Here is a 278,915-nt window from a genome sequence, read left to right as displayed (position 1 = left end):
GGTGGTTTCTGCATCTCATGCGGGTGGTTTCTGCATATCATGGTCATGAGATCAGGCCCTGCGTTGGGCTCAGTGCAGAGTCTGCTTGAGATTCTCTCTCCCTTTCCCTCTGCCCCTCCCACTCGTACTCTCTCTCTCTAAAATAAATAAATAAATCATTTTTAAAAATGGCACAGAGCTTCTGTTTGGGAAGATGCAAAAGTTATGGAGGTGCTCAGTGGTGCTAGTTGCACAACAGTGTGAATGTACTTAATGCCACTGAAAAGTTGTTGCACTTAAAACTGATCATTTTTATGTTATGCATATTTTACCGTATATTTTTTAAAAAGCATTTTTGGTATTCTAATAGTTTTTGCAGAGGTTATGGTATAAAATACAGCTGCACTATAGTGTCTGTAAATTGGTATCATCACCATCCCTTCTTTTTTTTAAAAGATTATTTATTTGAGAGAGAGTGTGTGTGCAGGGGGAGGGGCAAAAGGAGAGGGAGAGAGAAAATCTTAGGCAGACTCCCTGCTGAGTGCAGAGCCTGATGCTGCGGGGCTCCATGCGGGGCTCACTCTCATGACCCTGAAACTCTGAGACCAGGACCTGAGCCAGAGTCAAGAGTCGGACCCTCAACCAACTGAGCCACCCAGGCGACCCTCATCACTACACCTTCTCAGGTCTTGTCGGTAATGCAGAAGAGACACCGTATTTCCCAGAATCTCCTTCCCTCTCTGGGCCTAGGTTAGAGTCAGTCAGTATGACAGGCAAGAGGAGAGACGGTTATTTTCCTTGGTTGTTGCAAGCAGATGCATAGGCAGACAGACTGGGGGTTTAAAGCAGCTTCTGGATAACCTTCTTAAGAATCACATTCATTGGTTTTGTAGCCTAAGACAATTAGGTGAGTTTCTCATTTGTAGCTACTAACAGGTGAACTTTTGAGCATCTCTCCTTCAAGCTCAAGCTGAGATGATCACTCCTCCATCACGTCCAACAGTTTTATAAACCTTGAATTCTCTATATTAAAGCCTTTCACACTTGAAATACACACAGTGGCTTCTGCTTTTCTTACCAAACCTACATTAATACAGGAGGTAGATGCAAGACACACTCCTGCTTCTCTATTTGATACCATCTTATTGTTTTAGTTTCTAAACTGTTTGGGTTGGTTGAAGGTATTTGCGCTTGTGTATGTGTTATGTGCTTTGTGTGTGGGATCATTTGAAATCATTGTAGACAGCATACCTCTCCTAAGAATAAGGACAATTCTACATAAACATGATACCATGATCACACCATGAAACTGACGTAATTCTTTAATATCACCTAAGATATATTAAATACTCAAATTTCCCCAATTCTCCCAAAATGCCATTTGCAGCTACTTTTTCTTTCTTTTTTTCTTCTTAAATTCAGGATCCAGGGGCGCCTGGGTGGCTCAGTCGTTAAGCGTCTGCCTTCAGCTCAGGTTCTGATCCCAGGATCCTGGGATCAAGCCCTGAACTGGGCTCCCTGCTCAGCGGGAAGCCTGCCTCTCCCTCTCCCTCTCCCTCTCCCCCTGCTGGTGTTCCCTTTCTCGCTCTCTCTCTCTGTGTCAAATAAATAAAATCTTAAAAAAAAAAAGTTTGAAAAAAAATTCAGGCTCCAACACATCTTATCAACTTGTTATGCCTCTATGGTTTTTTTTTTTTTTATTTAGAACAGTACTCCCCAACCCTTGATATTCACTTCTTTTGAAGAGTCCAGGGGAGATGTCTTATAAAATGTTCTGGATTTGACTGACTGTTTCCTCATCATTAGATTCATCATTAGATTCCTCATCATTAAACATTTTTGGTTCCAATCTTTGGATCTGAACACAAGCTTCCTAAAAGCTCTTGCTTACAGAAGGAATCAGCTACTACATGTAGATGAAATGATATAATCTTTTTTAAAAACTACTATTTTGCAGCCCTCAGATAATATTTGACTCAAGCAAGGATTATCAATGAATGCTAAAACCATAAGGTGAAAAATTATTGAGGAAAGGGATGCTCACATGCCTTCAAAGTATCACCCCACAGATAGATGACCTATTAATTATTAAGTGTATTTTTTACAATGAAGAAACCTGGTGGATCATTTTAACCAAGTGATCAAACTTAGCATCACCAAATAGCAAGACAACCTAACATTTTGTATCTCCAGATGTGGTGCAGTAAGAATGGTCAGATATGAAGTATTTTGAACCAGATTATTTCCACATGAACCTGTTTGTACTTCCTTTTACTTCATGTTTCTTTGTTGCTTAGTATCTGATATTCTCAGCTGAATTTTTAGAAGAGAGTTACCCATTTGGATTTTTTTTTTTAAATCCAGGAATTGCCAACATAATCTGGATGTAGAGTAACAATAATTTTAAAATGTATTTGTAAAGATTAAAAGGTACCTTATTCTTTAAGGTTCTGTAGGAGCAGTTTTGCCATAAACACATGAAATACACAAGTATATGGATTTCAAATAAAATGTCAACATGCACCAAATGAGATTTCTTAGGCAGTCTTCCTCTTTTGACCTGTTTGTTAAGGGAACATTAGTGACTCCTCATTCTAAATACAGAACTCCTTCAACTTATGATAGAGTTCCATCCCAATAAACCCATCCCAAATTGGAAATATTGTAAGTTGAAAATACATATCATACATTGAAAATATTGAGCTTTGCTGGCTCAGTTAGTGGAGTGGGCAACTCTTGATCTCAGGATTGAGTTCAAGCCCCCACTTTAAGAGTAGAGATTACTTAAAACTAAAATCTCAAAAAAAAAAAAAAAGAAAATACATTTCATACACCTAACCTAACAATATTGAATGACTGAATAGTGTGCTGAAAGTGATAAAACAGAAGGTTGCACGGGGGCAGGATGGTTGTCAGTGTATCAGATGTTGACCCCTGTGATCGCAGGGCTGACTGGGAGCCACCACTCTCTACGACTGCCCAGCATCAAGGGAGGGGATCGTGCTGTGAATCTCTAGCCTGGGGGAAGATCCAAATTCAAAATTTGAAGTTTGGTTTTTACTGATTGCAGATCTCTTTTGCACCATCCTAGACTCGAAAATTGGTAAGTTGAAATTTGTAAGTTGGGGACCATCTGTGGTTAGTCAAACTTGTTGCAGATTGTGCTCCTTCCATCTTATCTGCCAATAACTCAGGTATAAACTGGGGTGGAGTAGTCTTTACTCAGTGTGGCAGCATCCCAGGGTCCATCCCAGAACATACCAGAAACATAGGTAGAATAGAGTAACCATTCATTATGGATCCATTGTACATTGTTCTACTTCTCTCACCAGGCCTAAATGCAAGTCCACTTCAACAACAACATATATACCTCAAATGCACTCAAAAAAAGGGGGGGTAATTTAACACAGCACTGAAATAGCCAAACATGTTTAGTAGTGACCTGTGTAATCATTATTTTGTCTTGAAAGATGATCTATTTGCATGGTTTGTCAAAAAGAAAAGCAATTAGATAGGCCATCTAAAAGTGGAAAATATAATCTTTAAAATGAAAAAAAAAATCATTTGGCTATAGTTGGAGAAAGAATTAGTAAACTAGAAGGGCAATCTGAGAAAATCGCCCAGAAAGAATCTTGGAAGGAAGTTATGAAACAGAAGGTAAAAGACATGGAGGGCAGAATGGGAGGATCCAACATACGCCTACTGGGATTTCTACAAAGAGAATAGAAAAAGAAACGTATATGTATTTAAACATACATATACTTAAACCATGTAAAACCAGTTCTTTGCCACTAAAAATTGGTCAAATATTGGCAATTTCATATAGTCCAACTTAACAGAAAATACCTTTAAATGTAGCTCATCTCATTAGCTGCTGTTTCCCGTAATTAGAAAACTGCTTGTCACATGGTAGGCAGCCTCAATAAATATATATTGATGAAGGGACTACTTTGCAGGAAGTGTTATAAACAAGGAGGACCTGAAATATTAGGCCAAAGTAGCGTGGAAAATGGGAAAGCAGAGATCAAAGTTAAAGCATTCTGCAGTCTTTGCATTATTCAGTAAGAAGATAGGGATATTGATTATCTTTTAGACTTTGTGAGATCAAGCAGGAATATTAAAATTTTAAGGATAACCCATTAAAAGAATACAAAGAATGTATAACTTTCAAACTAGTATATGGGATTGAGACTAAAGAACACCAGATTGATTTTTAGTAAAGAGTGGTGGATTGATTGCATGCATCAGCCTGCGCCTTTTCTGAAATCCCAATAAAGCAGCATTAAAGGGCACTTTAAAAAAAAGAAATGCATAAACGCACAAAGAGAATAGGAGACAAGATACTTTGGAAGTTGGAAAACTTCCAAATGGTCAAATAGTAATAACTACACACACCTGAGAAGAGGAATTTTGCAGCAGCGTTGGAGAAAGCCAAGCAACCCCCTGATCTGTACTATTGAATGCCCTGGAAGCTCAGACATTAGCAGCCATACATTCTTCCAGAAGCACGGGTGACAGTGGGGCTTAAGATGTGGCAACTCGTTGCAAGTCTGTTTGAGAAGGAGACGTCCTCCCCAACACCACTCAGCTGGGTTACGGCCTTCCCCCAAAGCAGCGGGAAACCAAAGGTGTATTCCCTGGAGAGGTTAAAGGGGGGGGGGGGGCGGTCTCTGGCCTGGAGAAAATATGGTATTATTGGCACCAGGGTTCTGCTACACAAAAAAAGAACATTTAAGTAAAATTTTGTATATTGAATTATGGAATGCATCCCTCTACACCATCTTTTCCTTTGGTCAAATTGTTGGCCAATTAGTCTTCACCCACCAGGAAGGAGACTAGAATATTCTCCAGAGAAATTTGGTTAACCCAAGAAAATAGGCCAAAAGAAACAATATCGGGGGTTCTTTGTGGTTGAGACAGTCCATCCTAAAGTGAGTCATGGACTCAAGGCTTCATATCAGCTTCATTTTTTTTTCTAATTTACTATGAAAATTTTCACACATACAGAAAAGTTGAAAGTACAGTGATCATCCTTGTACTCACCACCTAGGTTCAATAATTGTATATTAATAATATAGTAATTAATATTTTGCCATGTTTGCGTCCTCTCTCTATATGTGTATTTCATATGTATGCTTGATTTCTGCTCAATAACGTGCTTCCCTCTACTTTTCAGATTTATGCAAACTGGGCAAGAATCTGGGGGTAAATCATTGAAACGTATAGGAAACCAAATTAACAACCACAAAAGACAATTATTAACTGCAAGGAGAAAAAAAAAATACTGGGAAAAATTACCATAGTAAACCACATATGAATATCATGTACATAATCATAATAATATGAATACTGGCTATGATATCATAGTTTAAATAAGACCTATGATATAATAAATTGGAAAATGTGTGTGTATAAGGTGTGTATATATGAAAGAAAGCCCCATTTTTATTTATTTTTATTTATTTATTTTTGCACTTAATCCCCAGGTGCCGGTTGGCCTCCTATGTCATGTCTGGGGAACTGGGTTTTACTTTATTTTTTTTTTTATTAAAATTGAGAACCCCATTTTTATTGACCATAGTGGGCAAGCATAAGCCTAAAGATAAGCTAAGCCTAAAACTGGAAAATCAGAGAATAATAACAGAATTTTCTAAGAGCCAAAAGGTGTTTATGCAGAGGGGAAAATGGGGATGGGTTTAAGGGATGTTTACTTTTTTTATCCTAACTCGTAGTATTGTTTGATTCTCTAAACCGTGAAGTTTGATAAAATAAAAACTAAATTTAAAAGTACATAAAATCATTTTTTAAAGAAACATAATAAAACCAATAGAAGTGCAAGCAAGAAGACAAAAGAAGCAAAAAAATACCATGGTAAATAGAAGATACAAAATAATATGAGATATCAATCAGTAATCCCAATAGAGGGGAATAGATTAAACCAGGCCATAGAGCACCAACTCTGGAGCGAGACAGTGTGGGTTACAATGCTGACGTGGATTAGCTCTGTGGCCTCGGGGCGAGTTACTTAACTTGTCTGTGCTTCAGTTTCCTTATTAGAAAACTGGGAATAATTAGGGGCGCCTGGGTGGCTCAGTTGGTTAAGCGACCGCCTTCGGCTCAGGTCATGATCCTGGAGTCCCGGGATCGAGTCCCACATCGGGCTCCCTGCTCAGCAGGGAGTCTGCTTCTCCCTCTGACCCTCTTCCCTCTCGTGCTCTCTCTCATTCTCTCTCTCAAATAAATAAATAAAGTCTTTAAAAAAAAAAGAAAACTGGGAATAATTATAGTACCTCCCTCATAGGTTCTGTGGGAAATGAACGTTTTAATATATATATTTTTTTAAGATTTTATTTATTTATTTATTTATTTATTTATTTATTTATTTGAGAGAGAGAGAATGAAAGAGACAGAGCACATGGCGGGGGAGGGTCAGAGGGAGAAGCCGACTCCCCGCCGAGCAGGGAGCCCGATGTGGGACTGGCAGTCGCTTAACCAACTGAGGAACCCAGGCACCCGAACGTTTTAATATATTAATACATGAAATAAAAAATGCTCAGAGCACTGCTTGGCACATAGTAAGTGCTGCATAAGGGTTTTCTATTGTCATTAGTGACAATTTGCTTTATAAAAATTAGATTTTATAAAAATTCCAGTCATTCACGACTTAAAGGGGCATACTGAAAATACAACATCAGAGAAAGCTAAAAAGTATAGCAGGGGAGAGGGACTTTAAAAACCCATACCAGACAAAATTTAATGAAAAGAAAGCAGGTATAACAATATAATATCAGAGCACATAAGCTTTGGGGCAAAAAGGATTAACAGAAAGAAAAAATTTACCAGGAAAAAAGAAACAAACAGTGAAAAACATTTACCAGGTAAATGAAATCTAACATCATAGCCTCAAAAGAGATAAACTGAAAAGCTGCTGAGTCTCAAAGAGAACTTGACACATCTGCTGAGAGAGTTTAGTACCATTTTCTCAAAATGGATAGAATCACAGAAAAATAAAAGATGTGAACAATACGCCACAAACTTGATCTATATAAGAACCCTGTACCTCAGGAAATACAGAATCCTTACCATAATTTAGTACATACTAGGCCTCAAGGGAAATCCAAGTATTATTTGTAATAGCAAAATACTACTAATAAAATAAATTGAAAAACCAAAAAAAAAGGAAAACACCCTAAATGTCCACCAATAGATGGATGAATAAATTCTGGTACATTCACAGAATGGAGAACTACATTTGCTGGTAACAATGAACACATTATAGAGAGAGATGGATATATCCCCAAAGCATAATGTAAAGTGAAAGAAAGCAAATAGTAAGAGGATACAAATAATTTTATACTGTTTACATGAATTTTTATAGCATGTGAAACAGCACTGCTCATGAATTTGGCTCCAAAAATATATATAATAGAATAAAACCGTGCATGGAAAGCAGACTCACCATCTTAGGGCTCATGATGGCCTTGGGAGGGAAAGCAAAGAGATGGGGTGTCGGGGGGAAGAACAGCAGGGACTTGTGCTCTGTCTACCACATTTTGTTTCTTCGAGGAAAGATTCTAAGACAGGGGCACCTGGGTGGCTCAGTCAGTTCAGCGTCTTGCCTTCGGTTCAGGTCATGATCCCAGGGTCCTGGAAATGAGCCCGGCATCGAACTTTCTGCTCAGCGGGGAGCCTGTTTCTCCCTCTCCCTCTGCTGCTCCCCCTGCTTGTGCTCTCTCTCTCTCTCTCTCTGGCAAATAAATAAATAAAATCTTAAAAAAAAAAAGATTCTAAGACATAAGCATCAGTATTTGTCAAATCTTGGTAAGGGGTACCTGGGTATTAGTCGTACTCTCCTATGTACTTTTATGTATGCTTGAAACAGTCCATTATAAGATTTTAAAAAGAAGAAGCAAGAGGTCCTCCAGGGTTTTGTATGTGAGAGGCTCCCGTGAGCCCCACAGAAGTGAGGCAGTGGGCCAGCAGATGCAGAAGCTGGGCCATGGAGGGGCGCCCGGGTGGCTCAGTCGTTAGGCGTCTGCCTTCAGCTCAGGTCGTGATCCCAGGGTGCTGGGATCGAGGCCCGCATGGGGCTCCCTGCTCGGCGGGAGTCTGCTTCTCCCTCTCCCTCTGCAGCTCCCCCTGCTTGTGCTTGCACACTCTCTGGCAAATAAATAAATAAAATCTTAAAAAAAGAAAACCTGGGCTGTGGAGCCCTGAGCAAAAGTGAAGAAAGGAAGGGGACTGAGCGGCCCTGGGGTAGCTGCTTTGGGGAACGGGAGAGAGAATTGAGCGGGAACTCCCAGAAGGCTAACCGGACTCTAGCCACAGTCCCACCGAAAGCTGGAGGCCTTGAATTCACAGCAGCATAAATCAGAGCAGGATTTTTCTCTAACCAGGCTCCACAAGGTGAACTGGAAAAGCAGAAGCCTGCTTTATTCTGAATGAGGTTTTGCCAGAGGAACGAAAAAGAAAGACAAGGGGGTCCAGGGGCCCAGGGAATGTCGGGAGACTTGAGGCACAGGGCAGGATGGAGGGTGAGGCTGGAGCCCAGGAGGGCGGCGAGGGAGGCAGTGAGAAAACCGAGCCCCATGCACATGGTGCACGGCCCCGGGGAATGTTTGAGAGAAACGTGCCAGAGGCAGAGCCGCTCCGGGTCCCCCAGCACACACGTGTCTGGTCACCTGAAATGAGTCGGAGGAAAAGGGTAGAGAAATTGAGGTCGATCGGTTGAGAGGGGAGGTGTTTGGTCACGTGTTCCACATGGATTTTTTGATGTCTCCAGGACAAAGGCGAGCTCCCTGGAGAAGAGATAGATCCTCCACTGGGAACCAGGCGGCGAAGGCTCAGTGAATGTGGAAATCAGCAACCAGGGTGAGTTAGGAACAGAGCCAGACAGAACCAGCCTCAAAGATTTAGTGGTCTGGAAACAGCAACCAGGCCTGAGGATCATCAGCCTCCACCAAGGAGGGCCACAGGGGAACCAGGTGTCCGGAGCAAAGACCAGATGCCAGCAAAGGCCAGGGAGTGGAAGGCGTGCCCTAGGTGAGGCTGAAGACACAGAGGGGTTTGGTCCAGAGGGTGAGGAAGTGAAGAAGCAGCAGGCATGCCAGGAGTAAAGGCGTGGAGGCAGGAAGCTATGCAATTGTAGCTGGAGGGTGGAAAACAGTGAAGGGTTCGGTCTGGCCAGCTCTCAGCAGCAGAGAAGCCTGGAAAGGTGGCTTGGGCATACCTGCAAGTCTCTCTGCCCTCAGAGTCGGGCCCAATAGGATTTGAAAAACTTGATCACAATGACCCCTCTATTGAGCACCTGCCGTGTGCCCGGTATTAACGTTTATCACCTGTAATGCTCCGAGGTAGATACTGTTATCCTCATTTTACTTACAGAGAAACTGAGGCTCAGAAAGATTCGGTAACTTGCTCAGGGTCTTGCCCTGCGCGAATCCCGGGTCTGTCTGTCTCTGGAGTCCATGCTCAATACACCATCTCCATCACCATGTGTCTCCAATACATCCGCCATGCTCAGGATGAGAGAACCCTGCTCCGGGGACCGGAACCACAACAGAGCCTCTACCCTCCTTACTGGGAGAAGCCGGGAACCCACCGTGCTCAGAAGAAAGCCAGGTCCTGCCCCGTCACCCCAAGGGGTTTATGATTTGGGAGAAAGAGGGCTGTGGAAATGCAGGGAAGCCAGGGTCCATGTGTAAGTTGATATGGACACAGGAACAGTAGCTCAGAGCCAGCCAGGGGAAGGACAGCCAAGTCCAGGAATAGCTCTCAAGTTACCATGGGGAGTGGAGTCCAACTCTCCCTCCTCGTCCCATCTCACACTTAACGGGCCCCCTCAGTTCCCCTCCTCTCCTGTCCCTGCAGAGACAGAACCAGCTCTAGCTACGGCCAGAGCAACAGGTCCTTAGGTCTTTAGCCTCGTTGCAGTCCATAGCCCATCACAACTGAGAGATGCCCCACAGTGAGATGTTTGTGTCAGAAACACCTGCTGATGGCGCAACAGCCAGGTGGGGCCAGTGATGTGGACTCTAAGGCCACAAAATGTCCTGGGCACACTCTGAGTCAACACAGTGATGGCATGCCAACAGAGATAAGAGTTTTGGTCATTTATTTGTTTGGGTTTTGTTTACATATATCCTTTTTCATCGCCAAAGATCTGAGGCTACTGGCAGTGAAAATGTAGATGACGATGATGATGATGATGTTGGAAGGAGGAGTCCCTTAGAACCAGTGAAAATGAAAATAATGGCAGAAAATCTGATAACCTGACAAAGCACAAGACCTAAAAGACACAACCACAGAGGCCATAACAGATGACAAAGTTGTAATCGTTGACTTTCACATTGGTTTTGGGTTTTGTGGAAACCTACGAAGAGGGAAATTCAGTAAGGTACCTAGTTGTCATCATCAGAAGAAGGAAGCACACCAGACTCAGAGGGAAAATAAAGCTTTTCCAAACACTAAGTAGCTAATTGAATATCTCTATGGGACTTTATATACAGGGCCCTTAGAGCTGTATTCAAAAGTCCCTGACCAATGACAATTTTGCATCAGGTCAAGGTGAGGTAGCCCAAATATCTAAGCTTCTGGTGGTCTGACCAGATCTATGGCTGGGATCAAGAGTGGCTGACATGTTTGAGTAGGAAGTCCTGTCTATTAAAATATTAACTTACATCAGTAGCTTTTTATTTTGTTAATATTTAAAAGAGTATAACGAGGGCACCTGAGTGGCTCAGTCGTTAGGCATCTGCCTTCGGCTCCGGTCATGGTCCCAGGGTCCTGGGATCGAGCCCCGCATCGGGCTCCCTGCTCAGCGGGGAGTCTGCTTCTCCCTCTCCCACTCCCTCTGCTTGTGTTCCTGCTCTCGCTCTCTGTCAAATAAATAAATAAAATCTTTAAAAAATAAATAAATAAATAAATAAAATAAAAGAGTGTAATGTAGAAGTATAAAATATAGAGAAGCAAAAATATATATAATCACCCACATTTCCACCACCAGCTCCTGTATATTCTTCCATATTTTTTTAAAAGAGAGTACAGGTTTTTTTTTTAAGATTTTATTTATTTATTTGAGATAGGGAAAGCACAAGCAGGGAGAGCAGCAGAGGGAGAGGGAAAAGCAGGCTCCCCGCTGAGCAGGGAGCTCCATGTGGGACTCGATCCCAGGACCCTGGGATCATGACCTGAGCCGAAGGCAGACGATTAACCGACTGAGCCACCCAAGAGCTCCTTCTTCCATATTTTTTTATCTAGGCATATATTTGCATACATTTTGGACAATTTATTTTTATAGGATCGAGCTGTTTAGTGACCTGATTTATCGTTTCAAGAGTAGATCATACTTATACATCTATGTTGATAAATGTCATTCACAATCTGATTTTCAGTGGTGATGAATATGGATGTACCATAAATTAACAATCTCCTGTTATACATTGTTTTGTTTTTCATTTTTAAAACAGCACTGCAATGAACATCTTGATAGCTAAATACATGCATTCCATGGTTATTTCCTTAACACACATTTTTAAATAGAAGAACATTTTCTGGACAGGTACATTCATATTCACAAACCATTTGCAGTAACACAGAAGACCTCCCAGGTAGGTCGGAACCAGTGGCATAGACTCTAGAGGAATGAATGCACCACAAAATCCTCTAGGATCGTCCATCTGTGCTGCTTTTGTGGACTTCCAGAAAAACATGGCAAACTGAATGCATGTATCTGATTTCATTTTTTTTCTGAAACCTCCCTCCAACTACAGTAAAGAGTTTTTTGCTTTGTTTTGTTTAAGAAAAGGTGGGGGCCCATAGGAGCAAGAAGAACAGAAGAAAAGATGCCAGCAAAATTGTAAAGCTAGAAAACAGGCAGACCAGTTGCAACTAGAGGGACTGAGAAAGCTGATCTTAAGTTGACGGTGGGGAAAGATGAGCTCCAACCTGATTTCTTGCACTGAATTCACGAAAGGCTTAAGGAATTGTAGCAAATCCCCAGCTAGCCCCTGTTGCACTGTGTGTGAATTAGAACTCACCTCCCCATTCTCAAGACACGCTATTGCCATCTGCCAGAAATTTGTCAGAATAAATATACAGTCCCATAATGTCTGCAGTGTGAGGAAGGCGCCCTCGGAATTGGGCAGTGCACAGCTTGCAGAGCCCTACCTAACAGCTCTGAACGCAAGGCACCAGTTACCACTAAAAGTAAAGGTGAATGAGGAGGATGTTATCAAATATGAAAGATTAGCTGAAATTATTTTTTTTAAGATTTTATTTTATTTATTTGACAGGGAGAGAGAGCACAAGCAGGGAGAGCGGCAGGCGGAGGGAGAGGGAGAAGCAGACTCCTCACTGAGCAGAGAGCCCGACGCGGGGCTCGATTCCAGGCCCCTGGGATCGTGACCTGAGCCGAAGGCAGCCGCTGAACGACTGAGCCACCCAGGCCCTCCTAGTTGAAATTATTTTAAAAAGCAGGCGAAACTTTAGCTCCCTTAGCTCACCTTGGCAGAAGACTGGAGGTTTATTTTCTGAAGAGGGAAAGAATGCCAGGCAGAGTTGAGAACAGGGTTGCCATACTAGAAATAGAGGGATTAAACCAGAGGATGCCCTCTGAATGCTGAGCCCCATCCTGCTCCTTCCCCTTAGCCCCAAGAACACTGGTATCCAGGCCTTTACCCTCCAGGGAGAAGAATGGGAGAAACTTCCGAAGGACACAGGACCAACTCAAAAGGAAATACCTAAATCCTTTTATGTTAGGGGTTCCCCGACTAAACATCCCAGTGTATCACCCTACAGTGATGCTCACAATCAACAAGTACCACTCATGCACTTGGAGCTTCACATCAGCTTTAAAATCTCCACTCTTAAATTTAAGCAGACAAGCAAAGATTACCAGTCATTTGAGGACAGGTCCTAATGTGAAAGATAGAGACCCAAAACAAACCAAACACTTAAAAAATAACTTGAAGAAAACAATAGCTATACAGAAAGAACACTTAAAAATACCATGAATATCATCAGAGAGTTAAATATATTACATTGATCAAACTAGAACAGGATATGATAGAAGAACTTCACAGAATGTTTTAAAAGCTCTTACAAATTCAACATGTGATTGCAGGGATGCCTGGGTGGCTCGGTCAGTTAAGCATTTGCCTTTGGCTCAGGTCATGATCCCGGGGTCTTGGGATCGAGTCCCACATTGGGCTCCCTGCTCAGCAGGGATCCTGCTTCTCCCTCTGCTTGACACTCCCCTTGCTTGCGCTCACTCACTCTCCCTCTCTCTCTCTCTCTCTCTCTCTGACAAATAAATAAATAAAATCTTTTAAAATATAAATGAATAAATAAACATGTGATTGCAGAAACAAAAAAATTGAATAGAGGGTGAAGAAGTCTCCCAGAAAATGGAGCATACAGAGCAGGAAGACATGAGACAAAAGATAAGAAAATTGGAAGGCTTGTCCAGAAGTTTCCTATTATTGGAAGAGCTAAAGAAAAAGGGTGCAATCAGCTTATAAAACAACTCAGCATTACCTGGTAAAGGTGAATATACCTGTCCTGTGCAACTGAACGTGAGACAAAGATTCACTGAATGCATTAGTTTATTCAACAAATATTTATTGTGCACCTACTAAGTTCTAGCTGTTGTGGTAAGCACTGATCATATGAGAATAAGCAAGATCGGCAGAACCTCCGCCCTCTCAGAAACCAGCCGAGATGATTCATCCCAAGGCCGCTGTGAAGTATGGCACATCTCTGGCTCAATTTTGTCCACAAGGTTTGGGATTCCATGAAAGGAGTATCCAGGTAGATTGCCTGTGGGCAGAACGTATATGTAAAGGGATTATAATTATTCTATGGTTCGCAAGAGGAATAAAAATACCACCAAAGCCATACTGAGAAAGAACAAGTGTAATTTTGATAATCTGTAACAGAGTTGTTCAAAGATAAAATCAATTGTCTGGGAAGATGGTAAGTTGGCTGTCAGTGGAGGTGTTCAGACACTGAGCAGGACCCATGCACTCAAACAGCTGACCGGGTGCCAGGCACTGTGCAAGGCACGTGTGTCAGTTAGCTATTCTGCATAACAAATCACCCCAAAACTTAACATCATAGGATCCCTCACAGTTCCTCTGAGTGTGTGGCGAGAGGCTGTGTGGTTCTGTTTCAGGATCCGTCACGAGGTTGCAGGCAGGATGTTGGCTGGGGCTATAGTCATCCGAAGGCCTGGCCAAGCATCTGTTTCCAACGCGGCTCACTCGTGTGGCTGGCAAGTTGGTGCTGGCAGTTGAGGAGGGGCGGCTTTTCCTCCCTATCATCCCTCAGCATCAATGATCCAGGGGAAAGCAAGGTGGAAATCACAGTGCCCTTGATGACCCAGCCTTGGGGGTCATACACCATGACTTCCACAGTAGCCTCTTGATCACACGGGTCAGCCCTCTTGCTATGAGAGAGACCGTGCAGGGCATGAGCCAGAGAGGAGGATCAATCTTGGAGCCAGGCAGGAAGCTGGATAGCGCTGGAAAAAGGAACAGGATACCTGTTAGTGAAGAGTCGTGTTTGTGTGTTAGAGATGGTGTCAAGGAACTGGACTGAGAGACAAGGAGATTCCTTCCAAACCTCATGGCCTGTGATTTGGTGCATAGGTCCCAGCTCACATCACTCACTTCCCATCTCAGAACCAGCTGCCCAAATCCTCACCCCTCTGACGTGGGCAATGCTGGGGTCTCTGACTGTGCCCCTCCATCATTAGCCACTTGTTATCACACAGCAGATAACCATGGTTCTGTCCTCCATGCTCCCAGACACAGAAGTCCCCAGATAACCCCACACTTGTTGTTTCTCTCCCCAGAACATGCCCCTGCCTGTGCTCTCTGTTCTGGGAGCACAGGGTGTCCTGTGATAACACCAAGAGAACACAGCATTCCCAGGCAGGAGCTGCTTTCAACCGAGCTGGGACAATCCCTCCACAGCAGCAAGGCCCTGTGGGTATGGGAGGAGAACAGACCCCCAGACCCTTCCTTGGCTTTGCTGGGCTTTCTTCTCCTTAATCGGGGCCGTTCCATATACCAGACACCTTGGGGGTAGTGACCCCTTTGATGTTTTCCGATGACTTCTGACCTTTGAGCTTCGGGGATGGGTGCGGGTGTGTGTCTAGGATCTCAGCCTGGCCCACGTCAGTGCTGGCTGACACCCCTTTGGGGGCACTAACCCATGCCTGCAGAGGCGTCCAGGTCACCTGAGGAGCCAGAGGTACCTGGGGGAGCTTCAGGCCTGAGATCGGGCTGGCCTCTTGGAGCCCTGCTTGGGGAGAAATTGATGTGGGCTGCACCAAGGACCGGGAAACACCCCCTGTCCCACACTCTCAGGGGCCTCTAGCACTTGGTTCTTCTGGGTTTAGGTGCTTCGGGCTTGCTACGTGGTTAAAGCCTGGGTCCTGGAGTAGTTCTGAACCACCATGTGATCTGGCAATTCCAATTCTGGATATACACACAGGAGAATTGAAAGCAGGGACTTGAGATATTTCTACACATAACAGCATTATTCACAACACCCAAAGGGTGGAAACAACCCAAGAGTCCATGAGTGGTTGAGTGGATATACAGAATGTGGTCGAAACACACAGCGGAATATCATACAGCCTTTAAAAAGGAAAGATCTTCTGGTACAGGCTACAAACTGGATGAACCTTGAAAACATTATGCTAAGTGAAAGAAGCCAGACACAAAAGGATAAATATTCGGGGATGGTAATGGAGAATTGCTTAGGGGATACAGAGTTTCTGTTTGGGGATGATAAAGAGATTTGGGAGATAGCAGTGATGATTGTACAAGATTGTGAATGTAATTAACGTCCCTGAATTGTATACTTAAAAATGGCTAAAATGGCAAATTTTATGTTATATATATACACACGCACATATATAAAACCAGAAGAAAGTAATCCTGAATAGTATCTTAAAATCCCAAATATTATATAAAATACCTAAAGTGGAAAGCAAAACCTCACCTTTCTGAAATGAGCCCTGATGAATTTACCACCTAAGCTTTCAGATTTTTTCTTCCGTGTAAGCTGGTTATGGGGATTCGAATGTGAGCCGGCACAACCCACCTGCCCCCTGGGCGGTGGGACCCCCTGCGCTACGGAGGTTCTCGGCAGGGCTTACACTTCTCTCACTCAGCTGGGCTCACCTTAGAGGAACCACAGCCTGGGAATTAAAGGTATAGTTCTGTAGCCAGATGGCCCAGGTTCGAATCTCAGTTGCACCACTTGCTAGATGTACCTCCACTGTTCTGAGCTGCCTTTTCCCCGTCTGTGTCTTTGATGTCACAGTTTGTTGTGAGGATTATATGAGTCGATGTGGTACATATATTGTGTTTTTTTTTTAAAGCACCTAGCACTAGTAAGCACAGAGTATCACTTTATTGCCATGCCTCTGTTCTGACCACCTGATCCCGGACAGTTTTCATTGGCCATCATTTTTTTTTGGAGGGGGGGAGCTTTAGCCTCCTCTTTTATTACCTATTTTCCCTTCTGTGGCCTCCCCCCCTTTCCTACTGTTTATGACCACCTCAAACACCTGCACGGGGAATGCACGGAGCAGCTGAAGCCATATGTTTCCTTCCAGCCAATTCCTCGGTGTTTCCTCTTTAGCAGACAGCATGGACCACTAAATGCGATCCTCTCTCTGACGAGAACTCCAGGTCTAGCTGTTGCCCTAAGAGACTTTTTACCTCCTTACACATGCACATACAAATACACACGTGTGTTTCTTAATGGGGTGGTATAATGCATAATTTTCAGAGCCTCGCTTTTGTTTGCTTAAAAGAGCTTGCACTTCTTCTCATAAACAGATTCCCCAAACCAAATCAGAGCTTCTTGAACTCAGGAGCTCACGAGAGACCGGAGCCCGGTTGTCAGAGCACCTATGGAAAGGGTGGATGGGGCTGGCTGCCCAAGCTGGGCACAGCTGTCCAACTGTCTTAGGTGCTAGAGATGTCCCTTGGGTTGCTGGAGACACAGCCCCACACACCAGCTTAGAACAAAAGAGCGAGACAGCTTTCCTTAAAAGATGGAACCAGCCCTAATAAGGACTGATAAGTTATGTCTCAGAGAAACCAACGGGACCAACGGGAACAGGCCAGGGATGGGAGCACAGCTTCCGAGGACCAAAGGGGGAAGAAAACACTGTGAGAGAAAAGGAACATGCCGATCAAGGTTCTGGATGGCTTGTCACAGAAACCTACTGTGGAAGATATGAGCAAAAAATGAATTTAATTGATATTTCTGGAAACTTTGAGGAAAACTAGAGTATTTGGTTTGGAAACTTAGTAAGAATGAGGAAAGCTGAGGGAGAAACATGGCCATGAGGACTCCCCAAAATGAGACCCTTGGGGACAAGCCTGCTGCCACCACTGAGCTGGGCCAGCCCGGCACGCCTGGCAGCCACCGCCCACGCTGGCCCTGCACTGAGGCACCAGCCCAGCTGCAAAGGGGTGGCTACCGCCCTGCTTGTTCCAGAAAGGATTCTCCACCCTCCTTTTTTCTGCATTCCGGCCTTATTCGGAGTCTGGGGCTTTGACATCTGATTGCTGAGTGTAGCCCCATGCCACCCCCCAGAGGAAGGAGGGCTGGGGGGCAAAAGGCTCCGCGTCTCTCATGGAAGGCAGACTCCAGCACCCACCAAGACTGGGAGCTGAGAAATTCCCCCAAAGAAAGCAAGGGGGATTCAGAGTCTGGGCAGCCAAAAGCCATGGCATCACCGGCAGATCTCTGCCAGGTCAGGGACCCAGGAGCCTGGAGACCAGGTGAGAAGTCTTGGTTCAGGAGAGAGAAGGCATTCATCATTCCTCACTCCTCACCCAGTGTGGACCAGGGCCCTGACAGGACCCTCAGAGACCTGCAGGCAGGCCCGGGGGTGGGGGTAACTATCTAGCACTCATACTATGGACCATGCTCCAGGAGACGCTAAGGCCTCCAGGGGTCCCAGAGGCCACTCTCAACCAGTGGCCCTCAGGTGAGGTCTGGGAATATCTCTGAAGCTTCCAGATCCACTCAGAAACCTGTCCACCCTCTGCCCCCACTTCCTTTAGTGCCTTGTTTAGTTTGCCCTCCCCCCAAGCCAGCCAGTAAACCTCCAAGAGCCTGGTGGATTGTCAAGGTGTTTTAACAGGTAGGTTCCTGCCCTGCGAGGGGGCCGGGTGTGCAGGGGCCCAGGTGTGCAGGGGGCCGGGTGTGCAGGGGCCCAGGTGTGCAGGGGGCCGGGGGTGCAGGGGGCGGCAGCGGCCTTACTGACCCAGGGCGTGAGAACGAGAGCAGCTGGGGCCAGGAGGGACACCAGGGTCTGCCTTCGACCCCTCCGGTGGCCTCATGTTGTGGCGTGTATGACCTGGCACAGAGGGGAAGAGGAGTGAGCACGGAGAGGAAATCACTTTTCTTGGGTTTCTGTGGTGCCACGGCAACAATCCCGGCCCCATGTGAGCAGTTGTTGCTCGTGGACTCTGCCCGATGTTGTGCTGAGTGTTTGGCGTGCCCTGTTCCACCAAACACCGCAAAACTCATCCCTATTTTCCAAAAGAGGTCAAATGATCTGCCCCAAATCACCCAGGAGTGAGCGGAAAAGCCAGGATCTGAATTCAGGTTCGCCTGAATCCCCAAGCATAATCCTTCCCCACAGGCAGGTGCTCAGGTTGACAGCAGGACCAGAGTGGGCCAGGCCTGTGGGCCCCTGTCCTGGGGGCACCTTGTGATGGAGGCGTGGAGGGATAGAGGGAATGGAGGCCCCAGAACCTACTCCCAGGGCGTGTTCTGGGTGTCTTTGAGGAAAACCCTAAAAAGCCAGCACCCCACTCTGGGAAGGGAAGGGATGCTCAGCTGGACTTGCAGACTTGGGGTCAGAGGTAACAGCCAGGATGTCAAGTCATTTGAGACAAAGCTTGAACCGGTCCTTCTCTGGGGCTCCCTCCTCGAGGGGGGCTCTGAGTCTCTGAGGGTCCCTGTCTCTAGGCTGCATTCCTGAACTCTGGAGACCATGGGTCGAGCAGTCAAGACATTTCTGAAATAAGCACGCATCAATCCTCTAATGGGAGTGGGATGGCGTGGAATAAACCAAAATTCACGTAAATAAGTCAAGTTAAAGGCCCAGAAGAGCTTATGGAAGGAGGGACAGTCTCCCCGACTGTGTTGTGAGCTCTTTACAGCCAGGGACCCTGTCAAGCTTACCTCCGTGGCCCCCTCAGAGTGGAGCACAGTGTCGGACCCATGCTCCACAGAAGCTCTTTTGCTCACTGTTCTGCTGCCTAGAAGAGCGGCAGGCACACTGAGGGCATTCGATAAACAGCTGTTGGCTAAGTGAATAGAAGCGGGCTGCGTGTTTCGTCTTTGGGTAATGTGTGACATCTTTTTCCACCTCCCCCTTAGAGCACCCCCTCCACCCCTCTCAGCACACCCTGCCCTCGCCCCTCCGGCAGTCCGGTCTCCCCAGCCCTGGTGCCCCTCCAAGCCTCCCCTGCAGGCCCCTGCTAAGCTTTGCCAGTGGTTTTGTCCCACCTCAGGCGCACCAACCGCGAAGTCACATTGCAACCAGACTGGACTAGTTTCTCAGCAGCTTTATTAAGTCGTGAGAGGTAGTGTCATTTTCCACTGGACATGTGTCCTCAGCCTCGTACCAGAACTGCCTTGGGACAGACAGACAGACAGGTGGCCGGGCGGGGCAGGTGTCCATGGGAGGGCGTGAGCACCAGGGACAGCTCAGCTCTCTAAAGGGACTGGGGTCAGCTGCAGCTCGGGGACAGCCACAAGCATGTCCCGGTTCTCTTCCTCCTCGAGGGTGCTGAAAAAAGAGTTGACCTTGTCCCTCAGATCCTTCTCCAGGAAGCTCAGGTGGTCTTCCATATCCCCTGCGTAGGGGCCCAGCTTCTGCCTCAGCTCCTCCACCTGCTGCAGCAGAGCTTTGTTGAAGGTCTCGCCGTAGGGCCCCACGTTGCGCCGGAACTCCTCCACCTGCTGGTCCAGGTGGCTGCTCAGCTCGGCCAGCGACTTCTGCAGCTCCTCGGTGTTGTCCCTCAGCTTGCCATGCACGACCTCGGCCATGGGCACCAGCCTCTGCCGCAGCTCATCGGCGTTGGCCGAGATCTTGGCCTTCAGCTCCTGGGCGTTCTTCTTCATCTGGAAGGCCAGCCCCTCGAGCTGGTGGTTGAGCTTCTCCTGGACGTCCTGTGCATAGGGAGCCAGGCTGCGGCGCAGGTCCTCCACGTTCTGGTCGATCTTGACCTTGAGCTCATCGGCATAGGGCGTGAGGTGCCCCTTGAGCTCTTCAACGTTCTGTTCGATCTTGGCCTTCAACTCATCGGCGTAGGGCATCAGGGAGGCCTGCAGGTTGTCCACGTTCTGGCGCAGCGTGGTCTCCATGCGCTGCGCGTGGGCTGTCAGCTGGTTCCGCAGTTGCTCGGTGTGAGTGTTGACCTGGGTGCGCAGCTCCTCGGCGTAGGGCCCGAGGCGCTGCTGCAGCTCGTGCATGTTGTCCCCGATCTTCTGGCTCACCTCGTTGGCGTGGGGCAGCAGCCGGGCCCGCAGCTCCTCCAGCTCCTTCCGAATCTCCTCCTTCAGCTTCTCAGAGTCTTGGCGCAGGCGTTCGTGCAGCTCCGTGGCAAAGGGCACCAGCTTCTTCTGCAGGTTATCGGTGTAGGCGTTCATTTGCCCAATCTTGTCCTGGAAGAGGGCACTGCAAGAGAAGGACACAAGGGGGCCACCGTTACACTTGGCATTACGTGCCTGGACCTTGTCCCCTTATACGCCACTCGTCGAATACACACCTGCCCGAGACAGGTGAGTGAGTATTCAGGGGGGTACTGAGTTCACAGGTAGATCATGGTTTGAAAGAGTGGCTGTAATAGACTAAGTTATTACCTTGTATCTCTGACTCTCCCCCTGACCTTGAGTCACAGGACCCCCCTCTAATAGTTTGCTTCCCACCCCCAACCCCCTCCCCCTGCCTGTAAAGTAAAAAGGGCAGACTTTGAAGTCCTCCCCAGCTCAGGTGTGCTGGGACCCAGATCACGTTCATTAATAGAATGTTATGCTCTGGACCACTTCCAGTCTTTTAGGGATTTGAAATACTAGTTTCCTTGCATATGCCCACCCTCAGAGGCTTCCCAAATATCCCCGCTTCCTTTCCCACGATTTCACAGGGGCCGCTCCTTCTGGAATGTGTTAGGACCCAGTTCCCATGACATTTCCCTCCCTCCCTCTCTCCCATGACTCTCAATGCTAGGATGTGGCCATCTGTCGCACTCTAGATAAAGTTCAAGCAGGAAGATTCCTTAGGGATCATCAGTCCAGCCCCCTGTTTGGATATGTGGATCCCAGATCTAGAGACCTCAGGGTCACTGGGAAAGTTAGTGGCAGGGCAGTGGGTAGCCTAAGCTCAGGTCCCCAGGCTCTGAGCTCAGCCCTTGCCAACGCATTGCATGGCCTTTGAGAAGCTCTGCCCCACAAGTCGTGCCCCTCTTACTTGAGCTGCTGGGTGAGCTCAGACTGCTGGAGATGTTCCACGGCTTCCTTGGCATTGTCGCTCAGCTGACTAAAGTAGTCCCACACCACCGTGGCCACCTGGTTGGCACTGACCTCAGCCCGGGCACCTAGGCAGGAAACAGAGAGTGATTCATAAGGACCTATCTCCTTCCTGGCCCCTCTGCACCAGCCCTGAGCCGCAGACTGGCTGATGGTGGGGGAGCCCAACTGCTGATCTCCCCCTCTGTGCTTCCCTCGTTATAAAGCCACAGGGGCGTGTAAAACTGGGATAACGCCAATGCCAGTGGGCAGAACGTTGGGAAGAGGCCAGCCCTCCTATGAACCGCGTGGCAGGTGGGCAGCTGGGAGATGACAGGCACTTGGAACTGTCCTCTTGCCTGGGCTCCAGACTCTCCACCTTGCCCACTTGATGCCCACAGATGGCTCCTGCCCGAGAGCCGCATCCAAAGGCAGCTCCTACTCACCAGTGACAGCCACCAGGGACAGGGTCAGGACCACAGCCTTCAGGAACATCCTGGGCTTCTCGCTGGGCTGGAAGAGCCTCGTGCTGCACTGGATCCTTCCTGGAGTCAAGGAGGCCAGAAGAGAGGCTCTCAGGCAGCTCACCTGTGCTGTTGTCCGAACTGACTGAACCTCGGAGCCAGCCAGACATTTAAACCCCCATGAGGCCGCCCTCCCCACCTCCCTCCCCAGTGTGACTCCACGCTGGAAGGTGACACATGCCCAGGAGGCCTCTTGGACTTTTGTGACCCAAGACAACGTGGCAGCTGACAGCCGACCGGGGCTCAGGCAGCATTCAGAAGACACTGTTCTGTATTTATGCCCCACCCAGTATGGAAGGGAGGGTGGGGAGCCATGAGCTGTGGGAGAAAGGAGGCCTTGGGAACCCCTGAGCCAGGGACTAATGCCCCAGAGGCCCTGCTGGCAATTCTGGGTCTGAGCCAGGTTTGGGGGCAAAGTTCACACCTCCTCTGTCTGCATCAGGGAAGAGAGCTCTTCCCCACGACATCCCCCACTCTGACTCCATCCATCTCAGAGCACAAGACACTGGGCTGGGGCACCCAGGGCCACAGCTGGGGACAGCAAGCTCTGGTCCAGGTGTGCCCAGGAGGAGGGGGCTCTTGGAAGACTTTGGGCAGTTTGGTGGAGTGGGCAAGGGCCCTGTATCGGACAGGTTCATTTTAAGTGTGCTTCTTGTCCCACCACTGCCTAGCTGGGTCCCCTGGGCCTCGTGATTCAGCTTGGCCTAGCTCTGAGCCTCAGTTTCTCCTATGAAACATGGGGCTGCTCATGGTTTGAGTCGTATAATGCCTGACGCAGAGTGTTAGCACTACAGATAGTTGTTATTAATAATAGTATTGTTTTCCTGGTTTGGATCACGGCAGGAGGCTCAGTAGAGTGCTCACCCCTCCTGTGAGAGTGGCAGAGTCAGGCCCAGCCCTCTGGGGCTCCCAGGGGACCCCATGCAGGGAGAACGGCCGGCCTGAGGCCTGATTCCCACCCCCAGCCCAGCCACACTCCCTGGGCAGGAGCAGCCAGCCTATGCTGAATCGCAGGGGACCTGAGCCTCTTAGGGGACGAGGGTAGGGGGCAAGGAGGTCTTCTATAGGATGTCTAACATTCTCTACAACTGATGTCGTACACCCAATTACAAAAAGCCATCCACCAAGAAGACAATGGAGCCTGGTCATTGTGGGTCGCTCTGCTGGACCACGACACCTGCACTGACCACCAGATGCATCCCACCGACGGCGCTGTTGGCTCCCCGCACGAGAGCGCAGTGCCTGGTGTGAAGCTGGGCTCCCGTAGACCACACTTGTGTTGACCCTGATTTATCAGGTCTCCTTGGTTCATATTCCAGCAGTGGCTTGATGTCTCATGGGATTGAAGACAGCTAGAAGGCCTTCTGCTGCCCGCACCCCCCACAGTCGCCTCCCGTACCAGGGAGCTCCCTGCTCCCCGGAGCGGCTCTTCCTTCCTCCCAGCAGCTGTGAGGGGCTCAGATTCTGGAGTCAGGCTCCCCACTCACCGTCCCTGTGGGGACAGGGCAGATCTCCTAATCTCTCCGAGCCTCAGCCGCCCTCGCTGGGCAGAGACGAGCACCTGCCCGCTGGGCTTCGAGGATTCGGAGAGACAACCGGTGCTGTGCTGGGAACGATGCCCAGCGCACAGTAGGTGCTCATCCAGCACAAGCCAGGCTTCACCCCGGAAAGCCTTCCCTCCCCGCAGCACTGGCCTATCGCTCGTGCTCCTGCTCCCACGTCAGGCACAGTCCGGCCCGGGGTGGGCACAAAGGTCAGTGCTCGGTGTCCCCATCCCTTCCTTTGGGGCCGGAGATGAAAAGAGCAATGAGTCACCGAGGACACTGCAGCTGCCGTTAGACCTCTGGGACTCAGAGTCCGAGCAGCCACCAGCAGGTGACGGGCTCTGTCTCGCCTGCCCGGGGGGACACGCAGCAGGAGTGTCTGCACCTATCTGCGCGTGTCTGAGAGCAGCCGCCGGACGTGGACAGAGTCACCTAAGCGCGCCACTATTTCCACTGTCTGTGGGCACAGAGCTGGGGCCTGCCGCTAGGGGACCGGTGCAGACTGGTGTGGGCCGCTGTGAGCAGCCACAGCCTTGAGGAGGGCATGCTGCGTCCTGATGTGTCGTGGGGGGATGCCATTGATGAATGCATTTCTCTCCTGACGTCAGCGGGCGTCTTTGGTATCAGGCTGTGAATGGATTTGTGCTGGGAGCAGGGGAGAATGAGCACCCAGGCTCAGAGTGTTCGAGCTGTTGATGGAAGTAGGAGACTCTGACCCCAGCTGGGCCTCTGGGTCTCTTTGGGCTCAGATGCTGGCATTTCCAGGTCCTCCGGCTGGCAGGGCCGAATCGGGGCTCCCAGGTCAGCCTACTGGCAGGGCCCTGGGTCACAGAGCCTCGGGTGCTAAGCCTCACCCAGACACGAGTAAGCTCGGAGAGTCTGCCCAACCCCAGAGGACCATTATTGGCCCCCACTGGTCAAGCCTCCTCCCCCGACCCCTCCCCACCCACTGCTTCGGCTGCTTACTCCTTAGATCCAGTCTTGGGCCAGGCCCAGAGCAGTCTCTTCATTCCAGGGGAGCCAGCTTGGGAGGGAGGGAGAGAATACGGAGGGCCAGGCAGCTCAGGCTGGCCACTGTGAGGGCCCCTACAGAGATAGCCCCTACTGAGACCGCCCAGAAGGGTCCAGGCACTCAAGTGCCCTGAGCACTTTGAAAGAGAAAATGGGGAGTGCCTGGGTGGCTCAGTCGTTAAGCGTCTGCCTTCGGCTCAGGTCATGGTCCCAGGGTCCTGGGATCCAGCCCCTGCATCGGGATCCCTGCTCAGCGGGAAGCCTGCTTCTCCCTCTCTCACTCCCCCTGCTTGTGTTCCCTCTCTCGCTGCGTCTCTCTCTGTCAAATAAATAAATAAAATCTTAAAAAAAAGAAAAGAAAGAAAGAAAGAAAGAAAGAAAGAAAGAAAGAAAGAAAGAAAGAAAGAAAGAAAGAAAGAGAGAGAGAAAACAGCCCAGGACTCCTGGCATGCCACACCCCTGCTGCGTGGCCCCACACACCTGGGTTCTCTACCCAGCTTAGCACCCCCCTGCTGGGTCTCTCTGCCCCCGACTTCTGACCTCCTTGGCCTCAGGGGGCCCATTGCTACATAGAAGAGAGGGGACAGGTTCTTCCAGACCCTGCACACACACGGGCAAAGGGACTTGGAGGGTCCAGGGCCAAGGGATCCAGGCAGCCCATTCTAGCATGCCCAGGGGCCGAGGACTTTGTACTCCAGCCCAGCTTGGAATCCAGATTCCCACCGTGACCTTCACCTCTGGGGCTGAGGGACAGGCCAGAACAGAAGAGTGACACGGGCACAGTAGCTCTCTGCCCGCCCCAGTGCTCAGATCCTTCAGTGACCAAATCGGCTTCCTTTTCTCCCCCACCCCATCCCTAAATTCTGCTCAGGAAGAGGTGTATGAGTGACTGATAAATCCCCGAGGGTCTCATATCCCCAAGCTGATTGGTACCAGTGTAGGTATTCGAAGACCTGGATCCTGGTTCCCTGCTCTACCAGTGATGAGCTTTGTGTACTTGGGTACATCTCAGCCCCATAAGTCTTAGGTTTCTTACCTACAAAATGGGGTTATTAGTATCTACTTCACAGGAATCTATTTGCATTTTAACAGAATACAAGATCTAAGTCAAAGGAATGACTTTCTAACGGAGAAACTTCAAGTCTCAGTCAATAATAAAAGAATTCTGAGGGTGGAGCCAGGCCACTTTCTTGGGCCTTTGATTTCATATTGTCAGGTTAGTTGTTTCTTCCGGAGAAGATGGCTGCCTGCCAAAAGCCCTATTTCTACCTTGGGGGCTCCCCCTGCCTTCAGACTACGCTGTCTGGGGATGGACAAGGTGTTTGGGAGGAAGAGAGATTTATCAAGCCCCCTCCACACACCAGTTCCTTTGGACTTATCTCATTTACTTTGCACCACAACTCTTGGCATATCGGCGTTCTATCCCCTTTTTCAAGGGAGGAAAATTGAGGCTCTGAGATGTTAGGTCTCCGGCCCTGGGTCATATGAGTCAGTGTCAAAGGCATCGTTTAAACCTAGGATTTCTTGACTCCAAAGTCTTAGCCTCCCCGATCCTGCTAGCCAGGCTGAGGCTCCTAGTGCGGGCCCAGGGACACCTCACCCCAAGAAAGCCCGGAGGCCTCTCCCGGATGCGCCCCGCAGAGCTCCTCCTCACCCATTCCCTACCAGACTGGCTGCACTGCCGCCTTGCTCCTTTCCAGCTCCCCGCCCAGCCAGGGGGCCATAAGGGCTGCCATTTCAAAGCTAAGGAAACCAAGACCCAACGTGAGAGGTGCTCAGTGCTGGAAATCAATCCCAGCCAGAGGCCTCAGCCTTGAGCCGGGGCTCCTGCCCCAGGGGATATTATCTGTGGGTCCAGAGGGCAGGGGGGAGGAGGAGGGGAGGAAGGGCGGGACAAAGGCCTTGGGCTCCAAGCAGGCTTTGCTATTCTCCCACCAACCCCTGCCCTGGGCTCAGCTCGGGGAGGCTCCTGGGTGAGCAGCACCCGGGACCCAAGGGCAGAGGCGCAGATGCTATGGAGGGGACTGTGTAATCCCCACTGCTTCGCCCTCCCCACACAAGCCTCTACGCGTAGGTCTTCTGTGACCTCACTCTATACACCCCACCCCAACACTGAGTTGTTCCCAAGCCTGAAGGAGCCCATCACCGTCTCAGTTCAGCCCCACCCCTTCCAGGCGGTTTGCAGGGCAAGGGGGCTGGGGGCGGGGAGGGACCCGCAAGCCACGTGTGAAGGGCTGAGGTGGGCCCAGAGGGCTTGTGCCCTAATCCCTTTCCCCTATCACCAGCCTCTCCCGGGGAGCCGGGCTGCTTGGAGGAAATGGGGTCTCCCCAGTGCCCGAGCCCCTCTGGGCTGCAGGGCAGCAGGAGAGCAGGGTGGGCACAGGGGGGACCCAGAGATTTCCCAACTCTCCCAGCAGGCCTGGCTGCATCTGGGCAGCCTGCCTTGGGCCCTGGGCTAGACCGATCAGCAGGTGACCTTTGCCCGGCTCACCGAGCCCTCCGTGCCCCCGGCCCTGAGGACGATATAAAACGGGTCAGAGCCCTCTTGTCTGCCTGCTCAGTCCATCCCAGGCGTCGGCTCCAGGTAACGGCCCCTGGGGAGGAGGAGGGTGAGGGCAAGAGGAGAGCAGCATGGAGAGGGGCCGAGGAGGGTCCCTGCCCAGACCAGCCACAGCACAGTCTGGAGAAGAGCCGGCTGGGGCGAAGAGGGCCGCGGGGCTGGGGAAGCAGCCCCCACCTCCGATTGCATGCTGGGGGGAAACCGAGGCTCATGGAAGGCAGGACACCTGCCCAAAGCTACAAAGAGTGTAGTGGTGCAGCTGGGACTGGAACTGGCTCCCAGTGGGCACACTTTGCCCTCATTCTGCATGTTTAGCCCCACAAGGAGCCTTAGAGCCCCGTCCTGCCCCAGACAGGAAAACTGGGCCTGGACAGGGGCAGAGATCTACCCCAAGTCACCCAGCATGCCAGTGGCAGGAACCAGGCCAGAACTCAGGTGTCCTGATTCCTGGTCTGGTGGGTTTTCTGCTCTCTCCCTTGTGGCCCTCGCTCTCCCTCAGTCTGGCTCTGGAGGCCCCGGAGGCTGAAAGCCCTTCATCTCCCGCATTAGCTGACAGCGGGCCCTTTCTCCCCCTGGCTTGACCCAGCTCAGGACCTACTGTTGGGGCCACACCACTTCCCCCGGGGAGGGTCCAGAGGTGGGGGAGGGGGCTAAGGTACCCCTCACAGGACGCTTCCCTGCAGGAACAAAGGCGCCATGCAGCCCCGGGTCCTCCTCGTCACTGCCCTCCTGGTGCTCCTGGCCTCTGCCCGTAAGCAGCTCGCGGGGACTGGGCTAGGGCTGGGGCGGGGGCGGCCGTCTGCCTGGAGGACCCTTGGGGATGGCTTGAGGATCCCGGGCCCTGGTGGGTGGCTAGGCAGAAGCCAAGGGTTCCCCAGAGGCGACCCATCCCACTCAGCTCTGCTCTCCTGGCAGGAGCTCAGGAGGAAGAGGACCCCTCCCTACTGGGCCTTATGCAGGGATACATGCAGCACGCCACCAAGACCGCCCAGGACACGCTGACCAGCGTGCAGGAGTCCCAGGTGGCCCAGCGGGCCAGGTATGCCCCCACGTCTCCCTGCTTGGTGTCAGTTCCTGCCCCTGACTCAGGAGGGCCCTGGTAGTGGGCTGTGGCTCTCCCAGGACCTGCGCCTCTCCTAGCCTCCGGGCTCTCTGCTCTATGAGCCGGTCCCGCACAGGGCTTTCGTGGGCTGCCGGGGGAGAGGTGGCGGAGGTGGGCCTGCATCCTTCCTTCCTCCTCCTGGCCTCTCCTCTCCCTCTGAGGGCCCTCCTTGCTCCTTTAGGCACCCTGCAAGGCTCCGAGGAAGGCCACGTTAGCTCTTGCTGCCATTTGCTTTACTGGTGGGGGTTGGCATGGAGGCTCCACCCAACCCAATTTCGGCTGGTGTGTGTGTGTGTGTGAGTGTGTTTCTGCCTTGCGCCAAGCCCTGCCCTGGGGCCGGTGTCCAGCAGAATCCATCCTTCCTCTCCCACCCTGCCCTGCCTTCTAGTCCTCTCTTCTCCCAGCACCCTTTCCCACCTCCACGCCCCCCCCCCCCCCGGGAGTCAGCCAGCAGTTCCGTAGCTGAGGCATTCAGACTCTCATAGCCCTCAGAACTGGCTGTGGAGTGGGTATTATATTTGCCATTTTGCAGATGAGAAAATCGAGGTTCAGAGACGTTAAATGACTCGCCCCAGATCACACAGCTTATTTATGCTCTGTTGATTGTCCAAACGAGAGACTGCGTCCCTCTGCCCCACCCCACTCAGAGCCACCAGGTTGTGCAACTCTAGTGGGCCTCATTCGCCTGGAAGAGACTGACAGCCGGGACCTTCCACATCTCCCACTCAGTCACTCCTGTCCAGCTTGCCTCAGACCCAGGGCGGCACCAAGTTCTGCCCCGACCCGGAGAAACAGGCTGGACTTATGCTAGGGTCCCATCACCCCCTTCAGCATCTCTTCTGCCTGGGCTGGCAGCTGAAAGGGTCCCTGCTGGAGGTCTCAGGGGCGTTGCTGGGTGAGGTTGAGAGGGTCGGGGGAGAGGCAGATGAGCTCTCAGCCCCACCTCCATTGCTTCCCCTTACTGATTTAACCCCCAGGGACTGGATGACCGATGGCTTCAGTTCCCTGAAAGACTACTGGAGCACGTTTAAGGGCAAGTTCTCTGGGTTCTGGGATTCAGCTTCTGAGGTCCAACCAACTCCAGCCTCTGATGCCTCCTGAGACCTCGACAGCCCAACTCTTCCTACCCATCCACCCTGCCAGCTCCTTGGGCAGCCCCGAAAGTCACTTGAAAGTGACAGCATTCTCACCTCCCACCCCACCCCAGACCTGGCCCACCCCCAAGCTTGTTGTCCTCCCAATAAAGCTGGATGAGAAGCTGCCGTGAGTGGGATGGGTGTCCCATGCGTGCCATGTATGTTGGGACGTGGAAATGGGCCAGGCTGCCTGAGCTGACCTGTGGGACCCAGGCCCCGGGCCCTCTCAGCCAGACTTGAATGGGGAGAGGTTGGAGTAAGATACAACCAGACTCTGGGCTTGGCCGCCTCATTTTATATCAGCCTCAGTTTCTTATCTGTAAAGTGGATGCAACAATACCACCTCCACTGCAGATCTGTTGAATGAATGAATGAAATAAGACTGTGCACAACACCTGGTCATCTTTGTGGCTATAGGCTGAGCTGAATTCCCCCTGGGACCAGAATCAGAGTAGGGGAGGGGGGATTCCAGGGTTCCAGAAGCTAAGAAAAAACCCAAAGTTACCCAACAGAGGCTGTTTGCCTTGTGTCCCCACCAGCCAACAGATGTTCACGTCAGGGAGTCTCAGAACCACAGACTACTTGAGCAGGCCCTCGCTCTTCCAGAGATAAAACTGAAAGATGAAAAGCCCTTGCCCAATGTCACGGAGTCTGCCAACGACAGAGCGGGGCCTCAAGCCCAGGTTAGTTGCTCCTATTCTGCTCAGCTGACACCGAAAAAACTCAGTTACTCGGACGCTGGGAGCCAGAGGGCTCCTTGGCAGATCTGGGGGGCATCAGCACATCTAGTCCCACTTGGAGACATCTGCTGTCTTTGGAAATCCACCTGGGCTTCTCTTCTGGCCCAACTGGGCCAGGGATCCCAGGACCCACACCTGGACAGTGTTCTCACCCAAATCTCGCCTTGACACCCACTGCGTCTCCGGATGGTTAGGAACGACAAACTTTATCCAAGAGTTTTTAAGACACACTGGTGTTTGGGGGAGGGGCAGGGCACCAAAGGCCCTGTTGGGGGAACATGCTCCATCAGCGCACTGTCCAGGTCTCTGATCCGTGAAGCCACGTACACGCACATGGGGGTGCGTGTACCTGAGTGTGGAGAGGGGTGTCTGTTTGAGAACGGGCATGCCTGTGTGCACAGCCATGTGAACTTGAGTGCCTGGCCACACGCTTTTTTAAAAAAAGATCCAGGATGGGTCTGGAAGGGGCAACTCAGCCCATCCTGCTCTTCAGCCTTGCTTGGCGAGTGACTTCAAGCTTCAGCTTTCTCCTCTGAGCCGTGGATGTGGTGGCGGTGTGGCCAGGATTTGGGGAAGGACGCAGTGGGATGACAGATATGAATGCATCTTGGAAATAAAAAATGGGCTGGTTACCTGGAAGAGATGGGGATTATTGTTCCGACTCGGGCTTGGAGCCCCAGGGGTGGGATGGCTGGCTGACACAGCTGAGCGGGAGGAAACATCAGCCTTTTCTCGAAAGGGCAGGACTGTGAGGAGTGGCATGCTGCCCTTGTAAAAAAAAGAAAAGGGAAGCATCTGTTTCTTCATTTTTTGAATTACTAAAGGAGGAAGGAGCAAAGGCCAAGCTCTTCGTATGAGCCTGCCCCCATCCTTCCAGCCCCAGTGGCTCGTTGAGGCCCACCCCAGCTGGCCCCAAACCAGAGGGCTGCCAGAGATTCCTGGCCTGGCCTAGGGGAGCCTGGGGGACACACCGGGGGAAGAGAGCCCTGTTTCCTGACCTTCCTCAGACAGGGCTGCCGTTCTCATTTGAGCCTCTTGCAGGGCATTTAGCATTGCATCGTCTGTCCCCTCGCCTGATCCTCTCTTATTCCTTTCTGTTTAGGCCTCCTTGGGAAGGGGGCTCCACACACTACCTCCCTCCTAGCAGCCGGGCCTCGCAGGTCTGCGACTCTGAATGAAGGCCCTCAGGGGCCCAGGTTCCGACTGATGGGCTCCCGCTGCAAAATCGGCAGGGAAGTCCTGTCCTCTGGCCAAAGGCCCTGGTGCCCCGCCCCCTCCCGCCCCCGGGGCTGTCCCAGGGATGTCCCTCCTCCGGCCCGCACCCACTCCCATCCGCCCAAAGAAGAATTTACAGTTTTCGGAGCACATTTTATTGTTTAAAAATCATAACTGAAGCTTCAAAACACAGACATCCCGCTTTGGAAACGTTTATTCTAAGAACCCGATGGACGGAAAGGGGAGCCCCGGGAGGGGTCCCTCGGGTCCGGGGCGCGTCACTGGGCGTTCAGCTTCTTGGTGGCCTCTTCGACGGCGGCCAGCAGGCTGGTCCTGAAGCTCTCCAGTAGGGGCAGCAGGCCCTGGCGGAGGTCCTCTAGCGCGGGCTTGGCCTTCTCTCTGAGCGCGCTCAGCTGCTCGCTGGCCTTGGCGTGGTACTCGGCCAGGGCGGCGCCGCCGCCCTCCTTGAGCGCCTGCAGCCGGGCGGCCAGGCGCTCCCGCAGCTGGTCGCTGTAGGGGGCCAGCTGCGCGCGCAGCGCGTCCACGTGGGTGCGCGCGCGGTCTCGCAGCTCCTCGCCCAGCGGGCTCAGCTTCTCCTGCAGCTCCTGCAGCTTCTGGCGCGCGCCCTCGCGCAGCTCCGCGCCCAGCGGCGCCACCTTCTGGCGGTACAGCTCCACCTCCTCGTGCCACTTACTCTGGAACTCGTCCAGGTAGGGCTGCACCTTCTTCTTCACCTCCTCCAGATCCTTGTTCATCTCCTGCCGCAGCACCTCTGTCTCCTTTTCCAGGTTATCCCAGAACTCCTGGGTGACCGGGCCGATCTGTTCGCGCAGCTTGGCCACCGTGCTGCTCAAGGTGTCCCAGTTGTCCAGGAGTTTCAGGCTGAAGGGGCGAGCGAGGGGCTCAGGGGTGGCCTCCCCGGCACCCCGGACAGCCCCGGAGCTGCGGGCCCGGCGCCCCGGCCCGTCTGCGGTGAGGCCCGAGCAGTACCTGTCCCTGCTGGGCATCAACCCCGGGGGGCCGGAGCCCTGCCTCGCTTTCCCCACACACCTCCTCCCCCAGGACAGCCTCCCGCGCACACACCACCGCCGGGTCCCACGGTTCGGATGGACTGAGGAGCTAGGAGAGACAGAGCTGGGTGGGGTGCCCTGTCTTGTCTGTCCCCAAAGCTGGGCCTTAAAGACCTCGTCACTATCCTTGGAGTCCATCCTCCTGTCTGGAGACGGCCATCCCTGTCGCTGGCCAGGAGAGGAGGCGGGAGCTAAGAACGGGAAGGGGCTTGCCGCACTCACAAGCAGATGGTGGTGCTGTGATTGCTGACCCGGCAGCCCCTCGCTAGGGTGCTACAGATCTTATCCTCCCTAAAATGGGTTCTGAGATGCTGGTTATTTGCGGGATCTCATTCCTGCTTGGGGATCCCATTCTGGATTTTTCCAGGCCTTCTTTGGGGCCCAGGAAATAGCAGGTGGGGATTTGGCCAGTCTGGCTACATCTTCCCACAGGCCTCTCTGCCCGGCAGGACCGGCCACCCCTGCCCCTGTCCCCCAGCGCCCCCGGTGCCCCGGCCCCAAGTTGGGTCCATACTTCAGCTGTTTTCCCAAGGCGGAGGCTTCAAACTGGGCCACATAGTCTCTGCCGCCGTCTTTGACTACGTCCACATACACGGTGGCTAAATCCTTCACTCGATCCCAAGGTGACTGGGGTTCATCTTGCTGCCAGAAATGCCGAGCCTGGCTCCCTGGAGGTGAGAGGAGAGACCCAGATCAGGCCAGCTCCGGACTGGGCTCAGAGCTGAAATGCCAGGTTTGGAGGCAGGGGCAAGGGAATGAGTGAGAAATCCTGTTCCCTGGGCCCAGGAGGGTGGCCCACAGGGACTTAAGGAGAAGCCCCCCCTCCCCATGGTTGGCTTCCTAGGTTGGGGGGTACCTACCCGTGAGGAACAGCACGGCCAAGGTCAGCACCACCGCTTTCATCCTGGAGGGACGTGGGTGACCTGGAGGAGAGGAGGGTCCCGGCTGAGTGGGTCAGGCCTCTAGTGTGAGGAGCCCAGGGCTCCCCCCGCCCGGCCCCGCCACTCAGCCAGGGGTGGAGGAGGCAGGGCACAGAGTGGGAGAGGGTCTCGGTACCCAGAGCCCCGGCATGGGGCAGAGACTAGAGCCTACACCCCAGAGCCTCGGCCTCCGATGCCCGGAGCCGGGGAGCAGGCAGCCGCACTTACCTCGAGGACTCTAGCAGTCTCTGAGCCGCCCGCTCTCCCAGCCTATTTATGTCTCCAGGCAGGGGCTGGGCTGGGAGGCTGATAAGCCCAGCCCAGGCCTTGCTAAGGCTCCCCGGTCCTGGCCATGTGGAACTTAGAGTTCAAGGATCAGCTCTGTCCCCAGGGCCGGACAAATAGAGTGGGCAAACAGGAAGCTGCGGGGGCTGCAGGGCCAGGGATCAAGGGTTCAGGCGGGGGCCAGAGGGGGTGGGTGCAGGCTTGCAGGCCCTCAGGGTCGGGGTCATCTGCACCCATCGCTTCTCCTAGGGGGGATGCATGCCCGCCATTGTCCGCCATGCCAGTGCGGCCGGAAGCAAGAGACACTGGCCGGCCAGGGATGGCTGGGACTCCTCCCCTTGGGAGATGTCCTCCCCCACCGCCCCCTTGCATTCCAGGGAGATCGCTTTGCCCCCACCCTGGCCTTCCCCTCCAAAGGCAGCAGACCGTCTTCCCCCCAACCCCCTGTGGCCTCTTTTGTCCCATCAGGTCAGCAGACCTTTCTCCAGGCTCTCCCAGACCTCCCAAAGCCTTATGCTCACCCGAAGGGGACTGTGGGGCCATGGAGTGGCCTGGGCAGAGTGGAGAGGGCTTCGGGGCTCCCAGACTGAGATTTCCGGGACCTCTGACATTTCAAAACAAATTCTGGAGACCAACACGGAGTTGCCAGCTTTTGATTTTGTCATGTAAAAACGTTACCCATGGTCTCCCCATCCCCCCCCAAACCCACCCGTCTCCCGTGAGCAGCACTTCACAGAAGAAATGATCTTTTTTTAACGTCACGAAAGGGCATCATGTCAGAACAAAGGGCAGTCACTTAAGTGAATCCATGTATCTTTGCACTGTCGGTGTTTACATGTGGGCGCACACAGTGAGAGTGGAGACCAGGCTTTAGGGGTCCCCGGTGCAGGAGCGGGGCGGGGGAAGGACCTCTGCAGAAGAAGGCCGCAGGAGACCTGGTTGGTTACTCACTTCATTTCGCCTCCCATCTGCAAAATCCTGGAGGAGGATCTCGGGCCAGTTATGTCATCTCTCTGAGCCTTGGTTTCCTATCAGTAAAATGGAGACAACAATGGCCTGGGCTGTTGGAGGACCCGGGGAGTCGTGTAAATAAGTGCAAAGTGCCGTGTGCTCAGTGGTGTTTGCAGCGCCGCTCTGCGAGGGGTCTCCTGGAAGGCCCAGCACCTCCAGCCCCAGCTCCCTGATGGGCCCTGAGTCACAGGAGCTGTGGAGGCCCAAGCCGAGAGGACTGTGAGATCAACTACTCCGGCCTCTCCCCTCCCTACCATCCTACAGATGAGGAAACTGGAGGGTGGGGACCGAATTTGCTCTGGGTCTCTGGTCTCTCAGCAAGTGAGAGGCAGGGCTGAACTTTGCACTCAGGGCTCTGGATGTATAGACCCAGGACAGAAATATGCCCTTCACCGTCTACCCAGGAAACTCCCTACTGTCAGCCAGGTCCCAGAGCTGCCGGGCCCCGGGGCCTCCGCCATTGCAGCCAGTCTCCTGTCCTTCACCGCAGATAAGAAGGCTTGGAGCTCGACAGCCTTAGGTTTGAATCCCAGCTCTGCCCCTCGTTAGCTGTGTGGCCCTGGGCAAGTTATAGAACCTCTGTCCTCCCCAGTCCCTTATCTGCTGAATGAAGACAAGGATGGAACACCCCATCCCTAGAGTCACGGCGGGGGCGGTGTGCACGGCAGGCAGACTAATACCCCTCCCCCACAAAGATGTTCAGGTCCTAAGCCCTGGAACCCGTGACTTTGCAGATGTGATTATAAGGACCTTGAGATGGGTGGTTTTCCTGGATTATCCAGGTGGGCCCGATGTCAGCACAAGGGTCCTTAACTATACGAGAGGGAGGCAGGAGACGTGGTCAGAGGAGACAAGCGGACAGCAGCTCAGGTCAGAGCAATGTGTAGGGGGCCGTAAGCCGGGGGGTGTGGGCCGCCTCCAGAAGCAGGACGAGGTAGACACAGATGTTCCCCTGCGGCCTCCGGAAGAAAGGCGGCTCTGCTGACACCGGGATTTTAGCTTTGTATGACCAAGTATGACCTCTTGGGACTTTTGGCCTCTAGAACTGTCCTGAGATAATAAATGTGTGTTGTTTTAAGCACTGCATTTGAACATCTGTCGCAAAACCGGAAGGTAGCTGGTGCTTGGTAACTCTTCTGTGTCCCTGAACCCCAATTTCTGGCATTCTCACCCCTTGCTCCCACTAAAAACACTTGCCCTCAAAGACCAGAGCTAAGACCCCAGCTTCTGGAAGCAGACGTGGCAGGGACTCACATTTTCTCTGTGCGGCCCTGACTTGCAGCTGCTGGGATTCGGGACGTCTGCTCCTGGACCAACCCAGCCACAGAGGTCCATGGGGCCCTGCAGAGAGGGAGCTGGTCTCCCTGAACAGTCTGCCTGGGCTGCCACTTAGCCAGCCCAGCTTTCTGCCTCTGGTGTAAAGAGCTGGGGAGGTGGGGGGGGGGGGGGCTGGGGAGGCTGGTCCCTTCCTGGGGCCAAGAGAGGCTCCTTTCTTTCTGCGGGTAGAGCTCGCCCCAGCACACGGGGGGATCTCAGAAGCTTACTGGTTGGACTCCAAGCTACCCGCCATTGTTACACTTTGGTTTATTACTGAAATGATTATTATGGCTAAACCTAATTCCAACATTTGTGTAGTTCCTCAGTGGCCGAAGCATTTCCACGATCGTCCCTGGAAGGCCCGGCAGCCAGATATTTTTGCTGTTGTCTTGTTTATGAGAAGACAGCCGCTCAGGGCTGCCAAGAGCTGCCCGTGGCTTCCAGCCATTAGCACTTGGTGCTGTCAGGCCACCAGCAGCAGGGCCCCCGGCGCCCCTAGCCCGTGTGTTCTGATCAGGGGCTTCTCAGTTTCCCAGCTCAGGGATTTCAAGGCATCGGGCTAGGGAGTGCTGTTGATAGCATCCTTGCAAGCAGAAGTCTTTTTCGCTCTACTTGTTCACTAGTGTGTCGGTCTACTCCCGTTTCGTTGTAAGATGTTTGCCTCAAACTAGCTCAAGCCCCTCATTACTAGGATTTGGGAGGGGAAGGAAGGCTTTGTACATGTCAGAATCAGCCCGGGCGCCAGCCTGTGAGAGGCCTCGAGGGCCCATGGGTTGCATTAGCTGCTTAGCAAAGGCCCACCAGTGTGGGCCCTTAGTCCCAGCACCCTCTTTCCTTGATCTTGGGACTCTCCAGAGTGACCGTTTCTGAAGAAGGTCACCAAGCCCCGACCCTGCCCGCCCCCGTCCCCGGACACATGCTGGAGAGCTGCTAGCCGACTGCAGGAGTGGATTTTGCTCAGAATGATTAGCGAGCGACTCATTTCACAATTCCCGTCCCCATGTCATACTGGTCAGTCTACACCTGGGAGGACTCTGTCCCCTGCTAGGCTTGGCACATAACAGACACTCAACAAATATTTGCTCGATGAATGACACTGGCACGGGAAAGGAGCGGTCACCAGGACGCTAAAGGGGCATCTGAAGGAGCGGGCCTTGGGAGGAGACCCAAGAGTAACTAACTCTTGAGGCTTTGGCCTTGTATCACAGACCCCGCTCAGGACACTTGAACGGAGAGACGGGAGACCTGGGGCTGGGATGGTTCAGACGGAGCAGGGGAAGGGGCCCCCACCCCCATGTTTCCTTTTCGGCAATTGGGTCGCAGCTCCTGGTGAGAGAGCCCCAATTTAGGCCCTAGGGCAGGGCCCTATAACCTGCCAAACGCGACTCTCTCCTGCCCTCCGGCTCAGGAGACCGAGGTGCAGGCAGCTCATCTGTGGCCAGCACAAGTGGAGGCACGCCAGCCCTCTGAGTGCTCGCCTCCGCGGTCGGGGTGGGGTGGGGGACAGCACAAAGTCAGAAGGAAGGGCCGGGAAGGATCTGCGGGCATGGCTTCTACCTTCTAGAGCTCAGATCTCTGGCCTTTCTCCAGGAGGGCAGCAGCCTCCTTCCTCTCGAAGCTCAGCCCACCTCTGGCCCGAAGGTGCCCGGGCTGATTTCACGGGGGGGCAGTGCCACCGCAGAGGTGGTTATGAAACGCGGAAGGCACCTGCATGTGTCGCTGCATGCCTCCAGAGACGCCCACTCAAGCCTTCCAGGAATGTGTACACACTCAGACGATTTCTAGGAGACCCTTCTTGGAAGGCTCTTTCTGTTCTAAACGGTCCTGCGGTGACCTTCTTGTCCACCATGGGTGCCGACGCTCTTCCAGGTTCCCTCTTCCTACTCTTCTTTCTACAAACCCAGTATTTCCAGCTTCAGTAATCTTTCTTCACAGGAGCGCCTCAACCAGCTCTCTCTTAGCCAGGCCTGGGGCCATGCTGGAAATTCCATCCTGCCCTCTGGAGTCCCGGTGCGAAAAAAGAGGAAAGCTAGAAATGTTCCATCCCAACACTTATTTGGCAACCCCATCACTGGGCTGATTGGGGTCGCTTCGCCAAGGCCCCAGGTCTTTTAGGACCTCCTTCCACTCCTTGAAAAGTACCCTCCCAACGAGTCTGTTTTCCCTCTGACTCGGCACACTCAAAGGCTCCCTTCTGAGGGGGCAGAGTCCAAGCTGGGTGACTGGGGACACAGTGTGGGCTGAGTTTAGGCTTCTAGAGAACGCTCCTTGACAAGGTGGAGTGAGATAATGGATTGCTCAAAGCTCCACCCTAGGCTTAGTAGGCCTCTTCAGCCTCCACCCTCCACCCACCTGGATGCTTCTGCCAGCTAGACTCTGAACCACAAGGCAAACAGTATATCAACATAAGATCGTAATCAGGTTTTTATTTTCACAAACCCCTACTGTCCAACCAAGGTCTTAAGTTGTAAGTTTGTTAAGTTGCCCACCAGGGGGGAAAAAAAGACGAAAAGTCTTAATGCCACAATTTGGGTCTGGAGTTCTTTTTTAATCCATTTTTAGTTCAACATAAATGAGAAAGAAAAAAATACTTCTGACATTTTCAAAGAGCAGAAATAGGAAATTATATTCATATACATTCAACATATACGGCGCATATCGGTTACTACGATACAAAGCAATGATCTTTTACAAGTGTAGTTCGCAAGATGGCACGGTTAACGGGCTCACTGGCTCTCACCCGGGGGTCGCTGGCAGAGGGCAGCCTGTTCTTCCATCAGCACAGTACCATGTAAACAGAACAGGCTGAGCGCGGGAGCGAGGGGGCGGGGGGCGGGGGGCGGGTTGGGGGGGCTGGGAGCTGGAACAAGCCCGGCGAAGTCACACAGTAGCTGTTCGGGCCTTCCGGGTCGCCTCCTTCTGGTGGGAGCTGGAGGCCTTACCAAGCGGAGGGGAGACTGGGGACCATGGAAACGCGGGACAGATCCCGAGAAGGGCTCTCGCGTTGGAGAAATCCACTCGCAGGACCTCGGGTCCAGGAGCTGAGCTGCCAGATTCCGTGAGGACAAGCTGCATGGGAATCCTGTCAGCAACATCAGGACGGCCATGCTGGACACCCGCTTTCTTCTGTGCAAATTCAGGATGAAAGACTAGGAGCGGACGGGGGACCCTTCACTTTGCTTTCCCAGGAAAAAGGATCAAGAGTCAGAATATTGAACATCTCCTTCTTGCTTTGAAGATGAGAAGGAGATGGACCAGCTGCCGTCAGCCCCCAGCCAGCAGAGAAGACTTTGGTTTCTAACGGTGAAGAAACACAAAGAGAGTGGCCAACGGCTCGCTGTCACGTGCGTACCGTCTCCCCGGGGGTGGGGGCGGGGGGCCACTACACCTGTCCCTGGCACGGGTACGAGCTGCTCACGAGTACAACGTCTACATCAAATACTTGGGGCAGAAGGTGCAAGTCACAATTCAAATAGAACAGAATCTGGTTAAACGTTTCTCTTTTAAACAAAAATTCCTTTTGTTTTTATTTATTAATAATAATAACAATAATAATAACAATAATATCAACATTTACCCAAAACAATTCCTACATGATCAAGAATTAAAATAGGGGGCTGAGGATGCCCAGGGAGGAGGAGAAGGTTAGGAGGGAGGCAGGGCCCAAGACAACCCCCTGTTCTTCTTGCCTGTATCAAAGAGGCTGACAGGGAAAAGCGTGTGCGTGTATGTGTGTGTCTGAAGAACCACCGTGTGTAGCACAATATAAAATGAGAATGACAGGTGACGAGCATCGTGCACCACTGCTGGGTGTTCAGTCTGTGGGTAGGACCCGCAGGATGACAAAGGCAACCAACTTTCCAGGTTGTAAGAGGGGAGCTGAGTTATACACCAAAGAGAAGGCTCCCACTGAGACGTTCTGCCTGGCAACCGCTCAAGGCCAGGCCACCCTCGGCCTCCATGCTAACGGTCTGATGCGATTTGGGCCGCGCCAGAGACGTTTTTCATGGGATCCCAGCGGTAAAGACCTTCCCAGCTTCCTTCCAGGCTTGGGGGCTCTTTTTGTTTGTGTTTGGCTCTCCTTCTGGTCTCCAAGTGCCAGGGGCCGTCACCCCTTCTTCTCTCCCTTTCCCTAACCACTAAGATTCCAGACTTGTTGTCTGTTAGTATTTGCCCCTGTGGATCAGCAATGCGAAGGCATGGAGGCCGCTCGGGGGGTGGAGGCAGGGGAGGGGCGTGGCTCTGGGTCTCCAGCCTCGGTAGTTTTAACTGCTTTGTTCCTCTGTCTCAACAAAGGAAAGAAAGAGATAAAAAGGAAAAAAGAGAGGGAGAAACAAAGAAGAAAAGAGAGAAAATCACCTCCAAAAGAACACATACCAAAAAAAAAAAAGAAACCAAACCAAAACCAAACCAAACCAAACCACCAACTCAAATATACCAAATACACGTTCACAAAGGGTGACAAACATGGATATCCTGTTTATTTCCTTGGTGACTTGGTCATACAAGCATACATGGCAAAACCCCCTCAGAACCCAAAAGAACCGCACACTGATGAACCAATGTGAGGTCAGGAGCCACGACATTCTGGGTGGACAGAAATACAATGGCAATTTGGCGCAATGCTGCTAGATACTGGTGGTTTAAAGTCAACCTTTTCATCCCCGAGCTGTACACAAACCTGCAATGGAGCAGACACAGAGGATTAGTGCGCAGCAAAAGGCTCGGACGTTCACTTGAAAACTTTCACAACATGCAACCGGCTCACTTGACCTCAGGTATTTCAAGAGGGCTGCCACACTGAGGCCCGAAGATGGGCTGGCCAGATGGCTTAATGTTCATTTACGGGCTTCCGTCAGAGTTTTCAAAGACAGAAGCCATGCTACCTCCTGTGTGTTCAGGCATGACTCCAGCCAGGCTGGTCAGCGTACCTGTTTTCTACCACTGGCCTCTGATCGTTCCCCTGTCTGGAATAGTCTTCCACTTGCAGCACAGCCTTGGAAACTATGGCTGGACACGTTTTCTTGCTGAGTTTCCTGCTTTGGGACTGAGGTCAAGGACTGTCTTCTCCTTATTACCGCGGCCAGAGGTCCCCTGTCCTCCGAAGCCCCAGCTCACTTCCTGTTTCTATGTTTCCACGGCACCCTCAACATGTGTCTTCGCCCCGTAATTAAACCAAGGGACTATGGCCAGCATGCATTCTATATGCGCCCTACCCGCTCTCCGGAACAGCTACACGGCTTCGTGTGACAGGCCAGGAAGAGGCGAAGACCAAGGGGTGGGGGGGAGTGGTGCCGTCAAGTTCGCTGGCCACCCCACACAGAAGGCAGCCCCGGACAGATCAGGGGCTGGCACTGGGCCCAAGGGCTGGGTCGGCCCTGGCGGGCGATACTCACTGTCCGGTTCCTCTTACACGCCTGCCTGTTCCATGCTGAAGGAGACCTCGGGGTGCTTGTAGCTGAGCAGGATGTCTGTAATGCACGTGGATGGGTAGCAAGAGGAGTTTAAATGCTGGCTGCCATCAGTCAGGTCTGGGTGCTCGTGACCAACTAGACTCTCCCTGCATTCTGCAAGACCAGAGAGAACATGTCAGACTTGCAGGGAGCTGGGGGGTGGGCGTGGGAGGTGGGCAAGGGGGAGAGAGGAGGAAGAGAAATCGGAGCCCCCTGGAGCCGGACTCCCAGGCCTGAATGCTAGTTCACAGCGGGCCCTCCGTGTGTTCAGTGGCTGTGGGCTGGGCCAGGATTCTTCCCGTACTCCCGCAGGGTTCCACTTTGCCCTGTTCCTTTACTATCTCCCACCTCAGGCACTATCAACCCCTGCAGTGTGGAAGCAGACAGAACTGCTCCTGCAGGAAGATTTAGCTCTTGAAGGGAGCTGGTAATTCTACTGCTTGCAGGCCCAGGCGATGTTCTAAGCACTTTAAACTCACTAAGCCAACTAAGGCTCACAGCACCATCTAGAATCTAGGCTCTATGGTTTCTGCCACTTTATGGGAGGGTCCTCCCAGGCCAATTTGGCTGGCCACATCGTCTGGCCACGATCAGAGGCCAGTGGTAGAAAACAGGTACACTGACCAGCCTGGCTGGAGTCATGCCACTTCACCTCAGAAAGGTGTAGTGCCTTGTCCGTGGAGCCTGTAAAGGGCAAAGTTAGGATTTCTTGCAGACCTGTCCATTCCAAAGAGCCTATGCTTTGTATCTGTTATGATGCCCTCCCTTTACTGGTGCCAAGGAGAGGGAGACATAGTCCCTTACAACACAATGCCCTCTAATGAGAACTAGAAAAGTAGTTATTAAAGCAGTATCTTATCGAAGCATTACAAAGACAGATGTGGTACCCCTGCACTCAACCAGAAGATACTTTGTGTGCTCATTCTCGATGGAGAGGAGTGGGAAGGGCTTTGGGTCCAGACCCCTTGGGGAAGCTCTGGCTTCCCATCTTCCCATGGACCCTTTCTACAGAAGAGGAGAAGAGTCACTAGTGAAGGGGGGGAGGGGCGCCCCATGCATAAGGCCCCTTACCCTCATTTTCCCCATCTTGAAACTGCTGGCTCCCCATGAGCGAGGACTGACTGAGAACCGCGTCCGACATCCGGGCAGAACTGAGTGCTTTCCCAGCCACGAGACTCATTCCCGGCAAATTATCCAGCTGCACCTGCAGAAAACAATTAGGAAGAGAAGTCAGGATACCAGATAATGTGCCACTCTCGGGTGACCCCCAAAGACAGCGGTTCCCTCGAAGAGAGCGCAGGCAAAGGGCAGCCTCAGGCACCCCTCCCAGGCTGGACCACCCAGACTCCCTTCCTCCGCGGTGCCATCCAAACGGGGAGGCTGTACGGGCGACAGCGCAGGAAGCTGCCTCACCTTCCCCCATGGGGTGGGAGTGGGTGGGGGAGGACACGGCAAACCTCAGCTGGTGGTCACATGCCCTTGGCAATGACACAGCCTTCCAAAAACCAGGTTTCTGACCTATTCCCAGCGCCCCGAGGACTTGGTCTTAGGTCAGCGCTCCACATCAGCCCCGTCCAGCACAGAGCCACCAGTCCCAAGTGGCTACCAAGCACTTGAAGTGTGACTAGTGTGCCTGAAGAACTAAATTTTTTACATCTTATTTCATTTTAAATACACGTAAATTTGGCGGGCCACATGTGGCTAGTTGCTACTGTACTAGACAGTGCTGCCCTAGGAAAGCAAAGGTTTCGTGAGCGGGATTAGTTCCCTTTATCTGAGTAAGTTCAATGGAGCTGTCAGAAAACTAACCAAGAGCCTAGAAGTTCATCTGCTTGGTCTGGAGCTTAGACCGTTTGGGGAGAAGTTCAAGAACTCAGCCCGGAAGGAAAAGAGAGCAACTAGTCTTGATTCCTCAGTCTAAAGTTGGGAGCGCTGATTCGACTAGTCTGTGAGGCTGATTCAAAAACATGCTTGCCTAGCTCCCAGAGGTGCTGGACCCCGGCTGAGAAAACCGGAAGGGCAGATGTGACCCCCCCATTGCTGAGTTCTGTTGTCAAGGTGGGACGGGCAGGATCCCACTGCTGAGAAGCAGGAGGGGCCAACATACATAAGCATCATCACTGTTCTGGATCGTGTGGTGTCTCTGGAGGGTCCGGGGCCTGTGGTGCTCACTGACAGAGGGGCGTGCTGGGTACCCAAGTCCATTGTGATCAGGTAGCTCCATTACTTGTCCTGGAGAACTTCTATCCATGCAGCTCCCTATGACAGACTCTGAGGAGACAGAGCAAAAGAGGGTCAGCAGATCTCGAGTTTCTCCCAACATTGTCAACTCCCATCAAAGAAATGTCTTGCCAGAGGCAATGAGCAATGGTGAGGACCACATGGGCATGATCTGCAATTCCTCAGCCGCCTAATGGTGGGGTGCTCAGAGGAGCCTGGACCCGGGTGCCAACCCCAAGTCCTATGGCAGCTATGAGCCTCTTTATGGAGGGATCATAAACCCTCCCGAGAAAAATTCCATACAATGGCAATTGGACCTTTTCTTTTTTCCTCATTCCTCTGTTGATTTGACAGTGCTGTTTCCCCCAAACCTACATGCACATAAGAATCTTTCTTGGAGCTTTCAGGAACCTCTATGCCGGGAGAATGGCCTCTAGTCCGCGGACGCCTTCTCCATCCTTCCCTGGCTTCCACCTCAGTGCACCAGCTCGGGCCCCTCTTCCACGTTTTGAACTGCCGTCCCCAGCTGCTTCCATGGCTCCTCCACAGTTTATTTTTCTACCTTGCCCTCCTCTCTCCTCACACTTACTTTGGTAATATCATCTATTTTCACGGCTTCAACTATATTGCCTCTAGGTAAAGAATTACTGAAATGCTCTTTTAATGAGCTCCACATCTGTAATTCCAACTATTTACTAGATACCTTTCCCTGGAGAGCTAACCGACATCTAACACTTAAACATGCCCAGCTCCAAACTCATCAACACCTCCCACCCCGGGTCCTTTTTCAGACGTAAGTCTTATTTTGGTGCCTATTTTCCTAATCTTCCAGACATGAGCTCATGGGGTCCCCCATTGACTCCTTCCTCCCGGTTCCACATCACCTCAAGGTTAACGGATCCACCGCTACAATGTCGGTCACTTGAGTCCCTCCCTTGCCAATCTCACTGCTTCCTCGGAACTCTTGCCTGGATTACTAACCATCCCTCCTCACCATCCCTGGACCGCCACTCTACAAAGATCCATCTTTTCACAGAGTAGCCCAAACTTTGTTTTCACAGCGCTGTCCCGGCCCCCTTTCCAGTGAGTACCTTATACTCCTCCCCCACATGCCAGCCTCTAGTCAAATGGCGGCACTTGACTCTTCCCCACGAACGCACGACCCCAAGCAGGTAGCCTCCCTGCTCTCTCTCCCTGGAAATGCTTGCTTCTCCTTCCGTTCCAGCCAATCCAAATGAACCCATCCTCCTACGTCCGTCTCAAATGTTAACATCTTGATGAAACTTTCCCTTTCAAACAGAAAAAAGATTTTTGCTTCAGGTGCCAGAAAACTTTATAAAACTTTATTACTCTAACATTATTCCTGACACCAAGTTCAACTGTGTATTTGCTTTAGCTGTTCCTATTAGCCTGTGAGTTCTCTGAGAACAAGAATTGTATCTTAGGCATGTCTGTGAGCCTTCAGTGTTCCAGAACACTGCCCTACCCCCAGTAGGTATGTAATGACCTAGCTCTTTAATGGATATTAATAAATGCTCTCTTTATATGGGTTGGTATCCTGTCAGAGTCATGCACCCTGCAGACTAGATTTTGGAGCAAAGAGAGTTCGAGAGGACTGAATACTTCCTGATGACCAAGGTGGTCAAGAAGAATACCAGGGCCACACCTAAGTTGACAGGACCCTCCTGGGTAGCACTTTTGGCTCCAGTCCCTAAGAGCCTGGCACTCGAACATATGTTTTGTTTGCTTGCTTGATTTTTTTCAGTCAAAGCTCCTTGGCCACCACTGGGCTTATCTTCTGATGAACTCTACCTTGGTGAGACCAGGTTTTTAAAAAGTTGTCAATAGGAGACATGGCCCTAACGCTAACCATGCCATTCCAATGTTTATTTGAATAATGAAAGTAAAATGTACCGCATGAGTGTTGGGTAAAGGGCTTCAGGTCTCCATATTCAAAAGGTCTCCCACAGCAATCGAGGTCAGGCCTGGCTGGGGGGCTGAGGGAGGACGGGCTGGGAGGGGAGCCGACTGACGTGCACGTGGCTGGTGATGCAGCGTATTCTGGACAACAAGAGGAGGAGGGAGGCTTCCCAGCTGCCAAAGGTGCAGGAAGGCAAGTGAGAAATCTTTTGGAAGTTCTCTGAGCGAAGAGGCCAAAGACACAGCTAGAAGCCAGTTCTTTTGCTAGTGAAAGCTCAAAGCCAGAAGAGAGGGGATGAGCAAGGAAAGCCCCCGCCGGGCCTCGCTGTGTGGGCCAGTCCTCACTGATCTGAGCCCGGCCGCCCGGGGCCCCTCCGCGGGCACAGCTCTGGCGCTCGGCCCACGACGGCCAAAAGCCGCGGGCGGGCTGCGGTGCGGCCCGGGCCCTGCGGTCGGCCCTGCCAGGAAGCGACGCAAACAGCGGCGGCCTGCTTCTTTGAGGTATTTCCTAGGGCCTGTCTCCTCCTTCCGGGCGGCTCACACCACCCGCTCACTTCCCCGCGGTTCTTCCCTGCTGGACGCCAACCTCATCCGCTGCACCTGCTCGCTCTGCGCAGGATGACACGAGAGCTCCCCCGTTTGGAGAGGTCCCCAGACGTGAGGCGACAGCAAAGCTACCAAAACGTACAGGTTCCAGATCTTGATAGTGAGCTCCTTCCTACCTCTTGGAGAGTTTATAGTCACCTTTCCCTCTCTTTTCTGGAACTTTTTATTCCCGAGAATGGCGTTTCCCCGAACCCAAACACCCACCCTCGCCTGGGCCCTGCTGCCAGGAAGGCTGCGCTCTTCCTAGGCCTCATCGGCGGGGGGCGGGGGGGGGGGCGGCAGGCCTGACCAGGGCCAGCGCGGCGGAGCCAGCGATTGCTTGGGGAAATCGTGCAGCGAGCCTTCCCGACTCCCCAGCCTAGAACTCGGGAGCACAAGCTTTGGGGTCGGGGAGGCGTGGGCTTGAATCCCGGCTTCCCCAGGACTCCTGAGGAGTGGGACATCGGGCAAGCCGCCGGACCTCCCTGGGTCTCAGTGCATCGGTAAAGCAGGGCTCACTCGACAGGTCCCAAAGCGCTCGGTGCGCCGTGAGAGCTCAGCCAAGACTGGGATCACTCATTACACTCATTCTGGAGGTGTTGGTTTTGAGGGCACAGGGCATGCTGAGCCAGCTGGCAGACACAAACAGGAAACCCCGATTCCCGAATTGTGGGGACAATCTGCCCATATGTACAGGAACAAAGGAGTTACAGACACTTTAACTTCCAGAGATTGGTTTAGGAGACTGGTTGAATTTCCTCTGGTTTAGGAGAGACAAATGCAAGTTAAAAACCAGATGAGGGGCGCCTGGGTGGCTCAGTCGTTAAGCGTCTGCCTTCGGCTCGGGTCATGATCCCAGGGTCCTGGGATCGAGCCCCGCATCGGGCTCCCTTCTCCACGGGAAGCCTGCTTCTCCGTCTCCCACTCCCCCTGCTTGTGTTCCCTCTCTCACTGTGTCTCTCTCTGTCAAATAAATAAAATCTTTAAAAAAAAAAAAAAACAGATGAAAACACAGATTAACAGGAGTTAGGTGACAAAGTTTCCGTATAATGCACAGGCTGAAGCGCCGGCAGGACTGGTGCGTGGTGCAGAATGGGAGGCCAGGAGGCATGACGGGAAGAAGGGAAGCCCGGGAATCAGAACATTCGACGTCGGGGTCCAGCTCCATCCCCGACAGGGCACAAGCCTGGCTCCCACACATAATCTCAATGATTTCCCTATCTGAAAAATGAGGGTTGTTGGCGGGCTCCAAAGACACCACAGGTGAAAGCTCTCGAATAAACTGTAAGGGATTACACGAGTCAAGTGTCCTTTTTAATAAGAATGCTGAGTCCTGAGTCCCCAGTCCTTTGTGACTCTCCACAGAGACCTGCCAACCCGTGGAAGGGGTGTGCAGGGGCGGGGGCAGGTCAGGTGACTAACCTACTGACCGAGGGACAGGAAATCCAGGCTCCAGTCTGTGGTCCCTTCTGCCTCATGCGCAGCTAGAGGAACGGCCATGCTCACCGAAGGCGACAGAAATAACGGGGCAGAGAGGACCTCCAAGGGCAGCGTTCTCGGGTACCGACCAAAGTCAGGCGCAGAGAGTGCGGGGGCGGCCGTGCGATCATGCGGGGGGCACATCCCCAGAGGGCCCCGTGCACACCGCCCCCCTGCCCCGGGGACTCCGGGGGCGGCTTGCACAACTCTCTATTGAATCTGTCAATGTTGACTTGCCCTTACTCATTTACTGGGCTCTAAGAGAAAAGGAGAGCAAAAATGCCATGTGTGCCTATTCCTCTCAAAGGTTCTGAGGGGTGAACCCTCCCGTCCTGTCATTGTTTCACCCCTCTGTGAGGCCTGAGTCCGCAAATATTGCTGAAGCTGATGAAGCTTGGGGGGTGCGTGGAGGATGTGGTTTCTTTGTGAGTTCAGTTGGTAATCTCACTGTGTAAACCCATCATGCTGTTGTACTTGCAAAGTAAAAAAAAAAAAAATCAAGTATCCCCAACAGCACAGAAGGGAGATAAACCTTCTTTCTCGTTCTGGAGTGGCAGACAAGGGAGATCACAGGCAGCATGGGGCATGGACTGTGCTGGAAGCTCGCCACACTCGAGACACGCCTCTGGCATGTTGTGTGTTTGGCGCCCCGGCAGGGCCTGGCCCCGAACTGATTGGTAGCAGGTGGCCACAAAGGAAATAAGACTATAGTGGACTATCACCACTGATCCCTGTTCCTCTAGCCTTACGAAATTTTAGGAAGATCTCACTAGCTCTATTCCTTAATAATTACACCTCTTACAGCACTCATTCTGTAGCACTTCAGGCTAATGCTGTTTATGAGCTTGTCTTCCTTCCCCCAGCAGAGTGTAAGCCCCCTGAGGGCAGGTTTTTTATCTTTCCACCCCTGCACTCCCCACGGCTCCTACAAGACCATCTTGTGCAACCCAGTCCTTCAGTAAACTGCTGAATTTGCCGACATGGGAATAACAGATGATGGGTCTTGGGACTAGTATGTCACTACACAGAGATGGAAGGATCATTCAAGGACGGCGGGCATTCCTTTCTGTCCAAAGAGATAAACAAGCACAAGCCTCCCCCACTGGCCTGCGGAGGGTAGGCGGGGGAGGAGAGGGGCCTAGCATTAGAACCCCTGTTGGCAAAAGTGGCAGCCAATTATCTGGTGGTTCTTCGGTAGGGTGACACTATGAGCGCTCAAGTTTTTATATTTTTTTATTTTATTATGTTAAGCACCATACATTACATCGTTAGTTTTTGATGTAGTGTTCCATGATTCATTGTTTGTGCATAACACCCAGTGCTCCACGCAGAATGTGCCCTCTTTAATACCCGTCACCAGGCTAACCCATCCCCCCACCCCTCCCCTCTAGAACCCTCAGTTTGTTTTTCAGAGTCCATCATCTCTCATGGTTCGTCTCCCGCTCCGAATTCCCCCCCGCCTTCATTCTTCCCTTCCTACTACCTTCTTCTTCTTTTTTTAACATAAAATGTATTATTTGTTTCAGAGGTACAGGTCTGTGATTAAAGAACAGAATCATGTCAGGTTAAAGCGGGAAAAGATGGTGGAGCCACAGTTTCTACTGTAAAAGGGACTGTAACATATATACATACACAGACACACACACACACAGACACACACACACACACACACAAAGGGTGGCTGTGGAAAAGAAAGGAGTAACGGAGCTGAGAGCCTCAGGCATGGAGCAGAAGTACTGCAGACATGAATCCCATCCTCCTTCTCTTTGGGAGCATTTAGCTTAACGTCCTCCGTTACACAGATGAGGAAAGAGGAGACGTGATGTGCCGGGCCCACGGTCACGGAGGAAGCTCGTGTTGTCTAAGGTAAGGACAATGGGGACACCTCAGGGGAAGACATCATTTTAAACACACAGACGTCCACGTCCGCGGGTGACTAGAACTCTTGAGCAGCACGGGGCTCCCCGAGGCCAGTCGTTTCCGTATTGCATTATCTCACTACACTGGGTTATAAACTTGTGGCTTTATTCATTAAAGACAATTGTAGATGTGGCTTCAAGAGTCACAGAATAGGAACAGATGTTAGAAGGAGACAAGATGAATAGTATTCAAGCAAGAAAAGGCATCCTCTGTGGCTAAGTTAAAGAGAGAGTTTAAAACTGAGGGTTGCTGGGGGCGCCTGGGTGGCTCTGTCGGTTGGGCATCTGCCTTCAGCCCGGGTTGTGATCCCGGGGTCCTGGGATCGAGCCCCGCATCGGGCTCCCTGCTCCGCGGGAGCCTGTTTCTCCCTCTCCCTCTGCCTGCCGCTCCCCCTGCTTATGCTCTCTCTCTGCGTCAAATAAATCTTTACAAAAAACAACAACAACAAAAAACTGAGGGTTGCTGGAGGGGAGAGGGGTGGGGGATGGGGTAACTGGTGATGGACATTTAAGGAGGGCACGTGATGTAATGAGCACTGGGTGTTACGGAAGACTGATGAATCACTGACCGCTACCTCTGAAACCAATAACATACGTTAATTGAATTTAAATAAAAATAAATTTTAAAAAAGAGTAAGTTTAGAGTCAACTGGGTAGAAAGAAGGAAGAATCATCTCTACAATGTATTAGCAAGCAGGGCAGGAGCTAAGATTACAATTTCTAGAAAAGCTCGTTATCAAAGGTCAGGAAAAGAAGGTTTAAGAAATAAAGGGCTTTTGGAGGGGAAGGTACTGGCAAAGCTGCTAACGAGGCACAGGGCAGTCTTGAGCTAAAAGCTTTAGGGATGTACTTATTGCTTGATCCTCCCAGAGACCAGAAGAGATGTCTGGAGGGGATGAGGGTGGCGATGGTGGTGCACGGGACAGGAGGAGGGAGAGGGAGGACACAAGTACGGAGAGCAACTCAGCCAGGAGAAGAAGTAGGGGTGGGCGGTTTGTCAAGGAACCATAGAACTGTGAAGTTCTGGCCGGAAGGGAAGGCCTTAGGACTTCCTGTGGCACAAGGCAGCTGGATCTAGATCATACTCTGGATCTCTGAAAACCTCCGCCCACATAGAAACAATCTATAAAATGGGATTTAAGGCCAATTTAATTTTTACTGCTGCTGTGGACTTTGGTTCTATTAATTATCAGACACAACTCCCGTTTGCATGTAAGAGCTGTGCTCCCTTTATGTCTGCATCTAAAATACGAACATGCTGCATACTCTTATAGAACATATAATTGTCTTAAACTTTAATAAATGAGCATTTTACAAGTGAAAAAAAAAAAAAAAGAAAACCTCTGTCCTTGGCTTCTACTCCTTCCTTCGTGTGCACTACACTTCTAACGCATCAAACCTGCTTGCTTTCCCCCCAGAACATCACCAAGGCACCCCGCCTACTGGGCTTTCCCCTGGCTTCTCCCCTACATCCAAATGGCAAATTCCTCTTCATCCACCAAGACCCGACTCAAATGTCACTTACTGCTGGAAACCTACCCCATTCTTCTGACTGAGAACTCTCTCTCCCCCTTCTGGTGCCCACGAAGCACCTGTACCAGCCGACTACATTCTACCTCACCGTAGGCACCAAGGAGACGAGCGAGCCTGCTGAAGGGGGGGAGGGGGTGTTCCTCTGACAATTATGGGACACAGGCGAATTCAAGCCCCCCAGCCTTTCTGTACACAGGAGTCACACAGGAGGGAAAACTGGGGAGAAATGAGAATTTTTGAAGAAAAACATTTCAAAAGGTGTTTTCATACATGGCATTCCAGGATGGGGCCGGGGAGGGGGGGAGCAGGGAGTGGACACTGCTCCGGCTTTGCTCTGTCCTCACTGCCTTGCACACCTGGGACGTGCTTAGTCAGCATCTCCTGCAGTGAACGGAGTTAACTCCTGGGTTCAGGTGCCACTTAACAGCCGTGAGGGGGCAAATTACTTAATCTGTGTCTCATTTGTCTCATTGGTGAAATGGGGACAGGAAGAGTTACTGCCTTATAGGGTTGCTGTGAGGATTAAATGAACTTGTATGTGAATAGCAGTGGGTGTCTGGCACATGGAAAGCCCTGTAGAGATGTCAGCCATTCTCCTCCTTTTTACACCAACTACAGTATGTTAATCTGGTGAAAAGCTTTCATTCATGCAGGAAGCTTTTCCTCAGTATCCCTGATACTATCATCCTGCCTCTGCTGGAACACTCCCAGTGACAGAAAGCTCCCAGGCTGCTGGAGCAGCTTATTCTAGAAAATTCTTAGGAAGGTCTTCCACAGGAGTTGACATTTGCTGACACTTCTATCCTGATCTTGGTCCTGGCCCATAATACGGACTCCAAAAAGTCTAAACCCTTCTTCCACGTGGTTATGATGGTTCTCCCTAGTTTCTTTTTTTCTCCCAAGCCTAAACATTGCCAGGTCTGTCAGCCATTCCACATATGACCTGATTCTGAAATCTCCCACCATCCTATGTCCACCTACAAACACAGCAGCCGCCGGTGAACACAGTATGTCTGACTGGTGCAGGCCTCTAAGCTGAATGGCACCCATCTGCTCAAAAACCCAGGATTTTAAACTGTTTTAGGCAAGCACATGTCCCTCCTTATCCGTGCATTACTAAGCACAACCGGAAAGCACCAAGTCTTCTTCATAAACTGATTCAGAGCAAGGCCTTCTGTCCTGCTCTGTTCCACGGGACCTAATTCCCCAGGAGTTTGTGTGTTGACCTTAAAGGACAGGCCAGGAGATGCAGGTAGCTCCAAGACGGGGAGGATGGAAGATATGCTTGGTTTCGAGATGGTTTATTTTCTGGATAGGCTCATTTTCTGTGACCTATGTTGACAGGATGGATGTCAGTGCAGCTTTTGTCTCGGATGAATGCTAGGATGACGATGGAAGATTTTCAGAGTATAAATGACTGCTGGTAATCCTAATCTCCTTCAGGATGGAAATGAATGTACTCATGCATTACACAAAGTGATGCAGGAAAACACCGAGGATCCCTTATGACGCTGGGATATTCTGTATTTAGCTGGTTAATGAGAGGAGCAGAGTAGTAATAACGCCTCACATGTCCATCATCCTTGCTGAGTAGCAAGTGCTTCTCTCATCCTCACATGTGCGTGTGCACACGCATTGTGTGTAAACACGGCACATACATGCACGTTTTTATCTTCCCAAATACTCTGCAAAGCATCATTATTCCTCCTGCTCATTTTTCACAGAGGAGAACTTAAGAACCTGGGGTTTAAGTGACAAGGTTACAGCATTCGTGATAGAGGCGAGTCTGGAACTGAGGGGCGTTTTTGACTCTTGGTCCAACACCATTTACACAAAGCCGTATTTCCTTAGCACTGGCTGATTTTGTTCTACTACAGAAGTTAAAGTGGGCTATTTTGATGACAGGAAATTCTGGATTCCAAGGAACCATGGTACGAATAGGAGAAATGGGAACTATCCTTACCGACTGGATTATGTAAGCGCTAACTTCCTATCGCTATCTTTTTATTTTGAAAGCAGTCCCCTTAAGGACCAGTACCTGCTCCCTACATCCTTCTCCCCCATAAGGTCCTGCAGGTCTTCCCAGGAATTCTTTTTCTCTTAGGAACACAGAGCCCTGGCTGGAAAAAGACACCGTCCCTGAGTTCGGGCAGACTGGCCCGGGATGCTTACCCCGAAGGGGCTCTTACCTCGGCTGGACACCTTATTTCTACTGAATGCAGTTGACTGATGCCGGTAGGGATGCATCCCCAACTCCTGCGCGTGGCTCACAGTTCCCAGTAAAGACTCGGGGTCCCCGGGTCCGCCAGTACTCAAGAGCAGGGGGCTGTCACGGCAACCTTTGGTCACTGTGTTTGAGCTCTTCCTGTCCGGGAAGCTGTCCTTGGCCGCCTCACAGGAGCACTCCTCTTCCATGCTCTCCGAGCGCAGGAGGGCCGGCTGCTGGGCGTACCCGTGCGCGGGGCTGTGGGGCGCAGCCTGCGACAGGCATTCCTGGGCCCTGATCTGTAGGAGATGCTGGGGGCTGGTGTGGTGGTGGTGATACGAGTCAGCATTCTGATACGGTAAAGCCGGGCGCTCTGTCATGGTCTGTCCCCCGAGACCGGGAGCCAGGCTCCCCGCGTCCCCCTGGTTCATGTGCCGGAACAGGTCGTGGTAGTCCTGCTGCTGCCGCTGCCTCTTCACGAGCTGCGCGAACTCGGCCGGGGGCAGCCGGATGTCCGAGTGGCCGCTGAGCGAATGCCGGGGGGAGAGCAGTCCCTGGAGGATGTGCGGCACCTGCTGGTGTCTCGTATAGTCGGGCGGCGTGGGGGACAGCAGGGCCTGCTGCAGGGCCGACGCCGCGTAGTGCGCTGGCTGCTGATGGGCGCTGGGAGGGAAGGTGGGGAATTGGTCAAGTGGAGGGACTTTCAGGGCTTGGGTTGGAGGGAACCCCACTCCTGTTGAAGGGCTGAAGCTGCTGGGGGAACCCCGGGACGGGTCCGAAAACAGATGGGGGTGTAAGTGCGCCTGGTCGTAGTTAGCAGGGGAGAACCGATTCCCGTTCGAGCTGCAGACACAAAAGGGAGTGAGTACCAGGCATCCGCGTGACAAGTGCGCTAGACTCCCCTGGGGAACAGCTACTCCTCTTCCTCAGTAGGGAGCCCTCCCTCCCCGGGACAGGGAAGAGCGGTGGGCCGGGGGAGATGCGGATGCACGCGGCATCCCGACTCGTCCTTGCATTCGCTCCTCTGGTCACCTCCAGGGGACACGGGGCACCGTGTGGGGGACAGCTCCAGCTCCAGCTTCAAGAGAGCGACTTGGCCTACTTTACAGCATCTCTGAGCTACTAAGAAGCACCAAGCTCTCAGAGTAAGAGTGACAGAGGGAAAGAACCCTAAAAAAATAGACAAGGGGTCTGGCATTTTTAGAAATTCCTCTAATAGGCCATTTTCTTCTTTGGAGACAAATAGGAAGGTAGCTTTGTCATTTTCCTTCTCTGTCTCATTATTAGCACTTCGATCCTGGGTCAATAAACAGGTTTCAAGTTCATCCCAAACCCACCCCCCTGATTTTGGAAAGGGTGAGACGAGCACAGCCCAGCCAGACTCACTCTCCTCCCCTTCTCCTCTCTCGCCCTGCTAAGGGGCTTCCTCCCTCCCGGATCACCTGGACAGACGGCCGGTGCCTGCCCGCGGCCTCACCTGTGGGCCTCTGCGCTGTCGGCACTCAGCTGCTTGGACAAGGGGCGGTGCCCGTAGCTGAAGGTGGCCATCAGGCTGGTACGGTGCTGCATCTGAATCTGACTGGCACTGGGGCTGATGGAGACGCCTCGCCCGGCAGAGCCTGCAGCTGTCCCCGGCATACTGCTGAGCATGTCAACGGGCTCCTGTACTTGGATGGTCACCTGCTGTGACTGCGGCGGCTGCTGGAGGCCCAGGCAGGTTAGGGCCACGCTGGGAGGAGGGGAGCAGTTCTCGGGCTGCTGCTGGAAGACTGCACCGCGGGACGGTAAGCCTGGAAACTGGGAGGGCGAGGCGGCGCCTGGAGAGAGAAGAAACCCAGGATGACCCAATGCCCGGGTCACCTGCCAGCTGGAAGGAGGAGGAACTGGCGAGGACACTCACACTGGACACCGTCTAGATCAGCGCTTCACAAACTGCGGCGTGTGGAGAACTTGTTAAAACACAGATTTCTGGGTCCTACCCGCAGAATTCTGGGTGGGGTCCAGGTGGGGCCCCAAGAATTTGTATTTTCAGTAAGTGGCTCTGAAAGGTGGTCCTGGAGTATTCTTTGAGTAGCTCTGATCTAGGGCAGAGCTTAGCAAACTCAAACGGACATACGAATGGCCCAGGGATCTTGCTGAAATGCAGACTGTGATGCAGCACGTCTGGGCTGGGACCCGAGACCCTACTTTTCCTGCTGATACCGTTGGTCGGGGGACCCCACATGGAGTAGGAAGGGCCTAGAGACCAATCCAGACTCTTCAGGGGCTCTAGATTGTGTGGCGTTACTTAAGAGATTACCAGTTTGGGGAACACTAAATCCTCAACTCATTGGTCTCTGAAGACCCGTAGCAATTTGGGTATACTCATCTCAACCTCCTCCTAAACACCCACAAGAGAGGACCCCACATGTACGATGGAGAACCAACCAGAGGCATGACGGTAAGGGAGGTTCTGGTAGCAGCTTTTTTTATTTGGTAGGGTCGGAGGGCGTTTTACTGAAAATAATTGTAATAGTGACCCTTTATTGAGAACTATCTTGTGCCAGAGACTGTTCCAAGTGTTTTTCATATATTCATTCATTAAGTACTATTATTATCCCTATCTTACCTTTGAAGAGGCTAAGGCATGCAGAAGTTAAGTAACTTACCTGAGGCTGCACAGCTAAGGTGTGGGTGGGACCGAGATTCAAACCAAGGCGGCCTGGCTCGAGAGCCTACACCCTTAAACACTACTGCACACGAGCAACACTCAAGACTAGGACTCATCTTCTCCACGTGGCTTATCATGTTTCAGTGTAAACCTCCACACTCACCGTGGGGCTGGATCATGGCACTGCTCATGGGGGGAGGACTATTACTGGGTGGTCTGAAGAGATGGTTGTTGGGGTGGTTGGGGGGTGGGCTGGAAGGCTGAATCCTTAACCTTAAAAAAACAACAAAACCAGACAAATAAGTAAATTTCCTGAGGTGACAGTATAACCTTGATCTTACTCTCAGCCATACGCTACACATAAGCAGAAACGATTTCTTTTTTTAAGTTTTGATAAGCCTCCAGGCTAGAAAAACATACATAACATCCCCCACCACAGTGTCCGTGGACCTACCCACACCTTAGTTTGCCAGACTTCCCAGACAAAGAGAGGCAGGGGGCGTGTGGGCCTGGGTCTTGGCTGGCATGACTGTCACATTACTTTGTCTGTGGGGCTAAGAAAAGGAAGTGGCACGGGACTGAACACAGTTAGGATTTCAGGGAGGCAGCTAACATTTAAACTGATCTCTCTGCTTTTCACAGAGGTTCTTCCAAGATGAATGCTAAAGTCAGTCAATGCCTCCCGTAAGAGGCAGGCCAAGGATGGCAATTGTAGAGACAATGGCTGAGGCGTGAGACCAGTGATTCATTACCTCTGGAGCTGGTGGGTAAGAAGGGCTGGCTGATTTTCACATGCAGCCTGAAGAGGTGGAGAAGGCTGAGGAGGACAGATAGAATCCTAAACATATGGGGGAAAGGAGAAAAATAATTGTCAGCTTGAGGATCAATCAGAGCTATTCTCGGGAAGGGAAGAAACAGAAAGAACTATCTGTGACTGAGCTTTATGCTTTTGTGGTTCGTCCAAAAGTTTGATTACCTTTACTCAAACAAGTCAACCATAAACATAACTCCATTCTGCCCTGCGTGATCTCCTCCAAAATTCACAGGCAAATCAGCCCGAGAGCAAACTCCAAACAAGCTGGAGCGAGCAAAGAGTGAAGGCCTACTTGAATCTGCTGCTGGAGAATGTGGTGGTGCTGCTCCTGCTGGTATAACATATGCTGCTGCTGAGTCTTCTCCAGGGCTCGCTCATCAATGTGCCCCCCGTACATCTTCTGCAGCTGCTCGCACTCCTGAAGGGAAAGCAGGTAATACAGATGGGGCGCAGCCGGGCCCACCCTATGCAGGGACGTCAGCAGATGCAGATCTGCCCCAAGGTCTCAGGGGCAGGAAGAGCCCCAAGAGAAGAGCAGTGTCCTTAATGAGCAACCGACCCAGCCGTATATAGGCATTCGCGTCCTAAATACGTTCACGTTCCGTGCTGGGTGAACGAATGGAAGATACCAGGGGTGGCCCATGGGCCAGTGGAAGTGTCCAGTGTGAAATCTGTGTGCAGAGCACCTGTCGCTTGAAGCCTGGTCATCAGGAAGGCAGAAAGGGAACTGGCCCTTAACAGAAGCCTGGAGGTACCCTTCCTTCCTCTGGGAGGCCCCATTCCATACCCACTGGAGACTACGCCAGGTGGCAACAGCGCCGAGCAGGCTCCAGCAAGACCCAGCGCCCATAAATCATGAGAGGAATGCCAAGGCTGCTTAGAAGCACCTTCCCTGAGGCTTCCCACCGAAACCCATGCCCAGGAATCCGTCTCTAAAAATTACAGAGACGGGAGGAAAATCTAGGCCTTTCACGGGGGGTGGGGGGCTGCCGTTCGAGCCTGGGGAAAGCCGTACATACCAAGGAGTAGGGAAGGAGCGTTAGGAAGCTACACGGATCTGAACCTTGACAGGGATGGGGCGGCGATTTGCCCGCCCACTACTCCTGCACGCGCTACTGCTCGGCGTGCCCGCGCTTCTGCGGAGGGGCTGCCGCCCCCGCCGTTACCTGCTGCAGCTGTCTGATGCTACTGCTGCTCGCCAGCTTCTCCAGGTGAGCTTTGAAGGCCTGGACGCTTGCGGCCCCGTCTGAGAACCGGCGCACGGGGGAGAAACGCTCCGTGGGGAGGTGCAGGCTGTTGGAGTCCTTGTAGGTGGAGCTGAATACATGGGAAGAGAAGGTTAGGGGCGAGGACTCAGCTGCTCGGACCAAATCACCCAGGGACGGCTGTTCCAGAACGCAAAGGTGGCTGGCTGCTCGAGCAGCCCTGCGCATTACGCCACCTCCAGGCCGTCTCCAGAGGCCGGCCGCGGCCCTAGCCTGCTGCCCTTCTGAGAACTCCAGCTGCACAGCTTCCACTTCCACTTACCTTTAGCTGGCTTACTTTCCAAGCCCGGTGAGGTCCTGGGATCAAATACATCCAAGTTCTTACAAATATACTAGGTCAGACACAAGAGCTTCTCAGTGGCCCTCAGGCCAAGCTGCACAGGAGATCTGGCTTTTACAATCATGTCTGGCTAGTGCCTCTAGAAACCTCAAATCCACTGTTTGACCCAGTTTTCCCTGAGCAGCACTCTCCGAATGACCAGAAGGAAACTATGGTCAGCTTTGTGGCAAAGGCCTGGCTCGGAAGTCAAAGGTTCTGGGCTGGAAAGTGGAGGGTGGAGGTTCAAGCGGGAGGATGGGGGGGCTTTTGAGCCCCAGATGGAGACGGCACACTCTCAACGAATGCGGGCCTCAAGATCCTGCGTGCGTACCTGGTCAATGCAAATACAATTGGCCACTGTGAAAATTAACTTCCCAGAGCAGCACGCCTCCCCCCAACCTCCTAGTGAAAGAGGAATCGTGTGGACAAAAATCCCACGGCTCAGTCAGAACAGAGCCGGGATCTTACAGAAAGAAAGAACAAGCTATCAGTAAGGAATGCCTAAGACAGCATGGGAGTTAGACGCTAACACCTCTACTCCTTACCTAATCAGAAAGAGATGCTTATGGGTTGAGGTAAGCAGATAAAAGACTGCCAAGGCAGCATTCCAGCAGCTGATGGAAAGGATCAGGGTTTCATGTCCAGGGCAGAGATGATATCACACTGAACTATGGGTGAAATGATGTACCCCTGTACCCCCTTGCCAGCTACTCACTCTGGACTGAAGCAGAGCAAGGCTAAGGAAGCAGGTGGACAAGCGAGTTCAAATACAATGCAGACAGGGAGGGTCTGGGGGGGCAGGGGGGGGGGCTGATGACTGTGCGGAGTGGTCCAGGGTTGTGGCCATGGGGGCAAACCCTTTACCCTCTCTTTGCTAATGATGACTTCGGTTTCAGGCTCTACCGGAAGCTCGACACAGTGGTGCGCTGATGAAATGAGTACAAACACACGTGTGTAACACAAAAGACGCACGGTTTTGGCAGACACTCTCCAGAAACGGGGATCACGAAAGCCGCTTTCAGGAGCAGTTCCTCAGTACTTCCTATGTTTCTACTTCAGGGGTCTGGAGTCAAAGACAGCAAATACTATTTTCTCCTAACATTCGACCCTTACGCTTTCGATATTTTCTGATAATGGACCCATTTCTGATTCACTCAGAAAGCTGTGTTCTGCAAGGCGTTCATTAAGCCTGTCTGCACAAAACCCACCCTCCCCCCTCAGAGCCGCTCTCCCAGGCCCGGGTATTGCGTGACTTTTCCAGAAGCTCCCGTTGTGCAGAGACTGACCCTGGTCAGTCGGGCACAGGAACTTCAGAGGAAGAGTTCTGATGGGAGTTGCTCATTTCAGAAGCACTCACAGGATCCACTGTGTTTTATTCTTACTTGCAATCATGTTCAAACTCAGGACAGCCCCATATCAGGCTGACGTTCCCACTACACTTTTCAAATAGGAACTTGGTTCCCCACCTAGATAAAATCCATCCTGTGTTCGCTTTTTTAAAATTATGCTTTACATTTTTTTAAGCTTTTAAAATTACACATTTCCAAGATTGAAACGGTTGATCAGAGCCCTCTTCCGTCTCCATGCTGGACTTCATGAATGACACCCCAGAAGAATAGATGTATATATGCTGTTCTTGAATCATTTCCTCCGGAAAATGAGAGGAACTCAATAATCTGTCTAGGCCACCCATTTCCAGTGTTTTCTGGCCCTGCAAAGGTGCTCTTGTCCTCTGCAGACTACCTTCAGTCTCTCGTGCTGCCGTGTTTTTACAGGAATCCCACCAAGACAGGCTGAGTTTGCATAAATGCCCCGTCTTGCACAATCTGCCACTCATCAAGTATTCATTCCAGTTCAAACTGGCTTGGCCACAGGAAACCCTTGAAACGCTCCACCACGAGTGTTCACACGAACACAGACGGCGGACACATTTCCAGCAGGCCAGGCCTGGACGGTGACTGTAGGCAGGGCGGCAACCACACACACAGGGGGCTGTGGCCAACGGAGCCTTCCTCACTAGACACACGGACACAGGGTAGGAGACCCGTGAGAGAGGCTGACTGTGGAGAGGCGCCGATCTCCACGTTTCCCCCGACAGGAGGGTCTCCTGAGGAACACGGACGATGAAACAAGGATACCCGAGGGACTTTGGCTGGACAACAGACCCTGACAAACGCTCAACAACTGTCAGGCTGTGGAGGCAGGGAAGACACAGACAGGGAGAAAAAAGAAATAAAGGTTCTGTTGGCTAACAGTGGTGAGCTCGGTGTTGTTGAGAAATCATGGAAAATTTAAGCCGGTGTGGGGGGGGTTGGGGGGGAGGGTGGGGGGGCACCTCTCCAACCATCACCCCAAGTCCCTTCTCTTGCAGTGCCCTCACAGTGTAAGTCCGGAGAGATTTTCCTTAGGAAAATACTGTCCCTCTGCACCGGAGTTTTTGTTGGAGAGCCGTCATTCCTGCTACTCTGACCAGACCATTCTGTTATTCACGGTTGTGTCTAATGGCTTATCTCCCTTGTCCCAGAGTGCCAACAGGGCGCTAATTCAGACTCCGTCTGCGCAGAGTCCACGGTCTGTGCTGATTATAAGGAAGCCCGATGGGTAACTCACCACAATAAAAACATTGTGTCAAGCTTGCCAGTGTGAGCTGGTTATGAGATTTCATAACACATTTATAAACTTCATTTCCTTGGAACCTGACTGCTTTTCAACTTTCTCAAGTAAGACTGCTTTCTTTGTCCTCCCAGCAAGATTGAAATAAAATAAGCTCAGCAGTTGGTGGTGGCCTGGAAAGTGTGGCCCACGAGCTTGGGGACGGCTTTAGAGGGGACACAGCTAAGGTTTTAGTCATTGAAGAATTCACAGAAGGTAATCACCTTCTTAATCTAGCCAAGTGTCACGCCCCTGTGCTTCCAGGCTTACTTGGATTCAATTTTAGGAAGTTTTCTTGGCCAGGAAGGTTAAGCTTGTTATTTCCTCAAGAGGATGAATTACAAATGTAAGAGAGACCTAGTAAAAGATTTCAGCCATCAGAATATGCAAGAATGACTTCTTGAGCACAACACTCAAGAGAATGCAGTACCTCTGCTCTACCATTCACAAAGGGATGTACCTTCCTCCATGTCCAAGCTCACTGTTCAGTAGTAACATGGTAAGATATGCTCATTCTTTTGAAGGTGATGGGTCAAGTCTACCGATAAGGCTACAAATCCTCCCAGGTCCAGCTGTCCTCTGAGAACTTCACTTCCTCGCAGGTTTCAAGTTCAATTTCATCTATGAGTCAACACCTAGAATCACGAGAACGAACTGCAGACCGTAAACATGTCTACGAGGTAATGGGAAAGAAGAATCTCACGTGGCCCTGTGCACTGCTTAGTGCAAGGAGCTGAGAAGATGTAAGCTCAGGATGCTACTTAAAGCCTGGATGCTCATCACCATCACCGTAAGATTAGCAAGAAGGGTGCCTGCCCGATGAGCCTCAAGGAGCTCACATAGCTCATGTGGCTACTCACCGATGCTGATCAGGTACCAGGTGAGGGGGCCAGACCCGGGAACGGAAAGGTTGCTGTCCTAGCTGCCGTTGTAGGTCCGGTGGGATCTCAGCTGTAGGGTTGGTCATGGCCAGTGTATGTCTTTTGGACCTATTTGCCAAGTACCTGCAACAAGCAGGAGCACATTTCATAGTAAAAAAGACAGACAGGAATATTCCTCTGCAAGAAGCATTAGAAGTTAATCCAAAGCACTCAGAATGAAATAGTGCCAGAGCAAAAAGGGCTCCATGGCAAACAGACCCCTGGCTGGATGAAAGTGAAATATGGTCAGCTGGCCAACAAAAGCTGGCTTACCACTCGAGTGGCTGAATTTCGAACCTAAGAGTAGCCACTAAGAGAAGAGAGAAAACAGATGTAGCTCACAAAGAAGACTGATTTTCCTTCCTTCGTTCCATTCGATAGAAGGATTTATTTCCCACTTGTTATTCTTCTTGTCCCTCCAAATTTCCAAATTACAAGTCAGAGGAAATGAGCCCTAAGTATTATTCCTAGAGATGAGCCAAGAGAGACAGATATTCAGAAGGACTCCAAGTACGTCTCTAGATCCCAACGGCCCCCCCAGGTCTTGAGATTGTCCTCATTGACAAGTCACAGCAAAGAGATCCTTCCATTTGAGGATGAGTGATTTCCAAAACTACCCCTTCTCTCAAGCCCCATGATTGTAAGTCAATCATCAGAGAAGAAAAACGGATGTTGTCCCAAGGGAACCACATTCTCTAGAGGATGAAGAAACGAAACTGCATGAAACATTCAGAATTGTTTTTTTGCGGGGGGGGGATGGCAAGGCAAGAAAACAGAAGTTTCAAAGCTAAGGAGTTGACAAGCTGATGAGTTTCATTCTAAAGATCTATCGGATCCACTACTTAGTTAATACCAAAAATAAGCCACGGGTCCCCCTCCATCTAGCTGACGGCTTCCTCGGTCACTGCTGCTCTTCTCGGGCACACATAAAAGAAGCATTATCCCTCTCCATGACGTCAGGACTGATGGGCACTTTACCCTTTAAATGTTGGTCTAAAGAAGAAAGAAGGTGGAGCTGGAGGAAGGAAAGTCCAAGACAAAGAAGATAAAGTGCAATGCTACTGTATAATGAAGGGACAAAGGCAGTTAAGTTTCCTAATTTTTTTTTCATGGCACCAGCAGGGGCCCACTTGCAACATCATATACCCTATTATCAGCCAACTATAGAGACAATACCATCGAGAGGGGAAAAAAAAAAAGGTTACGACGATTTTTCTTCTATTGGCTAAACTGTAGGAGGCCACCACCTTGTTCTCCACTCTTCTTTCCAAACGGGGCCAGCTTCTTTTTGAATAGCAGCCCTCATACAGAGCTACAGGGCATAAAGAAGAGAGTACTGGCCAGCCACCGTCAGGTTCTGAAAAAGTGCTCCTGCTTCGTTCTTAACTACTTTGCCTCTTTCAGCTAAAACCAGTTAACAGACTATACAGCAATTAGTGGTACGTAAACTTGCCAAAGAGTGAGCCATGAGTGATTTAATACCCATTTGATAAAGACACCCAAAGTTTCCCCAAGAGCCCGTGAAAACCATTTTATTTCAACTTCCCTCAAGAGAAAAACATATAATTTTGAAGAACACCTGTATTTCTGGGAAAATACATGCTGGATTCTGGTCAAACCTCCCCCCCTCCCCGGAAAATAAGAAAGACGACTCCCACAAGGGGGCATGCATGGAGCTGCGGACCACGGCTAACGGGACTGAGGTAAAACGAACAGCACAGCATGCCTGATGGTCACTGCCGTTTTCTGTGAATTAGGCATCTCTCAACAAGGTTCTGCCAACAACAGATATTTGCATCTGTCCCTGGCCCGAATCCCATATTCTTTTTTTCATTATCTCTTTGTTGGTACAAGGGGATGGAAGAAGCATACAGCAACAGTACAAGAAGTATTCATTCTCCTGGAAAGGAACAGTCCATGCCAGAGGTCCATGGCCAGACTAGCTAGGATCACTGTCATCCCAAATCTCCAATTCCTTTTCAGTAAACAGTTCTTGGCAGGTAGGAGCAGGCTTTGCGCCTTGTGAATACTATCAGAGTTGCAATATGAAGGCAGGGGGGCAAATAAGGAAGGAGGGAGGAGAGAAAAAGTTCTTATGGTTATTGCTGTCACTTAGGGGACTTCCAATGGCGCTTACAGAAATGACATTTTCTGGGTAGTCTTCTGTTACTTCCATGTGGGGAGGAACATGCCATCTGGCTTGAGCAAAGAGACCACACAAATGTTGAAGCTGCACTGTGCCACCTCCTTGGGCAGAGGTGACCTTTCGTTGGTTGCAGGGGAGCCTGCCCAAGGACGTTCTGCAAGCACCGCCAGATGTCACATTACCTCTGCACAGCTTCCTGATCTGGCTCCCCATCCGAGCTCTCCTCGTCCACAGGGGTAACTGCCGGCACTGCCTGCAGGGAGACAGGAAGGAAAAGCTCAAGGTGGCGCTTCTTCCGGAATACGGCCTGTTCCAGAAACGGGGCTGGGGACAGGCCTTTCTGTTCATTTTATTTACAAAACTTTTCCAGGGCCCCCGGGTTATACGGAACTTTCATATGCCTTTCTAGCTTTCCATTTTTACCTCGCTCAAGTGATTTTAATTTGCATTTCTTCCTCTGATTCATCTTCGTTCACTCATCCAACAAAGAGCGGAATGCCTACCATCTTCCAGGATGATATAGGAATTAACACAGGTCTTGCCCTCATTTTACAGTTAGTGGAGGACAGAGCCAAGGAAGCAGACAATTACAGAACGGCATGACCTGGTCCTCTACTGGGGCCCTTGGGAATCGAGGAAAGCATCTTGGAGGATGGGACACTTCACCTGAAACCTGAAGGGTAAACAGGAGCTGGCCACGTATAGAGGAGAAGGCTCACAAGCCTCTGGGGTTTCTAGGCTGACAGAAAAGAGAAGGCCTGCAGGTGTCTGGGGACCTGAAAATACAGTAGAAGCTTGTTTACCTGGAACTTCTAGGAACTGGCCTGTTGTGTCATATTAATGTCATCACCAGCGTTTAGATGTCTCTTGTGCCAAAAAATCATCATGGTTTTTTAAAAGTGCATTTTGGTACATAACACATAATTGTGTAGTCGCAATTCAATGCTTTAAAATAGCTATTACCCACCAAAACACATATGTGAAACGAGAACCACCACAATGCATGCATTATCGTGACTCTCCTCATCTACATGAGGACTTTCGAATGCTGTGCATCCTTCATAGCTCCTCACAGCCTGGTGGCTCACATAATCACCATGCCTCAGGGACTAGAGCAAAAAAAGTCATACTTTGATTATTATGAAAGAGCTTTTTTAAAAATGGAAGATCATTATAAAACAGAACGAAAACTTTGGGAATAATCCCACTCTTTAAATGGGAGGCTGTCTGGGGCGCCTGAGTGGCTCAGTTGGTTGGGCGACTGCCTTCGGCTCAGGTCATGGTCCTGGAGCCCCAGGATCGAGTCCCGCATCGGGCTCCCTGCTCAGCGGGGAGCCTGCTTCTCCCTCTGACCCTCTTCCCTCTCATGTGCTCTCTCTCTCTCTCTCATTCTCACGCTCTCAAAATAAATAAATAAATCTTTAAAAATAAAAAAATAAATGCTAGGTTGTCTGGATCCCTTACTACAGTTCCACGAGACCGGAGTGAACAGGGTTAGGCAGGATGTGGTGACAGATGAGGCAGGAGAGGGACAGAGCGGCCAGTTACAGATGGCTTTGAATGCCACATTAAGTAGTATATTTTGAGGAAGAGCAGCGGTGAATCACAAGGATTTTCGGCACGGATAGGATGTTACAAGATTTATACTCTAGAAAGCTAGCCTGCTTGAGTTGCAGTGTAGAAAGGGCTGGTGGAGGGGATGAGGAGAAAAGCCTGGAGGTAAGGAGGCTAGTGAGGAGGCCCCTGTGTTAGTCTTGGCGAAGGATGACGGTGATGAAAGGAAGGAGCAGTGGGGGAGGACAGAAGGAAGGCGCTGGATAACTGACTTGATATGGGGATGAGGGGAGGGAAGAGTTGAAAGAGAAATCCCACATTCCTAGCTTGTGTGACCAGGAGGACGACATGCCCATCACTGTCACCCAGGAGGAGAAACAGGTTACCTGCAGTCATTTGAGGATACATCAAATTCAAATTTGAGGACATGTCAAGTACTAGTAGGATAACCAACTGAATCTACGCGGTAGGCGGTCCGTCTGTATGAAGTGGAGAACTCAGAGGAAAAGAGCGATCTGGGCTGGAGAATCATTTGGTAACAGAAATTATGGGAGCGGACAAGGATCAGCCAGAGAGCGTATGTAAAATGACATGGAAACAGGGCCTAAGATAAAACTGGGGTTTCACCAACTTCAAAAAACAAGCAGAAAGGGAACCTGAAAAGGAGAGGTGGGAAGAAAATGAGAATGTGGTGTCACAGAAGCCAAACGAAGACAGTATTTCAAAGAGAAAAAAATGGTCAGCAGTGACTGATACAGTTGGAAGGCCCAAAAGATCAAAAACATCCACTGGATTTATCAACAAAAGCTTGTTAGTGACCTTGGCGAAAACACTTACAGTGGACAGAGGAGGTCACTCCACCTCCCACAAAGCTGTTCCTGATCCTTCATAACCTGCTTCGATCTCTGGTCCTTCCCTGAACACCTCCGCCACCGCCTAGGCCACGGTCCACACTACGGCGCCTGCTTACTCACACATGGTCCTTTACTATTATTCCAACACTGCACATATGGTGATCCTGTCTTCCCAGTATGATAAGCTCAGTGAGGCCAAGAACTATGAATACGATCCTTTCCTTTTCCCAACAGGCCTGTTACTGAAAGCGGGGCCCATGGTGGACCCGCATCAGTCCACAAACTGTTCTGTTACCAAATCCATGATAAGGTTAGTACAGAAATAAAGAGTAAGCTTTTAGAAACTTTTATAGCAATTTAACGGGGTAATTTTGTCTGCTGAAAATTTAGCCTTGTATTTTGTATGTTTTAAAATTTTTATATCTCTAATAATTCACTTTTATTGTATTTTACAAAAGTATTAATCCCATGATGGACTGAAGGGGGAAAAAGGTCCTCCACCAGAGGTACGTTGAGAAGCGCTGCTCTAAAAACACCCAGGAAGGGCTGTGGGTATGATTAGCACCCAACTGTATGGTCCTGTGACAGTGAAGAAGGAACAAACGAATGAATGAATGAACTGGTTTACCTATGACAAGAAAATAACCGGAAATAAACAGAACCCAGCAGAGCAAAAGAATCTCTGAATGTGACCGTTATACATACATATAAAAAAAGATGGGATTGAGAGACACTGACTGACTACGTTAGAGCTTACGAAAGCCAAGTAATTGAGTGAGCGAGGTTGTACCAAAAATGCGAAGTGGTGTTCATCAAAGGAGAAAGGGTCGGTGAAGAGCAGTTCGTTCTACAGAAAACAGTTAGGCACCACTGCCCTCAGGCGGGGAGGAGTTACCGTGAGAGGGCCACGGGAACCTCCACCTCTGGGGTCAGGCCACGGGGACCCCACCTCTGGGGTCAGGCCACGGGAACCTCCACCTCTGGGGTCAGGCCACGGGAACCTCCACCTCTGGGGTCAGGCCACGGGAACCTCCACCTCTGGGCTATGGGGCTGTGGTGGCACCTAGCAGCAGAGCCGGGAAGTAGGCCACTGAGGACGATCCTCTTCAGGAGCGGACTTCAGAGTGGCAATTGTTTGGTTAAGTAAAGAAGTTAGCCAAAAATTAAGTCTGGAAAATTCTACGATCCTGAAGAAAATGGGAATACACTGCGCATCATAAGCTTAGAGGAAGAGGAAATTCAGACATTTAGGTGGGTGATCTGGGCTCCCAGCCCTAGGCCCACAGCTTCTTCATCAAAAGCCTCTGAGAAAGTAGGTTGAGTCCTGGGCCGCTACTCACTGGTGTCATGGTGACAAGTGGGGAGGGTCCCCGTGGGCGCTTCAGCAGCTGCTGGGCATGTAGCTGGATGTTGGCTCCTCCATCTGATGCCCTCCGGCCGAGGGGGCCCATTCCATTCAGCAGCTGTAGGGTGGGCGGCTGTAAGAGGGACTGCTCCTGTCGTAAGTACAGTGGGCAGGACGGGGTGGTGAGGTGGGGAAGGAGCAGGGAGAAAAGAGCAGTCCTCTAAACTACGGAAACTAAAGGATCCTTTAAGTATGTCGAGACTGATCTTCCCTCTCACCCAAGCTGCTGTGCAAGAGACATCATCCTTCTCTATAAGGATATACCCTTAAATCCTGGGCAAGGTCCCTCAAAGTCTCTCAAAGGAAGCTCAAATGTGTTTCTCTGGGGGCAAGCCCTCTCCCACATCCAGGTACCTTGTACTCAAGCTGCCCAGTCGGTTGCAAATTTTGCATGGGCAACAGGTTGTGCATGAAGTTCATGTTAGGGGCCACCTGCAGGAATGGAGCCTGTGGGTTGACTCCAGGAAAGCCAGGCAGGAGCTTCTGCAGATCTTCCAGAACTTCCGTGCTGATAGGAAACAGGATGACAGAGAAGTGTGGTTAATAGTCTCACTCCAAAGTGCTCATATCCCCAAACTGATGAAACTGCTAAGTTCGGCACAAGTTTTGTTGTTGTTGTTGTTGTTTTACTTTTTTACTTTCCTCCTGAATTTGTACTTCTAAGACCCCAAAGCAAGTAGAAGTCTAGTGTACAGAATGTGGCTCTCTGCCATTTTACCATTTGGGACTGGGGATTGCTACTCTTCGTTGACCACTCATGTAAAACCAACAGCTCTGAGCCAAGAGGAAATCCTGGCACCACTCCAGTTCAGGTTTTCAAAGCCTGGAGGTGAAGAGCAAACTTCTAGAGGACACAGACCATCCACTAAAACAATGGCTGCCCGAAGTAGCAACTGATTCACCAGGGAAAGAATGCAATTATTCCTGTCGGTGCTGATGGGACAGATAAGTGGTGGATGTGCAGGGCTGTTGCGCCCTAACAGTAAGGTTTACAGCACACATTAAAATAAGAGATCTTTCCACGAACAGAGTTGACACAGGACTCCACCCCTTTGCAGCTGACATGGTCTTTGAAGCCAGAATGTTCCCCTACTGCCTGTTTGATCGTAGGCCGAGAATGAGAAACGTAAAGCAAACAATCAGCAGGCCTCGGGAGGCTTTTTTGGAAATCACTCAGAGAAAAAAGGTATTTATAAGAACACCAGTTTTGCCGCTAATTGAACTCTCAAGAGAACTCTTGCCATAACCTTCTCTTCCCAGCACAGTAGAGGAAATATCCAGAGAAGAGGTAAGGCTATTTTTAATGTTGAAAGTCTTCAAATGTAGAACAAAAACAGACTGCCAGCCTTCGGTACATTTCCCCATGAGGGCATCAGAGAGCATACTGAAGGCCTGTTTTGGGAAAACGCTGTGGGAAACTGGTACTTACTTGGTATGTTTTTGGATTCTTGCTCGCTTAATTTAATTTTTAACTTACATAAATTACACCGTATCGTTTGTCCTCCCTTCCTAGATGAATCTTGCATTAGAACATGTAGTAAACAATATCTCTGAAAGCTGTCAAACTTGGATGAATTTTAAGGGGTACTTTTATGTGACTTAGATCAGAAGAACTCAATTTTTGTGAGCCAAGATACTATCACGCTCTTCACCAAAGTATTGTGATTAATGGGCACCACGGTGGCTATCGGCCCACCATCCACCAGGGACAGCTCTGTAATACTTTGGTCACATCAAGTCTGATCTACCCGGGACCCTGAACTGGGATAAAAAAAACAAAAGCAAAAACATATCTTGGCCACTGGATTCGATCTCATCTAGGAGGTACAATGAAGTAGGAAAAATGAGCCATGGTAGGAACTCAAAGTCAGGTGGGAATTCTCTGCCATGGAATTAATCAGGGCTGTTGGCCAGATACTCACCGTGGGTCAGCCACACCCACTGTGTGCCTCCGCATGGACAAATAGCGGACCAATGCTTCAGGGGAGGGCTCTTCACCCTCATCACTGTCCAAGTTCACTGTCCCATCCGGCTGAGGTAAAGGAAATACAATCAAATTAGAAATAAAGATGAGTTCGAAATGAGAAGCCAAGAAAGGAAGCGAAGATGCAGGGAAGAAAGTGGTTTCGGCTGACAGCTATCCGAGGTCACTACTTGCCTCCACAATCTGGTTCTCTGGATTGATCAGCTGCACCTGGGGAACGCTGATGTTCATAGTGGTACCAGCCTGCTCCGTCTAGAAAGGAGCACATACGTATACATTCTTAGACCCTACATGCTAGATGGAAATAATGATGGTCTTTCAAAGGATTCTTGGTTGCTAAAGTCTATGTTTCTACCTCTGAGCCTTTGGTTCCTCTGCCCTTAGAAGCTACGACAAGGAAGAATTCTTTGGGGAAAACAGTCTCTATCAATGATTGGCTGTTTCTTAAAAAAAAAAAAAAAAAAATGCAACTCTTGTTGCCCATCCCGAGTACTGGGATACCCTTCCATCCTCCCTGTCAAAGAAAAAGGTTCTGACCTCTGCTTGACCTCTGACAAAGGAAGAGATGATGGATAGGAGGGGACAGAGGTAAGGAAGACCAGGAAACTCTCCTAGAGTGAGTTGGTGAGCACTGGCTAACCATCCCCTCCTCCCCTGTGCTACTTGTCCTGATTCAGGTCGCTGGAGTTATTGCCCACCTGGACACTTACTGGTGCTTGAAAGGCCACGGCTCGGGGCATGCTAGGAGGCGCTCCGACACGCAGGGTTTTGTGTCTCTTATGTCGATCACACAGCAGGCTGTAGATTGCACTATAGTGATCATAGGCATCTGATCTTAATGACTACCAAGGGAGAAGGGGAAAGAGTAAAAAACCCTGGTGAAACGGCATGTCAGTAACAAAACCCTCTCAATAGTACATTAGAAGACCAAAGCACCTTCTTGTCAAGGCTCAGAGAGGGGCGGAGGAAGAAGAATAGAGAGAAAAGGGAAAGTTCTCAGGAAGGAGAAAAGAGTGGAAAAGGCAGGACAGAGGGAACACGGCTACCCCCTCGCTTTGTCCTCTACGCCTTTAGGGATACCTGTAGCGTCCGCTCTTTGTCCAGTCCCATGTCCTCCATGGCCAAGAGGACGTCCTCATTCAGGGGGTCTATCTGTCTTTCTTCCTTCAGCTGCTGGCATTCAGCTATTAACTGTGACATTAAAAAGAGGCAAGCTATCAAAGCCGCAGTTAACCATGTCGTGATGGCAGATGGTCTATGAGGAACTAGCTGTTCCGCGCCCCTAGCTTGGGATACTTTTGGCCTCAGACAAAGCCGAAGCAAGAAAGTTCTAGGTACTCAGCTATAGGCAGACAAGATCCCTGTTTTGCTGAGGTCCTTTGGGATGGCCAAAATGGTTTAAATAAAGCTGTGCTGCAGAAGCCACTGAACTGAACAAAGACAAGAGGAAGGAGCTATCCCCGTGGTCGGTTAGCGGCAGGAATGTGGGCTATATGGTTTTAAAAGCCAAGGAGGGACTATGATTTTGGGGCAAGTGGTAGGCAACTGGTATCACTACTCTCCAACAACTCAAATGGCTTTGAAATTCCCTCCTGCTTGCTTCCCTCGCTGCTTCAGTAACATATCACAGTTTGCTCCCAGCACCCGCCCTTTGCAAGTCCCAGCCTAATTACAATCTCATGCAAAAGAGAGAGCTCTGAGCAGAGTTCCCAGAGGCGAGCAGAACTCAGCTCACCCGGTCAAAGTTGGGATCCGTGTCCCCCAGCTTCATCCACTTGTGCTTGCAGATCTGCTCCATTGAGAGGCGCTTGTTTGGGTCTAACACCAGCATGTGGCGGATCAGGTGCTCACACTCTGCAACAGACACAAAGGGGCCGCCTTCAGGCTCAGCAAGGGGGGCACTGGTGCGGCTGAGGAGCTCGAGGCAAGGCAAGCAGATGGACTCTTCAGCTCCTTGCTGCTCATTTCTCTTGCTTGCTCCTTACCTATGTCACTGCTTACTCCACAAGGGAACGGGCAAAGGCAGGAAGAGGTGGAGAAAAGTTGGGTTAATACCTTCATTAGAAGTCTAACCAGACAGTTTAGAGATAATCCCTGGGTCTCATTTATTTATATTACGTACGGCCCCATTTAACGCAATTAATAAAGAACTGAATGTCCTCTGGGGGCACCTGGGTGGCGCAGTCAGTTAAGCATCCGACTCTTGGTTTCGACTCAGGTCCTGATCTCAGGCTGGTGGGATGGAGGCCCACATCAGGCTCCAGGCTCAGCACGGACTCTGCTTGAGATTCTCTCCCTCTCCCTGCCCCTCCCACATGTGCGCGCTCTCTCTCTAAAATGAATAAATCTTAAAAAGAAAAAAAAAGAACTGAATGTCCTCTAAAGAGATTCAATATCTTACAAGGTCCTCAAAACATTCAGTTCTACCTTCCTATGTGTATTACTACGTGCCTACTAATGCTTCTGGCTTGTTGGTGTCCAGAGCTCTCTTCAAACCTCAGAATTTAAATTTCCAGTGGTCCAAGGTGTGGGGGAGAGAGGCTCTGGATGCTCCTTCCTATCCACTGGGACTCCGCTGCCAGACTTGTCATTTTCTCAATGTGTATTTAAACATTCACAGGTGCATACAACTGGGCTCTGAGCTACAGAGATTCAGATCAGTATTTTTCTTTGCCAGTTCATACTAGATACTATGTTACAGAACGTACAATGGGTTCATGATCAAGAACCCTATTTTCCAATTTCGAAAGCACTCTCTAAGTTTTCTCAGGTGTAAACTGGGGGTAGAGGATGATGAGGGAGGAGTCCTTGTGTTTGGAGGTGGCAGCGATGACAAGAGCGGGCAGCACTAACGGACACTCTCTGGAGCACTTAACAACTACTTTTCTCTCTTCTACACCTCACAGCAATCCTAGCAGGAAGGTCCCATCCTCACTGCCATTTTAGAGATGGTAAAAAAGAGGCACAGAGAAGTCAAGAAATGTGTCCAAGATCTCATGGAAGTCAGGTCTCAAACCCGACAGTCTGACACTTCGGCTGCTGCCCTTAACCACGCGCTAGGCTGCCTCTGGACTGCGCAGAGCGGTGGGCAGGATCCGAACTCCTAGCCAGTAATTTACCCTCTTCAGCCAAGCCACCAGCACCCCTTGCCTAGACTACTGCAAAAGTCTCCTGGCTGGTCTTTCCGCGTCCACCCTTGCTCCTTTACAATTTGTTTTCCATAGAGAAGCAAAGGGCATATTTCTAAAACATAAATCTGAGTTAGCACCACCTTGCCTACAACTCTCCAGTCTCTTCCCACAACCTAGAGAATGAAGTCCGACGTCCCCAGCCCCCAGGCCCACATCTCTGCCCCTGGCCTCGCCTCCTGCCACACTCCCTCTGGCTCACGGAGCCCCAGCAGCACCAGCATCCTCTCTGGACTGTGCACGTGTCTAGCACATTCCCACCAGCGGCCTTTCCACCCGCTGCTTCCTCAGACCTCCCATGGCTGACTCCCTGTCACTCAGGAGAGGACTTAAATGCCACTTCCTCAGAAAGCTCTTCCCTGGCCACCTCATCGATCTCGAGTGGGCCTCCGGTCACCCTCTATGCCACCACACGAATTTTCTCCACACAAACGACTTCTTTGGAAGCTATCTGGTTTACTTCTGTATTGTCCAGCTCCCTCACCACAGTGTAAGGCCCGTGTCTTTCCTACCGATGTTTCTGGTACCAAACCGTCAATACCAGACATGCTGATTATACCTAACTGGCACTCAATCAGTAGCTACTGAGTATATGAATCAATACTTATTGAAACTCTAGTCAAACGAGATTGTGTTCGTGAAAATGCTTTTTAAAACTGTAAAATTCTGGGGAGCAGGGTGAGGGGGTGGTTGAGTTGGGGAAGGGGACTAAAAGGCACACATTTCCAGTTATAAAAGAAGTAAGAAGTGAAGAAGCAATGTGCAGCGCTGGGAATACAGGTGAGGACAGCATAACCTCACACGGCCACAGAGGGCAGCGAGGTTCTTGCGGTGATCGCGCCAGAACGCATGTAAATGCTGAATCACCATGTTGTACACCTGCGATTACTCCAGTGATGTGTGTCAGTTATGTTTCAATTAAAAAAAAGATATTTTAAAAGAACTATAGAATTCTCTGTAAGATATAGGTTTTAAAACGGTTTCCATTTCATGACATTGGTCCACAAAATAAGACTGGCCAGTGATGACAGTAGTAACCAACCAGCGCTAATTTCAAAAGACTTTTTATCCAAGGCACCTTGCTTAACAACTTTATTTCATTTACTCCTCTCAACAACCCTAAATTAGCTTCTATTATTAGCCTCCTGTATAAAAGAAGAAACAAGTGAACATGCTCGACACTGCAAAGTAATGGCAGGGCTGCGGCACAGAGATAGGCTTCTAAGCACCCTTGATACATCTTCATGGGGGTATAAATGCTGTTTGATCTTTTTCCAGAGTGAATTCAACTCTGCAACCCCCCAGTTTCTGCACCATGTGGCAAACACCATTCTAAATCACCATATTAAAAGGAAAAGAAAGAGTAATTAAGACAATGTACTCAATTCTAAATTTATTCTTGCTTTAAAAGAAAATACAAAAAGAAAAGTCCCTATATCAGAATGATTTTATAGCAGGCATCAATTTGTTCTTGCTTTATAATTAAAAGTATATTCAAATGCAGTGTAGATCCTAAAACCTATATGCCTATGAAAGAGTAAATGCCATCTACAACATTATATTTTTATTTAAAATTATATTCCCAAAGTAGCCAGGCTACACCCCACACCTGGAGCATTTGTATAGATTATAAATATCTTTGATACACACCTCTGTGATCTGCAGTTACCTGAGAGGAAAAAAATGTTCCTAATTTTAAAAAAGTTACTACAACTGGGGTGCCTGGGTGGCTCAGTCGGTTAAGCGTCTGACTCTTGGTCTCAGCTCAGGTCTTGATCTCAGGGTCATGAGTTCAAGCCCCACGTTGGGTTCCACGCTGGCGCATGGAGCCTACTTTATTTATTTTTTTTAAAGATTTTATTTATTTATTTGACAGAGAGAGCGACAGCGAAAGAGGGAACACAAACAGGGGGAATGGGAGAGGGAGAAGCAGGCTTCCCGCGGAGCGGGGTGCCCGATGCGGGGCTCGATCCCAGGACCCTGGGATCGTGACCTGAGCTGAAGGCAGATGCTTAACGACTGAGCCACCCAGGCGCCCCTTTAAAAAAAAAAAAAAAAGTTACTACAACTAAAGACCCCCAGGTAGGGAGGAGGCCTGGGCCTGATTGGAAAGTGGTGAGATTTTTGTTCAGGCCTCTAGATGGCGCCCTTCTGTTTTCTTTCAGTTCTCACACAGCATGTAGTGCATAAAAGGTAACCACGTCAGTCCTCAATCAGATGACCAAGGCAGAATGACGTTCAGTTATAGGCTTGTTTTAAAACAGGATTTTCAAGGCAATTTCCTTAAAACCAAAAGAAATGAACACTAATATAGTAAGCCTTGCTTAGAAGATAGAGCTAGTTCAATTTCAGGATCTTGAAATCTTTATTCAGTCATCCTTAATCATGATTTGGTTTCAGATGCCTTGAAAACTCTCCAGAAAAATGCAAACAAGAATTTATACGCAAAAATTTGCATGTAACTTCAGTCTGTTCAAGGAGCCCTCGAATCATGCCATCGATTCCCCCGATGGCTATAGGTCCCAGGTTAAGGCCTCCTGGTGGCAGTGACGAGCCCCAGGAGACAAGTTTTTATCTTGTATGCCTATGCCCTCCATAATATCTCTCATGCAAAGGAACAGAAATCTCACACTTTCCATGTGTTGCACAGATGGTAAAATATGACAAAATGCAGAAAGCCAGATATTATCATCAACTCATACTTCCTAAGTGTGTCCTACATAGCTCGTGAAATTAAATTCAGGCTCAATGCGAACACACCGGTCTACATAAAATATGGAGAGAGGGTGAGAACAAAGGTAATCAATGCTCCCAACCTCATACCACAAGCAACCACGGGGCAGTCCATTAAAACGAGTGGAAGGAAGCAAGGGCCTCCGATGAAAGGGTACGTACCACGCATCAACTTTTCCAGCTGCCAAGTCCTCTATTTTCATGTCGCCAACGGCCCCGTCCCTCGTCCCCGCCCTCGGCTAGCGCCTGCAGGAACAGGCCGCTCTGTGTGCGCGTGCCAGAGCACCCAGCAGTGCCTGCAGTCGCCTCTTTCATCTGCCCCGCGCAAGACGCACAGGACGCCAGGCGGTCTCTGCAGTGCACATCGCCCCAGGCCCTGAAACTCCATCTGCCACCAGCTCGCTAACTAGAGGATGCTCCCGGGCCCTGCCCTGCGGCACTGACAGGCATTTGGAAGGATCTGTGGAGAGAGGGCTGCGTCAGGCCAGGCCCTAAAATGGGAATGACACGGAGACTGCCCATGTCGTTCCATCCAAGAGGGCCAGGTCTTTAACAACTTTTTTCCTTTCGAAACTTGATGATAAACAGTTTTTCTCTAAGAGGTTCAGAGTATCCTGTCTGGGTTGGGGGGGGTGGGGGGTGGAGGAAGAAAAGGGTGAGCAAGGGGAATTAAAAACCAACTTCAAATTCACCAAAAGTAGTTGATAGAAGTTCTGTCTCCAGTTTCCAGGCCAGAAGAAGAAATGAGTAACTTTCGAAAGAATTTCCGGACTCAAAGTTTGAGAACATGGCCCCTGAAGACAGGGGAAAGGCCAGGAGGCTGATTTATCTTGGAGATGAGGTGTATGTATGTAGGTCAGCAGCAAGGGGCATACTTGGTGTTCTTCAAGTATCGGAAGGGTTTTTAAAAAGAAAACCAAGTGGATTTATACTATGCTGTTCCAGGGGCCTGAATCTGATATGATTAGGAAGTCACAAGTTCAATGTAGGACAAGTCTTTCTAATTGTTAGAGGTGATCCAAATTCCTGGGTCAGGGTCTTAGGGATCTGAGGAGGGGCCCCTTAGGGAAGCGAGAGGCGCTGTCCAGTGGGCAGAGCCCCACCTGCAGCACAGCTAATTTTATCCATTTTATAGATGAGTGTTCTGAGTAAGAGTTCGCTTGCAAAGTTAAGTCCAGAAACAACTATCCTGGAAAGGATGAACTCCTCGGTCCTGTCCAGCTCTGAAACCCACAAAACTGTGAAACGGGAATGATCTGTCCTGGGAAAGAGCATACTTATTATCACTAGATGCGCTGAATCAGAGGCTGGCATCTGAGACGTCCCTAGAAGGGCTCCCAGCATTATGTCAGGAAGACCGGGAGTCCCATAAGGATGGAGCCTGCATCTCTCTGCCTGAGCTGTGTACCCCGGTGCCCACCACAACACCAGACAGGCTAACAGCCCCCCAGAAGGCTGAGGAGAGAAGTACTAGACTGCATGCCCGCTACAGCTCCTTCGAACACATTTCCTCAGCGGGCCCTAAGAATCCACAAGAGAACAGACCTTCTCCAGGCTTCCAACCAGAAAAAGCAGACAACTATCCTTTTACAGAAGACAGAGGTGGCAGGGTTTGGGGGCAAAAGCCTGGATCAGATGGTTTCCAGGGCTTTCCCTTGTAGCTTTAGAGTTCTTTGCCTCACACAGGGGCACCTACTCACTGATCTTGTCTGAGGCAGAATGCAGAATAATCTGTAAACCAAGATTACCACTTGGGGAGACACAGATATCTGCAATGTGGGCAAAGCCTTAATGTCAAGATTACGTTACAACAAACCAAAACTCTTAGCAGATAAGCCTTCCCCATAAACCCTGTGGATTTGATTGAAAGTATTAATCATATATCTTTAGCATGTTAACAGAGTGAGAGAGAGAAAAGAATAAAAAACATAAGGAAGGAGGGTATGAAAGATTAATAGAGCAATTCCTTCAAAAATATTACTCACTAATAATTACTAACATTTATTGAGCATTTATGTGCTAGTCAGAGTGCTAACCGCTTTAATTAAGCATTTAATTCACACACCAACCTCTATTACCATCATACCCATTTTATACATAAAGAAATTAAAAATCAGAGAAGTTAAGAAATTTGACCTGAAAATAAGAGGCAGAGCCAGGACACAAATTCTGGTCAGTCTCACTCCAAAGTCAGAGTTCGTAACCCACATGGCACCTAAAATAATTAATTCTGGATAGTTTACTCAGTAGCTAGCATACCTTTAAAAAGGCAAATCAAATTGATTTTCCTTTTCTGACGATTGAATGCCAGGTACTCTTCACAGGCTCTGTCACGCTAGAGCCACCTACAAGCCAAGTTCGGAAAAAAGCAGGCTGTGAGCTAGCCAAAAACAATGTTAGGGGGGATGGTAAGTTGGATTGCGAGGAACTGAGAAGGCAAGGACATCGGGGTACGTATTAAATGCACCAACGAAGAGCGAAGCCAGTTGACACACCCAGGGTGTTGGTGCTGATGGAGACTGATGGAAGGCCAGAAACAACAGGCTTCCTCCATCAAGGCGCCACAGACCAGGAGAAGGGGTGGGCAGAAATCTGGGGAACTGAATCATCAGCATCTTCAGGCTGATCCTATGATGGAGGGAATGCCAACGGTCCCTTAAGCCCTTCATGTGATGCCAAAGGATGGGACATGGCAAAGCAATCACTCTCGGCTCTGTGGGCAGAGGAGTGGTCTGAAAGAAATTGAGTCATAGATTCTTTTTGACCACATAAAACTGCTTTGAGCTGGGGAAACAGAAGACATCTGTGTGCCAGGAGGCAGGGGAAGAATGCAAGGAAGATGCAATTACTCAGGAAATTCTTGTTCCTTGCAGGTGCCTGGAAGAAGGGTATGGTCTGGTGTCACATGAGTACATTCCAGTCAATACCAGGTGCGTTCAAAGGTAATTCCAAAGAGTTCTTTTTTTTTTTCAATCATTTTAACAAACTTCTTAATAATGTTTAATTCCCCAGAGCAATTCAAATTTCAAAGACGGCTCTATTTCTCTCAAATCTCAAAATCCAGAAAGGAAACAAAAATAAACTGGCTATTAAAATCTCTGAAAACGTCTGCTTCCTGGAAAACAAATAACCTTATAATTTTTTTCCCCAAGTTAAATGGCACTAAAGTCTTACACTTTTCAGAACCAGGATACTATGGGATATGCTGCCAGATTCTGTTATCCCAATCCACCTCGCCTAGCTCAGGTAGCAGTCTGGGGGAGAACAGATTATGAGAGCAGGCGACAGACGAATGGTCTGCAATGACAACCTCTGGATGGAGCAGAGTGGGGCCCATAAGAGTCTGTGCGCTTGTCATATATGTTCTGGATTCACAGCTCCTCTTTAATGCTATCTGCCTTTTCCCAAAAGGAAAACCAGGCGCCAAACATGCTGTTCTTCTTCATGAAAATGTAATCTGCCATCGTGTCCCCGTCTTGTCATAATCATGGCTAAAACAGCGTGACTATCTTGCAACATCACGATCCTATAGAAAGAATTAAAAAGTCAACCAAAAACACATCAGACGGGTTATTGCCAAGAGCTCCTCTTTTGGTAAGAAGCTGGCCAGAGTTAAGGGACCCTCACTCTGCCTGTAGACTCAGCCCCAGAAATGACAGTTTTTAATACGCCCAAGGAAACCCTGTCATTGTCAGCTGTCAGCTAAGGTCAAACCTACTTTATATAGTGACTATTTTAAAATCTAAATGAAGTAGACAAATGGTCTTGAAACAAGACATTTCTATGTATAAATAACGTACACTGAATGTGCTAAGACCTACAGATGCATTCAGAGATGGCGTAAATGTTAAATACAATCATACAAAATACAGAGGTTTTTTGTTGTTGCAATGAAATTTTGTTATATTGGATCTTCCTGGAACAATGGTGCTGTAGGGATTGGAAGACTTACACTCTATAAACTCAATATTGATACGTTACTGTCACAACAGAAATATATACACATTTCCACTTGCAAGTTAGTTAAGGGGGTTTATTTAAAGTACTAGTCAATACCACAGTTTTACACAACCAAAGAAAATACATAATCTCAGAATTAACTATAATGGAACTTAATCTACAATAGTGTTGGCTGTAATAAGATCTGACTCAGCTGAGATCAGCTCCTCCTGTGTTAGAATGGCACTGAGGAAAAAGAAAATCTTGTTTTGAAATCATCTGCTTTCAGTTCTTTAGGGGAAAGAAAACTGGGAGTGCCAGTACTGAAGTATTCAGTAAAATTCCTAGAAGGATGGTCCAACAGTAAGAGATCAGACAAGGAAATGGAGAGTTCTTGATTTAAATACAAATCCCAACAGTGCTGCAAATTATTATCAGACTGTTCTGGAATAAAAATCAAGTGCCTTATAACTAAACCCTGTGAGACACTTTCTGTGGCTGAACACAGAGGCCAAAGGAAGGTGGCTTGGCACAACTGAGCAAATAAAGATGGGGCCGGTGAGAAAAGCTTCTCATGGAGAATGAATAAACTTAGGCTGAGAGACTCTTCTCTTCCGTTTTAGCAGTTTATCAGTCTTAGATAGACTGAGGAGAAAACAAGTGGCCATCTCTCGCCATTTATTAGAAAAATAACAACTATTTCTTGAATGTTCCTTATTTTCTAGTTTTCCTGGGTGGCTGTGATGCTCCAGAATTAAGATTTAGAAATCAGGGGATGCGGGCTTAAAGGCTGGGAGGCTGACGCTGACCTCCAGGCCCCACCAGGAAGAGCCCCCAGCAGGCTACGGTGTTCTACTAGTAGAGGCTGTCCAATTTGAAGTTCACATTGTTTAAAAATTACGTTGTTGCCTGTACCGCCCTAACAGTATTCAAGTATGGTTTTATAAGTCCTAATATCAATCCTTAGAGTAGAACAAAATTCTGGTTTAGTTTCACTCCAGAGTCCAATATAGAGTAGTTGATACTCTTTTCTCAATACATAATTGACGTAGATGGACAAAGATATCTATTCCGGGACTCTCTTGACACTTGGAATACCTTGGCAGATACATATTTCTTGAGAATTAAAACACAAGCAAAGACAAGTGGCTTCTGAAGCCAGAAGGCTAGTGTTCAAATCTCGGCTCTGCCACTTCCTAGCTGTGGGGTTTGGGGCGCATCACTCCATCTTACCATGCCTTAATTATCTTGTCTATCAAATAACGAGAGTTGCCTGTTTCTAGGGTGGTTCCGTATATAAAACAAGTTAATGCAACAGTGCCTGGTCCACAGAAAATGTTCAACGAATGTTAAGTATTATCCAAATCTCTGGAGTCCTTCCACTTAGAACTCTGTCCCTCTCTCTATTTTCCTCCATAGGGCTGCCATAAGCTTGGAGACAATCTGTTTGCAAGGGGCAATAATAAATAAGGCAGTAAGTGCCGGTACCTCCTCACAGCTCCCCACTATGTTAGGTAAAATCAGAGGAGCCCTGCGTGACCCTGAGGTAGATCCTGTCTCTTTCCTGACATCACCTGTGATTTCTTCATTCACAAACACGAAAGCACTACGCGGGTTTCCCGCTAGTGGCAGACTATGCCCCAAAATGTGTGAGAGAACTGCTTTTGGGATGCTGAGCCCCTTAGTATATGGACGCTGGTGGGTGAGCTACTTTAATTTCCTGTTCCATCCCCTCTACGCAAAGTGCTTTTAGCCAAGCGAGATGTTGTGTGGTTCTGGATGAGTAAGCCAGTCAGGGCAGAGTTGCCTGCTTCGAAGTACAAGCTCTTTGGCAGGAGCCCCACAGCAGTCTCCATCAGGAGCATTATGGAAGCCTGGGTCTTGTGTTCCCAGTGATAAAATGCTTATGCAGTATTACAATTAATTAAGGCACAATGAAGTCTGATCAATAAGGACTCAAAAATATTGTCCACAAGAGATCTCTCTGCACTCACTGTCACAGCAGTTTTTCCACTATAAATTAATTTTCCTTCAGTATTAAATGAATGCCTGATCTTATAATATGCACTAGCAGATAGTATAATTGGTGAATAAGACAAACTAGGCTTTAAGAAGTAGGCTTCTGAAGGTTTTAAAAAATATCCTGGTAGTTAATGAGTTTGGTGCTCAAAAAATTTAAGTTGTTGGCTTCCTTCAGTGGGAGGGGGAGTCAGAGAAAGCACCTGCCAACACATGTGGTCAGGCGAGGTCTCATCGTCTGTAACAGCTCAAAAACCAGCAAGTTTCAATTTTCAATTCTTCTGTAATTTAGGTTCCAGGTTTTCACCTAACCACTCTCCAGGATGCTCTCAGAATTTTGATCCAAAAACGCTGGTCTAGACCAAACTTATTTCACTTGAGACATAGAAAGCCAAATCCATAATAGATCAAAACTTTTTTAAAACTAGAAGTCCTGTGACCTGGTCATTCACATAATAACCGTTATAACAAAAGCCCATAAAACCAGTGAATAATTTGGATCATCAGTGAATTACCTATTTAATAATAAAACCCAAGAGTCTGACGTAAGATTCTAGAGGTGAGTGGTGATAATTCAGTTTTTCACTAAGAAATATGTACTGAGGGGCACCTGGGTGGCTCAGTCATTAAGCGTCTGCCTTCAGCTCAGGTCATGATCCCAGGGTCCTGAGATCAAGCCTCGCATCAGGCTCCCTGCTCGGCGGGAAGCCTGCTTCTCCCTCTCCCACTCCCCCTGCTTGTGTTCCCTCTCTCACTGTGTCTCTCTCTGTCAAATAAATAAATAAAATCTTAAAAAAAAAAAAAAAAAGGGCGCCTGGGTGGCTCAGTTGGTTGGGCGACTGCCTTCGGCTCAGGTCATGATCCTGGAGTCCCAGGATCGAGTCCCACATCGGGCTCCCTGCTCGACGGGGAGTCTGCTTCTCCCTCTGACCTTCCCCCATCTCATGTATTCTCTCTCTCAAATAAATAAATAAAATCTTAAAAAAAAAAAGAAATATTTACAGAATGTTTACAGCATAGCAGGTACTGTCAGGTTTTATGGGAGATGATGATGTACAGAACACAGTTCTGATATAAAGGGGCTTCTATTCCAGGGAAGAGGGGAAGTCATACACCTAATTGTAAAACTAGGTGGTACAAAATGGTTCAGCCTCGAATAAATCTTCTTGTAAATTTGTGCCACTACTTCCAGCTTGGAAGCCAGGTCTTTAGTGGATCTCTGGATGCCCATGGAAGGACGCCTGTATCAAACACACGAGACCAGGCACAGAAATACCCACTAGTTGTGAGGACACTTCATTCCACACATTACTGACAATAAAGAGACGCTTAGGATTCTTGAACTAACTGTGTCCATCTGTATAGCACGGGCCCACACAGCTGCAGCTGAATTCTGGAATTCAACTGCAGCTAGATGGTGTGGCCTTACCCACTTGGCCTCCCAAGTGCTAATTTAGAGAACAGCAGCTCTGCCGGAGCATCTAAATCCTTTCGGCAGAAAAATGATCAACTCAGCTCAAGTCTCTGACAACAACCCGAGAAAAGAAAGGATCTTGCTCTTTAGGTTTCTGCTCAACCGCCATATCTCCAGCAGTACGGGAAGCAGAGCCAACGGGCTGGGAAGCGGCTGGCTCCGGCCTTAGACAGAGCTCACTCCAGCTCTGGTGAGGTGCCACTGGGACCAGAAACTAGAGGTGTAAGCAGAAAAGGGACTCGGGGACAGACTGTAGGTTTCCTTTATGTGAACTTGAAACTTTATGTTACTATGATGTCTGAGCTAAGAGACTAAACAGCCTTGTGAGTTCATTTGCTCCTTTGCCTTGTCCTTCTGAAGGCACTGTCTGCCGGGTCTCGGGCTTCAGGTCTACGACATTAGGCAAGGCCAAGCACGTGTGTGTCCCTGAGGGCGGAAGGGCTCAGACTGCTACCACAGAACTGTCTACTCATTTCCTAGACTGGGTTGTTGCTCATTTTCTGGCTTTAATTTTACAAAAATGTTTATTCCTACTTATGGAATTACTTGTCTAGGATTAAAAAGTGACCACATTTAGGATAATAATATCGACAGTCTCTGAATCTTTAAACTTTTGTGTTAATTTATATTACAAATATTAGTTCTAAGTAGTTAAAATACTACCTAGTTTATTTCTAGGCACTAATAGACAAATGTGGTTGACAGCACGATAAACTTTTTTACCAGCCTCCACTATCTGAAGCCAGCTCTGGCAAGGCTGGAGTGCCAATCTTTGGCCATGATGCAAGGGGACGGGGGTGGAGGGCAGAGGGAATCCAAGTTGCTCACAGGAAATACTATGGACACTGGAAAAGCAGAGGAAGTGGTTTGTTTATCTTGCCCTTTCTTTGCAACAGTGCGGTGTCGTCAAACACTAAATAAATGACTAAGTTAGTCATGCATTACCTGTGTGGCTTTAGGCAGGTCAAGTCATTTCTTGAAACTTCATTGGTAAAATGCTAAAATAGTATGTATCAATACCAATTCCAGAGTACGGTTATCCAGCTCAAATTAGATCAAGTATAGGAAATACTGTGTCAACTCGAAAGTCCTAAAGAAATGTAGATCACTAGTACTGATGTTATTATTTGAATACAAGTGTACATTCTGGAGGAGGTTTGATAGCATTTTAACGAACCTACTCCGGCCTTCATTCATTCATTTAACAGACACTTCCTGAGTGCCTGCGAGGACCCAGGGCCTATCCTAAGCCCTGGGAATAAATACAGCAGTAAAAAGAAACAAAAGCTTACTGCAGTCAAGAGGCAGTGGGACAGGGAGTAGGGACGCGATCAACAGCTGAGGTCAGGCAGTGGTACATGCCAGGTAAAAACTAAAGCCGACTTCTGGAAAGAGGAAGGCCTCTCTGAGGAGACGCTGAAGCAGAAACCTCAAGTGACACGAGGAAGCAAGCCATGTGAATACTTAAGGAACAGGAATGTGTGTGCCTGGGGAGTCTGAGAAACAGCAAGGATGCTTCTGTGACTGGTGCTCGGAACCTGTGGCCAACAGTAGCAGGAAATGACGTGAAAGAGGTGGCCAATCCCAGCTGTGCCTTGTTGGCCATCACGATAATGGCCTTTTGACCTTTATTCTAAGTGGAAATGCAAGCCGCTGGAGGGTTTTAAATAGGCTTCTATTTACTATCTACTCACTATTTACTAAGTCCTGCTACATACATGCCAGATACTATGCTAGGCTCTAGACAACTGTGAAAAAACACGCTTCATCTATAGTTTCTCTAAACTCAGTCTGGTGTGGAAGATGTACAATAAAAGAAGTAATTACAATAAAAAATTTGGTTAAGTCCCATGATTAAAAAACAAAACAAAACAAAATAAAACCCAGAGATCTGAAGACCGGTAGAAATTATCTTGATTCTTTTTCTAGCACAACTAATTCCTTATTCTAGAATACAGGAGTGGGTAGAGTCAGGTTGGGGGAGGAAGACGTATTCTGGGCAGAGGGAACTGCTCTGCAGAACATCACTTGTTCGGGGAACTGGAAGGAAGTCAGGCTGACTAGGTATACACGATGGGAGCTGGGGCCGCAGAGACGGGCAGGCACCAGGTATTTCTAGACCATTGGTTTTCAAACAGCGGTCACGACATCAATCTAGTAAGTTATAACCTGCAGTTTTTAAGGTAATGGAATAAAATATATTGGAGTGTAGTGCACACAATAAAGGCACATTTTGCTTTTTAAAAAAAACTTCCGTTTAGGAATATGGAGATATGTGTGTTTTAGGTCACAGTATAAAAGATATTTTTTACTATGGTCATGGTCAAAATGTTTGAAAGTCAGTGCCCCTGCCACATAAAGGAGTGAACTTTAGCCTAGAGGCAAACCATTTCGGGGACAAACCACTGAGAAGTTTAAGCTGGAAAATGTTATGATCAGATCTGTGTCTGTGTGTGTTGTTTTTATATGTTGTTTTAGAAAGATTCCTCATGCAGCACGTGCAGGATGGATCAGGGAGGGACAAGACTGGAGCCAGAAAGCCATGAGCCGGCTATTTTTCATGTAGGCGAGAACCACTGTAGAAGTGCTAGAGGAAAGGAGGGCTGAATGGACAGGGTTTGGTAACTGATCAGCTGTGAATATGGTGAGAGAGGAGGTGGAATCAGGCTAGTTCCTGCCTTGCTCCGATGGTGACGTGCGCCATTCACTGGGACAGGCAACCAAGGAGAGGGAGGGGGGAGTTAAAGTCAGTTTTGAAATGTTTCTATTGATGTTAATTCAAGACGTAAAAGTGAATTTGATCAGTAGCAATGGGTTAAGTCGCCCTTCATCCCAGAGGAGAGGTCTGGGCCACAGAACTGACTGAGCGTTAATAGGGGACTGAACGTGACAGTCCTCACCGAAGCCACAGCAGTAGAGATGGCTCAGAAGGATGGTATAAAGAAGAAAAGACTTAAGGATGAACAGAGAAAAGGAAATCTGGCGGAGATGACTGAGAAGGTGCATCCAGAGACAGCAGGAAAACGAGAGAATGTGGTGTCTGAGAAGCAGTGAGAAAAAAGTGTTTCAAAAAGTAGGGAGTGACTCGAGGATAAGAAAACACAACCTGATTTAAAAATGGGCCAAACACTTGGACAGACAAGTCACCAAAGAAGATGGACAGATGGTAAATATGAAAAGATGGCTCATCATCACACATCATCAGGGGACTGCAAATTAAAATCACAAGCACCCACTACGCATCCGTCCGTTAGCAGGGCAAACCTCCGGAGCATGACAGTACACCACGCCGGCCAGGATGCGGAGCCAAGGGGACGCTCACTCACCGCCGGTAGGAATGCAAAGTGCGGCAGCCACCGTGGCAGACAGCTTGGCCGTTTCTTACAAAAGCTAAACCTATTCTTCCATTCAATCCAGCAATCACACTTCCTCCTATTTGCCCAAAGGAGTTGAAAGCTTAGATCCACACCAAAACCTGCACACAAACTTTACAGCAGTTTTATTCATCGCTGCCCAAACATGGAAGCAACCACAATATCTGGCGAGCAAATGGATAAACAGGGTAAATCCACACAATGGAATGTTATTCAGCATTAAAAAGAAATGAGCGACCAAGCCCCCAAAAGCCAGAGAGGAACCCTATGTACATATTACTGAATGAAAGAAGACCACATACCGTGGGATTCCAACTACTATATATGACATTCTAGAAAAGGCAAAACTAGGGAGACAGTAAAATGACCAGTGGTACCAGAGGCTGGAGGAAGGGGTCAGCAGGTGCAGAGGGTTATTCGGGCAGTGAAACTGCTCTGTGTGAGGGTATAACGGTGGATACATGTCATCATACATTTGTGCAAATCCACAGAATGGACCCCACGGAAAGGACACCGTGCTGACGGAAACTACGGACTTTGGATGATAATCTGATGTAGTGTCGATGTAGGATGCAGGATGCTTGACTGTAACAAATACGCATTGTTGGTGGATACCGATCGTGGGGAGGCTCTGAGTGAGGGGACGTGGGTATATGGGGACTGGCTGCACTTTCTGTCCACTTTTGCTGTGAACCTAAAACTGCCCTAAAAAATAAAGTTTATGTTTAAAAAAGGACGAAAGTAAGGAGCGGGTGAGTGCTAAGCACTGCTGGGCAGTCATGAAGACAAGGACCGAGGACCCCCAGCGGCTGATGACCAGGATCACTGAGGACTGGCAAGAGCGAGCTGCTGGACCCCATCTCTGCTGCCTTTTAAGTAAAACTGGGGATGGCTGTGCCTATTTCTTTTCGCCATTTCCCCTCCATTCCTTTTCTGTCGTGGCCACACAAATTAGGTTTGTGCTCCTGCCCCTCCACCGAAACCGTCTTCCAACGCCGTCGCTGCTCTCCACCTTCCCGAATCCAAAGCTCCCGCTCATCCTCTGTCACCTGTCAGCAGCACCCGGCAGAGTTCCTCATTCCCTCCTCCTTGAAACATTTTCTTCCTTGTTTTCTAGGACGGCAGCCCCTCTGGCTTACCTCGCTGGTGATTCCCGTGCCGATCCCTCCTCATCTTCCTGATCTCTGACCATTAGTGTGGTCCGGAGATGAACCCCTGGACCCCTTCTCTATAATCACTGCCTATAAAGCGATCCCATGCCATAGCTGTAAATATCATCTATGCACCGATGATTCACAAATGTACATCCCTGGCTCACAACTCTCAGCTAAGCTACAGCCCTGTATTCAACTGCCTACACCGGATCTCAGCGTAGAGGTGTAACGTGCATCTCAAACTAAATGATCTAAAACATCTCTCCAAAACTAAGTATTCTTCTTAGTAGTCCCCATCTCAGTCAGCAGTAAATCTATCCTTCCAATTGCTCAAGCCAACACCCGTGGAGTTACCTTTAGTGCCTCTTTCTCTCACATCAAATTCAACATAAATGCTGTTGGAACCAGCCTGCCTAGGTTCAAATTCTAGTTTAGCCACTTCGTAGCTGCGTTATCTTGGGGAAAATTGCTAACCACGTCCTGGCTTCAGTTTTATCACTGCAACATGGGGGTGATAGACTTACGTATCTCACAGGGTTGTTGTAATAACAAAATGAGTCAATGTTTACAAACTGCTTTGAATGGTGCCTGCCACACAGTATGGAGTATCTCTTCAATCTGACCACTTCTTACCATCTCCACCTCCACACCCAGTCTGGGAACGAGCCACACTGGTGGCTCTCATTTGGATGATTGCAAAAGCCTCCCTTCCTTTAGCCCCTAACCCTTTTAACCAGCAGAGCAGCCAAAGTGATTAAAAAACAAAAACAAAAAAAATCGTAGTCACATGCTTTTGACTTTTATTGTGTGTTTGAAAATTTTGATAATACAAGGGAAAAAACCAAAGTCAGACCGCATCATTCTTCTGTCAAAACCCTCTGATCCTTTGCCTTTGGCTCAAAGTAAAAACTCAGGTCTGTCCATTGACTGGGCCCTAAAAGCAAGTTCTCCCTCGCCTCTCTGACCTCAACTCTCTTGTCCCTGTCACTCCTTTCAAGCACAGAGGCCCCCGGCCTGTTCCTTAAACACTCCAGCACACTCCCTCCCAGGGGCCTCTGCGCTGGCTGCCCCCCACCACCCCACGCCAGCTGGAAAGCTCGGCCTTAGGCCACATGGCTCATTCCCTCACCTTCTTTACGTCTGTGCTGAAACGTCACTTTCTCAGTGAAGGGGGTTCCCTGGTCGTAACCTTTTCAAATAACCTCCCATCCACCAGCCCTGACCCCCTTTTCTCTACTTTATTTTTCTCACAGCACTTATCATTGTCAGACACGCTATTAAACCATTAAAGCTAAGGAGACTTAAGGTAAAATCTAGAAAAAGTTTCCCCTATTTACTCTAAAAGGCACTTCCCATGTGCTTATACTGTGTTGCCAACACGGGCCATACACTCTGTATGTCGTTCCTTAAACTGAAAACATATTTAGGCAAAATGAACGAGACTGCTTACTGTACAATCTCTGCGCTGTTCCTTCCTCACGTGCACAGAAATGGTGATGAAATACTGTAGGTTCTGGGTATCTGGTGTCTGGAGTGTTACATCTTTCCACGAGCTACTTACTACCCTACTGCCCACTCATTTGAAAAACACTTTTTTATTTGAGTCTGGGGGGATACAGGTCACGGAAGTAGGAAATGTGGCAGCAGCAAGACTGAGACACAAAGCCTGCTCCATCCTTGGCATCTACGGCCACATTTCGGCAGGGCCCCAGTAGATGGAAATACTATCATGAAAAAGAGTGGGACAGGGGTGAAACAGGAATATTTATTGCCTTGCAACTATGTGATGGGCCTAACGACTCTTTCCACAGGCTATTTAAATTAGTCTTCAGAGTAACGCCCTCACAAAACTGCCAGCCACTTACGGAGGAGGAAACCAAAGCTCAGACAGAGTTAGCCATCAGCCGCACAACACGAGTAGCTATAGGCGGAGCTTAGCTCCGAACTCAGGCCACCTCAGGCGGGGGCCACTGGACGCCACAGCCTGTACACCGTGTTCCTGGAGAACCTGGCTTCCGGAGGCACCAATTCAGCAAACTGGAGCTAAGAAAGGTTGTTAAGTGGGTCATTTATACTCTGTCACCCAATTCCTCCGAGAACTCAGCATCTGTGAACCCCATCACTGCTATGTGCTGGTAACTCCCTTACCTGTGGACATAAAAAATGGGATGCGGAACTTTCCACTCAACACCCGGGCCCGCAGGTTCTGCAGTGTGCTCCCATCAAATGGCAGGGCACCACACACAAGCACATAGAGGACGACTCCAAGGCTCTGCATCCCAAACAGAGAGTACATACAATTAATCGCATCAGAGGAAACAAAAGAGGCCATTATAGTATGTGTATGGAGATGATGGTGAGTCATGCACAAGATAATGGAACTAACTTTTTCTCCTTTCTTTGTGAGAAATAATATGAGGCATTGTCAAGGCCAATCATCTTTAGGATAGTTAACATTCTTCTTTGCTTCCAGACATTAATTTTGGGTAACATATCTAGAATTTCTCTCAGGACTCATCCTCGAGGGAGAAGGCAAGTGGCAACAACAGAAAGAATCTCTGTTCTTGGCAAGGGCACCCATCCAAGCTTGCTCTTGGGTTGTTTTTTCTTTTTGCAGATGCACAAGGGGAAGTTTGAAATCAGTGGCTCGGTCCATAAGACAAGAGCTGGAGGAAAGACTCCGTACAAGGAACTGGGAATTCAAAGCACAGGGGTCAAGGTGTCGATTCGGGTGCAGTATTGAATGTCCCCCAGGGTGACGGCGCTGTTTCCAGTGAAGGAGAACCACCAGCCCAGGGACTGAGAGAAGACAGTACATACCCAGATGTCCACTTTGGGCCCGTCGTACTCCTTTCCCTCAAAGAGCTCAGGTGCAGCATAGGGGGGGCTGCCGCACCAGGTCTTTAGCAGCTGCCCGGGAGTGAACAGGTTACTGAAGCCAAAATCTAGAAAGACAAACGGACACACCTCACGTTACTAGCTTTTAGTCACTGAACAAAGGCTCTGGAGCATTACATTTGAGCACCCAATGTGAAGAGAGACCATTTAGAAATTCACCACTGGAATGTAACATACTAGTGAAAGGGAGATACAGATGAGCTGGAATGCCAAAGACCCCTGGTTAACTGAAGTACGCATGACGGGTTTATGTCAGCAGAACCAACACTGTTCCCTTCAGAAAGCCACACTGAGGGAGCCAAGCGTGCCTGTTGCTTTCAGACCATAAGTGACATTGGATAGTGACTGATGTTAAGGCCACACCAGAATCAGTAACAACCTGAAAGCCTGCTCACCTGGACCCAGACTTTTCCTATTATTTTTACTTCTTAGGACAAACACATTTCCGACCGCTAGAGACACACGGACTTGAAAATTTAGGTAAAGTGACTTTATTATCATTAAGGTGGCTTACTCGAAAGGAAGAATAGGCAACTTATTTACACACTGAAACAGGAATATTTACAATTTAACTCCAAGTCCCTTTGTGCTTCAGCTTCCCCCCTACTTTTCTTCCCCTCCCGCTGTTTTAGGAGACAGCAGATGAGAGACGGGAGAGGTGAGGTGTGGAGAGGAATGCTCAGAACATGAGCAAAGATGGCAGGCCAAAGGACAGAGAGTCGCTGACTTCTGAATACTTCATGTATGTAAGTGTTTACATGGATAAGTCGTCTGGAAGCCAGCCTACTCCCTCCTGGCCCAGGCCTACCACATTCCCTGAGGTGACAGTGCCTGAAAAGGCTAAGCGCCTCCTCACCCTCCCCTCCCCAGCGTTACTCCCCTGGACAACTCGGTCTCCGTTTGCTATTTGCTTCCCTCCTTTCTCCTACAGCACGTGTGTTCTTGTAAGGCCTGTGCTGATTTTGTCTCTCTCCTTGCTCTAAGGCTGCCTCTTCTGGTCCCAGAGCTTCCGTTATCATTTGTTTGGTAATAATTCTCCAAGTTTCTATCTCTGGTCTTGGTACCACTCTTAAATTCCTGAGCTTCCAATACTCACCTGGGAAGAAAGAGCTCAAACTCGCCATCTTCCAAAAACGAATCTGTTCTTCTGCTCATGTTCCCATTAATGTTCGTTAATGGCATTACCATCCCAGCTACTGGGAGCACTGGAGTCTCCCTTCTCCCTCCCCCTCATTTCCCATTCCCAACTGGTAATAAAACTTTTCCTGCTTCTACCCTGTGTGCCCTGAATCTATTTCCTTCCTTCTATTTCCATTCCTACCAGCTCAGCTCATATTCGTGTTCTCTCCGACCGAGGCTCACACACGGCTCACTACCTCCAATTCATTTCCCTCGAGGCCATCCATTCATAGCATGGGGACAGTCACGCAAATAATGTTGTGTCAACTCCTCACTCAAAAACACGGGGGGCTCCCATCTGCTCACAGAACAGTCTGGCCCTCTGAACCTTGTCCTTCAAGCTCCTCCACAGCCCAGCCCCACCCACCTTTCCAACTTCCCCCGGCCCTTCTAGCATTGCTAGACTACTCTGCGTTTACATTCCTTCCTTCGGCTACTTCCTCTCTGTGCCATGCCTTTTCCTTTCTTTTTTCTTTTTTTTTTTTAAGGTTTTATTTATTTATTTGACAGAGAGAGAGAGCAAGCACAAGCAGGGGGAGTGGCAGGCAGAGGGAGAGGGAGAAGCAGGGCAAGGAGCCCAATGTGGGGCTCGATCCCAGGACCCCGGGATCATGACCTGAGCCGAAGGCAGCTGCTTAACCAACTGAGCCACCCAGGCGCCCCCCCGCCTTTTCCTTTCTTTCCCACATTTGAGAGATCACTCATTTCCAAGGCCCAGTCAAATATTGCTTCCTGTATGAAGCCTTAACTGATTTCCACCACAAAAGACTATGACAATGGCTTCCTCCTCTGTGCTTCCGTAGCCCCTCGTTATACCTCTATACCCCAACGACTCTGCCTTATCTTATACTTAGTTGTATAATGTGCTTATGCCCTCCACTAGTGGGGAGAATACAGCTGGACTCACCCGTTTCCACACAGTGCTTTCATATACAGCAGGGACTCAAGAAAGGGTCACTGAATGAAATGGCAATAAAATCACCAGGCCAAGCCTCCCGTCCCTTTCTGGCTCCTGGAGCCTTCTCATCCTTACAACGGCAGCCGGCCAGCCACTAGAGCCTCTACGTCCTAGCTCTCAGCCCACAGTTCTAAAATTAACGTCATGATCACAAGGGGCTTAGAGGTCAGGGTCATCATTAGAAACACTTACAGCTACTTCTATAAGAAATCAAATATTCTCTTTCATCAACGGGAAATAAATGCCTCTTCTGCTAAGTCTTCCTGGACCTCCTACAAGAAATATCCTCTACCTTCTCTGTACTCCCCTATTACTTCGTATTTCTCCCTTATTTTGGTTAATTCCACATATACATACCCTATTCTCCTAGCTCCTGAAAAACATACACTCTCTCTAGTTCCTTAAGAATACCTTATTCATCTCCGACTCTCTCAAATTATATTGGATATAATAGTGTTTAAACACAACAGGTACTTACTAAATGTCAACTATGAATGCAACTGCACTGAAAGCTCTACCAACTAACCTACAACTTTTGAAACCCAATAGCTTTAATTTACTAAAGTCTGCATGCGCTGAAACCTGTTACGATTTTTCTTCCGAGAGTGAAGATAGGTTGTTAAGAACCCTAACAAATGAGATTCAGCAAAGCAGACGTCTTTGGGAATTTTCTAGAAAGAGGATACTTAATTGGTTTTTTTGTTTTGTTTTGTTTTAACTGGCTTGCACACCTCTTCAGCAGGTCCTTTCCATGGGTGGCCTTCCTCTGCACCACAGGGAAGAGACGTGCAGACGGTATCCGCAGTAACGCATGCTCTCTGACATTAGTGGGACTCCTTAGTGAAGTCCAGAAGACAGAATCATGGAGGTTTTTTTTTTGTACTTTGAATGGAGAACACAACAGGCCAAGCAATTAATTAAAAGCAGTAGGTTTAAAATTTTCCTAATAAGGAGCTTAAAATATATAGGACATTTCTCATTTTGAACCATGGATGCTCTATCTACAATTACCAACCTTTTAACCCATTTACTCTGCTGGGGAGGGGAAGGCACAAACTTAATGGCCATCAGCATGTTTATTCTATCCACCAAACAGGAAATCTTGACTAAGGAAACAATCGCAAAGGGAACCACCTTCAGTGGGGGCTATAAGCCTAGATTGCTATGAGGCGCTGATATGAGAAGTGAGCATGCAAGAATGAACGATATGATCGGGGCCTGACAACCACAGGGATCCACATCTGGGGAAGCACCTGCTTTGACAGCATGTTACAACCAGAGGGCTGGCTTCGATAGCTAGACCAGGGACCAAAAGCAAGATTTCTTCAGTAAGATTCAACAACACCCCCCCACCATCTGCTTGCCCTTGTTTCCTATTACACACCAAGCAAAAATCCTCTAGTCTTGCAAACCTGTCAAGGGGTCTCCCGTAACCACTCCACATGCTGTTCCCACTCCTAACTGCACATTTAAGCAAAATCCACCTCTCCTTGCCTGCTATGACACTTTATTTTTTTCCCATTAAAGCCAGCTTCCTCCAATGAATGATCCTGGGTTATCCCAATTCACTCTTCAAGGTACCAAACCTAACAGAATATCACCCACCCTCCTTCTTCAATCCACATATTACTGTAAATTCACAGCTTCACCGAAAGCAGACTGCTGCCGTATCCTCTCTGCTAGCAAGTATTTCACGCACCTCTGCAGTACTGCCGTGTGGCTTGTAAGTTACAGCTCTGGCTAGCCCACTGTCCATTCACCGATAACATTAACTTATTTCCTGAAAATTTAAGTTACTCATGCGGGAGAAACCTCAAGTTATTAACATACTTAATCTGGAATGCATTTTCAAAGTTTCGTTCCTTCTAATCTACACTCCAGGGACTGAATAACTAGATCAGGAAGAATACCTCCTCTTTATTCTCTTAGCTGCTTACCTTTGAGGGGCATTTTGCTACACATTTTAAGAAGACTGGAAGGAAAAAAAATGAAAGCAGTTGAAACTCCAACCAGTCTATTTTGGGTTCTGTTGGTAGTTTCGGGAAGTAACTCCCCAGTGCTGGGTTGTTGTGGAGGCGGCATGGGGAGCAGGTGGGGGCACACTCTCACCCTTGCTCCACACATGGCTTGTTTTTACTCAGATTTTTGTTCTCTAGCCTTATTGAGATAAATGTCATATTCCATAAAATTCACCCACTTAAGATGTACTGTTCAGTGGCTTTTAATATTTTCATAGAGTTGTACAACCATTACCTCAATCAATTTTAGAACATTTTCACCACCCTAAAAAGAAACCCTATACCCATCGGCCGTCAGTCCCCATTTCTCCCCCAACTCTCCCACCAAGGAGCCCAGCCCCAGGCCATCACTAATCAACTTTCTGTCTCTATGGATTTGCTTATTCTGGACATTTCCTATAAAACGGATCATACACTATGTGGACTTTGTGTCTGGCTTCTGTTCCTTAGCATAATGCCTTCAAGGCTCATGCATGTTTTAGCATCTATCAGGACTTTGTTCCTTTCTTTACCACTGACTAAGATTCCATGGTATGGTTATACTACATTTCGTTTATGCACTTACCAGTAGATGGACATTTAGGTCATTTCCACTTTTCAGTGCTATGAATAATGCTGCTATGAGCATTCTTGTATGTTTTTTGTGAGTGTATCTTTTCATTTCTTAGGGTATACACACACACACACACACACACACACACACACACACTTATACCCTAAGGATATATATGTACCTACATGTATCTATATATAACTGTATCTACCCTTAGATATATCCATATATAGAGACATATATCATATGGTATGGTAACTCCATGTTTAAATTTTTGAGGATTTAACCAAACTTGTATCCAAAATGGCTGCCACGTTTTACATTCCTACCAACAACGTACAAGTGTTCCAGTTTCTCCACATCCTTGCCAATACTTACTACTGCCATTTTCTTTTTAATTATAGCTATCCTAGGTGGGTATGTGGTATCTCACTACGACTTTGGTTTACATTTTCCTGTTGGCTAATAACGGTGAGCATTGTTTCATGTGCTTACTGACCACTGGTATATCTTCTTTGGAAAATGTCTATCCAAGTCCTTTGCCCATTGTTAAATTGGGTTGTCTTTTTATTATTGAGTTGTAAGAGTTTTTTATATTCTCTGGATACGAGTCCATTGATACTATTTACATATTTTCTCCCTTTCTACGGAATTTTCTCCCACCCTCTTGATGGTGTCCTTTGATGCACAAAAGTTTTTAATTTGGATGAAGTCCAATTTATCTAGCTTTTTCTAAGGTCACTTATGCTTTTGGTGTCATAGTGAAGAAATCACTACCTGACCCAAGGTCACGAAGATTCATCCCTGTATTTTCTCCTAGAAATGGTTATTTTTAGTAACGCAATGAGCACCAGTGAATCTACTACCCAAATAAAAAACTATTATCTTGATAATTACTTACATCGAATCACAAGCACCCCCTTCCCAACCTCTTGTCCTCTTGGAATCACTGATTTTCATCCTGTCAGTACATCGAAATCCCCAGTGCAGTTTTAGAGATGTCGAGTGACCCACAAACCTCGCCTCAGCCCTACTGGATCTCCTGGACAGAATTTAAACATGTGAATACAAACAAACAAAACATGACTCTTTCTGAAGTTTGAGGACCACTCCCGCTGGCAATAAGGAACTTCTAGAGCTGGCAGGTGATGCAGTAAAATTAACCTGAAAGCAAGACTAGTTAGACATGAGGTAAAGCAGAAGGCTTGTGATAAAGCAGAAGAAAAGAAAATGAGAAAGACAATTCAAAGACTACTTTGAAAAAAGACTGGATGGTACTTGAGGACAGACTGAACACATGAGATAAAAAGGAGGGCAAAGTAGAGAGTGTGACCATGCGCATCTGGGTAGTCTGGGTACACGAAAGTCTAGACAGTAGTAGTTGGTTTGGGAAGAAAAAAAAAAAATATATATATATATATATTTGTTCTATCCTGAGTTAAAGGAGGTGAGAAGAAATTCAAATTGAGATGTTCTGAGGACCTGAGTCATAGTATTGAACGGATAAGAATTTTTTGAAAGAGTAAGTGCAGAAAAGGGGATGGCTGGGAATTAAGGCTTAGAACGCACCCCTAAGTACTTCCTGCTTTATGGATACAGGGAGAGAAAGAGGATGCAGCCAAAGCAGAGAGAAAGACCATTACAATGAGGAAGCGGAGACAGGAGAAAAGCATGTCAAAGAAGGAAAAGGTGGTCCCTAGCGACATATGACGTCACCCAAGTAGTTTGCGACCTGCGTCTGGCGGAAAACTATGGTGACATAATTACTCAAGATTAGAAATGGGATCATTTCCCCTCAGAATTTCTGTCAGTTTGTCCTAATGCAATGCTAAGTTGTACGGACATAATCCAGATTCATTCTGAATCACCCACACGTCATACTGTGAGCGCATAAGGTATTTCTTACCAAGTCTGATGACAACTAATAAATAAAAGGTCTCAACTATCAGGAAATTCATTCAGGGTACCTAGAAAGGAGCCACCTGGCCATGCAGCCAAGTGGCACGACCCTGGAGAGAGCCTGGTATCCGGAAGACCTAGAACCAGACCAGCCTGGTCTCTCTCAGAGCAGCACTTTTCCCATTTATGTGGTACTCTCAATTATACAGAATAAAGGAGACATTTTGTAAAGGACACTCTGCCAAGTGCTGTGTCACAGTGCCATGTATTTATTACCTCATCAAGATGAGCATTATTTTTGTTTTATGTCTGGCAAAGTGAGGTTTCTACACTTGATCTTAACAAAGTGAGGTTTATTAAGTAACATGGCGAAATTTGAAGTTTAAAAAATTCCTAAGAACAAGGCCGAGCCCATAATGCCAGCCTGGATGCCCTCAAAGCCCACACCCACACACCCACACTGTGTTTTCAGCATTTTATGTATGTTTACATGGAGGTAAATGCACATCCCATAACTATTTCGCACAACTTCCAAATGCCTTAGTTATTACATTCTGTTTTTCATTTTATTCTTCACTCTCAACCCTTTGCTCTGCTTATGTAATTCCCAAAGTCATATTGTGCTTGAGGCATACTGCAGGTTTCTTTAAAAATAGTACTTTGGAAAGAACTGTAAGCACTATATATCACTGAGAAAAGGCCGAATTTTTCAATACATGGCATGGGAACAGCTGGTTTTCCATGTGGAAAAAAAAATTAAACAGGACACCTTCCTCACACTATATCCTCAAATCAATTCCAGGTGGATCACAGACTCAGTGCAAAAGGTAAAACTACTAAAATTTTTATAAAATAATAAAAGTGAGTATCTTTAATGCCTCGGGGGATGGAAGGATTTCTTAACCAAGAAACAAAAAGCACTAATCATAAAGGAAAAGGTGGTAAATTTGGTTACATTAAAATTACACTGAAATATCTATTGACTGAAAGATGTTTTAAAAAGACTAAAATGAGAGGGGCGCCTGGGTGGCTCAGTCGGTTGAGCGTCTCACTCTCGGTTTCGGCTCAGGTCATGATCTCAGGGTCCTGGGATCGAGCCCCACATCAGGCTCCACACTTGGCATGGAGTCTGCTTGAAATTCTCTCTCCCTCTCCCCCTGCCCCTTTTCCTGCTCGCACGCTCGCTCTCTCTAAAATAAGTAAACAAATAAAAGCTTAAAAAAGAGTAAAATGAGAAACCACAAAACGAAAGGACACATTTATAACACATACAACAAAAGACTCACATCCTTACTAGTGAAACAAAAACTCCTATAAATCAGTAAGACAACCCACCAGAAAAAGTGGGCAAAAGATTTATTTAAGCACACTTCACAAAAAAGGCAAAAAGATGGGAGAGAGAGTTCAGCCTTGTTATTACAGAGAAAAATAAAAACACTAAAACCACACTCACACACTCACCAGACTGTAAAACTTACAAGGTAGAGTAGCACCCAGCACTGGTGAGCATGTGCAGGAAGGGACACGCCCCCACACACGTGACACCGGTTCGGCAGTACAAGGATAAGCTGGATACAGACACAATGTATGACCCAGCAACTTCACTCCTTGGTTTATACTCTTAGATGTTTAGGACTGCACAGGGACAAATGTTTAATAATGTTCAAGCAGGGGAGCCTGGGTGACTCAGTTGGTTAAGCGACGGCCTTCGGCTGGGGCCATGAGGGATCGAGTCCCACATCGGGCTCCCTGCTCAGCGGGGAGTCTGCTTCTTCCTCTGACCCTCTTCCCTCTCGTGCTCTCTGTCTCTCATTCTCTCTCTCTCAAATAAATAAATAAAAAATCTTAAAAAAAAAAAAAGAATGTTCAAGCAGGGGTGCCTGGGTGGCTCAGTCGTTGAGCGTTTGCCTTCTTCGGCCCAGGTCATGATCCCAGGGTCCTGGGATCGAGCCCCGCATCGGCTCCCGGCTCGGCGGGAAGCCTGCTTTTCCCTCTCCCACTCCCCCTGCTTGTGTTCCCTCTCTCGCTGTGTCTCTCTCTGTCAAATGAATAAATAAAATCTTAAAAAAAAAAAAGAAAAGAATGTTCATGCAAGTATTGGTAAGAGCTCCAAACTGAAAGCAACCCAAATATACATCACTAGACATGATGGAAAAATGACTTGCACTATATTCGTATCATGAAATACAATAAAGAAATGAAAGTGAATAAAGCACAGCTATACAGGCATGGAGAAATCTTGTAAAAATAGTGTTGTGTGAAATAGGGCACAAAATAATATATTTGGTATGATTCCATACATACATAGTTCAAGAACAAGCAAACTACATGAAGGATGAGCCCACTGCACATTATATCCAATAAATATGGCACCTTGTGGAACAAAACTCCTGAGGGAAGCATTACACAAGTGGTAAAACACAAAAATCCAGACAGTGATTACCTCTTAGAGCAAGGATGAGGTTGGGGTCAGAGGGTGCAGTCTGGGCTGATGAAATTATCTAATTCTTGATCCAAGTGGTAATTGCACAGGTGTTTGCTTTACAGTATACTTTCATTAAAGTGTATGTATATGGTTACTGCACAGTTCTGTTTACTTATATAGTATTTCATAATAAGCAAAGAAAAAATGAGAAAAGAATAGGATCCTTTATTCTCTTCCCACTTCTATTTCTTGCCATTCAGAGTAACTTCACTGGGATCTAAACTCCATCATCATCAGGGCTCAGAGGAACAGAGATTAGGCTCTTTTTCTCCCCACTGACTTTTTACCACCTAGAACAGTGCGCTGCAGAAGACAAGGCACTCAGGATTTTACAACTGATTCACTAATTAACCAAGAACAGAGAGGGAGGGAGAAAAAGAGGAAAAGAGAGAGAAGGATAAAAAAAGAAATGAAGGCTTGAGAGCTCAGAGCGGCATTCTGTGAACAGTTCAGAGGCCAGGAACTGCGGGCTACTTGTTAAAACAGAGAGCTCACTGAAGTTTTTGTTGAAGACAGCCACAGTCCTAAATGAAGGACGGTAAACTATGAAGACTTTATATACAATGATAAAATTTACAGTTGTAGTCAAATACAATTTAAAAGGAGTAAATATTTTAATGATCTATATAATCACTTCAGAACTATGAGCAATAAATTTCTGTTATTCACATGCTACCCAGGCTGTGGTATTTTGTTACTGCAGCCAGAATGGGCTAAGACACATTACTTATAATTTAAAAATTCATTTTTTTCTATAATGTTACTACTTCCCTAATTTAATAAGAGTTACTAACAAAGAACAATGACACTGAGGAGATTTAGACCTCCCTTCTTTTCCTTTAATATGTCCAACCTAAGGTAAACGGGCTTAATAAAACTAGCAAACCAAAACAAACAAACACACAAAAACTTGGATGGCCAGAAGAGGAGGAAGGAAAAAAAAAAACCTAGATAGTAAAACAGACAAAACTGGGTAACTGAGAGTTGACATAATTTTGGCAAATCTTTCAGTTAATTATTCTTAACTCTCCCCTAACTTTAGAACGTATTTTATTTTCTGATGATAACCTTTTGATTATTCAAATCCCCATAAGTAACAAGCCAGAGAATAGACAGAGCCTAACAATTCCTTTAAAACCACAGTCACTTTGCATTCAATAACTTTTTTTTAGCTTTCTAGAATTAACATCATCCTAAGGAATACTGAAGTACTCTATTTCCTCAGCTCATGTCAACCTGGGATCATTCTAATTCAGGGACACAAGTAAAATAAACTACACTACCATAAGCTCAAGTTTAGCTCACATGGCTCAGGAAGAAGAACACTACCAGACCGGACACTGGTACAAACATACAGGAAAAACAGAAGAGGGGGCAACTTCAGTATAAGTAAAATACAAGAATAAAAAAATAACAGAAACTTAAGGCAAAGAAGAGAACAGAGTCAACGTATATTCAAAAGTTAAATATATATACTTTGTAGTTTCAAAGTGCACTTATGACATCAAAGAAAAGCCTGAAGCCCTATGAAGAATTTCTATGCTTCATTTTTTTCAAATGCACATGAAACATTGTCCAGGACAGATCACATGTTAGGCCACAAAACAAGTTTCAGTAAATTTAAGAAGACTGAAATCATATCAAACATCTTTTCCAATCACAACAGTATGAGAGCAGAAATCAATTACAAGAAAAGAATAGGAGGAAACAAAAATACATGGAGGCTAAACAACATGCTCCTGAACAACCAATGGGTCAAGAAAGAAATCAAGGAGGAAATAAAATAATACCTGGAGACAAATGAAAATGGAAACACATGGGATCAAAATCTTTGGGACATAGCAAAAGCACTACTGACAGGAAATTTTAGAGTGATACAGGCCTAACTCAGGAATCAAGAAAAGTCTCAGGTAGACTAAATCTAACTTTACACCTAAAAGAACAAGAAAAAGAACACACAAAGCCCAAATTTAGTAGAAGGAAGGAAATAACAAAGATCACAGCAGAAATAAATGAAATAGAGACAGGATCAAGTCCCGCATCGGGCTCCCCGCTGAGCAGGGAGTCTGCTTCTCCCTCTGACTGTACCCCCTCTTGTGCACTCTCTCTCTCAAATAAATAAAATAAAATCTTTAAAAAAAAAAGAAAGCAAGAATATAAAATGAGGAAAAGACCATCTCTTCAATAAATGGTGCTAGGCAAACTGAACGGCTACATGTGAAAGAATGGAACTGGACCACTTTCTTACACCATGCACCCACAAAAACACCACTCAAAATGAACTGAAGACCTACCTGTGAGGGCTGAAACCATAAAAATCCTAAAAGAAAACACGGGCAGCAAACTCAAGGACAACAACCTTAGTAATATTTTGCTGGCTATGTCTCCCCAAGCAAAGAAACTAAAACAAAAGTAAGGAACTACATCAAATGAAAAGGCTTTTGCAGAGTGAAGGAAACCATCAACAAAACAGAAAGGCAACCTACCAAATGGGAAAAGACATTGACAAATGAGATGTCCAATAAGGGATTAATAACCAAAATATGTAACAAACTCACACAACTCAACACCAAAAACCCCAAATAACCCTATTAAAAATGGGCAGAGGACCTGCATAGACACTTTCCCCCACAAAAAGAGACATACAGATGGCCAACCCACACATGAAAAGATGTTCAAAATCACTAATCACCGAGGAAATGCAAATCAAAACCACAATGAGATACCATCTTACACCAGTCAGATACAACAAGTGTTGGCAAGGATGTGGAGAAAAGGGAACCCTTATGCACTGTTCGTGGGAATGTAAACCAATACAGCCACCTCTGGAAAATAGTATGGAGGAACCTCAAAAAACTAAAAATAGAAAAACCATACAATCTAGCAATTCCACTTCTAGGTATTTACACAAAGAAAACAAAAACACTAATTCATAAAAGATACATGTACCCCTATGTTTACTGCAGCATTATTTACAATAGCCAAGATATGGAAACAGCCCAAGTCTCCATCAATGGATGAATGGATAAAGAAGATGTGGAATGTACACACACACACACACACACACACACACACACACACACACACAGTGGAATATTACTCAGCCATAAAAAAAAAGAATGAAATCTTGCCATGTGACAACATGGATGAACCTAGAGAGTTTTAAGCTAAGTGAAATAAGTCAGACAGAAAAAGACAAATGCTATATGATTTCACTCATATGTGGCATCTAAAAAACAAAACAAATGAGCAAACAAACAACAACAATAAAACTAGAAACACACCCGTAAATGTAGAGAACTGGTGGTTGTCAGCGGAGAGAGGGCTGGAGGGATGGGTGAAATAGGTGAAGGGGATTAAGAGGTACAAACTTCCAATTATAAGATAAATAATGGAAAGTCCAGCATCGGGAAGACAGTCAGTGAGATTAAAACTCTGTATGGTTACATGGTAACTACACATATTGTGGTGAACTTTTGTAATAGTTTCAGAAAATTCTCAGGTACGAAGCTGCCCATAAAGATACTTTATGTCCCTGTCTATTGGCAAGGGGAAAGACTTATGATCCACAGATTCAATATTAAAATGATGAATATTCTGAAGAGTTACAGAAGGAAACAGCAGATGGATACTCCGATCCGCACAACAGAAGCCATAGGGCTGGAATTGTTCTCTTCATGTGGCCTATGGTCATTTATTTCTCCACTCACGAGTGGCTCCTAACGTAATTTGTTAAGTCTCTTTCCAACCCCCAACACCCTGGTTGGTTAGCATTTGTCTGCAGGCTGAAATGGTATCTCGTGTCCCCTTCTCATAATACAGAGCAGCAGACTTTAATTTGAACCATATGTCTGTCTTCTAGGGATGGTTTAAATACCAGAGCTTTACTATCAATTTTGAGACTTGAAATTCTTTGTTCTAGGCAAGATCAGGAGCCTGGGGCTATATAGGGTAGAGATATTGTATCCCTAAAAGTAGGTATATCATCAACTGGGTCTGTCTATGTGGTAAGGGGAAACAGGAAAGAACGAATGGCACTAATTTAAAAATCAGGACAACTGCAACAGGAAATTTTCTTATTTGGTCCACCACTTCAGAGCAATACCCTTGACTTCTTTTTTGGCTGACCAAGGAGCAATGCAAAGCAGATGTAAACATTAGGCACAGCCTGCAACCAGTTCCAGTGTTCACAGTGTCTGTTAAGGTAACACAGCACAGCTAAAATTGACAGCCAACCCCTCCAAGAGTAACTGTGCTTCCCTTCCTTGCTGTTTTAAGTAAACAGCTCAGAAGTAGGGGGCAGAAGAACAAAGTAAAGTGGGAAAATATTTATTCATCCTAAATAAACAACCTCACCAGAAGACACAGTGACAAGATTCTTCATGTTTTAAAGCCTGAAAGCTTCTGAGGACTCATAACCCTAATTCCGCACTTGCAATTATAGACAAAGACTAAGAACAAAAATAATTTTGGCCCTCGATTAATTTCCCAGTGGATTCATGGGAGGGGAGGGGTGGAGGAGACAAGCTGTCAGGTATTCTTGCTAGAAATGACTCAAAGAACCAAAGATCAACACTCCAGAAAGAACACTATATAAACAGGATTTAGACTGTTATATATATGGAACATGACACAGATAAGGAACTAATCTTGCTTTTCCTATACAATACCACTAGCCTAGAAATCATGTGACCCAAAAGTGCGCAAAACAAGAGTCAACTGTGTGAATCTCAGAATTACGGTAGTGAGGAAGGATGAGCGTCGAAGTTCCCAGGAGTCACAATATTAGTTCACTCTTAAAAATGGGTCTTGGGAAGTCCTCAATGTTTAGCAATCACTCCAACCCCTGGCTGAACTTCCTGACTAGGAGCTAATAGAGAAGTAATGCCAAAAACTACTGACTCACAGCCTGAGCATTTATACACGAGAGAAATTCCTTCACCGGGGCGGGGGCGGGGGCGGCTAAGAATCAAGTAATCAGCTTTTTTTTTTTTTTTTTGGTGGTGGGAGGAGGATATTTGGTTTAGTTTATGAAACTAGGGCAGGTCAGAATTAGAGGAGGAGAGGGTATTATGCATGAGATTGAAAGACTGTATCTACCTTCTGGAAAATTTATTAGAGAAGTAGTACAGTACCATTTTGTTGCACGTGCCACTATTACATCATATACGGGACTGCTCCACATCTGTCACTTAATCTTACAGATCTTCTGATCCTCCCCAACTTCCTAGCACTATATATTTATATGGCATAATACTATCTCTGTAGAAGATGAAACTTTAAATCAAAAATGCTAGTCCAGCATTAGACTGGCATTTTCAATGAGTGACTTATGAATTTCTCCCTAAAGCTTCAAAATACCTTAGCAGTTAGGATCACTGAATTCAGCTATTTTTAAATGAGGTAATAAACCAATCCCTTCTACTCTATTATAGATAGCACTATCCCAACCCTTCTTACAAAAACTCTCCCCAATATAGGATCTTTCCATCAAACTCAGTATTGAGTAGACATATAAGAGAAAGGGCTGTAATGAGACACTTTCTGCAAGACCTGCAAACAATATTCACTGGAATTCTTGAATACATCAAACACATACTATTATAGTCACAATTCTAAATCCTATCACTTAGAACAATGAAAGTCCAATCCTTCAATCAGGTTGACAGGTAAGCACTCTACACAAAATTTTAGACCATGATGAATCAAAGTCCCTTTAAATACTCAACAGAAACTGAAGATACCAATGGAAATATAGTACATGGTATATAGCATATAGTATATAGGTATAGTAATAATATTTCCCAGATTAAAAATTAAGACATACGGTCTAATAAGTAGAAGCCTACTTTTGGAGAAAAGAAGATATGACTATCACAGAAGAAATTCTAAGGTGTCACCGAGAAATTAAACACAGGTAAGAGTATACCCTCTTAAGTTAAAGCTAACAGAATAAGCGTAACTTAAATGAGAGGAAACACCGGAAAAACAAATAACCCACCTAAAAGGTAATGTGCAAATGTGGTCACAAGAGTAGGGTACTCCCCAAGTTTTTGAGGGACCACTAATGAGTTCTTGGTACAAGGTGAACAAAACACACACAGTCCTTGGCCTCATGGAGCAGTTACTCCTTTGGGGGAGGCACACATGGCATAATTACATGTCTAACTATATAATTAGAAGCAGGGAATGAATTTTATGGTAAAGTTCAGGGACAACTGGTATATAATAAAGAGAGGCTTTCCTGAAGAAGAGTCTATCAAGAGTTCAGAGAATCTCTCAATTTGATCCAAAACAACACCACCACCACCCCACCCACAAATCCAGACTAGAATATAAAGAATATAAAGAAAACCGACCAATTTAACCATACAACTACCCAGTATTTTCCAACTTTTTTGACTCACAAATTCCTTTCAAAGGAATATTACCTTAAAAAGAACCCCAAAAAAGAAATTTAAAAAATAATTTTGTCATTTTTGTATAACTAATGATAAAGTAACTTTAAGAAAGGTATTTTATCCTATAATAGCACAGTGTCAAAACGATTTAAAAGTTCATTGTAAGTTATATTTATATTTACCAACAAATCATCAACAAAATGAAACGTTAACCTACTGAATGGGAGAAAATATTTTAAATCACATATCTGATAATACATACCTAAAATATATAAAGAACTCATACAACCCAATAGCAAAAACAACAAGAAATAGTAGACTAAAAAAAAAAAAACAAAACGAGTAGAAAATCTGAATAGATTTTCTTCCAGAGAAGACATACAGTTGGCCAACAGGTGCATGAAATAATGCTCAACATCACCAATCATCAGGGAAATGCAAATCAAAACCACAATGAGATATCACTTCACACTTTGTTAGAATGGCTAGTATCAAAAAGACAAGAAATTACAGGTGTTGGCGAGGATGTAGAGAAAAGGGAACCCTTGTGCACTATTGGCGAGAATGTAAATTGGTGCAGCCACCATGAAAAACAGTATGGAGGTTCCTCAAAAGATTAAAAATAGAATGACCATATGTTCCATAGCAAGTCTACTTCTCAGTATTTTTCTGAAAAAATGAGAACACTAATTCAAAAAGATGTATGTTCCCCCACATTCATTGCAACATTATTTTCAATAGCCAAGGAAACAACCTAAGTATCTGTCAATGGGTGAATAGATAAGGAACACACACACACACGTGCACGCGCATGTGTATAATGGAATATTACTCAGCCATAAAAAGGAATGAAATCTTGCCATTCAAAACAACATGGGTGGATCTGGAGAGTACTATGCTAAGTGAAATAAGTCAGACAGAGAAAGGCAAATACCTTATGATTTCACTTACATGTGGAATCTTTAAAAAACAACAAGCTCATAGATACAGAGAAGAGACTGGTGATGGCCAAAGGCAGGGATGCGGGTGGGTGAGATGGGTGCAGGTGGTCAAAAGGTACCAACTTCCATTTATAAAATGAATCATGAGGATGTAATGAACAGCGTGGTGACAACAGTAAGCAGTACTGAGTGCATATTTGAAAGTTGCTAAGAAAGTAGATCTTAAAAGTCCTTATCACGAGAAAAAAATTTTTGTAACTATGTAAATGATGGATCTTAGCTAGGTTTATTGTGATCATTTCACAGTACATGAAAATACTGAATCATTATGTTGTACACCTGAAACTAACATAATGTTATAGGTCAAGCATACCTAGGTTTTTTTAAAAAGATCATTACAAATACTATTTAAGAAAGGAATTTCCCATTTTGTATGTGACTCACTAATTTATTTAAATTAAAAGTGCTAATTTAAAATTGTTATGTCATATTTAGTTGGAAGCCACATATTGAGATTATAATGTCTGAAATAGCCAAAAACTTTTCATGAGCTGGTATCTGAAATGCTTACATTTTTTAACCCAAAGAGTAAACCTGTTTATCTGAATCATTTTCATGCTTTGGTTTCAAGCAGTAAAAATGGGCAAGCAAGTTTAGTACTTCTGTGCAAATAAAACATTATGAACACAGATAGTCGTTATTCCCAATAAAACAAATCAGATACTGTGTGTGTGCATGTGTATGTATATTTGTGTGTGTGTGTGTCTAAATCTGTGGTTTCTGAAGTCCTAGAAAGATTTTGATGTGCTAGATAAGAACAGTGATCAAATGAAGACAATTCATGAATTGGGTAAAGTTTCTCTCGAAGCACTGTTAAATTACCATTTTTATTTTCATTAACAGAATTTTGACATCAGTGCTCCTTACACTTTACATTGTCCAATGGTCCATTATAGATGTGAATTTAACAAAATATGATGAAAAACTGCATCCTGTTCAAAACTACCATGGTAACCGGCGACTTCACCTAAGCAGTAAACTGAATGTTTGAGTTACAAGCATGCTCATTAGCAACCTGCTAGCAGGTAGACTCACTTGATTTACTCTCACAGGGTCTCAAGCTATTCCATTTAAGGAGGCACGGGGGGGGGGGGGAGTGGCGCTAAATCACTACTTGATTTACTGACTTCTAATTATCCCTGAAACAAATGATTTGCAATTAACAAAAGTTTGTGTAAAAGGAACCTATAGTTGGGGAAGAAATCCTTTACTCTCAAGTTTCTTGAACTACCGTACGTTTATATATCCCCAGGCATAATGCTGTGGTGCGCTAAGGGTTATGTGAAAGTGAAGGCTAAAGAAAACACATATTCCTGGAACATTAATTTTTTCTATGTTAAATAAAGTCGAATAATTTTAGTATTAAAACAAATGTAATATGACATTGAGGAGAATATAAAATGTGCATGAATTTCAAAATAAAGCATGTGACTTAAAAAGCGAACCGTTCCAGCCTCGCTAATCAATCCCACACTTGCCCCCCACCCTGTGCGAGTCTGTCCCCCTCCATGTTCGGGAAACCACAGCGGGAGAATCTGAGAAGCAATGCTTCTGTACTGGTATTGTGAGTGAGGCCCTGTAAATAGAACATGTCCTTGATCTTAGCAGGATGCAATACTTTTCAAGATCATTAAGACCTCACTTATCACCTAGAACCATGACTGACAAAAATCTGTTCACTTGAATTTTAACTCTAGAATTTTTTCATACGAAATATATCAACTGTGTATACCAAAAATGCCTTCTGAATGAAGGTGCTTTCATTTCTCGATTGTAAAGCTCCAGTCTGAGGAACAGGATGCAGAAGAGATAATTTTCAAACTGTATTTTCCCAAGGGTCAACATACATGAAAGTTGTTAGCACCTTCTAGTTGCGGGTCACACAGCATTTCAAGGGGAGAGTGGACACTGAGGCACTGTGATTCCCAGGTTCTGGGATGACACGAATTCAGGAAAATCACGTGGCCTCTCTCTGGGTCTCAATTTCTTACCTGTCAACCAGGGAGGTGCACTGAAAGATAACCTAAATAAAGGTGTTACGATCATGACCTAAAATTTGTGACTGGTGTGATGAATATTCATAACCACCTTCTGTGAGCTGTCAGGGACATTCTCAACTACCACACCGGGGAAGGGTTCTCAGAAACCCAAGGTTCACCACCTTTTTTCCCTCTACCATTGTATCTCAGCATCTTCTTCCTGAAGGTGAAAGGTCAATGAATGGACTTGCAGAATGTTTTAGTTTCTCACTTTTAAAAAATTAAATAGTCTAGATCTCACCACATTAAGGTCAAAAATTTCCACAGTACCTTAGATCCACGCACTCTGGAAATTCTTTCCAAAACACTGGCTTTGCTGTAGTTGTACTTCAGATCTCTGCTGTCTCCTGACTGCCAACTAAAACAGTAACACCGGAGTGGGAACTATCTCATGGAGACCATTCTGGGAGTCGACATTTAGAGAGAAAAGTTTCCAACTTCCTTAGGTTAAAAAAAAAAACACACACACACACACACAAAAACTTTCCACAATTTTCAAAACATTCTCATAACGTCTGAGTATTTCAGATAAGTTTGCTTCAGGGAGTAAGCCAGCTACATTTAGGTCTTTTCTGAGGCAGTCTTTTATAAATACAGAAATTTCTCTACTTCATCTTTGGGGACAAGAATTAAAATTGCTTTCAAATGGCATTAAAAATAAGACACCACCATTTTCCTTTGATAGCTTAATATACTCCATCAATAAGAAAATCTGATTTCTCGATTTCTACACATATCTTGGACTGGCAGGTCCCTCTTCCTGGCCCAGAGGTTTGACTGGTTATCCACCCCCAGAAACCCTTCATTTACACGCATGCGCTCTCTCTCTCTCTCTCTCTCTCTCTCTCTCTCTCTCTCTCTCTCTCTCTCTCATATTTGTTGCCCTCGTCTTCCTTTTCAAGTCTACTACCAACACCTTTATGCAGGATCTGACCATTTTGCAGCCTCTTCACTGACCTTCCTATTTGCTCTCCTGTCCCTCCCACCTGCTCCCATTTTTTCCTTATTTATCCTGAATCTGACTTATCAAGCCTGGTATTCAAACAATTTCACAATCTAGTATAAATGAATACCTCTGTCTCTCACCTTCTCAGGCATGACTCCCCTGCTTAAATCTTCCCTCCGGCCAAGGTGCTTTATACCTGTTCTGCAAATATGCCACGTGCTACTGCTACCCATAGTTCTCCAACTCAGCTTCCCACCGCAACCAAAACAAAATCCCAAATCCTCACCACGTGCCTGAAGCTCCACAGGAACGGGCCCCAGCCAGTTCTCTTACCCCATCTCCTTCCAGAGCCCCCTTACTTATCGTCTGCAGCCGTGCCAACTTTTCTCCTACCCTGTCAAATACCTTAAATTTACCTCTCTCAGGCCTCTGCATTGTTCTTCCTTCTGCTTGGAAGGCTTGGACTATTCCGCTTAAAAGCATTCTCTCTCCCACAAGTCATTCCAGCACATTTTCGATTTTATCGTTTTCATAGTGCTTACAAGGGCTTATTTGTGTATGTGTTCACTGTCGATCTCCCCCAGCAGAATGTTCGTTCCAAGGGACTACTTTCCTGCCACTGTATCCCCAGTGCGTGGATCAGGGCCGGCACATAGCAGGTGCTTTATTAACATCTGCTGACTGACTAATCCTACTGGAATTCTCTCCTCTACACCTATACCTCAAAGAACCCTATTCATCCTTTAGACGCACATCAAATGTTAGGCCCTCAGTAGGGTATTTATGTCCTCATCACCACTGTCTAAAGTTCAGATCAACAGAGTTTTGAGCACCTACTAGAGAACAGGCATGCACTCGGCCATCGGGATGAAACGGTAAACAGGATACGGTTACCATCCCAGTAGCATTCACAATCTAATGGAACTTCACGAACTAAAGTGCTTTCTTCACCCTCTGAACTTCTGTAGTAATTAGACTATATAATTAATGTGATAATGAATCATGGCGTGCCTTGTAACATCTCTTCTATTGTATCAAAGTATAATTTGGTCACTGTTGAACATGCTGTCACCCAGCGATGCAGGCTATATGCAGAGAGAGCCAGGTTGTACCTCCCCCACTCTTCATTTGCTCCTCTGTGGATCCTCACATGTGTGAGACACGAAAAGTGAAAGGTTAGAGGCCAAGAATCCTATTCTTTCCCGGGCGCTGGACTCTCTACATGAAAGATTTGCATGAGTCCTCTTTATAAGGAATTCAAAGTTTTGGAAACTTAAAGGTATATATTTTGGAGACTCTAATGTTTTCTAAATAAGCTGTATTTGTATGCCAAATATGATGAAATTAAATAATATGTGTAAAAATGCTTTGTAAAGTGCTCTCTCTATATATATACACATACAAACAACATACACACACACACACACACACACCCCAAGTATAATTTTGGTGCTATTTAACTTTCCAAAGGTCTAAGTATTTGCTGCCCAAATAGACTATAAATTCTTTAGGGCAGGAGTCATGTCTTATACTTCTGTTCTCTCTCCCATGACACCTGAGCGAAGAGCCTTTGTTAATAATAGATACATTTTCAGATGACCCCTACACATTTTTAGTTCTAGACTCAGTAACTTTGCCTTTCAGAAATAAAATTTTTTGTTCTGAAAACCATCAATGTTTACTCTGGATTACTAGTACCAGAAACATCTTTTAAATAATTCTATAGAAGACAGGTTTGCTACTGCCATTCTAAAATCAGAAGGAAAACCAAGTTTCTCATCTGGGCTTCATTCTCTGTAGAAATAACACTGGAACAAAAATTCAGAGGTAAGAATTTAAGCATGAAAACTCCTACTTAAACCACTGCATCTTTTAATATCTGTAACTAAAATGTACCTGTCATGTCCAGGGGAACACATATTCCCTTGAGGAAGGCTAGCATGGGCTTTTCTAATAGCTAGATTTTTTATAGTATCAAGCGTTAAATGTAAACTGCCACATTAATTCATTAAGAAAATAAAAATAAATCAACGTAAACACAAACATCCCCAGAGCAACTTATTCATCTTCTACATTTGAACAGGATGCATCATCTTTTCATCAAAACCATTTAGGTAAAAACAAAGCAAAACAAAAAAGCCATTTAGATTAACATTGGCATAAGGAAAACATGAATTCCTTAAATTTCCTAATCTGAATTTTTATTAATTCCATGTTAATTTGACACTGTAACATATGATGATTGTAGAAATGAGGTGCTTAAGACTAACAATATTTTAAATAAAACAAAACTCTTTCTCTTTTGTGTGTTACTTTCATGTCTAGTAGTTTCCTTCTGACTGAGATTTAATAATAACTCATCAAAGACCACTGAAAAGACCAGAAATCCTGAAGTTACTTTTAGCTTTTAGAATAAAAGTTGATTTCATTAGTTATCTGACCTTATTCTGTCAGAACCATCCATTCCACCTCTCCAAAATCAGTCACGCCATGGTCAGCTTCAACTAGAAGCGTTTCCTCCCACTGGCCCACTAAGTTCAAAGAAGTCTTGGCAGATGAGAATGGGAATTCTACCTAATTTATGTGTAAGAGAGGAAGTTCAGGCAATGATTGAGAAATGGAGGACAGGAGTCCCCCTCACCCACAGGGGATCCATTCCGAGACCCCCAGTGCACATCTAAATAGTACCGAGCCCTAGATGTGCTATGTTTTTCCCAATATACACACCCCTATGTTAAAGTTTACTTTGTGAATTAGGCACAGGAAGAGATTAACAACAATAACTAATAATAAAATGGAACAATTGTAACAATATACTGTGATGAAAGTTATGCACATGTGGCCTCTCTCTCCCGAGATACCTTATCATCACCCTTCCTCTTCTTGTGGTGATGGGAGGTGATAAAATGCCTACGTGATGAGATGAGGTGAGGGGAATGACGTAGGTGTCGTGACCTAACATTAGGCTATTACTGGCCTTCTGACCAGACGTCAGAAGGAGGATCACCCGCTCCCAGACCACAGTTGACCACAGGTAACTGAAACCACGGAAAGCAAAACCGGACTGGGGGGTGCGGGGAAGAGGGTGGGGGGGTGGCGACCGGTGAATGACAAGGCAATGAAAGCATGAAAAAAAGAATGCATGAGCAAAGACAATGTTGGATATTATAGCAGGGCACAACTCAGAGCAGCTCATTTATTCTTGGCCAAAACAAATAATAAAAATGCAGACTCTGGGTTAATGAACTTGAAAATCTCACCATATGTGTTAATGCAGAGAGCCCACGGCGGGCCACCAGCATTCCCACGAGTCTGTAATTACACACCAGCAGGTAGACTCATACTGTGACTACATGGATTTGTTTTAACTATTAACAAAGAAAAGCATTTCAAAATCTCCTTGCCCAAATATTTGTCAGTGGCGTTTCTAATTTCAATTATCACTGACCCCTGCTTTTACACTTGGTTTCTCAATACAAAAACAAAGAGCCTCCTGAACTAATCTCCCCAAACTCAATCAAAATGGTTCTAAAGTCAAAATCAAGAACTAAGGAAGCATAACAAAATTTTTGACCTTTTATCAGTGAAGGTAGAACACAGCTATAGAAGAAAAAGGGGCCTTCTTTGACCCTACTGCCCTAATCAGTAATCCAGAGAACCCCACAATCACATGTGCGGCAGGCTGCATAAAAGCCACTCAAAAGACACCCACGTCCTAATCCATGGAACCTGCGAATGTGGTGCCAATGCGGTAAAAGGGGCTTCTGTAGATGTGACTGGGTGATGGGGAGATCACCCTGGGTTATCCGGGAGGGTTCAATGTAATCACAAGGGTCCCTCTAAAAGGGAGGCAGGAGGGTGAGGCTAGCAGCGGGAGATGTGACAAGGGGAGCACCAGGCGGCGTGCTGTGAAGAAAGGACCAGAACCGAGGAGTGCAGGGGCCTCTGGAAGCTGAAACTGGCAAGGAGATGGATCCTCCAAAGACTCCAGGTGGAACCAGTCCTACCAACAGTTTGACTTTAGCCCCATAAGGCTCATTTCGGGGGCTCACTTTGGCAGCACACATACTAACACGGGGACGGTAGAGAGGGTTAGCACGGCCCCTGCCCAAGGCTGACACGCAAATTCGTGAAGCATTCCGTATTTTTTCATGATGAGCCCTGAGTGATATACGGAAGTGTTGAATCACAGCCTGTGTAACCTGCAACTAATAAAACCTTGTATGTTAACCATACTGGGATTGAAATTAAAAATGTAATAACATTTTTAAAAAAGAAAAAGTAAAAAGACTCATTTCAAATTTCTGACCTCTAGAACTGTAAGATAATAAGTTGTATTGTTTCGAACTACTATGTTTGTGGTAATTCGTTACAGAGACAATAGGAAATTAATACAACATTTTATTATACTTTTAAGGACTGTGAAGCTTAGTAGATGTTATTACCATTAATTTAATTGAAGCTACAGTGAAAAATTACAGAAGAGGGTTTGAAATTGCTGGTCTCTCCACACTACCCACTTGTCTGGGAACTGCTAGCATCTAGAGAGCTTTGGGGAATATAAAACAGACTTAAGAACAAAGGAAAAATGTGATTTTCTGTAAGATAAAGAAAGCATTTAATTCCTGCCTACTATGCACTGGGCAAATGCAGGACTCAAGGAGCTTACAGCTATGTGCAAGTACTAAACAACGGTACATCCGTCAGCCGAGCTTAGAGTTAACTTAACTAAAAAGTTCGGTGACATTCCAAGGATGTGAAAGTAGAGCCTGGAAAGACTTATCTACACAAAACAGTAGAATCACCAACCTGAAAGGGTACAAGTTGGTACTTTGACCTGTAATATAACGTAATTCTGAACCCTCAACTCCCACCCTTTTAAGGACGGAAGTCCTTAGAACTGCTTTTTTTACCTTGACTTTCAAGGCAATTCTATTCTAGCTGTACTTCAGTTTCCTACAGGAGACGCCCCTTCCCTTTTTACCTGCGAGACGGGGGACACACAATGCAGTACTGAAAACTGTCGGAAAACAAAACTGGTTTCTTTTCATGTTCCTACTCTCTGTCTAGACTGCAGTCACTTTCTTCTATCAATAGGTGGTGAGCTTGTATTGGTTAGGCAAATGCTGATAGTTTATTGAAAGTGAGGTAGGAATAGAGTGAGGCAGTGAAAAGTGCTTTTTAGGCACCCTCAGATGAGCAGACGAGTGAAATCTGAGGACACAAAGAGATCGACTTCCTTTAAACCGACGTAAGATCTGCTCTTCCTAAATTATCATAAAACCACAGTGTTCAGCAGTGGCATAAATCAGCCTCCTCAAGTGAAGCTGACAGGGCACACAAGCTTAGCAGTTGTTCGCTCCACTTTATTCTATACTTTATTCCTTATTATTTAAGAGACTGTCAACCAAACTGAGAGAATTTTAAATATCACCCTTTTCCTTCTTCCTCCCCAGCCGAGTTCCATCCAATACTACATGAAAAAGAACATAAACGTGTTTTGAAAGTTTATCGTTTTCCAAGCCACACACACGTGCAAATCTTTCATTTTCCAATACCTCTTTCTGAATCGATGGAAACAGACAATCCCTTGTTCAAGAACCTTGAAGGAAAAGCTCTTTTGTTCCTATTTCACAACCTCAACGCACTTCTCACCTGCTATTTTAATATTCAGATTGGCATCCAGAAGCAAATTTTCAGCTTTTAGATCACGATGAACAATGTTCCGACAGTGACAAAAATAGACGGCTGCCACAATCTGTTTGAACTTCCGACGGGCCTCCTTCTCGGCCATTCTGCCATGGGCCACCAGGTGGTCTGCGGTGAAGAAGAGCACAGTCAGTTCTCATTTTGCACACGGGCATCGCTTCAAAAGGTGGACTCCAGAAGGGATGCCAGGGGGCCACCAGATGAACAGTTGAAGAAGTGAAACAAAGGGCAACACTTGGGGCCCTGGTCTGTGTCTACAGAAACCCATTAGCAAGCAGTACCCTGAGCGTTCTCGGTGTACATGAGCGTGCACAGGACTACCTATGCCCTACCGTAAGCAAAAAGAGTTCTGAGGGTGATGATGGTATTTTTGGAGAATCATCACATTTAACACCTCCCCTCTCTTATCTCCATTGCATGAGATTACATACACCCAGCAAACATAAGCATGAAGATAAGAATCAGCAATATTTCCTGTGCTAAAGGGTGAGTCAAAAAGCAGAGTCACAATAATCAATCATTTTGGAGAAGAACAGACAGAACTTAGTCACTGCTAAGGGGGAAAACGGCTTTATATGGGAGCCCATCTATGCTAATCTCTCTTCTGCTTTCTCAAAGTTTTACAGTTTAACATAAAAATGTACTTATTTGGTGACTATACTCTGGAATGCATAATAATATGCCTGTGTCTTTCCATCTGCATTTATGTGCTTTTCAATTATTTCTTAAATTGTTATTAGTTTTTATAGACATTAGAAAACAAAGGGAAGTTTCTACCACTTTCAATGAAATTATTTCATTGGCAATGTGGCTAACTAAGCTACAGCAAATTAACTTTGTAATACTATAAATCAAGCTATCTTCGATGTTTAAAAATGAACTGAATGACCCAGGGCCAATCCCATTAATTTCCAGTTACCAATACAATTAAGTATTTTTTCCAATAGTGGCTAATCCTAAACCCCAGTTCAGTTCTTCATCTAACTAATAACATATGGAGATCGTAACAGCTGATGGGATTAGTAACACTGGCAATACAACTTGCTCTACCTAAAACTTCCTACCCTTAAACTAACTCGTCTAGGTGGGAAAAGGACACATTTGCCATCATAAGCATCCAGAAATAGTGGGAAAGTGAAAAAATCAGATAATATAAATAAGTGTATTACTGTTTCTCAAGAGTGGTCTCAATAATCCTACCCAACTGTTCTGGCACCATGGAGATCACCCACCGGACCAAGCGGATATATCTTTTCTTCATCACAAAGAGAAGTCTGCGAGAAGACATACGCACTAGTAGTGACTACCAATACTGAGGACGTAGGACAAGAAATGGGGGTAGGGCGTGATGAAGGGGAGCCAAACGACAATCCATCTAACACAGCAGATTTTCAAATAATTTAAACTACATTCTGACCACAAAGAGCATACAATTTGGGAGATCAAATACTATAGCAATTTTAAGAACAACGTCTTACAGGATCACTGAAGTTATTGAGAAAGACCCTTCAACGGGAATTATTGCAATTGTGTTATCAGTGGTTCCTACACCAGTTCCTTGAAGCATTTTCCTCAAAGAGAACTCCTTATTATAGCCAAGGTGACCAAGGTAGTAGGAAAAAAGAGAAAATAGGAAGTCTTCAGCTTAGAAGTTAAAAGGACTAGAACCCCACTTTCTACAGGAGTTTAGAGGTAGTGATGAACGAGCGCACACTCTGGTGTATTTACACTTCTGGTGAGATCTGTCAAATGAACTTTAAATAACACAAAGTCCCTAACTAGGGAGAGTCACTTAATATAAGCAGTTAAAGAACTGGACATCCAACAAACATGCAACGCTAGGTTTTATTTTAAGACGCCGTTCTCCCTAACAGTACCTGCTCCTCTGACCTCCTATTCCTCTTAACCCAAGGCCTAATTATTCTAATAATATGTTTTAGCCGCTAAACTTTGTCTAATTAAAGGGCTTTGAAGAGACAGCTATTCTTGAGAAACATAAAAATAAACCCTTATGAAGGTTTACCATCAGAAGCTCACTTGGCCAAGCCACCCATTAATTAAAATGCCCAAGAGACATTCGTCTGGCAGTAAATACTAATTACCAGAATACATCAAAGAGCTTCTTAAATACAACAGAATGATTAATTTCATGATTTCCAAAATAAGTGATTTTCTTTTATTAAAAAAAAACTCTTTATATTTTCTAAGTACTTTGTTTTCCTAAAATGATTGGAAAGTTCTCAAAATTGCTACAGAGGCCAGGAGCTGGTGGAATGCAGCCTAGTCCTGTTTTATCTCCACAATGACACACTGGTTGTCCTTGGACAAATCATTTATACTGCCAATATCCCCACCTCTTGATCTGCTAAACAGAAATAAACCCTGTTACACACTGTGGCCAAAGAAAGGATAGCATATTTGGGAATAAACTTGTACTATGATTAGGAGTTATCCTATATAACTTTAACTTTCAAGGACATTTAAACAGCTATTTTTTAAAAAGTCCACTCAGTATTATACAGAGACTATTCAAGCATTTGGCTAATAGTTCCTGAGGTTCTTCAGGATTCATAGTGCTTGAAGGTAATTATTATATACATCAAATGTCACTGTTACATGGTTCTGGTTAAAAGGTATTTGTGATAGCAGCACCCTGGGTAAAAGAGCTTAGGCTATATAATATTTTCCCAAAGACACCTATAGTATCCCTACAGTTATGAATACAAAGATATACAAATTCCCCTTTTAAAGTGCTGGCTGCAAGCATCAGATCTTTTTTTTTCCTAGTTACCGTGCTTGATGTTCACGTTTTCTCCGCTCTGGGAGCACTGTGCTCTTCTCCAGTACAGGACCATCTTGGCTCAATGTCATTCAGACTTTTCAGGCTCTGCTTTTATTTCTGCCCATCTTATTACTGCCGCCACGGCCACCCCACCTCCCATCCCTGGTAGTTTGCTTTCAGAGTAAACCTATGGGGGCTAGTGGGTGTGCCAGGAAGCCGACAGCCTGCAGTGGTTTCCAGAACCCCGCCGAAACTGCCTTTCAGCTGCCCGCGGACAAATGGCTGCTTTATGTTCATGTGTGCCCTCTAGGCAGGCAGCAAAACTTCTGCAAGCTCAAATGTGACGTTTAACTTCCAGCAAAGGAACCCAGAGCAGTCGCCCAGCCTGAACTTAACACAAAGTCACAGCATTTGAATAAATACTGGGGTGATTTCAGAAGGCACATGAAACAAACTGGCTCCTGAACCACTCAATATTCAAAGTAAAATACATTGTGAATCTTGTAGGGATAAACCTCCGTTGCAAGGAACTCGAAAGAATTGTTCTGCTTCTTCCAGGCAGCTCAGTGAGCTAGTTCTCCTAAATACTGAGCGATATAGTACCCCTATCCTCGGTCCCGAACTTCCCACATGGCAGCCTGGCCTCCACCCCCGAGCCCGAGCCCAGCCACTCTCCAGTCCCACACGTGCAGCACCAACCCCACCACTGAAGGCCCCCTTCAACAATGCACCGCTTAGCTACTTAGCTGCCGCTCTACCTCTGGGGCAAATTGCAAGTTTTTCTCTATCACAGCTTCACCCCAACCACTTCAGCCAAGACAAGGATGAGGGGACTCTCAGCTCAATGGAGAAAATGGGTCTCCTGTTTCAAGCTCTTACCAAAAAGAAGGAGTCAAAGTTGTCTTTCTCACTTTGCAATCACCATAAATCACTTGGCACTGGACTTCTTTAATCTTTTTTATCGGCTCTTCCTCATAAAATAGGAAGAAGCTAGTGACACCGAGGGATATATATACCTCGTGAGTAGCATTCTTAGAAAGGGAGGGAATGAATTCCAAAGTTTAAAAGTATCAGAGCAAGTACATGTATAAAGTTTGCTTCAGAATTCCCGGCTCGTGATTTTGTCCTAATCCGACTCAGGAAGAAATATCTTGTGGTACATTTAGATTCTAACCTTTCAAAGAGCAAAAATACACATAAGGCGGTCTTAACATCCCTCAACCAGCTTCACTGAAGTGTCAGAGGCATGCCACTAATGGCACGGTAGTGGGGAGCCAACACTTCTTAAAATAAGTCACTTTTCCACTATAAACAGACAGTGTCTCCATTTGTCTGCTAAGCCTATGACTCTAACTGATCCCAAACACTAGCTGAAAATGAACATTCCCTGACAGGGGGTCACGCAAGAGGGCAGAGATTCTTCATTTTTCATGATAAAGAAATAGCCCGGTCCAGAATGGGAGGAAAGCGGTCTGTGTGCGAAGCTTAGGCGGCTACCTGAGGACATCTCTGCCAATTCCGAGCTAACCACAGCTGACAGCTCAGGGCTTTGCCCTCGCTTCTATCATTTCTTCTTTCTACACCCATGGAAACGACTTCCTGTTTATCAAACAAATGCTTCTTTCCAAAAGAGCCAGGGCGAGGCCAAGAGAACTCAGCTGCCTGGGAGCAGGTTAACACAAGGGCCCACACTTGAGTATCACGCCGTCCCTAACCCGCGCAGACCCAGCACGCCCAAAGCTGTGGCTGACTGGAGGAAGGAGGTTTGCTACTTTGTTTTCCTTGCCAAGAATCCAACTACCTCACACCAGCTTCTTTATTTGATTGCTGCTTCTTGCTGAAATCTTTTTTCTTCATGCTTCCCGGCTTCCAGGCCCAAACCCTCCTTGTCTCCCCATTCTCTTTCTCCCACACCCACATCCAATCCATCAGCAGATTTTATTAGCTCGACCTTCAAAATACAGCCAGAATTCAACTGGCCCTCACTGCGTCTCCAGCCCACCCTCAGGACAGCAGCCTAGTCCAGCAGCCATTCTGCCCCTCCTGGCTCACTGTATAGCTCGTCCTGTTGCTCCTAGCTAGGACCCTTGTTTCTGTCCTTGGCCGCCTGCGATCCACTCTCAAAACAACTGCCAGAGTAATAAACTTTTAAAAAACTTTTTATTTTGAAATAATTACAGATTCAAAGGAAGTTGCAAAGAGAGCACAGACAGAACCCATGTACCCTCCACCCACTTACCCCCCAATGGGCAAATCTTACATAATTCTAGAACAGTATCAAAACCCAGAATGTGACACGGGTACAACGGGGGTACACTCCTATGTCATTTTATCACGTGTCCGCTTGTGGAACGACCACCGCACTCAAGATACGGAATGACTTGGGAGTTTCTCATTACCGAGTATTCCTGCAGATCTAACAACAAAAAGCACACTCTATTTTCTTCCATCTATCCCAAGTAAATTTAACATTTTCCTTCAAAGTCTCGAAAAAACAATTTCTTTGTGAAACAATTACAGTCACAAGATATGCCTTAGTTCTTTAAGTTTTAAACCAGAACTATTTCCATTGTTTCCTATGCCTCCTTACTACATACAAAAGAATACTCTGCATATGATCGATGCTTCATAATTACAGGTTAACTCAAGGAATATCAGCCAGAGAAAAGACTATAAACTTTTATAAAAACATATTTCTTTACTCTTCATTCTGTCACTAAACGAAGTTTGTAAACTAAGCACTGTTTATGTTCAGTCTTTATAACAAAAACAGGCTATTCTTCTGATAGGAAGTCCTTTCACATTAATGTATAAAAGAGGATTTGTTTTCTTACAGCTTCTTGAAAAAATACTTCTAGACTAATCATCAAGCCCAGGCAGCCTATGAAACAGAATCCCATATATTCCAAAAGGCTTTCCAAGAATGTTATTCAGACATTTCTTATGTAGTGCTTCACCCATATACTAGCAAATGGGGGTTGGCTAATTTTGCAATACAGAGGTTATTCCCTGATTCCTAGTATAACCTGCAGGCTCCAAATCAAGTTCATTCTTTGAAAACCAGCTCAAAGGTCATTTAGCTGAAGCTTTTCCTAACCTACTCACCTACTCTAGAAGAAAATACTCCATAATTTGTGTCTCATGGCATTTATTCTATATATTTCTAGAGTATCAGCAAACAATTGTATTACAATTATTTCTTAACACGTGTGTCTTCCCTTCTAGACTAGGCTTTCTTGGCCCATGGATGGGTTTCTATCTATGAACCCCTGTAAAGTGTACGAAAATATGTGCTTCTGTTTACAGGAAGGGAGAGAAAATACGAATGTGCATGTGTATACATTTATTTATATATTCTAGAAGTAATATTAAGTGAAAATTTTCTAAAAGTGATTACTTATAAGGGGGATGAAAAGGGGGTGGAAGCTAGACTTTCCTGAACGTACCCTGTTTTATAGCTTTAATCTTAGAAACACGTAATGTCCTAAATAACTCAAACAATTCACAACTGAATCAAAGAGAAGAAAAAGTAATTTCTAAAAAGACCAAATTTCTAAAAAACCAAACTGGAAAAAAGTGAAACTAGCTGTGAGTTAAGCTGTGACATAACCAATCAGAGAATACTTTTAAGTGACACACACAGTGTTTTGTCTTAATGGGAGATATCCTGAGGACAAAAAGAACCAGTCTCCTTAATATTGGGATTGCCTTGAATCAATTTTGCTCCCATTCTCTCATATCAAATATGTAATTAGGCTAAAGTCATTTGGAACCACAATTTTCAGCTAAGAGAAACAAGATCTAGATACATAATATTCAAGAAGTTAAAAACGCTGAAATCTTAAATTCAGTTGGAATGTTAGTACAAACTCCTGTTTACTTTCCTCTACATAAAAAAAAAATAATAATACTTATTTCCTACTTCTGTGCCCTGAAAAGGCCTCTAACCAATGACAGCCCAGTAGCAGTAATAAGTATCCCAAGGGCATAGATTCTGGTCTCTACGTGCTATTTTCCACTTGAAAGAACCACAGCTCCTAGGAGACATGGTTGAGTCCAGGTCGGAGACAAGAAATGTTCAGGGTAAGCCTGAGATATCTTACCTAAAAGCAAGGAAGCTATCAAAGACTATTGGGATCATGTCAAAAGGACACAGGAGTCAACTTAAAGAGGCTCCGGCTGGCTAAGTGGAATAATTTGATCAAAAGAATAACAACTCAAGGGACTGAAACGTATCAAACGTATTAAAATTAAAATAAAATTCATAAATTCATAATGAGATTACAAATAAAATCAACTTTTTTAGTCACCACTGGAGACTGATAGGGTACCAATGCATTATTCTGAAATTTAAGGAGAAGAATCAAACACTTATTTTGCCTTTACTATAGTTTCTAAATAGTTTACAGGCTACGTTCTTTACAAAAGAATTAGAGCTAACAAATACAGAAAGAATGAGAAAACAGAAAATCACCCTTTTGCAACTTCTAATGAAATATGTGTCTAAGCAAATAAATAAGAGTGGCTAAAACATTAGGTCAAAGGTTGATGGGAAACTTTATAAGAACTTTATAAAACTTTATACATCACTAGATGTGGGGCAACTAGGCATTACACAACTCCTGAGATGATGCAATAGAAAGAGGAAGTATTCCTGACCCCGTTACCCCCACACTGGCCTGTGTTTAACCAAACCACTTTACAAAACATAGTGAGCTAGAGGAACATATGCTCAATGACACAAGGAGGATCTGAATCCATAATGTGGGAAATTTTACAGGATCATCTAGTTTCTTCAACAAATAAATGGCATAGAAAATAAGTGTGTGTTTGCAGGAGAGGGTTAGGGTTGTTATAAATTATTAAAAATTTGAGACGCTTAATGGATGTATGGACTTTGCTGCATCATGGTTTGAGCAAACTATAAACAGATGTTACGATGGGGCGCCTGTGTGGCTCAGTCAGTTAAGCATCTGCCTTCCGCTCAGGTTATGATCCCAGGGTCCTGGGATTGAGCCCCACATCGGGCTCCTTGCACAGCAGGGAGCCTGCTTCTCCCTCTGCCTGCCGTTCCCCCTGCTTATGCTCCTCCCCCCTCGCTCTCTCTCTGACAAAATCTTAAATATATATATATATATATATAAAGTTGGGGGAAAGGATGAAACAAAAACAGCAAAAGGTTGATAGTTATCAAACTGCCTGATGAGCACAAGAGTTCATTATACTATTCTCTTCCCTCTTACATATATTTGAAAATGCTTATATTAAAAAACTTTTAGAAATGGAATCTATCATTTGTACACCGATGTTCATAACAGCATTATGTCCAATAGCCAAAAGGTGGAAACAACCCATGTATCCGTTCCTGGATAAATGGATAAACAAAAAGTGGTGCATACACACAATGGAGTATTACTCAGCCTTAAAGAGGAAGGAAATTTTGACACATACAACAACATGAATGAACCTTAAGGACATTATGCAAAGTGCAACAAGCCAGTCAAAGAAGGACAAATGATTCTACTTGTTTGAGGTACCTAGAATAGTCAAATTCATAGAGACAGAACATAGACTGGGACTGCCAAGGGCTGAAAAATAGGTAAATGTGAAGTTAGTGTTTAACGGACACTGAGTTTCAGTTTTGCAAAACAAAAAGAGTTCTGTGAATGGATGGTGGTGATGGTAGCACAATAAAGTGAACATAATTAATGCCACTGAAATGCACACTTAGAATGGTTACAATGGTAAATTGTATGTTATGTGTATTTTACCAGAATGGCTTTAAAAATGGGGTCAATCAGGGGCACCTGGGTGACTTAGTTAGCTAAGCATCCAGCTCTTGATTTCGGCTCAGGACATGGAGCCTGCTTGAGATTCCTTCTCTTCCTTTCTCTCTGCCCCTCCTCCCCCACTGTACTCACGCGCTCGCTCTCTCTCTCTCTCAAAAATAAATGAATGAAAGTGGGATCAATCAATTTCAATTTCTCTCTCATACACACACACACACACACACACACACACACACACACACACACCAGCCCAGAAAATATCTTGAGGACATCAAAGTTTGACAGCACACCAAAATATAATGCACTAATTCCATATATGTGATTAAAAAATCTCCTTATATAAAGTCAATTTCTAAATATTATGATTAAAATATTCTTATTTTTTCTAGTAGTTTTACTTAGAGAAACTGCATTTTCCAAGGAGGGTCAGGAAAAAAACAATTCAGAAAACCCTCAGGAAAAAATATTAATGCAGGAGCCAGGCAAACATATTCCTTTGGGACTTGTATATATTAAATGCAGTAAAAGTATTTTGCTAATTCTTGGGAGCATTTATTTTTATGTGATGGTAGAACTGGCAGGGTGATCGCACAACTATGAATGGATAGTTAGCAGTAAAGTAAGGGCATCAAAGTAAGTTTTTAAGCACTAAGCACAGGTGGTTTCCTCATCCATCTGGGGCAGGTTGCAAACATAAATGCTAAAGTCATGGCTGATATTAAGAAAATAAAACCAAAAAATGAAGAATGAATGGAAAATTATTTGGGGAGGAGAGAGAAGTTAAATGTCTTAATTCAGAGTGGTTAAACAAAGTTCAGCGAGAAAGTTACTTGCTTCTGTCAGTAAAGCCTTAGAAAACTGCTAGTTTTTATAGCCAAAGGGAGTAAATAATTTAGACGGCAAATAGTATTTTAGTTGTAAAGATATACAGAAGGTCGTAAGGATTAAATAGGAAAAACAAGTTATAAACAAAACACAAACTCAGCATGTAGCAGGGCGCTCAAATAAACAAATGTGATAGTGTTCTCAAGCAAATAGAAGGTTCCAAAATAACATATAAGAAACACATAACATCTGGTACGCATGGTCACACAAGTCAGTCTTTCCCAGGCTCTGCCCAACTGGTCAGTCTCTTAGTGTCCTGCATCATAAATAAATGGCTTTGTGAGAAGTTCTAGGTTCCATACATGTTGGCACCATTAGGAAATGTTATTTTTAAGGCGCCGAGAATGTCCATAATAAATCATACACACTTCAACAAACTGCTGTTAGTAATTTATTATGAATGCCCATGAGTTCTGCCTGGTATTCAGGAAACTTTTCTTGATAAAATACTGGATTTATGACTTCATGGTCTCAAATAGGAAGTTTGGGGATATATATCTAAAGAAATCATACTGTGGAAGTTTTAAATTTTGAGTTCAGTGGTTTCCCAAACTAACCAGTTTCTCCATTCTGTTTGCAAAATTAAACAGACCCACATTGTCACAGCTGCCCCTTTGTAATATAGCTCTGAATAGTATGCAATAATCATTTCAACAAATCAAATGAATGAGTGGGGCACCTGGGTGGCTCAGTCGGTTAAGCGGCTGCCTTCGGCTCAGGTCATGATCCCAGGGTCCTGGGATCGAGCCCCGCATCGGGCTCCCTGCTCGGCAGAGAGCCTGCTTCTCCCTCTCCCTCTGCCTGCCGCTCTGCGTACTTATGCTCTCTCTCTATCTCTGTTAAATAAATAAATAAAAATCTTTAAAAATAAAAATAAAAAAAATCAAATGAATGAGTAATAAATGTTCATTCAATAACCATTTACTGGAGCCTATTACATTGCTTAGAATTCATAGTCTTCAATATCTTTCTCTGCAGTCACCCAGAAAACAAAAAGGTATTTTCCCCCACATCAAAACTCATTAACTAAAATGTGTTATGGAATAACATGAAAATTCCATTTTGAGTTGCTTATACTTCTTTGCAACACAATGAAATAATTTTTACTGAGTGCTTACTATATGTTAGACACTGTGTGAAGCAATGAAGACACAGATGCATACAATTCAAATGCTACAATCTGTAATCTAGTGACATTCTTTCATTCACTTAGTCTTTCATCCAGCTGATCAATAAATATTTACTGAGCAGGTATCCTCTACGGGCACTATTCTAAGTACTAGAGATTTAGCAAGGCTCAAAATGTACAAAGTCTTTATTCTCATATATGTTAGTTGTTGATAAGAACCAAGAAGGAAAATAAAGCAAGGAAGGAGATACAGAATAGTGGGCCAGCAGAAAAAGTGAGATTTTGGACAGCATGGCTAGCAGAGACCTCTCTAGGTAACATTTGATAACAGATCTGAAAGAAATGGGAGAGCTATGTAGGTATCTGGGAAAAGGTATTTCAGGAAGAAGGAATGGAATATATGAACGACTTAAAGTGACAACGTACTGGAGAGTTGAAGGAACAAAAAATGAATGCCAACATGAAAAGGAGAAGAGTCGTGGGAGCTGAGGTCAGAGAGGGAGCAGGAGATCAGATTATAGAGAGTTTCACTGACCACAGAAAGGACCATACATTTATTCCAAATGGATGGGAAAGACAATAGAAATCGCTGAGTGGTAAGATTTCACTTTCATTTTTAAAGAATCACTCTCACTGCAATAGTGGAATCGGGTCAGACTCAGGGACACTGGTTAAAGGCAACTATGGTAATACTAGCAGATGACTGTGAGCTAGACCAGGTTGGTACTGATAGAAATGGTGACTGAATCCAGCCTGCATTCTGAAGGTAGAGTCATCAAGACTTACTGATAGTTTTGGCATGAGAAGTGAGCAAGGATAAATTAAGTGTGACTCTAGAGAAGTTTCTGATGTGAGTAACTGGGTGAATGGAGTTGCCATTATTGAGATGGGAAAGACTGGTGAGAGAGGAAGGTTGGTAAACGGATATCAGTTTGCATATGTTAAGACTGAGATGTCTATTAGACATCCAAGTGGAGATGTCAAGTCAACCTGTGGATATATAAATCTAATGTTCAGAGAATAGGTCAGGCTGTAGATTTAAAATTCAGGAGCCAAAAGTTTAATGGGTCATACAAAATCAACTAGGGAGTATTGGGCACAGAAAAGAGAAGAGGTCCAAGGACTGAGCCAAGGAGTACTCCAAAATGTAGACATTAGGAAGATGAGGAGGATCTGGCAAAAGAACACCACAAGAATGGTGATAAGTCAAGAGACAACTGTCTAAATTATTTAGTACCAGTAAATGACAGACTCAGAAATATACACGCACCATGGGAGGGAGGGAGGTGAGAGAAAGAAAAAGCTTCCTACAAATAGTTTTACAGTAGAGGCACGTTCAAAGGAAGGAGCAAGAGGGCAATTAACTCTGTAGCAGAATCAGACCATAGTTCACAGAAAGCGTAACGTTTGAAAAGAGTCATGACAGCGGAATAGCAACTAAGAGGACAGAAAAGCATAGCAGGGCTTTTGTATCTTGTATTCTCACACCTCTTCCAACCAATTCCTCTGAGGCCAACAATTCCTTTACAGGATTCATGAAGAAAAAAAAAAGGACAATATTCCATGAGGAATTACGAAGTAATGTAAGGTTTTCTAAGTCTCCACTAGCTTCACACCACCAGGGTATACACCAGGGTATCTAGTAAACCCCTTTCTGCTTCTCTTGCCTTCACATTTATCCAAGACACTGAAGACTCTGTCACAGTCTACTGCTCGATCCAGATTCTGCTAGTCACTTGGGAAATGTCAACAATCGACGATAATCTATTTGATAATTTAGCTTCATGATTCCTTGAACATTCTTAGCTCCAGTGACCTATGACTCCAACAAAGTTCAGCAACTATTCCTGTGGCCACATCTTGAACCTGCCTTTGCTTGATATCTTTCTACCTTTGAAATTTTAAACTTCAATAGTATACCAACCTTTTTCTTAAGAGGCTAGTCTTCTAGATCAGAAATGTTGAAGAAATAAAATGTGAGCCACTTACATAATTTAAGATTTTCTAGTAGCCACATTAAAAAGCAAAAAGTATCCCTCATTTTGAAATTAATTTTTGTACTTTATTTTACTTAACCCGATACATCAATCCTAATCCAATCATTACAACATGTAATCAACACAAATATTAGCAATGTTACTTTAAATTCCAGTCTGTACTTTACAGCCTATCGTATTTCAGACACGAAATTATCTATAGTCTAAATGAAATGTAATTTTGGCAAATATTAACAGTTGTGTTAAATGAAAAGGTATTTTACACTGCGTGTGATAAAGAATTTGGACTTGCCCGAAGAGAAGATCTGGCCTATTCCCTTGGCTTCTGAGATGTAATCTCTGAGCCCTTGAAATGTTATGCGAGTGATGGGAGCATCTCTGTTCACCTGGGGGGCTTGGTTCATGCCAGATAATGAAACAGTATGATTTAGCAGGGAACTGGTCATACTCATCTAATCTTAGGGTAGAGACTGGCCACACTAGAAAGACCAACACTGTGGCTTAGATCGGGATTTTGGGGTCATGCAATACCAGATGACCAGGAGACAGAGATGAAGCATACAGGCAATCAGTCAGTCGTGCCCTTGAAGTTCTGAGCACAGAGACTCAGCTGAGCTTCCCTATGGGCAATACTCAGTGCATACTGTCACCTATCAATACCAGGATCCTGATTCCACAGGGAGAGGAAAATAAAAGCTCTCTGTTTGGTCCTTCTCATGGACTCTGTTTCTTTCCTTAGCTGATCTTAATTTGTATCCTTTCCCTGTAATAAACTGCAACTGTGAGTTTAACAGCTTTCCAGGACTTCTGTGAGTCTTTACGGCAAATTATCAAAGGTGAGGTTAGTTTGGTGTCAGATGTGATTGGGGGGGGTCTTGGAGACTGTGCTCTACCTTTGTAATCAGCTAACTCTCTCAGCTGGCCTAAAACACTTACACACTGCCTTAGTTTTAAAATTTACACGTAAGTTAAGCCAAATTCAAAATTCAGTTCCTGAGTGGTACTACCTCCGTTTCAAATGCACAACAGCAACTCGTGGTCAGTGGTTACTGTACCGGGCAGCGCAATTTCAGACTTTGATCCCTCTGATCTTCTAACGCCCAACACACTTCCTGCCCAATCTCATCTAAACCTCAAGCTTTTTCAGTTCCTACAATTTAAGATCATTCATCCTGGTCTCACCTGCCCTCATCCCCCTTTCAGCCCACACCCAATGACCCAAACATTAATTATTTTATTGTCAGTGGCTTCAAGTCCTTTGCCAAAGGTCTTTCTTTTTCCGCACATGTCTTCTAAATCCCCAACACTGACTGATCCAACTGTCTTTCTTACCCCATTGACCCACAGGTTGTCGAGTACTGCTGGGAAAAGAAAGCATCGGAGCCTGTATAATGGAACGCGTTCATGGTTTCTTAATGCTAGGCCTTTCGTCAACTCTCTTAACTGTCCTTGATCACTCCCTCTTTCACTCCCCCAAGTAGCTAATTCCACCTCCTCCACATGCATCCAGGTTCCTATCCTTTCACCCTCAGCCCTCAGGTGCTGAACTGGCCTCCTACTTCAAGAAGAAAATTAGACAAAAGGCGATGTACTCTTACTTCACATTCTTCTACCTAAAAAACCACCTACAGCCACATACACCCTCTACCTTCTTCTATCCTCTCTGAGCAACCAGTTCCTGGTTCACAGCTCAAGCGCCTATTACTCACGGACCTAGTCATACAGACTATCTTTCCCATATCAATTAGAGTCCAACTCACCCTGCTCACTACTGTATCCTTAACCTCACCCTATGATCAAGTCTCATGTTTAAACAAAACAAAACTCGCCCTTGCTCTTTGTCAAGTACTGAGAGGATCTGAGACTCTACCAGAATTTAACAATTTAATGTGCCACAGATGGATGAACGCTGGCAGAACACATGAGACACCTCAGGTCAGAGACAAAGGACTTTGGTATTTAGGGCACAGCAAGCAGCACACGCATCAACATATTTGCTTCGGGGGTGCCTGGGTGGCTCAGTCGTTGGGCGTCTGCCTCCGGCTCAGGTCATGGGCCCAGGGTCCTGGGATTGAGCCCCACATCAGGCGCCCTGCTCAGCAGGAAGCCTGCTTCTCCCTCTCCCACTCCCCCTGCTTGTGTTCCTGCTCTATCTCTCTCTCTGTCGAATATATAAACAAAATCTTTAAATAAAAAAAAATATTTGCTTCGGTTTCCCAAATCCTAATTCTCACAGAGTGATGGGAAGGAGACCAGGTGACATCTGCACATTCAGTTGGATGCATTCAAGGAGAGGGACCTATAACATTCCAACTGCTAACTAATTATTGCTACCAGTGAGAGCTGACTATATACCAGTTCATATTCTAAGCATTTAAATTTTAATTTTTTTATTGTTTTTAAAGATTTTATTTATTTATTTGACAGCAAGAGACACAGCGAGAGAGGGAACACAAGCAGGGGGAGTGGGAGAGGAAGAAGCAGGCTTCCCGCAGAGCAGGGAGCCCGATGCGGGGCTCGATCCCAGGACCCTGGGATCACGACCTGAGCCGAAGGCAGACGCCTACCGACTGAGCCACCCAGGCGCCCTGCTAAGCATTTTAATTTTTAAAAAAACTTTTTACAAATTGAAATATAAATAACATGACATAAAATTAACTATTTTAAAGTGTACACTTCGGTGGTCTCAATATATTCACTATATTGGGCAATCATCACTGCTATCCAATCCTAGAATATTTCCATCACCCCAAACGGAAATGCTCTACCAATAAGCAATTAGTCCTACCTTCTCCCCACTCCCATCTCCTGGTAACCATGACTCGATCTTCTGTCTCTACAGACTTGCCTTTTCCAGACATTCCATAGAAATGTAATCACACAATATGTGGTCTTTGGTATCTGGCTTCTTTCACATAACAATGCCTTCTAGGTTTATCCACACTGTAGCTTATATCAGTACTTCAACCTCTTTACCACAGAATAATATTCCATTGTATAGATATACCACATTTTATTTAACCATTCATCAGTTGGTAGAAATTTGACTTACTTCAACTTTTTAGTTATTATAAGTAATGCTGCTATGAACATGCTGTACAAGTCTTTGCAAAGAGTAAGTGCTTTACTTTTTTTTTAAAGATTTTATTTATTTATTTGACAGAGAGAAGGGGAGAGAACACAAGCAGGGGGAGGGGCAGGCAGAGGCAGAGGGAGAAGCAGGGAGCCTCATGTGGGGCTCCATCCCAGGACTCTGGGATCATGACCTGAGCTGAAGGCGGGCTCTTAACCGCCCGAGCCACCCAGGCGCCCCCAGACTAAGCACTTTAAAAACACTCACACAACCCTTATAACAACCTTTGAGATAAGTGGTATCATCATCATCACTGTCATCCTCATTACTATTATTATCTTCATTTTAAAGATGAGGACACTGAGACAGTGAGGTTAAAAAACTTGCCCAAGGTCACCAAGGCTGTAAGCGGAAGAATGAGGATTTGAATCAGAGCAGACTGATTCTATCCATGTCCTTAACAACTAACCATGCTGCTCCATTTAAGTGCACTTCTAATCCATTTTCTTTGTCCCCAGTGCTGCTGTTTATCAGATACTCCCCAGCTGTCATCTGTTTTATTGCCAATAGCCTCCCAAGTGCTCTCCCAGGCTTTAGTCTCATCACCCTTAAATACACCTTTATTTTGGCACCAATGTACCCTTTCTAAAACATAACTTGGACTGTCCTGACCCTTGCTTAAAGTCCTTCTATGGCTCACTATCATCTAACAGTGGGTGAAACTGTAGTGAAATCTTATGTGGAAATCCAATAAGCATATTAGGTTTGAAAGCAGAGATCCTATGCTCTTGTTGAACAAGAGGGAACAACGGGGAGTGGTTGAATGTATTTGTGAGGAAAACATGACCTCTAAGCCTGGCCTCACATACCTACTTTCTCAGAGAAGGCATCTTAGACATTTCCAAAGAACCCTTAGAACTTTTGGAATAAGTCAAAAACCACCAGCACATCACTTAATCCTCTTTAAAAAACTAGTTCTAGTTCCCTAAATATACCAAGTTGTTTCACACCCTAAAGTCTTTACTACATTACCCCTCTGGAAAACTGATTTCCACTCATCAAACTTCTCATACTTGAAAACTCTGCTCAACCATTACTTCCTCCATAGACTTCTCTAACCCAACCCTTGCTCCAACAATTGCAAATACTGCTCACCATCTTTATCACATTGCTATTGTTGATGTCCCTCGTACAATACAGCACTCAAAACGGAAGATAATATTCTAGATATGGTGTGACTGCCACAAAGGGTAAGAGCACTACAACTCTTTTTTTTTTTTAAAGATTTTATTTATTTGAGAGAGAGAGAAAGTGAGAGAGAGCATGAGAGGGGAGAGGGTCAGAGGGAGAAGCAGCCTCCCCACTGAGCAGGGAGCCTGATGCGGGACTCGATCCCGGGACTCCAGGATCATGACCTGAGCCGAAGGCAGTCGCTTAACCAACTGAGCCACCCAGGCGCCCAGAGCACTACAACTCTTTCAGCAAATCTGAAATGGAATCTGGAATCAAGCAGCCAAGTACTGCCCCGAACAGTTTTGTGTCATAATCTGCCAACATTAGGATAAAGTTCCCAGCTTTACACCTAGAGCAGAAACTTCCATGCACCACGATTCAACACCTCAAGCGACCTTGCAAAATTCTGGATCAAACCAAACATGTTCTTCAGTCCTATACCAAACCTGCCAAGTACTGCTAACTAAACAACCCATAAAAAAAGCCACAAGTGGAATCCCAATAAAGTTAAGATCTCCAACAACTGCTAATCTATCCATGCTGCCTATCAGTCCTTCAACTTGTCCCCTTATCATCTACTTCTTTCATTTCCTTTAGCTGTTAGTCCACGATCTCACCTCAGCATACAAACTGTTTACCTACTTTTCAAACACTAGTATTAGGTCGTCAGACTCCAAACTTTAATCCCCCAAACATCAATCTCACACAAATACTTCTACAAACTTACCAGCCTTCAACTCCTCCTCGAGGAATGCCCCATTAAATCTTCCTCCCTCCCATATAGCTGCATTTCCTCTGGCTCTACTGGTTCTTTCCCCTCAAAATAAATATAGACATAAAGTCAAATATATAATAAAAAGACAACAGGGGCGCCTGGGTGGCTCAGTCAGCTAAGTGCCCAACTCTTGATTTCAGCTCAGGTCATGATCTTGGGATCGTGAGGTCGAGCCCCTTGTTGGGCTCCGTGCTCAGAGGAGAATCTGCTTGAGATCCTCTCTCTCCTCCCTCTGCCCTTCCCCTTCCCACCCCCACTCATGTGCGTGCTCTCTCTCTCTCTCTCTCTCTCAAATAAATAAATAAATCTTAAAAAAAAAAAGAAAACACACATTCAACCAATGCCCCTTTTAGTTACTGGACCTCTTTCTTTCCTTCTCATCATAGCCAAGTTGCTCAGGAATCATTTATATCACTGGCCTCCAAAGGGTGCTGATTTTATCTTAGTGGTTGCTCTGGGGATTATAATGTGCATCTTAAATTATCACAATCTACTTCCAACTAACACTGACTTGATTCTGGTAAAATATAGCAACTTTATTCCAATATGACTCCATTTCCTCAACCTTCCTTTAGTTACTTATATTGTGTCAATATATATGAAAAATGCAGAAATAAAGTGTTATAAATACTTCATGAAGCCCTTTTTTGTCTTTTAAAGAAACTAAGAGAACAGGAAAAAGTGTATTTATATGGTCTTTTATTTCCTACAGATTCATCTTTTCTGATTTTATTTCCTCCTATGGATATAAGTTACCATTTGGTGTCATGTCCTTTCATGACATGACAAGGAAGCTTGAGCACTTCCTTACAATGTCTTATATAGCAGGTCTGCATATAAGAAATTCTCTCAGTCTGGTTATTTGGGAATGTGTTTATTTTGCCTTCACTTTGAAGGACAGTTTTGCTAGATACAGAATTTATGGTTCATGAGGTTATGTTTTGTTTTTTATTTTGGCATTTTAAATATGTCAGTCCACTGCCTTCGGCCTCCATTTTTTTCTGATGAGAACTCAGCTATAAGTCATACTGTTGTTACCCTGTGCATGATGGGTCATTTTTCTCTTGCTGCTTTCAAGATTCTGTCTTTGTCTTTCAGCAAATTGACAATATGCGTTTATGTGTATCTCTTTTGGGTTTATCCTACTTAAGATTCATTGAGCTTCTTGAAACTGTAAATTATTGTTTTTTATACATTTCAGAAGTTCTTAGTCATCATTTCTTCAAGTATTTTTTTCTGTCCCTTTCTCTCTTTCCTCTCCTTCCGGGATTCCCATTACAAACATATTGGTACACTTGACCTTGTCCCACAGGTCTCCAAGGCTCGGATTATTTTTCTTCAGTGACTTTCTCTCTGTTCTTCAGATTAGATTTTTCACTATTAATATTTCAAGTTTGCTGGTTCTTTCTTCTGCCACTTCAAATCTGCTATTGAACACATCTAGTGAAATTTTCATTTCGGTTACTGTACCTCTCAATCCTAGAATTTCCGTTTTGTCCTTTTTTATCATTTCTATTTCCTTACTGAGATTCCCTATTTGTTGAGTCATTGTCATCATGATATTTTCCACTTAGACATGGTTTCTTTTGTCTGAGCAAATGTATAATAATTGCCATGAAGTTTTTGCTAAAAATAACATCAAGACCTACTCAGGAAGTTTCTATTGGCTACTTTTCTTTCTGAGTAGGGATCACATGTTCCCGGGTTTTTTTCTTCAACATCTACAGTGTTTGCTTTTTTTTTTTTAATAAAACTACATATTATAGATAATATGTTTAACCAATTCTGGATTATGATTTTTCCCCTTGAGGACTGTTATTGTTGCTGCTTTTGTTTTTTGTTTTTTAGCAACCCTCTTGGAAATAATTTGAGAATCCATTCCCCTGTGGTATGCAGCCATTGATTTTCCTGCTAAATTAAAAAAAAAAAATCTTATTTTTATTCTTTAGCATGGCTTCCTTGAAGTCATCCCTATGTCTACACTGATTAGTGACCCGGCCAGTAGACTTTTCACCCTCTGCTGACAAATCTGTTGGTGAGTTCAAGAGTGCATTCAGAGTTCAGAAAGCTTCAAAGTCGGCCTCAGCTTTTACTCTTTGCTGGACTTTCTCAGCACTTCTGAGCAGATGCCGGTCCCCCAGTAAGCCAGACGTGAATGAAGACTTATCTTATCCTGTTGTGGTTCTCTCATTAACAAGACCTCCCTCCTAAATTTCTGGCTAGTTAACCATTCTGCGGCTTGACCCTAGCAACACTGCACCCTCTAGCTAGCAAGGCTCTGAGCCTTCCACATTTGTTTCCTACCAAACTTGCTATTTTTACTGACAACACATCTGGGCACCAGGGTTTTCTGGGTTTTGGGGTTTTGTTTGTTTGTTTTGTTTTTGTCCAAATCACATCAGCTACCTCTGGTAACAAAGCTGTTGGATTTAAGGGCAGCCCAGCCTTGAATGCATTATGTTTTCCCTTGGGGAGGGAAAGGAAAGGCTATAGAGGCTCAAGCAAAAGACCAAAGCCTCCCATTATTCTTAACACAAAGTCAAAAGATTTTCATTAATTAAAGCTTCTCAATTTAATACCTGCCACTGATTCATTTTCAGAGCCCTAATGGTTATTTTTGACAATCCTGCCACTTTTATATTTGTTGTTTAGATAGAATATTTGCCAACTTCTCCACTGTGTCACTGCAAGAAGTCCTGTTACTTCTACCTATCTCATCATTTTCAATTGCTAATCTGTATATATTTTAGAATGTAGTTATTGTATTCTATAACATTTATGTAAATATATTTTAATAAATTAGAGTGCACAATTTAAATGATGTTATTAATATGTTCTGTGATCAACTTTAGAAAACACTCTTAAAAACTCTCCATTTCCCCTTCCTTGCTATGCACTCACACCTCACCCCATTACATTCTGATTTCTATTCTTATTCCACTAGTGAAACAGCTCTAAGAGCACTGAGAACCTCTCTGTCACAAAGCCAGAATCTACCTCTCAGTCCTTACCATATTTTACCTTTCTCCTTCATTCAATAATGCTCCTTTTTGAAATTCCTATTTTCCTTGGCTTTTATAATACCAAAATCTTATTTCATCAACAGCAATTTTTTCATGTACTTCATGGCCTTACTTTCAACATAAATACTAATCGTACTAGGGGTCTTATCCTTAAACCTATTCTTTTCTGTATGATCCTACGTCAATGACCAACTACCACTTATCTGTTGATGAAACAATATCCTAGGTTCCATCTTATCCCTGACCCCCTAACTACCGTATCCAATGAGTTGATGCGCAACTTTTACCTAACTGATGCCTCAAACTCACCATGTCTAAAGTAACACAGTTCATCCAATCTATTTTTCACTCTTATATTCTATATCTTAGTAAATGACACTACCATTCACACCAATAACAGGGTAAGAAACTGAAAAATCATCTTAAAACCCTCTTACTTATTTTCTCCTTTAACACTGTGATTTTCAAAAGGTTTATTAGTAATTCCCTGATATGCTTAATTAATCTAAAATTTAAGAATACTGGCCACATCTTTTACATAGACAATGATTAAAAAAAAAAAGCCTTAAAAAGAAGATGAATTGTTATTCTGTAAGTAGAGGAGAGGCCCTGCCTATGCCCAAATCTCAGTAATACTCATCTAAAAAAAATCTGTCTCACCCTCTCTTTAAATGGGTATTTAATAGCAAAAGGGTAAAAAAATACTTCATATTGAATGCTAATATGTCCATGACCTAAAATTTCAACACAGAAATTTGGTTTCTATTTGTAATAAAAGATCCTCCCTGAAATACTTAAGTGAAGTCTTTTTATACAGAAGAACGGATTCTTCAACCTGGTGAGTGGGGAAAAACATGTACTCTGGAGTCCGAGAGTCCTTGGGTTAAATCTCAGCTGTATTACTGATTAGTTATACCTTAGGCGAATTATTTAGCCTCCTTGAATCTCAGTTTCTTTGTAAAATGATGATTAAAAATATCTATATTTCAATATTAAAATGAAAGAGATGAAGTCACTACCTTACTTCAATACCTCATCATCCTCAGATATTACCTTACAGCTTCCTAACTGGCACTGGTAGGTTCCATCCCAATTCTTTCTCACGTGGCAGTAATTCAAGATAATGCTCAATTATTTTATACTCTTGGTTCATTCATGCACTCACTCTTCCATTCAGTGGACAGTTACTGATTATTCCCCTCAGTAAATATTTGAGTCCATCAGTATGAACTGGAGAGCAAGAAGAGATGTAGAGAAAGATACAGTGGTGAGCAGACATCACCCGTGAACTTGTGGAGTTTGGTGTCTGGTGGAGAAAGAAACCATTATATAATTACAAAAATAAATGTAAAACCACAACAGATATAAGTACCACTAAGAAAGGATATAGTGCAATGAGAGGGTGTGATAGGGGAATTGGCCAAGTCAGAAACGTTCGGCAAAGCCCTTCATCATTTATTGAGCCTTTCTTATCTTACCAGCCTCATTTCCGGGCATTTTCTCACATATAGTTTGTCTTTCAACCATACTACACAACTTAGGAATATGAAATGTGCCATGCTTTCTCTCATCTTGAAATCTTCCAAACAGGCTACAACATTTCTGCAATACCTTGTTTGCCTACTTAATTCCAGCAAGAATCCAAACAGGTAGTTCTTCATTACTTCTTTAATGCCTTCACCACACATGGTGCTAATATTAATCACCACCTCCACTTGGAAACTGATTTTCTCCTTTGTACATGACTAGCATTTTATGGGGAGATATTCTGAAATTATGCCCAAATCCTGTCTTCTTCAGTATCAGTTTCCCAGGGTGATGAAACAACTAACCACAAGGTAGGTGACACAAAATAACTGTAATTTATTCACTCACAGTTCTGGAAGCAATAAGTCCAAAACTGCAGTATCACCAGGGCTTCACTCTATCTGGAGGCTTTAGGGGAGAATCTTTTCCACACCTCTTCTAGCGGTGGGGACTGTCAGTTTTCCTTGACTTGTGGCTGCATCACTCTGATCTACTTTGGTCTTTTTCAAGACTGTTTTGGCTATTCTGGGTCCCTTATAATTCCACACAAATTTTATAATCCACTTGTCAACTTCTACAAAAACGTCAGCTCAGATTCTGATGGGGATGGTACTGAATCTACATTATCAGTTTGAGTAGTGAGTAGTATTGCCATCTTAACGTTAACTCTTACAATCCATGAACATGGGATGTTTTCCCAATCATTTAGATCTTCTTAAATTTCTTTCAACACTGTCTTGTACTTTTCAGACCATAAAATCCACATTTCTTCTATTAAATTTATTCCTAAGTATTTTATTATTGATGCTATTGTAAACTGAATTGTTGTATTTCTTTCATTTTCAGATTGCTCATTATAAGGATACAGAAATACAACTGACTCACATATATTGCTCTTGGATCCTGCAACCTTGCTGAACTCTTATACAGTTCTTATAGTTTTTTAGTGGATTCTTTAGGATCTTCTTATATATAAATCTTATATATAAAGATTATATCATCTGTAAGTAGAGTTAGCTTTACTTCTGCCTTTCCAATCTAGATGTCTTTTATATAAGTCTTTCTTTGCCTAACCACTGTGACTAGAACCTCCAGTACAATGTTTAAATAGAAATGGAAAGAGATGAAATCTTTGTTTTATTCCTATTTGGAGGAGAAAAACATCTAGCTGTTCACCATTAAGATTTGATGTTAGCCATGGGTTTTTCAGACATCCTTTATCAAATTAAGTAAGTTCCCTTCTATTTCTAGTTTGTTGTTTTTATCATGAAAAGATGTTGGATTCTGTCAAGTGCTTTTTCTGCATCTGATACGACTGTGTCATTTTTGTTTTTTCTTTCATTGATATATTACATTAATGGATTTTTGTATGGATAACCAACCTTGCATTCCTGGGATAAGTGCCACTTGGTCATAGTGTGTAATTCATTTTTTTTTTTCAGAGAGGGTAGGGGGGAGTTGTGGAGGGAGAGGGAGAGAGAAAATCCCAAGCAGGCTCCATGCCCAGTGCAGAGCCTGAACTGCAATCATGACCTGAGCCAAAATCAAGAGTCAGATGCTTAACCGACTGAGCCACCCAGGTGCCCCATGTGTAATTCTTTTTATATGTTAACTATTTTGTTGAGGATTTTTGCATCCACAGTCATAAGGGATATTGCCCTGTAGTCTTCTTTTCTTGTGATGTCTTTGTCTCATATTGGCATCAGGGTAGTACGGTAGTACTGACTGACCTCACAGAATGGGTAGGGAAGTATCCATTCCTATTCTTTTTTTTTTTTTTTTTTAAGAAGTATTTGCAAATAATTGCTATTAATTCTTCTTTAAATGTCTAGTAGAATTCACCAGTGATGCCATCTGGGCCTGGACTTTATAGGTAGTTTTTTTATTATTGCTTCAATCTCTTTACTTAATATAAGTCTATTCAGATTGCCTATCTCTTCTTGAATCAGTTTCAATTGTTTGTGTCTTTCTAGGAATTTGCCCATTTTATCTAAGTTAAATGATCTGCTGGTTTATAATTGTTCAGGTATTCCTTTATAATAATTTTTATTTCTTTAAGGTGAGTGGTAATGTCCACTCTTTCATTTCTTATTCCAGTAATTTGAGTCTTTCTTTTTCTCTTGGTCAGACTAGCTAAAGATTTGTCAATTTTGTTGATCATTCCAACGAACCAGCATCTGGTGTCTTGACTTTATCTATTGTTTTTCTATTCTCTATTTAATTAATTTCTGCTATAATCTTTATTGTCTCCTTCCTTCAGCTTGGTTTAGGTTTGATTTGTTCTACCTTTTCCAATGTCTTATTTTTTTTGTTTGTTTTGTGAGAGAGAGAGAGCATGCATGAGCCGGGGTAGGGACAGAGGGAGAGGGAGGGAGGGAGACAGAGAATCTTAAACAGGCTCCATGCCCACCACAGAGACCAATGCAGGGCTCAATCTCATGACCCTGAGTTCAGGACCTGACCTGAAATCAAGAGTTGAATACTTAACCGACTGAGTCACCTAGGCACCCCTACATTATAATTAGAAAAAAAATTTTTTTTTTAGTGAATGCTCTAAGGTTTACTGTACGTAGGGTTTACTGTATGTATTTTATCTTATCCAAATGGGCTTCTAACTCACCCAGGACTCCGTGGATCTCTCCTGTTTCCTGAGATAGTTTAATTTTCCAGTTATTATATGGAACTATTACTCTTTTATAGCTCTATTCCTTTTACTCCCTTTTGTAGTAATTTTTTAATAAACATCACATCAATTAATGTTACAAATCCAACAATACATTGTTGTAATTATTTCTTTACCATCTGTAGTGATTTCCTTAGCCCACCATCGCTTTTATCACACACCTCCTTTGTGCTGTTATTGGCAAATATATTACCCATATTATATTATAGGGAATGCATTATACATATATATATTATTTCATACACCTGCTTCTTAAATATGTTAAGAGAAGAAAGGAGAAAAGTATGCATCTCCTCTGTCTTTTACAATTACGTAATTACCTTTATTGGTGTTCTTTCTTTGTCTATGTGGACCCAAATTACCATCTGGGGTTACCTGTTTTTACCCTAAAGAACTTCCTTGAATATTTCTTGTAAGGTGGGTCTCTCAGTTTTTGATGACTGGGGAAAGGTTTTATTTTGCCTTCATTTTTTAAAAATAGCTTTACTGGATGTAAGATTCTGGTTAAGAGGTTTTTCGCTCTGAATACTTTGAAAATGTTGGGCGCCTGGGTGGCTCAATCATTAAGTGTCTGCCTTCAGCTCAGGTCATGACCCCAGGGTCCTGGGATTGAGTCCCACATTGGGCTCCTTGCTCAGTGGGGAGTCCGGTTCTCCCTCTCCCTCTGCCCCTGCTTGTGTCCCCCTCTCTCACTGTGTCTCTGTCAAATAAATAAAATCTTTAAAAAAAAATAAAAAAAAGAATACTTTGAAAATGTTATCCTGTTGCCTTCTGGCCTCCACTATTTGTGCTGAAAAATCCAACGTGAACCTAATGGGGCTCCCTTTAAGTGACATGTCATCTTTCTCTTGCTGCTTTCAATATATTCTCCTTGTCTTTGACTTTCATTATTCTTTCACTATGTATCTGTTTGAGGATCTCTCTTTTTTTTTTAATTACTATGTTATGTTAATCACCATACATCACATCATTAGTTTTTGATGTAGTGTTCCATGATTCATTGTTTGTGCATAACACCCAGTGCTCCATGCAGAACGTGCCCTCTTTAATACCCGTCACCAGGCTAACCCATCCCCCCACCCCCCTCCCCTCTAGAACCCTCAGTTTGTTTTTCAGAGTCTACCATCTCTCATGGTTCATCTCCCCCTCCGATTTCCCCCCCTTCATTCTTCCCCTCCCGCTATCTTCTTCTTTTTTTTTTAACATATAATGTATTATTTGTTTCAGAGGTACAGATCTGTGATTCAACAGTCTTGCACAATTCACAGTGTTCACCGTAGCACATACCCTCCCCAATGTCTATCACCCAGGCACCCCATCCCTCCCGCCCCCCACCACTCCAGCAACCCTCAGTTTGTTTCCTGAAATTAAGAATTCCTCATATCAGTGAGATCATATGATACACGTCTTTCTCTGATTGACTTACTTTGCTCAGCATAACACCCTCCAGTTCCATCCACATCGTTGCAAATGGCAAGATTTCATTCCTTTTGATGGCTGCATAATATTGTTTGAGGATCTCTTTGTGTGTAATCTTACTTGGATTTTGTTTAGCTTTCTGCCTACGTAAGTTATTGTTTTTCAGTAATTTGTGACGTTTAACAGCCATTATTTCCTTGCATGCTTTTTTTTTTCCTTTCTCATCTTCTGGTACTCCCATTAGGCATATGTTGTTGTACTTGATAGTGTCCCACATTTCTCTAAGGCTCTGTTCGTTGTTCCTAGTTTTTCTTTTTCTTCTTGAAGTTACATGATCTCCATCAATCTAACTACACATCTGCTTCTTCTTCCAGGTCAAATCTATAGGTAAGCCTCTCTAATGAATTTTTTATTTCAGTTATTTTACTTCCAATTCCATAGTTTCCATTTGGTTCATTTTCTTAATTAACTCTATTTCTTTATCAATACTCTAATTTGATGTGACATTGTCATCATACCTTCCCATGCTACTTTAATTGTGAGTTACTTTATTTCTGTGAACACGTCTATAATGGCTACTTTAGAGTCTTTTCCTGATAAATCTGACATGCAGTGTCTCTGACAGTTTCTTGGCTTGCTTTTTTTCCAGTGCATGGCTCATACTTTCCTGTTTCTCTGCATGTCTCATATTTCCTTATTGTTGGAAACTACATATTTTAGATAATATATCATAGCACCTCTGAGTACTGGTACATGTCTCTCCTTCTAGAACATGTTGTTATTTGCTTATTTGTTTAGTGACTAGTGGACTGTTTCAGTGAAATTTATGCCCCCATCCACAGTGTTCAGCTTCTAATGTTGTTCCTCAGGAAGCACAGATTTGGTTTGAAGCACAGTTACCCTCAGATCACTGGATCACCATGGACTGGGAGGGCTCTCTTCCCATCTTTCCTTAACCGCACCCAGCTGTTAGACTCCAATAATTGATGGCTGGTTGCTCTATTGTTTTCAACAATGCCCTGAGGAATAAAGTGGTCTGTAAACAATCCAATCAAATTCTGGTTCCTTGAAGGAATAGTTTCTGAGATCAGTGTTTGATTTTTGTTCTGACCTCTGGAAGGCTGTTGGGATTTTTATTCTCTGGAAATCTCCTGCAAACTAGCTAGACTACGGTATAGCTTGTATCTTGAATCTCCTCTCAAATGCCTTTTACCACAACCTCCACTGTACTTTAGAATACTTTTAGGCTTCAACTTCTTCGTTCTCTGTTGCAAATGAGGGAACAAATTAGGAGCTATCTGTTTTATGGTTCGTTTCTCTCTCTGGGCAAATCTTTGAGCCAGTGCTCTAAAGCTAGTTGTGGGGGACAATGGCAAAGTTCTCTCTGAGTGATACTCCCACTGTAGGAGCTGAGAGCTCAATGGAAGGAGAAGGGGCATAGTCTGGGGTCCTCTCAGTTTTCCTCTCCTGGGATGGAACAACCAACTTACAATCTGAGGCAAAAGTGATCTGGGCCCCAGTATTCTCAACATGCTGCAACCAAATTCCACAAGTAGGGGCTAGGCCAAAGGGAGTCCTTGCTCCTGCACTACACTCACCCAGGACTTAGCTGCAGCAACAGGCAGCTGGGGACAGGAAGAGAATGCTGACATCGTGTTCCTCCCAGGAGCCATGAGTTTAGGTTGGAGGTGTGGGGTCCTGTGTTCTAGACTACAGTAGTCCTAACTGGAATCTCCACCTCACTGAACTGGCAAGAAGAAAAGAGGGAGCAGTACCGGTTTAAAAACCATTCTCAGGGCACCTAGGTTGCTCAGTCAGTTAAGTGTCTGCCAGGGTCGTGGGATCAAGCCCCACGTCAGGCTCCCTGCTCAGCAGAGAGCCTGCTTCTCCCTCTCCCTCTGCCTGCTGCTCTGCCTACTTATGCTCTCTTTCTCTCTCTCTGTCAAATAAATAAAATCTTTTAAAAATAAAATAAAATAAAATAAAAACCATTATCAGGGGCGCCTGGGTGGCTCAGTCAGGTTAAGTATCTGCCTTCGGCTTGGGTCATGACCCTGGAGTCCCTGGATCGAGTCCCACACCGGGCTCCCTGCTCATCAGGGAGTCTGCTTCTCCCTCTGCCTCTGCTCCTTCCCCTGCTCTTTTCTCTCTCTCTCTCTCAAATAAATAAATAAAATCTTAAAAAAAAAAAAACCCACTCTCATTTCTTACCAAATTTTCATACATGTTCTTGAATAAATGTCTCTTCACTTGCTGTTCAAACTTAGGACCATGGTTTAGGGGGTTTTCATCGTTTCCATGTTTCACTGGGAAGCGGGTCAGCAGAGCTCCTCACACTGTCACGACAGAAGTCACTCTCCCCGTTGTTAACTTTAACATGGATGTGAAGGATCAATACGTGTGTGATCTAGGGCTCTATATGTGTAATCTCATTTAATCTTCACAACTGTGGCACAGACACTATAGACCATGATTTTAAGTGAATCCCAGAATCATTTAATAACTTGCTCCAATTAAACAGCAAATAGGGGTAAGGGGCTGATTCCAACCAGGCCTAACTGCCTCCGAAGCTCATGTTTTGAATCATGCCTATTTTTTCATCTTTTACACAGATCCTTTTAAAAAACAGAGTTCATGGAGCGCCTGGGTGGCTTAGTCGTTAAGCGTCTGCCTTCGGCTCAGGTCATGATCCCAAGGTCCTGGGATTGAGCCCCACATCAGGCTCCCTGCTCGGCAGGAAGCCTGCTTCTCCCTCTCCCACTCCCCTGCTTGTGTTCCCTCTCTCACAATGTCTCTTGCTGTCAAATAAATAAATAAAATCATAAAAAAAAAAAATCAGAGCTCATGAAACAGTTACATCCCTGTGCAGTCACAATGATTTCTTTAGGGAATACATCATTTTCTTCCTCATCTGCATCTTTTATTATAATAGTAGAAGAAGTCCTATTCTGTTTCCTCATGCCTTACGCTGCATTTCCATAAAGAATCTCTGACCAGGGGACTTTATCTTTTCTGTACTTTTTAAAATCTGTTTTCCTGAAGATCTACCTGCTAGATTTGATGTACAATGGGTTTGGGTCTTTGATTATTATAAACATTAAAATGACAAGGTCTCTTTTCTCCCAAGATTACCTTTGTGCATAAGCACATACACAAAGCCAATTAAAAATACTATTAAGAAATGATGATACCTCCTTTAAAAGAGACTGAAGCTTCTTAGGCCCAAATCATAAGATTTCAGGGAAAAGCTGAACACACACACACACACACACACACACACACACACACACACACACACAAAATCCATATAGTCACAGCTGACCAGTCACTAATAAGAACATCCCACTTTAGAAGTGATCTCATGCTTTTAAATGTACTTAAATGAGTAAGTACCAATATTTAAAACATAAAAAAAATTCTGAACACAATTGAAACCAAAACATAACCCCAAAAATAAATAAACTAGATAAACCTAAAGTATAAGAAGAAATCTTTCTCCTTACTCACCCAAAAATAAATAAATAAATAAATAACTGACATGTCAATGCATATCTGAAAGTTTAGCCTTTACCTCTACTTGGCTCCATTTATCATTGTTACAAAAAAATTTTTTTTGGCCAGTTTTTACCACCTCAAAAAGTCCGATTTCCTGGTAGCAGATTCCACTGCTTTATTCTGCTACTGTGCCAAGTGTTGGAGAAAAAAATAGTTACTGCAGACCAAACCTCCCAAACTACAAGAATCATCAAGGGAACTGTGAACACATGGTAAGGAATATAGTTACATGTTCTATTTAAACAAAGTTTAAAGAAAGCATTAGAATGAGACTGTTTGCACCCAGTGGCTCTTTTCTCACACAACAGAGGCCCACACACCACGGGAGCCCTGCCACATGTGGTGACCCCCAGTGGAATCTGGCAACCGCAAAGACCCTTGGTTGCACGCTCAGTAGGGATGTTTGTTTTGGGAGATCTGTAATCTCAGCTGTCAACACCTGACTGAAATAAACAAAACAGCTTTGCTGAGGAAACAAAGACCTCGGCGGGACTTAAACAGGTAAACCAAAACAAATTAAAATTCTCGATGGAAACGGACAGCCCTGCGGGGCAGCATCCAGTGATACAGCTACTCAAGTGGCAAAGGCATTGACCAGCTATTTTGGGTTTGCTAGCGTGTGCTCAAGAGCTTTTTAAAGAATGCAATAGAGGTACTTACCAAATATTTCCCCTCCACTAGCATATTCTGTCACCAGATAAATCATCCGTTCTGTCTCCATAACCTGGTACAAAGGCAGGAAAGCGACAGACAGTGACACAAATGACAGGCTGATATCATAGGAAGAGAAACTAATGACCCCTCTTTTGTCATTTGAAATATTAATAACCATTAACTGCTTAAAGGAAACTTAAAACACCAGAGAGGGGAACAGGCATAAATGCTATAAAGAAGGAAGGGGGAAAATAGGTATTCCTCCACGTTCTTTAAAGTAGCACGTATTTACTACTTGAGAGAGACAGTCGTTTTGTTGTTCCTTGAGGCCTCTGCGATCTCTTAAGCTCCACAAAAGTGAGAAGCAAAGAAGCTGCCAAGAACCAGAAAGTTCACATTCAACACTGATCACCTGAAGTTCAAATATGCCCCCACCAGCCACAAAACCCAATCAAAACAAAAAAAAGCCTAGGGAAAACAAGGGGAATCACTTAGGAACTGCACAGAAATCACAGGTAGATGCGTTTTTTTTAATGGAAATGACAACTTTCTTCTCTGTATCCATTTATTCCAAATTGGGAAGAATAATGTAAATATTCAACACTTCAAGTAATATACTCATTTGTATTTTGTTTTGGTCCCTTTTTTTTTTATTTAGTTGTAATGCGTTGGCAGTCCTTTCTTCCTTTTTTACCTTTTTCATTAAATATTTTTTAAAGTAATATAGGAGTATCTATGCTCATGATAAACTTCTCAAATACCTGGTATATTTAAAAAAGGCCAAAGATTTTCTTCTTTCCAGCCCCTTCCATTTTACTCCCCCAAAGGAAACACTGTTAATAAGCTAATTTATTCTATATCTAGAGTAATGCTGACCAATAGAAAAAAATGTAGGCCTCATATATAATCATAAATAATCTTAACTTTTCTAATAGCCACATAAATAAGTAAAAAAAAAATAAAATGAAATTAACTCTAATATTTTATTTACCCAGTATACCCAAAATATTACTTAAAAAAATTTTAATTGTAAACTACTTCAGTTTTCACATTAATGAAGATTAATAAAATCAAAAATTCAGTTCCTCATTCGCTCTAGTCACATTTTAATACTCAATAGCCAAGTGTGGCCAGTGGCTATCATATTGGGCAAGAGAGTTTTAGACTTTCACCGTAATTCACAGTTAATTATTTTGCTAAATTATTTCCCAGTTACTTGATCTTTGACATCTTTACACATTAATACCATATAACAGCATTACGTGTTATAAACACACATCTTTTGAATGGTTTCATGGTACTCTGTCATACAAGTGCACATTACTTTTCCTATCTAATAACTGTATCATCTTTTTTTTCTCTTTAATTTTTAAGAACTCTATATATTGGTGATATTAGCTCACTGTATGTTACATGCATCGCTGTCAGCCTCTTCCTGTATGTTGATTTACACAACAACAACGACAAAAGTAAGTGCTCTAAATATATGCAGGTGTTGAGGAAAAAAAAGAAAAGAAAAAAATAAATGTCATATTGTATATCTCCTCTGTACCCCTGGGTGTATAGACTTTTATTGACTGCAAATGTTCTTTTACTGTTGAATTTTTCAGTAGTTCAAAAACTTTCCTATACAGTTACCTATATTTGGCTCCCTCTATAAACTGACAAGACTGAAGTTTTGGCAAATGACCTGAAAACTACCTGGATACTATTTATAAAGACAATTTGACAGCCATTCACCTTGGCAGCTTGGAATCCCCCATTAACAATACTAGCTGCCAGAGAGCAAAATTAAAGCTTGAAAGAGGGCATTGTTCAAAGCCAGGGCTGAAACTATGAGAACTCTTATTGGCTAATGAAATCTTGGGTAAGAAAGATCAATTTGGATAGTTCAGTTATAAGGTTAATACCCACAAGTTAACATCTTGAGGAAAGTCAGCCTCATAAGCCCTACAACTATTTAAAGATGATTTATTTTAAAAAGTGAGGTCAAGAAGTTTACTCGGTCGATCAGGATAGGAAGGAAGCAGAGGTTAGACACCTCCGAGTTTGCAGACACAAGTCTTCAGGCAACACCAGGAAGCTTTCACGGGTTTGCTTCTGGGGCACAACATAGGTGTGGTTCAACAGAATTCAGTCTGATACATTTCAACAAGTCTGCTCCTGCTGATCTAATTCATTTCATGATGTGAGCAGCTGATGCCAGAAAAAAGCCCTAGAGCTGTAGCCTTAACCACACACACTAACATCACAACATGCTTTCTTTTCCATAAAATTAATAGACTATGAAAGCCTGCCCATTGTGCCTCCACCCTTACACATGGTGCCATGTCTGGGCCAGCAACCATTTACTGCGGACCAACAGCAGCAAATGAACCGAGTGGGTGGCCACTTCCTGAACAAGTAGGTGACGGCTGCTCTGGTAGAAAGCAGTGAGCAGGGCCGGCCCTAGGCAGAGGTAGAGCTTGCGGCTGCCAACACACTGCAATCTGAGAAGCACCCCAAAGCCCCACCTCTCCCAAAATATCTCTTCCACCAGCCTGCTAAGGCAAGGTCTTCTCTCTCTAGCTGGCTTGAAATTCCAGGCATTAGATTTACTGCTTTTGCAGTAAGGTAAGGGAATCATTGTTGAGGATGGCATGAAATATGCATGGTTCTTGGGAAGGTAAGAAAACTAGAATGGAAATCTCTTCTATTGTGCCAAATCAACCTCGTGGTTATCAAAATTATCAAACGCTACCTTAGGAAACCAAGTCTAGGGCCCTACTAGAAAAGAAGTGAGTTCTGACTAATACAAGGAGCCATACTTAAAATATCCTTCGCCATCATAAGTCGTACCAGGATCACAGAAATCAGTATTTAAGGAATGTTATAAAAAGATAATGTTATGTTCACCTCTAGCTTTTCATCCCCAAAAATTCTCCGTTCCTTTGGCTTTCCCATTCTGTTTTAGGATTCAGATCTACATAAATAAGTTCTTGTCATCTTCTGAATAATCCTTTTGTGTAATCCTCACAAAGGATGGTACCCGAGTTTTAAAGAACAAGTTTAAAAGGCCTACATGGGTAAGGTAGATCTTACTAGTAAATAGCCAGGTAAAACATAGGTGCTGAGTGGGAAATAAAAGGGCAGGAAAACAGTAGGATAGACGTGTGAACACAGAAACCAAGAAAAGTTGCAGATGTTCACCCAGACACCTTTTCTTCTATACACACAAGTGACTATTCTGGGTTCTTCATTACCATACACTATGCCACTAAGGAACCTACCTGGTAGAGCCTGATGATGTGGGGGTGGCAAAGCATTTTCATAATTTGAACTTCCCGGAAAATCTTCTTCAAGTTTTCTTCATCCAGCTGGGTCTTGTCTATGATCTTGATAGCAACCTGAGAACAGAGGAAGAAAATTTACTCTAATGCATGATTAAAAGCAGTCCATTAAGGAAAATTAAATCCACTTTAAAACATTATATTCCACAAAATACAAGTTGCCAGCATTTTGTTTACAGAATGTCAATGAATAAAATTATTTTACTCTTTCTATAAAGTCAGGAAATGGATTCCTAGCAAGTTGGTCTCAAAGGAACAGATTCCAAAAGCTAGTGGGTCTTTCTGCCATTTCTTAAACTGCTCTGACAGTAAAACCTTATGACAAACAAAATACTTCATTACTCCATAGATGTGATCACAGTCTGGGCAAATCAGGCTTTGATGCAGACAATGGTACATCGGGTCTCTTATTAAGAGAAAATGCTTGTATCACAAGTACATGATAAGTTAGTTAAGGTTCGACCACAAATTCCACAGGTGCATCCCACATGTCACCAGGGGCTTGCATAACTCAGTAGCAGAAGTGGTATGGTATGGTGGTGGTAGTAGCACTCACCACATACCGAACACGTGCTGTGTGCCAAGCCGAATTCTTCGTGCTTTCCAAGTACTAAATCATTTAAACCTCACAATACCCTACACGATTATTAACCTTATTTCACAACTAGGGAAACTGAGACACACAGAGATTAAGTAATTTACCCAAGATTAAGCCATTTACAGCTAGTTTGTGGCAGATCCAGGACTGAAGCCCAAGTTGGTTGGCTTTACAGTCAAATTCTTAATGTTCATGCTATAAAAATCTGAAAATCTTTCTGTACTGTATATACACTGCCTCAGCATCAAACATCTATTTTGCTCATCACTGTGAAGATATCCAGCAGCACATACATTTTAAAACAGAATGAAAGATGAAGAACTTTTTTTACTCTACCAAATGTAAACTTCTTCACCATAATTAGTGAAATACTCAAAATACCGTGTTGCCCCAAAATATCAGTATATCACCGTCTCAGTCAATCCACAAATAATCAAAGAATATTAGTCTGATGAAGGACCAAGCCAAGGTAAATTCTAGCCCCTTCCAATTCCTAAAATTCTATGATTCTATACATTGAGAGAGGGAAAGGAAGCTTACTGAGAAAAAGAAAAAAAAACAAGGAAGCAAAATTTCAATAATAAATAAATGTTCAGCCCAGAGCAATAAAGACTATATGGAACTACACAGGGTTAGATGATTCAAATGTAAGAATGACTAACATAAATGTAACTTTGGAGTTGTTTCAGATATTAGAATAAGAATTGATGGAAGAAAGACCCAGGGAGACAAATTTCAGCTCAATTCAAAGAGTGTTCAAAATGATAGAATGGGATAAAGTAAGCTGGATGTAGCTCAAGCTATGAAGATTAAATCAGATACAGCCTTAACTTCAAGGAGCTCACAATCTAGTAAGGGAAAGACATACATGAAACAGACAACAATACAGCGTTGGAAACACAATCAACAAAGCTATAAACAAGGTGTGATGGTAGAACAGAGAATGGAGTATGATCTTCACCAGGGGGGAGAAGCAGACATAGGGAAAGACTTCACAAACAAAGCAGAACTTGATAAAGAACTGGGATAAGCAGAGAAGAGGGTAGGAAATTTTATGAGGAGAAAGAGCAGAATCATTAACAAATTTCACAAGCTGTTCGATGTCCTATAAGAAGGTTTGTACTGTACCCTGGATAGGGGTTATAGCTCAGTGGTAGGGCATCTGAGTGCATCTCACCCCGGACCATTACCATTTCTACTTCTCCTCACTACTGTGCCATATCACATACAGGACCTTAACTCCAGCAAATGGTCTGGTGTGTCTGTACCTGGTCCTCTAAGAACAGCTCCCCAAACACAAAAATCGCAGTACACAATGTCCTTTTATAGAACAAATATCTGGGTCTTAATTGTAATTAATTATTAATAAAAGCTTACACATGAATAGCACATTATACTTTACAGATTGCTTTCATATACATAATAAGCTTAGAAACTTGCAGCTATATGCCCATTGCAGAGCTTCCCAACCAGTGTGCTAGAAATGGGTCACAGGGATACCCAAGGCCATGCGTAGGTGGCAGTGGATCACCTCCAGCCTAAAGAAACCTCACTTGTTTACCACAGAGAAAATATTATCATTTTCTGTGTGTGCCATGAGAATGGGAAGCAATACTAAGGTCTGTTGATCATCAACTGTCCAAGGACCAGGCCTCAAATCCCCTATCCTGCCCATGCCTGTCAATGGATGGCACAGAAAAAGTAATGGGGTGGAGGATGGAGGTGTTTAATGAGGGCCTTCAATGAATTTGACCGTATTTTTGTATTTTTTCACCTGCAAGAGAGAACTGCGTCATACATAATTGGGGGAGTCATAGGGCCTCCTGATTCACATGAACCCCTTCTGAATTTCATTTGCATTCTGAGGTAATAAGCCTTTCACAAAGTTAAAGAGAAAACCAAATCTAATCATCTATGAGAACAAAGCTGGCTACAAGATCTTATATCCACTTATATGCACTTAATAACTATTTGTAATTTGAGAGAGATAATGGTATATAGCATGGATGTAGTTCTACATTCCATAACAAGTATATGTGCCTCCCCATAAAGGGAATACGGCCCCACATACTGAAATGTATTCTTATCTTTTCAGGGAAAATTGCATTAAGCATAATCTGTTCTTCGAAGATGGATACAGAGAGGTTTTAATAGATGAAAACATCAAATCCCATCTACTCTTCAACGAGATTCAGGATTCAACAAGACACGGGCAAAGCCTGGCCTAGCAGCTGAACATGGCGTCAACAGGAAGGACTCTGGTGTCAGGCAGCCTGAGTTCAAAATCTTAGAACTGTCCTTTTAATGTATAACCCTGACCAAGCTATTTAATTTTGCTATGGCTCCTCATCTAAAAAATGTGGGCAACAACAGAACCTGCTCTAAAGGTTGCTGGGGACTGACTAAGCTAATGGATGCAATCTGCCTAGTATATAATGCCGGGCATGTGGTAAACATGTCATACGCATTAATTACAGGTACTGCTGTTATCTGTTTGTTTGTTTTCTGGAATCAAGCCTTAAACGTTAGGCATTCCTTGACAAAAATGAGATTCACTTCACTAAACAACATAATCCTGGATCTCAAACACATCAGTTCCTTACTCAAGGGGCAAGTTGAGGGGGCCAACAAGCGAAATAGCTAACAATTTGTGGGCAGCATTCAGAACCAACTGGTTGCTTCCAGCTGATGTGGGAAGAACACGGAAGGAATGAAGCTGGGGGAAAAAATGCATTCCATTCGGGAATGTCACACCAAGCCACAGGACGGAACCCACAGCAAGACCTGATCCTCGGGGCTGCACCAGGGAGAGTGAGCTCTGCTTCTTCATGGCTGGCTGGGCCCCCCGCCCTCCCAGGCCAAGTACCAACGCCAGAGAAGAGGACATGCGTGCTACTTGGTCCACGTGCCTGAGAGGACCAATGAATGGAAAAGACAATGTCCGAAAGCTTCAGCTCCTATTTTAGCTGCAAACTAGAAGGTGGAGGTTTTCTAGAAAATGGAAAAATACCAGTGAAACAGAAAAATGACGACGTCAGAGAGCAGGGAGTTGGCAAGCAAGTGTGAATATTTTGAGACTACCTGAAGAGATCGATGATCGTGAATTTTCACTGCTACAGATTAGTGGTGGCTATACAATCAGGGTTTTAGCTGAAAGTACACACCCGCTGCTTGAAAAATGAAATGCGTCCAGAGCAAATGGTAAGCTGGTAGGTAAACAGAAGATAAAATCTCAAAGAATGTTTCCAGATTTTGGTGCTGAGAATCTATGAATCACATCCTTGTACTTGCATATGAAAAGTGTAACAAGTAAAAAAGGAAACTTCTAATATATTACCAAGGGATCATATATTTCTTAAAGTTTCTTGTTCTACATAGAATTCTTTTCTCTTGCAAGGGGCAGGATTTTAAGAATTGACACTGATATTAATTAAACATGGCACTGTATCCAAAGATGTTGCTTAAAAGATACAGCTTGCCCATAGCCCTTAGGAATTTCTCTACCCAAGATATTTCCATTCAATGAACCCTTTTTTTATCGGCATTGTGGCATGACAAAAGATTAAATTCAGATCGTGCCAAATTTAAAGTCACAGTTCTTTATTATTCATTCTAGAAGGGGGGAGAATAGCTATTTCCCCCTTTTAGTTCTCACTTCTAAACCACAGTTCCTTTAACTCTTACCTAATTTTTGCAAGCGCAGTAATGTTCACAGGGAATGAAGTTGAAAAAATAGTGCTTTCTTCACAACAGGCAATAATTCACTTGCATATCCTGACACCACATTCACAGGCAAGATAAGGTGACGGAATAAAAACCAATGAGCCAAGAAAAGGTTCAGTATTAAATTCAAAACAAACCACCCTTCCCCCTCACCCATCAGAAGTAAGTGGGTTCTTTCATTCAGGGATATGCGATGACAAATGGACAGTTAAAGAAAGGAACGACTTAGGAAGAAAATGCAAAGACCACAAGTGCTAAAATTCCTCCAAAAAGAGAAAGAGCACTCCCCTAAACTAGTATGCAGATGCATGCACAATAATTTCACAAAATACAGTAAGCAGACTGAATGCTTTTAAGAAGGGAAGAGAAAACATTATGACAGTGTGGAGAAAAGTTTATTTTTTTCAATGTTCTCTGAAGCAGCTCTACTCATTGAAATGTCTTAAAATTCAGGCAGATACCAAATTTTTGCCATTATGAATTATTTTCAATGGGGTTGTTTTTATCTTAGGTTTTGTAGCTAAATTTTCTTTAAGCTTTCATTTATTTATTTGAGAGAGAGAGCACAAGCAGGGGGAGCTGCAGGCAGAGGGAGAGGGAGAAGCAGACTCCTCTGCCGAGCAAGGAGCCCGACTTGGGGCTCCATCCCAGGACTCTGGGATCATGATTAAGCAAAGGCAGATGCTCAACTGACTAAGCCACTCAGGCACCCCAGTGTAATTAAATTTTTATTATCTCTCTATTTCTAGATCATTCTCAGCTCAGATCTAGTATCATTTTACGGTTGAGATCTGTCCTGTTCAATACAGAACACACCAGCCACATGTGACTACTGAGCACTAGAAATGTGGCTAATCTAATGCAAACTGATGTGCTATGAATGCTAAATAATAGACCAGATCTCAAAGCCTTAATATTAAAATGAGAATATAAATGATCTCACTGATAAATTTTATACTGATTACATGAAGAAATACCATTTTAGAGATACTAGGCTAAATAAAATATATTATTAAAAACTAATTTCAATGAAAAGGCAACTTCTGGAATGGGAGAAAATATTTGCAGACCATGTATCTGATATGGGGTTAATATCCAAAATAAACAAGGAATTCATACAACTCAACAGAAAAAAAATACAAAAAACCCAATTTAAAAATGGATAAAGGACCTAAGTAGGCATTTTCCCAAAGAAGACATACAAATGACCAACACATGCATGAAAATGTGCTCTACACATCACCAATTATCAGGGAATCGCGAATCAAAACCACAATGAGATACCACCTCATGCCTGTTAGGGTGTCTATTATCAAAGACAAGAGATAACAGATGCTGGGACAGAGACATGGAGAAAAGGGAACCCTCGTGTACAGCTGGTGGGAATGCAAACTAGTACAGTCACTATGGAAAACAGTATGGAGGGTCCTTAAGAAATTGAAAATAGAGCTACCAGATCCAGCAATCCCACTTCTGGGTGTACATCCACAGGAAATGAAGTCACTACCTCAAAGAGGTATCCGCACTCCCATGTTCAGTGCGGCATTATTCACAATAGCCAAGGAATGGAAACAACCTAAGTGTCTGTCAAGAGATAAGTGAATAAAGAATATGTAGCATATCTACCTACCTATCTACCTACCTATCTACCTACCTATCTACCTATCTACCTACCTATCTATCTACCTACCTACCTATCTCCCTATCTCCCTACCTATCTACCTATCTACCTACCTATCTACCTATCTATCTACCTACCTACCTATCTACCTACCTATCTATCTACCTATCTACCTATCTATCTACCTACCTATCTATCTACCTACCTATCGAAATCTATCTATAGATACACACACATACATATACACACACAATGGAATATTATCCAGCTTTAAAAAAAAAAAAGTCCTGTCATTTGTTTTTTCGTTTTTTTTTTTAAGATTTTATTTATTTATTTGACAGCGAGAGACACAGAGAGAGAGGGAACACAAGCAGGGGGAGGGGGAGAGGGGGAAGCAGGCTTCCCGCAGGGCAGGGAGCCCGATCTGGGGCTCGAACCCAGGACTCTGGGATCATGACCTGAGCCGAAGGCAGACACCTACCGACTGAGCCACCCAGGCGCCCCAAGTCCTGTCATTTGTGACGAGATGGATGAACCTGGTGTGCACTGTGCCAAGTGAAGTAAGTCTGAGAGAGAAAGACAACCACATTACCACATGGTATTAGTTATATGTAGAATCTTAAAAAAAAAAAAAAAGTCAAACGCATAGAAACAGAAAGTAGAAAAGTGAGTGCCAGGGGCTGGGCAGGGTGGGAGAAATAGGGACAGGTTGGTAAAAGGATACACACTTTCAGTTAAAAGATGAATAAGGTGGGGCGCCTGGGTGGCTCAGTCGTTAAGCGTCTGCCTTCAGCTCAGGTCATGGTCCCAGGGTCCTGGGATCAAGCCCCACATCGGGCTCTCTGCTCAGCGGGAAGCCTGCTTCTCCCTCTCCCACTCCCCCTGCTTGTGTTCCCTCTTGCGCTGTGTCTCTCTCTGTCAAATAAATAAAGTCTTTTAAAATTTTTAAAAAGATGAATAAGGCCTGAGGATCTAATGTAAAGCATGGCAACTATAGTTGATAACACTATTGTATAATTAAAATCTGCTAAGAGGATAGAATTTAAATGTTCTCACCAAAAACAAACAAAACAACCAACCAAACAAACAGACAAAAAAACAAATATGTGAGGATGAACATGTTAATTAACTCAATCGGGGGAGTCCTACACAATGTATATCAAAATAACACGTTGTACATTTTAAATATCTTACAATTTTGTCAATTATACCTCAATAATGCTGAAAAAAAAACCCAAATAGTTTCTTTTTATTTTTGTACATATGACTACTTGAAAATTTTAAATGATATATGTGGCCCACATCTTAGATGATGCCAGTAAGCTGCCAGCTACAACACGTATTACACAAAAATGACTTCTGAAATCCTGGACTCAACGTTGAGAACTGCCAGTTACTGATCTCGAAGAAACTTGGCAGGTTGCAATGCACTCAGTGCTCAAACACTGCCTTGGGAGAGAATCTTAAATTAGGTCTCAAAAGTTGCATTCCAAGAACTCAATTTAATTCCATTACAAAATGTTTATTGAACAACTGATGGGCTTAAGGCAGTGCCCTTGTGCAGCTCTAGAGGCTGCTCTGGACAGGCTTCTGTGAGAGAATTAAGTTTTACACTCTTAAGATAGCAGTTTGCAAACCTTTTAGTCTCAGGACTCCTCTCAAAAACTGAGACCTTCAGAGAAGTTTTGTTTACATGAGTAATATCTAGCAATATTTACTTAGAAAATGGATTAAAATTAAAATCAGAAGTTAAAACAGAAAACTTTAAAACACCAGAATGCGCAACCGCACATTTCATCAGCCATCAGAGAAATTATATCACATATCACGTAGTCTCTCGAAATCTCCCTACATAACTGTGAGAGGATGAGAGTGAAAATGAAAATAATGTTTATTTATTTATGAAAACAGTGTTGGCCTCAGACACTCACTGAAAGTTCTGGAGACTCTTTGGGCTCCCTGGATCAAACTCTGAGTGCTACACTGAGGCATTATCATATGTGATGAACTAACTGCTGCCCTATAGTCTAGAATGGCACATCTTTGGGAAAACTGAAAAAAACAATCACTCAAATTGTTTTCTGTAGGACTTAATTCATTCCCAGTTGAGAATGGCTTCTAGAAAAGGAATCTGAATGCCTTTGCACAACAAACAAAACAAAACCTGTTTTTCTTTTAAATTAACTGCAAAATAGAATTGTCATCAGAATACAGGTTGAAAGAAACCTCAAACCACCATAAGACACACAAGCTAGACTATAAGGCTAAACCTGCAAGGCATTAAATGCTGTGATTAATGATGTGCCACAAGGCTGTGTGCAGGACGCAGGCTGGCCATATTCTTGGGAAATCCTGACTCCTGCACCAGAACCAATCAGGGAGGACTCCACATTTGAGTCAGTAACAAATAGTCAAATCAAATTCTAAGGGACAGAGCTAAGACATATACTTGGGAAGAACTGATTATTCTATCCATTTTACATACCAATCACAACTGTTTCTGGAAAAATACACAGCTATGAAGCCTAGGGACTGACTGAGATGTTAGGATTCCAGCCAACTCCAGAGAGGAGGACTCAATAGGACCAGCAAAAGTAAGGGTAAATCAGCTTTCAATGAACCCCAAAGGAAACAGTTCACAATACCTAGCAGGACTTTAGGTGACTTATTTTTCTCTACTTCTCCGTTCTGGCTGTACTAAACAGTAAAAGTGAAATTGTTCTTGTATTTACAATGTCTGGAGGGTAGAGAATTGTGAGCTTCCTGAAGTGAGAAAATAGACCATGAACCATACGTTATTCTTGGAAGACCTCCTAAGGTGGAACATGGTCATCTTGTACATAATTAATCAATGGAAATTTTCTGGTGATTACTTGGAATTCAAAGCAGAGAAGGGAAATTTTTCAGACAAAAAGAAAATGGTTTCTCAGTTCCAGTGACTCCCAGCTGGTTAACATTTATCCTCTCAGAAAGCAGAAGTCCTAGGAGTATCTCTGACATAACAGGCAACTCTCAGCCACGCTGCCATTATTACTGCTGCTGTTAAGTCAACGTTGACACAGTGCCGACAACATTCTGTATGCTTCCTAGAACATTAAATCAGCTCCTGGCCTTTAAGGTTCCCACTGAAATGAACTGAACAAGAAGATATTTTAAAAGGAAAAAAAAAAAAAAAGGAGTGGAGAAGAGGACGGAGCGGACCATAACAATGAAGAATGACTACAAATACCAGCGCCTGATCCGTCTTCAGAATCTATTTCCGGTTGACCATGACTTCCAAGTTTAAGAGGGAGGTTTAGAATTGGACCGAGGGCTGAATTCCAAGGTTCGGGACCTATTCAAAAGAGCACCCTGAAGCCCTTAAAGAAAGGGCAGAAGGGAAAGAGCAGGAAAGGAGGAGCGGGACTGAAGAACGCAGGACAAATAGAGACGCTCTGAACACCGAGGGACGGAGCGGGAAGGCATTCAAGAGATGGAGAAGAAAAGGATTAACGGCGGTTTAACAAGGAAGCTCCGACGGTTTAAAGCGGCCACCAAAGAACAGTATCTAAGAAAAAGGTGTTATGAAAAAATAGTAATTGTCACAGCAATGTTCCGAAATACAAGAAAAACAAGGAGAAGCAGTTCAGTCCAAGGCAAAATTTAAAGTTATGGTGGAAAATGAAGCTATGAAGGATGGCATTTGAGTCCCAGAGAAGAAAGATTAGACATGTGGGTGAAACTTGGCAATGACCTCAACTGTGAGGTTAGGAGGCAGAAAGCTGAATGAATTTCAAGATGAATTTTCTTAATGAAGTACTCTTTCCTAGAGTGCCAGCTCATAGGTAAAAATAACACACACTCACAGAAGGATTGTGCTCTTCCCAAGAACGGCATTTGTCAAGGAGCCTGTGTACTGTTAAGCACATTTCGATGTAGCACCTAGAACACTCAAAGCTTTTTAAAGCACCAGCTGGAAAGAAAGCTGAACTCAACTGGCACGCATAACGTTCTTATACTTCCCCAATGGAGATTTATTACACTGAGCATCTTGCTAACCTTACAATGGTAGTGTTGTTCCTGGTGAACAAAGTCAGCAACAGTTCATTTTTTAAGGTGCTTTAAATTATATTAATATGCCCCCAAGGCCTAATAAGATAGCCTGCAGTAGCAAAAGGTTGAGTGAACCAAGGGAACACAATTAACAGCTGAAAAACTACCCTAAATTCCTCATCTCTTACATTTCCCAGTTCTTTGGTAATGAAAACAAACGGAAAACTGGAAGCAATCTCCATTATCAGAGAGCATCTTATCCTCCCTATTTCTGAAACTTACTTGTCACGCATGCTCACATACCAGTACTGCGAGCTAACTGTCACGATGTACATCTGTGTCAAACCAGGCTTTCTAGTCTGAATGCTGATGACGCCGGCCTGTCTTCCCTGTGGCAGCCAGCTTCCCTGTGCCCGTTAGGAACACTGCACCAAGTACCTTCTGATGGGCTTTCTTAATCACAGCTGCACACCATTAGTGCTGGCAAAAAAATGCCCTCTGGGATTCCACCAAAATGGGAATATTTTGTGTGATGGCTTTTTGCATTTATTCTGGCTTCAATGAGTTCCTTATACTTAATGGTCATCACATTTTCAAATCAAACAGATTTTATATTTCCATAATTAATGTTTGTGTTTCATGGACTGAATAGTGAACTGTAAGTAACTTAAATCACTCCACTGGAAAGTCTAAGGGTAAACATTAATTAATTCTCAAATTTCTGATATTTATTCTAAAGGCAGGAAGAAGACTATTGATAACCCTGACATAAAAAAATATGAAAAACTGTTCTACTGAAATGTAATTCATTATCATATGTATTATTACATACATCCTATATATGTTACCAGTTTTATACCACATTTAATGTAAAAACACAACTACATAAAGTATGTACTTAATATAACAGACTTAACATTTAGTAAGCTTGTTTGTCCTTTCCCTTAGCAGGATTACATGCATCCTAAATCCTGACCCTCTATGACAGTCCTAAACCAATGTTAGAGTACAAGTCTAGAATTTTGAAGAGCTTCTAAAGTATCATCAAGGATTTTAAGTTATCATAATTGTGCACTGACTAAAATGTTGAGTACAGTTAATAACAGTGAGGGGCTTTTTTAACCATTAAAAGTATCCACAATTTAAGCAAAAATGAACCCATTACACTGTCTTTTGGGCCCTCTTTTGATCTTGACAAGATTGTTTTTAGGCAAATTGATACGACCCATAACTCACTGCCAAAGAGACCCAAAAAAAATCTCCCAACATCAGAAATAGTTTCATTTAAAATAGACATATTTGCATAAATATCTTCTTGAGAAACACTATCCAGAAAATCACAAGGAATAAGACTGATGAGAGAATGTAGAGAACTGCAAGGAAGTAAAACATTCATCGATAATAACTTCATACGAAAAATAATTATCCCTCCATGTTTAAAAGTCCTTTTGAATTTTCCTGAGGTCTTTGAGTCATAGATTTCTATAGAGAACACAATGACATCCTTTGACGCAAAGTCAAACAAAACCCCGCCAATAAATCAAATGTACTTTTCTGAGTAGAAGATGGCACAGAATAAAGAGCTCAGGGTAGGAAAGACATCAAAACTAACATACACAGTAGCAGGATCTTTTCCCTTCTGAACAAAATCTTGCTAATAGAATAGAAACTGTAATATGAAAGAAAGAAGAAAGAAAGAAAGAAAGAAAGAAAGAAAGAAAGAAAGAAAGAAAGAAAGAGAAAGAAAGAAAGAAAGAAAGAAAGAAAGAAAGAAAGAAAGAAAGAGAAAGAAAGAAAGAAAGAAAGAAAGAAAGAAAGAAAGAAAGAAAGAAAGAAAGAAAGAAAGAAAGAAAGAAAGAAAGAGAAAGAAGAGAAAAGGAAAAGGAAAACAAAAAGGAAAGGGGCGGGAGGGAGGGAGGAAGGGAGGGAGGAAGGAGGGAAGGAAGGAAGGAAAGAAGGAAGGAAGGAAGGAAGGAAGGGGCGAGCTACTCTGGGGTAAAAGGTTTAGAAACAGACAGAACTTTTTAGAGCCCTCAGGCTCTGGAGAACAATTTGGAAATCACTGGGATGGCCAAAGAGCAATGGACCGAGAGCTGGGATCTTGAGCTCCATTCCCAATTCTATCACTAAAATATGTTTGTGGCAAACTGTGGGCAAGTCACCAACTCTGTAGTCCTCAACGTTCCGATCTATTACATAAATGTGTGCCTTTATGTACTTGAAAGGGTTATCAAGACAAAGCTTCTCACTGTGCCAAGTCCTAATGAGAACTCTGATTTTGGTTTTGCTTCTGTTAACTTTTTTTAAGTTCTAAGTTTCGTTCACATAAAATAAAACAGAATCACGAGTTAGATAACTCTCAATCTTGAACAATTAAAATATTCAAGCCACCTACTTTTACGGTGCTTTATAATGTAGGACCATATGCTAAGCAAAAAAGCTGCATTTACCACAGCCAAGATAACCTCAGGGAATTTGCTCCTAAGTATTACCCTTCTCACTTAAATTAAGCAGCAATTACATTAAACTAAAGTGTAACACTGCTGTTTACCTAGGAAAACCTTGCCATTTGCTGTTAATATTTTCACTATTGGTAAAAGTCAATGTCTCCTACCACTGACACTTAATAACACTAAATAATCAATTATATTGATATTAATTTCCACCCCACTTACAGAAACCATGGTAGACTAAATTAAATGGAATGTGATACCAGCCACAAATAAGCCAAACTAATTAACCCATAAAATACAACTTAACTAGGGATACACTAACACTGAAACCAAAAATCCAAGTCTAAGATCTTGGCTATGTTACCCAAATTTGATAAAGTTTCCATCTATAGCAAGAGTCTTAGAAATGAAAAAACTAAAGTGTCTAGTTTGTTTTACATTTTTTCTTCGTGTTTTAGACAAGTTAATTCCAATATATTAAACATAAATGTAGTAAGAATAGCTAAAATATACTGAGCACTTAATGTGTGCCATGGTATTTTATTACTTTCTATTATAAAACACTTCAAATATACACAAAAGTAGACAGAGTAACATAATTAACCACTAATCAGCTTCAACAATTATTAACTCATCACCAATTCTGCTTCATCTATACTCCACCAATTTCACCCAAAACCCCAATCACCATTTCATCTGGAAATATTTCAATATGTACCTCTAAAAGGATTCACATTTTATTTTTTTAAAAGGTTTTATCTATTTATTTGACACAGAGAGAGAGAGAGAGAGAGCACAAGCAAGGGGAATGGCAGGCAGAGGGAGAAGCAGGCTCCCCATTGAGCAAGGGGCCCAATGTGGGGCTCGATCCCAGGACCCCAGGACCACGACCCGAGCCGAAGGCAGACGCCCAACCAACTGAGCCACCCAGGCGCCCCTCACATTCTTTTTTTTTTTTTAAAGATTTTATTTATTTATTTGAGAGAGAGAATGAGAGAGAGAGACAGCATGAGAGGGGGTTGGGTCAGAGGGAGAAGCAGACTCCCTGCTGAGCAGGGAGCCCGATGCGGGACTCGATCCCGGGAGTCGGAGATCATGACCTGAGCCGAAGGCAGTCGCTTAACCGACTGAGCCACCCAGGCGCCCCCTCACATTCCTTTTTAAAAACATAACCATGGAAGAAGCATTATCACACTGGAAAAAATGAACAGTAATTATAGGCCTTAACTCTTCATCCTCCACCACCTACGAAGTAAGAACTGCAATTATTCCCATGAAACACTGATACACACACCAATGAAGTAACTGCCTAGGTTAAACAGTACTAGCCAGTGGAGGCAGGATTTGAACCTAGGCAGTGGAGCTCCAGACCCTGAGCCCTTAACTACACTATGTTTTACTGCCTCTGAAAAATAGATTTTATGGTATGGTAATGAGTTCTTAAAAATAAACATAGAAACTGGCTCATAAAGGAATTAATGACAGACAACATCAGAAGTCAGCAAAAGTTTGAAACAGGGAAAACATATTATAGCACCTCACCTCTCCCCCAACTGCTTTCTTCACCTTCTGTGGTCATGCTTCACGAACACTTAGACCTTCTTCCACTTACCATAATGCCAGTAATTATAAGGTTTATTCTTTTCACTGCAACCAGCTCTACCAGGTCAAACTGATATTTAAGAGGTACTCTGACCAACTGTCATCAAAAAAGACTCACTGGATACAGTCTTACTCAAAATTAAATATTCTCTACAGAAGTCATACAATATGTAACAGAGAGACATTATGGGGGCCAACTTCCAATGATGCCCCACACACAATGATATATATATATAGTCACACCTTTCTGTAAACTCTTCCCACACCTCCTGCTGGAGTTGGAGGTCTGGAGGAAGTAAGAGGCCATGTTTGAGAAGCCCATAGGAAAAGCAACTGTGGGTGATCTCAAAGAACTATAGGCAACATCTTTTTTTTTTTAAAGATTTGCTTACTTGAGAGAGAGAGAGAGTCCGAGAGAGAGAGAGAGAGAGAGAGAGAGAGAAGGAGCACGAGCAGAGGGGAGTGGCAGGGTATGAGGGAGAAGCAGACTCCCCGCTGAGCAGGGAGCCCGATGCGGGGCTCGATCCCAGGACCCTGGGATCATGACCTGAGCCGAAGGCAGACGCTTAACCAACTGAGCCACCCTGGCGCCCTATAGGCAACATCTTTATAATCTGAGGGTGTCCTCCAGCCAACAGCCAGCAAAAAGTCATAAAGTCACAAGGAATCAATTCTACCAATAGCCTGAAGAATCTTGGAAGTGAGTTCTTTCCCACCTGAGCCTCTAGATGAGAACATAATCTACCCAATACCTTGACTGAAACTATATGAGACCCTGAGTGGAGGACTAGGCTAAGCCATGCCAGACCGCCTGATCCACAACTGTGAGATAATAAATGTGTGCTCTTTTAAGCTGTTAAGTTTTAGTTACACAACAATGGAAAACTAGTACCTCATGGTTCTTTATGTTGTAGGTAACTCTCATCTCTAAGAAATTCCAGGCCAGGGAAATCTCTTTCATAATTTATGGCATAGAAATTTAGCTGTTTCATAAAGAATTCAAGCGGGGCGCCTAGGTGGCTCAGTCGTTAAGCGTCTGCCTTCGGCTCAGGTCATGATCCCAGGGTCCTGGGATCGAGCCCCGAATCAGGCTCCCTGCTCAGCAGGAAGTCTGCTTCTCCCTCTGCCTCTCCCCCTGTTTGTGCTCCCTCTCTCGCTGTCTCTCTCTCTCTCTGTCAAATAAATAAAAATCTTTTTTTTAAAGATTTTATTTATTCATGAGAGACAGAGAGAGAGAGAGAGAGAGAGAGAGAGAGGCAGAGGGAGAAGCAAGCTCCCTGCTGAGCAGGGAGCCCGATGCAGGACTCGATCCCAGGACCCTGGGATCATGACCTGAGCCGAAAGCAGACGCTTAACCATCTGAGCCACCCAGGCGCCCCAAATAAATAAAAATCTTAAAAAAAAAAAAAAAGAATTCAAGCATATGAACAGAACTAAAGCTCTCTCCTGAGAAAAGCTCTGGCCCTACTTATAGGTATTCAGGCAAACCCTTTTTGTGAAAACATAGGTGAAATCTTCACTGGAAAAGGTAAGCATGTCAGACTCATTAGTTTTCAAAACAGTTACTTTTGTCACCTGCAAAGAGTATGTGTATATAAAGACTTCCTTCCAAAGAGGACAATCTGGAAAGGGGGAGAAAGAGTAACTTTACAGTGGAGAAACCTGACAGACACACACCTCAGCCAGGTGATCAAGGTCATTATCAGCAGTGATAATCATACTGAGAGCATCTACCCTTGATATGATGTGATGAGAAGGGCATTTTCTCTTGGTGGTCTTCCTCCGTAAAACCCATAACCCGCGTCTAATCACAACAAAGACATCAGACAATTTCCAATCGAGGGGCATTCTACAAAATACCTGACCAGTACTCCTCAAAACTGTCAAGGTCATCAAAAACAAGGGAAGTATGAGAAAACTATCACAGCCAAGAGGAGCCTAGAGATATAATGACTACATCTAATGTTGTATCCTAGTCTGGATCCTGACACATAAGAAAAAGACATTAGGTAAAAACTAAGGAAATCTGAATAAACTCTAGACTTTAGTTAATAATGCAGGAATAGAGGTTCATTAAGTATGACAAACGTACTACACTAATGTAAGGTATGAATGAATAATGGGGGAGACTGGGTGTAGGGTATTTGTAAACTCTACTGTATTAGCAACTTTTCTATAAATCTAAAACTATTCTAAAAAAGTTTATTACAGGGGCACCTGGGTGGCTCAGTTGGTTGGGCAACTGCCTTCGGCTCAGGTCATGATCCTGGAGTCCCGGGATCGAGTCCCACGTCGGGCTCCCTGCTCAGCGGGGAGTCTGCTTCTCCCTCTGACCCTCTTCCCTCTCGTGCTCTCTATCTCTCATTCTCTCTCTCAAATAAATAAATAAAATCTTAAAAAAAATCAATTGATAAAGCAGATAATGAAAGTTGGAATAAAAACAATCTACCAACTTAGCATAATAACAACAAATAAAATGGGCGCCTGGGTGGCTCAGTTGGTTAAGCGACTGCCTTTGGCTCAGGTCATGGTCCCGGAGTCCTGGGATCAAGTCCCACATCGGGCTCCCCGCTCAGCGGGGAGCCTGCTTCTCCCTCTGACCCTTTCCCCTCTCATGCTGTTTCTCTCTCTCTAAATAAATAAATAAATAAAGTCTTTAAAAAAAAATAACAAATAAAGCAACTAAGAAGTAGAATAACAGTTAACTAGGCAACCACAATGATAGCTAAATGGGAATGCATAGTCCAAACTATTGTTTCAATTCATTCATGCATTCATGTAAATGTGTATGTTTAGATCCCAACTACTTCCTTTAAAAAAAAAAAAAAGGACTGAGGTGTTTACAAAATCAAATCTATAAAATAAGACAACTAAAAATAAAAACAAATCAATAGATTCTTTCAGCCACTGTGTCCTTGGGAAATGGCCAAACACATTTCCAGATCAGCAGGCATGCAAAGAATTCAAGAGCATCAAGTCCGTGAGTCTACCAGCAATGTACATGAGGGGAAACTTCTAATATACACGGACAAACTATGTTAGACCCTTCAAAGAAGTATAGATACAAGAAGTTCTGCCCTCATCTCCCACAGTCTCTGCTTTTTAACCAAAAAAGGACGAAGAAAACTAAGATTTCTTTGTCCTCTGGTTCCTCCAAAGTAGGTCAGGTCTGTGTGTAATTACTGGGTTTCACATTCCTTCAGAAAAGGAAGAGATGTCAATGCATGGAGATTTTTAACAAAGAGCAGACTCCGGCTAGGGGTAGAGACAAAAGAGTGCCTTTGCTGCTGACCAAAAAAATAAATTGGGAAACAGTCTTTTGTTTTTAACAACAGTAAGCTGATTTTCAGACAGGTTAGGATAAGAGGCCTAGTTTCTCATTCTTAGGCTACAACAACTGAACTTGAACTTGTGGATAAGTCCTCCTCATTTCATCTGCTTCCGAGGCACGCTCCCTAGTTAGTTAGCAAGGTTGACATAAACCATGAAAAATAAATTCATGTGTTTACTGGAGGATTTTATATGCAAGAACACCTAGGAAGAGATTAAGAACTAGTGTTTGCATTACCAAAATTGCATCCTTAGAAAAAGAATCACTGCAGGTTCCTTTCAACAACACACAGAAATTTTTGTGGCAAAATAGGTCATATACAAACCTTGGTGCTTTATGGGCTTTTCCATTCCACCCCTACCCCAGAATAACCACTATCCTAAAACTTATGTTATCATTCTTTTGCTTCTCTTTATAATTTCCCCATATATATATATATATATATATATATATATATATATATATATATCACCAAACAACATATTATTTAGGTATGTCTGTTTTTAAATAATGTAAATAGAATCACACTTATTATTTTTAGCTACCTTTTTTGATCCTGATTATATTTAGAAAATTGTTCCAAGCAATGCACAAGTGGTATCTAATTCACTTTATGCTAGTCATCCTTTTCTGAATACACCAACTTTATGTATTGCTTTACAGTTGCTAGACAGTTGAGTTGTCTGCATTTGTAGCTATTATGAACAGTACTTTAAATACTCTTATACGTGTCTCCTGGGCCATGGGTGTAAGAGTTTCATTTGAGTGTATACTTAGGAATCACTAGGTAAAGCCAAATTGTTTTTTCCAAAATGGTTGTATCCAACAGTGCAAGTGTTCCCACTGCTCTCTATCACCTCCAACAACTACTATTTTTTAATTTTTCCCAGTCTGATGGAGAATGGGGAGGCACATAGTTCCTCGCTGTTTTAGTCTGCATTTCCTTGATTACTAAAAAAAAAACTGAGGCTCTTCTCATATATTCATAGACCATTTGTTCCTGCTCCAGTGAAATAAACTTATTCATGACTTTCCTATTTACTTTTTTTGTTGTTGTTCCTATCTTTTTTTTTCTTTTTAATTTAAGGAGTTCTTTTATATTCTGAATAACAAACTTTATCAGTCTATCTTCTCTCAAGTTGTGGCTTATTTTTCTACTCTTTATGATGTCTGAAATAAACTTATTCATGACTTTCCTATTTACTTTTTTTGTTGGTGTTCCTATCTTTTTTTTTCTTTTTAATTTAAGGAGTTCTTTTATATTCTGAATAACAAACTTTATCAGTCTATCTTCTCTCAAGTTGTGGCTTATTTTTCTACTCTTTATGATGTTTTCTTTTTTTAAGTAAATTTTTTATTGAACTATAACATATATACAGAAATGTGACCAAATTATAAGCGTAACTTACATACACAACAGCAAGTTAGGGGTTGTCAATAATTTTTACAAGTGCACAGGGTCCTAAGATCACAAAGTTTGAGAGCCACTAAATCAGACTACGTGGTATCTTCTCATCCTTCTGTTGCTAAACTGCATGTGCCCCACCTCCTCTCTGCACACAACTCGAGAAACCTCCAGATCTATCTATCTCCCAGTTCACTCTTCAACTCTATCCAGGCTGCATCAGCTTTCCATTGTTTTTTCATGTATGTCTTTTATTTTTAGACGTTCTTTTGAGACTGAGTTCTTCTTGCACATCTTTCTCATCAATTTTGAGTCTCTTCATCATATATTTTTAATTCCCTCTTTTATTTCTTCAAATAAAAGTAATAATCTATGAGACTGATAGTTACTGCTAATGTTCTAGTTTTACCTATCACTGCACTACAAACCATTCCAGAATTCAGTGGATTAACACAATAATCATTTCTTTTGCTCACAGATTTGCAATTTGTCCAGGCCTCAGAAAGGACAGCTGTCTGCTCTGCTCCATGTGGCATCACCTAAAGCAGCTTGACAGGAGGCTGGAGGATCCACTTCCAAGACGGCTGACGTACAAGGCTGGCAAGTCAACGCTGGCTGTCTGCGGGGAGCTAAGTTGGGGCCGTGGGCCTGAGGCCTCCGTTCCTCATCACATGGGTCTCTCCACGGACTGCATGGGCTTCTTTACAGCATGGGAATGGGTTCCAGGAATGAACATCCCAAGAGAATAAGGAACAAATGTGTGGCATTTTTCTGGCTTTAGCCTCAGAAATCACACAGTATCAGTCCTGTCAGATTCTTTGGGTCAAAGCAGTCACAAAGGCCTGCCCAGGTTTAATGCAATGGGACAGACTATTTCTTGACAGTAGAATAGCAAGGCTCTAGAAGAGCACATGACATCAGTCAGGAAATACTGTTACTGCTCCCTTTGGAAAATATAATCTCACTCACAGTTGCTTGTTTTCTTGTGCAAGCTCACGTTTCTTGCCTATAAAGATTTTACCCATAAAGATTCTTTGAGATCGGTCTATAAAATATGTTTCTACAAAGATCTGTTCTATTGGTTTTTAAGTTTCTAGATCATTTATTTCTGCTCCTATCTTTATTATTTCCTTCCTTCTGCTGGCTTTAGGCATTGATGGTGGTTCTTTTCCTAGCTCCTGTAGGTGTTAGGTTAGGTTGTTTATTTGAGATTTTTCTTGCTTCATGAGGTAGGCCTGTCTGGCTATGTACTTCCCTCTTAGGACCACTTTTGCTGCATCCCAAAGGTTTAGACGGTTGTTGTTTTCATTTTCATTTGTTTGCATGTATTTTTTTTTTAATTTCTTCTTTGATTTCCTGGCTGACCCACTCATTGTTTAGCAGCATGCTGTTTAGCCTCCATGTGTTTGTGGTCTTTCCAAATTTTTTCTTGTAGTTGACTTCTAGTTTCATAGTGTTGTGCTCAGAAAAGGTGCGTGGTATGATCTCAATCTTTTTTGTATTTGTGGAGGCCTGTTTTGTGACCTAATATGTCATCTATTCTGGAGAATGTTCCATGTGCACTTGAAAAGAATGTGTATTCTGCTGTTTTAGGATGGAATGTTCTGAACATATCTGTTAAGTTCATCTGGTCCAGTGTGTCATTCAGAGCCATTGTTTCCTTGTTGATTTTCTGTTTAGATGATCTGTCCCATTGATGTAAGTGGGGTGTTACGGTCCCCTACCATTATCATGTTATTATCAATGAGTTCCTTTATGTTTGTTTTTAATTGTTCTAAATATTTAGATGCTCCTGTGTTAGATCTGAATTTTATTCTCCCAGACACTTGGGAATCACAATCAACCAGAAGCACTTTCAACTAAATTACCATCTTATGAGATTTTCAGGACTCATGAGTAGTAATAGCAAATCCATGTGAGTGTGGACTTCTGTTTAGGCAGTTTCATGGCCGACTCTTTTCCCCTTCCCATCCAGATCCAAGATATTAAAAATGCAAGTCTCTGCATGCACAGCACCTTTTATCCACTGAGGAAGTTATCTTTTTGGGGTCTCAAGTTTTCTGTGAGGCAGTCTCCAATATGACCCACTAGTCTGCTTGGACACTATTCTTTTTCTCTTCTCCCTCCTGCCACTCTAATCCTATAAGAAACCCTCTTCAGGGGCGCCTGGGTGGCTCAGTCATTAAGCGTCTGCCTTGGGCTCAGGTCATGATCCTAGGGTCCTGGGATCGAGACCCGCATCGGGCTCCCCGCTCTGTGGGAAGCCTGCTTCTCCCTCTCCTGCTCCCCCTGCTTGTGTTCCCTCTCTGGCTGTCTCTCTCTCTGTCAAATAAATACAATCTTAAAAAAAAAAGAAAGAAAGAAACCCTCCTTCAGTGCTTGCTCCACCTTAAGAAAGCATGCTTTCTAGGCCTTTCAAAGCCTTCAACTGTTCTAACACAAGCTCCAGCATTTTACATATATTTTATATGTGTTCACATATTTTTTTCCTCTCCCCAGCTTCATTTAAAAATGTCCTGACCAGAAAGGGCTTCTCTACACGTCTAATCTATCATATAACTGCAAAAGAAATTACTCATCATTAATTTTAAGCTATTTTACTTATTAAAAATTGATAAATCATTTCAGGAATACATCTGTATTTTTCAAAGGCAGCTATGTAAAATATGTCACTCGGATGGAAATGCTTTGGAAAATATTAATACACTTCCTATAAAGCAAATCTAAGGGAACTTAAATTTATTAGACATACTAACTTCTGCCCCAGATTCTTCATCTCTTTTAAATCCTTTTGGGGTCTGTGCCCCTGTACATATTTTTAACATGGTTTAGAACTGCACCCACAACCCAAGATAAAGGAAGTTTTGCTGATTTAAGGAAAAGCAAAAAAAAAAAATATATATTTCTAGTGCCAATGTCTTAAGGTTTAAAAAAAAAAAAAAGGTGAGGCCAATGTCTTGTAAGAAGAAATAAATTCAGGGGCACCTGGGCGGCTCCGTCGGTTAAGTGTCCAACTCTTGATTTTGGCTCAGGTCGTGAGATCGAGCCTCGCATCAAGGTCCATGCTCGGCGTGGAGTCTGCTTCAGATTCTCTCCCCCTCTGCCCCTCCCCACAACCCCTCCCACTCAACAAATAAATACATATTTTTTTTTTAAAAGAGGAGATAAATTCAAGTTCTCTTTGGCAAAATGAAAATGAACCGAGTAGATTTAATATTCATATGCATTTTGTGAAAGAGATACCATTACTGCATTTTTTAAATTACTGTCAAGGCTTAAAAAACAAAAACAAAAAAGAACTCTAAGCCACTGGGATAAGAGCCTTTACATGTTGGATCTCTCCACTATGCTGAAAGCAATGGCAACAAATTATCATATTCCCCAAATACGACAGCCAGACTCTCATATCCCGGAGGAGAAATGGCTATCACAACCATTAGTCGGCATTGGCAGGAGACTTAACAGCAAGCCACTGAACAGACCATTTATTGTTCTTCATGCAATATGTGCAATATGACCTTTCCGGCTTGGCCTGCTAAACATCGAAGTGGTCCATAAGGAGAAAATCCACATGGGAGCAAATTCCAAAATGCGATTTACCCTATGGGCAGTATGCATTTCCAGATTCTTCGTCCCACTTTGCTCTACTCCCCTCTGGGTCACAACAGAACTTGGCAGATGTTAGAATTTGCTCTATATAAACTCTGGAGCCCAGATTACAAAACTCAGCAAAGTATGCATTTGGCACTGGCAAAAATGGTTGCTTTGTGCACTGATTTGGATTTGCTAACTTAGGATATCCACAGTTTCAGAAATGTGTTGAAGACTGTTGAAATTTAAAAATCAGGAAAAAAGGCACGTGTCACACACATCCCAACACAGGCTTACAAGTCTTCTGAGATCATCCTCTCCATACCGACAAAATACCAAGGCCATTATGCAATCTGTGGTTTCTTCTCATAATCGAAGAGATTAATAGCTTTGGATTCAAAACTAAGATAGCTCTACCCTGAGATATTCTCTCAGCCTGGGATCTCTGTGTAAAGAATCCAAAAGTACCAGTTACCAGACTCCCAAAGAGGGGTCTACAAAAGGTTCTTTTCATTCACTAACAATCTTTCTTCATAGCAAAATTTCAAAAATGTCTTTTGGAAGAGTTTTCTACTTATGAAAAGAGTCTGCAACAAACCAACACTGTACAGCAGTGCGTGGTCACCAAGGTGACAGAAGTCATCGACACTGTATTTCATCTCCTGCCTTATTGCTAGTTTTTCTCCTAACATTAAAACCAAAGAGTTAGCCTTTATAACAAGGTAGATCGTACACAGGATATATCAAGCCTAGGAGATATTCCTAAATTGAAAAGGGCTAAACCTAGAAGAGGTAAATGTCAGTCTGAATTTTAAGTAATCTGACATACGCAGATTTGGGGGGCAAAGTTATCTTCTGCAGTTTTAGGCAATGCAAATCTAATCCATAACACAGTAAAAAAATATAATTAGTTAATTAGAGCCTAGAAATTAATTAATTCATCTTACTAGATGAGTTTACCCTTGTAAATGGATAAGAGCTTGCTTATCCATCTGGACATTAAAACACATACAGAGGCTCAGTTAGAACTTCATCCATTTTGAGGGGCGCCTGGGTGGCTCAGTTGGTTAAGCAACTGCCTTCGGCTCAGGTCATGATCCTGGAGTCCCAGGATCGAGTCCCACATCGGGCTCCCTGCTCGGCGGGGAGTCTGCTTCTCCCTCTGACCCTCTTCCCTCTCATGCTATCTCTCATTCTCTCTCTCAAATAAATAAATAATCTTTAAAAAAAAAAAAAAAAAAAGAACTTCATCCATTTTGGTTTACTTTACATCAAACTCTTCTGGGCTTTCTTTGTTCTCCTAGATGTTTGGAAGTACCTTCAGATACGTCAAATAAAAACAAACAAGAAACTTAAGCTTGCATTTATGATTCTAAGAAAAACAGGGTTTACTTTTTATAAATTTCACATTTATTTAGAGCAATAATGAACATGCATAAAGAGATGCTATTGTTTAAAAACAAAACAAAACACTTTTAAATTTGTAACACAGACCCTTAATATAAAATAGGAGTACAACTAATATCTGTTCAATAAGTAGAATAACTACAAGTGAAAAGGCCTTCACTTTCCCCTGCAAAGAAATTAAAGCACTTACGAGCATTAACTTCAACCCAGTATTTCAGAAATACAGGCTTTAAGGAGAAAATGAGTTTATCATTTCAGAGCCTTCTAAGTGTCAAGTCACATAACTGGATCTGGGTTTCGACAGAAATTCAAGTTCTCCTCCACAAAATGAAAAGGGCTATGGTAGCTTACTCCGGTTAGTGGAGCAGCCCATCAAGGGCATCAATCATTCTGGTGGGAAAAAAGCATCAATATGTTTGTTGTATTTTGGATATGTACATTTTTTTCAGTCCACCCTTCCCCCTTTGTCTGAAAAACAATTTTTGAAGTTCCACCCTAAACTTCTGGCTCTCAGTGCCATGCAGATACTCCCAATGTCATTAACAGTTCAGGGAGAGAAAAGAGCCTGGGCTCAGGGCAAGGGGATACCACTGGGGTCCTCACTCTCACCACTTCCCATCTCTAGAACAAATGCTCGAAGAAAGCTGCTCCAAAGGTTAAAACATAACATCACCTAGAACAAGAGCTGGTGCAGCACAGGTAACTAGTAGGCACTGGCTGTTGTTGTTAGTACTATTACTAGCATTCTACTTATCCCTGCCCGGGGTCTCTACCCCACTGCCCAGGAATCCCACCTTCTGTCACTTCCTGAAAGCCTTCTCGCCAACTGCAGACCCCTAACTTTCCGCAGATGATGGAGTCTTCTTACTTGACAGGGAAAACAGACATGAAAAACTCCTTCGACTTCTTGTGTGTTTCTCTGCATCCTCATGCTCCCAAACCTGCCTTTTCTTTTTCATCCCAGAAGAGGCAGGTCTCTCCTCCAACCTCAGGCAAGTAACAAGTGCCTCAGAGGGTCAGTCACCAACTCTTTTCCTCCTCCTCCTCAAACAAAAGTAACAGCGATTTCCAAACTCCAAATTACAGAAGACTTACAGATGCTCGAATTTCAGGGCTGGCCACTACCAACAGTCACGTGATTACGGAGAGTGGCTACTGGTTTTATTGGATCACTCCGCTCTTCACCCTCAAAATCCATTCGGCTGGCATAGAGGAGGGCAAGTTCTCAAAAAATAACTACTGGTTCAAACTCACTGAAACAGAAAGTAGTATGGTGGTTGCCAGGGGCAGGGGGAAGGGGGAAGTAGGGAATTTTTGCACCTGGCTCAGTTGGTAGAGCACGAGACTCTTGATCTCAGGGTCGTGAGTTCAAGCCCCACAATGGGCATAGAGCTTACTTTAAAAAAAAAAAAAAAAAAAAGGTGCACAAAAAGAAAAATTATTTTTAAATTAGTTACTTAAATTTAGTTTAATTTAATGGATACAGAGTTTCAGTTTTGCAAGATGAAAAGATTCCTGGAGATTGGATGCACAACAACGTGAAGGTACTTAACACTATACTTAACTGTACGTTTAAAAATGGTGAAGGTGGTAAGTTTTATGTTACATGCTAATTTTACCACAATTTAAATACATATACAGACAGACAGACACACATACAGACACACATGCATACATATTGGTACTAGCTCAGTACCACCCCAATAAGGCCTCCACCAACCTTTGCCCTGAATCCATTTTTGGCAACCCTATTCAAATCAGGGTTAAAATTTATTTAGCCATTTCAGTTTGTTCAAACAAATTCCTGGCAAACATCTAGACAGAAACTTATATAGCCAGCCCATGTCCTTCTAAAAGATATAAAAGATGGCCCATTATTGAGTTACATTTGGGGTTAGGATTGAATATTCTCAGCTCAGAGATGACAAGCACAGCACCTGCTTCCCTCCACCCAGCAGAAATAAGTATTAAAATAATTCAAGAATACCACTCATGCTTCCAAGGCAATCTTCTGACGTCTGCACTTGGGATCCTTGGGACAGAGGTACAGAAGAGAACAAACGTGGAGGAGAAAGCTCTCTTAACATGACCTGTTCTACTGAAACTCACCAAATGAAATCCATGGTACAGGAAAAATCTGACTTGGGATGCAAATATTTATAAAAACTATGGTTTAAAAACCATCTATTTTTAGGAGAAAAAATATGCAGTACAACTAACACAGCAACAAACTAAAATGCAGGGTGAGAAGATAATAGTAAACCATTTCAGCCAGAATAAGAAACCGTACTTTTGAGGGTTATTTTTAAAATGTTAAGTATTCACTCTTTACCTCAATATGTTAAAGAATCATTATACAAAGAGTGTTAAACACATGCAAACATATACGAACCAAGCTAAGTCTGGCTATATTCACAGACCTTATCTGTATTTGGCTGGTACAACTCCCACTCACCTCCTAAAGTATGTAAAGGCTGTTACCTCATCACAGACGCACATTAATGTTGACACCAGAAAGACCCTTGTAAATCTCCAACCCAACCCCTTTGATGGATAGATGATCAAACTGAAGTATTGAGAGGATAAATAAAACCTAAGTACAAAATAAATTATGAGATCCCAGCATATGAAAATTTAGTTATTTTCTAATATACCAAAGTTAATTTATAAGAAGATGTGATGATGATAATAATTTTCCAAAGAACACATTCACAATAGCCACAAACTATCAGAAGCCTTGGAAAAAATATTCCAAAAGAAAAAAAAAGTGTCAGCGTTTCATGGAGAAAACAAGAAAACATCAGTGAAGGACCTAAGACCTATGCCACATCCATAGCCAGAAATACCTAATATTGAAAAGACCTCAATTCTCCTTCTTTGCCCCTAAATAAGCCATGCTCTGGTCTCTCTTCCAATAAGACTACAGTAACATTCTTCTATGCTGGGAGCAATGGTGGTAAGGAGACACGGAGGAAAAACTATGATGTATAAAGCAGGAAAACATGTCATTTTACCCAAACAGTTTACACTTTAAACGCCAGTTTCTAGTCTATAACGCCCAGCCAAGAGCACCTTGCCTTCTACATTCACTATTTTTGCAAGTTCAAATGTCCCTCAAATGATGATCTGTATTTCCATGCAATTCTCTATATTTGCTTTTAAAATCAGTAAGGGCTTTTAAAATGCAAAGTGAACTTTGGAAACAAAGTAGGCAGGCCAGAAGCTAATTTAACACTGTAACTTTATAGCTCACCATGCACTTATTTGAAGTCTGCACAAACTTGCAACTCAGTATTCTTCCACTAGGCCTCTTGAAAACAAGTGGGATATTGCCGGTTCTACACCAATACAAACTATCCTAAGTCCCTAAAGATCAAGAACAAGGTTAGCCCCCTGAGACTTCCAGAACCAAAAAGATACATTATCATAAAATCCTAATAAAAGTTATAAGTTAAAACTAAAGGCAATCCAAGTTTTCTTTTTTTAATTTTTTATTGTTATGTTAATCACCATGCATTACATCATTGGGTTTTTTTATTTTTTATTGTTATGTTAATCACCATATATTACATCATGAGTTTTTGATGCAGTGTTCCATGATTCATTGTTTGTGCATAACACCCAGTGCTCCATGCAGACCGTGCCCTCTTTAATAGCCATCACCAGGCTAACCCATCCCCCCACCCCCCTCCCCTCTAGAACCCTCAGTTTTTCAGAGTCCATCGTCTCTCATGGTTTATACAGTATCCCAGAGGTTAAGAAGGGATTGAGTAAATTAAAATGAAAAATTAAACTTGGCCCTGTGGAAGTGTTAACTGTGGGCTTCCAATTACAATCCCATCTCTAGATTTTGGTACATGAAGTAGGGTAAGGAGGGACAATTAACAACCGTAAATCTCTAACACAAGCAAGATAGTTTCTGACAATTTAACCCAAAAGGTAACTAAAAACACAGGGCTTAAGGTTTCAATCCTCCTAATAAACTGGGAAGCAGCATTTCAAACTTCTAATAGGGTAATTTCTGAGTCTCTTAATATTTTACTACATCAGATCAAATGCTGCTGAAATTGAAATTTCAGTTTGAAGACAATGGCAAAAGATTCTTTTTTCCTTCTCACTCAGAAAAAAAATTAATTGGAAACAGTTGACATTCTGTGAGAAGGCAGTAAAACAATCTGTATTTTAATGGTGCAGTCACGTAAAGAAAAGGCTATGACTGAACACATTAACTATGCAAGCTTCTTGGCAGCAAGACAACATGGCACTTACCAATACCAATCACTGCAGTGATCCTGACTAGCCAAGTACCAGCAAATCTACACCATATCGACGACGCAGAGGTGAGAACTTTCCTGAATAAAAAACTACTATAGAGGCCAAGTGTCTAGACATGAGAGGGAGGAAACCTGCCAACATCGGAGAGCTTCCCCAGTTCAAAGAATGAACTTTTCCCCCACTTTGACACAGAAGTGGAGAAAATGCTGTGAATGAGGCCCAACAGTCAGAAGGCTAACCAAAGTTGGGTATATCCTATACACATTAATGAGTAAAGCAACAAATTTAAACTCCTGGGCCTTCAGAATACACAGTCTAGTGCCTTACTCTAACAGTCTACATTATTTTATTGGCAATACATTAAAAAGTACATTAAGAAATAACTGATTTCTCTAAGTCCCTAGTTTTTTTAAGAATGTAGGACAGAAGACCAGTCAGTGACCTATATCCCTAGAATCAAGTAGGGACAATCTCTTTGACAGGCTCCCAAGTCTTACACATGAGCTTTCCTTAAGGCTCTCTCTCTGCTTAGGCTGCTGCTGACCCTGGTATCTCCAAGCAGACGGTGATAACCTGCACATCTGTATGTCCAGGCTTTGTATTTCCAACCATCACCTCCTGGACATCTCCCTCATGTACTCTGTCACCCTCAAGTCAGCCCATCCATAACTGAAGTGACTGCATTTTCTCTTCTCTGGCCAAACTCCTCTTTTACCCTGACTTTCCCTGGCACCTAAAAGCATTGTTTGGATAAAGCCATTATGAGTCTACTTCCTATTTATCTACTTACCAAAGGTCTCCCACCCCCCAAAAAACATTAATCCCTCACATTCTAAAATTTTTCTTCTATAATGAATACAGTATCATAAAATAATAATTGCTACTATTTATTAGATAAGTTTTCTGTGTGAAATGCTGGGCTTTATATGTATGATCTCATTCAATCTAATCTTAAAGCAATTCTTTGGGGTCGGCATTATTATGCCTGTTTTACATATGAAGTAAACCAAGCTTAAGGCTTATCCAAAGTTAAAAAGATAGCTGATAAGTGGGAGACTAGGAGTTCAATATCAGATCCCACCTCTTAACCACTACATAAAACTGCCTCATTATACAGAATGCTTTTTTAAAGCTTAAGGGAAGGGGAAACCAGGTATTATTCAATTACCTTAATAATTAAGTTACAAATTCATCATTTATCATACAGTTCTCGTTACACGCTACATATAATTTTATATTTAGAGATTCTCTCAAAACACAAATCTGATCTAAAAGACCAAACCAAAAGTATCTCTTGGTGGTTGTCCCTTGCTTAAATGATCAAGACAAACAGGATTTCACCATCTGCCTCCAACCCTACCTTTCAACTAGATCTTCCAATATTCCCGGCCACAGTCCCCTCACCCCCCCACCCCCCCCCACACACAAACCTTTGGTGCTAAGGCTCTATGCAACTAGTAATTCTCCCTCACTCTCCTAAGGCCAGGTCTGCGGTCGGTTTTTCAAGGTAGCCTTCCCTGACTTCTCCAGGCAAAATTAATTCTTTCTCCTTCTTGCTTCTACAGCAGGCTTTTCATTCATTCCTAACTTGCAGCACACACATCTGTGGACATATACATTACACTCATATGCACATATCATCAAATTTACTACAGATCCCAACAAAGAGAGTCATCTTCTCTTTTTAAACATTTGGACACACATACAGAAACCTCGCATATTTGTGCACCAGTAGGAAAAGGCATTTGTGCAGTAACCCTTTCTCTTTCAGTTCCTTCCTCTCCCCCTTTCTTAGCCACTCCTTACCTATACCCTATATACTCTACAGCATATTTAAAAAAATGAAAATACATTGAGGCCAAAGTGAATATTGCCAAATGTAAAAGCAAATGACATGGTTTACTAGGACTACAGTTAGGATCAACCATGTGGCATCCGATGTATATTAACGGTACAAATGGTTTCATTTGTATTTTAAAAAGTAGAGCTCTTCACTGTGCTTTAGGTAATAGAAACGGCCACCTTTGCCCAGGATAGTGAAATTATTATGAACAGGGTCAAGGAATTGGCCTTCAAAATGTATCACTTAAGGACCAAACGTGAACGAACAATGGACAGATTTTTAGATCTTTACTTCCTCCGCCACCCCCAAAGTAATAGAAGTGCTTTTCATAGACATAATTGATTTTTAAATAGACAAATCACAATGTAACCTTATATAACCAAACTATGTATGTCATTTTCAGATTGTTTTTTCCTCTACGCCTTACATCCTAAAATATTTTGATTGTAAAATGTTTGGTCTAACTGGAAAACATGTTCTTTATTACTGTTTAACAAAAGGAGGGAGGGGGGGAAGGAAGGAAGGAAGAAGGAAGGAAGGAAGGAAGGAAGGAAGGAAGGAAGGAAGGAAGGAAGGAAGGAAGGAAACTGCAGACACAGAATAAACTCAGCCTTTTATGGCTGGAACCCTGAAACCCAAAAATACAGGTTACTTAGCTTCTAAAAGTGATTTCCTTTCTCTACCCTTCTAATTATTCTCAGAAGCATACAAGAACAGAGATTTAAGCAAATGTGCATATTCTTCTAGTGTAGTCCTAAAGCAGCAAGGGAAAAAACCCTCAAGTAACGGGCGGGGTAGTGGAGAGGAAGAGGGGCTGCAGGGTGCTAGGAGAGGCCAGGTTGCCAAAGAAACCAAACAGTAAAGAATAAGAGGAAAAAAATCATTAGTTGGAAAACCTCTGAAATGCTTTTTGTAGAAGCTCAATCCCTTGCCCTAAAAGACACGCGCAGCAAAGAGACCAATTGTCACAAATGACAAAGGGAACCCAGAACACACCAACTGCCAAGCAACTGCCTTTTCTAAATTACGCAGCACACATGTATCAGACTGACCACGAATGAATTAGAAATCTCCAATGAATCTCGTGACTGCTGAAACCCAAATTTTGTGCATTTTTTTGAGAGAGCTTCTGTCAGCTTAGCAGTTAAATAAGTGTAAATGGTATATTTAAACAGATATAATTACAAAGACCATTACTGTTTATAACAGGACCTAGGTAAAGAAACTCAGCAAATCAGAAATTAGTTAGCCTCCCTTCCTCCAGCCCCCAAATCCAGTCTAAAGCTGTTTTGATTTGTCTCAGTTTAGAGGGAAAAAGTGAAATTACAAAGTATCGTTTACAAGTAACCAGTAGTCACTGGTTTTGAAGAGTTCAAAATGAGCAAAACTACTTGAAATCCCTAAGCCTACCCTTTGTTCTAAGGCTACTTAACCAATGTTGTAGGTAAGGAGATGGGGAATTAATACAGGAAAAAAAAAAAATCACACCGAAGAAAAGAATGTTAGTTTTATTTTCTCTGGAAAACATAACATAGGGGCTAACACCCTGTTTTCCAAAGCCAGACTGATTGCTCTGCTCCTCACTGGCTGTGGGCCCTTGCTGTGCGCTGTAGTTTCCTCATCTGTTAAGGTGAAGATAGTAATAATATCTCACTCACAGGGTGGTTGTGAGGTTTAAATGAAATCATGATTAAAGTACTAAGGACAAATAGTGCTTGGTCGGGATTCAATAAATGATCATCAAATCCCTTTGAGATTGCCAAATTAACCTCATCTTGACCACCGTCACATACACTGCAACTGTCCCCCCCGGTTATCGCTGTCAGCCTCAACTTCCTAAAACACTCCTTTCATAGCCCATCAGGAACCTGTGTTTGCTCATACCAAACTCACACTTATGGGTCTGGCTTTCAAGGTCCTCTAAAACTTGTCCCCACATAATCTCCCCAATGACTGCCCCCAATCACTCATAGTCCTGTTACTGCTCATCACTCACCTTCACACAAAGCTTACCTCTTTTGTTTCTGCCTCTGTCTGTAGCAACTACCGTCTTTTTAAAAGGCTCACTTTCCAGAAACCTCCTACTCCTACTTTCTACCTGCACAAATGCTATGTACCCTTCCAGAAAACAATTCAGATTCTTTGAGTGGGTGCCAATATTTTGATCCCCAGGGATCGCTCCTAATCCTCTCAAGAACCTCGCTTCAAAGGATAACCTTACCCTGTTCTCTAATTGTGTCTGCTAGCTCAAACTCTACAAAGTAAGAATCTCCTTCAGGGCACGGGGCTCTGTCTTCCCTAAACATCATCCACAGTATCCGGCAAAATGCGGTGCACCTTCATAAGTCTTTCATTCACTTGTTTTCACAACTAAACACAAGGAACAAAATTTTATTCCATAAATGCAATGAATAATACATCTTCCAATTCTATATTATAGCTTGACTATGTCAGGAGGGTGGAAATAAGAAAATACTCTCTTAAATGTAGCTGTAATTTTATGACCAGAAAAATACCAACATACAAACTTGCCCAAATCCAGTGACATGAGAAGGGGCAGATCCAACAGGATGAAAAATAAGGTACTTCTCTATCCTTGATATAGAAACAAGAGACAACAGGGAGCCATCTCACTATTGTTAAGTTGTTAATGGAAGCATGCAGACTTAAAATTGGTAGGCTCATATTTCCTGACCAGTATCACATTCATCCACAACAGTATCATACAGGACCTTTTCACTTGATTCCATTATCAAAAAAGAACTCCCAAATCTATCCTAATGCAAGCAATTTTACATCTCTCTGAAGTTAACAACTTGAGGAAACAAGATTCAGAGGAACCACTGGCCGTTATTATTAGATTACCTCTCTTGAGATACTTTCACTGCCAGTCTTCCTTTGTTTTGCCCTGCACTTGACTCCTTAGCAACTAGGCTGCGAGTAGGCATAAATCCATGCACATGAGCAGAGAGGTGCTGAGCAAAACACTGCTCACATAACTCAGCCAGCTCATCTGGATCTAAAGGGGCAGGCAGTCTGCAGAAAGGCAAATGAGATGCAGGCAAACAGGAGACCCTAAACAGCAGAGTGTCTCGTATGTGTATCATTCATTCAATCAACAAACATGCAAGGCACTAAATGCAAATCTATGCACCTGTACTATATGCAAGGCATTTTGTTTAGTATTGTACTTAAACACAGACTCATTCTATAATGGCTTAAATTTTTATTAAGGTATAAGGCACAGACTACTAAAAAGGCAAATACAGCACTCATTCATTAACGTATTTATATTTCACTTTGATTCAGGAAATGCTTAAATATATATACTTACATAAATACACACTGGGTAAAATATAACATGATGAAAAGAAAGACAAGGAGAAAATGAGATTAGGAAGACGAGATTTAAAAGAGGAGGAGGTTAGTGTATAAAATGAGAACATTAGGCCCTTCAAGTCCTCCAGAATTCTTTAAAATCTGTGATTCCTCTAAGCTCGGTAGATCAGCAATGGCAAACAAATGACAAGACTAACTGCTATCTAGTCGATCCGGATGAACACTTGTTTTATATCAGCTTTAAGTTCAGCGTATTTGTGTGCTTATGAGATCAGGACGAGTATAATCCTGAGAGACACAGGAGGGGGCTGGATCAAAGAAGGCCTTTAACTGAAAAATATTCTTGATCTGAAGAAGCCATTCAGTAAAATGCTTCAGTGTTCTGCCTGCTAGCAATCTGACTTTAAATACAAATCATCTTTCCATACCTGGCTTTAATTTAAAGGCTTCCCCAAAGAATCCCAGCAACTGGCCATGCTAGGGGTACAAAATGAGGAAAATCAATCATCATTTTCATCATCCTCCTCACATCATATGCAGTTAACCCCGTTGCTAAGTTCACCACATAAACTCTTGGGGCAATTCACTGAAAGCTGAGCACCCCAACCATCTTTTTGTGTCTGTTTCGTAAAATAAAAGTATTCTTACTACAAAGTGCTGTTTATTGTAGAAAATTTAGAAAATACAGATCAAAGAAGGAGAAAACATTCTCCAAGGTTACCACTCATAGAATGCAACCACCGACACTTAGGTGACCAGTAGTACAACTTTGTCACCTGGCTCAAAGCTTTCCACCTCAACCTCAGCTCCACCACCATCACCAACCCTGCCAGGTGCACCTGGATTACCGACTCAACGTGTCAGCCTCAATGCCTTGAAGATGTCCGTAATTTTTTCCTGTGTAATGTATCTATCAATACAAAAATGAAACTCTGCTGCACATACGTACCTTTGGAATATGTTTTTTCCACTTAGGAACACATATTGTTTATCTTTCAATGTCTCCAAATAGTTTTCCACAACATTATGAAAGTCTTTCAGAATTTAAAATTGATCTCTCGGGATGGGACTTTTACGGTTTGGGGAAAGGTTTTGTTTGTTTGTATTTGCTATTCTCAACAATGGTGCGGTTAATATTCTCATGGCTACACTCTTGTTTGGACCCGTGGTCATTTCTATCAGACAAACTCCTAAAACCAAAAGCGCTAAGTCAAACAATATATACTTTTAAAGCCATTGCTACATTCTTCATCCACATCCCTAAAGCTGGACTTCCCTAGTCCCCCACCACACAGCGGCACTGAGCATGGCCTTGTTTTAAATAAAACTTCACCATTTGGGCAAGTAAAACAGAATGACATCGTAACTGGCATTTCTTTGATTGTGGGTGATATACATATAAGGTATATCTTAAATTAGATATGCACATTGGATAATTGTATGTTTTTTTCACTGTTGCTAAAAATTTCTATCAGCTCATTTTTAGCTCAAAAATCTCTTGCTCAACCTCTGAATTTTAGCAGGCTTATATAAAAGGGGAAAGTACAGCATAAAAGTCTTCTGATATTCCTTCCTCAAACCTGATGTTGGCAAGACAGCATCTCCATTACTTGTGCCCCAGTATAAAAGGTATTCACAGGAGAGCTGACACAGTACCTGGAATAATGAAATCTATCTGCAATTAGCTACACATTGTTGGAATTTATAAATCAGTTCAATCCACTTGGGATTTGTTTGTTAGTTAACTACTTTCTTAGACAACCCTTTTAAAATCTTAAGGGCATTTCAATGCATAGTTCTGTCATGGAGCCAAGAAATAATAAAACAGGGACTATCAACTCTCTTTAATGCTGTCAGATTACTAAAACATCAATGACAAAGCATCATGTTAAAGTGATCTATCTTATAAAAGTAATATCAGATCCCATTAAATTACAGCTGATTCATCTCTTGTTACCTTGCCCAAACAAATCTAAAAGACAGATTAGCTTTCGGGCTCAAGATTTTCTCTAACTTGTCCGACTCATTCAGACACTGCCAAGGCCAACTCCAAAGTGATTACCTGGTTTGTAATGAATGCATTTCTTAAAGACTATTAATGTACATACCGATGCCAGCATAGCTGGAGGGGAGAGAACTAGCCCAATGAGATCAGTAGTCATCGACACCAGATTATAGTAACATTCAAAAATGACAACAGGTTGCTTAGCAACAGTTTTCCAAATGCATTCATATGAAAAAAACTGACAGTGATCTTCTCCACAGAAAATCATAGACAGAACCTATTCATAAAACAGTACTCACTGATCCCTCGGCAAAAGAGCTCAGCTAAAATAGTTTACCCGCTTGGCAAGTTTTCCACATCTACAGGAACTAGAATATGGAATTGTTGTTCTCTCTCCCCAAAGTTCTTCCACCTTCCGATGGAGAGGGGAAACCTTCCGCTCCTTGAAGGTTCACGTCACTCGACCACACTACTCTCTGGGTCAAGGCTGTAACTCATCCCCAGGCCATCTTTCATGGTCTGCAGGATAATTTGGCACCTGGCTCAGTCATCTCCATCCTAGGTACAACCATCCTTCTAGCCAACTTCCCGGGAACTGAGACCTTACTGCCAAGGACCTTTACCTCCTCTCCTGGATTCATCATAATCCATAGCTATTCCAGTCTTGAAATCCTGAAGTACGATACCTGCAATAAACTCAACAGATTTTTTCCAATTTCCAACAATCATAACACTTGTCCTGCAAAATTATGAGAAACAACAAATAAGCAATTCAAAATAATGTAAATCCCCACCCCCCCCAAGCTCCATTGCTCATTACTCTCATTGCCTTACAGCAACCACATCAGCCAACGCTCTTCAACCTCATTAGAACCTTCAATAGCTTGACCCCTTCTCCATCCCTTTTCTCCCAAGTGCTCTTTATCTCATCATGAACAAGTTTCTATGACAAGTAGTCTTTAATCACTAGTGCTACCTACTTACCTAACACTCCTCAATCTGACAATGCTGTCAGATTACTAAAACATCAATTACTAAAACCCTAGAACTAGCCTCGCACTCAACAACTCTACCGAAACTCCACTCACTAAGGTCACCATCTGACCCACTAATAGATACTTCTCAGTCTCAATCTTAATGAATGATTTCCCAGCAACATTTTCCAGAACTGACCACTCCCTTCTTTAAACTCTTTCTCCTGCTTCCAGAACAACCTCCCCCACCTCTCTGGCATCTCTTTTATCATCTGCCCTATTCCTCCTCCTCCCTTCCCAATCCTCCCCACAGCAGCCAGAAGGATTTTTGTTAAAGGTCTAATTTGATCATGACACTCTCCAGCTTAAAACAGTTCATGTGCTTTTAGACAAAGTCTTTTATGTGGTTTATAAGGTAACTGTTTAATTCCCCTGGCCTCATTTCTCTCAACCCACTTCCTTGCTCTCCACAATCCCACCACTCTAAATGATTTGCAGTTCCCTAAACAAGCCAGGGTTTTTCTCTCACGTACTCCAGCCATCTTCAGATACTACTTCCTCAACCAAAACACTTGTCTTTCCAACACCCCAAACCCCACCCCTACATCTTGCACAACTTCACTTAGCTGACTCCAACTTACACTTGCCTAAAAAGGCTTTCCCGCCCCCAGTACTGTGTTAAGGTCTACGTGCTATCATACATGCCCTGGTATAGGACTTGACCATTGTAGTTGTTTGCTGTTTGTCAAATCTCCCACTAGACTTTAAGTTCCCTGAAGGCAGTACTGTATCTTGTTCACCCTGTTAACCCAATGTATAACTAATTCTATGTCTGACCCGAAACAGGAACTTAATACATTTCTCAAATGATGAACGAATAAAGGGCACACTTTTCTGCACCCTTAGAACAGTTCCCTAACTCATTACTTCTTGCTTGAATGATACAAGAGTCTCCTAATAACGTTTCTCCTAACAACAGTAAAATAGTCTGCCCCCTTCGAGCTACACTCCATATTGCCAGATGAATTCCGAAAAGCAAACTTGATTCCACGTGTTCCCTTCTTAAAAGGTATCAGAAGTTTCCCCATTATCTACAGGAACAATTCCAAACTTCTGAGCATAAAAGACAAAGCTCCTTTGTTGTCAAGTGTCCAGAACTATCCTTTCTCACCTCCTGAAACTCCCCTGCACTGCCACCGTGCTTTGGCCTTACGAAACCACTTACACTTCCCTGAACTTACCTTGCTTTTTCACACCTGTCTTCATATCTATCCTCAATTCCCTTCCCCACTTTTTTAAAGGCTACAGTTTGAACATTATGGCAACATATAGAACACTTCCCGATTCTGCAGCAGGCTGACCTTAACTAGCCAAAGATTGGGATAGAGTATTAGTCTCCAAAGAAAAAAATAGAGCAGCCATGATCTTAGATCTTAGATCATTTTCCCAAATGGAAGCAGAATCTATTTACATCGGTTACTTTCACTGGGGTCCGTCTGGGCAGTAACTTCTTCACAACACACTTGCATCTTAGTCCATTACTGAGGGGGAAAAACACTGCATTCAGGAAGAAGAAGAGGAAAAAAGCACATTTCACGATATTGGCTTCCTAATAAATACACTTTAAGCTAAAACAGTATCAAGCAGAATTCTAATATAATAAAATGCTTGTCACTAGCGGTTCTTTCATGGAGAACATGTAGGAGGAAGGCTTGTCATCTGACAATATCTACCAGGTTAGCATTATGCAAGTATCAGAAAGAACAAGCAGAAAGGAACAGTTACTGCCACCAAAAAGTCTGTATCCCGAAGTGAACTCTATTGTGAAATGAGGTGGAAGTTGTGTTTTTCCTGCTCTAAACTCCAACTCGCTCACATTCCTCACAGGTAGCCAGTACTGGTAAAGTACGGATTTGCCAGCATGAAAAGCAGTCAGTGTTCTGCCTTAAGTACACACAGCTTGTCAAGTAAATGCTGCCTTTGTAGTAGTTGCTAGAGCAATAACCAACAACAACAACACTCCCCCCCCAAAAAAGTCAGCCTGCACACCACATTAACATCTCCTCTCCCATGATACTGATTTTTGCTACATTAAGTCTCTTGTTATGATGAGAAATTCACATTGACTCCACCAGGTCGACCCTATTCGGAATCTGACCAGATTTTATATAGAATTCACCAAGCGGCATGTGCCCAGCACTCATTTCTGTTCAATGAGTCTTCGGTGAAGGAGAACATAAAAGAAAGCTTTGAATCAGATCTGGTTTGGAATTCAAGCTCCACGACTTGCTACTACTCTTGCACTTTGTATAATTTCCTTAACATCTTCAAGCACAATTTCTTCTGATATAAACTAGAGATGACAAAAGTACCTAGCTCATGGGGTTGTTCTTGGGATTAAAAAATATGACAGATTCAACACAATGCCAGGTGTACAGCAAGCGCTCTATAAACAAAATCAATAATTACCGTTATTTTTACTTTGTGGCTGTAGCTATTCTATTTGCTTTAGATAGGGTGGATATCGCAGAGGGTTACAAATTATACATACAAAAAAGAAACAATTCAAGCTGAGAATTTAAAGGTAGAGCAACCTACTTATTGACAGACAAATAAAAGAGGAATCCAGATGGATTCCCATTTCAGATGCCAAGGATTGCTGAAAGCTACACTTTAGCAAGAAATGCTCAAAAGGATAAACTTTCATTATCTGTGTGCTGTTGCCTTCACCTGGGCATCTACAGAAATTGCGGAGAGGGAAAACCAAAAGAAGTAAAAAATCACACTAAGATATTTATTAAACAGCAAAATGCTACCATAGAAAATGCAAATACTAAAAATCCTTTCCAGGGGCGCCTGGGTGGCTCAGTTGGTTAAGCATCCGCCTTCGACTCAGGTCATGATCCCAGAGTCCTGGGATCGAGCCCCACATCGGGCTCCCTGCTCCTCGGGGAGCCTGCTTCTCCCTCTCCCTCTGCCTGCCACTCCTCCTGCTTGTACTTTGTCCCTCTCTCTGTCAAATAAATAAATAAAATCTTAAAAAAAAAATCCTTTCCAAATAACATCCTACCATCCATTGATTAGAAACAAAATTGACAGAATGTAATTTAAATAACCTGAACTAAGCCTGGAGCCTGTCCTTAATTAAGCTTTGACAGGTAAGTCTGCTGAATCTATCTTTAAAAGGGGCATATGTTGATCAAAGTAACTAACAATATTATTTGGACTCTACAAACAAGAACCCTACAAACAGCTGGGTAAGTGCATTTGGCTAATCGATTCTGACAAAATAAATAATAAAGGTGGAGGGAGGCAATGACACAGTAACACTATTAATCAAGGCCCGACTCAGTCCTTTCCTTCTAATCTTAAAAGGGTTTAAACCACTACAGAGTCACAGGAGCACTTCCCACCTGGCAATAACCGTAGTCCAACCAGCTGCAGTGAGACTCTTAGCATTTCTCCTCGTCCCACCTTCCACCAACTCGGGGCCAACTCGTACTGGACAATGAGAAGTGAAACAAGGTCCCAGGCTATGGGATAATAAAGAGGCCCCAAACCAAAGACTTCTAGTGAAACTTAATGTCATAAGACTTAAACATTGGAAGGCATGTTAGAGACATCTAGGAGAGCTACCACAATTTCACTGGAAGGAAACTCTTAAGAGTTGCCTAGTCTCACAGGAACAGAACCCAAAACTCTTATGTCCCAAGCCAGTGTCTTTCCTATATATGTCTGAGATCATGCTTTTAGAAGATTGTACAATGACTTCTCGTTTTTTACTAGATAATACCCAGAAAATAAAAACAAAGGATAAACAAAGGACGAAGCACTGGGAACAAATAAAAAATACTAATAGCTAACATCTGTTGAGCACTTCTGTGCCAAGTACTCTGTTAAGCACTTAGGTGCATTATCTCCTTTAATCCTCTTAACTACCCTAAAGGTGGGTGTAATTATTAGCATCCTTTTACACATGAGGAAACTGAAGTACACAGAGGTTAAATAAGTCACCCAAAGTCACACAGCTGATAATGATGGATCTAGAATTTGAGCTCAATCTAAACCAGAGCCTACGCATAAGTAGCAAATCAAAAAAGAAAAAGATGTCATCAGAAAAGCAGTTCATATAGTAAATATCCACAAAATTTCCTTCTTCCAAAGACATTATATTGGGGCCTCTATTTTGATCTTTACAGACCAAACCTCTTAAGAGAGATTTCTGTACAGGATTCAGTGCTTGCTATAATCCAGCCAAATCTAATAAAACCTCAATCTGGTCAATATCTAGCTTTGAGAGAGCTACCATGATCAACAAGTTAGCAAGAGTAGAGCACTGCTCTGCCGCCAGGCTCCTGGCCCAATTATAATTGCAAGGATGAAGCCCAAAAGAGGATTTTCCTTATTAAAACAAAAAAAAAAACAACACACTATTATATATGTCCATGTCTTTTCTCTCTTACTTTCCTCTGCTCTATTTGCCTTTCTTTCGTTGATGTGTTCTGTGGCTGACAAATACGACTGGTAGAACGCTGCAATAAATAAGATCATTTCAAAATCACAAGGCCCTCCCAAAACGGTGTCCAGTTCTTGAGTCTTCATTATACAGACTTTTCAGCTCAACTCAGGGAAACGCCTGTTCCACTCAGCAAGCTCTCCTTTAAAAGTGGAAATTTTCAGAATGGCGGCCATGGCCACAGCCCAACTATAAGGAATGCAGCCCTCCACATACTAACCACGAGCCAATGCTGGAGTCCCAGAGAACTGCAACTCTGGCCAAGCTATATAATGAAGTGGGTTTCAAATTAAAATGTCCTTTAAAATAAGACGCAAGTATCCAATGAAAAGGCTCCAGCTTACAAGAAAAAAAAAACACAATGAAAATGACTACCATCCTTGCCATACGGCCATTTGTTGTTACTTAAACTGGCTTAAAGAGCCTATTTTCCAGTCCCGTTAAATCAGTGACTTTGAAACCTCATGAAGTTACCATTCCCTCAAGGAAATAAAACACATACAAGGTGAAATATCAATTTCACAGAAGCACAAGAACTATGCTCAATGAAGATGAAGTGAGATCTTTTCAAGACAACAGGAAGAATGAGAAATATTTGGAAGAAGTTAGGAATGAACAACCTTAAAATCAGTCTGAGATTAAACTAAGACTGTTTTTAAATTTTATCACTTTCCTAGCTATAAAACTGGTCTGTCATACAGGACTTGAACCAGAGTTAAAGGAATTGTGGAAGGTCATGTTGTCCTATTTTTTTTATTTTTAGGAACAATCACCTAGACCATTCCTGGACAAAGATGCCTCTGAACATATTTCAAAGAATACCCCCAACAACCTGTCTATATACTTCAGATTATAAATAAACTGAAAAGGCTGTGCTTCCTTTCACTAGTATTTTTTATAGAATCTCTTATTTATAGGGAATTTAATGTTTCAACAATAGTCTTATAATCATCTGTGGAACGTGTTTTCTACTTTTCAATTTTCTTACCAATTCCCAAGTACAGTGATCCTCAAAAACAGAAGAGACTCATTTTCAAACTATAAATGCCCACAACACCATGGGCCCTAGTTCTGTTATATTAAGAACTACTGCCAATATTATAACTTGTATATGGGAAAGCAAGGCCCCAAGTGGTTCAAAATTGAATCCTAAATGACACAAGACAATAAAGAATCCAGCAAAAGGCCAGAACCTGAATGTTAGAAACACAGTGGCTGGTTCACCCAGTGAGTATCCTACAACCTTGATTTTGAAGTCCAGCCCACCTGGGTTTGAACCCAGCCATGTCACTTACTAACCCTGGGACTTCAGGTTTAACCACTCTCTTACTTTATGGCTAACATGGGCATAATAACATCTACTTCACAAAATGAGAGTAATAAGCAAGAGGGTATATTTTATATGGCACTCTCCAAAAATATTATTTATGTTACTAATTTTTGCTGCTTTTGATAACATACAGTATCACAACCCTAAGAATATGATACTTATATCGCGGCATACAAAAATAATCCCAGTAAAGATGCTTCACCAGAAAGAGGTAGGATATCTGGCATGTTACCCAATCCCTTCAAGCAAAGGAAAATGCACCTACCGAAATCAATACCTCTGCAGTCACTGGTGAACTGATGACTCTCCACCGTGGAGCCAAGATGAGGCACTGGGGGAATGAAATGAATCCAAGCAAGAAAGAATCATGATGCTGCACTAAAGGAGAGGTAGGAGAAGGAAGGGGAGCAGAAAGCAGGCTGATTATGAATAAATACAGTGTTCCTTGAACTATGATCAAGCTGAAGTACTTAGCTCTACACTTTCATTTAGAGTTAACTAACAATTAAGAAAAAAAAAAGCAGAGGCTACATGAGTTAGAGCACAGAGCCCCCTCCAGGTCTTTGGCACAACTGGATCAGCATCTGTAAAAATACAATCTAAAAGGTAAACTCCCCAGGAAAGGAAACTAACTGAACTTGATTAAGTGAAGTCTGTAAACAAGAAGGTTCAACAGAGGCTTCTTTCTAGCTGTGATCTTAGATGGGCAGATACCGTTTCTAGTCAAAAGCAGAATCCAGGTAAACTCAATGACCAAGTGTTGTGGTCAGCCTTAGGCCAGCATTTACTGTCTTTCCTAAGTACTCCCTTCAAAGTGTACTCAAGACAAAGGCTCTTTATATTAAACAACGAAGGAGGAAAGAGCCTGAAAGTGGGAAGTAGTAAGGGACACCAGCGTTAAAAGAACACTGATTGTGTAAAAGCTTTACCAAGCGAAAATGGTTCAATGTCAAGCAGTGGGGGTGAGGGTGGGGGTGCTACCGTTTTCGCAGATACAGGCATTTCTGTTCAGGCTATTCTGCCCCACACTTACCTAGGGGCTGGGTAAGAAAAATGCACAGTCAGCATTCTGTTCTACTTCCCGCCCCCCAGGATGAAAACAGCAACTTTCACAGAAAAGCCCTTGTCTCAGATTAATCTTGTTATGGAATGTTATACAATTACGATAAAGTCAAATGACCTAATTTGAAAGCGGTCCTAGTACAGCCACCACCAACAGAGCAGCCCAGTGGATTCACTCAAAGAAAAAACCTAGAACTAGAACTCAAGTACTTCAGCTCGAGCAGAGTTCAAGGAACACTGTATTGATTCACTGGACTGGATTATCATCCACAATTCACTAGTACCCCATTCAACCCATAGTGTTCCCTTCAGCATATGGTCTATCACAGCAATGGTTTCCTACTGAAAGCAAAAGGATGAAAATAATAATTTGATGAATTAAGTATCTGTGATATACCTTAGAATTTAATATAAGCCTGTTTGCTTTCTCTTCAAAACCCTTCTCCCATTCCTCATCAATTCAACACCTCTATACTGAATATTGGGGGGCACAGGGGAAATGTCCATAGGCGCACGTGCCAATGTACATTCAATCACAAGTGCTTGTGTGGTAGGGGATCCTAAGCAACGTTATATCTTTATAGCCCCCCAATGCCTCCGAGGCTCACAATTATGTTGTGGTATAGCACAATAATTTTTAGATTTAGATAACTTTTTTTAGAAATTTGACACTAGGCACTCTAAGACTTTAGAATATGAGTTCACTGCATTCTTAAGTTGTTCAATCTTCCTCAATTAAAAAATGCATGCCATCTTCCCTTCAACCATACTTCAAAAACTAATACATCACTTACGGAAAACGTGTCAGAAAGAAACAGAGTTGGCAGACAGAAAACCCAGTTTTAAAATTCGGGAGGAAGTGGTGTACCTGGGTGGTGCAGTCGGTTAAGCATCTGACTTTTACTTTTGGCACAGGTCATGATCTTGGGTCCTGAGGTTGAGCCCCACGTCAGGCTCCAAGCTCAGTACAGCCTGCTTGGGATTCTCTCCCTCTCTCTCTTTTTGCACCCCCCCTCTAAAATAAATAAATCTTTTTAAAAATTGGGAGGAAGACATATAAAAAAGCCCGACTTTGAAGAAAAATATGGAAATATAACCATAAAATTTGGATTTATTGTAAAACAAGTAGAAAATTCGACCCTTAAGCCTAAATGACTGACAAAGGAAAACAGACTAACATTAATTACTAAGCACCCTTTTTTCTAGTTTAATCCCTATAAAAACCCCAAGAGATGAGTAATATTATCCCATTTTATAGCTGATGATTCTGAGGCTCAGAAAGATTAAGTAATTTGCCTACCTATCATCAAGCTAGAATTTGAACCTAGTACTTTCTGACTCTAAACTCTTTACTTTCTCTATCATAACCTTGCAAACTCTAAATCTGTTACTATAGAAACAAAGGAGGAAAGGGAGAGAGGCAAAACTACAAAAAATCAACTCAAATTCCCTATGGAGATAAGTCAAAACCTTGAATTCAGTTAAACACACAGGCTGCTATATGTATATTTACATATATTTAAAAAAAAAAACCCTTCCTGCAGAAAATGACATTGGTTTCTCTACTAAAAATATGTTAATCTCGAATTCCAGAATTATTCAAAATCTTGTTGGCAAGGGTTAAACAAAAAACCAAACCTGGCAAATAGTTATGACTTCTCAAACAGAAAACTAAATTGCAAATAGTCTTACATTTGGTAAAATTACTTTCTTGAAGCATGCTGTGAGTCTGCAACTCGACCAAGACCACAGAAAGCAGCCCAGAAATAAATTATTCCAAAATTTGACTAACTAAAGGTAGGAAGACAAAGATATCAGTAGGTATTTTTTTTTTTAAAGATTTTATTTATTTGACAGAGACACAGCGAGAGAGAGGGAACACAAGCAAGGGGAGTGGGAGAGGGAGAAGCAGGCTTCCCACCGAGCAGGGAACCCGATGCGGGGCTCAATCCCAGGATGCCGGGATCATGATCTGAGCCGAAGGCAGATTCTTAACGACTGAGCCACCCAGGCGCCCCTTCAGTGGGTATTTTTAAGAAACTATGGTACACAAAGTCAAGATTTATTGTTTACAATGTACCATTTCATAAATACGATCACAGTCCCAGTTGCTTTATAGGCTGTCAACCTAAGTATACTTTTTAGCATGCTCTAACATCTATACCCAACCAACACACCTTACAATCTTTTAGAGATCTTCACTTGATTATTTACTCCTTATCATCCTGAAAATTTTATCTTTGGATCTAAATCTTCATCCAACTAGATGTGCAGTTACTCCTCAAGAATGTTTTCTTCAGCTCTTTTGCTTTATTACTGATGTGGTACCATTTTTGTTGACCACTCAACTTCGAGATCTGCATTGATCAATCCCACCAAACTTTACCTACAAAGCCCATATACTGAAGATGAATTTGGGGAAAATATATATAAAAGTATGAAAAATTTAAAAGAATACTAATGACACCACCTATTATCAGTTACTCCCAGTCTCCAAAAAACCTCTTCCAGACAAACTTCTCCTCTTCCTCATTCACAACAGGTCCCCCTTTTTGAAAATGAGAGGGGGGAAGGAAATAAAGGACAGCAAATTAAGGCTCCACTGCACTGAGAATTTACTCTTCCCCCTACCCCTTTTCCCTTTCCAAATACCTACAGTCCTTGGCATCCACTGAAGGTTTCGGAGACTCTTCTCTGCAAAAGGATGAGCGAGATGGGAAGATAGGCCTAACTTTTCCAGTCCTGGGATTAAAGCTGTGACAGGTGTCCCCTCCATGGAGAGAGCTGATAAGCCAAAAAGGCCAGGCAGTTATGTTCTCATGGGTAATGAGGGTGATATGCGCCAGACCTACTGATAACACCCAAATCTGACTTTTCTCTTTTCTCCACCTAAATCCCCCTCTTCCCAGTCCTTGCCTATGATATCACCAGGGTTGTGTCAGTTTACTGTGGGACTCCTCTCTCCTCTGTCAGCTTATTAAATCCTATGCCAACCATGTTCCCACTCACTGTCCCCAGGGCCACTGTACTCTTTAACTTTCCCCTTTAAGTGTTTAAATGCTATTTCTATGGAGGAAGCCCAAAGTAGATAACCTTACATCATTAAATTATATTAGATGAGTCAATCAAAAAATAGTTATTATGTTTTTTAAAAAATACATCACTAACATAGTTTAAATTAAGAAAATGTCAGAGACGAAATCTGAAATTTCCACACCTCTTTTTTTTTTCCAAATCAAACCTGCAAAAGTTTTGTACTAAGAATGTTGATGTGCTGCAAATACATTAGTCAGGCTAAACCACAATGGGGTAAGAAAGAGTAATAAAAAGGAAGGCAGAATGGGACTGCCTAAGCATGTATACATGAGTATTTATGGGTGTATTATGATTACATTCTTAATTCCAAGAGATGGCTTGTGATGAGTCATTGTCTTGTACCATCCAGAGAAGAATTTTCTTTCCCTTGTTACACATAATAGAGAGTGGACTATTCATAAGTGGTTATTTTCTACAGAAATTAAACAGAGAAAATCCTTTTTATCCCAGAACCAGAAATTCTGTTGAGACTGGTGAGTTTCACAAAGAATTCAACACCACTTACAAGTCATTTTTTAGCACAGAGAGAAGCTTCTTGGGATTTACTGAGGATTCGTTCCATACATAAATTCAGAAAGGTACAGCTGGACAGCTACCGTAAAAAAAATAAGGTTTCCGGCTTTGTGTCTGGCTGTTAACATAATCCCAATCTAACTGGTTCTCCTCAAAGACTTAAAAAAATTATTTTACTGTTGTTAAAGGCCAGCGAGCATCATTATACTAAAGCATGGAGGACATCCTAAAGTCAATGGCGTGTCCACAAGCCTCCAGTCCTAGAAGAGCTAGAATTCTCACTATACAATCACACTGGTAAGGGTTAATTCTTCCAAAGCTGTCTGTGTTTAGCCCTATGTTTGTAGGCCTTTGTGCTCTAACCTCAAACTACCTTTTCATCACCTTCTAATGCTAAACTGATGCATTCGCTGTGCCTAAAAATGGCTTGTACCCTCCCTTCTTTCATTGCTGGAATTCCCTTTCTAAGCCTCTACCCACGTAGAAAAGAATCCTTCACACAGCTCAATCCTAGCCCATCCTGGTAGCCTTCCTCCTGATTATCCCAGTCAACCACAGGTTTTCCATTCCTCCTCACAAACTGTCATGGTTTGTGAGGTCCAGATCATTCATTTGGGTACTTCGTAATACAAAGAAGCAAATATTATCTTTTCATTGATTCATAGTATTTTAGAATTAGAAAAGCCCTTAGAAGTCATTAGACTAATAGGTACCCAACTTTTTCATCACTGAGGACACTTTTCATCATTTAACACCTCCCCCCTACCCCTGCCTCTCACTCTTTGGCCTCTTGGTTGATGTCTGATGGTCATGCTTTAAAAACTGTCTACTAAACTACAATTACCAAAAAATAGTCTATTTTTTTAAAAAAAGCTAAATTAAAGACTTTTGTTGTAGATCAGAGCTTCTTTCTGTTCAGTGCAGTTCTCAAACAGAAAGGACATACAACTCCAGTTAAGAACAAAGGTACCTGAAGAAGAAAAAACAACAACAACAAAAAACAAAGATACTTGGTATTTTGGTTAACTTGTGCAACCTAGTCATGGCTGAAAATGCATAATTTCTTCCAGCTTTAAAAAGAAAAAATAGCTTCCAGCTGTTATTTACCCAGACCCTTATCATCTGAAGAACCAAAATCAGGAACCACAGACTTAGGCCAACCCCTTATTTTACAAGTAAGTTAAAATGGAGACCTCAAGAGGGAAAAGAGTTTACCTAAAGTCACAAAGCCAGCCTTCTAGAATGGAATATAAGTCTCTAGATTCTCAGTCCAGTGCTGTTACTTGATGACGATTGCTAAGGGCCTCATCTACACAAATAGAACGCAGATTATTTTAGGGCAGGAGCTGTCTTACAGCTCTTTATATCTTCCACTGATTCTTTTACACAGCTGGAGTTACAATAAGTACTTATTTACTAATTATATTTAATCAACTAATATTTAGTGGCCTAATAATTTCTGCTCTCAAGAAATCTAAATGTAAAAAAAAAAATCTAAATGTAAAATGTTTTAAAGGTAAAGCAGTAAAACTTTTAAAAGATAGTATTAGAGGTTATCTTTATGACTTTATGTCATAAACAAGACACAGAAAGCACTAATAATACCCAAAAAAATGCTATAAAATTTCATCATATTAAAATTAAGAACTTGTTTATTAAAAGACACCATTAAGGGGCGCCTAGGTGGCTCAGTCGATTAAGCGTCCGACTCTTGATTTCGGCTCAGGTCATGACCTCACGGTTGTGGGATCAAGCCCCACGTCAGGCTCCACACTCAGCAGAGTCTGCTGGAGATTTTCTCTCTCCCTCTGCCCCTCTCCCTGCTTGTGCATGCTCCCTCTCATTCTCTCTCAAATAAATAAAAATCTTTTTAAAAAATATAAAAATAAAAGATACCATTAAGAGTGAAAAGGCAAGCCACACACACACACAAATCTGTAACAAGCACAAAAAAAGAAGGGCTCATATCCAAAATATAAAAAGAACTACCACAAGTCAATAAGAAAAAAAAATGCAATAGAAAAATCTGCAAGAGACTTACACATCACAAATGGCTCATAAACTCATGAAGAGGTATTCCCGTTATTAACCAGGGAAACGCAAACTAAAACCACAATGAGATACCACCGCACTCCTACTACACTAGCTAAAATGTTTCAAGTTTGACAATAACAAATGTTAAAGAGAGGTGGAGCAATGGGAATGCTCCTATATTGCTGGTGAGAATATAAATTGGTTTTTTTTTGGTTTTTTTTTAAGATTTTATTTATTCATTTGAGAATATAAATTGTTACCATGACCTTAGAAAAAAGTTAGGCAGTATCTAGCAAAATTGAAAATAAAGAAATCCCACAACCTAGTAATAATTCCATTTCTGGTTATATCCCAAAAGAAACAATTGCTGGATATGTACCAGAATACATATATGGGCATGTTCCTACCAGAAAATTCCTAATAGCTACACACTGAAAACAACCTCAAATGTCCACTAATAGCAGAATGAATACACAGTGGTATATTATGCAATGGAATACTAGACAGCATGAAAAACAAACTATGGCTATGCATAACAATATGGACAAAACCTAAATCTGGGTGAAAGAAGCACATATTGTGTAATTCCAATTATATAAAGCCCCAAACTAGGCAAGCTATAGTGTTTAAAGATGCATATTTAGGAGACAAACCATAAAGACAAGAAAAGAAATATCAAAAAGTTAGCATGCTGACTGGACACGGTACACAAGAAGCGGGCTTCTGGGCATGTTAGAAGTGTTTAATTTCTTTTTTTTTTTAAGATTTTATTTATTTATTTGAGAGAGAGAGAGACAGCATGGGAGGGAGGGTCAGAGGGAGAAGCTGACTCCCCGCTGAGCAGGGAGCCTGATGCGGGACTTGATCCTGGGACTCCAGGATCATGACCTGAGCCGACGGCAGTCGCTTAACCAACTGAGCCACCCAGGCGCCCTAGAAGTGTTTGATTTCTTGATCTGCCTGTTGTATACATGAGTATTTGTATCATACCAATTCATTAAGCTATACATTAATTTTATTATGCACTTTTATGTCTATTTTCTTTCCTCCAAAAAAAAAGGTTTTTAAAAGTGCTAAACACAGACGTCGTATATAGTAAGCACTCAATACAACATAAGTTTTGTGTTTGCTCTTTTTTAAAGGCAAGACATTACTGAATTGATGTGACCTACCTTGGGACAATCAAAGTAACTGTGGGTATGAAGCAGCCATGAAACAAAAGTTGTTTGGCTCCTGACTGAGTATGTCAGAATCCTAGTAGAAAATAAACTGGTTGTATAGCTCTTTTACAGCTAAAGGAGGTACTATCTATTAAATTCTGTCTATGAAAGCACATTGTTCTTGGAGGCAGGCAGTGTGGATTTCAGTGTCAGTGACCTAGCCTTCAGCAAATGACTTAATCTCTCTAAATCTGTTTTCTCAATCTGTCAAACTAAGAAAACACCTATCTATCTATATAGCCTATCATGAGATTCAAATAAGACAACGTGTGTAAAAGCACTTCAGGAGTGGTAAAGTACCCAACGTATGATATTACTAAACTCCTGCACAATACCACGTAAGACACAGGTAAAACAAGAACAGAGAAGATACCGTGGAACACGAAAATACGACTACTACACACCCTAACGTTCATTTAGGGAATAGGAAGAAAGCATGCCCCTAAACTGGCATAATATCTGACAGGGCGAGATGAGAAAGGATGAGATTCACGATAATATGAAAACTGAAGAGCACCTCAGGGGAAAACCTGCAGCTGACAGCTAAATACAACAGTATTCGCTAATTCTGACCAAATGACAGTTCCAAAGGACACCACCACTCATCAACTACCATTGACCTAGTCCTAAACTTGTATTACCTCTGATGGCAGGAGAGGATCAGAATCATCTCTGGAAGAAGCTTTACATGTCACATAAATGGAACAACAGGAAGGAAAGAGCCCCTGCCGGTCCACTCAGCTCCAATCCTTTCCAAGTAGACAAATGTTGCTGGGCAGGAGGCAAGAAGAAATGCTGTGGCCCTGTCACTCAAAGAACAATTCTGAATATGTAGAAGACTGAATTGTTACATTTTAAAGGAAATGGGTAGGTCTCAGAATTTCTGAAATGGAATCGATACTCTACATCATCATACAAGTCCTAATTTTACAAATGAAAAAACTGTGAAGTCTCAAGAGAATGAGAAGATAAGCTAAGCCACAGACTGGGCGAAAATATTTGCCAAGGCACATCTGATAAAAAAGACTGTTATCCAAACTATACAAAGAACCCTTAAAACTCAATAATAAGAAAAAAATCCAATTTAAAATGGGCCAAACACCATAATAGACCCCTCACCAAAGAAGATATACAGGTGGAAAATGAGCACAGGAAAAGATGCTCTACATGACATCAGGAAAATGCAAATTAAAACAACAATGAAATACCACTACAGGCCCATTAGGTGGCAAAAACTCGAACACTGACAGCACCAAATGCTGGCAAGGATGTGGAACAACAGGAACTCTCATTCACTGCTGGTGGGAATGCAAAACCATACAGCCACTTTGGCAGATAGTTTGGTGGTTTCTTACAAACCTAAATATACTCTTATATGATCCAGCAGTTGAGCTCCTTGGTACTTACCCAACTAAGCTGAAAACTTAGGTCCACACAAAAACCTGCACACGGATGTTTATAGCAGCTTTATTAATTAATAATTCATTAATTCATTAATAATTGCCAGAACTTGAAAGCAACCAAAATGTCTGTCAGTAGGTGAATGGACAAATAAACTGTGGTACAACCAGACAATGGAGTATTATTCAGCACTAAAAAGAAATCAGCTAGCAAGTCATGGAAAGACATGGAGGAACCTTAAGTTCACACTGCTAACTGAAAGGAGCCAATCCGAAAAGGCTATACAGTATATGATTCCACCTACATGACATTCTGGAAAGGGTAAAACGAGGAAAACAGTAAAATGGTCCACGGTTGCTAAGGCTTGGGGGGACAGAGCAATGAAGAGGCTGACCTCAGAGAATTTTTAGGTCAATGAAACTACTGTCTGATACTATGTTATCTATAAAGATGAATACATGCCATTATACATTTATCCAAACCCACTGAATGTACAACACCAACAATGATCTCTGAAGTAGACTATGGACTTTTTAATAATGATGTGTCAGTGTAGGTTCCACACTTATAAAAACCGCACCACTCTTGTGAGGGATGTTGATAAGGGGGGAGGGTATACATGAGTGGGGGTAGGAGGCATATGGCCAAACTTTGTAGTACCTACTGCTCAATTTTGCTGCGAACCTAAAATTGCTCTAAAAAATAAAGTCTATTAAAAAAGAGAGAAACAAAACAAATAAAACAAAAAACAGTGAAGGCCAAATTGTAGAACTGACCTACTAAAGGTCCCAGCGAGTAGGGGCAATTTTACTAGTAGACGATTGCAAAGTGAATTCAAAACTAAGTCCCCACAATAAACAGCTAGGACTCATTCACAATTAACAAAGCTCATTAAAAACTAAAATGCCCTCCTTTCTTCCTCCCCTCCCAATATTTAAACTTAGAAGTCAATCTTTTCTTAACAGATTGAAATATGTAGAATTTAGCCCCTGTGGGTCCAAATTATCGTTAATTCTGTTTTTGTTCACTACTAAGCAATAATGTTCGACTTGAGGGAAGTGAAGAGCAAATCCTGCAATTATAAAGCTTTCTAATGGATAATGACAGATACTGGAAGTGACATTTTCCAAATAAAGAATCTGACACTTGAGTCATTGAGGTTCAAAATGGAGATTATATCAGGAATCTTGATACTCTTGAAGTTGGCCAACAGGTGATCAAATGGAGGGAAGAAAAAAGTTAATTTAATGGGGAAACTATGGGTTAATTGTCTATCAACTTTTCTTTTAAGAAAGAGAAACCACTAAATTGACTGAAATGAGCTATAATTTACATTTTTGGTTTGGACAAATCCAAAAACTATAAGCAATTGTAAATAATAAGTATTAGGGATGACAAAGTAATGCTTAGGTCCCACATAAACACAATACTAGATAAGTAGAGTAGATTAAAATTAAAAAAACCAAAAACCTGAAATCACTCAAACAGCATTTTAAAGGATATTTTTGGTCTCTTAATAATCTTCTCAATGAATAAAGGGAAATTTGCTACTGTGAATCTAAGTGGCACAGAGTTTTCTAAGGGACACAGGTTGAACCAATTAAACGGAAGCCTCACAGGCCCCACACGATTTCAGGAACGGTGACACAGAAGATCAGTGGCCTCAGTGACATCAGTTCCATCCCCCTGAAATGAAGTGGGGTGTGGATGAGGAAGCCTGCAGGGATTTCACACCACACTTCCGTTCTTCAGTACTCCTCCAATGGTGTCATTTTGCTATGACCCTGCTCTCCAGAGACCTTATTACCAGTCAGTACCAGACACGTAGTCTTTGTTAACCTGAAACTACACTACTGATAGCACTTTGGGCTTAGCCGAATGGAGGGCTGATACTCCTTCCTTGCTATGAAATAAAAATAATTTTTCCAAAATGTACACAGGTAACTGGCGCTCTTGGTGGCTCAGTCAGTGGAGCGTGTGACTTCTGACCTCAGGGTGGTGAGTTTGAGCCCCACAGGGTATAGAAATTACTTTAAAAAAAATAAAAATAAAAATAAAATATACACAGATAACACTGATAATATCAGAAAAAGACGTATTGCAAGAAATTATTGTTAACGGACATCAGGGCCACAAGACAAAATCATCTTCTATCTCTGTTTTCCTTAATAAAAGACACGGATCTAAAATAAGTATTTACTGATACCACTGAGCCATAAGAGGCTATACTATTTCTACTGGAAAGGGAAGTTCAAAGTGCTACCTTCCCCCAAAAAGCTCCACCTCCACCACATCAATTACTACCACCTAAAAACGAAAACAAATACACAAAAAGAAACAAACACCTCCCAAACCAGAGGTCTGACTACATGAGCCAGATGAAACTATATATTTGTTTGTTCAGAAAAAGTAAGTGTAACAGCCAACTTGGCCAGTTCCCATAAGCACACACCCTTAAGAAGAGCTTGGGTCATCCACGGTCATTCGGGCAGTTTCCACACAAGGGCAAGCACGCTGCATGTATAGTGAAAAACTACACATTAAACCACCAGAACTATTTGTGCAAAAGGAAAACGGAATCAGAAGTTGGGGTGGGAAGCTGTGGTGCTTATCAAAGGTCAGTCACTTAGTACAAATTTGCTCAATCTCTTTGGTAAGATAACATGGACAGAACCTCACTCTTTACACAGAATTTTCCAAACATTAACCAATGCCCAAAGCAGCCTCGTGAGGTAAACAATGTTTTACAAATAGGAGGATGTAGCTTGGGTATACAAAAAAAAAAATGAGGTCCTGGTCTCTGTGCCAAGGTCATCTCTGCCTTTTACTAGTTGAGGGAACTACTCAAAAATGACTGCTTGCCATTTCATTATGGAAAGCTGCTCTCAATTTCACACATAAAGGACTATGTTTTACGATAGAAAGTCTATACCAAAGGTAGCAGAGCTGCTTTGCTTACCACTGCCTTTGTCAATTATTGTCAAAAATTTCGTTAATTAGTTAAGGAAGCAGCTTTTGAGCACCTTCCGCCAATACATACAGGCCTCTCTTCAAGAAGAACATAAATTCATTTTAACTAAGTTTTACTGTGTATTATTTATACTACCCGTTGCTGCAGAAAGAAAGGTCTGATCATTTTGCACTTGGGCATGTCAGAATCTTTTTATTCTACAAGTGAATGTGTCTGGGGACTGACTGGAAGGAAACACAAGAGAACCAAGAAGATGAGAGGCATTTTCTCTATCTTGCTTCAGGGTGGCGGTTACAGGATTTATCCAATCTCATTGACCTGTATTTACTTAAGGTCTGTGCACTTCCCAGTAGGCAAATTTTACCTAAAAAAAAACAAACAAACAAGTGTCAAAGATAATTATTTAATAGCCAAACACTTGAGTAAGAAAGCACCAAGGGGAAGTCCCACATCAAATCACAATAAGACAAAAATCCCAACTGGAAAAAAAAAAACTTGCTCTTTTTCCTTCCTTCAGCCTGTATTTCCAACTCCTGTGCACTAATTAATTCTTTTTTTTTTAAGATATTATTTATTCATTCATGAGAGACAGAGGGGGAGAGAGAGAGACAGAGAGAGAAGCAGAGGGAGAAGCAGGCTCCCAAGGAGCAGGGAGCCTGATGCGGGACCCGATCCCAGGACCCTGGGATCATGACCTGAGCCAAAGGCAGACGCTTAACCATCTGAGCCACCCAGGCGCCCCGCACTAATGAATTCTTAAAGAATCAAATAGCCATGGGCTTTCACAGCCTCCTCTAAGTAGAAAAAAGAGGGTCTCAGGCCAGTGGGGACATCTGCATCTGCCTGTGAGTAAACACTTACATCAACTAGAGTTGCCTCATACAACAGCTCAAGTAACAAAACCACCCTTGCGTCAAAGGCATCATCAACAAAGTCATGGATATTTCATAGATATCTCCTCTGAGGCAATTAAGAGAAGAAGAAATGAATTGAAATTTCATTAATAACCACATGGCCCCAATTAGTCTCTCATAATTGTCAATGCAACGCTTATCAGATTGTAGAGGGCAAGAAAGGAATGTAAAAGGGTACAAATGTAAATAATATTACAAATGGAAATTTCCACTTTCATCTCCAAGTAGATAAAAGAATATTTTAGCCAAAAAGCCAGGTCTTTTTGTTCAGAGATAAACAGAGAAATGAATACATAAGTGGAGATCTGTTTCAAGGGTTAATAAAAACACCTTTACTCCCAAAGCAAGTAAAGAAGAAAAAAGCAGCAGCTCCTTCTTGATAGAAACGCCAGGCTTAACCGTTCGCAGCCTCCAGAAAACACACGACACCCAAGATAAAGTACAACATTTACATCATTTTTTAAAACAACGCCAGTGCAGCTCCAAAGTCAGTGATCCTTACTAGCAGTCTCTCAGAAACTGCATTACCAAATTTGGCTACATCAACATCATTACCCATGTTCATTTCGGACATTTCGCCTCTTTTCCCTGAAGACCACTAAATATAGCAACTTGATCACGTAAGAATAGCCCATCTTGTCAGATAAACAGGGCTTCAGAGGTGCCCCATGACACTAAACTGACGGAAGGTCATGACGCCCATAAAGTCGCCACGGGCCCATCTGGTAACACTCCTTAAGTTAAGGTTGCAGTATCTGTCAGACTCCTAGGCTGGAACATGGCCTTCGAAATCATCTAACGTTATAGTCGTTCTCACACTTTTTGTTAAGAAGCTGTGGAATCCCTCCATCCTGTTTTTAAAACACAAAAGTCTCTATCAGACGCCTTTCCACCTTCTTTTTGCCCCCTCACAATGAAAGGACACAAACTCATCCATCAGGAATCCCAGGCCCTGACAAAGATGCGCAGGTCCTCTGGAAGTGGACAACGACCACTGTACCCGGTCTGCCCCTCCGGTGCCCAATCTAAACTGCTTTGCCCATGTTTCTATCCTTATTCACAAGCAAACTGGGAGGCTATCCCAGAGTCCTAGGGCTCTGGGTGAAAATGACTTGATAATCACTGATGTGCTCCAACCCCTCGTTTCACAATTAAAAGCAAAATGAGAGGAAGCATGCTGTAACTGAAAGGGACACAGTGGCATAAAAGTCAGTCCTGGTCCTAGCCCTAGCCAGGTATATGACCTTGGGCAAATCTCTTACTCTTTGAGCTGTAGTTTCTTCATCATAAAATGGTAATGATCATCTCTCTGCCCAGCATACTTTCTATAAAAGTGCTTTGTAGACAGCAGAGCACTGCATAAAGTATTATTTTTATTGTTCCGTTATTATTAGCCAAGATTACATGGTGAGTTCAGTGCACAGCCAGACGTGGAACTTGAGTCTCCTGACTGCCTCTGCAAGGCTTTTTCCACTACTTCACACAATACTTGTGTTCATTACTAAGCCATTCTTATCAACTCCTCAAACTTAGGTTTTATAATAACTTTTATCAAGGAAAACAAAAGGGTGCCAGGCAAAAACCAAAATCTTTGACATTACATGAACTAAAAGTAAATGCAAGGAATTTATAGTCTATGCAAGCCAAAGGAGGAAACTGTAGATAAAAGGATATACTGGCATTCTACAAGATGATATATTGTGAATGCTCATTAAGGCACTAATGAAACTATTCTGACCATTCTGAGCTGCAGCAAGCTGTTATGTACTGAAGTAAAAAGAAAAGCCCACCATGTGGCTGAATAATGACTTCAGGGTGTACACACTGATCAGAACCCAACTGTGACTTTTTACAATCAAAAAATTTCCCTGGGGCGCCTGGGTGGCTCAGTCATTAAGCGTCTGCCTTCAGCTCAGGTCATGATCCCTGGGTCCTGGGATCGAGCCCCGCATCGGGCTCCCTGCTCCATGGGAAGCCTGCTTCTCCCTCTCCCACTGCCCCTGCTTGTGTTCCCTCTCTCGCTATATCTCTCTCTGTCAAATAAATACATAAAATCTTAAAAAAAAAAAAAAATCCCAAAGCAATACATGGTTGAACCTCCAGGTCAAATGTAAATACAATCTGATGATGCACTCTAACCTACAAATTACACATTAATAAAATCCCGAATGGGCACATCTCTGCCACAAGCCCCACATGGACGAGAGGACTGAGTGCTGGCCGTTTGGTGCTCCGGTGTCTACCAGCTCTCCGGCCACTGAGCTCCCCAACTCAGAATTCTAAAATGAGTCATTGCCATTTCACCTTCCTAAAGGATAAAGAGGAAACAGTGAAATTAAGAAAGTTGATGGAAAAAAGGATGGAGAAAAAATGCCAGAGATGTCATTAAAATGTAACATGAGTGGGGAGGGGAAACACATACTTTTTTCAAAGAATTTCTGAGACTAATGAAACCTTCTCACAGAAAACTTGGAAAATACTACCAATTTTATTTCAAAATAAAATATTCTTTTAAAAGGTAGTGTTTATAAGCTCATGCATATTCATAAAGTGATTCATTTGTTAGGAACATACAGTCATCCAGAAGCAGTGAAAAAGCTACAGCTTTACATGCTCAATCTACCCATCTAGACTTAAAGGTTATAGTAGCTTTTCTTGAAAACATATTACTCATCACTGCTCTAACTATACATCTCTGCATAGAAAACATGGAAAACAGGATGGACTAGTAGTACATAAGTCTGTCACTGACAACAACTAGAAAAGTCAAACCACATTAGAAAATAGTGTGGAAATCTGTTAGCAGCTCTGTACTTCATCAACCTGGAAATTTTACATCAGACACCATAAGCATTATGGACTATTTTCAGGCAAGGCTGTTTTCTGAAACTGACTCACCCTGACCCATCTTCAGTGTTGAAGCATGTGATGAGCCAATGCAAGAAGAAAGCAATGGGTCAATAATGCAACCAAACTATAGCAAAGCAAGGTCAACTGATCTTGTGACTGATGGGTATGTCTACCCAAAGTTGTGAGTAATTCTTCACTTACTTCAATGAAGATAGTGTATTACCCATGTGTAACCTGAACATACAGGATGCTTTTTATTACTGTAACAATATTAACTAAAATTTACAGAGTATTTATTGTTTTAAAAGCATTTATATTATCATTATTATAACCACCTCCATTTTGCAAGTGAACTAAAGCTCAGAGAGAGGAAATGATTTGCCTAAAATTACACAGACACTCCAAAAATGATGGTAGGAATCAAAATCAATTCCTATGACTCCAAATTCTGTGATTTTCCTTAACCTTTTGTTCATCTGTCAGCATGAAACCCTTCATTCATGAAACCTTTCATTCATTCCTTTTCTAGTCAAAAAATACTTATTAAACATCTACTATATATATGTCACTCTTCTCTCACCTTGAGGAGGAAACAAAAAGAATACAATTCCTGCTTTAGGTAGTAGAGTGGGTATGTTACAATCCAGTGTAATGGTCAAGAACAGATTAACAACAACAACGCAAGTACACCAGTGTGGGAAGTGGCCAACAGAAATGGGTATGTGGCAGGACAGGAACACAGATGAGGAAGCCCTTAATCCTTCCTATGGAAGGCAAGAAAGCTTCCGATACAAAGTTATAATATTACCTGAATCTTGGAACATGAAAAAAAATCTAACAAGCGGGTAAGAGAGGAAGGAAACATGTGAGGAAGAAAAAACAAGAAAGGCAAAGGCATAAAGGCCAGGTATGTGTGTATGTATATAATAGATATATAATATATACTGAGGAAACTAGCTCAGTGGGCAGGGAGCCATATTAGATATGGCGAGAGATAAAGCTGGAAAATCGGCAGGGGCCATGGCAATCAAGATCAGGCTCACTGATGCCAGGCCAAGGAAAATGGGCTTGGTTCTACAGAAGACAGAAGCCAATAAAGGTGGTACCATGCTGAAATTTAGGTTTAAAAAGACCAAACCGGTTTTAGTATGAAGGATGTAACTGGGGGATACAAGGCCCAAAATAAGCATATCAGTTAAGACTCTATTGCAGCAGTATAATAAATGAGGGCCTAAATTCAGGCAGTGAAAAAAAAGAATGAAGGGGAGGTAACAAATGAGAGAGCTATTTTGGAAGCAAAATCTTAAAACTTAGTGAATGACAAGAAGTGGTAGACAAGGTTCAAGGAGTTACCTAAGCTAACTCTCAGACCTCTGGCTTACACTACAGGGTGAAGGTGGAGAGGTTGTTTGGGTTAAATAAATAATGAGTTCAAAAAAAATAATGCATTCAGTTTTAGAAAACTGAGGTACATTTGTGATATACATGGTGGCATCAGGTAAAGATGTCCAATATGCAGTTAGAAACTGAGCCCTGAAACTCAGAAGAGATATGGGACTTATGTCACTAGGGTGTAAGTGATAGTTGAAGACGTGGGCCTGGTTCTAGTTAGCCCTGGAAGAACAGAGAGAGAGGAGACTAAGAGCAGAACCTTAGGGAACCCAAATTTTTAAGGGGTGGAGAGAAACAATGTCAGAAGACTGGGAAGAGAACACAGTTGTTGGAGGGAAGCCAAGATAAAGGGCTTGGAAACCTAGAGAGAAGAGAAATTCAAGAAAGAGCAGGAGTTAACACAATTTAAAATAAAACAAACAGAAAAAAAAAAACTTAAAAAAAAAAAGACATAAACTGAAACAGTATTTCTGTGAACAATTTGGCATTTTGGAAATGTGCAGTTTCCAAAGGCCTCTCAGATGCCCACGCCCAATGACACAGTAATCCACATCTAAGAATCTATTCTCAGAAAGCAATCAGAAATCCTGACCATGGTTTAAATACAAAAATGTTCATCACAGGATGATTTACAACAGCAACAAGATGGGAATATTTTCAATGTATAAAATAGAAATGGTTGAATAAATTATAGTACATCCATACAATGAATATGACAAGCCATTTAATAATTTTACTCATGGATTTTTTTTTAAGATTTTATTTATCTGACAGAAAGAGACACAGCAAGAGAGGGACCACAAGCAGGGAGAGTAGGAGAGGAAGAAGCAGGCTTCCCGCTGAGCAGGGAACCCGATGTGGGGCTCGATCCCGGAACCCTGGGATCATCACCTGAGCCGAAAGCAGACGCTTAATGACTAAGCCACCCAGGCGCCCCACTCATGGATAGTTTTAAGTGATATGGAAAAATACTCATGGTAGTGTTTGTTGAAAAGGATACAACCACACATATTCAGTTAACTGTCTAAAAATGCATACAGTAAAAAAAGAAAAACATATAAAATACAACAGAATCTTGGTGGAAGTTTATACAGGTAGTAAGATCACTTATGCTTTTTGTTTTCTTCTTTAGCCTTTTTTGCATTTACCAAATTTAATCATGTTCATGGTTTATTTTTTCTTGTTTAAATTATTTACTTATTTAATTTTAAGTAGGCTTCACGCCCAACGTGGGGCTTGAACTCACGACCCCGAGATCAAGAGTCAACCCCCGAGATCAAGAGTCAACCCTGAGATCAAGAGTTGCATCCCTACTGACTGAGCCAGCCAGGTGCCCTTTTTTTCCTTTTCCTTTCCTTTTTTTTTTTTTAAGATTTTATTTATTTATTTGACAAAGAGAAAGAGAGAGAGAGAGAGAGAGCAAGCACAGGCAGGGGGAGCATCAGGAGGGAGAAGCAGGCTCTCTGCCGAGCAGGGAGCCCAGTGCGGGGCTCGATCCCAGGGCCCTGGGATCATGACCTGAGCCAAAGGCAGACGCTTAACGACTGAGCCACCCAGGCGCCCCTTCCTTTTCTTTTTAAATTAAACTTTCTTTTTTGAGATACCTCACTGTGGTTTTAATCTGCAATTCCGGATGGTTATTAATATGCCTACATGGCTCCTGTACATCCTCTTCAGTGAAATGTGTCTTCATGTCTTTTGCCATCGTCTAATTGTGTGATTTGGTTTATTACTACTGAGTTCTTTATATTTTCTAGATACTAGTATTTTGTTGAGTATCTTCTCCCAGTCTATAGTTTGTCTTTCATCCTTTTAACAATGGTCTTTAGCAGAGTAAAAGTTTTTAGTGTTTATGAAATCTAATTTATATTTTTTTCCTTTTTTACAGATGCTTTTGGTGTTAAATCTTAAAGCCCTTTACCTACCTCTAGATCCCAAAAATTTTCTCGTATGGTTTTTTTCTGAAAGTTTTAGTTTTATGTTTTGCATATAAGTCTGTGATCCATTTTGAGTTATTTTTTGTATAGTGTGTGAAGCTTAGGTCAAAGTTCTTTTTTCTTTTTTTTTTTTTTGCCTATAGACATCCAACTGTTCAAGCACCATTATTGAAAAGGCTATCTCTCCTCTACTGAATTGCTTTTACATCTCTTGCAATACACTGCAATTGAGCAATGGGCAACCTTCTGTTTTAGGTGATAGAAAATATTCTAGAATTAAGACAATGGTGAATGTTGTATGACTTTGTGAATACACTAAACACCACTGAACTTAAAAGCATAAATTTTATGGTGTATGAATTATAACTAAAAAAAAAAAAATCCACTGGGAGTATCTGCATAGGTCTGCTATTCTGGGTTCTCTATTCTGTTCCATTGATCTCTGTGTTTATCCCTCCACCAATATCATACAATCTTATTACTGTAGCTGTATAATAAGTCTTGAAATCGGGGAGAGTGAGTCCTCCCACTTTTTCTTATATTTAGCTATTCTAGGTACTTTGTATTTCCACATATATTTTATAATCAAAATCTTGCTGGAATTTTTACAGGATTTGTACTAAGTCATATGTCAATTTAAGAAGAACTGACATCTTTACCATGTTAAGTCTTCCAATCCATGAACCCAATATGTCTCTCCACTTATTTTAATCTTGAATTCTTTCATCAACATTTTGTAGTATTCATCATACAAGTTCTACACATGTTTTGTTAGATATACACTTAAACATTACTTTTTATTTCAGCAATTGTAAATGATAATGCATTTTTTCCATGTGTTCGCTGCTAGTATACAGAAATGCACTTAATTTTTGTATGTTTATCCTATATTCTACAACCTTGCTAACATACATATTATTTCTAGGAGTTTATTTGTAGGTTGCTTTCTACATTAATAATTATCTGTAAATAGGAAATTTTATTTCTTCCTTTCCGATCTATATGCTTTTTATTTTTTTCTTGTCTTATTGCAACAACTAGAACTTCCAGCACCATGTTGAGTAAGAGTAATGAGAAGAGACGTTCTCACCTTATTCCCAAACAGGAGAAAATCATTCAGTTTTTCACCATTAAATGTAATGTTAACTGTAGAGTATTTGAGATGCTCTTCACCAAGTTAAGGAAGTTATGCTCAAAAAGGCTGAGACCTTCTGAGATTATGTGTAAAAGGAGTCTGCCTCATAAATGGAAAAGCGATTACTTGTTTCCCTCCCTCTCACATGGCAAAACCTCACAAGGCGAAACATATACTGTCTCATTAAGCAGTTCACTCTCTGGTAAGCTCTCTACACATAATTCTTTAACAATGTTAATTCAGCCATGATATTTCCTATCAGGGAATTCCTAACAGAATAGCTTAGTCATACAGATAAGACAAAAACTTTCTGCTTTAAACTGGTAACCTAGATCACTTGGAAATCAGATTATTAAATACAGTAATGACAAAGACTATACCGCACATTGTTTGGTATAGTACTGTGCCTTAAACGTAGCAGGCAATAAATAAAACTATTGATTTAAGTCACTATTTTAATGGAATCATTACCAGTTTTTAGAAAAAGAAAGGCTAGAAGTTTCAATCCCTTCAATACGAATTAGAATAAACAACATCAACATTTAAACATGATAAATATTTACAACCTATAGAGAAACAGTTTTTTCCCACTTTTCAAACACCTCATCCAAATAATAAAAATCGGCTTCGTTTTCACATTAGGTAGGAGAAGGCTGGAAGAAAGGGAGGAAAATGCCCCCTTTCAAATTTTAACACTTAAAGACTTACGATGGACCAAAAATAATAATAAAAATTACTTGTCTAGTTTTTGTAGATTCCTTCTGGAATCTTTCCATTGACTAAGATTCTATTAATAGTCTGAAACATTTAAAATAGTCTCTCTCCCATGGTTACCACAAAGTCCGGTGGGTAAGGCTCAAAATATAGATACATAGATACATAGATACATAGATAATTAAAACCCTACTTTTGTATAGACAGGCTATAAAATGTGTACATATACAATATGTATCTAATCTAATATGTATGTATCTATCTAGATTGATACATACATATTAAAACCCTACTTTAAAATAGGCTATAAAATAAAGAAAATAAATGCACATAAAGTCAGATCTTTCTTACAAAACTCCTTATAGTCATTGTTTATTCTGGAGGTCAGGCTAAGCCCCAAATTAAAACATTTTTCAAAATTTTATTTTCTAGCTACTAACTTAGAAATGCTTCCTCATATAAAAGCACTTACCTTCTATGTCAATATAGCCAAAAGCAATTAAAAAAAAAAAAATCAGTCACCTCATACACCTGAAACTAATATAACACTGTATGTGAATTCTGGAATTAAAAAACCGATCAATTGATCAATTAATAGATGAATTTTTAAAAACTGTCGCTTCAAATAGAATGAAAGTTGCAAGTTCCCAGCCCAATTTCAATTTTTGGTAAGCATTTACTTATAGTTTGATTTCTTTTAAGCTTAAAACCAATTGACCTACACTAATTTGCTTACAATGGGCCTACTGCTTAAGAACTAGTTGTTAGTCCTCACAAAAAAAAAAAGCTCTTAACTCCTCTATTTCATCATCTAACTAAAATACAACCAAAATCCAGAAAGTAAATTAAAGAGGAAAGGGGGACAGGGCGACAGGCCTCATGGCTCTGAGCGGCCAAAATAAATAAGAAGGTTCATGCATCAAAGCCCACACATTATGCTGAAAAGAAGGCCCCTCGGGTCCTTAATACAGTCTTATTTTATATAAAAATCACTATTAAGTTTCATTTCCAGCCACAGCATATTAAAAAGGGAAAATATTAGAAAGGGGAACTAGGGGAGAAAAAATTCGTTAGAGTAGCAGTAAGGGAAGATGCATAAGTATTACAAAATAATCAACCAAACATTTCGTTCACTCGGTTCATGGGAAAGAACCCTATACACTTCAGCACAAAAAATACTGTTCATAATAAAGACCCTAAACTATCTAATAAATTTAAATTATACTCCTATGTTTTATTTAAAAAGACAAGAAAACACTTAACACATTAAATATATAATAGACCCAGCAAAGTGTCACTATTAAGTTCACTAACTTGTAGTCAAACCTTTGGATTGAAATATGTGGCCCCGTGTCCTTGAACATGTTATTTATATTCTCTAAGACTCAGTTTCCATATATGTACGTGGAACTAATAAAACCTACTTCATTGGTTTGCTGTCTGCTATATAAGAACTCAATAATTACTGGTCCTTTCTGTTACCACTAGTACTATTATTATTCACTTTAGAAAGATTTCTATTCCAAATGGTTTTTATTGATGTATAATTACATGTAATAAAACATACATATTAGGGTATCATTTTTTTTAAGATGTTATTTGTTTATTTCACAGAGAGAGAGAGAGACAGCGAGAGAGGGAACACAAGCAGGGGGAGTGGGAGAGGGAGAAGCAGACTCCCCACTGAGCCGAAAGCCTGATGCAGGGCTCAATCCCAGGACCCCGGCAGGCGAGAATTCTACCACTGAACCACCAATGCAATCCCAGGACCCCGGGATCATGACCAGAGCCAAAAGCAGACGTCCAACGACTGAGCCACCCAGGCGCCCCATATTAGGGTACCACTTAATGAATTTTGGCAAATGTGTGCAGCCATGTAACTATCACTCCAGTCACGATATAGGATCTTTCCACTAGAATGTTCCTACTCTGTTCTAGTTGATTCCATCCACCCACCCAGAAAACAAAACAAAACACTGTTCCTTTTTTTTTTTTTTTAAGATTTTATTTATTTATTTGACAGAGAGAGAGAGACAGCGAGAGAGGGAACACAATCAGGGGGAGTGGGAGAGGGAGAAGCAGGCTTCCTTCCCATGGAGCAGGGAGCCCGATGCAGGGCTCGATCCCAGGATCCTGGGATCATGACCTGAGCCGAAGGCAGATGCTTAACGACTGAGCCACCCAGGTACCCCAAAAAACACTGTTCTGATTTCCATCACCATCACTTAGTTTTACCTGTTCTACTATTCACATAAATGGAATCATAGCACATACCCTTCTGCATCTGGCTTCTTTTATTCAACATAATGTTTTTGAGATTCATTTCAAGTTCATCCTTTTTTATTTGAGTAGTATTTCATTGCATGACTATACCACCATTGACTTATCTGTTGGTTGTTTCCAGTTTGGGACTATAATCTAAAATTTTTTAAAACAATAGGTTATATCATTAAGATTCACTTATCAGTACTATTCCCAATATGGGATATTTCATCATTATATAAAATGTAGATATTTCAAAGCCTAATTAAGTCCTCTTAATGATTAAATATTCCATCTTCACATACCAATAAATATATAACTGAGATTTCATTTACTCATAGAGTAATCTTTTATTATAACTGAAGAATATATTTAATTTTGCAGAAGATAAAGTTCTCAATACTATAAATAAATTAAAATCCTGTACCTGAAGAGGAAGTTCCTGTACCAACATTACTCAGGTTGACCCATTTGATAGAGAACTTCAGCATAACAGTCTTATATTCAAGCTCCTGCTACAGATGCTCTATGATTTTCTACCTCAAAGAGGACAATTTTCATCCATGTCCAGTATTACTGAGTACAGCCATACATTTTGGTCAATGTCCTTTAGCACTGGTTTATAGAATAGAACATTACTTCTTAGGATGGGAAATAAGGCATAAGTTTAAAGAAATCATCTTTTTAGTCATTCTTAATTAACAAATGTGTGTAACCAAAATCCATGCTCTAGCTGATAATGGTAGCACAGCTTCTCTCAAGACAAATACTTTGTACGTCAAGCTATCTCAGGGCAGAGATTCTGCCTCATTAGTAAAGACTCTGTCCTCCCTGAATTTAGACAAAGACTAAGCTCAAGACAGTGGTTTTCAATGTCCAATAAACATCAGGGCATTTGCAAATATTTGCGTTACTTTTATTTTTTAAATAAACTTTATGTTTAAGACTTCAATAACGGGGCGCCTGGGTGGCTCAGCCATTAAGTGTCTGCCTTCAGCTCGGGTCATGATTCCAGGTCCTGGGATCGAGCCCTGCATCGGGCTCCCTGCTCTGCGGGAAGCCTGCTTCTCCCTCTCCTACTCCCCCTGCATGTGTTCCCTCTCTTGCTGTGTCTCTGTCAGATAAATAAATAAATAAATATCTCTTAAAAAAAAAAAAGACTTCAATTAACAAAATGCACATAGATGTGTTATATGCCAATTTGCATAAAATGGAGACAAGTTCCTGGCAATTACACCTATTTGGTTAATTTACTTTTGTGCAGGACTCAAAATAAGCCTTCTCTAGTCTTTTCTGTCCATTCGCTGCCCATGAAATTCTTCAAAATGTGTCCTTGATTTGGAAGACTGTAGCTCTACACTAGTGTTCTTTTCTTCTTCTTTTCTTCTTTCTTCTTTCTTCTTTCTTTCTTTCTTCTTTCTTCTTCTTCCCCTTCTCCCTTCTTCTTCTTCCTTCTCCCTTCTCCCTTCTTCTTCTCTTCTTCTCCCTTCTTCTTCTTCTCTTCTTCTTCTTCTTCTTCTTCTCTTCTTCTCTTCTTCTTCTTCTTCTTCTTCTTCTTCTTCTTCTTCTTCTTCTTTCTTCTTCTTCTTCTTCTTTCTTCTTCTTCTTTCTTCTTCTTTCTTCTTCTTCTTTCTTCTTCTTCTTCTTCTTTCTTCTTCTTCTTCTTCCTCCTCCTCAGGACCGTATATATCCAACTCCAATAAAAGGGTAAATGGAGTGCACATATGCTGTACTCCATCAGGTGTCAGGCAACATGGGCTCAGCACATGCTACACAGCATGACCGCCCCAAAATAAGTGAACCCATGATATGAAGGTTTGGGTCCTTCTTGCCCTACTTTTATATTTATGATGGCATTATCCTAAGCTTTTAATAGTTCGTCAATACCTTATGTGTCTGTGGTAAGGTAAAATGACTACCCTCAATGAACCATAGCAAAATATGATTAAAATTCTAAGATTTAAGCAAAATATCTGATAATGGATATAACAAGATTGATCGGGCTCAAGGCAAAGGAACAATTAGTATCAGAAACCAACATCAACCAATTCCTCAACCAATATCAAACACACTGATAATGGTATGTGAAATGAAAGAATCACATATAAATAAAAAAAGTAATAACTTTTGTCACTGGAGGTCACCTTATATTTTAAGAAAAAATATATATCTCAACTCCCTGATATGTTTAATAAAGTTAAATCTTGCAAAATAAATTGACAATCTCTGTCAAGTTACAACATTAGTTTCTGGGAAAAAATAACAAACCAAGAAGCATAAGAAGAAAGTCAAAAAGAAGGTCAAAACTCAACCTAACAATAAAAATACCATAGCATTGTTCAAGGTAAATTATTACACAGAACATAAAGAACTAGTGCATACCCTGGAGGAAAGGCTTACATTATTAAATCCTATACTAGTACATTGTAAACATGTTTATTAAATGCATACACTACCGCTTAAGTAAAATTAGAACCATTATTTGAAAATAGAGACCAGAGAAATATATCTACAATACCTGAACAATTCAAAGGCTAAAATTATGTGAAATCTTTGAACTTCAACACGGCAAGGACATGAATGTTGGAAATCACAAAAAATTTGTAATGATATATTTACGCAAGTAAAGATAAGTAAAGTTTATTCGTAAAACACCAAGCACAATAGGATGGAAAAAATTAAGTAATATTTACATCACTTTTTAGTATGCCTTCGCCAAAACAGTGAGATCTGTACTGGCGGTGATAAAAAAAACACAGGAGAAACAGCGCAAATAGTGGCTCTTATAAAACCTATTACCCACATGTAGTAGCTGTTAAGAAGATGTGAGTATGATCCAAATTATCTATTTGATTAAGGCATGGTCTTTAAATTTCAGACTTCACAGTTATTTGTAATTATATGATAAGTTCCAGAATCTGCTCTTTCATTTGTGAAATGTGTTGATTCTCTAAAGACAAGTTCTCTTATAAATAGTTCAAATAAAACAAACAAAAAAACTTGACTTTTTCTTCTTTTGGTTATCAAAAAATTCCTTTAGTATCTCTCAATTTGTTTAACATTTTACCTTATTATTATGTTAATTACCATACATTACATTAGTTTTTGATGTAGTATTCCATGACTGTTTGCGTATAACACCCAGTGCTCCATGCAGAACGTGCCCTCCTTAATACCCATCACCAGGCTAACCCATCCTCCCCACCCCCTCCCCTCTAGAACCATGTTTGTTTTTCAGAGTCCATCATCTCTCATGGTTCGTCTCCCCCTCTGACTTACTCCCCTTCATTCTTCCCCTCCTGCTATCTTCTTCTTCTTCTTTTTTGTTTTTTAACATATAATATATTATTTGTTTCTGAGGTACAGGTCTGTGATTCAACAGTCTTGCACAATTCACAGCACTCACCATAGCATGTACCCTCCCCAATGTCTATCACCCAGCCACCCCATCCCTCCCACCCCCCACCACTCGCAACCCTCAGTTTGTTTCCTGAGATTAAGAATTCCTCATATCAGTGAGGTCATATGATACATGTCTTTCTCTGATTGACTTATTTTGCTCAGCATAACACCCTGCAGTTCCATCCACGTCGTTGCAAATGGCAAGATTTCATTCCTTTTGATGGCTGCATAATATTCCATTGTGTGTGTGTGTGTGTGTGTGTGTGTGTGTGTGTGTGTGTGTATATATATACACACAACATCTTCTTTATCCATTCATCTGTCAATGGACATCTTGGCTCTTTCCACAGTTCAGCTATTGTGGACATTGCTGCTATAAACATTAGGGTGCATGTACCCCTTTGGATCCCTACATTTGTATCTTTGGGGTAAATACCCAGTAGTGCAATTGCTGGATCATATGGTAGCTCTATTTTCAACTGTTTGAGGAACCTCCATACTGTTTTCCAGAGTGGCTGCACCTGCTTGCATTCCCACCAACAGTGTAGGAGGGTTCCCCTTTCTCCACATCCCCGCCAACATCTGTCGTTTCCTGACTTGTTAATTTTAGCCATTCTGAGTGGTGTAAGGTGATATCTCATTGAGGTTTTGATTTGGATTTCCCTGATGCCGAGCGATGCTGAGCACTTTTTCATGTGTCTGTTGGCCATTTGGATGTCTTCTTTGGAAAAATGTCTGTTCATGTCTTCTGCCCATTTCTTGACTGGATCATTTGTTCTTTGGGTGTTGAGTTTAGTAAGTTCTTTATAGATTTTGGATACTAGCCCTTTATCTGATATGTCATTTGCAAATATCTTCTCCCATTCTGTCGGTTGTCTTTTGGTTTTGTTGATTGTTTCTTTCGCTGTGCAAAAGCTTTTTATCTTGATGAAGTCCCAATAGTTCATTTTTGCCCTTGCTTCCCTTGCCTTTGGCGATGTTTCTAGGAAGAAGTTGCTGCGGCTGAGGTCGAAGAAGTTGCTGCCTGTGTTCTCCTTTAGGAATTTGATGGACTCCTGTCTCACATTTAGGTCTTCCAACCATTTTGAGTCTATTTTTGTGTGTGGTGTAAGGAAATGGTCCAGTTTCATTCTTCTGCATGTGGCTGTCCAATTTTCCCAACACCATTTGTTGAAGAGACTGTCTTTTTCCCATTGGACATTTTTTCCTACTTTGTCGAAGATTAGTTGACCACAGAGATGAGGGTCCATTTCTGGGCTCTCTATTCTGTTGCACTGATCTGTGTGTCTGTTTTTGTGCCAGTACCATACTGTCTTGATGATGACAGCTTTGTAATAGAGCTTGAAGTCCGGAATTGTGATGCCGCCAGCTTTGCTTTTCTTTTTCAACATTCCTCTGGCTATTGGGGGTCTTTTCTGGTTCTGTACAAATTTTAGGATTATTTGTTCCATTTCTTTGAAAAAAGTGGATGGTATTTTGATAGGGATTGCACTGAATGTGTAGATTGCTCTAGGTAGCATTGACATCTTCACAATATTTGTTCTTCCGATCCATGAGCATGGAACCTTTCTCCATTTCTTTGTGTCTTCCTCAATTTCTTTCGTGAGTATTTTACAGTTTTCTGAGTACAGATTAGTATCTCTCAATTATAACAGCTGCACCAGCTGGTGAATCCTGATAATATTTTAAATAATTTTGCAATGCAAGTTTGTAATGCTATCATGCTTTACAACAGCAAATGAAGTCACTCATAAAATTAAAACAAAATTCAAACTGAATATATAAAGTAATGTTTACCTGTTTTAAAATTTTGAGTAAATAAAAAAAAAGAGGCAATGAGGATTTTTTTAAATGACACTGATAATATTTTCAAATACACAATGAATATTTAAATTAGCCAAGAAAGTTACTCAACAATCACTACAAACTGAACACGTGTGAATTAAGCAATATGTAGCGATTCTATTTGTAAAGTAGAATTTCCTGCTACTCCATTTTAAAACTTCTAGATCAGATTAAATGAAAGGTTCTCAGAGCAATACAAATACAGCACACAGTGGTTAACAGCACCAAATCTGAGCCTAGCTCTGCCACCTACTCTCTATAAATTATGTAAGTTATCTTAACTCACTGTGCCTCAGTTTTTTTCATTTGTGGAAAAGAGAAAAAAGTAACTAACCTACATTATTGGGTTGTTGTGTAAATAAAACATGTAAAAGCTCTTATCAAGAGTCTAGTCCTTAAGTGCTCAAAAACGCTAGACGCCTTTATTATTGCTGTTGTGAGGCAAAATGTTCCAAAAAATTGTTACAATTTACAAGGACTTTTCTATGTAAGCCAGGATTTTTTTTATATTATGGAACCAAAATACAATAATAACCTAGAGCTCCCCAGAGCTCATCAAACATGACTGACTTTCTTAAAAATGTAATAAACTTATAAATGCACACAAAAAAATCTACCATTATCAGTTTCACGCTTATTAGGGCTCCAGATAAAATTCCATTTGCAAAACTTCAAACTAGGTCGAAGAGTTTAAGACACAAACTTGGGCTATAAACTATTACTTCAGAAACCAACAACCCAATCAGAAGTAGTCTTACCCTCAATTTTCAAAATATCTATTTCAGATAACAGTGCTACTCCACCTAAGATCAAAACTAGATGCTCCCCAGGGAATGTGTTTTCAAGGATTAAAATGTCTCAAAAAATGTTTGGAGGAAAAAAAAGATAATGAATTCTTTTCCTCTCTACAAATAACAAGATAATCCTAGTGAGGAAGGTATAGGAGGCTCAGAAACTAGAGAATTGTTTTCTGAGAGAGAACATTAAAAAAATGCAAAATTAAAAAGGAAAAATAAAAATTAAAACAATGTTATGTGTATTTTACCACAGTTAAATATTTTTAACTAAAGGAAAATAAATTATTTTCTATGACCCCATGCTTAGCATATGCCTTCCCTAAAATCCAAGATCCATTCTTTTTGGACAAGACAGAAATCGGCAATAAAATTTCTAAAATTAATAATGTGACTAATAAATTGTTTCTCATCATAATATAAAGTATATGTAAGCTGTGTTTTCCTGGAAGTGGAGATACTGTGGTATGGAGATCCACACTGCAAAAGGTTGTCAGAAAAAAAGTAATCCTAACCAAAGGAAATGTGGAAATATGGATGCTATGGGGGCAATCCATGGGCTCTTGGGTTCATTAAAAAGAAAAAACAGACCCCACATGGAGTCACTTGTGCTAAGCCCAAGTCACCAAACCAAGACTTAATACCTAACCTAATTACAGTTTCAACCTTCCCCAGGAATGGAATATTAACTGATCAGTCTGGAATTTTCTGGTCAGCACCAATGAGGTAATCTGCCATACAGACCCTTTCCATACCCCAAAGGAAGATGAGGCAATCCACTCTGTCTTTATCCCTTCCCCCTTCTGCCTATAAAAGCCTTCCATTTTGTAGAACTCCTTGGAGCTTCTTTCTACTTGTTAGATGGGATGCTACTTGATTCATGAATCTCAATAGAACCAATTTGATCTTAAAAATTTACTTGGTTGAATTTTTGTTATTTAACAGACACATACAAATCTTTGGATGCCCAGTCTGATTCTACTTAAAGAAAGGTCAGCATTCTGACTGTTCGTGTAGAAGAAAGAAGTCTTAAAACCTAAGGTAGTAATCATCATGGGGAATATTTTAGGAAATAACCCAAAGGTCTGTATCTTTCCCCACAATGTGTTAGAGGGGAAAAAAAAAGGAGGGAGGGAGAGAGATCTAAATATATCCTCTCAATAGCTCAGAACAGCTCCTTCAAAGTAGAATTTTAGACTTTTTTTCCCCAAAATTATTATTGTCATTATTCCATTATAGGCAACTTGTATTAAGGTATCGCTTATGCCTCCAGAAGTATTCCTAAGGGCCCCAAGCCCCACCAGTGTGGAAAACATAGTAAATGACTCTTTTGCAAAATAATTAGGGTTTCCCACAGGGCAATGAAAAACATAAAATAACTCTAATGGAAGTTAGGATATTATATAAAAATATGCAAATTCTTTTTAAATTTGAAGCCTCTAATTCATTAATAAATAAATCCCTTGGGGCACCTGGGTGGCTCAGTCGTTAAGCGTCTGCCTTCAGCTCAGGTCATCATCCCAGGGTCCTGGGATCAAGCCCCACATCTGGCTCCCTGCTCCACGGGAAGCCTGCTGCTCCCTCTCCCACTCCCCCTGCTTGTGTTCCCTCTCGCTATGTCTCAGATAAACAAATAAAATCTTTAAAAAAAAAAAAAAAGAAATCCCTTAAAGGAAACTGAGAGCACCAGATCAATCACGTTCCTCATTTCTAACGTTACAGAGTGGGCACAGCAAAATTAGAATGTGTTTTATAAAATATTTACTAGTCATGCAAGATCTTAATTTTGCTTGTTTACTGCCCTCATAACTAAGTACTGTACATCATTTGTTTCCATCTTTAAAATACTTGGTAGTGAAAATGAAAAGGATACTGTTATTTTCTCTCCAAACCAGAAAACCACTCAAGGTTAAGTATTAATCTAGGAAGACTGTGGTGCCTGGTCTTTGCCCAGAATCTTGGTTGTGTCTGTTATGAAGGCCATAGGCAAACACAGCATGGCCCAGAAAGCCTAAGAGATGGTGAGTTTTTCTGAAATGTTCTAAAGGATTCTCTTGCCATTTGAGAAGCAAGAAAACTTCCCAAGGTAAATTGGGAGGGGGGGTCAAGAGTCAATGTAAAATGTACAGGGAATGATAGCTTAACAAGAGCCTTCATCCTCAAGCAGCCTAACATTGACAATAAAAGTCAACTACAAGAGATACCACAAAGCAAAACAAGATTACCTGCCACGTGACTCAGAGACAATTAGGCTGAGTTCAAAGGAGGGCATGATCACCAGAGCCAGAATAAACTGAGAAAGCCTCCCTAAGGCTGAGCAGCCTTTGGGGACGCTGTTAGGGCTGGGTAGTAGAGCACACAGTAAGGAAGGGCACTCAGGCCCCACACCTGTGCTCCTGTCTGCACCGTCCTGACTCTGTTGAAGGACGCGACCTTGGAAGGAGGATATGGATCTGACCCCTTTTATCAGCATTAAGCAACCAATATGAATAAGAAGTTTCCTGTCACTACCAAATAAGCAAGCAAGCAATTTGCAAGCTTCAAGACCTAAACTGGGTAAAACAAACCTCAGTGACTCAGCTTAGGACCAGCTGTAAATGCAAGTTCTGGTTAAACAAAACAACTGCTTGCTTTCAAATTGCCTCCTGTGTTGAGTAGGGTAACTGGCCCAGATAAAGAGACATCTTCCAAGGCAGAAACTGTAAAAGAGACGACAATCAAGCAGAAGGAAAAAAAACACACGCACGAAAAACAACACAACCACCACAGACCCAGAGATTCAAATGCTGCCTGGTCTCCTTGCCAAAAAATAAGTTACTTCCTATGCCAAACACCTTTCCTCTGTTCTCTCATGGTTTTTTGAATGCTGAATGCCTCCAGAAATCATACCACTTCAGAAGTTCTGGAAAGTTTTATGATTTCTCTTTTTTGTTGTGTGTTCTGAGGTAGAGGTCTATTTTGTTTTATTTCTGAATCAAAAGACAACAGAAACCTTAACCAGAAAAATTTGCACCAGATATATGCATTTACATATCAGACAATATTTTTAAAAGCAAAAACATCCTGTCTGGGGATGCTTCTTATAAGATTATTGACCTGTCTTGGCCTAAAGACAACTTTCTCCCCTTCCAAGCACACGCTTCCTGTTTTCTCAGCCTCATTTGAACCTGCGCAACCAAAGAAGCACTCAAAGAAAACTTCACAGAATACCAACTTTAGTAATTAATACCCGAATCAACACACCCATGGCTCTAGTCTGGAATAAAGTACTACAAAATTATTTGCAATGACTTTCCACTCCTTTTATCTTTGCTAATAATCTCTATAGGGAATTCATCTGTAGGGAAGAACCAAGGCTCAAATTCTTTGAAATATCCCACATTTACACAGGTCCTCCCAGATCAGAATCACTTCAGCTCTCTCCACGGAGACTACAGCAATTCTCAGCACAGGAAGGTAGCAATCTGCCTCACGAGGGCACAGTTAAAAAGCATAAGAAACTAAACCTTATTTGATAAATAAAAAGATACCCATTGTCTTCGTATTACAACACCAAAAATGAAGCTCAACAATGAGAAAATATTCAGAACAAACTCCGTTTATGACAACCCTGGTATTAATGTACAATGTTGGTGGTGTCTAGATGGTGCGATATACACCAGAATTCTTACAGCTTATCATAAATAGAAATGTTTTCTCTTCTCCTAACAGTTTTATTCAGGTCACTTTTTCTTTAAAGATATTTTTATTTTTAAAAAAAGCAAGCAATTTTGTAATTATTTCAAAATATGACAAAAGGCAATAAGGCATGAGATTTTTTCTTTTATCAAAAGAGGCAGTGAAAGCACTAAAAATCTCTCATCAGTGACTACAGCCACAAGCTGGGAGTAACACAGCCAACATCACCTACAGAAAGTGAACTGACTGAATAAGGAGAATGTTGGAACCTAGTGCTTCGGGCTGCTGCTCTCGTGCTCGCGTACCTGCCATGAACTAGAGAAGAAACTGAATGTTGGATTATTAATCTTACATTAAGTAAAACCTGTTGTACTATAACTAACATTTGTTGAGTACTTACTATGTACTAGACACTAAGCTAAGTGCTTCCCGTGATTATCTAACTTAATCCTCAGAAAGACGCTACTGAAGTAGCTACAGTTGTTTATAGAGGGGAAAACAGAGGTGTAACAGTTAAGAAATTTGCCCAAACTGCTAAAAGGTGAGGAAGCTGGAACTCCTAGCCAGGTCTTCAGATTCCAAGGACTCTGACCAAGACCATGATTCCCTCAGCAAGGAAGTCCGTGGGCTCCAATGCAGCAATGTACCCCTGTGACTACACACAACGTCCTGCCATCTCCCTACATATTCCTCTCTACCACTCCCACGACCCACCTGAATCCCTGCTAACTGGTCTTAGTCAAAAAGAACTCATTACTTAGCTAGATAAAAGTAAACTAGTATTAATATTCCCCCCAAGTGAAGTACACATATGGAAATGAGAGAGCAGAGAATCCCCCCAATTTGGGAGGGGGTGGGGAAGAAGGGTAAAGTAAGAAAAAAAAAAATAGCAAAGCAACTCAGAGTTGTACAAAGCCAGGCTTACAGGTAACTGAATTATATATACCAGCTTTTCTCAAACTGTATGGTGGTCAACTAAATTTGAAAACAACTACGTGCTCCAACCCCATTTATTATTTTTTCAGGCATCCACAAGGCACATTGGTATTTTAAGAGCTCAGATGTCCTACAGACATCTAAAGAAACTAATTTTGTTCACCATTTTGTTATTTTGTTTTGGAACCCTATCAGTTCCCAAACCTACTTGATGGTCCCTTTCCTCCTAGAACATATATTTAAACATGGAGGGACACTAGTGTTCTACAGAACTCATTCTGGGAAACTTTGATACTAAAATATCTGAAAAGATGGGGTGTGATCTCACACGAGAAGAGAAAGGAAGAGATACCTTATAGCCCCTATGATCATTTTTCAGAAGATTTTTCCAAGAACCCAGGCTACTCTGGAAGTCTCCCTTATTCTGTTTTATCCTAAGTGACAAAAAGAAAACAAAAACAAAACACCCAGTTGTCTCACCATGACTGAATATCATCCTTTGTTTCCTACCTTGAGAACAACAAAAATTTTAAGACTGTACTCTGACAACAATACAATTGAATTAGCGTCTAATTTCCTTGCCCAAAATGGCCTAAGAATCTCAGATGTATATTCCTTCCCTAATCCAAAAAAGGAGACTAGTAGAGCTTGTTTATTCTTAACTTTTTTTCAAGTCTTTTCAATCTTTTTCTAACTTACCATTCTCTATTCTTCCATCCATATGTGCTTTTCCCATTACTGGCCCACTTTCATCCTATGTGCCTCTGTCCTCTTTATTTCTCCCAGCTCTGTGTTCAAATTATTATCTCATGCCTGTGGACTCTCACGATGGCCAGAGGGAACCCTCAACTGCTAATAAGTGACACCAGGGAGGACAGAAGGAGCACGTTCTGCAGCCCTCCATTCTGACCCACAGCCGGGACCGCCTGTCCACCAGAGCACTCCTTCCCACCAAACCTACAGCGCTCTCAACAGTTACTCCCAATCTCCCAAAAGTAAAACCTATTTACAGACAGGTTCTTTATGTTCTCATTTGCATTCTTGAGATTCTATTGGCTGAAATGTGAAATACACTAGCAAACACAACTTAGAAGTTAAAAAAGAAACACAGATGGTTTGTTAGGCTACAAGTTAAAAAAGAAACACAGAAGGCTGGAGGGGTGTCTTGTTGCGGGTGTCTGGTTTTTAAGTCAGAACCTGCATCTGAAGCACTTGAGACACAACACAGACCCTTGCCAAAATATCAGTCCCACAAACAGGAACCTTTGTACAGTTAACGCATGTAAGGATGAATAAAAACAATGAGGAGAAACTTTAAAACAGCCTTGAAATATTTTACATTCTAGAAGGCCTTCCTCCATAGTGGCTACCTGAATGTTTTCAGTTAAGTATTTCATTGTGATTTCTTTCTGAGCTGGATTTCACCTAAATATGAATAACTATCCTAATTAAGGACAACCAGTTGGCTAAAATGCTGTAAGAGCAGCCCTCTTTTAAATTAATATCTTTCTCTGTTCCTCTAAAAATGTGGAGTGCAACAACATGAAGGAAAATAGAAGACTCCTTCAGTGATGGTATATAACTAAGCTAATTAAGATAAGTAAAAAAATTGTTTACTTAGTAGCCGCCAAATTCTATAAGGAAAATAACTGTTGGTGTAATTATGCAGTTTTGTATCTCATTAGCTACCACACTGGAAGATTATGTATTGTGCAACAATGATATCTGTTGAACCAATAAAATCTAAAGCTACTGTCATAAAGTTATGTTTATATATCCCCTTAGAACAGTACATTTTTTTCCTTTTAAAACCACAATATGCCCACAAGAGTCCCCAGAACAGCCTCTATGTTCAAATTACAAATTATTTATTGCTTGATCAGTTTCCCTAACCTGTGAAACTGGAGAAACACAGTAGTTCTTGATTCAGCAAAAAGCATCACGCCTTGCTTCTGCCCCCACAAGATGCTGTGAAAGAACTCTAGAAACCAAGGAAAGAGAAAATTTAATAACTGAAAGAAAAATAGAAGGGAAATAGAACAATTTTTAAACTGCAATTCACTTCTACTTTTTCCATCTCAACATTAAATTCATATTTATCATGTAAACCAAAACCATTACCACATAAAGTGAGACCTCAGTCCTCTGCTCCTCAGCGTGGGTACTTAGACTGTCTCCCCCTCCTCCCACCCCCTCCCCCCACACACAATGAGTTTTCAATAGAATTAAAAAATAATATTGAAATCCATGTGATATTCAATTCATATAACACTAAACAGCAAAAGTACTACCACTTACAAAACCAACTCCAGATGACATTTTTGTGGGAGTTCCTAAAAAAAAATGCCTGCACTCTTCATCATCCTGCTAAATCTATTAACCATGCCTTAACATAGCTTGAACATAACAAAGCGTAGCTTCTGCATCATGTCACTACTGGGATAAACATTAAACCGAGCTTCTCAGTCACAGGGCCCATGTCTAGTTATTCAACCATAACTTGGCCTCCAAATCTAACTTCTATTTTTTCCTGGTTTTGAACTTCTGTTGTATTTTGCAATATTATTATATTTACTTCCTGTCAGCCACCTCAATCCTTTGTGGAACAAAACACAGTAGAAATAATGTTTTATTCACATTTGCATTCTTAATGTTTAGTGTCTGGGACCCAAATTCTTAATTCACGTTTACTGACTTAAAGGCTATTGCCCCAGTGCGACTGTAGCTCAATGAAATACTTAGGTCAAATGTCCACAGCAAGCCTTAGCAACATTAATTACTGACATGGATCAGAAGCCACATGCCCTGAGTTGGCGCTCCTGACAATGTTTCTGTCCTTGAACAAAGGAATGCCAAAACTGATTTTAAAACTGTCTATTCCTTGAATCCTTTCAAGGAGAACAAAATAATCATTTCATTTTTACACAATACAAAGAACTTAAGGGGAGGAAAGGGTTTTCGGGATTCAACTCTAATAACCATTATTTTCACTTACTTTTCACTTTCACTTTCTACTTTTGGGGGGGAGAGTAGGCGATAAAGAAACCTATTAAAGTTCTTCCAAAGGAGTTCGGTATTTATAAAAACCTATCACAGGAAAAAAACAAAAACAAAAACAAAACCTATCACGGGGATCAGAGCCGATCTGTACCACCCTAGTTCTACAGACAGCAAGGCATAGTATCTCTGTACTAGAATTCCTGTTTAGACATGAGTCCAGGGACTAGAGTTTAATTATGACTCATTCAGACAAGCCAAGACATACTACTAAATAAAAAGTAAACTGCTGACTTTGAGATTCGATGATACAAACACAATAAACTCTACCAGGAAACACTGTTTCCCTCTTCAGCATCAAAAGGCACAAGCCTGGTCACTTTAAGAATGGATCTCTTCAGCCCCACATTTTGTACTGCCAAAAAAAGGGGGGGTTAAAAAATTTAGGGTCCAATCTAAGTCTCTACCTAAACAAGGCAAATCAGGCAAACTCTCCAATACTGAGGATCATAAATAAAGAACAATAACACCTGCAAATCAGCCATTAAGCACTGATTCAGTTATCTCTCTTGGCCGCAAACAATGGAGATCATATTCAAGAACAAACATAACAGATGAACACTGCAAATTCAACAGATAATATCGGTGTATATGTTCAACTAGCTAATTCTACACACTTCAAGATTCTTAGCCTCCAAAGGCACAAAACAGTCTTCTATTCTAAAAGTTGTTTGGAGACACCCTGTCAATCTATAACTGAATATCTGCTTACTGACGGGAAAAATCTCTGTTCACCAGCCAAGGGACTTTCGAGAATGAGAGCTGCATATGGCATCTCCCCTCCATGGCCTCCTAATTCCACATCAGTTTGTAGTTATTCTTGTACTACAAGAGTATCGGTTTCAGAATGTAAGCCTCATAAGCCCCCAGGAAAGCCATTCGGGTGGAACTGTTCCAGAGAGTCTCACTTTAGCTCCATAAAGAACCTAGGAGGCCCCGTCCATGACAAGGGTGAACAGTAATTGCTCTATTGGTTTACGCCTCTGACCTATAAAGAACAAGGCCTGGAGCTGTCTGTAATCCATAATCCAGTTTAATATTCTGCTAGAACATTACAAAAATGTGTCTTTCGCTTAAGGCACTGGCATGAAGCTAAAATTGGGATTCTCAGTTACTAATCCTGTGTAGCATTTGTTCTAATTCTCAAAAAAGCAGGAAAATTCTCCCTCTGTAAAATTTTAAATAATAAGGGCAGTGGTGAGACCCACTACACTTCTGACAGGCCATAGAACAGATTGTCCCAATCATTAACAGGCAGTAAACTAACTAAACATTACTTATAATGAGCAAGTAATCTGCTACATGATTTTGGCATCTCTTTCTTAAACTTTGCTACAGCTATCACTTCTAAAATACACTGTTGTAAAAATGTATAAAATAACCTGATGGATTCTAAATTTTGGAGCTATAAGGTCACCCAGTTAAAACTTTTTTTCTGTGAGGAAACTAAGTTCTAATATGATAAGTGATTTGGTCAAGGTCACATGGCCTATGGTAGAGTGAGGACAACAACTAGGGTCTCCTGATTCCCAGTCTCATGTCCTTCATGACCACAGGAACTCAACAACAACAGAAAGCCCTACTATTCATCCGTGGTAAGTGCAGCGGGCACTTTTCCTATCCTTCTGTCTTTTAAAAGAAACAATTCCTCTCTGTTCTACACAATAGCCTATGTGAAAACAGAGCACATATGAGCTAAATCACTATTCAAAAGTCATTTTAATAAGCATGATGCAACACCAAGACACAATGCCTGTGTCAAATAAGCAGCAAAATATGACCCAATAGAGGCTTTATTTAAGCCAAATTATGTATATATGTCCCCACTCCATCATTCAACTATGGTGCTACTTGAGGGCAGAAATTGTTTCCTCTGTATCTCTATATCCTGTAGAGTACTATTCTTCAAAAAGTTTTGCTCAAACACTCCCAAAACCCAAACCGGGGGTGGGGCAGGGTACTTCCTTGATTACATTTAAGTTGATATATAAAAAACTTTTTTAAAGATTTTACTTATTTATTTGAGAGAGTGAGAGAGAGCACGAGAGGGAGCAGCAGACTCCCGCTGAGCTGAGCTGGGAGCCCGACACAGGCCTCAATCCTGGGACTCCGGGATCATGACCGGAGCTGAAGACAGACGCTTAATGGACTGAGCCACCCAGGCACCCCTAAATTTTTTCATTAAAACTTTCAATCATTACAGAGGCTGTACTCTCCCTTATAGATTAATATATGCCAATTTGAAACTGACATCTAAATAATAAAACAATTATATCATTAATTTAAATGCATCCAATAAAATCTAAATACCTGAGCAATTTGATACCCACCATCCTCCATTTTAAAACTATAAGAATAGCATTTTCCTTTCTTATATAAAATGTTAGGGGCACCTGGGTGGCTCAGTTGGGTAAGGATCTGCCTTCAGCTCAGGTCATGATCCCGGGGTCCTGGGATCAAGCCTTGCATTGGACTCCCTGCTCAGCAGGGAGTCTGCTTCTCCCTCTCCCCACCCCCTGCTGCTCATGCTCTCTCACTATCAAATAAATAAATAAAATCTTTTAAAAATAAATAAATAAAAACAAAATAGGGGCGCCTGGGCGGCTCAGTCATGATCCCGCGTCATGATCCCAGGGTCCTGGGATTGGGCCCCACGTTGGGCTCTCTGCTCAGCGGGGAGCCTGCTTCTCCCTCTCCATCTGCTACTTGTGCACTCTCTCTCTCTCTGTCAAATGAATAAATAAAATCTTTTAAAAAAATAAAAAATAAAAATAAAGTAAAATGTTACTTCTTTTTTTCTTTGAATTGTATTTCTCTTTTTCCTCCCAGTACCTTATTTTAGCATAATTCCTTTCATCATACTTAGAAATAATCCTGTAACAAAAATATGCCTATAAATTTTTTTTATTTAATTAAAGTATTTCCTTTAGATTGAATTCCTGTTAGTAGTATCAGTAATATACAGTAGATGAAAACATTGCAAATATATTACAAATTTTTATAAGTAAACACAAAAAACATAAAAAGTAACTTCCTTTTTTGGAGTTGCAGGTCTTAATAAGATGTACGAAAGAGGGCATCCACCTTGATAAAAGGAAGCTTCACACTTGATGCCAGTGTTTTCACTATCCCTTTATTGGAACCCGGGAGAATTTTTTTTTTTTTTAAGGTTTATTTATTTGAGAGAGAGAGAGAGACAGCGAGAGAGGGAACACAAGCAGGGGGAGTGGGAGAGGGAGAAGCAGGCTTCCTGCCGAGCAGGGAGCCCGATGTGGGGCTCAATCCCAGGACCCTGGGATCATGACCCGAACCCAAAGCAGATGCTTAATGACTGAGCCACCCAGGCGCCCCAGAACCCTGGAGAATTTTATACCTCAAAGAAACAACGCTAAGACTCGGGATGAAAGAAAAGTATGGCTTTTTCTTCTGTCAACTGTAAGAAGGATCAGGACTACTGTAAGAAGGGAGGGCAGAAAAGAAGGAAGATCATGCGGGTGGTTGTCTTCAGACAAATCAATTTCAGGAAAGAGGATAAATGAATGTTGAGGACCAGGAAACTGATTCTCTTAAAACTACCCAGCCTAGATACCTACAGACATGTACTGCAGTTTGAAGACCGGTGCTGTGAAGTGCTGTAAGGTACACAGCTAGGTTCATTTATTGGAACTTAATAAATGTTTGTTGCATTAAAAAAGCTTAAGACAAACTGTCAGTCACTAAGAACATCTATGTCGTACTGATTTGCTTGCTTGCTTGCTTTTTTAAAATCAAATGATTTAAGTCTGCTATATGGATTAGGTGAGATGATGAATGTAAAAACCTGAAAACAGTAAGACAGTAAGACTCAGTGGATGTTACCTACCATTAGGCAAATCTTACTGATTTTTCCCCATCTGTGATACATTTACTTAAGTAAGATTAAAGTCTTATTCAGATATGACGGTATGATTTATATTTTAAAACATACATACAGCCCATGGGGTGCCTGGGTGGCTCAGTCGTTAATGTCTGCCTTCGGCTCAGGTCATGATCCCAGGGTCCTGGGATCGAGCCCCGCATCGGGCTCCCTGCTCCGCGGGAAGCCTGCTTCTCCCTCTCCCACTCCCCCTGCTTGTGTTCCCTCTCTCACTGTGTCTCTCTCTGTCAAATAAATAAAATCTTAAAAAAAAATAAAATAAAAAATAAAACATGCATATAGCTCAGTCTGCCAAAGAGTAATGGTTCAGGACAGCTACCATCTTGGTACCATTTCTATATATATTATGACTTTTACACCACAAACACACAGATTAATTTGAGAAAAACCAAAAGGCTTTTTATGCAAACACGGAAAAACGAAGTATGGCATTGGTGAAAATCTTATTTTTGACACTTAGATGAAAAACCAGATTGATTTACCTTTTAAAAATTAATACAAATGCATTTAATTCTACAGGTAAAAAGCCTATTCAAATTTTCTTTCTAATTCATTAATGAGACAAGACTTCGATCTCCCTATATCTACTAAAAAAAGATCTGTGAGGTTCACATTCAAGACAGAATGGCAGGAACTTTAGCCTATCAAATTAAACAGGTCAGAACCTGTTTTGTTTAAAATACTTCTTGATTTCTCTGTGTGCTAACAAATTTGAAGGGAATTGAAGAGACGTTAATTCCAACCTTATCTGATCTGCTTCTACCTCTACTCTGCCCACTAGGGCAGGTTATAGGGCAATGAGCAGTTACCAGGCTTAAGTAAGTTACTCCCTTTTCCCAAAAGTCTTTTGCCTCACTTAGAGCTCAAAATGTAGGAAAACTTACTGACCTGTTCTACGACACCATGCAAATAGGTACTGCTCCAAACCACAACAAAATTTGTACTGGCAATTGGAGAATAAATTTTTTTGAAATGTAATTCACATACTATAAAATTCACCCTTTTAAAAATGTACAATTCAATTGTTTTCAGTATATTCAGAAGACAGTGCAATCACCACCACTGTCTAATTCCAGAATATTTTCATCACCCCAAAAGAAATTCTATATCCATTAGCAGTCACTCTCCTCCCTCCCTCCTCTGTCAATCCCCCTCCTGTAGCTCCTAGCAACCACTCATCTACTTTCTGTCTCTATGGAGCTGCCTATTCTAGACATTTCATGTAAAAGGAATCATATAGTATGTGGCCCTTTGTGCCTGGCTTTTTTCACTGAGCCCGGTGTTTTCAAGGTTCAACCACACTGCTGCATCATCAGTGCTTCACCCTTTTTTATGGCTGAAATATATTCCACTGTGTGTGGAAAGACCACATTTTGTTTATCCGTTCAACAGTTGATGGGCATTCAGGCTGTTTCCACTTTTTGGTTATTATGAATAATGTTGCTATGAACATTTGTGTACCTGTTTTTGTGTTAACATATGCTTTTGATTTCTTGGATATATACCTAGGAGTAGACTAGAATGGGTCATATGGTAACTCTATGTTTAACTGTTTAAGGAACTGCCAAACTGTTTTTCCAAAGTGGCTATACCATTTTATATTCCCACCAGCAATGTATGAGGATTCTGGTTTGGAAAATAAGCTTTATTTCCCAAAATCTCTTCCTTTACAAACCTTCTGCCTTCCTTTAAAAAATGAGCATGAGGAAAATAAATGTTTTTATTTCACCATCCAATGTGTATTTCAACAACTAGCTTATTTTATAAAAACATAATCTCTAGGAAGAACATAAGCATTAAAAGAGAACGTAAATGGTATGGCTATAAAATATTGAAACTAGCTTAACCAACACACTAGAATATTTGCATCTCATAAATGAGTCCCATGCCCCCACTTAATTACATACGGAGGTTATGTACCCATTCCACCTTTGGAAATTTCTGTTTTGAAATTACTTTCAAGGCTAGTTCATAAAGGCAGATAAAATCGGTCTTCTGATATCATATGGCCATATTCTTTTTCTTTCAAGGACCAGACACCGTACTACCCTGCTTGACAACCCACCTAATTTGTTTCACAAACATGAGTCCAAATGATTCCTGACCACTTCCAAAACTCCAATCCAGCCTTAAAAAAAAGAACGAAGGAATAGGTTTTTTTCCCCTACCACTGAGAACAGTATTCAAAATGGAGTTTTAAAATGGATCTTATACTACAATTATACAAGTTATCATCACTGGGGTAAGCTGGGAGAAAGAACAGAGTACACTATGTACTATTCTGCAATTTCCTGCGAGTCTATAATTCTTTACAAATAAAAAGGTTTTCAAATACAGATCTTAAAAGAGAGGCAGAATTTCAAAAGGAAAATGGGAAAAGCATGGAAACTACTCTGAGTAGGTCAAAAAAGAAAAATGCAATCCACGTCACAGGAATTACAGCTAGCCCACATAACCCACAAAGTTCCTTCCCAGGTACAGTGGAAGAGAAGGCAGAAAACAAGTCAGACTACAAAGCATCCTGAATGTCAAGCTACAGTTTGGAACTCACCTTGTCCACAATGAGATACCCTTGGAAGATTTTTTGTAACGCATGAGAAAAATATAGCCGGGCTTTTGAGAGATTAATATGGCAGCAGTAGACAGGACAGACTGAGGGAAGAGCCTAAAGGCAGAAAGATCAGTTTACCATTACAGTAGCCCAGGCAAAGCAAGGTGTGAGGGGTTGGCCATAGAACCAGACCATATGGAGCTTAAAGACTTAATGCTCTGGACTCGTCTATAAAGATCCCATATCTGGCATCTGGCATTCATTCTAAGTTCTAGATCATGATTACAATAAAGAAATCTCTTCTTGGGGCGCCTGGGTGGCTCAGTCATTAGCATCTGCCTTGGGCTCAGGTCATGATCCCAGGGTCCTGGGATCCGAGCCCCGCATCGGACTCCCTGCTCCGCGGGAAGCCTGCTTCTCTCCCACTCCCCCTGCTTGTGTTCCTGCTCTCGCTGTCTCTCTCAACAAATAAACAAATAAAATTTTTATTAAAAAAAAAAAGAACTCTCTTCTCTGAATCACTAAAAGGGAAAAGTTTTAACATTTCCATCTTCATTGGGCTTATAAGAATAAAGTTAAAAAGGCAGAAACAGCTCATTTATATCAAAAAACAAAACAAAACAAAAAAGGTCTGATGGCAGGTAGACTTTCTAGCTTCGGACTGTGTCCCTTTAAGCAAACGACAATAGAGGCTCTCTTCCGCTTTGGGAGGAAGTTCCTCCCAAAGACTGTACGCTATCAGCCACACTCTGACTACTTTAAGTAGGAAGCTTCATTTGTAATAGTTGAAGAGCCCACTGAGGTCCTCAACAAACAGTTCTGTTTCTCTAATGCCGTATTTTCAGAAAGCAGTCATTTCCAGGAGCTGTGAGATGCTGACTGTTGAAATGCAGGAGGATCCAGGACTTTATTATAGGCTGAGCAAACAGTACAACTGATTGAATGTTTACTCAGGGCCCACTGGGTACTGGATACCGATGACACAGATGATTGCAACAGTCCCGCCTTCAGAGAAGCCACAGTCTACTGGGAAATATACACAAAAAAGTCAATGTAACACAAAGCACTTAATGCCATTACAGGGGTATGTAAGACATGCTTTGATGATAATGATGATGATGATGATAACAACAACAAGAGCCAATATTGATGAAGTACTTAGTCTACGCAGGTCCTATTCAGAGCATTTTTCCTATATTCATTCACGATCCTCACAAAAAGACTAATATTATCCACTTTTTATAGAGTGGGAAACTGAAGCACAGATTGGTTGAACACTTTTATCCCAGTTCTGCAGCCAAATGATTAACCATGCCAGACTGGCTCCTAACTCAGGGACTGAACTGCCCACCATAATGCCCCTTAATGAAGGACCAATTAATGTTGCCTGGAAGGGCAGTTCAGACCAAAGAGAGCAGAAGACAGTAGATGGCATCTGTGAGACCCACTACTGAAGGGCAACCAAGCATTCACCAGACAGACAAGCGTCTGAGGTGGAGGGTTGCTTATTTGCAGGGGGTGGGTCGGGGGACAGCACTCTAAGCAACAAGAATGAGGGAGGAGCAATACCAAGAGGGACCGAGCATCAGATTTAAGGGCAGTCAAAGAATAGTCAGAAGCATAATGTTCTCGTGGAGGACCCCTAGATTCCAGGGACAAGAGAGGAGGCCATCAAAGACTGAGGTGTTATAGGCCTTGCAGGCTTTATACTTCAGGTAAGAGGGGCTCGTCTGAGGCCTTTACTGCTGAGTGACGTGAACAGATCTGCCTTCAATAAAGATAAATCTGGATGAAAGGGGGAAGGTGGCCCAGAGGCCAGGAGACCAATTAGGAGGTTACACAATAACTCTGTCAAGAAATGATAAGGAGTAGATGAATGTGAGCAGATGCTTCTGAAGTAGAACCAACTGTACTTGGTGACTAATTGCCTGTGGAGGGTCAGGAAAAGAAGGCAGCCGGGAAAAGCTGAGGCTCCTGTTCTAAGCGGACTAGGGAAAAAGGAAGACCAAATTTTTAAGAGGAATAATAACAACACTGATAATAATAGTAGTGATGGCTCTCATATTTTTTTAGGTAAACTCTACCCTGCAACGTGAGGCTCGAACTCATGACCTGAGATCAAGAGTTGCAGGCTCTGCCAACTGAGCCAGCCAGGTGTCCCTCTAATTTCTTAAGCGGTTACGCCATATCAGCACTATGCTAAATACTTTTACAAGAACAATCTCATTCGATGTTAAGAAGGTAAGTTCTATTACCGTTGCCCTTTCACAAATGGAGAAACTGAGACTGGAAGAAAATAAGTCATTTATCTGAGGCCACAGTTACTAAACATTGAAGCCAGAGAAAGACTAAGACTCAGAGTTTAAAGCGTTTGGGGAAGTGTCCACGTGTGGGTCTCCAGCAGGCCACTGAACAGCTTTATGTGGACCTGAAGAAAGGTGGGAGCGCTGGAGGTACAGGGTTACAGGAACAACACAACTGTACCATTACTAGTATTCCCATCGCTATTATTCACGAGGCACTTGCTGTAAATGAGATGTGGTTCGAACGTTTTACATACATGGTTTCATCTAATCGACACAATCCTGAGGTGGGTGCTACTATTCTCATCCTTACAGAGAAAGAAACTGAGAGACAAAGTAAACTGTTCAGACCGCTCAAACAGAAAAGGATGGAATCTCACCCAAATGCGGGGCTTCCTGATTCAGAGGAGGGAAGAGAAGAGGAAGTGGCGTGGAAGACAGGGAGGGAAGGAGGGAGGGCCAAGGACTGAATCAGAATCCCATCCCTGACAAAGCCGGCAGAGAAATGGAGTAGCAAAGGAGTTCATGAAGGAGTAAACACGAGGGAAGAAAAAGCCAACACGAAAGGTGCTCCCGGTTTGAAAACTAAAGGAAATGTGTAAAAGAATAGGGTAGTTAGTGTCAAATGATACACAGAACTCAGATAGAACCAGAGTTTAAATTGAGTAATAAGATTAGCAACAAGGCACTGAGAACCCTTCCCAGAGCAGCTCAGTGGGCGCGCCAGGGCGGTAGGTGCGGAGGAGAAAGAGGTGACGTAGAGCTGGATGGTAAAAGAGAGGCACTGATAATAACAGTAATAATGCCTCTAATATTTCTTAAGCTATTATTAAGTACCAGCGCCATGCTAAATACTTTTACAGGAACGATCTCATTTAATGTTAAGAAAAGTAAACTCTTCTGTAGGCTTTGTGGATCACACATGGTCTCATATTTTCCTTTTTTTTTTTTAACAACGCTTTAAAAATGTAAAAAGCATGTTAGCTGGGTTATAAAAACACAGGCCACAGGATGGATGTGAGCAACCGGCGATAGTCTCCCGACCCTCTCTGAGCGTGTGGTGGAGAAGAACACAGACTCTGCAGTCAGAACGACTGCATTATTACCCAGCTCCTCACTCTCTGGGTGACCTTGGGCAAGTCACTTAACTTTTCTATGTCTCAGTTTCCTTCCCTGTAAAATGGGGATTAACACGACAGGAGCTACCTCTTCAGGTTGTCGTAAGGAGAAATAAATACAGATCAAGCACTTAGTTACTAAAGAAAAGCCTCATCAATATGGAGGAGCTGATGGAGGATGCGCAGATGGGAGCAAGCCAACAGAGAAGGAGAGATATTAAATGGAAACGGATAATTAATTTTTTTCAAGTCCCGAAGAAGAAGTGGGGAACAGGATCAGGACAGTACCGGCGAGTGCAAGAGAACGGCCTCTGTCCTACCTGCTGGTGAAAAGCAGAAACCAGTTTGGAGGGCAGCCGGCCAACTTCCATCAAAATTTCAAACGCATGGATCTTTTGATCCCCTCTCCTTCTCTAAAACTTGGCTGTGCACATATACCCGAGCCAGGATAAAGCCATGGATGCAAGGCTGTTCCCCCTACAGCGGTGCTGGTAAAAATGAAAAAATGCAATAGCTTACCAGTCCATCAGCGGGGGAAAGGTAAAATAAAATAATGCGCATCTATACCATGGGGTCTTCTATAGTCATTTAGAAGAAAGAGATAAATATGCAGACAGGGAAAGGTCTCTACCATTTAATTTCTTATTTCAACTTTTTATTTTGAGATCATTGGAGAGTCACATGCAAGTTTAAAAAGTATTACAGAGAGAGCCCATGTACCCTTTACCTAGCTCCCCGCAATGGTGACAGCTTGCAAAACTAGAGTCAATACTGGAAGTTAATTTTTAATACAAAAGCAAACTCAAACTAGTGTGCATATTACACACACTCCCTCTTGTGTATATAAGCAACCATACGCTCTGTACATTCTGTGCATGTTCAGAAGATACACACTTTGCTGGCTCGGAGCCAACACCTCTGGAAAGTGAGAACGGTAAGGGAGGGAGAGGATGAAGGACATTCACTTGATGGACATTTTCACTACTTCTTCTTAGCCACCAAGTGCAAATATGACTTCTACGAGAGAGAAGGTAAACAGGCAGAGGGATTAACTTTTGAAATAAACGCAAGCACCTATTCTTTCCATCCAGGGGGTTGAGTGTGTGGAAGCAGAAGGGACGAAAACTGAACACGCTCACGGAGGTTTCTATTTACTCAGTTAAGCGGAATGGTCGGTGGATTCATTCTGTCACAGCCCACTGGCTCCCGGGCTCTGTTCTAGGCACTGGAGGATCAAAAATTAACCACACAGGTGCAGTCTCTGAACTCCAGGAACTGAGAGCCTACCAAGAAAGGTGGACATTAACCAAAATTACACAATCATAATTAGCATTATACTACAGCACAGCAGTCTAGAACACGGGCTCCAAGGCCTGACCGCTGCATGCAGATCCCAGCTTTGCTGCCAACTGGTTATGTGACTTGGGACAAGTGACTTAACACTCGGCACTTCAGTTTCCTCGTCCTTAAAATGGGGACAATTATAGGTCCTATTTATTTCCCCATCTATCCAACCCAGAGGGTTGCTGTGAAGACTTTTTTTAAAAAGGCCATATTTAGAACAGTGCCCAGCACACAATAAACATCATATGTTTGCTATTATTGTTTCAGATATATAATATAATTATTTCAGAGGGAGTCTAATTTGTCTTCAGGCAAATGGAAGGTCAGGAAAAGCTCCTTTGAGCAAGTGACATACAAATTAAGTTCCAAAGATGAATATGAATTCAAAAGCGAAAGAGTAAAACTGTCTGGCAGAGGGCAGGATGGACACAAAGACCCTATGCTAAGAATGAGTGTGGCATGTTAAGAATCTGACAAAAGGCCAATGAAGCTGGGGCTCAGAGAGGAGAGAGAGGAGACTGGACAACTAGAAAGGGCATGTGAAACTTAGGAATTTTATCTTTATCTGAGTAACAGAAGGTATGATACAAGAAATAACAGATTTCTGGGTTTTACTTTCTTTTTTTTTTTTAAAGATTTAATTTACTTCTTTGACAGAGAGAGACACAGCGAGAGAGGGAACACAAGCAGGGGGAGTGGGAGAGGGAGAAACAGGCTTCCCATGGAGCAGGGAGCCCAATGAGGGGCTCGATCCCAGGACCCTGGGATCATGACCTGAGCTGAAGGCAGACGCTTAACAACTGAGCCACCCAGGCGCCCCATGGGTTTTTCTTTTTTTTTTTTTTTAAGATTTTATTTGTTTATTTGACAGAGAGAGACACAGCAAGAGAGGGAACACAAGCAGGGGGAGTGGGAGAGGGAGAAGCAGGCTTCCCGCCGAGCAGGGAGCCCGATGCGGGGCTCGATCCCAGGACCCTGGGATCGTGACCTGAGCCGAAGGCAGATGCTTAATGACTGAGCCACCCACGCACCCCATAGATTTTCTTTTTTTTTTAGGGTCACTTTACTGGACTATGGGGTCTTCTGTGATAGAGGGAGGTGAGCGTGAGCTCACCAAAAATGAGTAAAGATTTGGAAAGAACAGTCATTCTGGTGAAGGAGAAATGAAGCCAGCTACAGGCAAGTAAAGAGGGCTACTAACAAGAATAAGAAGCACAGATGTGGGCAGAACTCACGTGCTGGCAACTGAACAAATAAACACGATTCCATCATTTCTTCAGGCCCTAAATCGGGAACACAGAAAATGGGCAGTATTGTTAATCCACAGCTGGAGATGGGTCTCGCGTGGGGGACAGAGGAACAAAGGTGCAGGAGAACTGAGGATACATATGACTCATTGAAAGTGACCAACTATGTCCACGTGGACGAAAGTGATGCCAGGAAGAATGTCATACATTTGGAGACAAGCAAGATTTCAGGGGCTGGAGGCCTCCGTGAAATCGGAGAGTAAGTTCAGCAAATGGCAGAACTAAAAAGACAGGAAATTGTGTTCAGAGAGCAAATTTCCAAATTTATGATTTCAGAGGTGGCAGTCTGACCAGCCCCAGGAATAGATTGCTACAGACAAGTGGAGAGACAGACAGCTGAAGTAAAGATCAAGCCAGAATGAGATTAGGATGTTGGACAAGCAACTGACGTAAACATTAAAAAGACAAGAGATCAGGGAAGGAGTAAGAGTAAACTATTTATAAGGACCAGGAATTAACTTTTCAGTTACATTCTTAAATACAGCACCATAAGGAATGTGTTGTTAAGTATCCAGAATAAGAGAGGCATGCCTTGCTAATAACAAAGCTTCCTCTATTTATTTAGCCCAATAATTTTCAAAGATTCCCTGAATACCATTCCTGAAAAAAAGCTCTCAGAAAGACAAAAAAAGGAAACTTTCTTAACTTGATGATTATCTGTCACAATTCGAGGGCAATTCGAGGGCATCACCATAACGGTAAAAACTAAAGACATAGACAAGCCAAAACCTGGGAGAAAATCTTTGCAAAACATATATCTGATAAAAAAAAAAAAAAACCCACACATATATCTGATTTAAGGACAGGTATCCAGAATATTCTAAGAACTCTTAAAACGCAACACTAAAAAAACAACCGACCACCACAGAAAACAATTAAAAAATGGGCGAAAGCTCTAAACTTCACCAAAGAAGATATGGTGAAGTTTTTCCCTTTGCCCACATGCAACTAAGCATGTGAAAAGATGCTCAACATCCTATGTTACTGTGGAATTGCAAATTAAAACCACAAGGAGATACGGCTACACCCCTATTAGAATGGCAAAAATCCAAAGCCCCAACAACACCAAATGCTAGTAAGGCCGTGGAGCAACAGGAACTCTCATTCACTGCTGGTGAGAATGCAAAACCAAGCAGCCACTTTGGAAGACAGTCTGGTGGTTTCTTACAAAACTAAACATACTCTTACCATATGATCCAACAATCACGCCCCTTTGTATTTACCCAAAGAGTTGAAACCCGCATGTGGATTTTACAGCGGCTTCATTCATAACTGCCAAAATGTGGAAGCAATCCAGATGTTCTTCAGTAGGTAAGTGGATAAACTGGGGTACATCCAGACAATAGAATACTATCCAGTGATAAAAAGAACGGAGCTATCAAGCCACAAAGAGACGGGAAGGAAGTTTAAATGCACATTGCTAAGTGAAAGTAGCCAATCTGAAGAGGCTACCTAATGTACCATTCCAACTATATCACATTCTGGAAAAGGAAAAATTATGGAGGCGGCAAAAAGACAAGTGGGGGGGGGAGGAGATGACTAGGGGGAGCGTGGGAAATGCTTAAGGCAGTGAAACTATTCTGTGTGATACTATAATGGTAGATACATGACATCATGCATTTGCCCAAACCCACAGAACTATACAAAATAAATGTGGACCCAAATGTAAACTACAGACTTTAATTAATAATAACATATCAATATCGGCTCATCAACTGTAACAAATGTACCCCACTAACACAAAATGTTAGTATTAGGGGGAACGGGGGGGAGGGAGGGAGGTAAGGGGGTATCAGGAATTCTCTGTACTTTCTGCTCAATTTCTATAAATCTGCTCAAAAAATAAAGTCTATTAATTTAAAACAAAAACTAGAGGTATTACTATTTGAGTCACACAAGAGAAAATAATGTCCGATATTGGTGAGGAAATCTATTCAAGAGATTTAGGGTGCCAACTCTGCCTGAGCTGGGTCCGGCTCTTCTACCTACTGGTAATGTCTTATGACTTGTGATCAAGTCATAAACTTCTCCAAATCTCAGTTTCTCTACTGGTAAACTAGGAGATCATCATCACCATGGAGTTAAGATTAACTGAGTTCATACACATAAAGCACTAAGGATAGTGACTGGAATTAAGTGTTTAACAAATATTAGCCCCCCGTTACGCAAAGGTCTATAAACCTATAAATCAACATCACATGGGGTCTTGTCAGAAATGCAGACTCTCAGGCCTACCCGAGACCTACTGAGTCTGCATTTTTCTTGACATGCCATCTTTTGTTTTTAAGTTTTATTTAAATTTCAGTTAGTTAACATACAGTGTAATATTAGTTTCAGGTGTACAATACAGTGATCCGACAATTACATACAAGACCCAGCGCTCATCACAAGTGCACTCCTTAATGCCCTTCACTTACTTCACCCATCCCCCCCAACCAGCACTTTGTTCTCTATAGTTGAGTCTTTCTTAATTTCCTTCTCTCTTTTTTCCCTTTGCCCACTTGTTTTGTTTATTAAATTCCACATGAGTGAAACCGTATGGTTTGTCTTTCTCTGCCTTATTTCACTTAGCCTTATGCCCTCTAGCTCCATCTATGTCATTGCAAATGGCAAGATTTCATTCTTTTTTATGGCTGAGTAATATTCCAGTGTGTGTGTGTGTGTGTGTGTGTGTGAAAATATATATATATATATATATATATACACACATACATACATACACACCACATCTTCTTTATCCATTCATCAGTCAATGGACACTTGGGCTGTTTCCATAATTTGGCTATTGTAGATAATGCTGCAGTAAACATCGGGGTGCATGTATCCCTTTGAATTAGTATTCCTTATTCTTTGGGTAAACATCTAGTAGCACACTTGCTTGAATCTGCATTTTAATAAGATCCCTCAGGTAATTTCTGCACACATAAAGTTGAGAAGCACTATATTAGATGGTATTATTATCACCATAACTATTCTTCAACATTGTCACTAAAAAAGGAGCATAAGCATTGGGAGAGTCCAAATTATTATTTGCTCATGATTATGATTAGTCTACTTTAAAAAGAGAGGGAGAATCAACTGTAGTAGTTAAGGAAATTTCAAAATATTCTCTAAAGTGACTGTAATTAAAACACGTAGTACAGGTACACAGATAAGCACCCTCTGTCAAAAGTATATGTGAAGGGGCACCTGGCTGGCTCAGCAGGTAGAGCATGCTACTCTTGATCTTGGGGTTGTAAGTTCAAGCCCTACAGCAGGTGCAGAGATTACTTAAAAATAAAATCTTTTTAAATAAATAAGTTTCTATGTTAATAAGACCATTTCAAATAAGTACGTAAGTGATAAACTAATTAGGACAACTGGCTACCAAAATTTTTTTTTAAATCCAGATCCTTATCTCACATTATACTGAAAATACTTTCCAAATGGATTTAAAACCTAAATATTAAAAATAAATTTACAAAGCACTAGAAGAAAACTTAGAGAATTTTTATTGTTCAGGTGGGTACCTGCACTCCTGAGAACACCATAAAACCCAGAAGTCCCAGCAGAACAATAGAGGATGAGCATGGCCCCTGCAGAAGGATGACACACAAATTTGTGAAATGTTCCATATTTTTTATAGACATGTAAAAAAAAATAAGTAAAATAAAACCTTTTAAATAACGAAAGACATACCACAAAAGTTAAAAGTTAAGACAAATTATATGAGAGAAAATACTTACACCATACATAATGAAGCGTTAATAACCACATAGGACTTTTTATTTTTTTCTCTTTAAATTTTTTATTGTTATGTTAATCACCTCATAGGACTTTTTAAAGTCCTACACATGATTAAGAAAAACGAGCAGTAACGTTTCAAAAAACTAACCGAAAAATGGGGGGTGGGGGAAATTAAAGTAGATTTTATATATGTAAAGAGACTGAATTATAAAAGCTGCAATAGCACAAAATAAAATAAACCCCCCAAATCCACCTACAAATATTTGCATGTGCACTGAAAAAGATATGGAAGAACATATACCAAACTGTTAACAGTTATTTCTAGAGAGTAAAATCGGGAGTGGAGCAAGCACTTTTTCCTTCATAAATTTCTATACACTGAACTCTTTACAATGAACATGCTCTTTTTTTTAACTTACCTCTGTTCAATTATAAAAGAAAAAAGTACTGAGTGATAGTTTTAACTTTAAAGGTGAACATTTTCACAAGCTTCCTGGTTTTCTCAACAAGCACTTAACCCCAAAAGCTTATAACATGTGGAAAATATATTTTTGTTATCAAAATTTTCCTAAGAATCCTTTAAGTAAAAATATGCCAACTTCTCCTCCCCAAAGGGACCACAATGTTCAATTTCTAGTGGCCCTCTGTTCAAAGCTAGTTCCAACCTATTTTCCAAAAGCAGTGTCTAAACCAGACAAGAAATTTAGCAACGTAACACAGAATATCGAAATGGAAACCACATGTCCAAAATATGCCTAATAGTAACAGACAGCAACTGTGGAAGAGTAACTGCAAGTAACTCCATAGTCACTTCAGTTTCAATTCTGAATCATTTTTCAGTCACTAAACTGGAAAAAAAATTTTTTTCAGCCATTTGTCATCTCTGACTAAACACAGGCTTCAGCCCCCAAATTACTAAGTGTAGAGAAGTACATGCCCTCAAGAAGACTGCCAATGGAAGGGTTTTTCCAGAAAAAGTGGTTCACATACACGGCAGGAAAATCTTGTACTACAGGGAACTCGGTTACCACCTGAATTCCCTCAACTAATTTGGAAACTACTGGAAGTAAATGACTAAGAAGTAAAACATATGAGGAAAGATGAAAAAAATATTCCTACATATCGAAAGCCACATAAAGTGGTTCAAGTTGCTTTTTAGTTGCCTTTTGCTGAAGTTAGAATATTAAATTCTTCTGCTCTGTGTGAATCAGAAATTAGCTTCACTGGTTTCTTACAACACACACAATTTTCAGCTGCTATAATGAATTACATGACTACTTAAAGGTTTTTTTTTTACTACTTAAACTTAACAAAATGTACTACAGGTACATCTGCCCAATACTAACTATTCTTCATGTCATTAGACCTGAATTGATTAAAGTGATAAAAACTGCCAGTTCTTGGAACTAAACACCCTCCCCTTTCCCTAAAACTGTCACTCAAACACAATGAATCTAAAAATCAGTAGCCACGTCTCAGAAGATATGAACATAACTACAATGAAGCCATAAATTAGTGAGGTTGGCATTCTCCCCACAAAGGAAAGAAGAGATTCACTACCTTTCACCATATATGTAACAGGCAGAGTCTCTTGGTTTCTAGAGCATCCACTAAGCAGGGCAACATCTTCTGCTCAATGTAAATTCAGCTACCCGGATATTTGCAACCAAAACAAACTGCAGGATCTAGTTTCTTTTTTTTCAAAAGGTAAACAATCCCTCTGGCCAAATTTTTTGATTTGCCAAAAAAAGATGTGAGTGAAAAAGAAATGATCAGGAGGACAGCATACCCAGGTTTTAAATTCTTAGTTAAGGCTCTTAAGATTCCTTGTCTTTTAAGAGAGAGAGACAGACCTTGTCAGTAGGGTTAGAAATTGCACACTCTGTGTCTTGTATTCAGCCAAAAAAAACCTCTTCAGGTACACTGATAATTTTATCACATGCCAGTAAGCATGGTATCAAGAAGGTCTAGGAAAAGTGTGCAATAAGAGTGCAGCATTGAGAATTCATAGAGAGACTGGTCAAGAGAAAGCAGGTTCAAAACTAAGGCCAAAGTCCTTCAGTATGTGTAATACTGAAATCACCTCTGTGCTGAGACTCAAGCTTCCTCTCAAGTATAATCTGTCAGTAACTACCAAGAAATTTTTTTAAACAACTGAGAGTGCTTGTTTTATCTAATTTATAACATACTTCATTATCATCTGAGACACCAAAGATTATACAACCTTATGCCTTTGTCATTATCTCTTAAAGTATTTGAAATGGAAACAGGATACTATTTACTGCTTCCAATCTTAACTCCTTTTTCTTCATTCTTGGAGATTACTGGCTCTCAAAACTGGATAATAAAGGCTGGTTCACCACTCCTCCATTAAAAATAAAATAAAAAGATTTTATTTTTAAGTAATCTCTGCACCTGCTGTAGGGCTTGAACTTACAACCCCAAGATCAAGAGTTGCATGCTCTACCTGCTGAGCCAGCCAGGTGCCCCTTCACATATACTTTTGACAGAGGGTGCTTATCTGTGTACCTGTACTACGTGTTTTAATTACAGTCACTTTAGAGAATAAATGCTACAAGGCATTTTACCCTCAGTAGTAGGTTAGGATTTAACAAGAGCTTACATTTCTTTTCTAGTGACAAGCAGTACCACCACAAATTAGGATTAACAATATGACTGAGCATGTTCTCTTAATGAACTTTATACTTTATGATTAATAGCTACTACACAGATCTTGATTTGTGGATTCTTATACCTACAACAGACCCTTTAGAAAAAGCACCTTAAAATAGAACTTATGTTCTTTCACAGAAAAGGATGGGTAATCAGTAATTAAACAGCTTACAAATTGAGTTCTCTGGAAACACTCAAAATATTATTAAGTAACATACCTGTGGGGCACGTGGGTGGCTCAGTCAGTTAAGCGTCTGCCTTCAGCTCAGGTCACGGTCCCAGGGTTCTGGGATCAAGCCCCGCATCAGGCTCCCTGCTGGGCAGGAAACCTGCTTCTCCCTCTCCCACTCCCCCTGCTTGTGTTCCCTCTCTTGCTGTCTCTCTCTGTCAAATAAATAAATAAAATCTTTAAAAAAAAAAAAGTAATATATCTGCACTGCATTTGACTTCTAATTGCTAGAAAACTTGTGCTTGAGAAAATTCAGGAATCGATCCCATAGAAAATAATTTGTCTCTAGTGATCTTACCCAACATAAAAATGAAATATGGTTTGACTTCCTGCCTTGGTCTGATAAATTCCAAACGAATTTATTACTTTAAAAAATGAAAAGACAGGATGAAGACTCAATGCCAAAAGCACAATTCGTAAAAGAGCAAATGGATAAACTGGAATTCAAAATAAAAATTCTTGCTCTTAAAAGACACTGTCGAGATGAATGGATAAAGAAGATGTGGTATATATACACAATGGAATATTATGCAGCCATCAAAAGGAATGAGATCTTGCCATTTGCAACAACGTGGATGGAACTGGAGGGTGTTATGCTGAGTGAAATAAGTCAATCAGAGAAAGACATGTATCATATGACCTCACTTATATGAGGAATTCTTAATCTCAGGAAACACACTGAGGGTTGCTGGAGTGGTGGGGGGATGGGGGGGATGGGGTGGCTGGGTGGTAGACATTGGGGAGGGTATGTGCTATGGTGAGCACTGTGAATTGTGCAAGACTGTTGAATCACAGATCTGTACCTCTGAAACAAATAATGCAACATATGTTCAGAAAAAAGAAAAAGAAGAAGATAGCAGGAAGGGAAGAATGAAGGGGAGTAAGTCGGAGGGGGAGACGAACCATGAGAGACGATGGACTCTGAAAAACAAACTGAGGGTTCTAGCGGGGAGGCGGGTGGGGGGATGGGTTAGCCTGGTGATGGGTATTGAAGAGGGCACATTCTGCGTGGAGCACTGGGTGTTATGCACAAACAATGAATCATGGAACACTACATCAAAAACTAATGATGTAATGTATGGTGATTAACGTAACAATAAAAAAATTTTTAGAAAAAGACACTGTCGAGGGGATGAAAAGATAAGCTGCAGAATGGAAGAAAATCTTTGCAAAGCATTTATCTGATAAATGACTTGTGTCCAGAATATACAAAGAATTCTCAAAACTCAACATTAAAAAAATAAACCACCCAATTTTTAAAAACGGGCAAAAGTTTTGAACAAGTACTTCACCAAAGATACACAGCTGGCAAGTCAGTCCATGAGAAGATGTCAATATCATTAGTCATTAAAAAAATGTAAATTTAAAGCACAAGATAGCATATACAACTATCAGAATGGCAAAAATTTTCTCATCCTAGCATTGGTGAGGATATGGAGCAACTAGAACCCTCATACACTGCAAGACAGAATGTAAATTTATACAGCCACTTTGGAAGACAATTTGGCAGTTTCTTAAAAAGCTAAACACACACCTACCAGCCATATGACCCAGTCCTCCCACTCCAAGGTGTTTACCCAAGAGAAATGAAAACATAAGTCTACCCAAAGTTCCACATCAAGTCCCTAGTAGCTTTATTCACAATAGCCAAAAACTAGAAACAATTCACATGTTCATCAACAGAAAAATGGATAAACAAATCCTGTTATAGCCATATAATGAAACATTACTCAGATTCACCCCTCAGCAATAAAAAGTAACAAACTACTGATACAGACAACAACAGTGAATGAATCTTTTTTTTTAAGATTTTATTTATTTGAGAAAGAGAGAAAGCACATGCATGAGCAAAGGGAGGGGCAGAGAGAAAGGGAGAAGCCGACTCCTGCTGAGGACACGGGGATCCTGACCTGAGCTTAACTGAATGAGCCACCCAGGCGCTCCAACAGTGAACAGATACTGAAACCTCCTGGTTCAGGTCATTTACGTGAAATTCCAGAATAGGCAAAGATAACCCACAGTGACAGCAAATTAGGGGTTTTCTGGGGCTGAAGGCGGGAGTGGGAATGAATGCAAAGGGCACTAAAGGAACTTTTGGGGATAATAGCAAAGTTCTACATATTGATAGTGTGGTCATTACATGACTGTATATATTTGTCAAAATGCAAACTGTATACTTAAGATGGTTCAATTTTATTGAATGCAAATTATGTCTTAAGTTGATTAAAATGTTATTTTGCGGGGGAAATCTATAACATTATAGTGTTTCTTAAGATGTTTATAGTACCTTCCACTAGATTACTTTCAAATCTTTGACACTCTTACAAAGAAGCTCAGAAAAGGCTGGGATTATTATCCCATTTTATAAACTGCAGGGGCGGAAGGGAAGCAGGATACATAGCGGTAGCAATCAGAAGCACGAGTCCGGGGCACAACATTACAGTGGGCAGATTTATCAATGGCAATCAAACTACCACCCAACAAACTGGCACGAGAGGGGAAAAAAAGTGCTGGGTTTTGAAATGCTTGGGAAAAACTGGCTAGAACCACAAAAAAAATACAGAACAAATATATATATATATATATATATATATATTCCCAGGAAAAAGGTAGGTAAGAAAAGGCAATAAATGCCTAGGGTCAACATTACCTATATGTACCACACATCTCAAAAAAGAAAACCAGTCATGTGGAAAACCATTACTTTTAAATAAGTAAAGTGTGTAGAAGGAGCTCAGAACCCAATATATCAGATCTGAACCCAGATCTGCCAATGACTCACATTTTATTAAGGTCACTAACTCTGAGTACCTCGGTGTCCTTCCTTTTTTTTTTTTAAGATTTTATTTATTTATTTGACAGAGAGAGAGAGCACAAGCAGGGGGAGCAGCAGAGGGAGAGGGAGAAGCAGACTCCCCTGCTGAGCAGGGATCCCGATGTGGGACTGAATCCCAGGACCCTGGGATCATGACCTGAGCCGAAGGCAGATGCCTAACTGACTAAACCACCCAGGCACCTCCCTCCCTTTTTTTAAATAGAAATATTAATTCTGGTCCCTGAATAGTCCTTTGGGGCACTACAGAAATAAAAATTTATGTGAAAAAGAATTTTAAAATTATACAGTCAAGTTATATTCTCTGTGCAAAAGCATGCAACTAATAATATACTATATTATCATCAAATCAAATTAATAATTAGGTACCTTAAGAGTCAAAAATGGCTCCCTATAGCCTATAAGATCAAGTCCAAATGCCTCAGCTAAAAAATCATGTCTTTTATAAACCCAGCCCATCCAATTTATCTAAAATATACCAATCTAGGGGCGCCTGGCTGGCTCAGTCTGCAGAGCATGCAACTCTTGATCTTGGGGTTATGAGTTTGAGCCCCACAGTGAGTGTAGAGACTACTTAAAAATAAAATCTTTAGGGACGCCTGGGTGGCTCAGTCGGTTAAGAGTCTGCCTTCGGCTCAGGTCATGATCCCGGGGTCCTGAGATCAAGTCCTACATCAGGCTCCCTGCTCAGCGGAGAGCCTGATTCTTCCTCTGTCTGCCACTCCCCCTGCTTGTGCTCTCTCTCACTCTCGTGCACGCGCTCTTTCCCTCTCTCTCTTTGACAAATAAAATATTTTTTAAAAAATAAAAAATAAAATTAAATCTTTAAAATGATGATGATGATGATGATGATGATGATGATGATGATGATCATAAAATAAGGGGTTCCTGGCTGGCTCAGTCGAAAGAGCATGCTACTCTTAATCTCGGGGTCATGAGTTCAAACTCCACATCAGGAGTGGAGATTACTTAAATATTTTTAAAACAATTAATAAAATAAAATAAAATATATCAATCCAAATTCATCCACTCTCCCTCAAACATAATATCTTCCTTCCTTGGACATGCTTACCCCATACTACTATCAGCAATCCAACTCCTATATTTTGTTTAAAGGTGATCCCAGAGTCCACTGGCCTAATAAAAATTTTGCTTATCCTTAAAAAATACAAACAAAAAAAAACCCTGCTTATCCTTAATCCAGTGTTCTTTCGGTGCTTAATCAGCACTATAAAATATGGCATTTAATTTTATGCCGTATTTTCCTATTCTCTAATTATATTTTGCTTTTTAAACCTTATTATCTTCACCTACATAAAATGACACATCTTACAGACAGAATGCCTTCTGCTGTAACTTACCACACTGTAGCTCTCTCAGTGAGGCTGCATTACAGACAGATACTTGAAGGGACAGAAAGCTGCACTGCATCCCATCCGGGCAACATCGGCAGCAATCTGGGGACTCACTTGTCCTATCTGGAGTCAAGCTGGAAGAAGGCAGAAGGGTAGGTTTGACACTTCTACTACCTCTAAGTTGCTGGGCGTTTGGGTTTTTTGTGCAGTTCTTTTTTGTTTTTATTATGGAAACTTTTAAACCTACATGAGTAGAGAGCAACAGTATAATGGTCCTCCTGGGCCCATGAGCCAGCCACAACAATTATAAATAAATGGCCACTGCACTCTAGACTCCTGACCACTTCTTCCTCTCCTCAGCAGACCCCAGATACCGTATTATGTTATCCCTCTGTACTTCAGCATATATTTCTAAAGGTGAGTACTCTTTCTTTTGAAAATAACCACACCTATCATTCCACCTAAAAAGATTGTAATTGCTTGACATCAAATATCAGTCAATGTTCAAATCTCCCTATTGTCATGTAATTCTTTTTAACAGTCAGTTTGTTCAAGTTAGGAACCAGGATTACCTCAAGAGGAAAAATGGTTTCCTTTTCTCCTGCTCCAGGGTCTTCAATTCAATACACTCATCGTCTCAATTTTTAAGTGTAGGCAGACAAGCATTTCCTTTTCCCAGTACCCTCTGCTCTCCTTCTCAATAAAGAAAATATTCCTTCTTATTCCCAACACTGAAGTGCCATTACCTCAGAGCTTTTAGCACATTCAGAAAAACAGTTAATCCAATGATCCAGCCTCCTTCCTTACAGTTAAGTTGCCATATTTCACTTATTACTCAGGAAGAGTTCTGAGTTCTAACATTATATAAATATAAATAATGTAGGCCCCATTAAGAGATTATTTCCCATTTCTATTACTCTTTTTGAGGAGCTCAATTTTAAATTTTAAGTTACTACATTGTCTGCTTCCCATTTTAAGTGAGTTAATAAATAGTTGGTGGGACATCTAAGCCTAAAAGATTACAAGCACAGTGCTGAGAGATCAACATTAGGTTAGCTGCATTCCTTAGCCATGAACTTCATCCCTCATTAGTCACAAGGGGAACCAGATAAGAAGGTGTGCAATATCAGCTCAAATACAAACTCTCCAGTAGAAAATAATACAAATGCGGATAGTGAATCAGTGGAATCATTTTCGTTCATCCTCAACACAGATTAAGAGAAACAGCAAATAGGCAAACAACTGGGAAGAATTAAAATTTTTTTAACAAAAGCATAGGAGTGCCTGGGTGGCTCAGTTGGCAACATCCAACTCCTGATTTCAGCTCAGGTCATGATCTCGGGTTGTGAGATGAAGCCCCATGTTGGGCTCTGCGCTCAGCTCTGCTTGAGATTCTTTTCTTCTCCCTCTGCCCCTCTCCCTGCTCGCTTGCTCTCTCTAAAATAAATAAATAAATCTTTTTTAGAAATACAAATTAAAAATATAAAAGCATAATCTTCACAATGACTTCTAATGTAACTTGGACATTCAGCAGGGCAGGGTGAATCAAAACACTTTTATCACCCACTTACTTGGGCTCAGGGTTATGGAGGAAAAAAAGACAGGACTGTCTCTGCCTTTAAGGAACTTACACTCCAGGGGGTGCCTGGTGGCTCAGGCGTTAGCATCTGCCTTCGGCTCAGGTCATGATCCCAGGGTCCTGGGATCGAGCCCCGCATTGGGCTCCCGGCTTCGCGGGAAGCCTGCTTCTCTCTCTCCCACTCCCCCTGCTTGTGTTCCCTCTCTCGCTGTGTCTCTCTGTCAAATAAATAAAATCTTAAAAAAAAAAAAAGGAACTTACACTGGTAAGTGTAAGAGGCTGGTAAGCTGGTAAGAGGAGACTAAGCCACTTCAACAATCAGCCCACAGTATGAGATGTCACTAAGCACTACATTGTGTGAATCAAATTTAAAAGTACTGTAGCTCACGGAAGAGATGGGTCAGCGAGGGCTAAAGAAGTCCAGGAGGATTATATAAAGGTCAGAAGAATAGCTAAACCTTGAAGGCAGGTCAGGTTAGGAACCAGTAACACCAGGATAGACTGTAAGCTCCTGTGGGCAGAGACCGTGGCTTTCTCTTGTTCACCACCCCATCTCAATGCCTGCTACAGTGCCTGGAACTCAGGAGACACTCAAATATTGGTGGATGACAAGAAGGATAAATAGAGGGAAGGAAAGAAGGGAAGAAACAAAGAACAGGCATTCCAGAAAAAAAAATTTTTTTAATGAAAGATTAAACGTGGCAATTTTATGAGACAGTGAGGAAACACATAATGGTGAGAAATTAGGTAAAGCAGGTACACTGAACCCAAATCATCCATGGTTTTACAAGTTAGCCAAGAGAGATATAAAACTGATCCCATATTATTAAGTACGAAAATGAACATGTACAGAAAGCACATTCGGTTGCACTTCCACTTTTCAAGAACACTAACAGTGCAAATGGCCATTTTTCCTAAGATGGTCATTCATCCTTGTCATATTCTAGGACATAACCTGGAAAATGTACTAACATTTCTCTAGAGAACTAATACCACTAGCTAATGCAGATGAATTTCTTTCCCTGAATATTTTTACTATCTGGAAATGTGCCTGGGTTATCACTAAGGTCAGTTTCTTTGATATTGTGTAATCAAATGCCTGAGACTCACCACAATTAAGTTGAGAGATAGGGGAGTGTAACCTAGCAGAAAAGCCAGTGACTAATGCTGAATCACAGCTTCCAGGTGATTATTTCACCAAACTGTCAACCTCCCATATTAACACTCCATTACAATGGTCATTGAAGTAAATCAAAAGAATTATCCAGTAAGTATTCTCCAATATTTTGCAGGATAATGTTAAAGGACTGAGGGAATAAAATCTAGTTGAGTCTGAAGTTTATAAGCCAAAATCTGTTAAGTCAAGAAGATTCTTACTCTCCCTCAAACTTCACAATAGGAGAATTCATAATTACAGTGAGTGGTCTTATTGTATATTGATTCCCCAGACATTCTACCACAAAAAAGTTGTAGGTCCTGGCTACCCCCAGCTACAGTCTTCTGGCAGCTATATAATCTCTATAGAGAAGATTTCAGAAAGAGCAATCTAATGGGGGAAGGGGACACTGGAGAATTTTACTTAAAGCTACACACGCATGGCAAGAGCACGACTTTAATTTAAATTATATGCTTATTCAGAGTGAGTCTGGTCAGTTCTTAGCATCTCCAAGGGCCGTTTTTTTCCCCTAGCATTCCTTCCACTCTTTCAGCCTAAAGCATCTGTAACAGGCAAGGTGTCTGGTTACATATTAACAGTTACAATGACAGTGACAGAATTCTGGTTATTTAGAATTCCATTGTTCAATTTTGGTGCCTAATGCCTAGTATCATGGAAAGAACAAAAAGCACTAGAGTCATGCTGACCTACTTATAACTCTACCACTAAAAAGATATGTGACCTTGGACAAGTTACATAATTAACCTCAACTTCCTCAATTAGGTGTAACAACAGATTCTTTGCAAAGTTGTTGAGAGGTTAGCCTGCATTATATTAAGTATCCAGAACACGGTGAGCACTTAGCATATGGTAATTATGATGGAGGACTAATAACCAGGCCTATAGTCGAATTTCCAAATAGTATTAACCATATGACGAAAACATGAATCATGCTGATTTTGTCCTCCATGATGCTCACTCTAGTCCAGATGTTGGCTGACTTACCTACCCTCTTATATTTCCAACTAGTCTCTAGAAGAAGGCCCTCTCCCAGTACTCAGTCTTGAAGCCAAAAATGACCCAATATTACAGCCATCCCCTTGCCATTAGCATACTACCATCCCCTCCCTGACTCTGGGGTCTCTAGAAAATTCTTTTTTTTTTTTATTGCCTGTTTCTGTTTTATGACCTATGCCAAATGCATTCCCCTAACAGATCTTAAATAATGTTTTTTCCCCAGCCTATCCTAGGAAACTCTGAAAGCCTCCAGTTTCTCTAAGAACCACTATGTTTTGGCTTACCTTACTACCATACTCCAAGAAGGCAGTCAACCCATGATGTTCTGCCAGTGCCTAAATGCCTTTATGTCTGTGTCACAAGCAGATACCCAGCCCCTCTCTGCCCTGGCAAACGGGATCCTGATTTTAGAATGACAGGTCCATCCCTCTGTCTTAAGCTTGACTCATCCAGTTTTATTTCATATTATTCTCCCACCACCACTTCCCTACTTCCTGGCAGGAACAGCTGCATTTTGGGTAAAGTGAAAAGATATCCAATGGGAGTCAGAAGACCTTGGTTCTTCTACCTCTACCTCTGCCCCTCAAACTAGTCCTGAAGGGATATCTACTGCCTTCTGGGTCAAATGCTGAACTTAACTCACAGGATTGCAGTAAGACTCAAATACGACATTTATGAACATGTTATACAGAACTGAGATACTATTATACTGTAACAAGTTTCTACTATGACTTAAAACATTTACTTTTGAATATAAAACCCTAATATATTTCTTAAAATCCTCTAGTATTATTTATATTAGCAAGGTTCAATATAACTCAGTCATCCACAAGGGGACCAACGTAAAAAAAAATGATAACATTCTTTCATGGGAATACTGTAAAGCATTTCTTTTTAATCAGAAAACTCCTTATACAGTTCCATGTAATAATCCTCAAGATATAATCGTGAAAAAAGACACAGACTAGTGTGTAGAATTTACTACAATTTGTTTTAAAAGAGGAGTACAGTAAATAGATATACACATTTACTTATATATACATAAAATATCTCAGGATATATAAGACACTGAATACTGACCGCCTATGGGAAAGAGATCTGGATGGTTATAGGGTATGAGGGGGCAGGAAACTTTTCTCTGTATTTCACTCTTTTGTAGCTCGTACATTTTTGAACCCCTAGATGGGGTTGGAAAATCATCTCTTCGTGCAACTATAAACCTAAGAAATAATAGGGACCATTAATAAGGATGACGGCACACCTGACAACTCATTTCCTGGGCCAGCCTCAACATCACAATTACCACCGCCTAACACAAACTATGTTCCCTTCCATGATCTCATTTCATCAAGTGACTAGAGTTAATTTATTCCTCCTAGTCAAACTTCCTGGGGTGCCTGGGTGGCTCAGGCGTTAGCGTCTGCCTTTGGCTCAGGTCATGATCCCAGGGTCCTGGGATCGAGCCCCGCATCAGGCTCTCTGCTCTGCGGGAAGCCTGCTTCTCCCTCTCCCACTCCCCCTGCTTGTGTTCCCTCTCTCACTGTGTCTTTCTCTGTCAAATAAATAAATAAAATCTTTAAAAAAAAAAAAAAACTTCCTGACTTGCTAATTTTACATCTGTGTGCTATGCATTTCCACAGTCAACATTATTTATAAACTCCTAAAACTTACTGTCTTTAGAGTTCTACTGTGTGCCCTAGAAGGGACCTCTGGATCATAACATTTCCAACTTTCAGGGCTGGTTCAGGGATCCATTCCAATGCTAACTTTTCCGAACCAAAGACTAAGTTCTGTCTCTTAATTACTGAAGACTGACCACAGGATCCATGCAAATCATTAATTTGCAACTCAACCACTCGAAGGCTATGATGCAGGCCAACCCCCTATTTAGATAAGAGTAAATTATGTTAATATCCTCCAATGTGGCAGAAAAGTACTCCTTCCAAACCTTGTAAAATAACTCTTCCATGGGGTAAGACTGACGGAGGCAACATTCTCCCAAACCTAAGTTTTAAGTGATATTGCCTTAAACTTGACTTTAATCATGCTGGGATGACATAACAGGACCTACAACACTGCTCCAAACAGCAGTAGGCGCTACCTCCGTGCTCGCTCTCCTATGGCAGGCAGGTTATTTTTGGACCCAGCCTATGAAGTAGCACTTTGTTGACCATGAGCTTCAACCTCTGAATATTCCTTTCACATCCAACCTTGGTTCTCACTTTCTGGCACAGAGCTCCAAAACCTCAATGGAATACCTAATGAAACTCTGGGTTACTTCTGTACAAGAAGGTCAAGCTTACAAAAGCTTTCTAATTGGGAAACCTCTTCAATGAAAGCATACAGAAATTTGCTGACTCCTTCTTTTCCCTTCTCCCTTTTTCCAACTGCTATTTGCTTTCCTTGGAGCAAATCTCCAGTCAAACACAAAAGCCAACCACCTACCACAGCTCAAATACAGACAGGTGTTTTGCAAGTACAGTAACTCTCAAGAGTACCTAATCAACATGAGATAACATCTACTAACAAGCTGTTCATTGGTGTGCTCGAACAGTTAACCACCTCAAAATCTCACAGTTAAGACTAGCATTGAGAAAAGTCAAGAACACAACTAAAAGAAAAGTAAGCCCATTTTCCATCAACAGAGACTTGTGAGAGGAAGAATCGTGTAAGTCCACTAGTCCTGCCACACAAAAACCCTTCATTCCGGGGTTATTTTCAGTGGTATTTAATTCCAGGGTGGAGACTAAGGGTCCCAAACAAACCTACTTGAGTATTTTCCTACTTTAATACTTCTAGAATCCATGGTTAGGCTTATTGAGGAAAAGTCTGAAAGAGCTTAACAAAACCGCTGCTATTTTTTTTTCAAAGAAAATGGGTAATCGTCTGAAAATACACTTGTAAATCAGCAGTTATTTACAATTAAGAGTTTTGTTGAAGCACTCTGGAATAATGTTCCAATAGAAAAGAAAGCAAGGATTCTTTAACAATTGGTACACTCTGTTCCATTAGCTCTGTTCCCCAGACATTAAACTTTTAAACTTCTCTAACACTCATAAGACCCTAATGTTGGTTCCTGCATAAGGACAGCCGGACAGAAAATCCCAAGAGAATATTCCATCTCAGACTACAAGAATTTCTAATGTCTAAGAGCAGAGGGTACACTAAAGAAACAGAAAGTGATTAGTTAGCAATGTTTCGTGAACTTCACCCAAGTCATAGCCAATGAATCAATCTAAAGCTGCATGCCAAAGGAAAGAAATGTGTCATGCATGAGGTGAAAAATCAAGGTCGCTGAAGTGAATTCTGTAAACCACTTTTGTTTTTTAGATTTTTTATTTATTTATTAACGAGAGAGAAAGAGGGGGAGAGCACATGAGGGGAGGGGAGAGCCAGAGGGAGAAGGAGAAGCAGACTCCCTCCTGAGCAGGGAGCCCAACACAGGGCTGAATCCCAGGACCCTGAGATCATGACCTGAACCAAAGGCAGATGCTTAACCAACTGAGCCACCTGGGTGCCCCTATATACCACTTTTAAGTAATAACTTCTCCACTATCTGCTTTGCAGTCAGCTGGGTGCCAACACAACTTCCTGATGCCTTTGCGGCCACCTACCCGCTCTGTGTATTCTGCATTAAAAGACTGTGAGAAAAATGTTATGTTTTTCTAGAGATGCCCAAGATTACAAAATCAGAGTTTTTAAAAAGACACTAGGGATTTCAAGGCCAGAACTAAGGATGTCATATTCTAGAAAAACTCCGGCAAGTAACACCCGCAAATCATTTCCACTTTGCAGGCTAACTCTCAGAATAGATTAAATGTTTAATCAGTAAGTTAAATGAACGTTTTCCAAGGGGTAGCAAGAAGTTTTACTAAAGGAGATCACAATGCTTCCCAAACCGGTATATTTAAGATTGTTTGAGGCTGGCCTTCCAAATACAATTTAAGTAGGAGAAAGCTATAATAATTAAAGCTACACAGTCTCAAAGCAAGTAAAGAAGTACAATCAATGGATTAAACGAGCCTGGAAATGTACTCAAGCATTGGGAGATTTTGTAATAAAGTTGCATTTTAAAATCAAAAAAGAAATAACTACTCAAGATACTCTGTTGACACAATAAGCTAGACATTTGGAGGAAAAGATTCATTCATTCAGTAAATGGAGGGCATCACATGAGGCAGGCACTGTGCTCAACACTGAAAATAGGAACAAGGGAAAAAAATTATACCATCCATTGCCCTCACAGAGCTTACAGTCCAGTGAGAGAAGAAAACTATTAATAACCACAAAAATAAATGTAAAGTTACAACTCCAGCAAATTCCACAACTGACCCCTTCTCATTCACTTTAAACCAAAATGCATTCCACATGAAGCAAAGATCTAAATTTAAAAACAAAACCATAAAAGTACTTGACAAAAACATGGGTAAATATTTTTATAAGATTAGAATGAGGATGGAAACCACATGAGCAGCCATAAAGTAAAAAAAACAGAAAAACCTGACTACATAAAAATGTTTATATTTTATATTTTTTTAAAAATACACAAAGTCACAAGACAAACTCAGAAACATACCTGTAATATTTTCAGAGGTAACTAATTTCCCTAATATTAAAAAAACTATTGCACAATAATGAGAATGGGCCAAAAAGCCCAACAGAAAAGTAGACAAAGGATAAGACAATTCCAAGCATACAAATAACCAATCGACAAATTAAATGATAAATCACTAATAAATAACTATAAATTAAAATGACATTTTTTTACCTGTCAGATTGACTCTAAAAAGATGGCTGGTTGCCAGTGTTAAAGAGAACAGAGAGAGTACTGTGGTACACTCCTGAATTGAGTGAATTAGCTTGGCCTTTCTTGGAGGGCAATTTGGCAACATTTATAAAACTTGAAGCATTCATACTTCGATGCAGGCATTCCTCTCCTGGTGAATTATTCTATTAAATTACTGAGAAAATGAAGCATCTAGTTTTAAAAGAAGATCCTAATATTGTAAATATCCTAACAGAAAAGAATACATAACTTTTGGGAAGTTTACTCGAAGTAGGACCTAACAAAACTCTTATATTTGATTTTTTTTATTTTAAAAATTGTCTGAGTCTTCTGAATAATAAATAATGCAACAGCAAATAAATGGAATAGAAAAGAAACACTAGCACAAGTGTGCAAATATAAATGTGCAGAAACATTAACAGATGTAATTCATGATAAAAATCAATAAATAAAAGCTGAGAACAACCCTAAACCCATCAGTAGGGTACAACTTAAATAAATTATAGTATTCCCCTAAAATGGAATACTCTGCAGCCAGTAAAAAGATTGAGATAAGGGCAAAATGTACTAACATGGAAGAATATCAGAGATATACTATTTAAATTAAAAAAAAAAACAAGTAGCAAACTGGATGTGTGGTATGATCCCTTTTTAATGAAAAATATTAAATGTTAACACATGAATAGGAAAATACGGTTATAAAATGTTAACAATGTTTTCTCTGGAGATAGGAAAACAATCACTTCCTATGTTACATATTTGTAAAGCTTGATTATTTCATAAGACACATGTATCAGATAAAAATATACATAGATGTTTTTAGAGACTTTGAGGCTACAAAATGCCTTGGAAAAGGAAGAACTATTTGAAAGTGGGAGAAAGGAAGAGAATGAGTAAAAGTAGAAGAAAATATTCACAACAGAGCATATTATTTCAGAGTTAGAATAATCTGACAAATTAAGAAACTAGTGCATCAAAATTAAAAACTTTTGTGCTACAAACAAAACCATCAAGAAAGTGAAGAGACAACCCACAAAATGAGAGAAAATATGTGTAAATCATATATCTGATAACTTGTATCCAGAATATGTAAAGAATTCTTACAACTCAACAATAAAAAGACAAATAACCCAACTAAAACACAGGCAAAAATCTAAATAGACACTTCTCCAAAGATCTACAAATTGGCAATTAGCACAGGAAAAGATGCTCAACACTGTTAGTCACTAGGGAAATGCAAACCAAAACCACAATGAAATATCACTTCACATCCACTAGGATAGCTAGATCAAAAAGAAAGAACACAAGTTTTGGAGAGGATGAAGAAAAACTGCAACCCTCATACATTACTGGTGGGAATGGAAAATGGTGCCGCCATTTTGGAAAACAGTTTGGCAACTCCTCAACAAGTTAAATGTGGAGCTATATGATCCAGCAATGTCCCTCTTTGGTATATATATGTAAGAGAAATGAAAACATATGTCCACACAAAAACTTGTATGTGAATGTTCATAACAGCACTGTTCACAATAGGCAAAGGGCAGAAACAACGCAAATGTCCATCAATTCACAAATGGATAAACAAAATGCAGCCTAGCCAGACAATGGAATATTATTTGGCCATCAAAAGTAATGAAATTCTGACATATGCTACCATACGGATGAACCCTGAAGACACTATGCTAAGTGAAAGAAACCAGACACAAAAAGCCATACTTTGTATGATTCTATTTATATGAAATGTCCAGAATAGACAAATCTATAGAAATTGATTAGTGGTGGCTTAGGGCTGGGGGAAGGAGGCTAAGGAAGTGGGTAATGACTGCTAACAGGTATCTGCCATTTCTTATAAGGGAAATGGAAATGTTCTAAAATTGATTGTACTGATGGTTGCACAACTCTGAGTAAACTAAAAACACCGAACTGAGTGAATTGCATAATATGTGAGTTACATATTGAGACTCACATAATATGTGTCTCAATAAAGCTCTTAAAAATATATATATATATAAGCAAAAAAAGAAACTGGAAGCTCCATGAGGTTAAGTAATTTGGTCAAAGAAAACTGCCAGCTATCAACAATTAAATCTGCAAACGTGTGCCTCGACTCCCACACCAATGCTCAATTCATTGCTATGGACTGCCTCAGGCAATTTGGGTGGGTCCATGAGGTTCCCCCAAAGAGCTGGAAAAGCAGAAAACACAGGTACTAGCCTAAGAAAAAAAAAGAAATTTAGGTAGTAAGACAACTGAAATGCAATTTTAAAATTTAACGTGACTGCAAAATGGAGTCTTGAACCAAAAAAAAAAAAAATCTAACCACCATTGATATAAGAGGTTGTGCTCAGTAGAACAGTACCCCTTTTACTAAGAGCTCAATGAGAGCAGGGCACTGGACGCAGCTGCTGACTGAAAAGGAAGAAGAAAAATGAGATCAGAAGAGGTAGCAGGCTGAAATCACTAGCCACTCTTCTGCATATGTCAGAGAGGCCAACGAGCAACATGCTTCAAACAAGTTATTTTATTTGCAAGGGGTGTAAAATCCTTTACAAGAGATCCAAAAGTATCACCCCCAAATTTAATTATGTCCCAGGACTACTGTACACATGTAAGATAGTTCGGTGTAATATTTGAATGTGGTGTCTCTGCAGCTGACTTAGACACAGAGATCATTGCTGGAATACAACTGTCCCATTTGACTAGAATAACAATGTCACTGTTGATGGAGAAATGAAAGTAAGCCAAGAACATGCGATCACTAAAAACATTATTTTGAGGGTTTGGAAAAACGAGCTACGAAAAAAACTCAGCTATTGTCCGAACACTGCTCTATGCAACACTATAATGAACGTTTTGACAGAAGGAAAGGACAACAGGAGTAAGAAATCCTGCAGGTGCCCAACTAATCCAAATAAGAAACACACAGCTCTGCTCCTGCCTTCCACAATAAAAACAATTCTGTTTCTTGTGGCATATGAACCAAGATATTTTTTTGCCAGGAACAGAAAACAACTTACTACATGAAAATGTCAACTTGTTCCATGGAACGCTACACTGGCAGTGAACAGATATAAACCTTTTAAATTAGAGAGACTGGCTGTTTCCTCACCAAATTTTTAACACCACTGGCCTGTTATCAAATTCAGTTCAGTTCATGCAAACTCTAACAGAAGTGGACAAAAATACCACCCTGAAGTATACACTAGAAATAAAAGATTCTAGAAAATATCTTGTCCCCAAATTTCTAACAACTTTCACTTATTTCTAATTTTATGTTCATGTAGAAGCTCTCTTAACCCACCTCCACCCAACCTACCTGCCTCAATCACCAATGCCGCCCCCTCTTGGCTCTGTGAAACAACTGATGTTCCAGCATGCAACCTGGCCCTGATGAACAGCCACTCTTACTCCACATTTCTGCTCCCACCCAATGACATGCACGCTTACCAAGAATTGTTTTTTCCCAAGCCTACTTCTACCAGGTGCTCTTGTTATTAGTTATGTGAAATCAGGGAGAAAAGAAAGGCCTGTTTCTATGAAAACTAAGTTGGATGCTTAAAGAGACTTGGTAAAGTCAAATTAGATGTAGATGAGACAGATGTAAAAGACTGGAGGGGAGGGAATCATAAAACTCAATCATAAAACTCAAGAGGGATTCTGTACTCGTACTGCTTCACAAATGCCTTTCAATTCATGCTCTACTTTAAAAAAGCAAAACAAACTGGAAATCACAGATGATAAACCAGGGGTATGTTTAATGCAAACAAGATGAAGGAACTCCAATCAAGATCAATACAAAAAAGAAAGGCCTTGGCCCTACATCAAAAGATTAGCCAATGTGTTTCTTAAATTGCAAAGAGAAAGAGAAGGAGGGGAAACCTATAGATTGAAACGAATTAAAAAAAAAACCTAAGGGATATCAATCAATTATAAAGTACAGACTTTATTTAGAACCTGATCCAAACACGTAAGTGGTTAATAAAAAGAAAAAAATATATATACATGACAGGGAAATTTTAACACTGATTTGATACTTAATGACAATAAGGAATTACTGTTGTTTTAGGTAGGATAATAGTCCTGGTGTCATGTTTTTTTGAAAAAGAATCCTCATTTAGAGATACATGCCAAAATATTTATGGATAAAATGATAGAATTCTGTGAGTTGCTTCAAAATAAACCAGAGAGAAAGAATCGGGAAGGGGTACAGATGGAAGATTGGCCATGAGGTGGTAAGAGCATGAGCTGGGTGATGAGTCCATGGGGGTTCATGATACTAGTCTCTCAACTATTTGTTCATGTTTGAAATTTTCCATAATAAACACTTTCAAAAAGATTAGTGAATGAATGCTTATGTATATTTTAAATTAAAATACTAAAAGTATATATGCATCATTTCTGATCTCCCTGCTTCATTTGTTTTTTTGCCCCAATTAACCAAGCAAGTCATAATCCAAACTTATTGCATAAGAGGTATTCTATTGCAGATAAAAAAGCGTATCACCGGATGCCCAAAATACAGCAGTAGTAACCCCAAAACATTCTAAGAACAACATCCCATATGACCCAATTACCCTTGAAAACCTCTTAACTAACACATAGAGTACATAAGCAAATCCAAACATTATAGCGCTGCTGCATCACCATATTTATTCAGAAAATTACTTCCCTTAACAATTCCCTTCACCATCTTTTTACCTGTAAAAAGGGAGGAGTAAATTACAACCTTTGTTAATCTCTGAAATTCTCGGGCGCCTGGGTGGCTCAGATGGTTAAGCGTCTGCCTTCGGCTCAGGTCATGATCCCAGGGTCCTGGGATCAAGTCCATCGGGCTCCCTGCTCAGCAGGGAGTCTGCTTCTCCCTCTCCCTCTGCCTCTCCCCCTGCTTGTGCTCTGTCTCTCTCGCAAATGAACAAATAAAATCTTAAAAAAAAAAAATCTCTGAAATTATCACTCGGGTTCACCAAAGAAGAGTTATTTTAAAAGCCAGAGTTCAGGTAAGGCTCTCCAATGTAGGTTTGCATCTGGTTGTGAAAGGTCAGGGGAGAATGATGATTCACCAGCGACTGAAAGGTAAGAGTCACACTCTGTTCATCCCTCGTCCAGGTTGGGCCCAGGGAAGGAAAGAATAGGCAACTGCTCTCTTTTGACCCGTCCTACAGCTGACACCCTAGGCTCAGAGGCACAGCAGGGCCTTGAAGGGCAGAGGGGATACAAGATAAAGAAAGGCCTCCTCAGACACGCCCAGGAGGCTAACCCTGGCATAACCTTTCTGGAAAGCAATGTGGCAACACAGGTATCAAGTTATCTTAAAAACATGTGTACCCTCTCACCCAGTAATTTCACTTCCAACAATCTATCCTGAGCAAAAAAATCAGAAATGCATCAAAGACCTCATGTATACAAAAGTGGGCATCACAGAGAACTTGAGAGTGAAAAACTGGGAAGAGCCTTCAATTACGAAAAAAGTTTCAAAAAATGACAGTAGGCAGACAATGGAAGTATATACAGCTACTAAAAGAGATTTTTACAAAGAGTTTCTAATGTTGGGAAAATGCTTATAATGATAAAAGAGAAAAGGAAGAAAACAGTGTAACAATATAATCCCAATTATGTATTTTGTAATATTAATAACTGTTGCCTCTAGGTGACAGGATTAGGGTGATTTTTTTCCCCTTTGCTTCTTTAAAATTTCCTGAGTTTTCCCCAAATTTCTTCCATGAGCGAAAATTACTTTTATAATCAGGAAAACAAAAAACAAAAACAGGGCAAGGGGGTAGAAGAAAGTCTAGTAATAATAAGCTATGGGGCTGGAGTTAAGAATTTATGCTGGCTATAGCCAAACTGTGGAAAGAGCCAAGATGTCCATCGACAGATGAACAGATAAAGAAGATATGGTATATATACACAGTGGAACATTATGCAGCCCTCAAAAGGAATGAGATCTTGCCATTTGCAACAACGTGGATGGAACCGGAGGGTGTTATGCTGAGTGAAATAAGTCAATCAGAGAAAGACATGTATCCTATGACCTCACTGATATGAGGAATTCTTAATCTCAGGAAACAAACTGAGGGTTGCTGGAGTGGTGGGGGGTGGGAGGGATGGGGTGGCTGGGTGATGGACATTGGGGAGGGTATGTGCTATGGTGAGTGTTGTGAATTGTGCAAGACTGTTGAATCACAGATCTGTACCTCTGAAACAAATAATGCAATATATGTTAAGAAAAAGAAGATAGCAGGAGGGGAAGAATGAAGGAGTAAATCGGAGGGGGAGACGAACCATGAGAGACGATGGACTCTGAAAAACAAACTGAGGGTTCTAGAGAGGAGGCGGGTCGGGGGATGGGTTAGCCTGGTGATGGGTATTGAAGAGGGCACGTTCTGCGTGGAGCACTGGGTGTTATGCACAAACAATGAATCATGGAACACTACATCAAAAACTAATGATATAATGTATGGTGATTAACACAACAATAAAAAATTTAAAAAAAAAGAATTTATGCTGGCTACCTCTTGTCTTCTTCCTCTATCAGGCTTAAGCTGTAAGCATTCAACTGCTCCTTTAACATCACCTATAGTCTATCCTGACGAGAATAAAATTTATCTTCTTGTCCTCTAGGACCAGTAGTTGCTACTTTTTCCATACAGATGACACAACAAATACTAGTTGAATTAATCCATTAAAGGTAAGGACCATTAAAAGTAACCCCTTTAAGTTAAGGGCCAGTGACCCAGAAGTCATTTTGTTTTGTTTTTAAATCATATCACTTAGTATAATAAAGAAAAGAACCAGAGGTAACAACACAGAGTTTAAAGTTATTTCAGGAAGTGCTAGCAGCCCAAGACAGACTGGTGAGTCTGCAAAGGAAGAGAGGCTCCAAGGCAGAAGAGACAAAGCGAGGCTTTGGCTGACCATGCTGAATATACAGCGGAACCTTCTCAAGGAAATAACCCACCGGGAGCCTGGATACCAAAGAACCTTCCCTTTAAAGTAAGGCACTAGAATTTCAATGGCAGGATTTACTTTAGATATACTGAACTTCCTAATAATGAAAGTTTGAGATATGCCAAAAATAAATTACTTGCCAGAAAAGCTTGTGAAATCTCCTTACCCAGAGATTTGTGAGAAAAAAATAGAAAATCTCTTTTCTTTAACATCTTAACTGGAGATAGAAAATTCAATTGTAAAATTCTAAGATCTACGAGGGGTATAAAAACAAATTCAGCTCCTTTTTTTTTTAATCCTGATATCCATTCACTAAATGAGTATTTACAGACATTGTAGTAGGCACTGAGAATATAGCAGCAGACAACAGATTAAAATCCCTGCCCTCATGGAGCTTACATTAAATATCACATTGTGCCTCCTAACAAACATTAAAAGCTAGACTACTTTCTCTCTTTAACTTTAAGTAAAATTATTTCTAGAAACTTCAAGCATGTCACAAACAGCATCGAGCATTTGGAGTGATCTAGAGGAGAGCTTAATAAATATTTCTGAAACAAGACTAAAAAAAAAAACTGTGTGGCTAAGTACTGGGATGGCAGGGAGACTTTTAACTTCATTATATATAAATCTGCACTTTTTGGAATTTTGTGCCAGATAGCATCCATTCCCGGCTTTTAATAAATAATTTTTCCAAAAGTTTACTGGATGGCTGGATGGAGAGGTGGATGAATGGATGGATGGAATGAATGAATGAACGAATGAATGAAAAATTTCTTTCACAAAAAAACTCGGTCTTAAGAAATGTGATTAGCTAACCTGAATCCTGGCATTCAGTTCTTCGGAAGGGAGCAATGGGAAGTAAAGCGCACTGCTGGTAAGCATGTACATACACATACTAGTGCCGAAACTAGGCAGGAATTTGAAAATTCTCAGAACTTCCTAATCAAAACCTAAATATAGTCTAAGACAACTGGCCAAAAGTATACAACTGAGTGAGCACAGCCCACACAGACAAGCTTGAACAGGCCATGGGTGTATTTCTTCTTCCTTTTCAGTTTCTAGGAAATGAGGCTGAGTATTCAACAATCTGATTCCTACCTTTCTGACAAACTAAAACTCTGACATGACATAAGTAGCAGCCAGAGACTTCTTTTCAGTGGATCGCACACCTCCTAAACAAATACATTCCTAAACAGAACTTCACTATGGCTCATCCAACAGGCTTGTAGTAGCTGAAGGAATTTCATTCCGAACAGATCCAAAACAAGCCCTTTCAAGCTAATTCATCCAAGGCTGTTCTCAAAGACATTGCCTAGGCCAGTTATTTAACACTTAGTTATTACATTAGGACAAAAGTCCCTGAGAATGTATATAATTTTCATTCTCTGGATGTTATCAATCATCTATGAGAAAGTATAACTATACTATTATGCCAAAAGGGACCAAGCTACTCACTATTAGAAGGGGGTAGGGACTCACCTGATGAGTGAGTTCATTCACTGGGGGAACAGGCATAGTAGCTCTTAGTAATCTCTACACCCAACATGGGGCTTGAACTCACAACCCCAAGAACAAAAGTTGCATGTGCTACCAACTGAGCCAGCCAGGCACCCTTGGGTATAACTCTTAAACCAGAAAGTAGAACCACGTAAGAGGAGCCCTAGATAACTGGTCCTCTTGGTCCTCACCTGTGTCATCAAGGGTTTATATCTTGGTGACCAGTTCTCTTAATGAGTTACAAGACGGCACCATGCCCTAGAAATTTGTAGTGATCTGGTAAGTAAGGAGTTCATTTCAGAAAGGTCCTTTCAAAGGCAGACCAGACCAGACCAGTCCAACAGAGCAAAATTATAATTACTCATATTCCCTGGGAGTAAGCTAGATATAGTGGTGAAAGAAAGCTATATAAGGCAGACTGTGTTTATGGTCATTGCCTTTTCTATGTTCTTTGCTTTCCTTTTTTTACTTCCTTAGTATTTTGAAAGGCTTTTTTTTTTTTTTACAGACTTATTTCTTTTTGAGAGAGCAAGCATGACCCGAAGGGCAGAGGGAAAAGGAGAGAGAATCTCAAGCAGACTCCTCATTGAGTGTGGAGCCAGACAAGGGCTCGATCTCACAACCCTGAGATTACAACCTGAGCCAAAACCAAGAGTCAGATGCTTAACCTACTAAGCCACCCAGGCACCCCATGAAAGGCTTTTTTGATGACTCAGTCAAGTCAAGGGGGCACAAAGGGGTAACAGAATTTAAAGATTTTATTTATTTATTTATTTGAGAGAGAGAGAGAGAGAGAGAGCATGAGAGGGGGGAGGGTCAGAGGGAGAAGCAGACTCCCCGCTGAGCAGGGAGCCCGATGCGGGACTCGATCCCGGGACTCCGGGATCATGACCTGAGCCGAAGGCAGTCGCTTAACCAACGGAGCCACCCAGGCGCCCGCGGGTAACAGAATTTAAAGGCAAAGTAATGGACCCATGGAGGACTGCTGGTAAGTGACAGAAGTGACAGAGTGAAATACAGTGCTGACATATTTACTCTCCCTCCTAACTTGGAAATTTTTCATCTCATTATGGCATCTCACTTTTGGAATTTGTTTTACTAGAAATGATAAATCTCTTAGACTTTAATTAGTAGGTACATCTTGTCCCTTTAATAAAAGATCACGACGGCAAGGACAATGTTTTCTATGATTGGAGGAGTCAGGGTAGAGTTAACTAGGAATAGGGATGCCTGAATTCTAATTCCAACTCCCCCATTGACTAACTGTAGGATTCTGGGCAAATTGCTGGGGGCAAAGGGGATGATACCAAAGAGACAAAAAATCTAATGGATAATTAGTCCAAACTACTTTAATTAGTCCCTAAAAGCCTAAGATTCTAAATTCCATTAAATCCATCTTTCTAGACTCTGGAAAAGAAAGAGGTGGAATAGAACACATCTAAGATCTTTTTTGTGCCCCCCCAAATCAGCAAATATTGTTGGCCGATCATGTTTAATTTATGTAGAAGATGGATGTCATTCTCTTATAGACGTGAAAGAATGTAAGCTGTTAAAATTGAACACCTCCCCTATCTGAAGAAATGCATTAGAAAAAGCATTTTTACTCTTAACCATAAAATAACCAGCATGATTTTTAAAATCATAAATCAGAGGATACCAGAGCTCTGCTGTGATATCCTCTGATGCCAATCCCACTTCATACTCAATTCCATAAAATGGCCTCTAAGTCCTATATGATCTGGCCCCTAATTTTCTGACCTTACCCCTACCATCCTTCCCCTTGTTCACTAGTTCTAGGCACCATGACCTTAGGTCTAATCTTTGGATAAACCAAGCTCATTTCTATCCCAAAACCACTTCCATATCTTCCCAGCCTGGCTTATTTTCATCATTCAGGTGTCAGCTCAAATATCATTACCTGGTGGGGCGTCACGGTGGCGCAGTTGGTTAAGTATCTGCCTCTAGATTTCAGCTCAGGTCATGATCTCAGGGTTGTGAGACCAAGCCCTGCATCAGCGTGGAGCCTGCTTAAGATTCTCTCTCTCCCTCTCCCTCTGCCCTGCCCCCTCTAAAAAAATAATAAAATAAAATAGCCACCATCTTTTTTTTTAAAGATTTTATTTATTTATTTAATTGACAGAGAGAGAGAGAGAGAGGGAGGGAGGGAGGGAGGGAACACAAGCAGGGAGAGTGGGAGAGGGAGAAGCAGGCTCCCCGCTGAGCAGGGAGCCTGATGCGGGGCTTGATCCCAGGACCCTGGGATCATGACCTGAGCCGAAGGCAGATGCTTAACGACTGAGCCACCCAGGCGCCCCAAATAGCCACCATCTTATAAAATATCTATATACATATATCTCATCACCTTGGAAAGGCATTCCCTGACAACTGCGAAGCAGCACCCTTCCCCAGACACTCTCTAGCCCATTTATTTTCTTCATGGTATTCATCACTGTATGAAGTTACGTATTTACACGTTTCTTGTCTGTCTCCTTGAATTAGAAAGTAAGCTCCAAGAAGGCAAGAGCTTTTTGTCTGTCTTGTTATTGGTAAATTCAAGAGCCCAGGATAGATCCTGACCCAAAATGTGGATTCAACAAATACATGCTGAATGAATGGATGGATAAGGGAAAGGCTCCATCCCTGTGCAAAGGTATTTTTGATGTCTCTTAGAATTATAGAGGTTCTAGTGAGTAGAGAACATTTCTTTTTCTCTTCAAAGCATCCATTTTGTTCTCTTTTATGCCGTGAACTAGAAAACATTTGCCAGATTGATGCTTGGAAAATGAAAACAGCACTTCTGGCACAGAAATAACTAGTCTGGGCACCTCTGGCTTGAGCCAGATCTATGACTTTCTAGGGAGCTGGCACCAAAGTCAGAATGTTAAAATAAACAGCTTTGATGTTGAAAGTGGAATACTGGTATTTTGACTCTGGAGAAACTAGTCCAAATCAATCTTAGCTCTTCACAAAATCTCAACAAAGTTAGTAACCCCATCACAACTGTATCAAAATGAAGTCAGTCGTCTTTCAATAGCCATTTTTAGATTACCTAAAGATGGAACTATCTTCCTCAAATGTATCTAGTGTAATTTTCCTTTCATTTTCTTTTTGATACAATTCTCTTTGCTATTTACCAATGAATCTTGCTTTCAGCCTTCTCATAAGTATCATCTATTCTCTCCATTAAACTCTTACTTAGAAATGAAAATACTACCCCTTGCCCACTCTGAGTCGTTCCCTTCATGGAAAGGAGTTTGCACTAAACCACACAGCACACACATATGTCATGGATGGTCCACATTTGGAATGGGGTCACGGGGCAAAATGTTTTCTGTATATAATAAGTTAAAAATCCTGACCTTGGCCTTCAAAGTAGCACACTGTGCACCCAAACGCAAATGTATTCTTAAGTTTGTAGGAATATTTCTTCATATTCTCCACCAGATTTAAGTGAATCTCTGGTGGGGGGGGGACCGCACGCAAATAAACTCTGTTCCATCACCAATGTAACAAAGAGCAGTTAAGTTACAAAAACACACTAAAAATGCAGGGCAGCCCAAAGCAAAAACTGGTGTTAGTCACAGTTTTCATTAGACAAGTCTCACATTTGCTTTAAAAAAAAAACTTTAGGGGCGCCTGGCTGGCTCAGTCAGTAGAGCACGCAACTCTTAATCTCGAGGTCATGAGTTCAAGCTCCATGTTGGGCACAGAGCTTACTTTAAAAAAAAGTTTTAACTAATGGAAAACTATGCTTTAGAATGTCAATTTCATGAAATTAGCCCATAGTCCATGGGAGTTCAACCCAAATACCTCAAAGTGGCATCTGAAATAATAGCCAACTCATATTTTTACACTGAAAGCATATCATGAAGATGACATCTACCCACACAAAACAAATGGCATACGCATTCATGGACTGTTCCAAACGGACGAAAAGCAAAAAGAGGGGAGCCCTGTCCTACACATCTTTCCTTCTACAGCAGCTGCTGCTGACATTTACTATATGCCTACTATGTGCCAGGCACTGTTCCAGTACCTTCCCATACATTATCTTATTTAATCTTCCTAACACCCAAACTTGTGAGGTAAGTACTACTGTCATCATTTTTTTTTTTTAATTTTATTTACTTATTTGACAGAGAGAGACACAGCGAGAGAGGGAACACAAGCAGGGGGAGTGGCAGAGGGAGAAGCAGGCTTCCCGCAGAGCAGGGAGCCCGATGTGGAGCTCGATCCCAGGACCATGACCTGAGCCCAAGGCAGACGCTTAACGACTGAGCTACCCAGGCGCCCCCTGTCATCTCATTTTAAAGATGACCACATCTGAGCACAGAGAAGGTAAATAATTGACCCAAGATCACCCAGCTTTTAAGCAGAAGAGGATTCAAACCCAGGCAGCCTTACCCAAAGCTCAAGCTCTTACCACAACCCAGTAGCAAGCAAGTGATACATATGCACTGAAATACCACTTTATAAGTATTTGACCAATGGTTTGTATAGTCTACACATTTTAAAAATGCATACAACATATATCTACTTTTTGTTCCCATTCATCCAATCAGTAAAGGTATAATTAGGCACAGGCAACAGACTATAAGCAATCTGAAAGCAGAAAATCTTTTTTTCAATCTCTTTAATACTTGACACTGTCCTACCAAAAGAATGGAGCCGGAGAACCTCAGATTAAGACTTCTCAAAAAAAAAAAAAAAAAATGGAAATCAAAGAAGGTAGGACAAAGACAGCCAGGGTGAGCTGCTGACCAAAGTGGGTCACAGATGAACCTCCTCTCCTGGTTCCTGTTCCACAATGATGCTCTAAGCACCACAGAACTGCCAATATCAAGTCTGAACCCACGAACGCCAGGCTGCAGAAGTCCCCGACAACCTAAGGAACAACAGAAACTCTTTCCTCTTCTCTACTGATTCTCTTCAGCCCAGGATCCTACTCCAGGAGGTTTGAGAGTTAACAGAATTTGGGAAAGAGCCAGCTTCACCACTTCTTTTGGACGGAGGGCAGTAGCTTAGTCAATAAATGAAGTTTACTTTAGCCTCCTAGTCCTTGGAATGGACAGTGTGTGTTAGAAAAGGTAATCGTAAATACTTCCCAGATTTTCAGAAAGCACCAACTACCTACGTTCCTTCGACTAATACAAGTATTTTCTGAATTACCTGAGTCTGATTGTTAGACACGGTTTTAAGAAAAGCCCAGACCATTCAGTGGCTTACAGGGGGAAGAGGAGAAAGAAAACAATCACAGACCTCTGAAAGATGAAACAAAAAATTACAGATTCTGGGAAGAGATGGAAAAAAAAAAAAAAACAACTCTCTTTGGTTCCAAGTGACCTGACTGCAGAAGTAAAATAAACGCTGCAGTGCATGGGGAGAAAAATCTATCTCCCTGAGCAACTGAAACAGCAGCTTCTGCATCTACTAGTACCTAGCTAGACACCTTCCTCGCCATTATATAACCACACCATGGCCTCAATAGGCCATCAACTGTATGTCAACAGCTGTTAGGCACATCTAAGCTGTCAGCATTTAAGAATCCCTTCCAAGGTGGATTCAGATAACCAGGGAGCAGGCCAAAATATGCTCATCGTTCACCCAGAGCACATGACAACTCCTTGTGAATTAAGCTTCACTCATGTCGTCAGAGTAATTTAAGCAGCAAAAGATAGGGCGCTTGTAACTGTAACTAGGAAATTGCACACTGCTACAGAAACACAAATGAGTGCTGGTGTGGTCCTTGCACACATGCAACTCATTGTCCAAGCCATTTCGTTCGGTCTCATTCAGGATTTCAAATATTTCCATACATACGAATTACATAACTGCACACCACAAATGATCAAAGATAAAAACCAACATAAACAGTGACACCCATCTATAAACAAGCTAATGTTTAAAATGCTGCAGTCCTAAAGGACACCAAGGCCTCAGAGAAAAACCAAGAAACACACAGACACACACATACACACGAAAATTAGAAAGCAAGCAGATCAGCCATAATTAGCCACTGGCTTTGCTGACTACTGAAGATAAAAATGTCTCTTTTATATATAAAGCCAAGAATCAACTGTTAGCAATTACATTTACAAAAACATACGACCCTGTCTGTCACAGATTTTTTTATCAATATTTTGGTGTATCCAAGGGCTGCAAGACACAAAATTATTTAAATCATAGATACCATAAACCAGGAAACCAATTAAGTTCATGGAGTCCATCCCCCAGAGGTCAGAGCAAAATAATCACAGGAGCTCAATGTGATTACTTAGAAGAGAGGGGGAGGTTAAAAAAAAAAAAAAAAAAAAAGGAAATGCTGAAACAAGGAACAAAGCTCTCAAACAACTAGGGTTGTTTATAAACATAACTTTGGCTTAGGGAACAGTAAACAGAACTGTAAACACCTGGGGGTGGGGGGACAGGCAGAGAGGCACCAAAGTCTTGGCTCAGTCTAGTCCCCCTTCAGGGTCCAAGGCTGACATCAGAGAACCCTGGACTTTGGTATATCATTCAGCTCAGACCTGCAGACTTGAGGCCCTCTGATAAAAAACTGACAAAAAGGCTGAAGGGGGCCCCCCAGAGGAAGTGAAACTGACCAATCAATTTTCCACAGCCACCTACCCTGCCACCCTGGTAAAAAAGGCCCCTTGTAAGCTTTGACAAAAAGGAGGGAAAAGGGAACTTCAGGTTGTGAGTGAGAAGGAGAGAAGGCCCAGATAAGTTACTGGCTTCTGAAAACAAGCAGTTGCCATAAAAGCAAAAACACAGTCGGCGATGATAAGGGCTAGGCTGAGGAGGTGAGGAATTGATGTGGCTTTGGTAGGAAGCGGCAACAGCTATGAGGCTTCTTCATCAGGCTGAAGGAAAACACAAACTGCAGTTTTAGATATAATGAATGACTACACTGAAAGTATTCATTCAAGGGAGCAAAGCAAGAAATCTGGAGTACAAATGGGCTTTGTGGGTCCTCTCAAAACCAAAAGATTCCTCCTGATGACTTTGATTCCAATACTTCCAATGTAGAAGGCTACCCACATTTCCTCAAAAATGAATTTTATATGTAAAACCGTATATGTGTACTTATATGGCTTCCTAATTGACCTTGGCCAATTTCACTACTACAGCCCCACAAATCCCTTGAGAACCAAAGGGCCCAATGAGTGTAAGGCTCCAGTGTCTGGGTTCCTCATCCACCTCCTCGGTCACCCACCAGGCTTTACCCCCACCGCTGAGAGCCCACCCTGCGCTCTATAAAGCCCGTGATTCCAGACCCTCCAACAACTAAAAATAACCAGCAACCCAGCTCTCCCAAATTATTTAACCCCTGACTACCTAGGGCCACCAGGAACATGGGGCGCCCTGGGCCTCTGTTCCCTGAGCCCCCTCCGGCGGAAAAGCAAAGTAATTTTCTTCCTTCTTATTTCCCCATTTTCTTCATCGCCTCCTACGATAATCTCGTCCGTCCTCGGGCTCCCATTCCTACCACGCATCAGTCTTAGACGATCAAACACTGATTGGCATCTGTCATAAGGTAGCAGGTCCCCCGTATCTCCCCGTACCCTGCACCCACCACACACCCCTAGTACATGCCCCTGTCGTCCTTGTTCCCCTCCTAATGACCCCCCCGCTCCGGCTGACAGTTTACCCTTGTCTTCCCCATCCTGCTGTCCACATTTCCTATCCCCCTGCCCTCATTCCCTTAGAATTCCCTAATTGCTGGTTCCAGAGTCCTCTTAGCTTACAGTCTCCGGCTCCGTGAGAGTTCCAAATCTCTTCTTTCCAATCACCCCTTCCGCTACCCTCCGCAGAGCCCCGGCTGAGCACCCCCTCCCCATCCCTGGCTCCTCGGTCCCCCAGGTCTCTGCGCTCCAGGGCCCCCCCCCCTTGGCCCCCTCGGCCACGGAGTTTCCCTCTCCCGGCTCCCCGGCGTCCCCTACCTTCGGCTCGCCCCCTACTCACTCCCCTCCGACAGCCCCCCTCCCCGTCCGTGTCCCCGATCCCCAACACTATCCACTATCCCGAGCCCCGCTCGCCGCGCCGACCCCTCAGCCTCCCTGTCGCGGGTCTCTCCTGCCCCCGCCACACTCGGACAGACGGTCCCGGGCTGCGCAGTCCCGCAGCCGCCCGCTCCCGCCGCGCCACTACCTTGGCCTTGGTGACGAGGTGCGTGGCCCGCTTGACCACAGCGAAGTTGCCCTTGCCGATGGTGCGGTCGATCTCGTAGTAGCCGATGCGGGCAGGCACCGGCCCGCGGGAGGCCGGGGCTGGGGGACGCGGCGGGCCAGCCGCCGGGGGCACGGCAGCTGGGGCGGCCGGGGGCCCCGGGGCTGGCGGAGGCAGCAGGCGGCCGGCCGGCCCGGCTCCCCCCGCTCCGGCCCCGGCAGCCCCGCCAGCTCCGCTCGCCGCCGCCGCCGCCATCTTGTTGTGCAGTGAAACCTCCCGGGCCGCGGGGAGCCGGCGGGGGGGAGGGGGCAGGGGGGCGGGAAAAAGAGGGGGGGCCTGGCGGACGTCACCCCGGGAGGCGGGGCGCCCGCGCCGCCGGGGCCCGGCGCCATGGCAACCGCGCGTCACGTGCCGACGCGCGTCACTGCCCGCAGCCATGGCAACCGTGACCTCACTGGCGAGCTCGACCTTCCCGCGTGGGCCCTGCTCCTCTGGCGCTGGCTCCCGGGTGCCCCCCTCTGGGGATGGGACGGTGGGCACTGCAAGCGTGCCCGCCAGTTCCCAGCCGCTTCAGCGCTCCCGAGGCGGGGGTGCCGGACGCCGGGCTCCAGGCCGGGCCCCCAGTCGCCCCGGGAATGGCTAATATGACCCCTGCTGTGACTTCCGTCCCAGTTCAGCGGTCACCCAGCCACCCTTAAAACAAAATATTTCCTCATCACCAAAAATACCGGCCTTGTCCCACTTTAGCGCTTGAGGCCACAAAGGCAGGAATAGCCACGAGAAACTGTAACCAAGCTGGTAGCGAGGCAGGGGAATTCTTCAGTAAAATTCCTTCTAACACAGCCCTGCTCACCCGGTACAACTAATCTGATTGTCACCGAATACAGGGGGCATAGGGAAACTGGGATTTGCGTGTTCAAGGGTGGAGAAACCAGCGCAAACATGCGTTCCAGGCATTGGGTGGGTGAGGGCCAGAGAGGCTACGTCATTTTCCTCCCACCCCGTCTCCGAACAATTCTATAGCTAGATGACTGTCACAGTGCCTGTGTCCTATTTCTGTCACTTGTAGAACCCTGATGGAGCAGTGGTGCACATGGTCCAGAGAGCCACGTCACGGTTAAGGACAAAACCGTCTGTTAGGCAAACTAAATAAAGGCAAACTAAAATAATATTAGGCAAACTAAAATAATAATTCCCTCCTTACAGGGACTCTCCGAAGACATTAAAGGTGATCAAATTTATAATCCCAACCACAAATCTCATATTATTTTTTCTTCCTTCGTCTGCTATCTGGCATTCCACATCCTCCGGGGCCCCTCACTCACTAGCTCCGGGGTTTCCCTTCTCCTGTGTCCCACTGCTTTTATTAACTAGATTAACTTAACTGCTTTAGGTGGTGATGGGAGAGGGATAGGCAACCGGGCTGTCAGTAGCATGACGGTCTGTGGCAGGCTGGGAGGAGCAGGGAGAGGGAAGACCGTGA

At 42.8% G+C, this 278,915-nt stretch overlaps 4 protein-coding genes, 1 non-coding gene and 1 pseudogene across 15 annotated transcripts; 3 read left to right on the top strand and 3 right to left on the bottom strand.

The window, feature by feature from the left end:
* Positions 1–19,731: 19,731 nt before the first annotated feature.
* On the bottom strand, positions 19,732–22,068 carry APOA4 (apolipoprotein A4). The gene is made up of 3 exons (XM_028105770.2): positions 21,978–22,068; positions 21,494–21,620; positions 19,732–20,704 (listed from the first exon to the last, which is right to left on the bottom strand). Exons 1-3 carry the CDS (start codon positions 22,024–22,026, stop codon positions 19,732–19,734), a joined length of 1,149 nt encoding a protein of 382 aa, XP_027961571.1. The 5' UTR covers positions 22,027–22,068.
* A 5,798-nt stretch (positions 22,069–27,866) lies between these two features.
* APOC3 (apolipoprotein C3) lies at positions 27,867–29,373 on the top strand. The gene is made up of 3 exons (XM_028105885.2): positions 27,867–27,921; positions 28,086–28,209; positions 29,250–29,373. Exons 1-3 carry the CDS (start codon positions 27,867–27,869, stop codon positions 29,371–29,373), a joined length of 303 nt encoding a protein of 100 aa, XP_027961686.2.
* Positions 29,374–31,641: 2,268 nt separating this feature from the next.
* Positions 31,642–33,336, bottom strand: APOA1 (apolipoprotein A1). Of its 2 annotated transcripts, XM_088017923.1 has the most exons (4): positions 33,294–33,336; positions 32,948–33,101; positions 32,020–32,245; positions 31,642–31,974 (listed from the first exon to the last, which is right to left on the bottom strand). In XM_088017923.1, exons 1-4 carry the CDS (start codon positions 33,334–33,336, stop codon positions 31,642–31,644), a joined length of 756 nt encoding a protein of 251 aa, XP_087874049.1. The 2 variants fall into 2 exon arrangements, with proteins under 2 accessions (XP_087874049.1, XP_027961612.1); XM_028105811.2 differs by having other exon boundaries at positions 31,642–32,245.
* Positions 33,337–40,425: 7,089 nt separating this feature from the next.
* On the bottom strand, positions 40,426–277,689 carry SIK3 (SIK family kinase 3). Of its 10 annotated transcripts, none has more exons than XM_028105779.2 (26): positions 277,415–277,689; positions 244,971–245,036; positions 149,605–149,721; positions 146,342–146,405; positions 115,758–115,919; positions 90,546–90,670; positions 89,874–89,997; positions 71,580–71,698; positions 70,925–71,035; positions 70,543–70,686; positions 70,019–70,096; positions 69,783–69,892; positions 68,215–68,368; positions 67,796–67,951; positions 64,230–64,300; positions 61,842–61,985; positions 57,912–58,062; positions 57,038–57,163; positions 56,684–56,769; positions 56,095–56,204; positions 54,759–55,098; positions 53,265–54,124; positions 43,527–43,690; positions 42,491–42,623; positions 41,363–41,533; positions 40,426–40,647 (listed from the first exon to the last, which is right to left on the bottom strand). In XM_028105779.2, exons 1-25 carry the CDS (start codon positions 277,685–277,687, stop codon positions 41,376–41,378), a joined length of 4,146 nt encoding a protein of 1,381 aa, XP_027961580.2. In that variant the 5' UTR covers positions 277,688–277,689; the 3' UTR covers positions 40,426–40,647; positions 41,363–41,375. The 10 variants fall into 10 exon arrangements, with proteins under 10 accessions (XP_027961580.2, XP_087873929.1, XP_087873927.1 ...); XM_088017803.1 differs by having other exon boundaries at positions 53,265–53,944; XM_088017801.1 differs by having other exon boundaries at positions 70,555–70,686.
* On the top strand, positions 114,147–114,251 carry LOC114211462 (U6 spliceosomal RNA). Its single transcript, XR_003609772.1, has one exon. It is a non-coding gene; the product is annotated as a U6 spliceosomal RNA (small nuclear RNA).
* Positions 245,011–245,081, top strand: LOC114211464 (U6 spliceosomal RNA; annotated as a pseudogene).
* Positions 277,690–278,915: the final 1,226 nt, after the last annotated feature.

The sequence above is a fragment of the Eumetopias jubatus genome, unplaced genomic scaffold, assembly GCF_037043125.1.
Source record: "Eumetopias jubatus isolate StellerSeaLion01/CBP00866 unplaced genomic scaffold, mEumJub1_p1.0 scaffold_13, whole genome shotgun sequence".
In the NCBI taxonomy this organism is placed as follows: domain Eukaryota; kingdom Metazoa; phylum Chordata; class Mammalia; order Carnivora; family Otariidae; genus Eumetopias; species Eumetopias jubatus.
The sequence above is the reverse complement of the archived record's forward strand: the minus strand, read 5'-3'. Positions and strand labels throughout refer to the sequence as shown.

Excerpts from the sequence above, each read along its gene's own strand:
- APOA1 (XM_028105811.2), bottom strand. The coding sequence starts at position 33,336 with ATGAAAGCGGTGGTGCTGACCTTGGCCGTGCTGTTCCTCACGG. Across the intron at positions 33,102-33,293 it reads GGCCGTGCTGTTCCTCACGG|GGAGCCAGGCTCGGCATTTC; the intron begins GTAGGTACCCCC and ends TCTCACCTCCAG. Across the intron at positions 32,246-32,947 it reads GCCTTGGGAAAACAGCTGAA|CCTGAAACTCCTGGACAACT; the intron begins GTATGGACCCAA and ends TCGCCCCTTCAG.
- APOC3 (XM_028105885.2), top strand. The coding sequence starts at position 27,867 with ATGCAGCCCCGGGTCCTCCTCGTCACTGCCCTCCTGGTGCTCCTGGCC. Across the intron at positions 27,922-28,085 it reads GGTGCTCCTGGCCTCTGCCC|GAGCTCAGGAGGAAGAGGAC; the intron begins GTAAGCAGCTCG and ends CTCTCCTGGCAG. Across the intron at positions 28,210-29,249 it reads CAGGTGGCCCAGCGGGCCAG|GGACTGGATGACCGATGGCT; the intron begins GTATGCCCCCAC and ends TTTAACCCCCAG.
- SIK3 (XM_028105779.2), bottom strand. The coding sequence starts at position 277,687 with ATGGCGGCGGCGGCGGCGAGCGGAGCTGGCGGGGCTGCCGGGGCCGGA. Across the intron at positions 56,770-57,037 it reads TTCTCCAGCAGCAGATTCAA|GATTCTATCTGTCCTCCTCA; the intron begins GTAGGCCTTCAC and ends CCATATGTTTAG. Across the intron at positions 56,205-56,683 it reads CTTACCCACCAGCTCCAGAG|GTTAAGGATTCAGCCTTCCA; the intron begins GTAATGAATCAC and ends TGTTTTTTTAAG.
- APOA4 (XM_028105770.2), bottom strand. The coding sequence starts at position 22,026 with ATGTTCCTGAAGGCTGTGGTCCTGACCCTGTCCCTGGTGGCTGTCACT. Across the intron at positions 21,621-21,977 it reads GTCCCTGGTGGCTGTCACTG|GTGCCCGGGCTGAGGTCAGT; the intron begins GTGAGTAGGAGC and ends TTTCCTGCCTAG. Across the intron at positions 20,705-21,493 it reads GAGCTCACCCAGCAGCTCAA|TGCCCTCTTCCAGGACAAGA; the intron begins GTAAGAGGGGCA and ends CTTCTCTTGCAG.